General features: G+C 48.0%; 1 protein-coding gene across 1 annotated transcript; it reads left to right on the plus strand.

Moving 5' to 3' along the window:
* The first annotated feature begins 30,251 nt into the window (after positions 1-30,251).
* LOC142250075 (uncharacterized) lies at positions 30,252-158,129 on the plus strand. Its single transcript, XM_075322134.1, has 12 exons — positions 30,252-30,411; positions 30,497-30,552; positions 30,832-30,888; positions 75,161-75,208; positions 90,958-91,002; positions 104,108-104,155; positions 118,514-118,558; positions 126,335-126,385; positions 130,508-130,576; positions 147,284-147,358; positions 155,308-155,343; positions 157,749-158,129. Exons 1-12 carry the CDS (start codon positions 30,360-30,362, stop codon positions 158,127-158,129), a joined length of 963 nt encoding a protein of 320 aa, XP_075178249.1. The 5' UTR covers positions 30,252-30,359.
* Positions 158,130-261,872: the final 103,743 nt, after the last annotated feature.

Below are 261,872 nucleotides of genomic sequence, written 5' to 3' on the forward strand. Positions count from 1 at the left end.
ACCTTTCAGGCAACAACCTCGAGAAAGGCTCTATGCCGAAATGTTGGTGCTGTTGCTCTGGTTAGGTTCCCTTTGCAATGTGTCGTGTCAGTCAATAAATTCACTTACGCATACTTCCCCTTTTTGTCTTCATTTGAGTGCTGGGGTTTACTATACTATATGATTCTTCCCCTAAGCACCTATAGTGTGTGTGGTAGAGCCTGTAATCTCTAAGTATTAAAAAAGCATGTGTGACTGCTTTCCCCACAGTCACAATGGATGAAGAGCATGCAGATGCACTAGATGGGGCAGACGGTGGTTGCACAGCCCCGCTATGCCACATTGTAGCACAGTGAACTTTCCATTGCGACTTACGCTTCATTTAAAGTCGTGTACAGGGTGGGCTCCCCAGTATACATCAAAACCACACACTAGGATAAGGACTCTAGGCAGTTGGGTTGATAAATGATTGCTTAACTTTCCCAAAACAAACAATAAAGCGGGCTTTACACGCTACGACATCGCTAATGCTGAGTCGTTGGGGTCACGGATATTGTGACGCACATCCGGCCGCATTAGCGATGCCGTTGCGTGTGACATCGATTAGCGATTTTGCATCGTTGCAAAGCCGTGCAAAATCGCTAATCGGCGACACGGGGGTCCATTCCCAATTATCGTTACTGCAGCAGTAACGAGGTAGTTCGTCGCTCCTGCGGCAGCACACATCGCTGCGTGTGACACCGCAGGAGCGAGGAAGCTCTCCTTACCAGCCTCCCGGCCGCTATGCGGAAGGAAGGAGGTGGGCAGGATGTTACGTCCCGCTCATCTCCGCCCCTCCGCTGCTATTGGGCGGCGGTTCAGTGACGTTTCAGTGACGTCGCTGTGACGCCGCACGGACCGCCCCCTTAGAAAGGAGGCGGTTCGCCGGTCACAGCGACGTCGCCGGACAGGTAAGTATGTGTGACGGCTCTGGGCGATGTTGTGCGGCACGGGCAGCGATATGCCCGTGTCGCGCAACAGATGGGGGCGGGTACCCACACTAGCGATATCGGGACCGATATCGCAGTGTGTAAAGTAGCCTTTAGAAGCATGCATAAAACTGAAAGAATAGAACAATCTATTCACAATTCCAAAAGCCTTACCCCTATGCTGCGACATTCGTAATGGCGATTTATACACCCTGCTCACTAAATTTGGACTAACCAAGGGACTGTGTAAACCTGGTAATCCCTCTGCGTTGCAGGAGTAATTGTGTGTGTGTGTGTGTGTGTGTGTGTGTGAACACGACTTCCCAGTGGCGCATCACAACAGCTTACAAGTTATCTACCTAAACATAGACAAAACCCATTACCCCCCCTGAATACCCTTGTTAGCTGAAACCTCACAGATAAGGCAGATGATAACAGTGTGAATGCAAACCACACAGCTCAGCAACACAGTCCTGGAAATCTTGTAAAGCAACAGTCAATGCAAACATGTGTCGCTGTCCCTCTATGATTTTAACTTTAAGTGACAATTTGACAGTGCAGAGGCAGCAAGTCTTATTGTCTATATAGTCATCCTAACCAGATAAGATATGTGTTTTGCTAATAAAACAAAGTGTTGCGTGCACGCATTACTGTATGGGCCCACCCTACCAAAACCCGGGTACTGTGGTGTCCAGTTGCCATAAATACAGACTTTACGCTCCTCCCATGGTAAACAGTATAGACAGCACCGGAAGAATGTTGGTCTCTGGCACAGGATGCTGCACACAGGCGTTACGGTCCTCCTCACCGAACTCCAACACGACTCCCCTCACAATTGACCAAAGTGCTTCCACGGTGGCTCCTTGCTGTAACACACACCTTTAGCTTTTCCTTATGTTCATAGACAGAATCTCCTCCGCTCTCCAAGTCCACAGCCGAAAACCGTTTTGCTATTGCTATAGTGACCAAACAGACAAAGGCAGATGCAAAAAAAACAGCAGCACCTTGTGTGTAGTCTGCAACAATGCATGCAATGAACGGCAAATAAGCATGTTGCGTTGACATTGGATAAAGCTGATCAATACACCCTCACGCTATCAATTGATATCCATGTAACACTTCATGGATGAAGTACTCAAAGTAGTAAGTTTTTGGCCTCTACTTAAAGATTGGTGACAAATCTTACAGATTACATGACTTGGGTGATCCTTTGCGATGTAAAAAAAGCCCCAGGCTTGGCAAGGCTTAGAGCCCATGCGACCTGCAGAGCCACCACAACCTCTGCTCAGAGGCAGCGTTGTGGGTAAGGATTCAGTTGTTGACGTGCTTCCAGTACTTTGTCTCTGTCCAGGAAGACGCAACCTAACCTCGTCGTCAGTTGCATCCTCCACCTCCTCTGCTGACCTCATCGACTGGGTGACATTGGTTTGACAGTAAGTGGGGTCTCAAACCTCATCATCACCCTGTGTGTTTTCATTCCTCCCATCCTGAGTCCTCCAAGACAACCTCTTCCTGCCCTGACCGAATAGTAAAGTTGTCGTTCCAATCAGGTATCTGAGTCTCCTCGGCATGTTCCCCATTGTCTCCACCAGGAGGATTTACAGTTTGGGAATGAGGGTGTACATTATGCTCAGCACCTTCTTCATCGGGGCCTGGATCCGACTCACAAAGCTTCTGGGCATCAGTGCAGATCATTTCCCCAGTCTCCTGGAACTCGCTGCCTCAACACATCAGATTATCTGCTACACCCGAAAGCTTCAAATGGAACCTGAAAACTCATCTGTTCATAAATGCCTATAACCTTCAATGACCCCACCACTGTGCGGAGCTGCCGCCCCACCACCGTGCGGAGCTGCCGCCCTACCACCGTGCGGAGCTGCCGCCCAACCTACACCCCACCTACTGTCTCCTCCCCAAAATCCTTTAGAATGTAATCCCACAAGAGCAGGGCCCTCTTCCCTGTGTACCAGTCTGTCTATTGTAACTTGTATATGCATTCTGTATGTAACCCCCTTCTCATGTACAGCACCAAGGAATAAATGGTGCTCTATAAATAAATAATAATCATAACTTCCTTGTCTGTACTCACTTCAGCTTTGGAGCAGACCTCTGATTCCCAGGCTATAGTGTGACTGAACAGCTCTGCAGACTCAAATATCTCTGTTACCCCATACTCAGCAGGGCTGGTAGAAACTTGAGAGCTGTTAGGAAGCAAGTGCGATTGGGTTGACACTACAGAGGAATGGAGTATTTGGGATATTGAACTTGAGGTGGAGGAGAGGCCACTTTATGGAGCACTTGAGATCCATTGAAGCAGCTGGTGTTTTGGTGCCTCATCTACATTTGGAAGCGATGGTCGTGTCCGTGAAAAAAGGGATCATATCAGATTATCCACGGGAAGAAGTAAATCTGTTATTTTGGCTGGTAGTTGGTGTTACGAATCGGTGCCGCCATAGACGCAAGCAGCCTGCTGCGGTTCCAGTTGCGCCCAGGCGTCAGCTGCCATTTTTGGCTGTGCCTCGGGTCGTCCAGCTGGCTGCTTTCTCCTCCACGTCAAAGTGTGGAGAGGTGGCTAGTGCGCATGCGTGTGCTGATTTACCCCAGCCACAGCCTAAGGGGTACTTTACACGTTGCGACATCGCTAGCATCAGCTAGCGATGTCCAGCGCGATAGTACCCGCCCCCGTCGCACATGCGATATCTTGTGATTGCTACCGTAGCGAACATTATCGCTACGGCAGCATCACACGCACATACCTGGTCGGCGACGTCGCGGTGACCGCCGAACAATCTCTCCTTAAAGAGGGAGGTGCGTTTGGCGTCACCGCGACGTCAGCACGACGTCACTGAGCGGCTGGCCAATAGAAGCGGAGGGGCGGAGATGAGCGGGACATAACATCCCGCCCACCTTCTTGTTTCCGCATTTCCGTCGGGACGCAGGTAAGGAGATGTTTGTCGTTCCAGCGGCTTCACACAGCGATGTGTGACGCCGCTGGAGCGACAAACAATATTGTACCTGCAGCTGGAGCGACATTATGAAAATGAACGACGTGACACAGATCAGCGATTTTTGACTGTTTCACGCTCGTTCATCATCGCTCCTAGGATTTACACATTGCGATGTTGCTACCGGCGCTGGATGTGCGTCACAACAACCGTGACCCCGACGATATTTCGGTAGCGATGTCGCAACGTGTAAAGTACCCCTAAGTCCAGTGTTTAACCTAGTGAGTATGCTCAGCCTGACTGTGCCATTCCTGAGGCTAAGTCCTTAGTTCGGGCTACAGCGCATGCTCCCAGACTTAGTGCGAAAAGCCTCTTTGCACAGGTACTTGGACTCCGTGCCTTGTCTAAGTCCTGTGTTGTGCCTAGAGAGCATGCTGAAGCTAATAGTCTTTTTTCTGAGACTGTTGTTTAGGCTACTGAGCATACTCAGGCACTTACTGCATCAGAGGATAGGTCCGGTAATGAACTCTTTGACCCTGTCCGTGACGTGGCAGGCACAGATAGGCCACAGGGCATCAGGTGTCCTAATGATGTGGCCAGGCCACTCCGGACTGGCTTGCAGAGGTCCGCCCCTATGACTTGTCACCTCATTATTGTTGGTCAGACGATGACTGGTGAGGTGTTTGGGTCGTGGCTGCCATGAGGTCATCATTGAAGTGGCGGTTCCGAATAGGCCGCTGGTTATGCCACTGATGATGTGTCACTCTGCTTTTGTCTCCAGGAGGTGAATTGTGGTCCACCCTCGGTTGGGGCGGACCCAGGTTATAAAAGGGGCTGGAGCCAACAAGGAGGTGCGCAGTCTTCTATTATGCTCAGAAAGAGCACACCTCCATGTGTTGAACCCATTGCGGCTTTAGGCCAGAGGTAGGCAGGGATAGGGCGTCGGTGCAGGCCACCACCACAGTTGGTAACGCAGAATGGTTAAGACCAGCTCCTGTCCTACCAGTCCTGCTAGTGCAGCCCAGTGGCATTAACTGGGCTACTGCTGCTGATGTGCCTGCTGTCCACAAGTGTGGCCCCTACGCACACGGACAGTTTTCCCAATGGACCCTGTGTTGTTAACAGGGAGTTCCTGGGCTGGGTGGGTGTGTGGACCCTGTGATGCTAACAGGGTTCGCAGTCTCCAGATCCGAGTGTCGTCTAACTCGGTTAAGGCTACTATTAGTTTCAGAGCCACCCAGCTCTGTATCCTCTGCCTAACCTTCATGTTGCCAGCATCTCCTTTTCCATCTGTGAGCACGGTGGACTCCAACTGGCGATTGGGATATATACCTGTGACGCCCTGGACCCCAGGGGTCACAGGTAACAACATCAACCACATTACACACACACACCCATGGAGCACTGGGCGGTAGAGATGGGGGAGATAGTGGCTTCCGTGCGGGCCCGTGAAAGGATGATGGTGTTGGCAGGGTGGGAAGGCGACCCACGTCCCTATACCCTTGAGGGGTCGGCCATCGCGGCTGAGGGGCTTGGTCTGCTGCTGCCCGCCATACCGCCTCCTCCATTGCCCGCAGTGGTTGTCGCTGCTCCTCCACCCGTATCCCCACCCCCGACACCGGTGGCGGAGTCCGTCCCGGGTGCTCATGGGAAGCTGCTTGGGGAGGCTAGCCCGGACTTGCTATGGAACCCGGCAGCGCTGTGCCCGTTGCCCGAGGGGACCCGTTACCGGCCAGTACCCGACCATGAGGCGATGCCGGATGTCCCGGAAGTGACAGCGCCCAAGAGTTCCCAGGCCCCAGCAGTCCACCCGGCCAAGAAGGCCCAGAAGGCAAGCCGCTCCAGGGTCGCGGGCCTCGGCTGAGGTTCCGCGGGGAGGCAGCTGCAAGGCAGCAGAGCCGGCCGCGACACAGCGGTGCTCCCCTTGGAGAGTGCCGATCATGGTTGGCATCGGGGAGCGCCAGCTGGGCCAGACCCCCACCGCAATAGACCCCAGGTGTGTGGGTGCCCCGTACTAGGAGCGGCAGCCCAGCCAACTGAGCCAGGAAATAGTGGTCAGGGAGAAGAGGAGAGAGGATGTACTTGCCCGTACCATCGAGTGGAGGGAGCACCTAAGGAGCGCTGGATATTGGGTACGGGGCCCTACCTACCAGGGCCAGGTCAGGAGGTTCAACAAGGACAAAGGCTGGGGGTTCCTGTACGACCCCGAATTAGATGGAGAGGTTTTCTTTTCCCGGCGGGATGTGAATGCCCATCTCCCGTTTGGGCACCCAGACCGTGACCTTCTGCCCGGCGATCTGGCGCACTACACCCGGCACCGAGGGGAGAGGGGCTGGTTTGCCCTGGATGTTCCGAGTGGCAGACAGCCCCCTCCTCCACCGTACAGCCCTGAAGTGGAGGTGGAAGAAGAGTATCCCACTGATTAAGCAAAAAGGACCCGTTCCCGTTGGGACTTGTGTTTGAAACCCCGTTGATAACCCCTGTTGCGTGAGTGACTGCTCATGGACAAGGCCGTGGACTTGCCGGCCACCCAAAAACTTTTGGGCTTGTAAATATTGCCCTATCTGCCCCCTTTTACATACCTTCCCGTTCCGTTAGCCTCTGGAGAGGCAGATTGGAGGTAGGACCCGCCTCAGAGAAGGCTGGGGTCCGGTCACCACTGGGACCGGTGAGCATCCTCCGGGGAGCCCTTGAGTAACTGCCGGGTGCGCCGCACTGTACCAGTTCCCACCTGGGTGATCTGGCCATGTTCCTGTTTCCGGACTGGGGAAAAGGAGTGCTGCCCATTTCTTAGGGGCAGCATCAAGGATAGGTTGTTTGGGTGGGAAAGGCAACAGGACATGAACCCGTTCCGTTTAATAAAGTTATGCAACGTTAAAGTAAATTCTTCCCGTTATGGGAAGACCTTCAGTAAGCATATATTGTAAAAATGTTATTATAATTGTAAATGTTTCCCTTTTTACCGTTTTACAGTTAACAGAAAAAGAAAACAAAAATAAACCGGAGTTGGTCGGGCAGCCCGCGGACGGTCTGCATTAAACCAAGGGGGAGTGTGACGCCCTGGACCCCAGGGGTCACAGGTAACAACACCAACCACATTACACACACACACCCATCCCTTGTGAGGACACAACAGTCATCCAAAAGGGAGACCTGATGCCTCCCTCAGGGCCAGTAGGGCACAGCAGGTGAGCGGAGTCAGGCGGAAAGGCACGCCCACCGAGGAGACTACTGTCCTGAGGCAGGAAATACAAAGAGTCAGTTGAGAGAAGAGTGTAGAGTGTGACAGTGACAGGAGGTGTGGAGGAGCAGAGCTGTCAGGGACCCGGGTAGGAGCCTAGGACTCTTGAAACATCAGGCAGGCAGACGGTGGTGGCCACCTGCAGGAGTACCGGTAAAGCAACCGGCGGAACCGTAGGGACCGGGCCAGGGTTGGAGTCCGCCAGCCCTGAACCAGGGAGTCAACCGTGTACCGGAGCACCAGAAACTGGGTACTCAGACCCCATCCTAGCTTAGAAGCCACTGAGTGTAGGCAAATTAACTGATTGCAGTCTGGACCTCACGGGTTCATCCTCACCCAAAGTCCCGAAAGAAGGCAAAAGCCCACCGATACCGGGTGAGAGCCACCGCCAAGGGCCAAACATCCGCCGGGCCAGTGCCTGCGGGCAACCAAGGGCTCATTCGGCAGCTAAACGCCGGGGAGCGGGCTACCACTGTCCAGGCAGGGGAGCCGAAAACTACAACAAGAGGTGCAAGGGAAAGGGGCCACCATCAACCTCACAAGGGACACAAGCAGCCGGCTGCGGGACCCGACCATACCCGAACTTTGGTTTACCAGTGACTCTGAGTGTGAATTAATCGTGAGTACACCAGTGCCATCCGGGCATGACACTGCACCGCAGCACGGCACCCTGCACCCCGACAACCGTTGCCAGTCCCCGCCGGGCCCCGGGACACACCGCCCCTACCCACGGAGGGGCTAACATCTAGGCTGCGGCCGCAACACCGCTCCCAGGAGCCCCCTTCACTCCAGTCGCAGCGGTGGTGCATCCCGTCACCATGACCCTTGGGTGGCGTCATGACCCATCCGACGACAATGCGGCCCCCGGCTGCGCACCTCGTCCCACACCACCACCACCCCACTGCCTCTCCTTAACAGAGCGACGTGGCCCCCGGTCTGGAGGCACTCGTGCCACCGAAAACCCGAGCCCGGACCTCGAGCGGCTCGGCCCGAGCAGCGGAGAGCGGCCGAGCCCCTCTCAGGGCGGTACATACCACCTTATCCTAATCTGCCTGTCCCCCCATAACAGATGGTGTTACTTCAGCAGATGTTAGGCTATGTGCGCACGTGTGCGTATTACATGCAGTTACGCTGCGATCTGCAGCGCAGCGTAACTGCATGCGTCCTGCGTCCCCTGCACAGTCTATGGAGATTTTGCAGGAGCCTTGCGCACGTGGCATATTAGAACGCAGTGATTCGGCTGCTGCCCGAATCGCTGCGTTCTAAGAAGTGACATGTCACTTCTTCCATGCGGTTTGCATGCTGTCTATAGGGAGAGGCAGCATGCAGAGCGCACGTTCTCTGCCGGCACCATGCGCTTCAGAACGGGGCTTTTCAGCTGCATCAGGTTTGCATCATTGTCGCATACGGCTAAGTCACCACCGGAGTCCGCTCCATCAATTTGTACTCCGATCGCCAGGTGACACCGTGTTCCTTTCGTAGATAGTGCTGATGATGGGAGAGGAGTCGATGCCAGCGGCGCCGGTGGCCACAGGTTCCGCTCTTTCACTGGGCTGCGTTACCTTGAGATATGCAGAACCACTGGCTGACTGTAGGTGGTGGGTGTCTCACAGCTGAAGTACCATCATTCAGCTACAACGAATGGGAAGACACCACACCCTTTTTTAGGCCCATCCTGTCTGCTGACCACTGCCAGACATAGCTCTGAACCTCTGGTTCCTGTTCCGCCCAGTTCTGTTTTTTGATTTTCTGTGCTGACTACGGCTTGTTTCATGACTACGTCTCCTGCCTGCTGTTTATGTAACTCGTTGCCCGATCCGCATTTGACCTCTGCTTGTTTTCTGATTAAGTCCTGGCCGTCCGATTCTGTTCATGTTCCTCAACTCATGGTTTGACCCTGCCTGACTACTACTCTCTCGGACTGCAGCCTTCCACAGGTATTGATCACCTTGGGCCCTGTGTAATTCCAAATCCCTGTATAGGGGTTATAGGGTTTCAGGGTTCTGAGGGTCCTGCTTGGTGAGTGGTTTCCCTCTCGCCTATCCATTACAGCCTATCTGAGTGTGTGGATACAGGCAGGCGTTACACCGTGCCCTCTGCAGAAGGCCATGTAGGCCGGGATAGTGGTTTAAAAATTGCTTGATAACCAGGTTCAACACGTGAGCCATACAAGGCACGTGTGTCACATTGTCACGGCGAAGGGCCGCACCCAGGTTTGCATCATTGTTGCACCTGGCCTTCCCTGGCTGCTGGTTGAGTGGAGACAACCATTGATGAAACTCGGTCTCACTCTCCAGAGCTTACCATCCACAACTCCTCAGCAGTGTGAGTCACATTTCCCAGACATTTCAAAGTAAAGAATCGACCACCTGATGCCGTTGAGCTCTGCTGCCAGCATAGTAAGGAGGTGTGCGGGATTCCTTGCGTACAGTTACAACGCCGGTGGCCTTACAATACAGGTTTTGAGCGAAGTTTGAGGACCTAGACAAGGTTGAGGAGGCAGAAGCAGTGTAGGAACTTCTACATACAGAGGAAGGATTGACACACGCCCCTGGACTATCAGGTCATCACAGGGTATTGTACAATCTGCCCTTCCATGCAATATCCACATCCTTCTTGGTTATGGGTCTTCAACTACATGGTGTTGCCTACATCAGCTAATTAAAATCCTAGGTACACTCTGCACCAAACCCACCAGACACACCAGTGGACGGCCTGAGTGGAATAGGGTCGCCCACTTGAGGGGTTGGTTAGGGGAGATCAGGAGTGTCAGGAGTAAAGGTGGCTTTACACGCTACGATATCGCTAAAGCGATCACGTTGGGGTTACGGAATTTGTGACGCACATCCGGCCGCTTTAGCGATGTCGTTGTGTGTGACACCTATGTGCGATTTTGAATCGTCTCAATAACATTCAAAATCGCTCATCGGTGACATCACCCCCTATTCCCAATTATCGTTGCTGCTGCTTGGACGATGTAGTTCATCGTTCCTGCGGCAGCACACATCGCTACTAGAGATGAGCGAGCCTCTAAAGGCTCGAGTTCGGTTCGTCGAACGGAGGCCGCGTTCGAGTTCGGCTCGACGAACCGTTCGACGAAACTCTCGAACCCCATTGAAAACAATGGGAGGCAAACACAATCACCTAAAAACACATAGAAAACACCTTCAAAGGTGTCCAAAAGGTGACAAACAACTCCCAAGACACCACAAACAAATGGGAAAGTGACAAGGACATATACTCATGCGAAAACAAAACAACTGGACGAGGAAAAAGAGGAGACACAGATATGAGTATATGCAAGTGAACATTGATGCCATTACTGTGCAACTTGAGCCTTGCTCATTTTAGGCTTCCAATCAGGATAAATTGCCTGAGCTCGCCATGTACGCCTTGGGGATCTTGTCGTGTCCCGCAGCAAGCGTTCTCTCGGAACGTGTCCTCAGTGCTGCTGGGGGTGTGGTGACAGATAAGCGCACGTATCTGTCCACTGACAATGTGGACAGACTAACGTTCATCAAGATGAGGAAGTCATGGATCACAGAGGACGTTTCTACACCTGTGTCATCCAGGGGAGGCGAAAGGCTGGTATATTTTTGAGAGTGCTTCATGCAAAGCATCTTTTTAAGATTGAAACTGGGGGACAACTGATGCCAGTGAAGTGGTGTGTGTGTGGCTCAATTATTGGAAACGAGGGAGAATGTGGTTGGAGTCCCCTTGCTTTTTTCAAAAAGAACCAAGATGAACAAGTCATGGATCACAGAGGACTTTTCTACCCCTGTGTCATCCAGGGGAGGCGAAAGGCTGGTGTATTTTTGAGAATGCTTCATGCAAAGCATCTTTTTAAGATTGAAACTGGGGGACAACTGATGCCAGTGAAGTGGTGTGTGTGTGGCCCAATTTTTGGAAACGAGGGAGAATGTGGTTGGAGTCCCGTTGCTTTTTTCAAAAAGAACCAAGATGAACCAGTCATGGATCACAGAGGACTTTTCTACCCCTGTGTCATCCAGGGGAGGCGAAAGGCTGGTGTATTTTTGAGAGTGCTTCATGCAAAGCATCTTTTTAAGATTGAAACTGGGGGACAACTGATGCCAGTGAAGTGGTGTGTGTGTGGCCCAATTATTGGAAACGAGGGTGACTGTGGTTGGAGTTCCTTGCTGTGTTTTACATGCTTTTAGAAGGTATATATAACCCTTAAAATTACGTACTTTATTGATATACATTAAAATCCACAACCCTTGTGCAAAATATTTCAAAAGGGAAAAACAAAGGGAGGAGGGTAAGATGCTCACCCTTTACATTAGCCCTCCCTCCTGTCCACTACCTACCGCGGGGGTCGGCACCCTAATGCCTGCGAATAATGGCGCCCCCACTCAGCGGTGGCTGTCCCTGGAATGACCCTCAATAGACCCTCCACAAAGTGATGAAAAATAGATAGGGTTAAGAGTCATAAACTGGGTACACACATTCACAGTGGACAGGTAGAATGGAACAGCTGCACATGAACCTCAGATTTAGACCAACATCAAATATCACTGGTGATTCTGGGGGTAATACTTCAGACCGATGGACAGATCCGATGTACTGAATATCAAGTACCACTTGTGCTTCCAAGGGCAGAAGTACAAAACAATGGATATGTGGCCCTGTATAGCCCCAAACAACCTTGAATACCAGGAAACAATTGCATACGCCTGATATTCAAAACCACTCCTTTGGTACGCCTAATTAGTGAAAGACAGAATAAAGTGCATAGTGCAAAAACAATGTACAAACTTATGAGCAGAATCTGGCCTCAGATACCAATCATACTAAACAGCCAGTCTGTCCATATATAGAATAAACCATACCAAGTGTGATACCATGAATCAACCAGTATTGGTCATGCAAGTTAGTCAATGACTTATCTGTGGGGAGAGTTCATGTGCGCTTCCCAGAATAGCCCCAATCACGCCTCAACGCGTTTCTCCAGACATGGATCTTCAGGAGGCTTGATGTCAGGCTTGCCAATTGGTTTCAGGATAGCATGATGTCAAGATAAGGGGGGGAGATCCGATGCACCTAGATCTCCTCTTAAACCATGCCAGTAATGAGCCACCCCCACCTCCAGCCAATCAGTCCACTCCCCCCGCCCACACATAGACACACCCCTATCCACGATAATAATGCTCAGATCTTGTGATCCCATTCCATAATGTGTATAGGTACAATGCACACATTACTAGAATACCTCATGTACCCCATTCGTATGGTTCGTCCCATTAAATCATATGTATAAATCATGAATCTCCAGGGACGCCCCTCTATTACACTCCACGGTGAAACGCAGCTTGCGTTCCACACTTAGTTCACAGGGCGGAACCGGAAGTGACGTCACGGAACGTCACCCGGAAGTGACGTCGCGGACCGATAACCGGAAGTGACGTCACACCGGTGCCCGAAGCCGATTGGATGAACGGAGAACAGCGTAAGGGATGCCCTGTAGTAGAGGACATCCCACAGTCACTCCCCTCCAGTGACATCACCGGTTAATTTTCCGGGAGAAAGAGGGTGGGGGGCCGGAGTATGGATATATTAACCCCCGAAGTTAACGAGCATCCAAATCCCGTCAAATATGACTTTATGTTAATTACGAGGTCGCCCTGCATGATCCATAACATTTCCCTCATAGATGCACACTTGAGACATAATGATAGCAGACCAAGTCTATTATTGGTAGCCATACAGTGTATATATATAGTTCTCTCATAGGTACAGACTTGGGTTATAATGATGACAGCCCAAGTCTCTCATTAGTGGCCATACATTGTATAACTAGTTAGCCACCACCCTGTTGGCTATCTAAACCGGTACTATAACGGTGAGGGGGAAAAAGGGGGGGAGCAAGTCACAAATGGGGGGAGGGAGGAGGGGGTGCGTACATGAGAAGGGAAGGAGGGAGGGAGGGCCGAGAGGCAAAAGGGTGAGGAGCCCACTCCAGCATCAATCTATGTCTTACCAAGCAATGCATGGTATATCGAAGTTACCTCCCTATAGCGGGATTCTAGCCAGCAAACCTCAGGGAACCATCGGACCAACTCTAGGGATCAGAGAAAACAGGCATAAGATATTTGCTCGTTTAGACCCCCAGGTTGCACCGACTCCATTCTGAAGATCCATCGCATTCTTTTCTTAATAGGATCTTATCATAATCACCACCTCTGGGATTCTTCTTCACCACCTCCAATACCTGAAATCTCACTTCATGAATGTTACCCCTATGATGAGAATTCATGTGCCTCCCTAGGGAGGTGTCCCGCTGATTACGTACATCACCGAGGTGTTCTCCAACCCTCCTTCGCAGCTCTCTCCTCGTCTTACCCACATAGTCCATGGGGCATGTACAGGTGGCCACATACACCACTCCCGTCGTTTTGCAGTTAGCGAAGGACCTTAAAAAGAATTCCTTCCCGTTCTTTGAACTCCTGGTGGACTTGGCAGGGCTCATTACGTTACAATAGGAACAGTCACCACACCTATAGAAACCACAGATGCCTCTATCTAGCCATGTACCGGGGGGTTTTGGTCTGGTGTAGCAGCTATGGACCAATCTGTCCCGGAGGGACCTCCCCTTTCTGTACGTAATGCTCGGCCTCTGTGAGATCATATGTTTTAGATCAGGATCCAGAGTAATGATATCCCAATGTTTGTAAAGCACTCTACGGACCCGCTCGCTCTGGCAGTCAAACGTCCCAATTAGTCTAATGATGTCCTCCTCTTCTCTCATTTTCCTACCACAGCCATGTAGGAGTGCTGTCCTATTCTGTTTTTCTGCATGGTCCCTGGCCTGATGTAATACTCCAGGAGGGTAACCTCTATCTACAAAACGTCTGGTCATATCTTTCGCCTGAGACTGATATGCCTCCATCGTTGAGCAATTGCGTCTCAGACGAAGATATTGACCTTTGGGAATACCATTCCTAAGAGGGAGTGGGTGATGACTATCCCACCTCAAGATATTGTTGGTTGACGTAGGTTTGCGGTATGTACTGGTGGAGAGGGCGCCGTCTGGTTCTTTTTTAATGATCACATCAAGAAAGGGGAGTGCTTTAGTGTCCACCTCACTCGTGAAATGAAGATTCAGCTCATTCACATTAAGCCTCTCCACAAACCTCACAAATAATTCATTGGACCCTGACCACAAGACAAACACGTCGTCTATATATCTTGACCACAATAATATATGTGGTTGCCACCAGTGGTCCCCATCCATAAAGACGACGGTTTCTTCCCACCAGCCCAGGAAGAGGTTAGCATACGAGGGAGCACAGGGGCTCCCCATAGCTGTCCCCCTGAGCTGGTGGAAGTACTTACCGTCGAATTTAAAGAGGTTATGATGTAATAAGAAATCCAGCAATTCCAAAAGGAATCGATTATGATCACGATATTCCCTAGTTCTTGTGTTCAGGTAGTATTCGGTTGCTTTTAGTCCCAATGTGTGAGGTATGTTGCTATAAAGGGCCTCAACATCGATCGAGGCCAGAAGGACGTCCTCTCCAACCGTAATGCCGTCCAGCTTCCCCAATAAATCAGCTGTATCCCGTGTATACGATGGAAGTGAGGTGACAAAGGGACGCAAAACCTCGTCGATATATATGCCACTATTTTGGGTAAATGAGTTCACACCCGATACAATAGGACGACCCTTCAACACCTCCAGCCCTTTGTGAACCTTCGGCAAGGTATAAAATGTCGGCATGACTGGGCAGGCGGGTTTCAGAAAATCATATTCATTGCTACTCAGCAGACCATTGCTCCTTGCCTCCTCTAATATATTAAGTAAAGATGTACTATACCTATCAAGAGGATTGGAGGTGAGCACTTCATATGTGTGTCTGTCATTCAAAACACGATGGCACATCTCAAGGTACTTTTCATGACTTAGTATCACCAAATTACCGCCCTTGTCCGAGGGTTTTATTATCAGGTTTTCATTCTTTTCTAGATCTTGCAATGCCATAAACTCGTCATCAGTAAGATTGCGATCAAGGCCATCATTTCTACGGGGGATCTTTTTAAGGTCTCTTTCCACAAGGTTCAGAAAGAGATCAATATTAGTGGTATCTCCCTGTGGGGGCATCCTCGTACTCTTAGCTTTTAATTTAGTGAAGGGACCACGTCCGTTACTATTGATACCATCCTGTTCTCGGAGGAGTCCTATGAGGGACCGAAATCCCTCTACATCATCATCAGATAGCCCCAACTTTCTGCAGCTCTCTCTGTCGTTGTTGAGAAAGAATTTTCTCCATTTTAGTTTTCTTCCAAAGAGCTGTATATCCTTAACCCAGTGGAAGCAGTTATAATCATTCGTAGGCACGAATGAGAGACCCTTCCTCAGGATGTTATACTGCTCCTCATTCGGAGTAAAGTTGGATAGATTAATAATTTGACTCCTGTTTAACCCTCCACTTTGTGTTTGCCTCATCGTTAGTTCACCCGGTTCCTTAGTTGGTAGACCCGGGAGATCCCCTGTTCTAAAAAAGATGGTGCCTTTGTGCCACCTGATGCTGCAGAGGTAGATGTATGTGAACATCCAGATTCCTGTCCATAAGATCTCGTATTTATGGGATCTTAATATATTAGAGGAGGCAAGGAGCAATGGTCTGCTGAGTAGCAATGAATATGATTTTCTGAAACCCGCCTGCCCAGTCATGCCGACATTTTATACCTTGCCGAAGGTTCACAAAGGGCTGGAGGTGTTGAAGGGTCGTCCTATTGTATCGGGTGTGAACTCATTTACCCAAAATAGTGGCATATATATCGACGAGGTTTTGCGTCCCTTTGTCACCTCACTTCCATCGTATACACGGGATACAGCTGATTTATTGGGGAAGCTGGACGGCATTACGGTTGGAGAGGACGTCCTTCTGGCCTCGATCGATGTTGAGGCCCTTTATAGCAACATACCTCACACATTGGGACTGAAAGCAACCGAATACTACCTGAACACAAGAACTAGGGAATATCGTGATCATAATCGATTCCTTTTGGAATTGCTGGATTTCTTATTACATCATAACCTCTTTAAATTCGACGGTAAGTACTTCCACCAGCTCAGGGGGACAGCTATGGGGAGCCCCTGTGCTCCCTCGTATGCTAACCTCTTCCTGGGCTGGTGGGAAGAAACCGTCGTCTTTATGGATGGGGACCACTGGTGGCAACCACATATATTATTGTGGTCAAGATATATAGACGACGTGTTTGTCTTGTGGTCAGGGTCCAATGAATTATTTGTGAGGTTTGTGGAGAGGCTTAATGTGAATGAGCTGAATCTTCATTTCACGAGTGAGGTGGACACTAAAGCACTCCCCTTTCTTGATGTGATCATTAAAAAAGAACCAGACGGCGCCCTCTCCACCAGTACATACCGCAAACCTACGTCAACCAACAATATCTTGAGGTGGGATAGTCATCACCCACTCCCTCTTAGGAATGGTATTCCCAAAGGTCAATATCTTCGTCTGAGACGCAATTGCTCAACGATGGAGGCATATCAGTCTCAGGCGAAAGATATGACCAGACGTTTTGTAGATAGAGGTTACCCTCCTGGAGTATTACATCAGGCCAGGGACCATGCAGAAAAACAGAATAGGACAGCACTCCTACATGGCTGTGGTAGGAAAATGAGAGAAGAGGAGGACATCATTAGACTAATTGGGACGTTTGACTGCCAGAGCGAGCGGGTCCGTAGAGTGCTTTACAAACATTGGGATATCCTTACTCTGGATCCTGATCTAAAACATATGATCTCACAGAGGCCGAGCATTACGTACAGAAAGGGGAGGTCCCTCCGGGACAGATTGGTCCATAGCTGCTACACCAGACCAAAACCCCCCGGTACATGGCTAGATAGAGGCATCTGTGGTTTCTATAGGTGTGGTGACTGTTCCTATTGTAACGTAATGAGCCCTGCCAAGTCCACCAGGAGTTCAAAGAACGGGAAGGAATTCTTTTTAAGGTCCTTCGCTAACTGCAAAACGACGGGAGTGGTGTATGTGGCCACCTGTACATGCCCCATGGACTATGTGGGTAAGACGAGGAGAGAGCTGCGAAGGAGGGTTGGAGAACACCTCGGTGATGTACGTAATCAGCGGGACACCTCCCTAGGGAGGCACATGAATTCTCATCATAGGGGTAACATTCATGAAGTGAGATTTCAGGTATTGGAGGTGGTGAAGAAGAATCCCAGAGGTGGTGATTATGATAAGATCCTATTAAGAAAAGAATGCGAGTGGATCTTCAGAATGCAGTCGGTGCAACCTGGGGGTCTAAACGAGCAAATATCTTATGCCTGTTTTCTCTGATCCCTAGAGTTGGTCCGATGGTTCCCTGAGGTTTGCTGGCTAGAATCCCGCTATAGGGAGGTAACTTCGATATACCATGCATTGCTTGGTAAGACATAGATTGATGCTGGAGTGGGCTCCTCACCCTTTTGCCTCTCGGCCCTCCCTCCCTCCTTCCCTTCTCATGTACGCACCCCCTCCTCCCTCCCCCCATTTGTGACTTGCTCCCCCCCTTTTTCCCCCTCACCGTTATAGTACCGGTTTAGATAGCCAACAGGGTGGTGGCTAACTAGTTATACAATGTATGGCCACTAATGAGAGACTTGGGCTGTCATCATTATAACCCAAGTCTGTACCTATGAGAGAACTATATATATACACTGTATGGCTACCAATAATAGACTTGGTCTGCTATCATTATGTCTCAAGTGTGCATCTATGAGGGAAATGTTATGGATCATGCAGGGCGACCTCGTAATTAACATAAAGTCATATTTGACGGGATTTGGATGCTCGTTAACTTCGGGGGTTAATATATCCATACTCCGGCCCCCCACCCTCTTTCTCCCGGAAAATTAACCGGTGATGTCACTGGAGGGGAGTGACTGTGGGATGTCCTCTACTACAGGGCATCCCTTACGCTGTTCTCCGTTCATCCAATCGGCTTCGGGCACCGGTGTGACGTCACTTCCGGTTATCGGTCCGCGACGTCACTTCCGGGTGACGTTCCGTGACGTCACTTCCGGTTCCGCCCTGTGAACTAAGTGTGGAACGCAAGCTGCGTTTCACCGTGGAGTGTAATAGAGGGGCGTCCCTGGAGATTCATGATTTATACATATGATTTAATGGGACGAACCATACGAATGGGGTACATGAGGTATTCTAGTAATGTGTGCATTGTACCTATACACATTATGGAATGGGATCACAAGATCTGAGCATTATTATCGTGGATAGGGGTGTGTCTATGTGTGGGCGGGGGGAGTGGACTGATTGGCTGGAGGTGGGGGTGGCTCATTACTGGCATGGTTTAAGAGGAGATCTAGGTGCATCGGATCTCCCCCCCTTATCTTGACATCATGCTATCCTGAAACCAATTGGCAAGCCTGACATCAAGCCTCCTGAAGATCCATGTCTGGAGAAACGCGTTGAGGCGTGATTGGGGCTATTCTGGGAAGCGCACATGAACTCTCCCCACAGATAAGTCATTGACTAACTTGCATGACCAATACTGGTTGATTCATGGTATCACACTTGGTATGGTTTATTCTATATATGGACAGACTGGCTGTTTAGTATGATTGGTATCTGAGGCCAGATTCTGCTCATAAGTTTGTACATTGTTTTTGCACTATGCACTTTATTCTGTCTTTCACTAATTAGGCGTACCAAAGGAGTGGTTTTGAATATCAGGCGTATGCAATTGTTTCCTGGTATTCAAGGTTGTTTGGGGCTATACAGGGCCACATATCCATTGTTTTGTACTTCTGCCCTTGGAAGCACAAGTGGTACTTGATATTCAGTACATCGGATCTGTCCATCGGTCTGAAGTATTACCCCCAGAATCACCAGTGATATTTGATGTTGGTCTAAATCTGAGGTTCATGTGCAGCTGTTCCATTCTACCTGTCCACTGTGAATGTGTGTACCCAGTTTATGACTCTTAACCCTATCTATTTTTCATCACTTTGTGGAGGGTCTATTGAGGGTCATTCCAGGGACAGCCACCGCTGAGTGGGGGCGCCATTATTCGCAGGCATTAGGGTGCCGACCCCCGCGGTAGGTAGTGGACAGGAGGGAGGGCTAATGTAAAGGGTGAGCATCTTACCCTCCTCCCTTTGTTTTTCCCTTTTGAAATATTTTGCACAAGGGTTGTGGATTTTAATGTATATCAATAAAGTACGTAATTTTAAGGGTTATATATACCTTCTAAAAGCATGTAAAACACAGCAAGGAACTCCAACCACAGTCACCCTCGTTTCCAATAATTGGGCCACACACACACCACTTCACTGGCATCAGTTGTCCCCCAGTTTCAATCTTAAAAAGATGCTTTGCATGAAGCACTCTCAAAAATACACCAGCCTTTCGCCTCCCCTGGATGACACAGGGGTAGAAAAGTCCTCTGTGATCCATGACTTGTTCATCTTGGTTCTTTTTGAAAAAAGCAACGGGACTCCAACCACATTCTCCCTCGTTTCCAAAAATTGGGCCACACACACACCACTTCACTGGCATCAGTTGTCCCCCAGTTTCAATCTTAAAAAGATGCTTTGCATGAAGCATTCTCAAAAATACACCAGCCTTTCGCCTCCCCTGGATGACACAGGGGTAGAAAAGTCCTCTGTGATCCATGACTTGTTCATCTTGGTTCTTTTTGAAAAAAGCAAGGGGACTCCAACCACATTCTCCCTCGTTTCCAATAATTGAGCCACACACACACACCACTTCACTGGCATCAGTTGTCCCCCAGTTTCAATCTTAAAAAGATGCTTTGCATGAAGCACTCTCAAAAATATACCAGCCTTTCGCCTCCCCTGGATGACACAGGTGTAGAAACGTCCTCTGTGATCCATGACTTCCTCATCTTGATGAACGTTAGTCTGTCCACATTGTCAGTGGACAGATACGTGCGCTTATCTGTCACCACACCCCCAGCAGCACTGAGGACACGTTCCGAGAGAACGCTTGCTGCGGGACACGACAAGATCCCCAAGGCGTACATGGCGAGCTCAGGCAATTTATCCTGATTGGAAGCCTAAAATGAGCAAGGCTCAAGTTGCACAGTAATGGCATCAATGTTCACTTGCATATACTCATATCTGTGTCTCCTCTTTTTCCTCGTCCAGTTGTTTTGTTTTCGCATGAGTATATGTCCTTGTCACTTTCCCATTTGTTTGTGGTGTCTTGGGAGTTGTTTGTCACCTTTTGGACACCTTTGAAGGTGTTTTCTATGTGTTTTTAGGTGATTGTGTTTGCCTCCCATTGTTTTCAATGGGGTTCGAGAGTTTCGTCGAACGGTTCGTCGAGCCGAACTCGAACGCGGCCTCCGTTCGACGAACCGAACTCGAGCCTTTAGAGGCTCGCTCATCTCTAGTAGCGATGTGTGCTGCCGCAGGAACGATGAAATACATCGTCCAAGCAGCAGCAACGATAATTGGGAATAGGGGGTGATGTCACCGATGAGCGATTTTGAATGTTATTGAGACGATTCAAAATCGCTCATAGGTGTCACACACAACGACATCGCTAAAGCGGCCGGATGTGCGTCACAAATTCCGTAACCCCAACGTGATCGCTTTAGCGATATCGTAGCGTGTAAAGCCACCTTTACTCCTGACACTCCTGATCTCCCCTAACCAACCCCTCAAGTGGGCAACCCTATTCCACTCAGGCCGTCCACTGGTGTGTCTGGTGGGTTTGGTGCAGAGTGTACCTAGGATTTTAATTAGCTGATGTAGGCAACACCATGTAGTTGAAGACCCATAACCAAGGAGGATGTGGATATTGCATGGAAGGGCAGATTGTACAATACCCTGTGATGACCTGATAGTCCAGGGGCGTCACATTCCCCCCTTGGTTAAACGTAGCTCATCCTCGAGCTATTGAACATCAGAGGTTTTGGGGTTTTTTTTAAACTGTAAAAGTAGAAAAAGGAACATTTTTATTTACAAGATTCATCCCACATTAGGGAGGCTTCCACTTAAACGTTACTATAACACGAGTTCATTAAACCAACAGTGGAACGCTACCGGTTAGGTTAGTAACGGATGCTCAACCTGCTCTGTTGCAGCTGTGACGCCCTGGGCAAGCCAGGGGTCACAGGTCACAACACCACCACACCCCACACTCCAGGTAGGCACATCACAGCTAAACTACAAATCCTTGTTGCCTTCCTCCAGAGGCTGTTGATTCACACCAGGGGGTGGGCCAGGCGGTTGGCTCCGCCCACCAAGGAGATCACAGCTCTGGAGGCAGGAAGTACCAGGCAGAGTAGCCCGGGCAGGGCAAGAGTAAACAGCAAGTGAAAGTAAGGAAAGTAAAAGTGGAAAAGGAGGAAAGCAAGTGAGGTGACAAGAAGGAAGGAAAGCCTGAAGGGTCCAGCTTTGTGTAGGGCCAGGACAGCAAGGTCAGCGACGGCGGTGACCGTCTGGAGTGGGACCGTTTGGAAGTTCCTGGAAGGACCCCGTTGGCTGTGTGCCCGGTGGTCTGGAGCAGTGTTCCGAAGGACAGTCAGCACCAGGGCAGGGGCCTCTCGGACCCCGGCAAGGCTAGGAGTCGCCAAATTTGCCGAATCCGTCAGTGAAGGGGACGTAGATCCCCCAGCAACCAAGTCCCGATTGAAGGCAACAGCTCAACCTGAAGCAGAGAGACACCGCCACCGCCAAGGCACCAGTTTCTCAGGGCCAGCGCCTGCGGGCAAAGTGTAGAGCTCCTCCGGCCCAGATTGTAGTCGGGGAGCGGGTAACCGGAGGGAATCCACCGCTACCACAAGTCAACCATAGGTGCAAGGAAGAGGGACATCACCGTCACCTACCGGGAGTGCAGGTGCAGCCGTCTGTGGGACCGTCCTACCAGCCGTTTGGTTTACCGTACAAACTGTGTCCGTGTCTCAGGCTGAGTGAGTACCACAGTGCCGCAATGCACAGCGCTGCCCCCGCGTCCCTGCGCCCACCAGGCCCTGCACCTCCCACGCCATCACCGGGCCCCGGGATCACCAACCCCTACCCACGGAGGGGCAACACAACACCTGGCTGCTTCGCATCACCATCCCCGGGATCCCCGTATTGAGCAGCGGTGGTGAAATCACCACAACCGTGGGTGGCGTCACGGACTATAAACAATCCCCACACCAACAAACCCCGTTCACTCACGGGCGAGGAGTGCCGCTCGAGAAACCCCCGGGATCCGGCCTACGGCTCGAGCCACCACTGAGCAGCGGCCGCCGGACCCGAGCAGAAGGGGTGAGCGCGGTGTGCTGACACCCTCCTCCCCGCCCGCGACAACTTGGCGTCACGAACAGGATCTTACCGCTCTGCCGTCTGGTAGAGGTGCGCCTTGTTACCGCCGGAGGTATCCGGCAGAAAAATTTCAGAAGCCGCCATCTTTGGCGCGAAAAGTTCCCGCTCGAGCGTCTTCTCGAGCAGTAGAGGCGCGAAGGCCAAGACCCCGCCCCGAGAGAGGAGGGGCTGGAAAGAGCTAAGGGGGACGCGATGGCGGCTGGCGGCATGTAGTCGCGGCTATAAAAGCGGGGACGCCAGGACCCTGCAAGCATACCGTTCCTGGAAGAAAGAGAGAAAGTCACCATGTGGATGCCGTCCCGAAACACCAAGGCCCCCGCGCCGGGAACCGCAGCGTGGGTGGAAATCCGGACCGCGCAGCTCCACCTAAGGCTGCAGGTCAAGATGCAGCTCCTCTTGGAGGAGTGGGAGACCGACATGGCGGACGTTATAGCCACCGTGCGGAGACGCGAGGAGGAAGCGGAGGAAGGGAGGGTGAGTGACCCACGCCCCTATGTCCCGGAGGGACCGGTCACTGCGGCTGAGGGACCCGGTCCAAGCCCTCTCCCCCCGTTGCCTCCCTCGCCACCCGTCTCGGGGGCCGTGACCCCGCCACTAGGCCCGCTACCACCGCAACCGGTAGCGATACCCAGCCCGTCCGCCCCAGCGGACCGACCTGTAGCCGGAGCCCGTAGCAAACCGGAGGTGTTGCCATGGAAGGCCCCGAAGATTGTGCCAGAGACAGTCCCCGAGCAGTTTCCTGAGCCGGAGCCGATGCCCCGCTCCGAGCCGAAGGCCCAGCTGCGGAAAGCCCCTGTGCCCATCCCCCACACCTCGGCTGAGGTGGCGCCGGGTTGTTGCTGCAAGGCAGCGCCCAAGGCCATGACACCGCGGGGTACGCCGCCCACCTTCCTGACAGTGGGTAACGTACTGGATGTCCCGCGGGGCCCGACCCGTGCGCCGGCACTGGCAGCAGCGCCATACTGGGATAGGGAGCCGACAAAGCTGGGCCTGGAGATCGCGGAGAGGGAGAGAAGGAAAGCCGAGCTGGTGGCCCGAGCCATTCGGGAAAAAGAAAATCTTCGGCAAGCGACCTTCCGTGTCCGGGGCCCGTTGTATGAAGGGCAGGTGAGGCGGTTTGATGTCCGCCGGGGCTATGGATTTATATATGAACCGGGCCTGGAGGCCGAAGTGTTTGTGGCCCGGCGGGACGTGAATGCCCATCTGCCCGAGGAGCATCCTGGCCGTAACCTCATACCGGGGGACATGGTGCGGTATACCCGGCACTGCGGAGAGAGGGGGTGGTTTGCCCTGGATGTGAAGCTCAGGGGCAGCAACGAGAGCAGGGTGAGCTCTGCACCCCCTCCCTCGGATGAAGCAGCAGAAGGACCGGAGTAGGGCAGCGGATGCCCGTTGCACCGTCCCCGTTGGGACCACCAGAAGTTGTTTGTTTGTTGAAAAAGTTTTGAAAGATGAAAATGATAATTAACCGAAGTTTACCTGATTATCTGCTGTGATTTGCAACCGGCAGGAGCCAGCACCGTTGTCCCCGTGGGGACCGTTTAAAAATGCATGGGAACTATCCATGGACAAGCCCGTGAACTTGCAGGGCAACCACAGACGTTAGTGGCTTGTAAATATGTTGGTTACCGTTACCGTTTTCCGCAATGCCGCCTCCGGAGAGGCAGGTTGGAGGGAGGGCCCTCAGCAGAGCAGGCTGGGGCCCAGCCACCAAAGGAACCGGTGGCTACCCTCTGGAGGGAAGGACAGATCCCGCTCGGGTACCGTGTGCTGGACTGTGGGTCAAGGGGTGCTGCCTGGGCTTTAGGGGCAGCATCAGGGCCAGGTTACTTGGGTGGGAGAGAGCGGAAACCGTAACCGTAAACCGTTGCAACGTTTAAGAAATGTGCCTCCCGTCTTGGGAAGAGTTATTAAAAATGTATATGTTGAATTACCAAATGTTATCTTTTTCAGAAAAATAAAACCGGTGTAGGACGGCAGCCCGCGGACGGTCTGCATTTTACTAAGGGGGAATGTGACGCCCTGGGCAAGCCAGGGGTCACAGGTCACAACACCACCACACCCCACACTCCAGGTAGGCACATCACAGCTAAACTACAAATCCTTGTTGCCTTCCTCCAGAGGCTGTTGATTCACACCAGGGGGTGGGCCATGCGGTTGGCTCCGCCCACCAAGGAGATCACAGCTCTGGAGGCAGGAAGTACCAGGCAGAGTAGCCCGGGCAGGGCAAGAGTAAACAGCAAGTGAAAGTAAGGAAAGTAAAAGTGGAAAAGGAGGAAAGCAAGTGAGGTGACAAGAAGGAAGGAAAGCCTGAAGGGTCCAGCTTTGTGTAGGGCCAGGACAGCAAGGTCAGCGACGGCGGTGACCGTCTGGAGTGGGACCGTTTGGAAGTTCCTGGAAGGACCCCGTTGGCTGTGTGCCCGGTGGTCTGGAGCAGTGTTCCGAAGGACAGTCAGCACCAGGGCAGGGGCCTCTCGGACCCCGGCAAGGCTAGGAGTCGCCAAATTTGCCGAATCCGTCAGTGAAGGGGACGTAGATCCCCCAGCAACCAAGTCCCGATTGAAGGCAACAGCTCAACCTGAAGCAGAGAGACACCGCCACCGCCAAGGCACCAGTTTCTCAGGGCCAGCGCCTGCGGGCAAAGTGTAGAGCTCCTCCGGCCCAGATTGTAGTCGGGGAGCGGGTAACCGGAGGGAATCCACCGCTACCACAAGTCAACCATAGGTGCAAGGAAGAGGGACATCACCGTCACCTACCGGGAGTGCAGGTGCAGCCGTCTGTGGGACCGTCCTACCAGCCGTTTGGTTTACCGTACAAACTGTGTCCGTGTCTCAGGCTGAGTGAGTACCACAGTGCCGCAAGGCACAGCGCTGCCCCCGCGTCCCTGCGCCCACCAGGCCCCGCACCTCCCACGCCATCACCGGGCCCCGGGATCACCAACCCCTACCCACGGAGGGGCAACACAACACCTGGCTGCTCCGCATCACCATCCCCGGGATCCCCGTATTGAGCAGCGGTGGTGAAATCACCACAACCGTGGGTGGCGTCACGGACTATAAACAATCCCCACACCCAACAAACCCCTTTCACTCACGGGCGAGGAGTGCCGCTCGAGAAACCCCCGGGATCCGGCCTACGGCTCGAGCCACCACTGAGCAGCGGCCGCCGGACCCGAGCAGAAGGGGTGAGCGCGGTGTGCTGACACCCTCCTCCCCGCCCGCGACACAGCCTCTTCCTGCGACAGTCCAGTTCCAATGTCCCAGATCCTGTTATCCCGCCACCCAAACAACCTGACCCGCTGCATACCTATTGTGGGTCAGTGACCAGGTTAAGATTCCGGGTGTTGCAAAAGACGACTCTGGTGGGCACAGGAGGTGCAACTATTTACAATACACAAGTCTGTGTTGGTCACAACCAGTACCATAACCATGGTCCAAATTTACTATAAACATTGGTGCATAATTGTAACGGAGTCCATGCACCAGGTGTACACAGTATAAAATCTTCTCGTTAATCAGACAACTTTTCTCTGTTCATTCAAACCTTGTTCATTAAACACTTATCTTCTAACATTTTCTCTATATGAAAACCAATAAACTTTGAAAAATAATAAAAGAAACACAGATACCTAACAACTCTGTAGTAATATTTGCATATTACTGGTACCGCTCACTTGTTGGCTGGTAATTAACGGCGGTGGCTGGCAAAACCCGCTCATCAACCATAGCGAGCCGCTTCCCATCTAGGGCGTACCAGCCCCGCTCTCCACAATAAGTGACCATATCTTCTAGCTCTAGATTTCGATCAGGGTGCCCCCTAGGGAGGTGCTGTGCCACGTCCTGTCGGGACACAAACACCCCGGCTGTGAGGCCTGGCTCTCGGATGAACCCCCATCCTTGCACGGGGTCAAAACGATCCATCAGATCACGGCACTGTGGCCCTCGGACTCGGGAAGCAGCGCTCCTCATCTGCTCTCTCTCTTCTCGGTTGCGGGCGCCAAGTTCCCGTCGTCGCCGGTCTCGTGCTTTCATCTCCATCTGCAGCTTCTGTTGGTGTCGTTCCCAGTAGGGGGAGTCAGCGTCCGGTCTCGGCTCCCTAACTGGCACTGGCTTTAGTTGCACTCTTGCGGCCCCAACAGCCCTTGGGATGCCGCGCGGTGGTGGAAGCGGCAGCTCTTCAGGCTCCACCTCCGCCACTGCGAATAAAGGAACCGACTGCTCCGCAGCCGGGGTTGCAGAGTCCGGGTGCTCCACCTCTAAGGACGGGCCCGATGATGCGGCTGAGTCTGGTCGGGCTGGTGTCGGGGTGACCGCTGTCGTGACTTGGTCGAGTGACGGAACCAGGTGTTCTGCAGCTGCATCTTCACAAACGGGGGCTGAAGGTTCCGCTGCCATGGTGAGAGCAGGCAGCTCGACGTCCGCCGAGGACGGGGTTGGTGGTGGCGGAGTGTTTGCTGGGAGCAGGGGCGGTCCGGATCCCTCAGCCGCATCGGCCGGATTAGGGTAATCAACAGGGACTGGGCAACCGCTTACCCTTTCTTCACGTGGGATTTCGATCTCACGCGCTCGCACCGCCACCACTAGGCTCCTCATCTCTTCCCTCCAGTGGTCCAATATGAATAAGAACTGCGTCCGCATCCTTTTGCAAAGCTGCTCCGTCTATTCTTCAATCCAAGTCGTGGTCCCGAGAACAGCATGTTCCGGTGACCAGCTTCGCTCCGCCATATTTCCTCTGCGCTGTCCAGGAACGTTATGCCAGAGTCCTGGCGTCCCTGCTTCTCTTCCGCTGCTACATGCCGTCACGCCCCCTCGGTTTTCACTCAGCACTCTCTTCGATACTGTGGCCATCTAGGAACTTCCGGTTTTGTGCTAAGTCTCAGGACGAAGGGCGGGGCTTCAGCTTTGTGTGCTTTCTGTGGAGAAGACGGCGTTTTGGCGCCAAAAGATGGCGGAAGATGGCGGAAATGGTGGGAAACGGGAATTTTGACTCGCGGTTTTGACTTCTAAGGTGCATGTCACCCAGTTAAGTGGGTCCTGCTCGTATCCTGTTCGTGACGCCAGGAATTTGAGGTGTGCTGCCCCCGTGTCAGCAGACGGGCTTCTCAGATCCGGATCCGTGGTGGCTCGAGGGGTCTCTGGACCCGGGGGTCGTGCGGCGACTGAAATGAAGGGAGTATTTACAGGGGATTGTGTTAGAGTTCGTGACGCCACCCATGGTATGTGGTAATGTGGAGTACCACCGGTGCAGTTGGGAGTACCTGGGGGCGATGGAATGGGGCAGCCAGGTGTTAGAACCCTCCACGGGTAGGAAGGATGCCCCAAGACTCGGTGATGGTGCTTGAAGAGTGCCGTGGGGAGTGAAGGGGTCACTTGCGTACTCACTCAGTCCATTAAGCTGACACCGACAACTGAACAAACCAAAGTTCTGGATACCACTGCCGCTGAGGGGAGCTAGTTCGAGTCCCTGTCCCCAATGGTGCTGCCTGGTGATCCGTGACCTTCCTCCTGGCACTAAGTTTACTTCTCTGTTGGTGCCGGTAGTATGGAACTTGCCGGGTCCCGCTCCCCACTATGGCTAAATGTGAGAGCTTGCTCTCAGGGTTCATGCTTGGGATTTCCTGGACCGTTTTAGTGGAAAGTCCTATCCCCTTGTTGTGCTAGTACCCCGATTTTGGAGCGGGTGGAGAGCGGATCTTGAAGGCTCCGTTCTCGTCGGGTAAATTGTTATGTTGCCTGAAGCTATTCCCTGACCTAGGGTCCACGTACCTCGTTGTGCCCTGGTCCTAGCTCAGTGATGATGCAAGGCCGCCAGCTGTCCTCCTCAACAGTTCCGTGCTCCTTGCCATGATTCCCTGTGACTGGGGATTCCATCTCCCCTAAGCCCAGACCACCGTCTGCTACCTAGATGGCTTCCTAGGGCCCGGCTCCTGACCTCCTCTCTCCATCACTTCCAAACTACTCCTCTCTTACTCCTGACAATCCTGACCTCCCCTAATCAACCCCCCAAGTAGGCGACCCTATTCCACTCAGGCCGTCCACTTGTGTGTCTGGTGGGTGTGGTGCAGAGTGTACCTAGGATTTTAATTAGCTGATGTAGGCAACACCATGTAGTTGGAAACCCATAACCAAGAAGGATGTGGATATTGCACGGGAGGGCAGATTGTACAATACCCTGTGATGACCTGATAGGGGCGTCACACATACATGTAGTTTAGGACCACAAACAACACCAAAACTGCACCAAAAAAGCAGCAAAAATGCATAAAAAACAGCGTGCACACAGGGCCTAAAAGTATACATGTTTGGTATCTACGAACTCATACCAACCTCCCACATCATACTGACACATCAGTTTTACCATATAGTAAACATGGTAAACACGGTAAATAAAATTCCCAAAAACAATTATGCAATTGCACTTTTTTTGCAATTCACCGAATTTGGAATTTGTTGTCCTGTTTTCGAGTACACTAGATGGTGAAACTAATGGTTTCCTTAAAAAGTGCAACTCATCCCGCAAAAAAGCAATTCCCTCATATGGCAAAAGTTCTGGCTCTTAGAAAAAGGGGAGAAATAAACAAAGACAAAAAAATAGAAAATCATCCGGGGTGAAGGGGTTAAAGAAGAATAGCAATAAGTACAACCATAAAATAAGGTTTGTTACATGCCAAGGTAAAAAAAAATATTTTTCACAATTCCAACTGGACGAGTTACATTGGAGTCTTCCCAGTTATACTGTATATCTATGAAAATATAAAGATTTATTGAATATATTGTTTAAATTATTTAAATGTATTAATTATAAATTTATTAAATAAATGATTAGTAATTCATATTTGATAAAAATGTTATCAACACCCATTTTAAGATTGAGAATATGTAATTCCTTCATTTTCCATGATGGACTATTACATCATAGAGCTAGTCAGAGACATTGGAGCAGGATTTTATAAAAGCTACAACAAGCAGCCCAGTAAGTGACACATCGCTGGAATCAGTGTCTCTGCCCCTACATCATGCTGCTCTCAGGTTAGATAACAAAATCTGGGGACAGATTCCCTTGAGGCTACATTCTCATGATGAGCTTTTGGCAAGTTTTTGAAGTTGCAGATTTTTATTAAAAGCAATGCAGAAATGATAGCTCCATATCTATCACTAAGGCCGGTTTCACACATCCGGCATTTCGCCACTTTGCCGGATCCATCACACTCCAGTACAGTGCAATACAGTACAATGGCTTCGCGGCCAGCTCCAGTCACAAGCTCCAGTCACATGCTGCAGTCACATGACAGCATGTGACCGGAGCTTGCCGCGAAGCCATTGTACTGTATTGCACTGTACTGGAGTGTGACGGATCCGGCAAAGCGGCAAAATGCCGGATGTGTGAAACCGGCCTAATCTGCATCACGCAAATTTGTAGCTATCTGCCAGTAAACAATCTCACTGTCTCATCGGATCTCATCTCAATAGATAAGACTAGGGCAATATTTACCCACAAGACCATTGATCCATGCAGAACGTCCCTCATGTGCACTAGCACATTGACTTTCACCGGTTACTGTGCTGTCTGTGTGCAACCCATTGTTGAAGGATGACATATTGACCGTAAATATGGCAGTGTGAACAAGGCCTACAGCTAGCATCAAGTTATATTAATGTTTACACTTCAGGCTGGATGTGAAATGTTGGCAAATGTTAAATGTTGCCATAACTATACCAATAAACGTGGTTGAAATAGTTCAAACGTTGAAGTTGCCAGTGTCTAGGGCAGTTTCCAATGTGCGCAGTGCCATGTAGAGTGTTTAGGGATGCCACCAATTTTAGGGCTATAAAAGAAGGACATTGACTGGTGCTATCCATGCCTTGAGTTCCACTATCTGCAGAATGAAGATCATCGTATTCCTGGTCCTGGCTGGTCTCAGCCTCGCTGCTCCCGGTATGTAGATTGTGAAATTCCGTTAAATCATAAATTATTACTATGCATTGTGAGATAACTTGTTGATTTTGCTCTATTTGTGAAGGAGATTCTGATACAAATCCTGATACGAGGTGGCAGTGCTCATTTAATGGACTAAAGGTAAGATTCTTGAAGGGAAAAATGTCACTAATCTCACACTGAAATTCTAATCCAAATCTACAACCATTAATATTAAGTTGTTTTCAGGCATAATTAATTTCTATAAAATAGAAGCTATACTGTGTACAATATATTAGTGGTGATTATTATATTATCCCAGTGGTTGAGTGCTCCTATTATTTCAAGTTCTCATAAACATGTCCATTACATATGGTCTTATTTTATCAACATTATCATTCCTACATTGATTGCTCAAATTAATTGTCTCTTCTCAATTAGATATCTTCAGATCTCATGCAGAAATTTTCGACATTGATTTGTGACTATAAAGGCAAAGTAAGTATATGATATTGTGTCAGTCTTTGATAAAGTAAAAACAACAATATGACTTGTACTCTGTTCTAATATTCTGACCTTACAAAGCTTTTATTTAATGACAAGAACATTACAATCTACAGAGTCAAAAATACCAGAACCCCCAAATTATAATGGCATTTATTGGAAAACAGATTCAGCATTGCTGATATGGTTAGGCCAAGATCCCTGTGTGAACAGCGCCATTAGAAGCCTGTTCCTATTCTATACTTTTGTTCTGATACACACTTATTATATTTTACATTCTATCTAATATTCTGTAGACAAGTTAGAAGAGAAAGTATGAAGGAAAAACGACATGCATTCTTGTTGTCAATCATTTATTTCCCTTGTAGTGAATGCTGTAATAATTGCAGAGATTAGTCTACATATAAAGCCTCGATTCCCCTTGCGTTTTGCACAGACGAGTGCAATACGATAAAACATCAGATTGTTCTCACTCTAGTGCAAAACTATGGGGCAGTGTCCATCTGCGATTGATTTCTCATGCCATAGCGGCATGTGGAATGAATCACAGCATGCTGCGTCACAGTTCATGCACCCCCATACAATTCTATGGGAGCATGTGAAACATCGCACTGCACTCGCATGTAATCCGATTGCAGTGCAATGTACGCAGAGACAGGCTGGGGAGGAGGAGGAGAAAGCGCTCCCTCCCTCTTCAAGCAGCTCCAGAAAGGAAAAAGACCGCACTCGTCCGCTGTGCCCAAATCCTTTTTATTAGAACATGTGCAGGTTAAAAGGCAGGAGGAGAACTAGGTGCAGGTTCCTCGCAAGGGACGACGGCTGTTTCGCCTGTAATTTAGGCTTTGACTGGTCAATATGGTGGCCGTTGCCCGGTTCTGTGCCCTGGGCCCTTTTTGTAATAGGTGTATATTTACAGGGGATTAGATTAGTGTTCATACGTGACGCCACTTGCGGTGTTGCGGCTATATAAATGGAGCCGCCGCTGCAGAATTTCACTACTGGGGCTGGTGTTAATTTGCAGCCTGGATGGTAGGCCCTCCGCAAGCAGGGCCGGGCCCCAGAGGATGGGTGATGTGACGGGCATCGGAAGAAGGTAGTCCACACAGAGGTTTAGTGCAACTGGTTTGTACTCACTGCTGGTTGGTGGTAACTGGTTATCCGAGGCCGGATGGTTTACCTCCAGGTCCCCTTCGTCCCAGTGCCAGTGTAGTAATCTGCTACCTTCTTCCCCTGCACCTGTCTCTGGTAAATGGGTCCCCATGGCATAGAGTAACTGGGGGTCCCCGTCCGGTGGTTTGTCCACTTCTGTCTGCCTGACAGTAGCGGGAACCCTGTGGGGTTGGAGTCTCTGGTCCTGTCCCCAGTTCTCCCTTTGCTACTGAGTCTTCGGATTCTTAGGGTCAGCGAGGTCCTTGATGGTCCCCTCGCTGTGCAGGTGTTAACAGGTCGGCTTGGAGCTCTTTCCTGTCCTAGGGTCCTGTACCCCGTCGGTGCATAGTTCCGTGAGTACTCCACCGTACTCCACTGGCAACTACTCTCCTGGGTACCAGGTCACTGTTAACCCCGCATCAGAAAGTCTCCTCACGTCCACCTTCACTCCTCTTCTCTCTGTACTCTACTCTGACTGTAAACAGTCTGCCCCTCCCACCTGGTCAACTAGTGGACTGGACTGGCTCCACCTCTAGGCAGCCATATATTGGTCCGACCGATGTATGGTTGGATTGTTGGGGAAAACTGGGATTACCTGGAGTTTTTGCGTATTACTGGCACTGGTCTTACGGGGCTCTAGGAGGTGGGCCCTGCATCCTGGTGGGGATACAGAACCTTGTAGCACCCTGATGGCTTCAGGGGCACTACATAAATATTTACTGAAAATTAGAATAATCATTTGCTGATTGTGCAAAATCCAATATTTCATTGTGAGCAGGAATAAGGTATAAGCAGCTTGCTCTCTAGTATGGAATAATCCATATGGGAATAAAGACATGGATATCATATGGGCAGTCCCCAAGATTTCAGCTGCAACACCAAGCTGATACATTAGGCACTTTTACTATTGCTGTATTGTTGTCCACTAGCCTTATAGGCTGGGGAAACTTCAAGAGTTAAGATGAAAGGTATCCATAACCTCAATAGCAGGGCCGGCGTCAGCACCCGGCACACACGGGCAAATGTCGGGGCCCTGGAGAGCTGGGAGGGCCCACTCGCCCTCGTCAGTTCTGCTGCCCCTGGGCCGGCGCCCACTCGCCTTAGTCAGTTCTGCTGCCCCCGGGCCGAGTTCCGGGGACTGCAGTCCTCGGAAGAAATCTGTGGCTGCCGTCCCTTTAAGGCGCGCAGACCACAGCGTTCGCTGCGTCCTCCTGGTTTCAACTTCATCTGTGGGTGGAGCTACAGCGCAGCGTCCTGCTCAGTCCCACAGATGAGAGGCGTAGTGCCAGACAGCGACCCCTAGCACAGCACTGCCCTCCGGCGCTGTGTGGGCCCCCTCTCCACTGTGACCTGAGCGGTATGTGGGACACCCCACCCCCCCTCCACTCGATCTGTATGTGCCCTCCCCGCCCCCCGATTTATGGGCCCTAGTGAACTGTATGGGCTTCTCCCCATGAGATGTATGCCCTGCCCCCCTCCTCGAAGCCGTATGTGCTGGCCACCCAGAGCCGCGTGTGTGGGCCCCGCAGAGCAAGGTGTTTGGGCCCTGCAGAGCAAGGTGTGTGCGCCCTGCAGAGCAAGGTATAAGGGTCCCGCAGAGCCGCGTGTGTGAGCCTCGCAGAGCCGCGTGTGTGTGTCTGTCTGTATGTATTTACAGTATGTATGTATGCAGCAGAGCAGTATGTGTGTCTGTATGTATGCAGCAGAGCAGTATGTGTGTCTGTCTGTATGTATGCAGTAGAGCAGTATGTGTGTCTGTCTATATGTATGTATGCAGCAGAGCAGTGTGTGTGTGTCTGTATGTATGTATGCAGCAGAGCAGTGTGTGTGTCTGTCTATATGTATGTATGCAGCAGAGCAGTGTGTGTCTGTCTGTATGCAGCAGAGGAGTATGTGAGTGTTTGTCTATATGTATGTATGCAGCAGAGCAGTGTGTGTGTGTCTCTGTATGTATGCAGCAGAGCAGTGTGTTTCTGTCTGTATGTATGCAGCAGAGAAGTATGTGTGTCTGTCTATATGTATGCAGCAGAGCAGTGTGTGTCTGTCTGTATGTATGCAGCAGAGCAGTATGTGAGTGTCTGTCTATATGTATGTAAGCAGCAGAGCAGTGTGTGTCTGTATGTATGCAGCAGAGCAGTGTGTGTCTGTCTGTATGTATGTATGCAGCAGAGCAGTATGTGTGTTTCTGTCTTTATGTATGTATGCAGCAGAGCAGTGTGTGTCTGTCTGTATGCAGCAGAGCACTATGTGAGTGTTTGTCTATATGTATGTATGCAGCAGAGCAGTGTGTGTGTGTGTCTGTATGTATGCATGCAGCAGAGCAGTGTGTGTGTGTGTGTGTGTGTGTCTGTATGTATGCAGCAGAGCAGTATCTGTGTGTCTGTCTATATGTATGTATGTATGCAGCAGAGCAGTGTGTGTCTGTCTGTATGTATGCAGCAGAGCAGTATGTGAGTGTCTGTCTATATGTATGTATGCAGCAGAGCAGTGTGTGTGTGTCTGTATGTATGCAGCAGAGCAGTGTGTGTCTGTCTGTATGTATGCAGCAGAGCAGTATGTGAGTGTCTGTCTATATGTATGTATGCAGCAGAGCAGTGTGTGTGTCTGTATGTATGCAGCAGAGCAGTGTGTGTGTGTCTGTCTATATGTATGTATGCAGCAGAGCAGTGTGTGTGTCTGTATGTATGCAGCAGAGCAGTATGTGTGTGTCTGTCTATATGTGTGTATGCAGCAGAGCAGTATGTGTGTGTTTGTCTGTATGTATGCATGCAGCAGAGCAGTATGTGTGTGTCTCTCTGTATGCAGCAGTGTGTGTGTGTGTGTGTCTGTATGCAGCAGAGCAGTGTGTGTCTGTCTGTATGTATGCAGCAGAGCAGTATGTGTGTGTCTGTCTATATGTATGCAGCAGAGCAGTGTGTGTCTGTCTGTCTGTATGTATGTATACAGAAGAGCAGTATGTGTGTCTGTCTATATGTAGAGCAGTGTGTGTCTGTCTGTATACAGCAGAGCAGTATATGAGTGTCTATATGTATGTATGCAGCAGAGCAGTGTGTGTGTGTGTGTGTGTGTGTCTGTCTGTCTGTATGCAGCAGAGCAGTGTGTGTATGTATGTCTGTATGTATGCAGCAGAACAGTATGTGTGTGTCTGTCTGTCTATATGTATGTATGCAGCAGAGCAGTGTGTGTGTGTCTGTATGTATGCAGCAGAGCAGTGTGTGTCTGTCTGTATGTATGCAGCAGAGCAGTATGTGAGTGTCTGTCTATATGTATGCAGCAGAGCAGTGTGTGTGTCTGTATGTATGCAGCAGAGCAGTGTGTGTATGTATGTCTATATGTATGCAGCAGAACAGTATGTGTGTGTCTGTCTATATGTATGTAGGCAGCAGAGCAGTGTGTGTGTGTGTGTGTCTGTATGTATGCAGCAGAGCAGTATGTGTGTGTCTGTCTATATGTGTGTATGCAGCAGAGCAGTATGTGTGTGTCTGTTTGTATGTATACAGCAGAGCAGTGTGTGTGTCTGTATGCATGCAGCAGAGCAGTCTGTGTCTGTCTGTATGTATGCAGCAGTGTGTGTATGTGTGTGTGTGTGTGTCTGTCTGTATGCAGCAGAGCAGTGTGTGCCTGTCTGTATGTATGCAGCAGAGCAGTATGTGTGTGTCTGTCTATATTTATGTATGCAGCAGAGCAGTGTGTTTGTCTGTCTGTATGTATGCAGCAGAGCAGTGTGTGTGTCTGGCTGTATGAATGTATGCAGCAGAGCAGTATGTGTGTGTCTGTCTATATGTATGTATGCAGCAGAGCAGTGTGTATGTATGTATGCAGCAGAGCAGTATGTGAGTGTCTGTCTATACTGTATGTATGTATGCAGCAGTGTGTGTCTGTATGCAGCAGAGCAGTATGTGTGTGTCTGTTTGTATGTGTGTATGCAGCAGAGCAGTATGTGTGTGTCTATTTGTATGTATGTATGCAGCAGGGCAGTATGTGTGTGTCTGTTTATATGTATGTATGCAGCAGAGCAGTATGTGTGTGTCTGTCTGTATGTATGTATGTATGCAGCAGTGTGTGTGTGTGTGTGTGTGTGTCTGTCTGTATGCGGCAGAGCAGTGTGTGTGTCTGTCTGTGTATGTATGCAGCAGAGCAGTGTGTGTCTGTATGTATGCAGCAGAGCAGTGTGTGTGTCTGTCTGTAGCAGTGTGTGTATGTATGCATGTATGCAGCAGAGCAGTGTGTGTGTGTGTGTGTCTGTATGCAGCAGAGCAGTGTGTGTCTGTATGTATGCAGCAGAGCAGTTTGTGTGTGTGTGTGTGTGTGTCTGTATGTATGCAGCAGAGCTGTGTGTGTCTGTCTGCATGTATGCAGAAGAGCTGTGTGTGTCTGTATGCATGTATGATGTGTATCTATGTATGTCAGTGTATATGACTGTATAGATTTGTCTGTTTAGTACGTGTACGTATCTGTGTATGTGTGTGTGTCTGTGTGTGGATGGACCCCACTGGGACTCTTCCGCCCGGGGCCCACAAAAACCTGGAGCCGGCCCTGCCCAGGAGCAGAAAGAGACAGAAAAGGGCCCCTGTGCAAAAGCAATATATGGGCCCTTTGTAGCCCAGTAACCCATCATAATGCACAATTTCACCCGTTTCTGTGCCTTAAAATGTCCTGGGCCTCTGTGCGGCTGCACTGCATGCATCAATGGTATGTCCGCCCCTGCATAGGCTAAGCTTAAGGTTTCCATCAGGTGGGAATGCTGTATCTTGGGAATACCTCTTTATATTAATCAGTTGATAATTTAATTTTACTTAGATTTAATTATATACATATTGTCAATTGTCATTTTACAGTTTGATAACAATATACAGAAATTTGAAGTTGCTTTCAACAGTGTAAAAGAAGCAATTGTAAGAAATATATAATGATGGTCTGTTGATGAATAATAAGATATGGGGTTCTCACATTAATGAATGTAATGCTTTAAGAACATGTACATATAAACGAATGACAATTCAGGGAGTATAGATGTACATATTTAAAACATAGAAAATATATATAAATCTGCACTAAACTGAGGTTGTTATTATTATTAGACTGAAAGGGGTTTTTTTAATTTATTTTCCTGTAAAGTGTATAAAAACTTTGGCATATAGAATTTCAAAAGAATAATGTAGAATAATAACAATACACAATAAAAATTCTATATTTGAAAATGTAATCCCTTCACCCCCAGGCGATTTTTCATTTTGTTTATTTTATTTTTTTGCTCCCCTTCTTCCAAGAGCCGTAACTTTTTTTATTTTTTTCCGTCAATCTTGCCATATAAGGGCTTGTTTTTTGCAGGCCGAGTTGTACTTTTAAATGAACGCATGAGTTTTACCATATAGCATACTGGAAAATGACCAAAAAATTCCAAGTACGGAAAAATTGCAAAAAAAAAGTGCGACTGCACAATTGTTTTTGGGATATTTTATTCACCGTGTTCACTGTATGGTAAAACTGATGTGTGGGTGTGATGCCTCAGGTCGGTACAAGTTTGTAGACCCCAAATATGTATACGTTTACTCTCATCTAAGGGGTAAAAAAATCACATATTTGTCTAAAAAAAGTGGCTCACTTTTTGGGCCATTTTCAAAAACCTGTAGCACTCTCATTTTTTGGGATCTATGGCTCAGCGACAGCTTATTTTTTGCGTCTTGAGCTGATGTTTTTAGCGGTACCATTTTTGCGCAGATGCTACGTTTTGATCGCCTGTTATTGCATTTTGCGCAAAATTTGCAGCGACCAAAGAATGTAATTTTGGTGTTTGGAATTATTTTGCTGCCACACTGTTTACTGATCAGATTATTTGATTTTATATTTTAATAGATTGGGCATTTCTGAAAGCAACAATACCAAATGTGTGTATATTTTAATTTTTTTAACCCTTTAATTTTCGATGGGGCAAATGGGGGGTGATTTGAACTTTTAGGTTTTTTATTTTTAAAAACTTTACTGGTCCCCCTAGAAGGCTATAAGGATCAGCAGTCTGATTGCTTGTTCATTTCTGTAGATCACGGCTGCACAGGTCTGATCTGCTGAAATGCTACTTTCCTCTTATAGTCTCAGCGCTCTCCTGGCAGTAAGAGGAAGTGAGTCATGATAGCTACAGGAATCATCATATGACCCTCTGCTACCATGGCAACAATCTGCTCCTCATAATCACGTTACGTGACTTCCGATGGCGGCGGATGAGTGCGCACTTACTGTGGTGTGCATTTACATCGCACTGTCACATATTGACAGCACGATCTAAGGGGTTAATAGACACGAAAACCACACATGTCAGCTGTTCAAATTAGCTGACATGTGCAGGACTCACCGCCGGCTCACCGCAGCAGCCGGCGGTGATTACCCTGACATGATCCATGATGTACCCAGTACGTCATGTGTCGTGAAGAGGTTAAATTATTGTTCTAAATTATTGTTTTGAAATTCTATATGTCAAAGTATTATTTTTTAGACATTTTACAGGAAAATAAGAAATAAAAAAACACACCTCTTTTCAGTCTAATAATAACCTCAGTTTAGCGCATATTTACACACACACATATATATATATATACATATGTTAATTGTGCTGGTATCTATCTTTACGGATCTATTTTTTAGATATACGTTTTCCTGGAAATAAGCCCTAGCAGGATTTTTGTCCTTCTTGGAATATTTTTAAAATATAAGCTCTACTCCACAAATTAGCCCTAGTTGCACTTCATCATACTAATAGTATCCTGAAGTATGGCTTGTCCAGTCCTTTCAGAATATGTAACTTTTATTGCTGTACGTTGCCTCGGAAAATTTATAGTCGCACGCCCACTGTTAACATAAAATTAATATTCACCCCTTCCCCACCCACCCCTCTGGTGAATATTTATTTTGCATTAACAGCCGGTATGTGAATATACATTTTCTGGGTCTTACAGCAACACAATGGGGCAACATGTAACAAAAATAAAATATAAGATATCTCCTGAAAATAAGCCCTAGCACATCTTTTGGAGCCAAAAATAAGATAAGATTTTATCTTATTTCGGGGAAGCACAGCATGTGGCTGGTTTGCTTTCTTACCTAAATCAATGACATAATGTGACGACCTTCTTCTGAGCAGCTGAATGGCTGAGAATATATACTGTAACTGGAATGAAATTGTATGAGCTTGGGTTCAGCTACCCCCTTGTTTGACTCTATGGGGAACTGTTTAGCGGGTACAATAATGACTTGGTATATCTCTACTAGGGTATCATACCTGTCACTTGATTCATGCTTTCTAGTGATGAGCGAGCATGCTTGTTACTACTCGGTACTCGCACGAGTATCACTGTACTCGGGCTACTCGGCGGGGACCGAGTAATCTCGAGATACTCGTGCTGTACTCGTGGTCTTCATGTTGGCGCTCTTTTGAGAGCCAGCCCTCATGCAGGGATTGGCTGGCAGACCGCAATGCCACAGCCCTGTTAGTTGTGGAATTGCAGTGATTGGCCGGCCCTCACAGCATGACCGTGCCTTTAGCCCGACACTTCCCCGCTCGGCTACGGCCCCTCCCGCACTCCACTCCGCGTGTATATATATATATGCACGCTTACACACACACACACGTTTTTTTTTTTAATTTACAGTTTTATGGTTTCTACATGCTGCCGGGGGTCATTTCAGAATAATACTCGGGTCTCCCATAGGATAACATTGGGCTCGGTGCTCGGGCCGAGTACACGAGTATTTTGGGATGCTCGGCCCGAGCCTCGAGCACCCGAGCATTTTAGTACTCGCTCATCACTAATGCTTTCCAAACTATGGGCCGCATGGATCAGAGTCAGGCTGCAAGATGCATACAGTTATGTGTTTCTCTGAAATGCTGCGGCATTGGACAGAAAGCGCAATATAAAAAGCCAACCGTGAACTATAAGGAGAGCTCTGACTAGTCTGCCACCGCCACGGCCCGGATTCTCTTTGCACCACTTTAAATACACAATGTCAAAGTCACCAAAAACTCATTATGATAATGTAAAAATAATGTATCCCAACATATCACCCATGCAGTAATTGGATCCTGATTGTAAAGACCGCTTTACACACTACAATATATCTTACGATGTGTCGGCGGGGTCACGTCGTAAGTGACGCACATCCGACATTGTAAGGTACATTGTAGTGTGTAACAGCTACATGCGATTGCGAATGAACAGTAAAACGTTCATCGCACGCACGTCGTTCATTCCTCATGAATTGAACGTCAGATTGTTCATCGTACCCGGGGTAGCACACATCGCAGTGTGTGACACCCCGGGAACGATGAACAGATCTTACCTGCGTCCTGCGGCTCCCGGCCAGAAATGCGGAAGGAAGGAGGTGGGTGGGATGTTTACGTCCCGCTCATCTCCGCCCCTCCGCTTCTATTGGCCGGCTGCCACGTGACGTCGATGTGACGCCGAACGTCCCTCCCACTCCAGGAAGTGGACATTCACCGCCCACATTGAGGTCGTATGGACGGGTAAGTATGTGTGACGGGGGTTAATCGTTTGTGCGGCACATTCAACAAATTGAACGTGCCGCACATACGATGGGGGCGGTTACGATCGCATACGATATCGTATGCAGAATCGTAGCATGTAAAGCAGGCTTTACTGACAAAGCCCTGAGATCTTCAAGTATCTTACTGTGTATGTGCACACGTCATCTTTTCTACTTGGGCAAATCCGTCAAAGTTTTCAACTAGAAGACTTTAGGAAACTCTAATGTTGTTTTCTAAAGTGTCTTTTGTGTGTTCTTTTTGTTTCCTGAGCATTTCTTTTTCGCTCCTAATTGGGAGACCCAGACAATTGGGTGTATAGCTATTGCCTCCGGAGGCCACACAAAGTATTACACTTAAAAGTGTAAGGCCCCTCCCCTTCTGGCTATACACCCCCAGTGGGATCACTGGCTCACCAGTTTTGTGCTTTGTGCGAAGGAGGCAACACATCCACGCATAGCTCCACTGTTTAGTCAGCAGCAGCTGCTGACTATGTCGGATGGAAGAAAAGAGGGCCCATACGAGGGCCCCCAGCATGCTCCCTTCTCACCCCACTTCATGTCGGAGGTGTTTGTTAAGGTTGAGGTACCCATTGCGGGTACGGAGGCTGGAGCCCACATGCTGCTTCCTTCCCCATCCCTTTTTACAGGGCTCTGGGTGAAGTGGGATTCTATCGGTCTCCAGGCACTGAGGCCGTGCTCCATCCACAGCCCCTGGTATCTGCTGGACATGGAGCGGAGTATCTTCAGGGACATGGCCCTGCTACATGGAGGTACTCTGTGTCCCTGTGGGGACCGCGCAGACACACGGCAGCACTGCTGGGTGTGTTAGTGCGCCAGGGACAGCGGCGCTGTCCGCACTAGTGCCATCGCACACCACAGCGTTGCTGGGTGTGTTAGTGTATTGGGTGACTACCGCGCTAACCGCCGCTGCCGTTTTTATTTAAGGCGCCGCTGGGATTTGTGGTGCGCCGGGGACTTCCGCGCCGGCCAGCACTGATATGCCGGCCGCGCTTATTAACTCGAGTCCCCGGCTTCTGGGCCTAGTCTCCCTTCGTTACCGCCCACAGGCCTGACAGTCAGGGTAGGGGCGTGACGCTGCATAGCACAGCAGCGCTGAGAGCTGGAGTATGTTTTGCATACTCCACCCCTCTCACTGTGTGCACTGTGAAACCGGATTCCCGCACTTTCTCAGGCACGCCCACGGCTTCCTTCTCTACACAGGACGCCGGCAGCCATTAGTGTCAGTTTCTATACGATACAGAGACAAGTGTGGAAGACCCTGGCATTCTGATAGTCACACAATCGCTGCAACAGGCGTTAAGCAGCACCTGTGGTGCTAACCCCACTAGTGCAGAAATGCACTTATAGATATGCTTGTACTATATACATTGCACTGTTTGGTCGCACGTTGTATATACCCTCCTGGATTGTGCGGAGGAGTTATCAGCATATTCTCTGTGTAAAACAAAGGTGCAGAACCACATGTTTTTCTATGCAGCCGGTACAGCATGTACGGCTATACGGCCGGCAGGTTACATAGACCCCCATGGTATCCAACTCAGCCGGAGTCTCTGCTAATGGCCAGAGGATGAGGACGGTGTCTGCAGTATTTACTGACAGATTTTCTGAGACTATGGCTATGATACTAGAAGCCTAGCAGTCCGGACATGTCTCTCACAACATGGGCACTGTTGAATCATTGATCCATGGCCCCCCTCAGTGTGAACAACTAACAGCTCCGGGAATGTCACACGCATCCCAGAGTCACGGCTCTGCACAGACGTCAGTCCCAGACAGCCTAGGCGGGCTCACTATGAGCGGCCCTCGGTTTCATCAGGGTCCTAGCAGAAGGACTCTCTGTGTAATGAGGCGGAAGTAGCGGCTCAGGATTCTGATCCTGAGACCGCTCTCAATCTGGATACACCTAATGGTGACGCCATAGTGAATAATCTTATAGCGTCCATCAATAGAATGTTGGTTATTTCTCACCCAGCTCCTCCAGTGGAGGAGTCAGCTTCACGTATTTTTCTGGACCACTCTGCCTTCAGAGAGGCAGTCCAGGAACACCACACTTATCCAGATATGCGCTTCTCCAAACGGCTTAGGATACACGTTATCCCTGCCCCCTGACGTGGTCAAGGACTGGACCCAGTGTCCCAAGCGGCATCCTCCAATCTCCAGGCTTGTAGCTAGATCCATAGTTGCAGTGGGAGATGGAGCTGCACTTAAAGATGCCACTGACAGACAGATGGTTCTCTGGTCTAAATCCATCTATGAGGCTGTCGGCGCACCGTTGGCTCCAGCATTCTCACCCTTGGGGCACTCCAAGCTATTTCAGCTTGTCTTACACAGATTGACACGGTTACGCGTACATCTGTGCCGCAGGTGGCATCCTTAACCTCTCAAATGTCTGCATTTGTTTCTTACGCGATTCAGGTTGCCCTAGACTCTGCGAACCGTGCGGCAGTAGCCTCCGCTACTCCGTGTTTTTAAGCAGAGCCTGGTCTGCTCGTTAAGTGAATGGAAGGCAGATTCTGCTTCCAAAAAAGGGTGCTTAACCAGTTGCCTTTTTCTGCTGACCGACTGTTTGGTGAGCGTTTGGATGTAACCATTAAACAGTCCAGGGGTAAGGATTCATCCTTTCCTCAGCCCGGACACAACAAACCCCAACAGAGCAGGAGGCAGTCGGGGTTTCGGTCTTTTCGAGGCTCGGGCAGGTCCCTTTTTTCCTCGTCCAATGTGGACTCAAAAGGATCAGAGGAGCTCAGATTCTTGGCGGGCTCAGTCACGCCCAAAAAAGAGACAGTCTGAAAACCCGCTTCCAAGGCGGCTTCCTCATGACTTGCGGCCTCCTCTCTCCGCATCCTCGGTCGGTAGCAGGCTCTCCCGCCTTGGCGATATTTAGCTGCCATAGGTCAATGACCGTTGGGTGTGAGACATTCTGTCTCACGGGTACAGGATAGAGCTCACTTCTCGTCCTCCAACTCGATTCTTCAGAACTTCTCCACCTCCCGGCCGAGCCGCTGCTCTTCTGCAAACAGGGTGCACTCTATAGGCAGAAAGAGTGATGACCCCCGTTCCTCTTCAGGAACAAGGTCACGGTTTTTACCCCAAATTATTTGCGGTGCCTATAAGAACGGGCCGTTCCGTCCCGTTCTGGATCTAAAACTGCTCAGCAAGCTCGTGGACACCAGGCGGTTCCGGATGGAATCCCTCCGCCATGTCATCGCCTCAATGTCCCAAGGAGATTTCCTAGCATCATTAGGCATCAAGGATGCTTATCCACACGTGCCGATTGATCCAGAGCACTAGCGTTTCTACGCTTCGTTATAGGAGACGAACACCTTCTGTTCGTAGCTCTACCTTCCGGCTAGCGACAGTCCCACTGGTCTTCGCCAAGGTCAGGGCAGCAGTAGTCACAGTCCTGCACTCTCAGGGTCACTCTGTGATCCCATATTTAGACGATCTACTTGTCAAGGCACTCTCTTAGGAAACATGCCGACACTGCCCGAACGTTGCGCTGGAGACTCTCTAGAGTTTTGGGTGGATCATCAACTTTTTAAAGTCAGATCCGACCCCGACCCTATCGCTAACATATCTAGGCATGGAGTTTCATACTCTCTCAGCGATAGTGAAGCTTCCGCTAGACAAACAGCATTCACTACGGGCTGCAATCTCTTCTTTAAGAACCAGTCGCACACATTAAGACGCCTCATGCACTTCCTACGTTAGATGGTAGCAATGGAGGCAGTTCTTTTCGCGCAGTTTCATCTGCGTCCACTACAATGTGACATTCTCCGCCAATGGGACGGGGAGTCGACCTCCCTCAACAGAGTCGTCTTTCTTTCTCAGGCGGCCAAGGAATCTCTACGGTGGTGGCTTCTTCCCACCTCATGGTCAAAAAGAAGGTCCTTCCTATCCCCATCCTGGGCGATAGTTACGACAGACGCGAGTCTATCAGGGTGGGGAGCAGTTTTTCTCCACCACAGCGCTCAGGGTACGTGGACTCAGCAAGAGTCCACCCTTCAGATCAATGTTCTTGAACACAGAGCAGTGTATCTTGCCCTACAAACCTTCCAACAGCAGCTGGAAAGCAAGCAAATCCGACTTCAGTCGGACAACTCCACAGCGGTGGCATACATCAACCACCAAGGAAGAACGCGCAACCGGCAAGCCTTCCAGGAAGTCCGGCAGGTTCTGATGTGGGTGGAAGACACGGCATCCACCATATCCACAGTTCACATCCCAGGCGTGGAAAACTAGGAAGCTGACTTCCTAAGTCGCCGGGGTGTGGCCGAAAGGGTATGGTCTCTTCACCCGGACGGGTTTCAGGAGATCTGGCGCCGCTGACAGAGGCCGGACGTCGATCTAATGGCGTCACGGCACAACAACAATGTGCCAGCTTCATAGCACGGTTTCACAATCATCGAGCTCTGGCGGCAGACGCCTTAGTTCAGCATTGGTCGCAGTTCCAGCTACCTTATGTGCCACCTCTGGCATTGTTGCCCAGAGTGCTGCGTTAGATCAGGACCGACTGCGGCCGCGCCATCCTCGTTGCTACAGATTGGCCGAGGATGTTGTGGTTCCCGGTTCTGTGGTGCCTCACGGTAGGCTAACCGGGGGCACTACCAGACCAATCAGACTGGCTGTCTCAAGGGCCATTCTTCCATTTGAATTCTACGGCCCTCAACCTGATGGTGTGGCTTTGAGTCCTGGAACCTAGTGTCGTCAGGATTACCTCAGGACGTGGTTGCCACCATGAGACAGGCTAGCATACCAACGTCCGCCAAGATTGACCACAGGACGTGGAAGATATTCTTATCTCGGTGCTCGGCGCAGGGTGTTTCTCCCTGGCCGGTTGCATCGTCTATGTTTCCTTCCTTCCTGCAATCTAGGTTGGAAAAAGGGTTGTCGCTCAGTTCCCTTTAGGGACAAGTCTCAGCGCTATCTGTATTTTTTCAGAAACGACTTCCTCAGGTACGCACGTTCCTACGGGGAGTTTGTCTTCTCAGCACTCCGTACAGGCGGCCGTTAGAGCCCTGGGATCTGAACAAGGTTCTAATTGCTCTCCAGATGCCGCCTTTCGAGCCTTTGAAAGAGGTCTCCCTTCCCGCTTTTCTCGGGAAGTGGCCTTCTAGTAACGGTCTCGTCTCTTAGGAGAGTTTCCGAGCTAGCAACGCTCTCATACAAATCTCCCTTCCTGGTCCTTCACCAGGACAGGGTAGTTCTGCGTCCGATTCCGGAATTTCTCCCTAAGGTGGTATCCAACTTTCATATCAATCAGGATATCACCTCACCTTCTTTGTGTCCTCGTCCAGTCCATCAATTTCAGAAGGATTTGCATCTGTTGGTTCTGGTGAGAGCACTCAGGTTCTACTTCCCGCATGGCGCTCCTGCGCCACCTGGATGCACTCTTTGTCCTTGTCGCTGGTCGGCGTAAACAGTCGCAAGCTTCTGAATCCACCCTGGCTCGGGGGATCGAGGAACCAATTCTTGAAACCTACAGTTCTACTGGGCTTCTGGTTCTCTCAAGGCTGAAGGCCCATTCTACCAGAGCCGTGGGTGCATCCTGGGCATTACGGCACCAGGCTACGGCTCAGCAGGTGTGTCAGGCACCTACCTGATTGAGTCTGCATACTTTTACCAAGCATTTTCAGGTGCATACCTACGCTTCGGCAGACGCCAGCCTAGGTAGATAAGTCCTTCAGGCGGCGATTGCCCACCTGTAGGAAAGGGCTGTTTGACGGCCCTATCACGAGGTAACCCACCCAGGGACTGCTTTTGGACGTCCCAATTGTCTGGGTCTCCCAATTAGGAGCGAAAAAGAAGAAGGGAATTTTGTTTACTTACCGTAAATTCCTTTTCTTCTAGCTCCAATTGGGAGACCCAGCACCCGCCCTGTTTTCTCGGGGTTTTTCTGTTTTTTCGGGTACACATGTTGTTCATGTGGTATGGTTCAGTTCTCCGATGTTTCCTCGGATTGAATTGGTCTTTAAACCAGTTATTGGCTTTCCTCCTTCTTGCTTTGGCACTAAAACTGGTGAGCCAGTGATCCCACTGGGGGTGTATAGCCAGAAGGGGAGGGGCCTTACACTTTTAAGTGTAATACTTTGTGTGGCCTCCGGAGGCAATAGCTATACACCCAATTGTCTGGGTCTCCCAATTGGAGCTAGAAGAAAAGGAATTTACGGTAAGTAAACAAAATTCCCTTCTTTCCCATGGTTTTGTCCACTACCGGTTTTTCCCATGTTTTTTTTTTTAATGTCTTCTTTACTGTCGCTTTCCAGTTATTTTTATTCTTCATTCCATTGTATAATAAGGTAGATGCTAATGATTTTTTTAAGCAACAATTAAGACAAAAGACAGAAAGCTTCCAACAACATCTGGGCATCTTGGGGTGGATTTTTATTTTGACCTTTTGCTTTGATTTGTATTAAAAAAAAAAGAACATAGAAGAATGGACATGTTACTTATTTCAGCTGCTTTACATTTTTAGAAACCTAAAGTAGGTAAAAGACTTTCAAAAGCCTGAACATGTGCACAGCAAGTCGTTTTTACATAGTAATGCTGGTAATATGTAAGATAGTATGTTAATTGGTTTGAGCTTTTTCTGATGGGAAAACATCCCTGAGAATTGTGCACACGATGTATTGTTCAGGCTTCTGCTGCGGAAACCGCCTGAAAAACCCACCTATCTGTAAAAGAAACTCTTGTGCTATAGGAAAAAATAATGTAATTACAGTAAATTTATATTAATTTACATTCAAAGCCTGAACTTCACTTTATATTTTTTCTTCTGATTCCTTAATAGGGACAGTATGGATGTCACCTTGATGAAATACTTGGCACAAATGCAACACTTGTAAGATAATATCGATAACATATTAAAATGAAAGAGGATCATGTGCATATTTTATATTATGTCCTACAGGGGAGCATCTAAGGAAGATTCCATTTTAGATCTTGGTTTAGTACAAATACAAAAAAGAATGGAAAAATAAATCTGGCTGGAGAAATAATATAATTAGCAAGGAATTAAAGGTTATTTCCAGGTATTTTGCTGGGATCAGTTGGGACCAAAGTCTATCTTGAGATAGGAAAAGAGGATCAAATTGAATCTTCAATTTTTGCAATTCTTAAACCAATAAATAGAGAGAGCATTGCATGTACAGCCACCTATGTACAATGGGACCCAATTCTCAAGAAAGTAACTTGCCTGAACCACGGTAGCCATATCTATAAAGTGTAGCAACTTCTGATGATAAACCATAAATATCTTAAATGAAAGATCCAGGACCCATCTAATACCTTCCCACCACACTAACAGAATATTGCAGTTCTCCTGCTATTCCTGCAATCTACTGTATTATTATAAAGGTATTGAGGTGTATACAAAAGTCCCTGCATGGAGCAAACAGAATTTTCCATCTATCTATGTACCTATATATATATATATATATATATATATATATATATATGTGCCGCCCCCGTGCCAGTAGCCGGCACTGCTCGGGTCCGGGCCTTCTGGGGTGGTGGCTCTAGGGTCTCCGGACCCGGGGGTCTCACGGACGCGCCGAATTAATAGGGTGACGTAGATGTACGGGCTAGGCCGTAGTAAGTTCGTGATGCCACCCACTGTGTGTGGTGAGGTGGGACACCACCGCTGCTGTTATGGGGCACCCGGGGGAGATGTTGTGCAACAAGTTGTTAACCCCTCCGTGGGCAGGGATGGTGGCCCCGGGGCCCAGTGGCTTGGTGCAGGGGATAGCGACTAGAGTTGAGCGCGGTTCGCGGTTCGAGGTTCTCCAGTTCGCGGCTCGAGTGATTTTGGGGGCTGTTCTAGATCGAACTAGAACTCGAGCTTTTTGCTAAAACTCGATAGTTCTAGATACGTTCGAGAACAGTTCTAGCAGCAAAAAGACCAGCTAATTACTAGATGGCTTTCCGCTGAAATAGTGTAAGTCACTCTGTGACTCACACTATTATGAAATTTCAGTGTATAGTGTGCGGGAATAGCGCATTCAGATCACTGCTGTATGGATAATGGCGATTGCCATTTTTTTTTTTTTTCTTGTCTTCCTTCCCTAAGCGCGCGCGTGTAGTGGGGCGGGCCAGCATGTCAGCCAATCCCAGACACACACACAGCTAAGTGGACTTTTAGCCAGAGAAGCAACAGCATGTGTGATAGGATGTCCATGTCACATGTCCCTGCATTATAAAAACGAGTATATGCCCGTCCGGACGCCATTATCTCTTCTGCGTCCTTGGTGTCAGTCACCGCTGGCACAGCGCCTATCTCCGATACTGCTATGTACGCTCTATACACAGCGCTGTACAGAATAGGGATAGCACTTTCTATCAGTCCTTTTAAGGGCTACTACCGGCAGGGTCAGAGCCATATGTGACAGGTCCGTGAAAACAGAGTTTAACAGCTACACAAGATGACAGCGTCTGTGTAGCTAAGGTCAGGGATTTCGTCGCTGCATTTCCCCATTAGGAGGGATAGAAAGGCAGGCTTCCTTTCCTCTACCCAAAGACCCACAACCCTGCCACTGTACCCTCCTGCCCTTGGCACACTCAAACTCATTGTTACTAAGCCATTATACTAGCAAACACTGAGTGAACTTAGTGGCATCCTAAACGTGGCTGTTGGACTTCTGTATTGTCCCACTAGTGCAAAGATATTTGCAGCACGTCTGCCTGCATTGCACACTCAAACTCATTGTTACTAAGCCATTATACTAGCAAATGTCGCGGGCGGAGGAGGTGACGCTGCGCTCTTGTCGTGGGCGGGGAGGAGGGTGTCAGCACACCGCGCTCACCCCTTCTGCTCGGGTCCGGCGGCTGCCGCTGCTCTATGGTGGCTCGAGCTGTGGGCCGGATCCCGGGGGTTCTCGAGCGGCACTCCTCGCCCGTGAGTGAAAGGGGGTTGTTTGGGTGTGGGGATTGTTTATTGTCCGTGACGCCACCCACGGTTGTGGTGATTTCACCACCGCTGCTCGATGTGGGGATCCCGGGAGTGATGGTGGGGGAGCAGCTAGTTGTTATGTTGCCCCTCCGTGGGTAGGGGTTGGTGATCCCGGGGCCCGGTGATGGGGTTAGATGTGGGATGCAGGGCCTGGTGGGCGCAGGGACGCGGGGGCAGCGCTGTGCCTTGCGGCACGGAGGTACTCACTCAGCCAGTAACCACGACACAGTTCTCGGTAAACAAACGGCTGGTTGGACGGGTCCCTCGGATGGTTCACGGTGCTGCGGTTCCCTGCAGTTGGCGGTGATGGTCACTCTTCCCTGCACCTATGTTATGTCTATTGGTAGCGATGGATTCCCACCGGTTACCCGCTCCCCGACTACAATCTGTGCCGGAGGAGCTCCACACTTTGCCCGCAGGCGCTGGCCCTGGGGAAACTGGTGCCTTGGCGGTGGCGGTGTCTCCCCTGTAATGGTTGAGCTGTTGCCTTCAATCGGGACTTGGTTGTTGGGGATCTACGTCCCCTTCACTGACGGATTCGGCAAATTTGGCGACTCCTAGCCTTGCCGGGGTCCGAGAGGCCCCTGCCCTGGTGCTGACTGTCCTTTGCACGCTGCTCCAGACCGCCGGGTCACCACCCGTCCGCGGTCCTTCCAGGAACCTCCAAACAGTCCCACTCCAGACAATCTCCGCCGTCTGCTGACCTTGCTGTCTCTGTCCAGGCACACAGCCTCAGACCACTTCAGGCTGTACTAAACTGCCACTTTGCACTTTCTCTACTTTCACTTCTCTGTCACTTCAGCTTTCTTCTTCAGCTCCACTACACTTCACTTCCTTCCACCTCTTCCTCCCTGGCTGAACTCCTCTCTAGCCCTCAGCTAGACTTCCATTCTCTTCAAACTCCACACTCTATCTGCCTGCTTCTTCCTGCCTCCAGGGCTATGAACTCCTTGGTGGGTGGACACCAACCGCCTGGCTCCACCGCCTGGTGTGGACATCAGCCCCTGGAAGAAGGCAACAAGGATTTCTGGTTAGCTGGTGTACCTGCAGGGAATGTGGGGTGTGTGTGTTGTTGTGACCTATGACCCCTGGCTTGCCCAGGGCGTCACATTCCCCCTTAGCAAAACGCAGACCGTCCTCGGGCTGCCCGTCCAACACCGGTTTTATTTTCCTTTTTGTTTTCTGTAAAATAGAAAAAACGGTAACATAACAACTTAGGACATCATCCCACATCGGGAGGTTCATTCTTAAACATTACTAACGGTTTCAAACGGTTTACGGTTACGGTTTCCGCTCTCTCCCACCCAAGTAACCTGGCCCTGATGCTGCCCCTAAAACCCAGGCAGCACCCCTTGACCCACAGTCCAGCACAAGTTACCCGAGCGGGATCTGTCCTTCCCCTCCAGAGGGTAGCCACCGGTTCCTGTGGTGGCTGGGCCCCAGCCTGCTCTGCTGCGGGCCCTCCCTCCAATCTGCCTCTCCGGAGGCGGCAATTGCGGAAACGGTAACGGCAAACAACTTATTTACAAGCCACTTAACGTTTGTGGTTGCCCTGCAAGTTCACGGGCTTGTCCATGGATAGTTCCCATGCAAAACAACTTTTAAACGGTCCCCACGGGGACAACGGTGCCGGCTCCGGCCGGTTGCAAATCACTGTAGACAATCAGGTGAAGTACACGGTAATCATTTTCTTATCATTTTTCAAACTTTCAAACACAAACTCAGTGGTGGTCCCAACGGGGACTGTTGCAGAGGGCATCCGCGGCCCTTACTCCAGATATTCAGCTAGGGCAGCTCCATCCCCCTCCACCAGCACACCCAACATGCACTGACATGCCGGCTGAGACAGGGGTACCCGGTACCCATTTTCACCGGTACCCGGGGTATGACAAACCGCTGGGGCTCCTACGTCAGGCGGGTCACCGCCAGCTGCCGCAGCCTCCTGGCCTCCAGCATCCAACACTTCAGATCCCTCGGCAGTAGCACGGAATAGCAGACCAGGCGAGTCTACACTGAGGCGCCCCATAAGTAACGGCAAGGGTGATGCATAGGCCGAGACTAGGCCGGGCCCCTCAGCCGCAGCGGCCGGTCCTGGTAGGACATAGGGACGTGGGTCACCAGTCGACTCTGCTACATCCGTTCCCTCTCCGTACATCGGGACAGCTGTAATCAGCATCTCCACCTCGTTGGTCCACTGCTCCATCATCCGGAGGATTTGTTCCTGCTGACGCTGGTGGAACTGAATCACCCGAGCCTTCATCCAGGCCACGGTTCCGGGCTCAGGGTCTGGTACAGTCTCTACTGGGACTTCAGGCACCACGCTGTTAAGGGGCCGCGGTTCTAGCGGCTCCCCTTGGTGCACTTCAGGACCGTCTTGGACGCTTGCATCCGGCTGGTCCGCCGGAGCGGCTGGGCAGGGTATCGCTACCGGTTGGGCAGGTAGCGGGCCTAATGGCGGGGCGGCAGCAACTAGCACGGGTAGCGGGGAGAGAGGCAGGGTGAGCGGAAGCCGGCCGGGCCCCTCAGCTCCAACGGCCGATCCTTCAGGAATACAGGGGCGTGGGTCGCTTACCCGCTCCTCCAACTCCTCTTCATCCTCGCGTCTCCACATAGCAGCCACCACGTCTGCCATGTCGGTCTCCCACTCCTCCAGGAGGAGTTGCATATGTGCCTGCAGACGGTTACTCAGCGGGACGGTCCGGTCCCTCAACCACGTCGCCATGCCGGGCGCGGGGACTTCCTCGTTGGGAGTAGGGTGGTACATCTTGGCACTCGTGCCTTCCAGGAACCCAATACTGCTGCAGAGTCCTGGCGTCCCTGCTTCTATAGCTGCAGTTACATGCAGCCAGCCGCCATCGCGTCCCCCTTAGCTCTTTTCGGCCCCTCCTCTCTTGGGGCGGGGTTTTGGCCTTCGCGCCTCTGCTACTCGAGAAGACGCTCGAGCGGGAACTTTTCGCGCCAAAGATGGCGACTTCTGAAATTTTTCAGCCGGATACCTCCGGCGGTAACAAGGCGCACCTCTACCAAACGGCAGAGCGGTAGGATCCTGTTCGTGACGCCAAGTTGTCGCGGGCGGGGAGGAGGGTGTCAGCACACCGCGCTCACCCCTTCTGCTCGGGTCCGGCGGCCGCCGCTGCTCTATGGTGGCTCGAGCTGTGGGCCGGATCCCGGGGGTTCTCGAGCGGCACTCCTCGCCCGTGAGTGAAAGGGGGTTGTTTGGGTGTGGGGATTGTTTATTGTCCGTGACGCCACCCACTGTTGTGGTGATTTCACCACCGCTGCTCGATGTGGGGATCCCGGGAGTGATGGTGGGGGAGCAGCTAGTTGTTGTGTTGCCCCTCCGTGGGTAGGGGTTGGTGATCCCGGGGCCCGGTGATGGGGTTAGATGTGGGATGCAGGGCCTGGTGGGCGCAGGGACGCGGGGGCAGCGCTGTGCCTTGCGGCACGGAGGTACTCACTCAGCCAATAACCACGACACAGTTCTCGGTAAACAAACGGCTGGTTGGACGGGTCCCTCGGACGGTTTACGGTGCTGCGGTTCCCTGCAGTTGGCGGTGATGGTCACTCTTCCCTGCACCTATGTTACGTCTATTGGTAGCGATGGATTCCCACCGGTTACCCGCTCCCCGACTACAATCTGGGCCGGAGGAGCTCCACACTTTGCCCGCAGGCGCTGGCCCTGGGGAAACTGGTGCCTTGGCGGTGGCGGTGTCTCCCCTGTAATGGTTGAGCTGTTGCCTTCAATCGGGACTTGGTTGTTGGGGGATCTACGTCCCCTTCACTGACGGATTCGGCAAATTTGGCGACTCCTAGCCTTGCCGGGGTCCGAGAGGCCCCTGCCCTGGTGCTGACTGTCCTTTGCACGCTGCTCCAGACCGCCGGGTCACCACCCGTCCGCGGTCCTTCCAGGAACCTCCAAACAGTCCCACTCCAGACAATCTCCGCCATCTGCTGACCTTGCTGTCTCTGTCCAGGCACACAGCCTCAGACCACTTCAGGCTGTACTAAACTGCCACTTTGCACTTTCTCTACTTTCACTTCTCTGTCACTTCAGCTTTCTTCTTCAGCTCCACTACACTTCACTTCCTTCCACCTCCTCCTCCCTGGCTGAACTCCTCTCTAGCCCTCAGCTAGACTTCCATTCTCTTCAAACTCCACACTCTATCTGCCTGCTTCTTCCTGCCTCCAGGGCTATGAACTCCTTGGTGGGTGAACACCAACCGCCTGGCTCCACCCCCTGGTGTGGACATCAGCCCCTGGAGGAAGGCAACAAGGATTTCTGGTTAGCTGGTGTACCTGCAGGGAATGTGGGGTGTGTGTGTTGTTGTGACCTGTGACCCCTCGCTTGCCCAGGGCGTCACACTCTCCCACTGCTCGGGTCCGGCTGCTGCTGCTGCTGCTCGGTGGTGGCTCGAGCGGTGGGGCCGGATCCCGGGGACTCGAGCGGCGTTCCTCGCCCGTGAGTGAAAAGGGAGGTTTTGATTGTGGGGATTGGATATATTGTCCGTGACGCCACCCACGGTTGTGGTGATTTTGGTGACACCACCGCTGCTCTGTACGGGGATCCCGGGAGCGGTGACAGGGAGCAGCTTGGTTGGTAGTTCTCCCCTCCGTGGGTAGGGGGTTGGTTGTCCCGGGGCCCGGTGATGGGGTAGGTAGGATGGCAGGCAGGTTGCGGGGCCTGGCGAGGTGCAGGGTCGCAGGGGCAGCGCTGTGCTGCACGGCACGGGGGTACTCACTCACGCCAGCAATCAGGACACAGTTCTTCGTAAAACACTCGGCTGGATGGACGGGTCCCCCAGACGGCTGCGGTTGTTGTCTCCCTGTAGGTGGTAGTGACTGTTTCTCCCTGCACCTAAGCTTCTGGTTGGTAGCGATGGGTTCCCACCGGTAACCCGCTCCCCGACTTGGATATGGGCCGGAGGAGCCCCTCTTTGCCCGCAGGCGCTGGCCCTGGGAAACTGTTGCCCTTGGCGGTGGCGGTGTCTCCCCTTCACGGTTGGACGGTTGCCCTCTATCGGGACTTGGTTGTTTGGAAACCCAGGAGGTCCCCTTCACTAACGGATTCGGCAAATTCACAGCGACTCCAAGCCTTGCCGGGGTCCGAAAAGCCCCTGCCACTGGTGCTGGCTTCTCTTTGTGTACCGGTCCGGTACCGCCAGGCCACCGCCCGTCCACGGTCCTTACGGTAGACTCCAATCGGCCTCCACTGCAGACGGTCACCACCGTCTGCCAACCTTGCTGTCCAGTCCAGGCCACACACCCGGACTCTGTCAGTCAGTTGCTCCACTACTACACTTTGCTCCTCACGCTTTCACTGTCCAAACTAGACTGACCCTTTTCCCTCCTCCAGGACTGTGAACTCCTTGGTGGGTGGAGACCAACCGCCTGGCTCCACCCCCTGGTGTGGACATCAGCCCCTGGGAGGGCAACAAGGGTTTTGTGTTCTGACTTCGATGTGCCTACAGGGAGTGTGGGGTGTGGTGGTGGTGTTACCTGTGGCCCCTGGCTTGTCCAGGGCGCCACATTCCCTCTTAGCAAAATGCAGACCGTCCTCGGGCTGCTCGTCCATCACCGATTTTATTTTTCTTTTAACTGTAAAAAAAGGTAAGAAAACACAATACAAGTATAGTAACATCATCCCACATCGGGAGGCACTTTCTTAAACGTTACTAAACGGTTAACGATTACGGCTTCCGCTCTCTCCCACCCAAGCAACCTGGCCCTGATGCTGCCCCTAAGAAAACAGGCAGCTCGCCTTGACCCCAGTCCAGCACCAAGTTACCCGAGCGGGATCTGTCCTTCCCATCCAGAGGATCCCCATCGGTTCCGGTGGTGGCTGGGCCCCAGCCTGCTCCACTGCGGGCCCTTCCTCCAACCTGCCTCTCCGGAGGCGGTAACGGTAAAGCCATAACAAAATAATTATTTACAGGCCACAAGTTTGTGGTTGCCTTGCAAGTTCTCAGGCATGTTCATAAGTAGTTTCTTATGTAAAACTTTAGACGGTCCCCACGGGGACAACGGTGCCGGCAACGACCGGTTCAATCAAGCAGTTAATCAGGTTACTTTTCATCAATTACTCATTCTCATTTTTCAACTTTCAAACTTTAAACACACACTGGTGGTCCCAACGTGGATGGTGACAACGGTGCTCCGCTGCCCTGCTCAGATTCTTCGGCATCACTTTGGGGAAGGGGCGCGGTGCTCACACGGGCCTCCTGACTGCCCCTCAGCTTTGTATCCAGCGCGAACCACTCCCTCTCCCCGCAGTGCCGGGTATACTGCACCAAGTCCCCTGGCATCAGGTTGCGGCCAGGGTGCTCTTCTGGCAGGTGAGCATTAACATCCCGCCAGGCTATGAAAACTTCGGCCTCCAGGCCCGGTTCATAGATGAAACCATAGCCCCGGCGGACATCAAACCGCCTCACCTGCCCCTCATACAGCGGGCCCCGGACCCGGAAAGTTGCTTGACAGAGGTTCTCTTTTTCCCGGATTGCACGGGCCACCAACTCCGCCTTCTTCCTTTCCCTCTCATCGATTCCCAGACCCAACGGTACCGGCTCCCTATCCCAGTATGGCGCTGCTGCGAGCTCCGGCGCACGGGTCGGGCCCCGCGAGACCTTTTGGACACTGCCCACTGCTGGTGATCTGGGCGGAAGGTCCCGCAGTGACTTAGCCTTGGACGCCGCCTTGGAGCGGCAACCCGGCGCAACCTCAGCCGAGGTGTGGGGGATGAGCACAGGGGCTTTCCTCTGCTGGGCCTTCGGCACAGAGCGGGCCGCCGGCTCCGGCTCGGGGGAACTCTCTGCAGATGCCTCCGGTTTAGGCTTCGGAGCTTTCCACGGCAGCACCTCCGGTCGGCTGCGGGCTCCAGCTACAGGTCGGTCCACTGGGGCGGACATGCTGGGTATCGCTACCGGTTGCGGTGGTAGCGGGCCTAGTGGCGGGGTCACGACAGCCGAGATTGGTAGCGAGGGAGGTAGCAGGGCGAGCGGGTTGGGACCGGGCCCCGCAGCCTTGATGACCGACCCACTAGGGGTACCGGGGCGTGGATCACTCACCCTCCCTGCCGATACTTCCTCCTCGCGTCTCCGCACGGTCGCTATGACTTCTGCCATGTCGGTCTCCCACTCCTCCATGAGGAGCTGCATCTTGACCTGCAGCCTTTGGTAGAGCTGCGCGGTCCGGATCTCCACCCACGCCGCGGTTCCAGGCGCGGGGGCTACGGTGCTTCGGGATGGCATATACATGTTGCTGGCAGCCTCTCCCAGGAACAAGATGGCGTCCCTGCCTTTATAGCGGCGCTCACATGCGGCCAGCCGCCATTCCGTCTGCTTCAGCCTCTTTCCGGTTCCTCCTCTACAGGGGCGGGGTTTTGGCCTTCGCGCCTCTACTGCTCGACGAGACGCTCGAGCGGGAATTCTTCGCGCCCAAGATGGCGGCTTCTCAAATTTTTCGGCCGGACACCTCCGGCGGTCACAAGGCGCACCTCTACCAGACGGCAGAGCGGTAAGATCTTGTTCGTGACGCCAAGTTGTCGCGGGCGGAGGAGGTGACGCTGCGCTCTCCCACTGCTCGGGTCTGGCTGCTGCTGCTGCTGCTCGGTGGTGGCTCGAGCGGTGGGGCCGGATCCCGGGGACTCGAGCGGCGTTCCTCGCCCGTGAGTGAAAAGGGAGGTTTTGATTGTGGGGATTGGATATATTGTCCGTGACGCCACCCACGGTTGTGGTAATTTTGGTGACACCACCGCTGCTCTGTACGGGGATCCCGGGAGCGGTGACAGGGAGCAGCTTGGTTGGTAGTTCTCCCCTCCGTGGGTAGGGGGTTGGTTGTCCCGGGGCCCGGTGATGGGGTAGGTAGGATGGCAGGCGGGTTGCGGGGCCTGGCGAGGTGCAGGGTCGCAGGGGCAGCGCTGTGCTGCACGGCACGGGGGTACTCACTCACGCCAGCAATCAGGACACAGTTCTTCGTAAAACACTCGGCTGGATGGACGGGTCCCACAGATGGCTGTGGTTGTTGTCTCCCTGTAGGTGGTAGTGACTGTCTCTCCCTGCACCTAAGCTTCTGGTTGGTAGCGATGGGTTCCCACCGGTAACCCGCTCCCCGACTTGGATATGGGCCGGAGGAGCCCCTCTTTGCCCGCAGGCGCTGGCCCTGGGAAACTGTTGCCCTTGGCGGTGGCGGTGTCTCCCCTTCACGGTTGGACGGTTGCCCTCTATCGGGACTTGGTTGTTTGGAAACCCAGGAGGTCCCCTTCACTAACGGATTCGGCAAATTCACAGCGACTCCAAGCCTTGCCGGGGTCCAAAAAGCCCCTGCCACTGGTGCTGGCTTCTCTTTGTGTACCGGTCCGGTACCGCCGGGCCACCGCCCATCCACGGTCCTTACGGTGGACTCCAATCAGCCTCCACTGCAGACGGTCTCCACCGTCTGCCAACCTTGCTGTCCAGTCCAGGCCACACACCCGGACTCTGTCAGTCAGTTGCTCCACTACTACACTTTGCTCCTCACGCTTTCACTGTCCAAACTAGACTGACCCTTTTCCCTCCTCCAGGACTGTGAACTCCTTGGTGGGTGGAGACCAACCGCCTGGCTCCACCCCCTGGTGTGGACATCAGCCCCTGGGAGGGCAACAAGGGTTTTGTGTTCTGACTTCGATGTACCTACAGGGAGTGTGGGGTGTGGTGGTGGTGTTACCTGTGGCCCCTGGCTTGTCCAGGGTGCCACACAAACACTGAGTGAACTTAGTGGCATCATAAAAGTGGCTGTTGGACTTCTGTATTGTCCCACTAGTGCAAAGATATTTGCAGCACGTCTGCCTGCATTGCACACTCAAACTCATTGTTACTAAGCCATTATACTAGCAAACACTGAGTGAACTTAGTGGCATCCTAAACGTGGCTGTTGGACTTCTGTATTGTCCCACTAGTGCAAAGATATTTGCAGCACGTCTGCCTGCATTGCACACTCAAACTCATTGTTACTAAGCCATTATACTAGCAAACACTGAGTGAACTTAGTGGCATCCTAAACGTGGCTGTTGGACTTCTGTATTGTCCCATTAGTGCAAAGATATTTGCAGCACGTCTGCCTGCATTGCACACTCAAACTCATTGTTACTAAGCCATTATACTAGCAAACACTGAGTGAACTTAGTGGCATTATAAAAGTGTCTGTTGGACTTCTGTATTGTCCCACTAGTGCAAAGATATTTGCAGCACGTCTGCCTGCATTGCACACTCAAACTCATTGTTACTAAGCCATTATACTAGCAAACACTGAGTGAACTTAGTGGCATCCTAAACATGGCTGTTGGACTTCTGTATTGTCCCACTAGTGCAAAGATATTTGCAGCAAGTCTACCTGCATTGCACACTCAAACTCATTGTTACTAAGCCATTATACTAGCAAACACTGAGTGAACTTAGTGGCATCCTAAACGTGGCTGTTGGACTTCTGTATTGTCCTACTAGTGCAAAGATATTTGCAGCACGTCTGCCTGCATTTCACACTCAAACTCATTGTTACTAAGCCATTATACTAGCAAACACTGAGTGAACTTAGTGGCATCCTAAACGTGGCTGTTGGACTTCTGTATTGTCCCACTAGTGCAAAGATATTTGCAGCACGTCTGCCTGCATTGCACACTCAAAATCATTGTTACTAAGCCATTATACTAGCAAACACTGAGTGAACTTAGTGGCATCCTAAACGTGGCTGCTGGACTTCTGTATTGTCCCAGTAGTGCAAAGATATTTGCAGCACGTCTGCCTGCATTGCACACTCAAACTCATTGTTACTAAGCCATTATACTAGCAAACACTGAGTGAACTTAGTGGCATTATAAAAGTGGCTGTTGGACTTCTGTATTGTCCCACTAGTGCAAAGATATTTGCAGCACGTCTGCCTGCATTGCACACTCAAACTCATTGTTACTAAGCCATTATACTAGCAAACACTGAGTGAACTTAGTGGCATCATAAAAGTGGCTGTTGGACTTCTGTATTGTCCCACTAGTGCAAAGATATTTGCAGCACGTCTGCCTGCATTGCACACTCAAACTCATTGTTACTAAGCCATTATACTAGCAAACACTGAGTGAACTTAGTGGCATCCTAAACATGGCTGTTGGACTTCTGTATTGTCCCACTAGTGCAAAGATATTTGCAGCAAGTCTACCTGCATTGCACACTCAAACTCATTGTTACTAAGCCATTATACTAGCAAACACTGAGTGAACTTAGTGGCATCATAAAAGTGGCTGTTGGACTTCTGTATTGTCCCACTAGTGCAAAGATATTTGCAGCACGTCTGCCTGCATTGCACACTCAAACTCATTGTTACTAAGCCATTATACTAGCAAACACTGAGTGAACTTAGTGGCATCCTAAACGTGGCTGTTGGACTTCTGTATTGTCCCACTAGTGCAAAGATATTTGCAGCACGTCTGCCTGCATTTCACACTCAAACTCATTGTTACTAAGCCATTATACTAGCAAACACTGAGTGAACTTAGTGGCATCCTAAACGTGGCTGTTGGACTTCTGTATTGTCCCACTAGTGCAAAGATATTTGCAGCACGTCTGCCTGCATTTCACACTCAAACTCATTGTTACTAAGCCATTATACTAGCAAACACTGAGAGAACTTAGTGGCATCCTAAAAGTGGCTGTTGGACTTCTGTATTGTCCCACTAGTGCAAAGATATTTGCAGCACGTCTGCATTGAACATCCAAGCTCATTGTTACAAAGCTATTATACTAGCAATTTATGTTGCCAGTTTAAGGGCTGTAGTTGCATTGTCAGGGATAGTTATTATTGTTTATTCTGCTGTTAATAAAGCTAGACCACCGCTGCAATCTACACCACCTCTCAATTTTTACTACCACATTTTATGTGCACAATCTTATCGCAATCAACATGAGTGGCAAAATGACAGATGCTGGTGGAAAGGGGAAGAGGCGTGTTGGAAAAGGAAAAAAAGGGTTTGTCCGTGGGGAAGGTGGCAAAGCTCCATTAACATCTGCTGAAGATAGACCATCTACCAGCAAAAGTAAGATGTCTACTACTTACCGTGGACAATCCGATGTGCTCCCTTTTTTACGGACACGAACAACTGGAACAAAGGTAGATGATGGCCAAAAAAGGAAAATGCTTGAATGGATCTCAAGTGGTCCAACAAGTGCCCTCTCAGCCACCTCAACTACCGCATCCAAAAAACACCAGTCCTCTCAGTTGTCATCCCAATCAAACTTGCTTTCTCCCAGCTCTGAAGTCTCCATCCCCCCTGCACAGTATGGTGGAACTGAGCTGGCTGAGTCTGCAGAGCTGTTCAGTCACACTATAGCCTGGGAATCAGATGTCTGCTCCCAAGCTACAGTGAGTACAGAACAGGAAATGGTCTGCAGTGATGCCCAGAACCTTTGTGACTCTGATTCAGACCGTGAGGACCAAGTTTCTGAGCATAATGTTGACCCTTTGTCACAAACTGTAACACCTGTGGTTATAGACAATGAGGAACATACTGATGACGATGAGACGCAGATACCAGATTGTGATGACAACTTAAATATTCGGTCAGGGCAAGAAGAGGCTCGGTCTGAGGGTGAGGAGAGTGCAAACACAACAATTGATGAGGAAGTTCTAGATCCCACCTACTGTCAACCCACAGTCTGGCAGTCGAGGAGGTCAACAGAGGCGGTGGAGGAGGATGCAACCGACGACGAAGTTACCTTGCGCCTTCCTGGACAGAGTCGGAGCACTGGTAGCACGTCTACAACTGCATCATCAGCCACCACTCTGCCTCTGAGCACTAGTCGGGGGGGCTCAGCAGGTCACATGCCCTCTAAGCCTTGCCTAGCCTGGTCCTTTTCTGACATAGAAAAAGATCGCCCAAATTATGTGATCTGTAAAATTTCTCGTGATTCTGTTAGTAGAGGGCAAAACCTCAGCAGTTTGACAACTTCTTCCATGAATCGTTACATGAATAAATATCATATGTCCCAGTGGGAAGCTCACCGTGCTGCAATGCGGCCTAGCGGAGCGAACCATCCACGGCTTGCCCCTTCCAGTGCATCCGCGCGCTCTTCATCTTCTAGGACTGTGGGGACAGCTGTCACACCTGGTTTTCCACGCACAACTTCCACCACTGTAACCGCAACAGGCAGTTTGCTTGGTAGGTCGTCAGTTGGTTTGGAAGGGGAAACAAGTGCGTGTGTACAGTTCTCTCAGACATCGATAGCACCAACGTTGGATGAAGGCAACATCATGTCTCCGCCTGCACTTTCCCCACAAACCTGCATTTTTCCAGGGACACCCTACTCAACACCGTCTACACACAGCAGCCAGATCTCTGTCCCTCAGATGTGGACAAATAAAAGGCCATTTCCTGCGACCCATGACAAAGCTAAGAGGTTGACTTTATCCCTCTGTAAGCTCTTGGCTACCGAAATGCTGCCTTTCCGCCTGGTGGACACACAGGATTATAGAGACCTTATGTCTGTCGCTGTGCCCCAGTACCAGATGCCCAGTTGCCACTACTTCTCTAAGAAAGGTGTGCCCGCGCTACACCAGCATGTCGCACACAACATCACCGCTTCCTTGAGAAACTCTGTGTGTGAACGGGTGCATTTCACCACCGATACTTGGACCAGTAAGCATGGACAGGGACGTTACATGTCGCTGACTGGGCACTGGGTAACTATGGTGATAGATGGTGAAGGGTCTGCTGCACAAGTCTTGCCGTCCCCACGACTTGTGTGTCAATCCTCTGTCTGTCCAAGTTCCGCCACTGCTTCTGCCTCCTCCACCTCATCTGTGTCCTCCACCTCCACCCCAAGCCTGCCTGGTCAGGCCACCAGCATTCTCACTGCGCAGAAGGAATCACGCACCCCTCATTACTATGCTGGCAGCAGAGCGCAACGGCATCAGGCGGTCTTTAGCTTGACATGTCTTGGGAATAAGAGTCACACAGCTGAGGAGTTGTGGTCAGCTCTGCGGTCCGAGTTTAATAAATGGTTGTCTCCACTCAACCTGCAGCCTGGTAAGGCTGTGTGCGACAATGCTGCAAACCTGGGTGCGGCCCTTCGCCTGGGCAAGGTGACACACGTGCCTTGTATGGCTCACGTGTTGAACCTTGTTGTCCAGCAATTTTTAACACACTATCCCGGCCTAGATGGCCTTCTGACCAGGGCACGAAAACTGTCTGCTCACTTCTGCCATTCAACCGCCGCAGCTGAGCGACTTGCATCGCTCCGGAAGTCTTTCGGCCTGCCGGTTCATCGCCTGAAATGCGATGTGGCGACACGCTGGAATACGACTCTCCACATGTTACAGCGACTGTGGCAGCACCGCCGAGCCCTGGTGCAATACGTCATGACATATAGCCTGGGCCAACGAGATGCAGAGGTGGGGCAGATCACCCTGATGGAGTGGTCTCAGATCAAGGACCTATGCACCCTTCTGCACAGTTTTGACATGGCGACGAATATGTTTAGCGCTGACAATGCCATTATCAGCATGACAATTCCAGTCATTTACATGCTGGAGCACACGCTAAACACTATTCGGAGTCAGGGGGTGGGACAACAGGAAGGGGAGGAACTACAGGAGGATTCATATGCGCAAGGGACAACAACATCACCAAGGTCCAGACGTTCATCATCACCAACGCGGCAGGCATGGGACCATGGGGGACAGGGATCAACAAGGGCGCATGGTAGCAGGCGAAATGTTGAGGAAGGTGCAGGAGAACATGAAGAAATGGAGGATGAACTGTCCATGGACATGGAAGACTCAGCGGATGAGGGAGACCTTGGTCAAATTTCAGTTGGAAGAGGTTGGGGGGAGATGTCAGAGGAAGAAAGAACGGTTAGCACCTCTATGCCACAAACACAGCGTGGACTTAGTCCGCATGGCTGCGCAAGACACATGAGTGCTTTCTTACTGCACTAGCTCCAACATGACCCTCGTATTGTCAAAATTAGAAGTGATGATGACTACTGGCTTGCCACACTATTAGATCCCCGGTACAAGTCCAAATTTTGTGACATAATTCCAGCCATAGAAAGGGACGCACGTATGCACGAGTATTAGCAGAAGCTGTTACTCGATCTTAGCTCGGCTTTTCCACCAAACAACCGTGCAGGTGCAGGGAGTGAATCTCCCAGTTGTAACTTGACAAACATGGGACGGTCTCGTCATCTTCAACAGTCTACCCGTACCAGTAGCACCGTATCTGGTGCTGGTAACAGCAATTTTATTGAATCTTTTCATAATTTTTTTAGACCCTCCTTTGCAAGGCCAACAGAGACAACAAGTCTGATACATAGTCAACGGCTGGAGAGGATGATACAGGAGTATCTCCAAATGAACATCAATGCCATGACGTTGCAAATGGAGCCTTGCTCATTTTGGGCTTCAAATCTTGAAAAATGGCCAGAGCTCTCCACTTACGCCTTGGAGATTTTGTCGTGTCCAGCTGCCAGCGTTGTCTCTGAACGTGTCTTCAGTGCTGCTGGGTGTGTGCTGACAGATAAGCGCACGCGTCTGGTCAGTGACAATGTGGACAGACTGACGTTCATCAAAATGAACAAGTCATGGATCCACAAGGAATTTACTACCCCTGTGTCATCCTGGGGAGAGTAAATGCTTGTGGATTTGGAATGTGCTTGATGCAAATCAAAACATCCTGTTTGCAACTAGGGCACAAGTGCTGCCACTGATGGGGTGTCTGTGTGGCCCAATTTTTGGAAAAAAGGGAGACTCCGCTTGGAGTAACCCTTGCTTACATTGTTTTTAAAAATGATCCAAGATGCACAGCGCTGGGATCAGGAAAGACTTAGCTACCTACCCCGGTGTCATGCTGGGGACGGTAAATTATGGTGTATTTTTGAATGTGCTTGATGCAAATCAAAACATCCTGTTTGCAACTAGGGCACAAGTGCTGCCACTGATGGGGTGTCTGTGTGGCCCAATTTTTGGAAAAAAGGGAGACTCCGCTTGGAGTAACCCTTGCTTGCTGTGTTTTTTAAAAGGAGCCAAGATGAACAAGTCATGGTTCAGCAAAGACTTTGCTACCTACCCCGGTGTCATCCTGGGGATGGTTAAGAATGGCGTAGTTTTGAATGTGCTTGATGCAAATCTAGCTGTGAAGTGTACAACTGGGGCACAACTGCTGCCACTGAAGGGGTGGGTGTGTGTGGGGCCCAATTTTTGGAAAAAAAGGAGACTCCGCTTGGAGTAACCCTTGCTTGCTGTGTTTTTTAAAAGGAGCCAAGATGAACAAGTCATGGTTCAGCAAAGACTTTGCTACCTACCCCGGTGTCATCCTGGGGACGGTTAAGAATGGCGTATTTTTGAATGTGCTTGATGCAAATCTAGCTGTGAAGTGTACAACTGGGGCACAACTGCTGCTACTGAATGGGTGGGTGTGTGTGTGGCCCAATTTTTGGAAAAAAGGGAGACTCCGCTTGGAGTAACCCTTGCTTACATTGTTTTTAAAAATGATCCAAGATGCACAGCGCTGGGATCAGGAAAGACTTAGCTACCTACCCTGGTGTCATCCTGGGGACGGTTAAGAATGGCATATTTTTGAATGTGCTTGATGCAAATCTAGCTGTGAAGTGTACAACTGGGGCACAAGTGCTGCCACTGAAGGGGTGGGTGTGTGTGTGGCCCAATTTTTGGAAAAAAGGGAGACTCCACTTGGAGTCACCTTGCGGTGTTTTACATGATTTTAGAAGGGCGTGCCATGCCTATATCTGTGTCTCCTCCTCTTTTTCCTTGTCTACCTCTTTTGTTTTCGCATTAGTATATGTCCTTGTCACTTTCCCATGTGTTTGTGTTGTGTTGTGAGTTGTTTGTCACCTTTTGGACACCTTTGAGGGTGTTTTCTAGGTGTTTTTATGTGTTTGTGAATGCCTGCCATTGTTTCCTATGCGGTTCGAGTTCGGTTCGTCGAACGTTCGACGAACCGAACTCGAACGGGATCTCCGTTTGGCGAACCGAACTCGAGCCGAACCACGACCGGTTCGCTCATCTCTAATAGCGACCGCAGGGAGTGTTGGTGTACTTACGGTTAATAAACCACACAAGTCTCTGGTAAACCAAGGTGATGGTGGCCGATTGCATTCAGGTCCATCACCCGGCTGGTGATCTCTATCCTTTTCCTGCACTGCTTGTGTAAGGTGGACTTTCCTAGTGTGAAACTCAGGAGTCCGCTCCCGGCTGGATGTGGCCTAAGGAGCCGTGCCCGCAGATGCTGGCCCGTGGGATCTATGGGCCCTGGCAGTGACCTCTTAGTCTTATCCCTATCGGTGAGCTGTTGTCTTCTATGAGGGACTTTGGGTAGGACAGGACCTCTAGTCCTGGCCTCAATCGATGAATTAACCAGTCTGCTTGGTTCTGGTTTCTGGCTTCAGGGTCCGAGTACCCCCCTTTGTGCTATAGTTTCCGGTTCAGTTCCCCGTGTCGGTACCAGGGGGCTACAACCCTGTCCCGGTCCACCTCGGTTCTGCCGAGTCGTCTTCCCATCTCCTGTTGACGGAGACCATTGTCTGCCTCCTAGCCAGTGGCACCAGGGCTCCTACCCTGGTACCATTCAACTTGAACTTTCCTGCTGGAGCTACACTTAGCTCCAGCCCACACTCCTCTCCAAACTGAACTTCAGACTCAACTAAAGCTTAACTGCTTGTTTTCCCGCCCTGGGCTATCTAGACCCCTGGGTGGGCGGTCATGCCCACTGGTGTTTCTAACTTTCCCTAAGAGGGGGTGACTAGGGTTTCTGGTTGGCTGTGTGTTTGCTAGTGAGGGAACGGTATAATGCGGGGGCCTATTTGTGACTACCTTATTTTGCCAGGGAGTCACATTTATATATATATATAAATATATATATATATATATATATATATATATTAGAAGGTGGCCCAATTCTAATGCATCAGCTATTCTAGAATCTATTGTGTAGGTAATGTATGATTTTTGTTATATATATATAGATGTTGTTGTGTGTAGTTGCCAAGTGTTTGTGTAGGGCGCTGTATGTTCTGGGTGTTGTCTAGGTGTGGGGGTGTGTGAGAGAGGTGTTGTTTGTGTGTTGCGTTGTGTGTTGCATTGTTTGTGGAGCGCTGTGTGTCTGCAGCGTTGTGTGTGTGTGGTGCTGTGTGTGTTGCGCTGTTTGTGTGGGTGTGTGTGCGGTGCTGTGTGTGTTGCGTGGTTTGTGTGGGTGTGTATGTGTGTGTTTTGGGGGGAGGTATGTTTTGTGCAGTGTGTGTGTGTTGGAGGAGTAGTCCTGGCGGGAGAGGAGGATAATAGGTGGAGTAGTCCTGGGGGGAGGTGTATAGGTGCCCAAAGTGTGCGGGGGGCGTGGCCGAGCAGGCAAAGTGGGGGGCGTGGCCGAGTGGGCACAGTGTGCGGGGGCATGGCCGAGTGGGCACAGTGTGCGGGGGGCATTGCCGAGCGGGCACAGTGTGCGGGGGCGTGGCCGAGCGGGCACAGTGTGTGGAGGGCATGGCCGAGCAGGCACAGTGTGCGGGGGTGTGGCCGAGCGGGCACAGCGTGCGAGGGGCGTGGCCGAGCAAGAACAGCATGCGGGGGGCGTGGCTGAGTGAGCACAGCGTGTGGGGAGCGTGGCCGAGCGGGCACAGTGTGCGAGGGGCGTGGCGGGCCGAGCGGGCACAGTATGCGGGGGGCGTGGCCGAGCCGAGCGGCCAATGCGTGCGGGGGGCGTGGCCGTGCTGAGCCGAGCGGCCAATAAGTGCGGGGGGGCATGGCCTGGCCGAGCCGAGCGGCCAATGCGACGGTTGTCACTGTAATGACGTAATTTTGGTGCAAGACAGACAGACAGAATAAGGCAATTATATATATAGATATATACACAGTATATACAGTATATATACAGTGTGTATATATAAATGAGAAAAAATTCCACCCTCACACTGTGAAAAACCAAAATAAATTCTACCTTATACATAAATGGAGGTATATAGAATATTAGAATGGCTATTGTAATACCAGCCCAGCGCCCCTTCACGGCAACCTTCTTTGCTGGGTCATACACTACACTGCATCTTCTCTGGGTTTTAAAAACCTACAAGATCAGCTGGTGAACAAAAAGGAGGCTACTGAAGCAGCCAAGATCTGAAGTGCAAATCCAACAAACAGAGCATCACTCCCTGTTATATGCATTATACAATAGAAAAAAACAGAATGAAACAGGGGTTCCCTTGCTGGTTTCCCACGCTGGTATTCACCTGCGTTCAAACCGTACTGGCAGCACCTTTACAATGTGAACAGGTGTGTATCTGGATGTTGTATAAATATGAGAAAAAATTCCAGCCGCACACTGTGAAAAAACAAAATAAATTCTACCTTATACATAAATGGAGGTATTTATATATATAGGGTGGTCCAAAAGTAGGTTGACAGTATGCGTGATAGGGTTATCAAACATGGTGTACAGTGAAACTGACTCAGTTTCCCTTAGCAACCAATCAGATTCCACCTTTCATTTTCCAAAGAGTCTGTGAAGAAAGAAAAGTGGAATCTGATTGGTTGCTAAGGGCAACTGAGTCAGTTTCAGCAAAGGGATAGAACACGCTGAACACACACGTGGACACAAACATACACATACGCACCTATACCATGAACCATGCAAAACGTGTGTTTTGCACGGATGTGCGAAAGAGGCCTAAGGCCCATTGTACAAGTCTGTGAAACTTTGGCTGTGCTCAGATCGGAAGAGCCTGATCCCCCACCAGAGTAACTGCATTATAGGTACAAATGGAAGCAGTTAGCCCAGTTTGGTGGGACGAGCAGTAAAGCCAGATCTTATGCTATAAATGCAATCTGTGCTTCACGGACGTGTTGTCACATAATACAGTGAAGTTCTGCGTTTTGAAAAGATTTTCACAAAAAAACCTTTTTGTTCCTTTTTATTTTATTTTATTTTTTATTTTTGTCAACATTTCTGTAAAGGCAGAAATTGCCATGATTTCTGAATTGCCGCAAAACAGCAATATTTTCGCCACAATTTTTAGAATCCTGTCAGAACTGCACCTTATGAATATCACAAAAATAAAAGTACTATTATTGCAACAACTGTGAAACTTTTTACCATATCCAGCATGGTGGAGGTGTAACTGAGATATCTGAAAAAAGATGCGTGGAGCTCTTAAAGGGGTTATTCGCTAGACTGACAACACATACATCTGGAGGAAGCGAGAGCAGCAGCGCTCACTTACTCCGGATGTCAGCAATTTGTCCGACGTTGGGGAGAGTGACGCGGCTGTTGATTGGCCAGCGGGATGGCGTTACGTCACACTTTTACCCGATCGTCAGAAAAGACAGTGCCCACACTGCTGAAACCGCACCGGCACCAGCGGTGAGTATCAGTTTTATTATTTTAAATGGGGAAACATACAGATTTGAGAAGGGGTTGTCCGAGTAGAGGGCAACTTCTTTACCAGAATGCAGGGTCCATTGGAAGAAGACGACTGATGCCCGTATCTGTCCTCCATGAAGCTTCTTACAAGAATATATTTGGGGACGAACTTTCTCTGAGCTACTGATTTTCTTTCGCTAGTCCAAAATTTTTGTTATTTACCTTGCTCAGAAGTAAGGTGAGAAGCAAAGGGCCCTCCTAGCTTCAGGCTGCAGTTACACCAGATATGTCTAACTACATTTCAACAATCATAGTACAAGACTTCCAATTTATTTACCTTCGTTGTTTCTAATGAATTCTGCAGATTCCAACTGGATATCAGTTACTCACAAGATTATGATGATCTTGAAATATACAAACAGCATTCATATAATACCAAAACAATGAAAAAACACAATCCTCAACTATCTAGTGCCCGGCTGGAACCTCCACCCCCTCCCCAGGGGGTAGGTGGAGGCCGGCATGACGTGGCTAGGGGGGATAGGGTGAAGAGAGAGAGGGGTGGGGGTTTAGGGACCGTTAGGCTAGGAGCGGGGAAAAGCTTGGCATTGCTGCGGCTGCAGCTGAAGTAGTTGTCACTGCTGGACGCTGCTGTTAAAAAAAAAAAAAAAAAAAAAAAAAACCCCGTTCTATTACCTGCTATGGATGCTTTGCTGGAGGAGCTGCGGGGGGCGGCCCGGCGCCATCCCTCCGGCTGGTTGGAGGAGCAGCTGCGGGCGGTGCTGGCCGGTGGCGTGGTGTCGGGTGCATCTGCGTCTGCCCCGGCTGGGCCGCAGGCGCGGCCCGCTCGTTGCGGTCGGCGGTCGGGGGGGGCTCCGGGGCCGGCCGCGGAGGTCCCTCCTGCAGCTAGGGGGCGGCCATGCCGCAGGTCCAGGCCTCCGGAGCGCCTCTCTCCCGGCGGTTCTGGGCGGGCCACGGGGCAGGCGCGTCCTGCTCGCAGGCCGCGGTTGGAGCCGGGGCGGTCCGGTGCAGTGCCTGCGGGGCCTCAGCGGCAGCGGGGAAGCCCCATCAGGGACCCTCCGGCGGTGGGGGAGGTGTCCAGCTTCGGGAGCCCCCTCCGCGCCGGGAGGAATTCACGTCCGCGGCTGAGGTCAGCGGTGGTTAGTAGGCCTCGGCCCGGTATGGGGGAGGGGCCTGCTGCCACCTGGCATCAAGAGGACCTGGAGGATGCGGCGGGCCGCACTGGCGAGGTTCCGGTCGGGCGGCCTGGCTGGACGGCACGGGAAACGCAGGACGGACGGCGGGATCCCTGGCAGGAGGTCGGCGGGCCAGGGCAGGACTGCTCTGGGTCTCAGCAGCAGCCTGGTGGTCGGGATCCAGGAGCGGCGGTGCGTGGACCACCTGGATTGGGCTCGGGACCGACCGATCCGAGGTTACCTGCGCCGATCGGACCTGTGGAGGACTTCAGACAGGAGAGGGACGCGGCGCCAGGGACGGCTGGACGGCAGGATTCGGGATTGACGGCTGGCGGGATCACAGCTCCTGCGCAGCTTGGTGAGTACAGCTCTGTGTCTTGTTTGTCTTCTTTGACTAATGATGTGTTAGGTAGTGCAGTGGGTCTGGCTGGGGCTGGGATGGCTCAGGGGCAGGCGGCTCCGCCGGGGTCATTAGGGGTTGTGGAGGTCTTGTCGGAGGTCAGGCAGTTGTTGGCGCGGCTAGAAGGGAGCAGGAGTGTCGGAAGTTGTGCGTCGGCGTGGGTGGGATCTGGGGTCCCGGGTGTGGGGGTGGCAGCAGCGAGTGCAGCGGAGGTACGGCGGGGGTCCGAGCCAGTGTCGGTTTCTGTGCAGACGGAAAAAGACAAGGATCGGATTCATTTGGATGATAAGGCGAGGGGGGAGGTTTACGTGTGTTTTGAGGGGCCGCTGGGCTCGCATTTAAAGAAGGAAGTTAGGGAAAAAATTTGGAGGGATGATTATGTGGAAATCTTCTCTTTGTTGCCGTTAGAGAAATTTAATTTGGACAAGCCCAAGAAAGACGACAACAAAAAAGAGGATGAGGAGAAGCGGCGGTGGCGGTTGATCCCTCAGACGTTTACAAACTGGCTGCAAGCGTTTGCAATTTTAGCCAGTGTAATAGGGGAAAAGGCGCCGGACAACTGTTCGCACCTTTTCTGCTATTTGGATTCTATAGGGGAAGCTTATAGGGTGTATGGGGGGCAGGCCTGGTTGCGGTACGACGAACAGTTTCGTCAGCGGAAAGCCATTCGGCCGTCCATAAGATGGGACCAGAAGGATATTGGGCTCTGGTTGCGGGTCATGGCACCGACTCGGTATGGGCAATCCTTTCCAGGGGCGGCCGGGGCTTCCGGCCAGGCTGGGGGGCGGTACGGCCAGCAGGCCGGCGGGGGAGCCGGAGGTCAGCCAGGAGTGCAGAAAGCAGGGCTTTGCTGGCTCTTCAACGAGGGCCAGTGCAAGTTTGGGGAGCAGTGTAAGTTTAAACACCACTGCTCACACTGTAGCGGCACCAATCACGGGGCGTCAAAGTGTTTCCGACGTAGCAGGGTCAAGGGGGGGCCTGGTAATTCAAAAGGGGGAGACTCCAGTGAAGCTTCGAGAGATGCTCCCTTACCTAAATAGGTTTCCTAGGAGGGAGGAGGCGGAGTTGCTAGCGAGGGGTTTTCAATTTGGTTTTTGCATTCCTTCTGGAGCAGGTCCGGGGCAGGGGCATTTTAAGAATTTACAGTCGGCAAGCCAGCATCCGGAGGTGGTACGGGAGAAGTTGGAAAAGGAGGTGTCTTTGGGGCGTATGGCGGGGCCTTTTCGGTCCCCGCCTTTTCCGGATCTGGTGGTTTCACCATTGGGGGTGGTGCCGAAGAAGGAGGCGAACAAGTTTCGCCTGATTCACCACTTATCTTACCCGCGGGGGGGGGGATCGGTGAATGATGGTATAGATCCTGAGCTATGCTCGGTGGTGTATACGTCGTTTGATGAAGCGGCGGCCTGGGTGCGGCGGTGTGGACGGGGGGCTTTGATGGCTAAGACGGACATTGAATCCGCATTTCGGTTGTTGCCGGTTCATCCGGACAGTGTACGCTTGCTCGGCTGTTTTTGGGAAGGGAATTATTTTGTTGACAGATGCCTGCCCATGGGATGCTCGTTGTCCTGTTCATTGTTTGAGGCATTTAGTTCCTTTTTGGAGTGGGTGGTTAAGGATGTTTCGGGTTTGCAGTCTGTTATTCACTATTTAGACGATTTTTTCTGTGTTGGTCCTGGTAATGCGGGGGTTTGCCAGAGTTTGCTTGCAACGATCGAGTGGGTAGCTCAGCGTTTTGGAGTCCCATTGGCGCCGGGGAAGACAGAGGGTCCGGGGACATGTATTTCTTTTCTTGGCATTGTTATTGATTCGGACAAGTGGGAGTTTCGGTTACCGGCGGATAAGGTGGTCGCTCTCAGGGAACAGGTAGCAAGGGCGCTGAGGGTCAAAAAGCTTTCCCTGAGGGAGGTGCAATCGTTGCTGGGCAGACTCAATTTTGCGTGTCGGGTGATGCCGATGGGGCGGATTTTTTCACGGCGGCTGGCGATGGCCACTGCGGGGGTGCTAGTGCCTCATCATTTTGTGCGTCTGTCAGCCGACGTCAAGGCGGATTTAGAGGTGTGGGGACGATTTTTGGCGGACTATAACGGGCGGTCCCTCTTCATGGAGCCTCTAGTGGGTAATTCGGAGTTGGACTTGTTTACCGATGCATCTGGGGGTCAGGGTTTTGGGGCTTATTTTGGAGGAGAGTGGTGTGCAGAGGGATGGCCGGAGGTTTGGCGGTCGGCGGGGCTGGTGAAGAATTTGGTGCTGTTGGAAATCTTTCCTATTTTGGTGGCAGTGACTCTGTGGCGGGAGCAATTTCGGAACAGGCGGGTGCGGTTTTACTGTGATAACATGGGGGTCGTGTTAGCAATTAACAATATCTCGGCCAACTCCCCTCCGGTGATTAAAGTTTTGCGGAGATTAGTGCTGGCCTGTTTGTCCATCAATGCTTGTGTATCTGCGTCGCATGTGCCGGGGGTGTTGAACTCTATTGCTGATGCTCTCTCTCGTTTCCAGTGGGATCGCTTCAGGGAATTGGCGCCGGGGGCGATGGCCGTGGGATTGCAGTGCCCTCTCGAACTTTGGAGTGTGGTATGAGGGCAGTTGGACATTTGATCAAAGGATCGTTGGCAGAGGCGACTTGGACGGCTTATCAGCAGGCGTGGCAGCAATGGGAGGCTTGGGTGCAGTCTTTTGGTTTGATTCGGTCGGTGGAGGATCAGGTAGGCGTGTTACTCTTGTGGATTGGGCGGTGGTCGGCATGGGGTTGGTCCCAGGCGAAGGTGGGTCGGGTGGTGGCGGGCCTGGCCTTTGGTTTTAAGTTGCGGAATAGGCCGGATTTGACGAAAAACTTTTTGGTGCGGCAGGCGTTGAGGGGGTTTCGCCGGGGGCAGAGTTGTGGGGATAGAAGGAGGCCAGTGTCTTTCGCTCTCTTGGAGCGAATGGGGGCCCACCTGAGTGCGGTGTGTTCGTCTGTTTTTGAGGTTATTTTGTTTCGGCTGGCGTTTTCGTTTGCGTTTTTCGGGGCGCTCCGGATTGGGGAATTGGTGGCGGTTAGTCGGCAAGGTTCCGGGGGGATTCAGGCGCGAGATGTTCTTTTATCTGACACCAGCGTGGAATTTTGGCTCCGGAGGTCCAAGACGGATCAATCCGGCAGAGGACGGCGGGTGTTACTGGGGATGGTGGCGGAATCGGCAATGTGTCCGGTGCGGTGTTTGCGGGAGTTTAAGGGGTTGCGACCGCGGGTAGATGGGCCGTTGCTTTGTCATGAGGATGGTTCTTTCTTGTCGAATTATCAGTTTCGGGCAATTTTCCGGAGGTGTGTGGAAGGTCTTGGCCTGGATCCTGGTTGTTATGCGCCTCATTCTTTTAGGATTGGAGCAGCAACTGAGGCGGCCGTGTGCGGGTTGAGTCCGGAGATAGTACGGAGGATAGGTCGGTGGGAATCCAGGAGATATTTGAGTTATGTGCGCCCTTAGCATGGCCTATGAGGTGGGGAGTTTTGGATTTGTTGTGTTATGGTATGGTACTGTAATGTTTTTGTTGTCTTCCTTTGCAGGGGACTTTTCCCGTTTGGTCTGGATATTGGGCCACTCCTTTGTGCACTGGGCAGCGATCCGGGCAGACATCCGATCGGAGGGTCGTCAGCTGGGCTTTGCACGAAATGTGGCAGTACTCCGGTGGTTGGGTATCCGGGGCATGCGGTGGATGCGGGTGTTGCCCGAGGTGCACAGGGCAATGCGATTGGACCGGGCGCCGGATATTCTGGTATTGCACGTTGGGGGGAATGATGTGGGAATGGTGGCGGGCCGGGAGTTGATCAGAGATATAAAACATGATTTACTTCGGCTGTGGGTGGCTGTACCAGGACTTCGGACGGTCTGGTCAGAGATTGTCCCGAGACGGACATGGCGTAGGGCTCGGTCAGTTGAAAGGCTGAATAAGACCCGTATAAAAATCAATCGGGCCATTTCGGGTTTTGTAGTGAGGAATGGGGGGGTGGCGGTCCGTCATTTTGATTTGGAGGCGGTGGATCAGGATTACTGGTTGGCAGATGGGGTTCACCTGAATGCAGTGGGGACAGATTTGTGGACTTTGGGGATTCAGGAGGGTATTGAGCGGGCCATGGCATTGTCCGGTAGAGGGGGGGTCTCGAGCGTTTGAGGGGGTCAAAGCGCTCTCGTTGTGGTGGTGGGGGTGGGGTCCTCGAAGTTGGTGAAAATTGGATTGGGGGGTCCCAATGGAGGTGGAATCCCCCCCGTTAATTACTGGTTGGGGAGTGGTCTGGTGATCATGGGGGAACATCGGCTTGGTGGGGTCGGTTCCCGTGCTTGGTGGTTTAACCCTTCCCCCTCATATTTGTTTGGTGCTCCCGAGTTTGTGGTTGCGGCTGGGAGTAATGGGGTTGAGGGGGAAGGTAGGATTGGAGTATTGGGTGATCACCAGATTGTTTGAGCTTCGAGGACCACAACCCCCTGTTTTATAAATGTTATTATAAGTTATGTTAAATAAAAGGCTGCTGTGGCCATTTTATCCAATTATGTGTCTGTGGTCATTTCAATAAGGGGTTAAGTATTGGGGGTGGGGGTATGGTAGCAGTTAAGGGGTCACCAGGACTCCACTATGCCAACGTCATGTGTTCTTTGTTATTGCAGGGTGCACTACGTATAGCTCCTGGATTGACAGATGCGTTTTGCAAACTGGTAAGGACACAATTTTACATTGACAGAGTATTTTTCTGGTATCTTAAGTATTTTTTGACTATACAGAAAGAAGAAAGTAGTAATATAGAATGTAATATATTGAAAGGATGTACTATTTTCCTGTTCTTTATAATAATAGAATATAAATATATTATATAAAATAATTAAAGTGATACTCCACATTAAAATGCAGCTCTGGAGTGATTAGTTGGAATTGTGAGGTGGCCTGTGATCGAATTACTGAGTATAGCTGAGTACACGGCACATGTGTGACCACCTGTTAGGGCCAGGTGGACGGGCAGACCCAGGAGGTGGATCCACTGGACCGAACTCCTTGATGAAGGCAAGGGGTCCGGTAGCCGGAGCACTACGGGTAGCAGGACAGTCCGTGTACAAGAGTAGAACGGTGAAGTCCCTGGGACTACGGAGTCAGAGATGGTAGTCCGGGTGACGGAGCTCAGGTTCGGAGGCCGAGATGTTGTCAGGCGGAGTCCGGAACCGATGGAGCGAGAGGACGGGTCACCGCAGGGATCAGAGGTGGTACGGACTGACAGGATGGCAGATAGTCAGCGTTCGGGGTTCTGGATTCAGCAGGACCGGATGGCGAGGCAGGAACGGCTCTAGAAGAGAGAGAGGTGAGTATCTCACAGGAACACAAGGAGACCTGACTCCTAGCTTGGGAAACACGAAGAACAGGCCCCGCCCACTTGGACACTAATCCCCTTTATACCCTGTACCTGTGTGCTTAATTTCCTGTCAGTGGACGCTGGCCCTTTAAGAAAGGGTCAATGACCGTGCGCGCGCCCTAATGCGCATGCGCGCGGCCCGGGTGCCAGAAGCCAGGGCAGGGAGCGGTGAGGAAGAAGCAGAGGAGCCGGGCTGGGGCTGTGTAACCGACAGACGCCGGGAGCGGGGACCGGGACGCCTGGAGACCGCGGGCAATGGAGGCTGGAGACCGGGGAGAGAAGCAGAGACGCCGGGGAGCGTGGCAGGTGAGCCGGGGAGCAGGGCAGGGGACCCGGGGAGCGTGACAGTACCCCCCCCACACCCCCCTCCCCGCAACCGGGACAGGAAGGCACGGATCAGAGGAGTACCCACATTCTCCCGGGGCTCCCAGGACCTATCCTCAGGACCATACCCTGCCCAGTCCACCAGGAAGAACTGTCGGCCCCGTACAGTTTTCATGGCCACGATATCCCTTACCGCATAGATGTCATCATCGGCAATTGGAGGAGGAGCCGAACTGGCAGCAGCGGAGAAGGGACCAAGGACAACCGGCTTGAGCAGAGAGACGTGGAAGGAGTTGGGTATCCTCATCGTGGCCGGGAGCTGCAGCTTGTAGGAGACCTCATTGATCTTGCTGAGGACTTTAAACGGCCCGATGTAGCGAGGACCCAGCTTGTAGGATGGTAGCTTCAATCGGACGTACTTGGAAGCAAGCCAGACGAGATCTCCTGGAGAGAAACACGGAGGGTCCAGACGCCTCTTGTCTGCGTGTCTCTTCATCCGCAGGGAAGCACGTCCAAGGGACGCCTTGACAGAGTCCCAAATCGTTGCAAAGTCACGGGCTACAGCATCAGCAGCAGGGACATCCGAGGAAGAGGATACAGGCAATGGGACGGAAGGCTGAAGTCCGTAAACGACATGGAAGGGAGAGCTGGAGGAGGACTCACTGACGTGGTGGTTATGGGAGAATTCAGCCCAAGGAAGAAGCGTGGACCAGTCGTCATGATGGGCGTTGACGTAGTGACGTAAGAAGGAGGTCAAGATCTGATTGACTCGTTCCACTTGGCCATTCGACTGAGGATGGTAGGCTGAAGAAAAGTCCAGAGTCACTCCCAGATGTTTGCAGAGAGCCCTCCAGAAGCGAGAGGTGAACTGAGTTCCTCTGTCAGACACAATGTGTGATGGAAAGCCATGCAAGCGGAAGATGTGTTGTATATAGGCGTCCGCGAGTTCCTGGGCAGAGGGCAGTCCAGCCATAGGGATGAAATGAGCCATTTTGGAGAACCGATCCACCACGACCCATATGACTGTGTGTCCGGAGGACAGGGGCAAGTCCGTAATAAAGTCCATTGCAATGTGTTGCCACGGAACGGAGGGTATAGGCAGAGGCAGAAGACGGCCATATGGCAGATGTTTGGGCGTCTTGTTCCTGGCACAAGAGGAGCAGGCTGAGACAAAAGAAGCGACGTCCGTGCGCAGGGATGGCCACCAGTAATGACGTACAATCGTACTCCATGTTCTCTTCTGACCAGCATGGCCGGCTGTTTTCGAGGCATGGCCCCAATGCAACACTTTTTGCCTGTCGGTCTCAGAGACATAGGTCTTCCCGGGCGGTATCTGGGCCAGGGTGACAGGGGCCACCGGAATGATTTTACTAGGACAGATGATGGGCTGGAATGACTCCTCCTCCTGTTCCATTGGCAGGAATGATCTGGACAAGGCATCTGCGCGTACATTCTTGTCCGCAGGTCGGAAATGGAGCTGGAAGTCGAACCTGGCAAAGAACAAGGACCACCTGGCTTGCCGTGGGTTCAGTCGCTGAGCGGACCGCAGGTATTCCAGGTTCTTGTGGTCCGTGTAAATGATTACGGGGTACACTGCTCCCTCTAGAAGGTAGCGCCATTCCTCCAGAGCCAGTTTGACTGCCAATAGCTCTCGGTCCCCGATGGTGTAGTTGCGTTCAGGCGCTGAGAAGCTCTTGGAGAAGAAACCGCAAGTCACCATCTTCCCGGAGGAGGACTTCTGCATGAGCACTGCTCCGGCTCCCGAAGAGGAGGCATCCACCTCCAAGGTGAACTGTCGGTTTAACTCCGGACGGTGGAGCACAGGGGCGGAGGCAAATGCCCGCTTCAGAGAGCCAAACGCGGCGTCGGCCGCAGGTGACCAGTCCTTTGGATTAGCCCCCTTCTTAGTCAAGGCGGAGAGAGGAGCAGTTAGAGCCGAGAAGTGAGGGATGAACTGGCGGTAGTAGTTTGCGAATCCCAGAAAGCGTTGGATTGCCTTCAGTCCAGAAGGAGGGGGCCAGTTAAGAATGGAAGAGACCTTCTTCGGATCCATCTGCAGTCCGGTATCGGAGATAACGTAACCCAGGAAGGGAAGAGAAGACTGCTCGAAGACACACTTCTCGTACTTGGCGTACAGCCGATTTTCCCTCAGTCGTTGTAGAACCAACTGCACATTCTCTCTGTGGGTCTGGAGGTCCGGAGAGAAGATCAAGATGTCATCAAGATACACCACCACACAGATGTAGAGAAGGTCCCGGAACACGTCATTCACCAATTCCTGAAAGACTGCTGGTGCGTTACACAGGCCGAAGGGCATCACACAGTATTCATAGTGCCCATCGCGAGTATTGAACGCGGTCTTCCATTCGTCCCCAGAGCGGATGCGGACCAGGTTGTAGGCACCCCGAAGATCCAACTTGGTGAACACACGAGCTCCTCTAAGCCGATCAAACAATTCGGGGATGAGCGGCAGGGGGTACTTATTTTTCACGGTGATTTGGTTCAATCCCCGGTAGTCTATGCATGGGCGTAGGTCGCCCTCTTTCTTCTTAACGAAGAAGAAGCCTGCTCCAGCAGGAGAGGAGGATCTCCGAATAAATCCCCTTGCCAGGTTCTCCGTGATGTAGGTAGACATGGCCCTTGTTTCGGCAGGAGACAGCGGATATATCCGTCCTCGAGGTGGTGTAGTTCCCGGGAGCAGGTCAATAGCACAATCGTAAGGACGATGTGGCGGAAGTACCTCAGATTCCTTTTTGTCAAAGACGTCCGCGAAGGACCAATAGGCCGAGGGCAGTCCCGGTAGGGACTCTGGAACCGGAGGCCGTCGGATGGGTTGTATGCTCTTCAGACATCTCTCGTGGCAAGAGGAGCCCCATCGGGTGATTTCACCAGTGCCCCAGCTGACTGACGGTTCGTGTGTCCGTAACCAGGGGAGTCCCAGCAGGATGTGATGGGACATGTGTGGGAGGACGTAGAGAGCGATGTTCTCGGTGTGCAGGGCACCGATACACAGTTCGACCGGCCTGGTGATCCAGGAGATGGTGTCAGAGAGGGGTCTCCCATCCACAGAGGCAATCACGAGGGGTTTTTCGAGTGGAGTAACAGGCACTTGGTACTTGTCCACCGTGGCCTGCTGGATGAAATTGCCTGCTGCCCCAGAATCGAGGTACGCCTCGGCAGTGAACCGCGTCTCTCCCGTTGCCACTTGAACAGTCCACATAACCGGGTCTGAGAGAGTCCCAGCACCTAGGGTGGCCTCTCCTACCAACCCTAGGCTTTGGAGTTTCCCGGCCTCTCTGAACAGGAGCGTAGCAGGTGTGTGCCCTCTCCGCAGTAGAAGCAGAGGCCCTTGGCGAGCCGCTCTGCTCGGCGTTGTTCAGACTGCCGCACACTCTCGATCTGCATGGGCTCGTGGACGGAGACACCAGATGCCGTGGACTGAAGTACGGCGGGCTTCTGCAGAGGAGAGGAATGCCGTATCGGACGTCTCTCACGGGACACTTCTTTGGATCGCTCCTGAAAGCGAATGTCCACTCGAGTCGCTAGGGTAATCAGGGCGTCCAGGGTGGTCGGTACGTCACGGCCAGCCAGCTCATCTTTAATTCGACCCGAGAGTCCTTCCCAAAAGGCGGCGGTTAGAGCCTCATTGTTCCACCCGAGTTCCGAAGCCAAGGTGCGAAAACGGATGGCGTATTGACCCACCGTCAGAGTTCCCTGACGTAACCGGAGAAGAGACGAGGCAGACGCGGAGGCGCGTCCGGGCTCGTCAAAGGTGCCACGAAATGCCTGCAGGAACTCCTGGATGTTCTTGGTCACAGGATCCTCCTTTTCCCACAAGGGGTTCATCCACGCCAGTGCCTCACCCTCTAGATGGGACATGATGAATGCGACCTTGGCTTGGTCGGAGGCAAACAAATGCGGCAGCTGCGTGAAATGGAGGGAGCATTGGTTTATGAATCCCCTGCAGGTCTTGGGATCTCCGGCGTACCGGGGTGGTGAGGCCAAACGAAGTCTGGAAGCATCCGGAGAGGCTGACACGGAGGCTGGAGCCGTGGATTGTCTAGTGGAAGCCCGAGATGCTGAAGATGTAACTGACGCTTGTAGCGTGTTCAGGCGGGCGTCCACAGAAGACATGAATTGCAGCATGCGGGTCTGAGTCTCACGCTGGCGTGTGAGTTCCTCCTGCAAGGCTGCTAGTGCTTCGGCGGGATCCATGGCCTGTTCTTACTGTTAGGGCCAGGTGGACGGGCAGACCCAGGAGGTGATTCCACTGGACCGAACTCCTTGATGAAGGCAAGGGGTCCGGTAGCCGGAGCACTACGGGTAGCAGGACAGTCCGTGTACAAGAGTAGAACGGTGAAGTCCCTGGGACTACGGAGTCAGAGATGGTAGTCCGGGTGACGGAGCTCAGGTTCGGAGGCCGAGATGTTGTCAGGCGGAGTCCGGAACCGATGGAGCGAGAGGACGGGTCACCGCAGAGATCAGAGGTGGTACGGACTGACAGGATGGCAGATAGTCAGCGTTCGGGGTTCTGGATTCGGCAGGACCGGATGGCGAGGCAGGAACGGCTCTAGAAGAGAGAGAGGTGAGTATCTCACAGGAACACAAGGAGACCTGACTCCTAGCTTGGGAAACACGAAGAACAGGCCCCGCCCACTTGGACACTAATCCCCTTTATACCCTGTACCTGTGTGCTTAATTTCCTGTCAGTGGACGCTGGCCCTTTAAGAAAGGGTCAATGACCGCGCGCGCGCCCTAATGCGCATGCGCGCGGCCCGGGTGCCAGAAGCCAGGGCAGGGAGCGGTGAGGAAGAAGCAGAGGAGCCGGGCTGGGGCTGTGTAACCGACAGACGCCGGGAGCGGGGACCAGGACGCCTGGAGACCGCGGGCAATGGAGGCTGGAGACCGGGGAGAGAAGCAGAGACGCCGGGGAGCGTGGCAGGTGAGCCGGGGAGCAGGGCAGGGGACCCGGGGAGCGTGACACTACCGCTGCATTCCAAATGGTGTAACAGGTCGGACGGGGATAGCCGTGGCCGAGGTGCACATCATCCAAGCCCCACCACATTACAGTAAAATGGGGGTCCTGGCTGGGTATGTGAGCTGCTATTATTTTGGGGATACATCTCAGCAGACCGCATACTGCCTATGGAGTCAGGCCAGGACCAGATGAGGTAGAGTTAAAAAAGAAATACCAAAGTTCAAAAATAGACTTCTTACTGATCAAAAAATTGATGAGAAGTGTATATATCAGATAGCGGGCACAGCTCTTTACCTTTACCAATTCTTCCTCTGTACAATCCAGAGAAAGGAACTTTACAGTTACATTTGGATGTACACTACTTCCATCACATGTTACAACAGTCCAGGGAACCAGCATGGCAAACTCCATCTGTGAGGACCATACAGGTCGGGGTGTGTTGCTACGCACCCTCACAGCCACTCTTAACTCATAATTGATTTGTGAGGACCCCACTGGCTGAGGTGCACAATTAAGATTCCTTACTAGTAATCTCAAGGACCATTTGATGAGTGCTCCATTCTCCTTGCTGTACCACTGCATCTTCAGATCTCCATAGGAGAACTTGTATCCCTATATGGCTCTAGCTTTATATCGAGTACAGATAATTGTTTGCCTAAGGCTGGTTTCACACTACGTTTATTTAACATCCGTCCATAACGTTTTTTTAGCGGAAAAACGGATCCAGTGCAAATGCGTTTTCACTTCAATGCATTTGCAATGGACTCGCGTTAACATGCGTTCACCTGCGTTTGCGTGCGTTATAGTGAGGATCCAGCGACTTGCAGTTTTTTAACATCTTTCAAAAACGCTACTTGTAGCGTTTTTGAGCTGCGTCCAAATACTGCATGTCACCGGATCCTGACTAAACAGCACGCAAACGCAGGTGAACGCTGGCGTGCTGATAGACAGGATCCTGCTTGCTCTACTGAGCATGCCCAGAAACCAGTCTCGCGTGATCTGTCTCTCTCTCCTCCTCCCTCCCTCACTCTCTCTCTCTATCTCTGTCTTTCCCCCTTCCTCCCCTCCCTCTCTCTCCCACCTGAGAGCTGCGGACACTCGTAACCAAGGTAAATATCGGGTAACCACTTCTCTTAGTTACCCGATGTTTACGTTGGTTACGTGTGCAGACAGCCCTGCTCCTAGCAGCTGCAGACACTCGTAACCAAGATAAATATCGGGTATCCAAGCCCGATGTTTACCTTGGTTACCAGCGTCTGCAGCTGTCAGAAGCCGGCTCCCAGTCTAGTTCCCCTCACTCCCGATCACATGACTCCAATGCCCGCCCCTAAACATCCAGTGACAGGATCCTGCAAAATAACAGATGTGTTTGCATGCGTTTTTTGCTGTAAAAGCAGGATCCGCTTTTGCAGCAAAAAAACGTTCCTGACGCATGTTAAATAAACGTAGTGTGAAACCAGCCTAAGGCCTGCTTGCCTGAGATAACGATCTTACCTAGCTTAGTTCTCTTTAGGCCACCTGACCTACTGCTCCCCCTGAACAATGTTCTGCACCATTGATTAGACCTCCTGACCTGGGATAAGGACCTCCTCCTTCCCTTTATCTTTGATTGGCTGCGGACTGAGATACAGAATCCTGCTGTCTGTTAATCTTTGCTTTACTTCAGAATGTACAATCTGTGTAACTATTTCTGGGCACCAAATAGATAAAAACAACATTTATACATATATATATATATATATATAGCAATGTGTTATATAATCACTATATCTTCAGGGCGGAGTGTGGGCAGCTTCTTCACTCCATTAGAGGGGTATGTCAGAACGCAGGTACTCAGGATCGGTGGGTTCCAGTGGTGGGCCCAGTGATATACAAGTTTTGACCTGTCCTGTGGAAAGTTGATCATTTGCATACATGGGAATTATCCTTTAATGATAAGAACTAGAGTTGAGCGCGGTTCGCGGTTCGAGGTTCTCCAGTTCGCGGCTCGAGTGATTTTGGGGGCTGTTCTAGATCGAACTAGAACTCGGGCTTTTTGCTAAAGCTCGATAGTTCTAGATACGTTCGAGAACGGTTCTAGCCGCAAAAAGACAAGCTCATTCCTAGCTGGCTTTCCGCTGTAATAGTGTAAGTCACTCTGTGACTCACACTATTATGAAATTTCAGCGTATAATGTGCAGGAACAGCGCATTCAGATCACTGCTGTATGGATAATGGCGATCGCCATTTTTTTTTTTTCCCTTGTCTTCCTTCCCTAAGCGTGCACGTGTAGTGGGGCGGGCCAGCATGTCAGCCAATCCCAGACACACACACAGCTAAGTGGACTTTTAGCCAGAGAAGCAACGGCATGTGTGATAGGATGTCCATGTCACATGTCACCGCATTATAAAAACGGACATTTTCCTCCAGCACGCCATTATCTAACTTCTGCCTCCTTGGTGTCAGCCACCGCTGGCGCAGCTCCTGTCTCCGATACTGCTGTGTACGCTCTATACACAGCGCTATACAGAATAGGGATAGAAGTTTCTATTAGTCCTTTTAAGGGCTAATACCGGCAGGGTCAGAGCCATAGGTGACAGTCAGGTCCGTGAAAACAGATTTTAACAGCTACACAAGATGACAGCGTCTGTGTAGCTAAGGTCAGGGATTTCCTCGCTGCATTTCTCCATTAGGAGGGATAGAAAGGCAGGCTTCCTTTCCTCTACCCAGACCCACAACCCTGCCACTGTACCCTCCTGCCCTTTGCACACTCAAGCTCATTGTTACTAAGCCATTATACTAGCAAACACTGAGTAAACTTAGTGGCATCCTAAAAGTGGATGTTGGACTTCCATTAGTGTCCCACTGGTGCAAATCTATGTGCAGCACCTCTGCATTGCACACTCAAACTCATTGTTACAAAGCCATTATACTAGCAAACACTGAGTAAACTTAGTGGCATCCTAAAAGTGGCTGTTGGACTTCCATTAGTGTCCCACTGGTGCAAATCTATGTGCATCACCTCTGCATTGCACACTCAAACTCATTGTTACTAAGCCATTATAATAGCAAACACTGAGTAAACTTAGTGGCATCCTAAAAGTGGCTGTTGGACTTCCATTAGTGTCCCACTGGTGCAAATCTATGTGCAGCACCTCTGCATTGCACACTCAAACTCATTGTTACTAAGCCATTATACTAGCAAACACTGAGTAAACTTAGTGGCATCCTAAAAGTGGCTGTTGGACTTCCATTAGTGTCCCACTGGTGCAAATCTATGTGCATCACCTCTGCATTGCACACTCAAACTCATTGTTACTAAGCCATTATAATAGCAAACACTGAGTAAACTTAGTGGCATCCTAAAAGTGGCTGTTGGACTTCCATTAGTGTCCCACTGGTGCAAATCTATGTGCAGCACCTCTGCATTGCACACTCAAACTCATTGTTACTAAGCCATTATACTAGCAAACACTGAGTAAACTTAGTGGCATCCTAAAAGTGGCTGTTGGACTTCCATTAGTGTCCCACTGGTGCAAATCTATGTGCAGCACCTCTGCATTGCACACTCAAACTCATTGTTACTAAGCCATTATACTAGCAAACACTGATTAAACTTAGTGGCATCCTAAAAGTGGCTGTTGGACTTCCATTAGTGTCCCACTAGTGCAAATCTATGTGCGGCACCTCTGCATTGCACACTCAAGCTCATTGTTACTAAGCCATTATACTAGCAAACTATGCTGCCAGTTTAAGGGCCGTAGTTGCCTTGTCAGGGATAGTTATTGTTGTTTATTCTGCTGTTAATAAAGATAGACCACCGCTGAAATCTACACCACCTCTCAATTTTTACTACCACATTTTAAGTGCACAATCTTGTCGCAATCAAAATGAGTGGCAAAATGACAGATGCTGGTGGAAAGGGGAAGAGGCGTGTTGGAAAAGGAAAAAAAGGGTTTGTCCGTGGGGAAGGTGGCAAAGCTCCATTAACATCTGCTGAAGATAGACCATCTTCCAGCAAAAGTAAGATGTCTACTACTTACCGTGGACAATTCGATGTGCTCCCTTTTTTACGGACACGAACAACTGGAACAAAGGTAGATGATGGCCAAAAAAGGAAAATGCTTGAATGGATCTCAAGTGGTCCAACAAGTGCCCTCTCCGCCACCTCAACTACCGCATCCAAAAAACACCAGTCCTCTGAGTTGTCATCCCAATCAAACTTGCTTTCTCCCAGCTCTGAAGTCTCCATCCGCCCTGCACAGTATGGTGGAACTGAGATGGCTGAGTCTGCAGAGCTCTTCAGTCACACTATAGCCTGGGAATCAGAGGTCTGCTCCCAAGCTACAGTGACTACAGACCAGGAAATGGTCTGCAGTGATGCCCAGAACCTTTGTGACTCTGATTCAGGCCGTGAGGACCAAGATTCTGAGCATAATGTTGAACCTTTTTCACAAACTGTAACACCTGTTGTTATAGACAATGAGGAACATACTGATGACGATGAGACGCAGATACCAGATTGGGATGACGACTTAAATATTCGGTCAGGGCAAGAAGAGGCTCGGTCTGAGGGTGAGGGGAGTGCAAACACAACAATTGATGAGGAAGTTCTAGATCCCACCTACTGTCAACCCACAGTCAGGCCCTCAAGGAGGTCAATAGAGACGGTGGAGGAGGATGCAACTGACGACGAAGTTACCTTGCACCTTCCTGGACAGAGTCGGAGCACTGGTAGCACGTCTACAACTGCATCCTCAGCCACCACTGTGCCTCTGAGCACTAGTCGGCGTGGATCAGCAGGTCGCATGCCCTCTAAGCCTTGCCTAGCCTGGTACTTTTTTGAAATAGCAAAAGATCACCCAAATTATGTGATCTGTAAAATTTGTCATGATTCTGTTAGTAGAGGGCAAAACCTCAGCAGTTTGACAACTTCTTCCATGAATCGTCACATGAATAAATATCATATGTCCCAGTGGGAAGCTCACCGTGCTGCAATGCGGCCTAGCGGAGCGAACCATCCATGGCCTGCCCCTTCCAGTGCATCCGCGCGCTCTTCATCTTCTAGGACTGTGGGGACAGCTGTCACACCTGGTTTTCCATGCACAACTTCCACCACTGTAACCGCAACAGGAAGTTTGCTTGGTAGGTCATCAGTTGGTTTGGAAGGGGAAGCAAGTGCGTGTGTACAGCTCTCTCAGACATCGATAGCACCAACGTTGGATGAAGGCAACATCATGTCTATGCCTGCACTTTCCTCACAAACCTGCATTTTTCCAGGGACACCCTACTCAACACTGTCTACACACAGCAGCCAGATCTCTGTCCCTCAGATGTGGACAAATAAAAGGCCATTTCCTGCGACCCATGACAAAGCTAAGAGGTTGACTTTATCCCTCTGTAAGCTCTTGGCTACCGAAATGCTGCCTTTCCGCCTGGTGGACACACAGGATTATAGAGACCTTATGTCTGTCGCTGTGCCCCAGTACCAGATGCCCAGTTGCCACTACTTCTCTAAGAAAGGTGTGCCCGCGCTACACCAGCATGTCGCACACAACATCACCGCTTCCTTGAGAAACTCTGTGTGTGAACGGGTGCATTTCACCACCGATACTTGGACCAGTAAGCATGGACAGGGACGTTACATGTCGCTGACTGGGCACTGGGTAACTATGGTGATAGATGGTGAAGGGTCTGCTGCACAAGTCTTGCCGTCCCCACGACTTGTGTGTCAATCCTCTGTCTGTCCAAGTTCCGCCACTGCTTCTGCCTCCTCCACCTCATCTGGGTCCTCCACCTCCGCCCCAAGCCTGCCTGGTCAGGCCACCAGCGTTCTCACTGTGCAGAAGGAATCACGCACCCCTCATTACTATGCTGGCAGCAGAGCGCAACGGCATCAGGCGGTCTTTAGCTTGACATGTCTTGGAAATAGGAGTCACACAGCGGCTGAGTTGTGGGCAGCTCTGGAGACTGAGTTTAATAAATGGTTGTCTCCACTCAACCTGCAGCCTGGTAAGGCCGTGTGCAACAATGCTGCAAACCTGAGTGCGGCCCTTCACCTGGGCAAGGTGACACACGTGCCTTGTATGGCTCACGTGTTGAACCTTGTTGTCCAGCAATTTTTAACACACTATACCAGCCTAGATGGCCTTCTGAACAGGGCACGAAAACTGTCTGCTCACTTCTGCCGTTCAACTGCCGCAGCTGAGCGACTTGCATCGCTCCAGAAGTCTTTTGGGCTGCTGGTTCATCGCCTGTGGCAGCACCGCCGAGCCCTGGTGCAATACGTCATGATGTATAGCCTGGGCCAACGAGATGCAGAGGTGGGGCAGATCACCCTGATGGAGTGGTCTCAGATCAAGGACCTATGCACCCTTCTGCACAGTTTCGACATGGCGACGAATATGTTTAGCGCTGACAATGCCATTATCAGCATGACAATTCCAGTCATTTACATGCTGGAGCACACGCTAAACACTATTCGGAGTCAGGGGGTGGGACAACAGGAAGGGGAGGAACTACAGGAGGATTCATATGCGCAAGACACAACAACATCACCAAGGTCCAGACGTTCATCATCACCAACTCGGCAGGCATGGGACCATGGGGGACAGGGATCAACAAGGGCGCATGGTAGCAGGCGAAATGTTGAGGAAGGTGCAGGAGAACATGAAGAAATGGAGGACGAACTGTGCATAGACATGGAAGACTCAGCGGATGAGGGAGACCTTGATCAAATTTCAGTTGAAAGAGGTTGGGGGGAGATGTCAGAGGAAGAAAGAACGGTTAGCACCTCTATGCCACAAACACAGCGTGGACTTGGTCCGCATGGCTGCGCAAGACACATGAGTGCCTTCTTGCTGCACTACCTCCAACATGACCCTCGTATTGTCAAAATTAGAAGTGATGATGACTACTGGCTTGCCACAATATTAGATCCCCGGTACAAGTCCAAATTTTGTGACATAATTCCAGCCATAGAAAGGGACGCACGTATGCAGGAGTATCAGCAGAAGCTGTTACTCGATCTTAGATCGGCTTTTCCACCAAACAACCGTGCAGGTGCAGGGAGTGAATCTCCCAGTTGTAACTTGACAAACATGGGATGGTCTCATCATCTTCAACAGTCTACCCGTACCAGTAGCACCGTATCTGGTGCTGGTAACAGCAATTTTATTGAATCTTTTCATAATTTTTTTAGACCCTCCTTTGCAAGGCCACCAGAGACAACAAGTCTGACACATAGTGGCTGGAGAGGATGATACAGGAGTATCTCCAAATGATCATCGATGCCATGACTTTGCAAATGGAGCCTTGCTCATTTTGGACTTCAAATCTTGAAAAATGGCCAGAGCTCTCCACTTACGCCTTGGAGATTTTGTCGTGTCCAGCTGCCAGTGTTGTCTCTGAACGTGTCTTCAGTGCTGCTGGGTGTGTGCTGACAGATAAGCGCACGCGTCTGTCCAGTGACAATGTGGACAGACTAACGTTCATCAAAATGAACAAGTCATGGATCCACAAGGAATTTACTACCCCTGTGTCATCCTGGGGAGAGTAAATGCTTGTGTATTTTGAATGTGCTTGATGCAAATCTAGCTGTGAAGTGTACAACTAGGGCACAAGTGCTGCCACTGATGGGGTGTGTGTGTGGCCCAATTTTTGGAAAAAAGGGAGACTCCGCTTGGAGTAACCCTTGCTTACAGTGTTTTTAAAAATGATCCAAGATGCACAGAGCTGGGATCAGGAAAGACTTTGCTACCTACCCCGGTGTCATCCTGGGGACGGTTAAGTATGACAATTTTTGAATGTGCTTGATGCAAATCTAGCTGTGAAGTGTATAACTGGGGCACAAGTGCTGCCACTGAAGGGGTGGGTGTGTGTGGGGCCCAATTTTTGGAAAAAAGGGAGACTCCGCTTGGAGTAACCCTTGCTTGCTGTGTTTTTTAAAAGGAGCCAAGATGAACAAGTCATGGTTCAGCAAAGACTTTGCTACCTACCCCGGTGTCATCCTGGGGACGGTTAAGTATGGCGTACTTTTGAATGTGCTTGATGCAAATCTAGCTGTGAAGTGTACAACTAGGGCACAAGTGCTGCCACTGATGGGGTGTCTGTGTGGCTCAATTTTTGGAAAAAAGGGAGACTCTTCTTGGAGTAACCCTTGCTGTGTTTTTAAAAATGATCCAAGATGCACAGCACTGGGATCAGGAAAGACTTTGCTACCTACCCCGGTGTCATCCTGGGGACGGTTAAGTATGGCCTATTTTTGAATGTGCTTGATGCAAATCTAGCTGTGAAGTGTACAACTGGGGCACAAGTGCTGCCACTGATGGGGTGTGTGTGTGGCCCAATTTTTGGAAAAAAGGGAGACTCCGCTTGGAGTCACCTTGCGGTGTTTTACATGATTTTAGAAGGGCGTGGCATGCCTATATCTGTGTCTCCTCCTCTTTATCCTTGTCCAGCTCTTTTCTTTTTGCATGAGTATATGTCCTTGTCACTTTCCCATGTGTTTGTGTTGTGTTGTGAGTTGTTTGTCACCTTTTGGACACCTTTGAGGGTGTTTTCTAGGTGTTTTTATGTGTTTGTGATTGCCTGTCATTGTTTCCTATGCGGTTTCAGTTCAGTTCGTCGAACGTTCTCCGAACCGAACTCGAACGAGACGCCCGTTTGGCGAACCGAACTCGAGCCGAACCGCGACCGGTTCGCTCATCTCTAATAAGAACTTTATACAATATCGTTAAATAGTTTAGCATAATGTTACTTTGCAGAGAGACACTGAGTGACATTTTTTCAACATCTTTTTCACTTTTAAAGGGAACCAATCACCAGGAATTTCGTATATAAGCTAAATCCAGTGCTATACTAGACTGGCGCTATCAGGCTGATTCTCTACATACCATTAGTGGGCAGCTCGGATATTTAGGATTTCAAATCCAAGAAACTGAAGATTTAAAATTTGTTAGCTTTTTGAATGACAATTGCAGCGCAGCAGATAATAGCAGGGTGGGTTATGCATAAGGATTCCAGCCCCCCGCCGCCTGTTCCTTCCTCTCTGTTCTCTATGTTAATTTTTCTATTCACTAAGATGGCGTTGGTGTTGGCGCCTGCGCATAGCGCTTATCTCCGGCGCCATCTTTGTGAAGCCCTTGTTACCCCTTGTTACCAGGTGTCCGGAGGAGGCACGGTGTCCGGGGGAGGCACGGTGTCCTATTCTGCAGCTAATCGCTATGATCAGCTGTTGTCCACTCCTGTTGTGACCGCACGTGCTCCCGCGGTTACAACTAGAGCTGAAGAAGTGAGGGCGCATGCGCCGGCCTCTCAGCCACAAGAATAGAATAATAGGGGGTAACACATGCTTCACAAAGATGGTGCTGGAGATAGGCACTATGCGCAGCCGCCAACTCTGACGCCATCTTCGTGAATAGAAAAATTAGCAAAGAGGACAGAGAGAACAAGCGGCAGGGGGACAGGAATCCATATGCATAACCCACCCTGCTATTACCTGCTTCGGTGCAACTGTCACTCAAAAGGTTTACGAATTTTTAAACTTCCCTTTCTTGGATTTGAAAGCGTAACCATCCGAGCTGCCCACTAATGGTATGTATAGAATCAGCCTGATAGTGCCAGTATAGCACTGGCTTTAGCTTATATACGAAAATCCTGGTGATTGGTTCCCTTTAATGATTTATTCACATAGTGGAAAGTCTAAAAAGAATGGACATGCAAAATGCATTGTTACTGAAAACAGAATCTACATAATGATTAATATGTTTTTTCTTTCACAGACCAGTGGGGCTTTGTTTTCAACCTGTGCCGCTAATATTCTTACGGTAAAATCCTTGTTTACACATTTGTGAACCTATATTTAATTTTTTCTGATTATTTTTATCAGTGAAATATTTATTTATAAATATATCCATAGGTACATTTATACCACTATATTATATAAAATATATGATATATAAATGTTTATTTACTTTTTGTGTTAAAATAACAAAAAAAAAAACAACAAAACAAAAAAAAAGCCAAAATTGGACATAATTTGACACAAAACAACGAAAATGGGCAAGACAAAATTTAATATTTGGGTGCACACCTTTTGTCATAAATTACTGCAATAAATTGCTTCCTATAATCATCAACAAGCTTCTTACACCGCTCAACTGGAATTTTGGACTCTTCTTTAGCAAACCGCTCCAGGTCTTTCATATTTGACTGTTGCATCCTCCTAACAGCAATTTCAAGCTCTCTCCACAGGTGTTTAATGGGATTTAAATCTGAACTTATTTCTGCCACTTCAGAACCCTCCATGGCTTTTTTTTCCATCCATTTCTGAGGGTCTTGAAGTATGTATTGGGGCTATTGTCCTGCTGAAAGACCGATGACCTAGGACACAAACCCAACTTCCTGACACTGGGCACTACATTCACACCCAAAATCCTTTGGTAATCTTCTGATTTCATGATGCTTTGCCCACATTCAAGGCACCCAGTGCCAGAGGCAGCAAAACAGCCTCAAAACATCTTTGAACCTCCACCATATTTGAGAAAAATGGGGGGGAGCCAGCACTGCCTGTGAATGGGATGCAAGTATGACAGAATAAAAAGTGTAACATTCACAAATTCATTCCTACTGTATCAATTCAATGAGATTTTTGGCAAATAATTGATCAATGATTTGAGCCCCCCTGCCCCGTCACGGCAAATCTCTATAAGGGGGGTCCCTACACTACAGTATATAATATACATGCGTACCATGTGGTCTCGTGTGATGTGCAGGACCATATAGGAACACCACCTACCTGAGAAGTGTCAGAACCGCTCCCGTGCTGCATGGGCTGACAACTGCGAATAGAGAGGCAGTCCAGGTGCCTGCCACTAGCACAATGTCTGAACTAGCCCCCACAGTGTCAGACCAGCAGACATGGATGAAGGGCGGAACATTTTTCTCGTTTACTGGTCAGGCGGTTGACCACCGCCATGCCGCGCACGCCCAGTGTGGTTTGCAAATTCCTTCTGTCACCATCAAAATTTATGTTTGGTGCCTGTTCACATGCAGCCACCGCCTCCTGTTCCATAGGCATTAATACTTAAGCACCACCTGCCTGGGGCTGTTCCGCCCTTCATCCATGTCTGCTGGTCTGACACTGTGGGGGCTAGTTCAGACATTGTGCTAGTGGCAAGCACCTGGACTGCCTCTCTATTCGCAGTTGTCAGCCCATGCAGCATGGGAGCGGTTCTGACACTTCTCAGGTAGGTGGTGTTCCTATATGGTCCTGCACATCACACGAGACCACATGGTACGCATGTATATTATATACTGTAGTGTAGGGACCCCCCTTATAGAGATTTGCCGTGACGGGGCAGGGGGGCTCAAATCATTGATCAATTATTTGCCAAAAATCTCATTGAATTGATACAGTAGGAATGAATTTGTGAATGTTACACTTTTTATTTTGTCATACTTGCATCCCATTCACAGGCAGTGCTGGCTCCCCCCCATTTTTCTCGTCCACCATATTTGACTCCACTTTATTTGAACCTCCACCATATTTGTAGGCCTCATTTCGTTTTTGGTAAACCAAAGAATGATGTGCTGTACCTAAAAGCTCTATCTTGGTCTTATCTGTCCACAAGATACTTTCCCAGAAAGATTTTAGTTTACTCACGGACATTTTGGCAAACTGCAGTCTAGATTTTTTATGTCTCTGCGTCAGCAGTGTGGTCCTCCTGGGTCTCCTGCCATAGATTTGTATTTCATTCAAACTGCTTGATTATGTTGTGCACGGTGGAGAAAGGAAAATCAAGATCTCTGGAGATGGGCTTGTAACCTGGAGATTGTTGATATCCAACAATTTTGGTTCTCAAGTCCTCAGACAGTTCTCTTCTCAACTTTCTCAAATTTCTGTTCTCCATGCTTAAGGGTACTTTACACGCTGCGATCTCGCTCCGTCAGTTGTGCGTCACGGACACATCGCTGCCCGTGGCGCACAACATTGTTAGGAACAATCACACATACTTACCTGCCTACCCACGTCGTTGTGACCTGCAAACCGCCTCCTTTCTAAGGGGGAGGTTTGTTCGGCGTCATAGCGACGTTACTAAGCGGCCGCCCAATAGAAGCGGAGGGGCGGAGACTAGCGGGACGTAACATCCCGCCCACCTCCTTCCTTCCTCATTGCTGGCGGCCGCAGGTAAGGAGATATTCCTCTTTCCTGCGGTGTCACACATAGCGATATGTGCTGCCGCAGGAACGAGGAACAACCTCGTTACTGCACTTACAACGATTTTTGGTAAATAAACGACCTTTCCAAAACCAACGATTTTTACCTCTTTTCCGATCGATTTAGGTCGCTCGTACGTGTCACATGCTGCGATGTCACTAACGACGCTTGATGTGCGTCACAAACACCGTGAGCCCGACAATATATCGTTAGCGATGTCGCAGCGTGTAAATGGCCCTTTAGTGTGGCACAAACAGACAGACAACGCAAAGATTGCGTTAACTTCTCTTTTTATCTGTGATTTTAACACTGGTGGAGTAAAGGGTGCTTTACACGCTGAGACATCGCTAGCGATTGCTAGCGATTGCTAGCGATGTCGCGAGCGATAGCATCCGCCCCCGTCGTTCGTGCAACATGTGGTGATCGCTGCCGTAGCGAACAATATTGCTAAGGCAGCGTCACACGCACATACCTGTTCAGCGACGACGCTGTTGCTGCCGAACAATCCCTCCTTCAAGGGGGAGGTGCGTTCGGCATAACAGCGATGTCACAGCGGCGTCACAAAACGGCCGCCCAATAGAAGAGGAGGGGAGGAGATGAGCATGCCGCCCACCTCCTTCCTTCCTCAAGACGCAGGTATAATGATGTTCGTCGTTCCTGTGGTGTCACACACAGCGATGTGTGGTGCTGCAAGAACGACGAACAGACTGCGTAATGAAACACCAATGACATTATGATTTGGAGTGACGTGTCAACGATCCAACGTCAACGATTTTTGCCGTTTTTGTGATCGTTGATCGTCGCTTCTAGCTGTCACACGCTGCAATGTCGCTAACGACGCCGGATGTGCGTCACAAACGCCGTGACCCTGACGATATATCGTTAGTGATGTCACAGCATATAAAGCACTTTTAAGACAGAAAAGGGCACCTGTGCAAGAACAATATATGGGCGCTTTGCAGTCTAAAAGCTCATCAACATGCCCAATTCCACCTACTTTAGGCCTGTTTCAGACATCAGTGATTCTGGTACGTATGTGCTTTTTTTTTATACGTACCAGAATGACTGACATACGCATACCCATTATAATGAATGGGTCTGCTCACACATCAGTGATTTTTCACTGACTGTGTCTCCGTGCAGCGTATATGCGTGTCCGTGATTGCCGCACTGAGACATGTCCGTTTTTGTCTGGCATCACTGATGTCTCATGGATCACGCAGTGGTGTGATCCGTGAAACACATACCAGAAAAACACGGACATTTAAAATAATAAACATTTTCAACTCACCTTTCCAGCAACGCTCTGTGCAGCCTCCGCTTACTGCAGCTTCTTGGCCGGCTCATGAATATTCATGAATGCAGCCAGAGCCGACTCGGAAGTAGCTGCAGAGACCAGTGGTCGGACGTTACAGAGCTGGAGACTTCAGCACCATGGAGAGCAGGGACAGGTGAACATACGTCCATCTGCAATCACGGATAACGGATCACGTATTGCACATGGACAGCCACCGTGTGCCATGAATCATGGAACACAGAGGGACATATGCGTGTTTTACACGTCAGTGAAGAATGTCTGTGTTTTTCACTGACGTGTGAAACGAGCCTTAGAGGTAGAAATGGGCACCCTTACCTTTTGGGCACCTGTGCAGCGGCAGAAGTAGTGTGAAGCCCCACAAACGCTGTGTCGGTGCATTACCTTCAGGGACTCCACGCAGCTGGATCTGGTCACAGGTAGGAGATCTTCTATTTGTCGTGACGCCACTCTCAGAATTGCGGTCAGTGGGGACCGCCACTGCAGATTAAGGGATGCCTGGGGCTGATGGTGGGTGCAGTCGGTTGTAATAGCCTCCTGAGAGTGAGGCAAGCCCCAGGGCCCTGTGTAGGTGTGTAGAACCACAAGGCGCAGAATAACTCCACACAAACAGAATGTCTTTCAGGGGTTTTACTCACAGAAGGTGGCAGAGTGAGTAACCCGGGCGTAGCTGGGATGAACCAGGCTGGAACCAGGTGTCCTTCAGGCTGGCTGATGAGGGTGACTACCGACTCGCCTTCCTTAGCCCTTGGTGGTTTGGGGTAACCCCGACTTTTAGTTCCTATGGGGGTCACCCAGGGAAGTTGCTGAAGCCTCTCTCCCCTTCGTTTTGGCCCGTTTGCTTGTAGCCTGGACCAGGACACTCCGGCTGCTTGCCTCCTGTGAACTATGGGCCCTAACTGTGGCTACGTGGCTGCGGACTCTGTAGTGTTGTGGTGTGGGCTTTGAGGGCCCCACACCGGCAGGTTTAGCAAGGAAAGGTGGATCTATCCCCGCTCCGGGATCTGCCGCCCGTTTGGGCCTGGTTCTCCCTAGCAGTCTCCTTACTTCCCACTCCGTTGCTCTCTCTTTAGCTGAAGATGGATTTCGGGTAGCACTACTAGGTGACCGTTCTCCCCCGTCGGTAGCCACTGCGCGGACGCTGTCAGACTGCAACAGCCCCAGGGGTCTGCTCCTGCTCTCCCCTGAACTGCACACTGAACCGGCTCACTCGAGGGACCTGCACTGCTGCTCCTGTCAGAGCTCCTCTTCCATGCTCCTCACTCCTCTCCACCCTGCTTCAGACTCCTCTCCTCCTTCTCCCTCTTGTGCCTGCCTACGCCACCTAGCAACCAGACTCTCTTACCACACCCCTTGAGTGGAGATGGAGGCTTTTGGCCCCCTCCACTATTCCAGTGGAGGTGAAGGCTTTGCCCCCTCCTGGGATCCCCAGGGGTCCTCTCAAAGGTACATGTGTGAGACCTGATCACTATGCCCCTGTGTAGTCACACCTCGGTCAGCCTTCTGGATTACCTGTATTGTACTGTCCCCAGCATGGGTGCAGTACTCAGTGGTGCCTGACCAGGTCAGGGGCGCCACAGTAGCACCTGTCCATGTAACATTACATGTCCACTCCTGGATTTTAATATTGCCCACACCTGTTACTTGCCACAGGTGAATTTAAACAAGCATTATGCTTTAAACAAAGTTCCTTATCCACAATTTTGGAAAGGTACCAACAATTTTTTGCCCATTCTGGGGTAATGTCTAAAATTGTGTCAAATTTGCCTTTTTTTTGCATTGTTCCAATATAGCCATGTGTATAACAAAACATATGTATTTATCTGGAACAATTCCAAGGGCCAACGCTTTCAGCCATAACTGTATATGTATATATGTATATATATATATATATATATATACATACCCACACACACATACACATACATTAATTACATGTATGTAAGAATTGATATATTTCATTATTTTTTTTATCAGTTACATATATTTCTTTGTAGATATGTATTTATTTATACTACTGCATTATATATTACATACAGAGATTGATCAAAGAAAACCACGACCATGCACAACACTATAAATTTTATAATGTGAGATAACAAATATATATATTCAAATAGTGTGTGGGTCAAATGGATGTAACCAACCTACGGAGATAGTAACAAGGCACCAAATTTTTAGAACAAAAAATGCTAAAGGCCCCGTTACACGCAGTGACTAACGATATATCGCCGGGGTCACGGATTCTGTGATGCACATCTGGCATTGTTAGCGACGTCGTTGCGTGTGACACCAACGAACGGCCGATAACGATGGAAAATACCAAATCGTCCATCGTTGACACGTCGTTCATTTTTGTAAAATTGTTGATTGTTGAGGAAGCAGGTTGTTCGTCATCCCCGAGGCAGCACACATCGCTACGTGTGACACCTCGGGAACGGCGAACTACAGCTTACCTGCGGCCGCCGGCAATGAGGAAGGAAGGAGGTGGGTGGGATGTTACGGCCGCTCATCTCCGCCCCTCCACTTCTATTGGGCGGCCGCTTAGTGACGCCGCTGTGACGCTGCACGAACCGCCCCCTTAGAAAGGAGGCGGTTCGCCGGCCACAGCGACGTCGCTAGGCAGGTAAGTCCGTGTGACGGGTCCTAATGATACTGTGCGCTACGGGCAGCGATTTGCCCGTGACGCACAACCGACGAGGGCGGTTACGCTCGCTAGCGATATCGCTAGCGATATCGCAGCGTGTAAAGCCCCCTTAAGAGAAACCGATTTGGTAAAAAAAAATAACAAATTTTATTAGTGATCACATCATATGTGTAAATATTAAAAAGTCAGGAACAGGTATCACTGCATTGGTATTCTGAATAGCTGTTAAATTATTTTGCTATAAAAAAGATATAAAGTACCATAAAAATTTAGACTCAAGTGTTCACAGGTATAGTATATATAGCAATCATGTGATAACAAAAAGCCTTAATATGTGGTGTTTTAAAAAGTAATACATATAGTGCTGACCATCGGCAGTGTCAAGGGTCAAGACTATATGTACTGTTAGTAACACTCACATAGATATATACAGTGGTAATAGCTGTAATATACATTGTAAATATATTGTGAAAAAAAGTTCTAAGAAAATGTATATTTACAGCACAAGGTATCACTTATATGGCCTGTTATACAGAGATATCCAGAGCAGGTATATACAAAAAACGCCCAATTGGAGACATGATAAATATCAAGTATTTACCTGTGCAGGAGAAGACCTGTGTGCACATGTGACGCCAGCCCCTATATATTAGTAGAGTATATTATATTCAATATTAACCTGTCCATTAACCCCTTAACAACCGCGGGCAGTAAAATTACGTCCTAAATGTCATAATGTTACTGCCGCGGTCCTCCGGCGGCAGCATGCCGCGATCGACGCACTTCTCAGCTGATTTTCACAGCTGAGATGTGTGCCTGCTAGGCACGAGCAGAATCGTTATCTGCTCGTGCCGATTAACCCCTTAAATGGTGCTGTCAATACGTGACAGCGCCATTATAAGCGCGATCGCGGTAAACTTTTACTTACCGCCCGATACCGGAAGTCACGTGACGCGATCATGTGACTTCCGATAGTTGCTATGGTAGCACAGGGTCATGTGATGACTCCTGTACTACACCTGACTTGCTTTCACTTTCGCTGTGCCAGCGGCACAGCAAAAGAGAAAGAGAGCGTATCTGCTGTTTACAGCTGTGTAGCTGTGATCAGCAGATACTGCAGAGCGATCGGATTGCTGATCGCAATAGCCCCCTAGGGGGACTAGTAAAATAAAAAAAAAAGTTAAAAAGAAAAGTTTTAAAAAATTAAAAAAAAACAAAAAAACCTAAAAGTTCAAATCACCCCCCATTCGCCCCATTGAAAATTAAAGGGTTAAAAAAATAAAAAATATACACACTTTTGGTATCGCCGCATTCAGAAACGCCCGATCTATCAAAATATAAAATCAATTAATCTGATCAGTAAACGGCGTAGCGTAAAAAAAATTCCAAACGCCAAAACGATGTTTTTTTGTCGCCACAACTTTTGCGCAAAATGCAATGAGGCGATCAAAACGTAGCATCTGCGCAAAAATGGTACCGTTAAAAACGTCAGCTCGAGACGCAAAAATTAAGCTGTCACTGAGCCATAGATCCCGAAAAATGAGAACACTACGGGTCACGGAATATGGCATAAAACGTGCGCCACTTTTTTAGGACAAACTTCCGATTTTTTTTAACCCCTTTTATAAAAGTAAACCTATACATGTTTGGTGTCTACGAACTCGCACTGACCTGAGGCATCACACCCACGCATCAGTTTTACTATATAGTGAACACAGTGAATAAAATATCTCAAAAACCATAGTGCTATCGCACTTTTTTTGCAATTTTTCTGCATTTGGAATTTTTTTGCCATTTTCCAGTACACTATATGGTAAAACTGATGTTTTCATTTAAAAGTACAGCTCGTTCCGCAAAAAATGAGCCCTCACATGACCATATTGACTGAAAAGTAAAAAAGTTACGTCTCTCAGAAAAAGAATGGCAAAAAAAAAAAACGGAAAGCGAAAAATCGGCCGGTCGTGAAGGGGTTAATATATAGTATGTTGAAAATATACTATATATTAACCTGCTAATTGCTTTATCAGCCTAACCTACAGTATTGATGCAGCACTGGGCAAAGAAAGTTTCTTGCAGCTCCATGAAAATTTCTTCATAACTGGGCTAAATCTCTTTTCAACTCCCAGATATCAAATTACAATAAATCTCAGGATCAATGAAAATTATTTTTGTTCATGGTTTTGTTTACTTTTAGAATTTAAAAATTCCATCCGTATTTAGGTAAAAAAACTTCACAAGGCTGTTTCAATCTGCAACTTGTCAATTTTCCGCATGGGTATGCTATAGGTGCATCTCAATAAATTAGAAGATCATCGAAAAGTTAATTTATTTCAGTAATTCAATACTAAAAGGGAAATGCATATATTATATAGCGTCATTACACACAGAGGGATCTATTCGTATATATTATATAGAGTCATTATGTACCGCCCCATGCTCGGCCGCAGCCGAGGCACTCGGGTCTGGGCTCGTTTGGTGGGTGGCTCGAGCGCCTCCGGACCTAGCGGTCACGTCGCTCTGCAAGGGGTTGCTGGCGATCTTGATGGGGGGTGGTTAGGTAGGTGTATGGCCGGAGCCGTGTTTGAGTTCGTGACACCACCCACGGGACGTGGTGAAGGTGTAGACACCACCGCTGCAGTTACGGAGGCACCCGGGGGAGATTGTCGTGCAGCAAGATGTTAACCCCTCCGTGGGCAGGGATGGTGGCCCCGGGACCCGCTTGGGGAGAGTAGTGGCTGGGCGGTGCAGGGCGGTGCGCGGCCAGATGGCACTGTGGTACTCACGATTATTGACAAACACAAGTCTCTGGTGAACAAAATTGATGGTGGTCGGTGCCCGCAGCCGGCTGCGTCTTGTCCCCCACCCGGGTTGGTGGTCTTGGCCTTTCTCCTGCACCTTGTTATGTTTGTGTAGACTGCCTGTGCCTCAGCAACGGGAGTCCACTCCCTGGCTGTGTATGTGTCGGTGGAGTCCGTTTGCCTGCAGGCGCTGGCCCGTGGGATCTCTCTGCCTGTGCGGTGGCTTTCCATATGCTGTTGCCTTCTGTCGGGACTTGGGATGGGAATGGACCTAAAGTCCAGACCTAAATCAGTGAATTCGATGTGGTGCAGTGGCTTCTGGGCCTCGTTCTGGGTCTGAGTACCCCCCTGGTGCTCCGGTTTCCAGTCGGTTCCCCGGCTCTGTACCAGCGGGCCACTACCCTGTCCCGGTCCCTTACGGTTCCACCTGGCCGTCTTCCCGGCTCCTGCAGGCAAGGCCACCGCCTGCCTCCTAGCCAAGGTGTGCGGGCTACGACCCTCACACCTGTCAGTTTTCGCTGCAGACCTGTCACCACAGGCCTGCTGCACACTCCTCCTCTCAACTCCACTGACAACTGACAACTGCCCTTGTGTTTCCTGCCTCAGGCCCTCTGGACTCCTCAGTGGGCATGGCCAACTGCCTGGCTCCACCCCCTGGTGTGACCATTAAGCTCTGAGGGAGGTGACTAGGTTTTAAATGTGGTTGGCTGCTGTTACCTTGTCTAGACAGACAGAGAATGGGAGAGAAACAGAGAGACAGTTACTATCCCGGGCAGCGCCGTCGCAGCTACAGCCACAAAATTTTGCACACTCACACGTCTGGACCCCGAGAGCGTCAAGAGGCGAAATTTTAACCCCGCGTGTTCCAATTTACCAATCAATTTTGCCCCATCTACATAATGTGGAAAAAGTGAAACGAAAAGTGTATCCGCATCGTCGCATTTACAATCACGAAATTTTGCACAGACACCTTATGTGACCCAGGGAACGTCATAGATTATGTTTTGACAGGAAAATTTAACCCCGTGCTTTACAGTTACTCTCCAAAAAACAAGCCTCCATTAAAGTAAAAGGAACCTGGAACTACAGGTTATTAGTAGGAGCTGTGATTGGTTGCTATAGGAACAAAAGACATTCATAGTATAAGAAGCTTATATGTGAGGTAATAAGATGTCGGTGGGGAGATGGATAGAGAGAGGCAAAGAGAGAGACAGACAGGCAGACAGAGACAGACAGAGAGACAGAGAGAGACAGACAGAGAGAGACAGACGGTGAAAGAGACAGAGACAGACGTGGAAAGAGACAGATGGTGAAAGAGACAGACAGAGACAGACGGTGAAAGAGACAGAGAGAGATAGACGGTGAAAGAGACGGACAGAGACAGATGGGGAAAGAGACAGACAAAGACAGACGGGGAAAGAGACAGACAGAGACAGACGGGGAAAGAGACAGACCTGGAAAGAGACAGACAGAAACAGACCTGGAAAGAGACAGACCTGGAAAGAGAAGACAGAAACAGACTTGGAAAGATACAGACCTGGAAAGAGACAGACCTGGAAAGAGACAGACCTGGAAAGAGACTGACCTGGAAAGAGACTGACCTGGAAAGAGACTGACCTGGAAAGAGACAGACCTGGAAAGAGACAGACCTGGAAAGAGACTGACCTGGAAAGAGACTGACCTGGAAAGAGACTGACCTGGAAAGAGACAGACCTGGAAAGAGACAGACCTGGAAAGAGACTGACCTGGAAAGAGACTGACCTGGAAAGAGACTGACCTGGAAAGAGACTGACCTGGAAAGAGACAGATGGGGAAAGAGACAGATGGGGAAAGAGACAGACAAACATGCAGACAGGGACAGAGACAGGCAGAGAAGGGAAGGAGGAGACAACCAGAGAGACAGACAAAGATCGATGGGGAAAGACACAGACCTTGATAGAGACAGATGGTGAAAGAAACAGAGAGATAGAGACAGACAAATAAAGAGACAGACAGAGACAGGCAGACGGTGAAAGAGACAGACGGTGAAAGAGACAGACGGTGAAAGAGACAGACGGTGAAAGAGACAGACGGGGAAAGAGACAGATGGGGAAAGAGACAGATGGGGAAAGAGACAGATGGGGAAAGAGACAGACGGGGAAAGAGACAGACCTAGAAAGAGACAGACCTGGAAAGAGACAGACGGAGCATATTACTTGGCCAATTTAGTTAAATCTGTGTGGAATATCTGTGGTGTTGAAATATATATTGTGAAATGCTTCTATTAGCTTAGTTTTTGCCTTTTAATAATTACATTTCTATCTATTTGTTTTGTGGCTTTTGTGTGCAGAATACATTTTTGTTAATAAATTCTATTTTGTTAACAGTTATTAACCCCGGGCGAAGTCGGGTAGTACAGCTAGTATATATATACGGTATATATATATATATATATATATATATATATATATAGGAATTGATCCCTCTGTGTGTAATGACTCTATATAAGATATAGGATCCCTCTGTGTGTAATGACTCTATATAATATATAGGAATAGATCCCTCTGTGTGTAATGACTCTATATAATATAGGCGTTTCCCTTTTTGTATTGACTTATTGAACTAAGTTAACTTTTTGATGATATTCTAATTTATTGAGATGCACTTGTATTTGCAGATTTTCCCCATATATTTGCATTAGATACAGAAAAAAACAGGTAAGGGTATGTGCGCACGTTGCTTTTTACCTGCTTTTTACCTGCTTTTTTGCTGCTTTTTCTTCTGCGCTGTTTAATGCCAAAATGGATGTGTTCTTCTATTCAAGCAAAGTCTATGGGAATTTGGGTTTCTTGTTCACACTATGTTGTTCAAAATGCTGCCTTTTTGAGGCAGAACTTTGGTCAAAAACTCAGCTTTTCAAAGAAGCAACATGTCAATTGTTTTTGCCATTTGGGTTTTGCACTGCAAAGCTGAGTTTTTGACCAAAGTTCGGTCACAAAAAGGCAGCATTTTGAACAACATAGTGTGAACAAGAAACCCAAATTCCCATAGACTTTGCTTGAATAGAAGAACACATCCATTTTGGCATTAAACAGCGCAGAAGAAAAAGCAGCAAAAAAGCAGGTAAAAAGCAACGTGCGCACATACCCTAAGAAAAGCACATGCATAATAAAGTTTTGTGAAAGCCAAGGTCGAGGAAGTATCAAAAACAAAGCATCTTTGTTTAAAACAAAACATACCAATACGTTCCCACGATGAGATTTTGGTGAGTTTTTCTTGTTGCAGAATCTCTGTAGCATTTCTCCACTTATTTCATAAGTTAGGTTTATTGCGGTTTTTTCATTGGAGTTTTTTTGGTTTTTGGGTTTTTTTTGTTTTTTTTTTAATGTGTTTTATCATGCCTTTGCCTCTGCGTGTTTGTCTCTTTTTGGTGTGTCATGCTTTAAATAAAGCTGCTATTTGGCTCTGACAAAACATTATTGATATACTTACTGTAGGTGCAGATTGCATTGGTTTTTTATATATTTCGGCCACTCATGTTAGTTTTTAGCTGCGGATTTTCTGCATCTAATAGGAAGTCTATTGGGAAAATAGACATAGAAACTCTGCATAACCGCAAGAGAAATTGCCATGTTGCGGATGTGAAAAACGCACCACAGGTCAGTTTATGCTGAGTAAAAAAGAAGCGCCGTGGGCAGGAGATTTCTATGAATTCATCCACTTTGCTGGAACTGTAAGACGCCACGTTTTTGACAAATGAGAAATATGCAGCATCAGAAACTCACCAAAAGCCCAACGCCACAACATAGCATTAATGTATGCAAACTCAGCCCATTTGAATGTGTTTGCAAACATTAATTATGTTGGTTGCAAAAACATTTAGGATTAATATTATACGTGTCCTTTCAAATATATTTTTGAAACTCCAAATATAAATGTTTAATATTTATATGTAAATATATTTTTATTGAAGGACTTTTTACCATCCACGATTACGAAGCTAGATGATCTGTTTTGTAAGGTAAGAATGTGAATAGAATGGTGCAAAATAAGATTAAAGAAGTAGTTTCGTAATTTTTTTGTCTTTTATTTTGCTTATTCAGTGCTTATTCTCCATCCATATTTTCACTGCTTTATTTTCCTTTTAACCCATTTCAGTTACATCTTTACATTCCCCTCCCCCCACTTCAATATACTGTAGGTCTTGAGATCGAAAATCTTACAAGCAGTCCAGCACATATATTAACGTATCCTCCTAGCAGCTCTCGATACTACTTCTTTTTCTCCACACTCTGCTGTATTGTTGTAGACATCACATAGGGTTCACATACAGCTGTATGCACATAACATAAGAGACCCTGAGACCCTGCCGTAAACATCAGTTAGGTGACCCTGAGACTTTTGTGTATATTTCAAATATGATACACTGAGATTGCTCTTATATACATCACATGGGATACATTGAGACTTTGCTGTATATACAACGCAGAGTATACACTGTGACTGATGTGTATAAATTATAAAGGAAACACTGAGACTGCTCTTATATACATCACATAAGATACATTGAGACCCTGCTACAGTGCTGGCCAAAAGTATTGGCACCCCTGCAATTCTGTCAGATAATACTCAGTTTCTTCTTGAAAATGATTGCAGTCACAAATATTATTATCTTCATTTATTTTGCTTGCAATGAAAAAACACAAAAGAGAATGAAACAAAAATCAAATCATTGATCATTTCACATAAAACTCCAAAAATGGGCCAGACAAAAGTATTGGCACTCTTAAGCCAGCTTTACACCTTACAATTAGGTGTGCGATCTCGTATGCGATGTGACACGCCCAGGTTGCATATGCGATTGAATGAGATTGCACGTAGGTCGTTCATTTGCTGTCACACGTGCGTTAGTAGTCTATGTTAAATTGATCAATTTTGTGTGCGATCCTTTAGATCATGTGTTCTGTGACGTATGCATTGGGCACCCTTTTTTTTTTTTTTATTTATTGACTTGACAAGCGTGTGTAATGTGTAGGGATGCGTTTTTACTATGTCATCTGCCATTCAGCTCTGCTACATGGCCGCTGACAGCAGACACAGACAGCCATGTAGCAGAGATGAATGGCAGATGACAGCAGACACACAAAGAGCCGCACGATCAGAATGAACTCGGGTGAACTTCACCCAACTTCATTGTCATGCTGCGGCTCTGTCTGTGTCGCGTCCTGATTAGCGGTCACCTGTGAAGGACTCACCGGTGACCGCTAAACTCCTCAGTAAGTGAATTGAGCAGCCCTCTCTCATACTCACCAATCCCCGATCCCCGGCTCTGCACGGCATTCACACTGCTCCGGCGGCTTTTACTGTTTTGAAAAAGCCGGCCGCCCATTAAACAATCTCGTATTCCCTGCTTTCCCCGCCCACCGGCGCCTATGATTGGTTACAGTGAGACACGCCCCCCACGCTGAGTGACAGGTGTCACACTGCACCCAATCACAGCAGCCGGTGGGCGTGTCTATACTGTGCAGTGAAATAAATAATTAAATAATTAAAACAAACGGCGTGCGGTCCCCCCCAATTTTAAAACCAGCCAGATAAAGCCATAAGGCTGAAGGCTGGTATTCTCAGGATGGGGAGCTCCACGTTATGGGGAGCCCCCCAGCCTAACAATATCAGCCAACAGCCGCCCAGAATTGCCGCATACATTAGATGCGACAGTTCTGGGACTGTACCCGGCTCTTCCCGATTTGCCCTGGTGCGTTGGCAAATCGGGGTAATAAGGAGTTATTGGCAGCCCATAGCTGCCAATAAGTCCTAGATTAATCATGTCAGGCGTCTATGAGACACCTTCCATGATTAATCTGTAAATTACAGTAAATAAACACACACACGCCCGAAAAAATCCTTTATTATAAATAAAAAACACAAACTATACCCTGGTTCACCACTTTAATCAGCCCCAAAAAGCCCTCCTTGTCCGGCGTACTCCAGGATGATGCAGCGTCGCTTCCAGCTCTGCTGCATGGAGGTGACCGGAGCTGCAGCAGACACAGCCGCTCCTGTCACCTCCACACAGCTAATGAAGACAGCCGCGCGATCAGCTGAGCTGTCACTGAGGTTACCCGCTGTCACTGGATCCAGCGGTGGATGCAGCGGTGGCCGCGGGTAACCTCAGTGACAGCTCAGCTGATCGCGCGGCTGTCTTCATTTGCTGTGTGGGTGACCGGAGCGGCTGTGTCTGCTGCAGCTCCGGTCACCTCCATGCAGCAGCGCTGGATGCGACGCTGGACCATCCTGGATTACGCCGGACATGGAGGGCTTTTTGGGGCTGATTAAGTGGTTAACCAGGGTATATGTTTGTGTTTTTTATTTATAATAAAGGATTTTTTCAGGCGTGTGTGTTTATTTACTGTAATTTACAGATTAATCATGGAAGGCGTCTCATAGACGCCTGACATGATTAATCTAGGACTTATTGGCAGCTATGGGCTGCCAATAACTCCTTATTACCCCGATTTGCCAACGCACCAGGGCAAATCGGGAAGAGCCGGGTACAGTCCCAGAACTGTCGCATCTAATGTATGCGGCAATTCTGGGCGGCTGCTGACTGATATTGTTAGGCTGGGGGGCTCCCCATAACGTGGAGCTCCCCATCCTGAGAATACCAGCCTTCAGCCGTATGGCTTTATCTGGCTGGTTTTAAAATTGGGGGGGACCGCACGCCGTTTTTTTTAATTATTTAATTATTTATTTCACTGCACAGTATAGCCACGCCCACCGGCTGCTGTGATTGGGTGCAGTGTGACACCTGTCACTCAGCGTGGGGGCGTGTCTCACTGTAACCAATCATAGGCGGGGAAAGCAGGGAATACGAGATTGTTTAATGAGCGGCCGGCTTTTTCAAAACAGTAAAAGCCGCCGGAGCAGTGTGAATGCCGTGCAGCGCCGCGCCGGTGATCGGGGATCGGTGAGTATGAGAGAGGGGGTAAGAGGGATAGACTGACATGGACAGAGAGAGAGGGACAGAGATAGTGACGGACTGACAGAGATTAGTGAATGACAGACATTGTGAGGCGCTTCAGAACGCAGCTTTTCAGCTGCGCTCTGAAGCAGACCTTTTTTAAGCTGCGGTGCAGAACGCACACCTGCGCACAAAGCCTCAGACATCAAAATCGTATGAGGGATGTCACACGTTTCAATTGACTAGGTTCAGACAACAAAACGTCCAATGTATGAGGAATAAACGACGTGTATGCGATCACCGTATTTTCGTTCAATCTTGATTGCACGTAGGTGTCACACGCAAATACGTCACGAACGATGCAGGATGTGCGTCACTTACAACTTGACCCCGACGACGGATTGAAAGATTTATTGAAGCGTGTAAAGCAGGCATTAGCCTAATACTTGGTTGCACAACCTTTAGCCAAAATAACTGCGAATATCTGCTTCCGGTAACCATCAATGAGTTTCTTACAATGCTCTGCTGGAATTTTAGACCATTCTTCTTTGGCAAACTGCTCCAGATCCCTGGGATTTGAAGGGTGCCTTCTCCAAACTGCCATTTTGAGATCTCTCCACAGGTGTTCTATGGGATTCAGGTCTGGACTCATTGCTGGCCACTTTAGTAGTCTCCAGTGCTTTCTATCAAACCATTTTCTAGTGCTTTTTGGAGTGTGTTTTGGATCATTGTCCTGCTGGAAGACCCATGACCTCTGAGGGAGACCCAGCTTTCTCACACTGGGCTCTACATTATGCTGCAAAATTTGTTGGTAGTCTTCAGACTTCATAATGCCATGCACACGGTCAAGTAATCCAGTGCCAGAGGCAGCAAAGCAACCCCAAAACATCAGGGAACCTCCGCCATGTTTGACTGTAGGGACCGTGTTCTTTTCTTTGAATTCCTCTTTTTTTTTTTCCTGTAAACTCTATGTTGATGGCTTTTCCTAAAAAGCTCTACTTTTGTCTCATCTGACCAGAGAACATTCTTCCAAAACGTTTTAGGCTTTCTCAGGTACGTTTTGGCAAACTCCAGCCTGGCTTTTTTATGTCTCGGGGTAAGAAGTGGGGTCTTCCTGGGTATCCTACCATACAGTCCCTTTTCATTCAGACGCTGACGGATAGTACGGGTTGACACTGTTGTACCCTCGGACTGCAGGGCAGCTTGAACTTGTTTGGATGTAAAGGGGGCTTTACACGCTACGATATCGTTAATGTTTGATCGTCGGGGTCAAGTTGTTAGTGACGCACATCCGGCGTCATTAACGATATCGAAGCGTGTGACACTGACCAGCGACCTTAAGCGACCTCAAAAAGGGTGAAAATCGTTCACCATGGAGAGGTCGTCCCAAACTCAAAAATCGGTAAGGGTTGTTTATCCAGGTGGTTCATCGCTCATGCTGCAGCACATATCGCTATGTGTGACACCGCAGGAGTGAGGAACGTCTCCTTACCTGCCGCCGGCCACAATGCGGAAGGAAGGAGGTGGGCGGGATGTTACGTCCTGCTCATCTCCGCCCCTCAGCTTTGATTGGCCGGCCGCTTAGTGACGTTGCAGTGATGTCGCTGTGATGCCGAACGTCCCTCCCCCCTGAAGGAGGGATTGTTTGGCAGTCACAGCGACGACGCCGACCAGGTAAGTATGTGTGACGCTGCCGTAGCGATAATGTTCGCTACGGCAGCGATCACAAAAAATCGCATGCGCGACGGGGGCAGGTACTTACACGCTTGCTATCGCTACAAATTGCTAGCGATATCGCTACCGTGTAAAGCCCCCTTTAGTCGAGGTTCTTTATCCACCATCCGCACAATCTTGCATTGAAATCTCTCCTCAATTTTTCTTTTCCTTCCACATCTAGGGAGGTTAGCCACAGTGCCATGGGCTTTAAACTTCTTGATGACACTGCGCACCGTAGACACAGGAACTTTCAGGTCTTTGGAGATGGACTTGTAGCCTTGAGATTGCTCATGCTTCCTCACAATTTGGATTCTCAAGTCCTCAGACAGTTCTTTGGTCTTCTTTCTTTTCTCCATGCGCAATGTGGTACACACAAGGACACAGGACAGAGGTTGAGTCAACTTTAATCCATGTCAACTGGCTGCAAGTGTGATTTAGTTATTGCCAACACCTGTTAGGTGCCACAGGTAAGTTACAGGTGCTGTTAATTACACAAATTAGAGAAGCATCACATGATTTTTCAAACAGTGCCAATACTTTTGTCCACCCCCATTTTATGTTTGGTGTGGAATTATATCCAATTTGGCTTTATGACAATGTTTTTTTTTTTTCATTGAAGACAAATTAAATGAAGATCATAATACCAAAGAATTTGTGATTGCAATAATTTTCAAGAAGAAACTGAGTATTATCTGACAGAATTGCAGGGGTGCCAATACTTTTGGCCAGCACTGTATATACATCACATAAAAGACACGGAGGCTGCTGTATATACATTACATGGGATTCGCTGAGGCTGATGTATATAAATCACAAAGGAGACACTGAGACTTCGCTGTATACATCACATAGGAGACACTGAGACAGCTGTATATGCATCACAAACAAAACACTAAGGCGGGCTTTGCACGTTGCAACATCGGTAACAATGTGTTACCGATGCTGCAGCGATAGTCCCGCCCCCGTCGCACGTGCGATATATAGTGAAAGCTGCCGTAGCGATTATTATCGCTACGGCAGCTTTACACGCACATACCTGCCGTGCGACGTCCCTCTGGCCGGCGACCCGCCTCCTTCCTTAGGGGGCGGGTCGTGCGGCGTCACAGTGACGTCACACGGCAGGCGGCCAATTGAAGTGGAGGGGCGGAGATGAGCAGGATGTAAACATCCCGCCCACCTCCGTCCTTCTCATTGCAGCCGGGAGGCAGGTAAGGTGAAGTTCCTCGCTCCTGCGGCTTCATACACAGCGATGTGTGCGGCCGCAGGAACGAGGAACTACATCGTACCTGTCGCTCCCCCGGCATTATGGAAATGTCGGAGGCTGCAGCGATGATACGATGACGACGATTTTGCGCTCGTTCATCGTATCATCTAGGATTTACACACTACGACATCGCAAGTGACGCCGGATGTGCGTCACTTTCGATTTGACCCCACCGACATCGCACCTGCGATGTCGTAGTGTGCAAAGCCCGCCTAAGACTGATGTATGCATCCCATAGGATACACTGAGACAGGTGTATATCCATCACATTGGATAGACTAAGAATGCTGTATACACATCACATATCAGACACTAAAGGGTGCTTTACACGCTGCGACATCGCTACCAATATATCGTCGGGGTCATGTCGTTAGTGACGCACATCCAGTGCCGATAGCGACATCGCAGTGTGTGACACCAAGGAGCGACGATCAATGATCGCAAAATCGTCCAAAAACGGTGATCGTTGACACGTCGCTCCTTTCCTTAATATCGTTGCTGCTGCAGGTACGATGTTGTTCGTCGTTCCTGCGGCATCACACATCGCTGTGTGTGACACCGCAGGAACCACAAACATCTCCTTACCTGCGTCCACCGGCAATGCGGAAGGAAGGAGGTGGGCAGCATGTTCCGGCCGCTCATCTCCGCCCCTCTGCTTCTATTGGACGGCCGCTTAGTGACGTCACGGTGACGTCGCTGTGACACCGAACGCACCTCCCCCTTGAAGGAGGGATTGTTCGGCGGTCACAGCGACGTCGCTGCACAGGTATGTGCGTGTGACGTTGCTGTAGCGATAATGTTCGCTACAGCAGCGATCACCAAATGTCGCATGTACGACGGGGGTGGGTGCTATCGCGCTCGACATCGCTAGCAATTGTTAGCGATGTCGCAGCATGTAAAGCACTCTTAAGACCCAGCCCTATACATCAATTAGGTGACGCTGAGACTGCTGTGTTTATATCAAATAGGATACACTGAAACTGCTATATATACACCACATAGGAGACTCCAAGACTGCTTTATATACATCACATCATATAGATCAGATATGAGACACTGACATTTCTGTACACATCAGAAGATAGAAGTTCTATGTTACAGATCTATCACTGTCAAGCATTACATAGTTACATAGTTACTTAGGTTGAAAAAAGACCTAGGTCCGTCTAGTTCAACCTTCCTCCACCAGTTCTACATTTGGTCACTAAGGCGGGCTTTACACGCTGCGATATTGCTAGCAATTGCTAGCGATGTCGACCGAAATAACACCCGCCCCCGTCGCACATGTGATATGAGGTGATTGCTGCTGTTGCGAACATTATAGCTACGGCAGCTTCACACGCACATACCTGGTTGGCGACGTTGCTGTGACCGCCGAACAATATCTCCTTCAAGGGGAGGTGCGTTCGGCGCCACAGCGACGTCGCCGCGACGTCACTAAGCGGCCGGCCAATAGAAGCGGAGGGGCGGAGATGAGCGGGACGTAACATACCGCCCACCTCCTTCCTTCCGCATTGTCGGTGGAGGCAGGTAAGGAGATGTTTGTCGTTCCTGCTGTGTCACATACAACGAGAAACCAAGGGAAAAATTGTGAAAACATACCCTGCTGTAACTAAATAAAAGCATAGTGCATATAAACATAGGGTACTTAGTAAACACTGTTTTTGATCAAAAAAAGCATAAAGCTATCCCACCAACGCCAAGGTGTACCCAGTTGGGATAGTACCTACACTCTCTAATATTAAAACCTTACCATGGGTCTAAACTAGGCCTCAATGTGGCTAAGGGCTGAGAGCGACCGGGTCCCAACAGGACACACACAGTCAGGGGGATTCACAGAATGAAATGTCTAGCTCACCAAGAGGGAGGGCCACACCCCATTTGTACTGAATACAAAAAAACTACATAAAAACAAAAAAGTGAGCCGGAGTATGAGATGGTATACATGGAGCTTGTGAGCTCATGTTCACACTGGCCATTAGACAAAGAGAAACCAAGGGGAAAACATACCCTGCTGTAACTAAATAAAAGCATAGTGCATATAAACATAGGGTACTTAGTAAACACTGTTTTTGATCAAAAAAAGCATAAAGCTATCCCACCAACGCCAAGGTGTACCCAGTTGGGATAGTACCTACACTCTCTAATATTAAAACCTTACCATGGGTCTAAACTAGGCCTCAATGTGGCTAAGGGCTGAGAGCGACCGGGTCCCAACAGGACACACACAGTCAGGGGGATTCACAGAATGAAATGTCTAGCTCACCAAGAGGGAGGGCCACACCCCATTTGTACTGAATACAAAAAAACTACATAAAAACAAAAAAGTGAGCCGGAGTATGAGATGGTATACATGGAGCTTGTGAGCTCATGTTCACACTGGCCATTAGACAAAGAGAAACCAAGGGGAAAACATACCCTGCTGTAACTAAATAAAAGCATAGTGCATATAAACATAGGGTACTTAGTAAACACTGTTTTTGATCAAAAAAAGCATAAAGCTATCCCACCAACGCCAAGGTGTACCCAGTTGGGATAGTACCTACACTCTCTAATATTAAAACCTTACCATGGGTCTAAAATAGGCCTCAATGTGGCTAAGGGCTGAGAGCGACCGGGTCCCAACATGACACACACAGTCAGGGGGATTCACAGAATGAAATGTCTAGCTCACGACGTTGCGACGTTGCTGTGACTGCCGAACAATATCTCCTTCAAGGGGGGGTGCGTTCGGCGCCACAGCGACGTCGCCGCGACGTCACTAAGCGGCCGGCCAATAGAAGCGGAGGGGCGGAGATGAGCGGGACGTAACATACCGCCCACCTCCTTCCTTCCGCATTGTCGGTGGAGGCAGGTAAGGAGATGTTTGTCGTTCCTGCGGTGTCACATACAACGATGTGTGTTGCAGCAGGAACGACAAACAACATCGTACCGGCAGCAGCAGCGATATTATGAAAAGGAGCGACGTGTCACCGATCAACGATTTTTGACGTTTTTGCGATTGGTGATTGTCGCTCCTAGGGTTTACATGCTGCGATGTCGGTAACGGCGCCGGATGTGCGTCACTAACGACGTGACCCCGACGATATATCGTTACCGATGTCGCAACGTGTAAACCCCGCCTAAGTCAGTTATAACCAACAATGTTTTGTGTACTGAGGAAATCATCCAGCCCTTTTTTAAAAGCTGTTATAGTATCGGCCATTACTACCTCTTGTGGTAGGGCATTCCACAGTCTGACTGCTCTAACTGTAAAGAACCCTTTCCTATTTAGCTGTCGGAATCGTTTTTCTTCCACTCGCAGTGAGTGCCCCCTGGTCCTTAGTATTGTCTTTGGAAGAAATAAGTCATGTGCCAGTCCTTTATATTGACCACACATGTATTTATACATATAAATGAGATCTCCTCTGAGACGTCTTTTTTCTAAGCTAAACATATCTAACTTTTTCAACCTGTCATCATATATGAGGCCTCCATTACTTGTAGTAGTCTAGTTACCCAACTTTGAACTGACTCTAACTTCTGAATGTCCTTTTTAAAATGTGGAGCCCAAAACTGGATCCCATATTCCAGATGTGGCCTTACAAGTGATTTATAGAGGGGTAACAATACGTTGGGATCACGGGATCTAATCTCTCTTTTTATACACCCTAAAATCTTGTTTTCTTTAGCAGCTGCTGCTTGACATTGAGTGCTGCTGCTCAGCTTATTTGTAATGAGAATACCCAAGTCCTTCTCCTGTTCTGTAGTCCCGAGTTTACTTCCATTTAATGTATACGTAGCTATAGGATTACTCCGTCCTAGGTGCATTACTTGACATTTATCAACATTAAATCTCAGTTGTCAAGTATCTGCCCATTCTGACATCTTATCCAGATCTTTTTGTAATATTGTACTATCAAGGTCAGTTTTTAATATCCTACATAGTTTGGTGTCATCAGCAAAGACTGACACTTTACTATCAATCCCATCCACAAGGTCATTAATAAAGAGATTAAAAAGAATCGGTCCTAGCACAGATCCCTGCGGCACCCCACTACTGACTATAGCCCATTTAGAGTATGTATCATTTATGACTACTCTTTGTTTGCTATCTTTTAGTCAATTCCTTACCCAGTTGCATATAATTTCCCCTAGTCCTTGCTTCTGGAGCTTCAGTATAAGGCTATTATGTGGTACAGCATCAAATGCCTTTGCAAAGTCCAAATAAATCGCATCAGCTGCATTACCAATATTCAAGTTTGCACTTACCCCCTCATAGAACCCCAACAGGTTGGTTAGACACGACTTATCTTTCATGAATCCATGCTGTCTGTCAGTTATTATATTATTTTCTGCAATATATTTTTGCATGTCATCCCTTAAAATGCCCTCAAAAATTTTGCATACTACTGATGTCAGGCTCACTGGACGGTAGTTGCCTGGATCTACCCTCTTACCTTTCTTAAATATTGGTATCGCATCAGCAATCCTCCAATCCTCAGGCACCAACCCTGTTACAAGCGAGTCTAAAAAGATGAGATACAGCGGTCTGTCGATTACGGAGCTCAATTCCCTCAATATTCGTGGATGAATGCCATCTGGCCCTGGGGATTTGTCAATGTTTTAATTTACTGAGACGCAGGCGTACTTCTTCTTGTGTTAAATTAATAATATCGGGTGGTGAACTTTGATTTTTCACTTGTTGAATGATCCCTGGTACAGTCAGTTCCTTGATGAACAGTGTTGAGCAGACCCGGATCCGCAAAATCCGGATCCGCACGGTTTGAGAGCCCGATCCGAGTATGACCAGTACCCGGGATTCGGGGTGCACGATCCGGATCCGTTTTTTTTTGTTTTTTTTTCTCTCTCTCTCTCACTCTCGCTCTCGCTCTCTCTCTCTCTTCTCCCGGATCCGGCTCCCCAATGATTTACATGGCCGCGGATTCCGAATCGGATCCGGACTTCTGCGACAACCCGATTTATGGCCGATCCGCTCAACTCTAGTGAATACAGATGAGAAATGCCTATTTAATATCTCAATCTTTTGTTTGTCCTCTATAACTAACATGTTATTATATTTTAAAGGGTCAATACTATCCTTTGTTTTCCTTTTCGCATTAATGTATTTATAAAAGATTTTGGGATTTATTTTAATGTAATTGGCGATTTTTGTTTTAGTAGCTAGTTTTGCTTGTTTAATTTCTTTTTTACATTTCCTATTGATGTCTTTATACTTCTGAAATGCTATTTCTGTATTCTCAGCCTTTAAGATTTTAAACGCCCTTTGTTTTTGTTTTATTATACTTTGTACAGTCTTATTTATCCATAGTAGTTTCTTTTTATTCCTGGACATTTTATTACCAGAGGGTATAAGTTTTTTACAGGACTCTAGTAGCATATCCTTAAACGTACCCCATTTATGTTCGGTATCCCCAGTTTGCATGACTTTGTCCCAATCTACACATTTAAGCTCTTCCCTTAATTTGTAGAAATTAGCTTTTCCTAAAATTCCAGGTTTTAGCATTTCCCCTTTGAAATGTTATATTGAATATTACTTTGAAGCTTACCATATTATGATCGCTGGTGCCCAAGTGCTCCCGGACCTGTAGATCTGAAATTGTATCCGGTCTATTTGACAGGACCAGATCTAGCAAATTATCTCCCCTTGTCGGTTCATCTACCATCTGAGAGAGGAAATTGTCTTGAATAGTAGATAAGAACTTACAGCTTTTAGCACAACCAGAAGATTCTATGTCCCACTGTATGTCTGGATAGTTGAAATCCCCCATAATAAGAACCCGATTATTATTAGCTGTCTTTTCAATTTGTTCCAGAATTTCACCCTCTCTTTGTTCAGGTATGTTAGGAGGCTTATAGCAAACTCCAATTAGCATTTTTCCATTATTCCCCTCCCCATGTACATTTACCCATACTGACTCTACATTGTTGCAGTTCCCCCCAATGTCATCATTCAACACAGGTTTTAGGTTAGATTTGATAAATATACACACCCCACCACCTTTTTTGTCTTTCCTGTCCTTCCTAAATTTAGTATAACCCTGTATGTTTGTCACCCAGTCATGGCTTTCATCCAGCCAGGTTTCCGTAATGCCCACCACATCATAATCCATGGTTGACATAAGAGTCTCCAATTCATTCATTTTGTTTGCAAGACTTCTTGCATTTGCCAGTAAACATTAAATACTATTAATACCTTTATTACTCCTAGCCTCCCTACGTTCCTTGCATGTCCCATCCCCCCCCTAATTCTTTACTGACCCCTACCGTCTCGCTGTCTCTATCTGCTGTATCTATCCCCTTATTTGCTGCACTACCCTCCCTCCCCCCAGATCCTAGTTTAAAAGCTCCTCCATCCGTCTGACCATTTTCTCCCCCAGCACAGCTGCACCCTCCCTATTGAGGTGCAACCCGACCCTACCGTAGAGCCTGTAGCCGACTGAGAAGTCGGCCCATTTCTCCATGAACCCAAACCCTTCCTTCCTGCACCAATTTCTAAGCCACGTATTAATCTCCCTAAGCTCCCGCTGTCTTTCTAGTGACGCTCGTAGCACCGGTAGTATTTCTGAAAACACCACCTTGAAGGTCCTGGACTTCAGCTTCTCTCCTAGTTCCCTGTAATCATTTTTAAGGACCTTCCACCTGCCTCTAACGTTGTCATTAGTACCAATGTGCACCATGACCGCTGGGTTTTCCCGAGCTCCACCCAGCTATCTTTCTATCTGATCCACAATATGCCGAACCCGAGCACCCAGCAGACAACACACTGTTCGGCATTCACGGTCTCGGCGACAGATGACCCTGTCTGTCCGCCTAATTATAGAGTCCCCTGCCACTAACATCTGTCTGGACTTTGCTGCACTCCTATTTCCCTCCTTCCTACAGCAGTCGTTTTACTGGTTGCTAGGAGCAACGTCCTGTTGTAGTGACCCTAGTCCTGGCCCTTCATTCCTAATATCAGCCAAACAGGCATATTTACTAGGTTGTGCCAGGTCAGGACTAGGCTCCCTGACACTTTTCCCCCTACCGCTTCTTCTAACTGTTACCCAGCTACCTACCTTTGGGTCCTGATCTTCCCCACCTCCACCCTCCTCCATATCACTGGCCCCAGCCAGAGAAAGCTCAGTGAGCTCTAAACTCCTCTCCAGGTTAGATGGCAGCAAAAACAATATAAAGAGATCTTTGCATTATGGCAATGTAATCTACATTAGGTTGCTGAGGATATGCCATTCTCATATATTGTGCCACAATATATAATGACACAACTTATGTTGTAGTCAAAGTCACCATGTATCCCCAGCCTGAGGGAAACCATATCAGAGAGGGAAAGAAAGAATCAAGATGACAAACAGTCCAGACATGGCACATCAACTAAGACAGGAATAAATGAGGCATATACAAAAATGTATAGAGTATTCTCTAAAAGTGATTTTGGTTCCGAAAAATCTGTGCATATTCCACAGCGTAATGACAGAACCAAACTAATGAATAGGGAATCACCCGTCAGTATTTTCCATCTGTATTTGTAAGCTCAAACCAGAAATAGACCCTACAGGTGGAAAAATTCCCTCCTTTTCTGACTTTTAAAGCCCCTCCATGTTTTTGCTTAGGCCTCATTCAGACATCCGATTTTCATGTGCGAGTGTGTTTTCCTGGACCGCACTTGTACCTACTGTATGATAGTCTATAGGGTCATTCACATGTCCGTGACTTCATGAACCATGCAAACTGAAAATCGCATAGATACAGTCGATTGTGATCTGAGGGTTGAGTCAAAATCAGAAATGCAAGTCTATGAGTCCGTGAAAAAGCGGACTGCAATAGGATGACATCTGAATATGGTTTGATTTTCACTGACTGAAAATTTCCCTTTTTTTTCTAAGAGAAGTAATGATATTTGGACCACACTGAGATCAAAGTCTGATTCAAAAATCGTCACGCGTTTCTCATATGTGGAAAAAACGGACGTCTGAATGAGGCCTTACAAATGTGGCTAAGATACTGACTAAATATGCAGATGTGTGAATTGGGTGTTAAAGTGAACCTGACATTTGGTACATGGTCCTTGAACAACAACTAGAATATATCAGAAATTCTTAAATGCCACCTTATGGCTCAGTTGCCAATGTGGCTTTCAAATGTCTCTCTGAATAAAACTTGCCTGGCTGAAATGATGGAGCCATTGTTGCTGTCCGTGGTTCATGCAGCATTTGTCCACTGTCTGGTTCCCTTTGTGATCACTTCTACATTAGGGCCTCTGTTAGGAGCCGATGCTGAAGATTCTGGTAAGAATACTGGACAAATTAATGCAGCAAGCTGCCCTCGATTGTCTGGTACTGTGATGGACGCCCTTGCAGAAACTCCACAGACCTCACTATGGTGAATAAGGCTGAGAACTCACATCATTTATAATGTTACTTTTTGTTCATTATTCCTAGAATGATTTAACAGCTTTATCTACAAACGACCTCTTTCTACTCATTGTAAGTAAAAGATTTTTAAAATTAATTTATATTTTATTCACTTATATAGCGCAAACTCCACAGACCTGATAATCACTGTCCCCATTGGGGCTTACAATCTACATTCCCTATCTGTATCTCTTTGAAGTGAGGGAGAAATCTCACACAAACATGGGGAGAACACACAAACTTCTTGGAGATGTTGTTCCTGGTGGGATTATGAACCCAGGACCCCAGCACAGCAAGACTGCAGTGCTAACCACTGAGCCACCGTGCTAACCACTGAGCCACCGTGCTAACCACTGAGCCACCGTGCTAACCACTGAGCCACCGTGCTGCCTGAGTAACTTTTCTAAAATACCAAAGAATTAACATAATTTGGAACAAAAGATAAATTTGTAGTAAATCAAAACTTCACCAGAGCCTCCATTTTCACTGAAAAAAATGTCTATTAGGCCACATGCACATATTGAGTATTTGGTGAGTTTTTTACCTCAGAATTTGTAGCCAAAACCAGGAGTGGGGAACAATCATTGGAAAAGTAGAATAGAAACATGGGCACTGCTGTATTTATCACCCATTCCTGATTTTGGCTACAAATACTGAAGTAAAAAAAAATCACCAAATATAGAATGTGCACAAATATTGAATGTGCACACATGGCCTAAAGTGTGCTTTACACACTGCGACATCACTAACGATATATCGTCGGGGTCACGTCGCTAGTGACGCACATCCGGCGCCGTTAGCGACATCGCAGCATGTGACACCAAGGAGCGACGATCAACGAGCGCAAAAACGTGAAAAATCGTTGCTCGTTGACACGTCGCTCCTTTTCAAAATATCGTTGCTGCTGCAGGTACGATGTTGTTCGCCGTTCCTGCGGCAGCACACATTGCTATGTGTGACACCGCAGGAACGACGAACATCTCCTTACCTGCTTCCACCGGCAACGAGGAAGGAAGGAGGTGGGCGGCATGTTCTGGCCGCTCATCTCCGCCCCTCCTCTGCTTTTGGATGGCTGCCGTGTGACGTCGCTGTGACGCCGCACGAACCGCCCCCTTAGAAAGGAGGCGGATCGCCGGCCAGAGCGACGTCGCTGGAAGGTAAGTCCGTGTGATGGGTGTTAGCGATGTTGTGCGCCACAGGCAGCGATTTGCCCGTGACGCACAACCGACGGGGGCGGGTACTCTCGCTAGCGATATCGGTACCGATATCGCAGCGTGTAAAGTACCCTTAACACTCTGGGGTCTCCTAGGACTGTTTACAATTAATCTCAAGCCCTATAATGCAAACACAGCTTTACTAATGTCACAGTGACCTCAATAGTTAGCCGGATGGTGATCAGTGGTGACATGTAATAACACACTGTTAATCATTTTAAAAACAAAAAATAATTACTTATTTGCCAATTTCCCTTGTCAGTGCAACATTCCTCACACTGAACAGCACTTCTGTTCATAAAATGGCTGCTGGTGAAGGAAAATGTGACCAGACAAGTTAATCAGCCTCGTACAATAGAAATGCAGCTTTGCCATGTGAGACATTTTACAGAGGAGGCTGATCACATGGTGTGGTCACATGCTCCTCCATTGACAGCCATTTTCTAGACAGAGATGCAGGTGCAGGGTAGTTCTCAGCAGCAGTACAGTATAGAACAGGATGGACAGGCCGGAGCGGAGCGGCTGTATAGTAGCTGTGGTAATTGCTGCATCAGCTATAGGTGTGTGAAAATGTCAATGGATGCATGCCAAATTCATTTTTACAAATGTAGAGTGCAAGAATGCCTCAATGGATGCATGCTAAATTAATTTTCACAAATGTAGAGTGTGAGAATGCCACATGCCACAGTGACTACCCCTGTTTACAGCAGAATAGAGAAAACTGTGAAGAGGGGAAGCGGGTGATGGCCGGCAGAACTCCCCCTTGCTTCATTAAATGTGTAAGTCCGGGTTGTGCTCCCATTAGGGTACGAGGCATTAGTCATTACATTCAGTGTTACTATCCTCTTTACTTGTGGGGTTCTCGTCATAGACGGGGAGGGCGATTCAAAGCATACACCAGTCTCTGGTAAACAAAACAGGAACCATTTTATTGTAGATTACGCTTCTTCCGTATTTTAGGCCCTTAGGACCATTCGTGCTATTTTTGCTTTCCTATGGGGGTAACATCTCTCTTCCTGGCACTCACCCTGGACACTATCCTCTAGCTGCTGAGTCCTATGTAAGCTTCCTCCCCTGTGTCCTTTTCGTGCGGTGTGTCGCCCCAGGGCTATGGGGTACTCGATCCCGGGCCATATATTTACGGGGATGTCAGTGGGTGGCCGTTGCCCGGTTCCGTGACCCTAGGGTCGCTCCAAAAAGGGGGGTTCTTTACAGGGGAAATGAAGTAAAAGTTTTTGTCGTGACGTCACTTGCGGGTTGCGGCTATTTAAGTGGAGCCGCCACTGGGGCTGGTGTTGGTGGCAGCCTGGATGTTGGGGCCTCCGCAAGTAGGACCGGCCCCAGGTGATAGATGATGTTGTTGGGCGCGGAAAGAAGGTAGGCCGCACAAGGGATTGCAGTGTAACTGGTTGCTTTACTCACAGCGTTGTTATGGCTGGTAACCAGAGGAAGGCTGGTCCTCACCACTGGTCCCTTTTGTCCCAGTGCCGGTTTGGTAACCTGATGGCTTATTTCCCCTGCACCTGTCTCTGGTTGGTGGGTCCCCTTGGCTTGAAGCGTCTGGTGGTCCCCTCCTGGTTTTCGTTCAGTCTTAGTCTGTATAACAGGTAGCTTGTACCGTGTGCGGACGGTATCTCTGGTCCTGTTCCCGATTCTCCCGTTGCTACTGTGTCCCGAACTTTATGGTCAGTGAGGTCCTGGATGGTCCCCTCATTGAGCAGGTTTTATCAGGTCTGCCTGAAGTGTTTGCCTGACCTAGGATTCTGTACCCCGTTGGCGGTATGGTTCCGGGAGTACTCCATGTACTCCACCGGCAACCAAACGCCTGGGTCCTCAGGTCACCCTTACACTCTCCTGTCAGTGTGGTTACGTCCGTCTCCCCTCACTTCCACTTACTGACTGTCTGACCCCTCCTCCCTGGTTGTCATCTAGTGGACTGGATTGGCTCCACCCCAAGGTGGCCATCCATTGGGTCCAACCCTAGTCTGTCACCAGTCTTTGGGAATTGAAAAACAGGGATTAAAATGTGTTTTGCTGTTACCAGCACTGGTCTTCTGGGTTCCTGGGGGTAGGCCCTGCATCTTTGACAGGATGCAGTACCTTGTAGCTCCTCATGGCTTCAGGGGCGCTATAGCGGCTGCAGTGTCTCACTCAGGCCCTCGGATGTGTAGCAGCCCCCGACTAGTTCAGGGTCCCATCAGTGATCTCTCTACCCTAATGTCCCACCGATCCCAGGATGCTCTACAGCAGTGTTTCTCAACTCCAGTCCTCAAGACCCATCAACAGATCCTTTTTTCAAGTTTTCCTCAATATTAGACAAGGAATAATTCCATCACCTGTGCAACATTAATGAAAGCCTGAAAACCTGATTAAGGAAAACCTGAAAACATGATCTGTTGGTGGGTCTTGAGGACTGGAGTTGAGAAAAACTGCTCTACAGCCTTTCCGCAAGGTGAGGTCTTGACTCATGGGAGGATTTCTCCCTTCGTGGACAGACCCTAGCTCAGGGCTTTGTCTGTACACTTCAGCTCAGGCCATTTAACTAACTACAAACTCCTCTCTGTTTCTAAACTTTCTCTACTCATTCCTCCTTCCTGTCTCTGTCTCCCTGATAACTACTCTACTGCTCTTCCTGTGTTCCTGCTCTGTCCTATTAACTAACTAACTTCCCACTCCTGTACAACTTTGTCCCTAGTTACACTTGCACTAAGACATCCTACCTTATCCTTAACCCTTTACCTACCATACTCCTGACTCCTCACACTATATCTCCCACCTGAAACAGCACGAGGGGCCAGCATTCTACATTACACATTACACAGCATTTATAGTATTCTTAGCATATAATCAATACATTTCCTTACTACAACTGCGGCCGCTAGTGTTGCGCCCCTGACCTGGTCAGGCACCACTCAGTACTGCACTCATGCTGGGTGAGTGCAAACAGGTAATCCTAAAGGCTGAATAGGGTGTGTACACACAGACACATAGTGACCAGGTCTCACACACACCTTAGAGGGAACCCCTGGGCAGACCCAGAGGAGGGGGCGTGGCATCCACATCTCAGCTAGTGGTGCGGTAGAGAGGCTGGAAACTAGGTTGCAGTGGCAGTCAGAAAGAGGAGCTGGAGGAAGCCAGTCTGAAGTGGAGACGCAGGAGAGCAAACACACTAGTCAGACCCTGCACATGTAGTGGCTGCTGGCGGGGTAGTACATTGCCACACAGTCAGCCTGAAAGACTCCTGCAGAAGAGAGAGGACAGGCAGTTGAGTACGGGGACTCCTGGTAATGAAGCACGCACGGGGAACAGGTCCCTAGAGCCAGACATCCATTTAGTGGTCTGCTAAATCTTGCAGGTGGTGGGACTAGAGGTTCCACACCAAACAACACAGAGTCCGAGCATCAGCAGCAACGAGGGGGGCCATAAGGAGGATCGAGCCTGTGTGTCGCCCTGGGCAAGCCAGGGGACACAGGACACAACACCACCACACCCCACATCCCAGGTAGGAACACCACAGTCAAAACACAAACCCTTGTTGCCCTCTTCCAGAGACTGTTGATGCACACCAGGGGGTGGGCCAGGCGGTTGGCTCCGCCCACCAAGGAGCTCACAGATCTGGAGGCAGGAAGTTACCAGGAAGAAAGCCCAGGGAGGGCAAGAGTGAAGTCCAGTGAAGGGCTAGAGTAAACAACACGGAGTGAAAGTAGAAAGGAGAAAGTAGAAAGTGACAGAAAAGCCTGAAGGTCCGTGACTGTGTGTCCGGACGGAACCAGCAAGGTTGACAACGACGGTGGCTGTCCGGAGTGGGACGGTTCGGAGGTTCCTGGAAGGACCCCGTTGGCTGTGTGCCCGGTGGTCTGGAGCAGTGTTCCGAAGGACAGTCAGCACCAGGACAGGGGCCTTTCGGACCCCAGCAGGGCTAGGAGTCGTCAGAACTGCTAAATCCGTTAGTGAAGGGGACGTAGATCTCCCAGCAACAAAGTCCCGATTGACGGCAACAGCCCGACCATTATCGGGGAGACACCGCCACCGCCAAGGCACCAGTTTCCCCAGGGCCAGCGCCTGCGGGCAAAGTGTAGAGCTCCTCCGGCCCAGATTGCAGTCGGGGAGCGGGTAACCGGAGGGAATCCACCGCTACCACCATCAGAACACAAGGTGCAGGGAAGAGTGACAACACCGTTAACTACCGGGAGTGCAGGTGCAACCGTCTGTGGGACCGTCCTACCAGCCGTTGGTTTACCGTACAAACTGTGTCCGTGTCTCAGGCTGAGTGAGTACCACAGTGCCGCACGGCACAGTGCTGCCCCCGCGTCCCTGCGCCCTCCAGGCCCTACACTTCACATCTCTTCACCGGGCCCCGGGATCACCAACCCCTACCCACGGAGGGGCAACACAACACCTGGCTGCTCCAATCACCATCCCCGGGACCCCCACACTGAGCAGCGGTGGTGCCATCACCACAACCGTGGGTGGCGTCACGAACTATAATCCCAACAAACACCCCCCTTTCACTCACGGGCGAGGAGTGTCGCTCGAGACACCCCGGGATCCGGCCCGCAGCTCGAGCCACCAGGAGCAACTGCCGGACCCGAGCAGAAGGGGTGAGCGCGGTGTGCTGACACCCTCCTCCCCGCCCGCGACACCTGCAGCTATCCACCTTTATCCATGCTGTCAGCAAACGGGCCAGAAAGGGGAGAAAAGGCAGTTGTGACTTGCCTCGATGAATCCTACGGTACTTTAAGTCAGGGGTTGTCTGAAAACAACAAGTGCTAGGTAGGCGAGTTAGCGGTCACCCTTATGACAGCCTGAAGGATACCTGGTTCCCTCTGGTCTATCTTAGTATCGTCCGGGTTATCTCACAAAACCAGCTGAACGTGAGTAAATAAGTTGAAAGACATTTTGAACTGAGACTGAGATCTTCAGTGACCTGTTGTTCCACACACATACACCCGAGCCACTGGGGCCAGCCTCACTCTTGGGAGGCCACACCATCTAACTGCAGATCTCATCAGCCCCAGACGCTCGTTAAACTGCAGTAGCGGTCATTCCTCACCTGACCGCAAACCGAGAGTGGCATCACGACTCAGAAGTAAATGACCTGACATACCTGTTGCCAGCAGTAATCAAGTGGAGTCCCTATGGTGTCCCAGAAGGTTGAGTGAAGTCCCGGAGGCGACCGCTGCAAGTGGGCGACACACTAGGTGTAACCGAACACCGTGCCCATTCAGCTCTGCTGCAACCTATATTATACACCATACCTTTATATACATTTTATTTTCATTACAATAACATCTCCACGTAGGAGTGAGCACGGCTCGCCACCTCCTGCAGCTGGACAAGGCAGTATAACAATGTCAAACTAGACAAATTCTCGCCACTTTTCCAATCTGATGACCATGGGATCAGGGATACAGGTATCTCGTGGAGAAACAGCACTGCCCAGTACAACTGAACCTGGAAGGTCAGCCGGTGCATCTGTTTGCTGATGTGCATCAAGTTGATGCAGCAGAAGAAAAAACTTCTGGTGCATCATGTCCCATAAACATTATTTTCGTTATAGCATTAGTGCTGTCAGAGCTGGTGGGGCATAGACTGTTTGAGAAGCCATAGACTGTTTGAGAAGCAGAGAGAGGTTTTGTGAGCAGAAATGTGGGTGGCAAGCACTTGCTTGGTGAAACTTGTACCATACTAAGTACATAGGTCCTCCCTTTGGAAATAGAAACAAATTCTTCCCTTTTGCTTTCATCGCATGAGTCTAAAAGCAATGCTATCCAATAAGTATCTCTTAATATTATGCTAACAATAGACCTGTCAATCCACAAGCAACGAATCACACAGAATTGACATTGAAATCACCACAAGTGCTTCTTTGTGAATCAGGCATGTCTGAATCCAGCGCACCCCCTCATCATCATCAAGATTGGAGTGAACAATTTATACCAGACAACTGAAATGAGTGGACTGATAATTTTCCAAGTCCTTTACATCCCCTTACACAGCGCACGATAAAACTCCTCATCCTGGAGACACCACTAGGGGGAGCTCTGTGCTTTTTTGCTGCTACTACTGATCGTAATTTGTGCTGTAAAACTTTCCGTGAACTAAGATCTTGTGATAACTGCATGGGAAAATACTAATGTTGTATAGCTTCATAGCAATGGTGCAGTATGTCTCTGTGAGTAAGGAACAGAAACAATACTGTATATAATAAATAAGAGAACAACTGCTGATGGACTCATCAATCAACAAAAAAATATACCGGAAATAGATAAAAAATTACATTTTTACAGACACTCTCGGTTACTATATAAAACAAGCGACACAGACCCAGAATATTAGGGTAAATTATTAAATTTTCTGTAAATTTTACAATTATTTGGAGTCTATGTTGCTTATTCCTTCAGATTTCACTGGAAGATTTTTTATGCAGCACTATTTTTCATACTGAATGGTATAAAATAACATCCAACAATGGAATCTGTCAAGTACTAATAGTACCTGTAGTGTTTCTGTAATAAAGACAAACCATGACACAAGCGTAAACATAAACGGAGTTATAGTATCATTATAAATAAATGAATAGTGTGGAATGTTTACAAAAACATAACAAATATTTTATTTATTTGTATTTCAGCAAAATATCGGTTGCTTTGCGAATGATGCTCTTGGAACCAAAGATACAGTGGTATGAAAATATTTCCTTGTTCTGTTCTTGAGATGTCTACAAATAAAGTTTAATATTGTCTATGAATATTTTTTTAAATCACATTTGTGTTATTTATATAATTACATTTGTTAGATGATTCCTGGTAATGTTCTTTGACTTGTGCAGAGGGGGTCGTGACCATAACCAATTGTGATGATAAGGCCTAGGACACACAGCGAGAAAAACTGTGAGAGTGGAATTGGAATGCGATAAAAAATTGCATTCCACTCGGACCAATATTACTCTATGTGCCCGCTCTCATGAGCGATTATTTACTCAGCCCTAATCGGACCGAGAAATCAGTCGTAGCATGCTGCAAGTGGAACACGATTCTGTTCCACTCGCACCCATGAAAGTTTATGGGGTGAGAGAAACATTGCACTACTCTCGCGTTACACCATTGTAACGAGAGAGCAGTGCGATTCTTGCATCAGCCGGCAACGGAGGAGATAGGGAAAGAAATCCCCCCTCTCCTCTGCAGCGCTGGCCCTCCCCTCCTCATCGCCGCCCCACCCCCCCTCCCTCTGCAGCCTCTGCAGCTTCTGCAGCTGTGGTCTGATCGGACCACAGTCGCATGACCCTCGCATGACACTCGGATCCCGCTATGCTGCGAGCATGAGCCGATTGTCATGCAAGGACTCGCACATAACCCCGTGTGGCCTCGGCCTAATGAGCAGACTACAGAGATTGTGCAATGTAAACAAATCAGCACCTTCCCAGAAAGTAGTGGTTAAACTGTTGATCGGTGGGCATCCGACCACTCGGACCCTCACCAGCCGTCAGAACAGGGCACTTTTATCCCAGTTAGATTAAAGCGTCAGAACAAATGCTTGAGTATCTTTCTAATCATTCCCTAAGGGGCTTCCGAGTGATACATTTTGATTTTTCCATCAGCCCCATAAATAATGAATGGAGCAGGGGTTGAACATCCAACTACATGCCACTCCATTTTGTAATGGGAATAAGAACTCCTCATTCTGAAGATTGTGGGCAAGTTTTCACCTCTCCATCGAACAGATCATCATTTATTTTTCATCAGACAATAGAAAGTGTTAGGAAATTTTGACACTCAACTGCCAGAATGAAACCTGCGGTATTTCATTTTTATATATATATATATATATATATATATATATATATATATATTCTATAGATTCTGACATGAAAAAAAGTGTTGTTTGAAAGTTTAATGTGATGGTTGTCAAGGTTCTCATCATTCTGGAGATTTGAAGGGATTACAGTCATGAGACCACCAGTAATCAGAGAGAGATTACCTAACATATGGATAGGTGTTAACTTTGAGAGCTGGCGCAAACCTTTCATCATAGAACTTTATAAAGAATTATAGATATCGCATTGATGGAAACATTTTCTTTAAGAGCAAGTTACCTGTCTTCAAAGCTACAGAATGTGCTGGGAAATTTTGTGATTGATTCCATGCTTTCCATTGCATTAAATGAATAGCTGATTTTGCTACAGATTTGTCACGTTTGCAGCAACATATGTGGCAGACATGCCGAGCTAGCTCTGAATATGGCCTTAGAGATGCAAAATAAAAGCAGGTGAAATGAAAGTCTCTTGGTCAAATCATCAGAAGAGATGTGCAGTGTTCGAATCTAACTGTTTGCCAATCTCAAATTCGACCTGTTTCAGGCGATGTTCGAGTCGTTCGATGAACGCGAACAATTAGCTTCAAGTTCGACAGTTCAAGGTTATGTTCGATAACGGTTCGATCACCAAAAGCGTAACTGGCTTTTCACAGTAATACTGTCATTCAATGTTAATACAGTGAAACCTTGGTTAACAAGAACAATCCGTTCTGGGAGTGTGCTTGTTAACCAAGTTACTCGTCTAGCAAAGCAAGATTTACCATAGGAAATCATTGCAATGCAGACAATTCCTTCCACAACTTGTTTAATGTCCCATCCTGGTGTCCTATTGTGCCATTCCACACATGCACAAACACACACAAACACACACGCACGCACACATATTATGCTCACCTTACCTTCCGTTCCATCGCCGGCCTCCTGGGACTTGCAGTTCGCTGGTACAAGATGTGTATCAGGTTACCATCGTGACCGATGCCGGAACTTCCGCTGCCAGAGCACTGACGTCAAAAGGGAGAAGCCTTGCCTCTGATTGGCCAGCGCACTGCATTGAGTAGCGTCTGACAGAGGACGTTCCTCCCTCGTCGCGATAGTTACCCGATACACATCCTGTAGCGGCGAACTATGTGTATCAGGTAACCATCGCGACGAGGGAGGGACTTCCTTTGACAGACACTACTTAAAGGCAGCACGCTGGCCAATCAGAGAGAAGTGGCTCCTGCCTTTGACGTAAGCGCTCTGTCAACAGAGGTTCCGGCATCGGTCGCGATGGTTACCCATCGTTTGTACGTGTTTGTGTTTTCCTGCCATTGTTTTCAATGGTGTTCGAGAGTGTTCGAGACTGTTCGACGAACGTTCTACGAACACACCCCAAGTTCGATGAACCGAACTCGAACATTAGCGTGGTGGCTCATCTCTAATCATCAGCATTTTCACTGAGAAGACTTAAGGGGGCTTTACACGCTACAATATTGTTAATGTTTTATCGTCTGGGTGACGAGTGACACTTTTGTGCGACCTAAAACGATCGCAAAAGTGGCCAAAATCGTTTGCCGTGGAGAGGTCGTCCTAAAACCAAAAATCATTTACCTCTCATTAGCGATGTTGTTCCTCGTTCCTGCGGCAGCACACATCGCTATATGTGACACCGCAGGAGCGACGAACATCTCCTTACCTGCCTCCACCGGCTATGCGGAAGGAAGAAGGTGGGCGGGATGTTCACGTCCCGCTCATCTCCGCCCCTCCACTTCTATTGGATGCCTGCCGTGTGACGTCGCTGTGACGCTGCATAACCCACCCCCTTAGAAAGGAGGCGAACCACCGGGCAGAGTGACGTCGCAGGGCAGATAAGCCGTGTGACGAGGGAGTGCGATTTTGTGCACGACGGGCAGCGATTTGCCCGTGACGCACAAACAATGGGGGCGGGTACGCATGCTAGCGATATCGGCAATGATATCATAGTGTGTAAAACCCCCTTTAGGACGCTCAATAAGAATGATATCAATTGAAAAAATGCCCTGGAGACAAGGGAAGATAGAAAGAGACAAACGCGGCGCCAATCTGAGTGTAGTGAGTTTTTTATATATAAAGGTGTTGAAATAGTGGTTCAGAGGTTAGAAAACCTGGAATAATCCAAGAGGAGTTGATCCACTTTCCAATAGGATAATGGTGCAGTATGCAGCAATCGCACTGGATACTATAGAGGAGCCCTTTAGCAGGTCCACTTAGTGAAAGAAGTTCCAAAGGCAATTACCAGTCTTGCGGTGCTCCTGCTACCAATGGTTGAACATATTGGATGATTTTTGGTCATATGACTGGACCAATATACAAATAAGTAAAGAGATATTTGTACATTAAAATATGGTTAATTATACAACGCGTTTCGGCTCGGATGTTTTATTCTTTAGCCTACTTCAGGTATAATTGTGAGAAAAAATACATCTATACATCTTTTTTCTCACAATTATACCTGAAGAAGGCTGAAGGATAAAACATCTGAGCCGAAACGCGTTGTATAATTAACCATATTTTAAAATATCTCTTTACTTATTTGTATATTGGTCCAGTCATATGACCAAAAATCATCCAATATGTTCCACCATTGGTAGCAGGACTGGTAATTGCCTTAAGAATGATATCAATAACAGTGTATTCTCTACTGCTATTTTTCTGGCATTTTTCACTTGAAACTTTCTTCTAGGTGATCTCTTGATCACTTATATAAATGCTTTTGAACTCTTCAGATTCCAGAGTATTATTCCCGGCCAATGATTGACAGATAACCTACTAAATGCCATTTCTTATACCCCGAACCTTATGATTCCTCCTGACATATTTGTAATATAGCAAAAAGGTTAATGATATCTTACTGTTTTGCACCTATAGCTGCTGTGCTGTTACCACCTGCATTTTTTCAATCTATTAAAGGTTTCTTAGGAAGATGTAGACGACAGGTGCAAATTGTGCAACTAACATGACACATATTTCACAGGAAGAATTGTTTAAGCAACTTGGCGATCTTCTTGCTCCTCTACTGCGGAACTTTGTTATAGCTCTGGGTGTAAGTATTTCTTAAATTACTTTTCTACATAATTGATATCTCTGTATTTACTCATATTAGTAATTAACGTGTTGTCTTATAATATGTAAGACGATTTTGGTTATTATGTGACAAGAGATAGAAGGTTCTATGTTCCATGATTTCTGGGGTCATATGGAGAGGTGGGAAGAGGCTATGGAGGAAGGTCTTTTGGTTTCAGTGTGAGGTAAGGGACCATTAGATAATCTGGCTTGAGTGGCATTGGTTAGTATGCATCAGGTGGAGGCATCTGACAGTTTATATAAGCCGCGTAGGTAGATGAAAGAGATAGGTACAGGATAAAATAAATGATTACTCTAGAATTGTAAAGATTTGTTCATATTGTGTGTTTTGCAGCCTTTTTTTCTCCGAGCATCCAAAAATTATTTGCAGATTTGAATCATGAAAGCATTATTTCTATATCTGCAGCATGTATATTTCTTCAGTGTTAATGCAGAATTTTTCACTCATTCAAACGAATAGGAAATAAAGCCTCATGTAAAAATGTATCAAAAACATGTAAAAAGGCGCATATTTTCCAGAAAGTAGTGGTTAAACTGTTGATCGGTGGCCATCCGACCACTGGAACCCTCACCAGCCGTGATAACAGGGCACTTTTATCCCAGTTAGATTAAAGTATCAGAATAAATGCTTGAGTATCTTCCTAATCATATGTGTTTAGTTTCCCGTATACTTTAGTTTTTTATGACTGACACGGCCATTGGTAGTTTGAGAGCTGTGATCAATGCTTCATCAGCTTCAGAGTTCTTTATGGGTGCTTCACTGGCTCTTTTGTAGCCTCGTAGTGCCCACAGAGACGTGTATCTGGAGTCTGTGTAGACATTAGCTTTTTTTTTTTCTTCCGCCAGTTCGCAGGCTTTAGTGAGGGCCGTCAGTTTGGCTTTTTGTGCTGACTTGAGTGAAGGCAATGGTTCCGCAATAATGATATCCGGAGGCGCCATAAAAGAGTAATCTGTGTGAAACTGTCCTGTCTCATCCGCGTAGCGTGACCCATCTGTAAAGAAAGTTAGATCAGCATCTGGCAATGGTGTCTCTGTAGCTGTGGGCAGGTGGGAGCACTCAGATCGCATAAGTTTAAAGCAATTATGTTCCTGGGTGTCTTGGTCTTCATGGTCAATGTCCACAGGTCTGGAGAGGATATCCCATGTAGAGAAGTAATCTCCCCTTGAAAAATGAAGCCGAGTCGATGCATTGAGAGTACTACAGCACTGGGGCGTAACATTGGAGGGCAGGAGCAAGGCGCACTGGAGTCTTGTATTCCTTTACGAGGAGATATTCTTCTGTTGAATTTGTTCGAGAATAGCTTTGAGATCATGTGGGACAAGGATAGTGACAGGGTGACTTAGGGTAATATCTTCGTTTTTCATTCTTTCTGGTTCTCTCTTGGCAGTCTTCTTTCTTTACCGGAAAGAGAGGGGTATTGGGAGGAGAGACATATCGTATCAGGGCACCGTTTGCAAAGAGAGATTGGATTTGTTCCTCAAGGCATTTGTCTTGGTTGGTCTTCAGGGGATATTGAGGTAATCGATGTATAGTGGCTCCTGGTTATAGGAAAATCTGTACAGATGAAACTGCAATGTGTGTGACTCGCCCACCCCAGGGCTATGGGACACCCGGTGCCGGGCCGGACTAGTCGGGGGGTCGTCAGTGGTGGCGGGGCCCGACTCCGTGACCCTGGCGGGAGTCAATTAATATAATGGCTTCCGTGTTGGGGGTGATTAAAGTTTATAATTTTCGTGACGCCACCTGTGGTTTGAGGCTATTAAGCCGCCGCTGCTGTTTGAGGCCTCCGGGGTGATGGAACGGCAGCAATGGTGTTACTGCTCCCCACAGGTGGAGCGGTGCCCCGGGGCAACAGTTGGTGCTTGTAAGTGTCGATGTAGTTGCGGTGTAGTGCAGGGCCGACAGGGCGGTGAAAGGACCGGACACAAACAACAGTCTTTTTACCTTCTCCTCTTTTACTGTGCATACGGTTAGTCCTGGGAGACCGTTACAGGTGGTAGAGGGCTCCGGCCGGCCTGGAAGTAACTGGGGTGCTCTTTTTGGCCAGCTGAGTATGAGGCCTACTCCCTGTTCTTCCTTTACTTTCATAGGACCCTGCACTCTGAATTAGCAATGGCCGTCTTGCTGCTGGGACCGGTGGTACGTCCCTCTACCTGTGTGGTAGGCTGTGCAGGCCCTCTCTGATGCTTCTCTGCTGGAGTCCACACCGGGCCTTGGTGATGCAGCTTTACCTTCAGGTTGCTTTGGGGACTTGCAGTCCTCCTACCCTTCGGATTCGACTACCAGGGAAGGGTTTTACGCCCTGGCAACCACAAACTCCGATGTCTAATTCTCTTCTGTGCCTCTCTGCCAATCCTGCTTCACTGGGCCAAGCTATTTCAGCTCCAGGCCCCAGTCCACAGGACAGCACTACTCTGTGTCTTCACTCTCCAAACTTCCCTCACAGACTGCACACTAACTCCTCCCTCAGGTCAGGCTTGAGGAATGCTCCCTGGAACTCCAGGTTCAGAGCTCCCTCTGCTGGCCTGAGGGAGAAACTGTGTTGGATGTTGAACTTACTGGCCAATGATTTCCCCAATTACCTCCAGACTCAGTATTAACCCTTTTGAGGGGGCAACACTGTTGTGGCAACCAGATCCTGGGGCTCCACATGTGCAATGTCATTTTTGCTTTTTTGACCAGAAATCTGAAGGGATTTGATTGAAACAGTATTCCGATATCGGAGACGGTGCCGTAACAATGAAGAGGAGTGGGGCGGCTTCAACAAGGCAGGCATCTTCTGGCGTCAGAGAATCAGACATAGACAAGTGCATCCCATCTTCATTATATACAATAGAAGCTCTAAGTTTCTTTTGTAGCAAAGATAGGTCTTCTAAGTTCTGGAGGCATATAACTGGTCTGGCTGCGTCTGTGTCAACCAGGAAAGGCATGGTTTGCCCATTAACATCAAGAGATACTGTCGATATGGGGCCTAATTTAGAAGGAGTATTGGTGACAATTATATTTTTAAAAGCATTTGACACAGTCTTGCTGATTTTCTATGGACGGGATATTTGTTGTGAATGGTTGCTGTAGTTGTTCTGCGGGCCATCACTGTTTCCGGCAGGGAGTGCTTCCTGCATTTGAGTCCTGCAGTTTCTTCTGACATGTCCATAGTTGTCGCATCTGAAACACATAGTATCTTTTATATTCCTGGGTGGGAGGCGTTGCTGGGGCCCACCTCGATATGTTTGTTGAGGTGAGTATACTTGAAGAGGAGGGTACATCTGGCATTGGGTCTGTTGGTCTTGGTTAACAGGGGCATTATTCATAAGCGACGTAGTATTAGAGGTAGAACTGGTGGAGGCATATTTCTTCTGAATGGACTTAGCAATGAGGAGAACCTGTTTAGTGGTGAGCTCCGGGTATTTGGGTCTGGTATCTTGAATTTTCGATCTGATAGAGTCCTTAAGTCCTTTGACAAAAGACGTTATGAAGTGAACATGTTGGAATGAGACAGACATGTCATAGCCTTGATCACCAAAGGAAGTGAATAATCTCATATAGAATTTTTCAGCCAACTCATTGTCTTCTTGGGATACGTTGGTGATATTGGTGGAGGAGTCAACTAGGCAATCTTTTGCTCATGCTTGGACTTGGCAGCAGAACTCGACTCCAGATCTGAAATCCTCCGTTGAATCCAGAGTGCTCTAGTCAAGAGCAGATTGAATGATTGGGTAACATACAGTACCGATTTTGATGCTTGCTAAGTTGGATAGATCCTTCCAAACTGCAGAATAGGTTGTACAGATTACCTGAAGTCTTCTGTAGAAAGGCATAGGCTGCTTCTCCGGGTCTGGTAGCTGAGTGAGTAGGCTATTCAGGTAATACAGCAATCCCAATTGGTAGGTATAGTTAAGAGCATTAAAATAAATCCTTTATTAATTATTCTAAAAGAGGAATCCACTCCCTCGAATAAATTCTCAATTCACAAAGCCTTCACCATGTGTAATCAGTGCGTGCCCATTTCATGCCGCTTTTAGAACGTCATGGTGGAGGCCACTAGTTCAAAAACAACTAAATAAACCAACATAATAAACAAACACAATATGTTTACCCCAGATATGGATTTTTGGTCCAATTTGATAGAATAAACTAAGGCATAGAAACTAAATAAACCTAACAAAAATTCACCATGTTCTTATAATGGTACTGACAGCGGTCAGATACCGCGATTATTGGTACATGTTAGGCATATAGCCGAATTGGTTCAAAGACAATGAACACACTAGTTCAAACAACTAAATAAACCAACAAAATAAACAAACACAATATGTTTATGCCAGATATGGATTTTTGGTCCAATTTTGATAGAAAAAACTAAGGCATAAAAACTGAATATACCTAACAAAAATTCATCATGTTCTTATACATGGTACTGACAGTGGTCAGATATCACAATTAGATAAACATGTTAGGCATATAGCCGAATTGGTTCAAAAACAAAAGAACATACCAACGTAATAAACAAACACAAGATGATTATGCCAGAGCACGGACAATAGTCCGACTTAATAGAAAAACTAAGGCATAAAAACTAAATATACCTAACAAAAAATTGCATCACTTGTTATATATTACTGACAGCGGTCAGATACCACACTTATAGACAAATGTTAGGCATATAGCAGGAATGATCTCACCAAATCCTTCCACAGATAGTGGGCAGGCAGTCTCTCCTTTTGGATTCCTGGGTTCAGTATGCTAGTCCGGCATTCACTCTCCCTGTCCAATCAGGAGGCCATAAAACAACAAATTACCTGCCACCCCAAACTCCCGTCCTAACAAGGACGGTCCACATCTAATGCAAGGTTGGACCCCTAGGCTGACCCTGTTGCCGTCCCGACGTGTTTCGTCCACATTGACTCCTCAGGGGACATATTAGAAATACACCAGGTCCTCACTGCCAGCCCTCACATGTCACAGATGTCAAAGGAAGCTGGCTCGTACATAATGGGGTCTTTTAAACATGGCGTTAATGTGGCTCCTCCAATCAGGAGGGACATCTCACCTGATGTTTTAATTACATTAGTATTATGTAGATAGTGATGTAATCCACTTAGTATTCGGCACATGTGGAGCAGCAATCCATGCTGCTCAGCGTGCGTTCCATCCCAAGAAAGAAACCGCCCATAACTGTCAATAGATAGAGATAATAGGAGGAGAGGAACATCTCCTCCCCCTCCACAATACGTCACCTCAATACGTCATCTGACCCATAATACACTGGCGTCTCACATAGAGGAAATCCCCGGCACGCAGAGACACGTGGCTAGAGGGGAGGGGGTGGTTCTCCCTCTCCCACTCAGAGCAGTACTTCCTCCTGCGTCGCCCAGGTTTGCGTTCCACGAGCGTTCCACCCAGGGCACCTGGGTTCATTTAATTCCCCTCAAGAAACCTCCTGGAATACGCCCTATATATTTTCTGGGTACCCGTTAAACCAGGATTTTTTTCACTGGCTGTCCCTTGCATTATGTGATATTACTGATGGAAGGTGTCTCCTATTGATATTGTGAGGTCCCCTATATGTGAGGCCACCATCTCATGATGATGCGGCCCGTGTGGAGTGAGCAGCTGTCCAGCTGTATGCGATGTCTGCATGGCTGGTTCACCCCCTGGTGTGCAGCATTTGGGATGGTTTGGCCTCCTTTTTGTTTGGAGACTTTATATTTGGAATGATCTGCTGCTTCGCATTGTCGATATGATGCCTAAGATAATAATATGCGGACCTTCTAACATATACCTTATGATCTGACAGAGAGAACTCTGTGATGGGTTAAAAAAGGCTATCCGCCCCTTTGCTCAGTCGCCCCCGGTTTGGGGGCGTGTGTTCTTCTATTATGTAAGAGTGACTGGGCTCCCGGTTAATGGAGTTTCAATGGGGCGGATATTATTATGTCTCCTTCTGGACACGCGCTCCCGGGGGCGTTCCCTTGGTGGAACGCTCGTGGAGCGCAAGCTTGGGGGACGGAATATGGAGAAGCAACCTCTGACGGAGATGGAGTAGGACCCTCCTCTTACCCATGAGCGGTCATTTCCGGGGGCGTGCCCTGGGTGGAACGCTCGTGGAACGCAAACCTGGGCGACGCAGGAGGAAGTACTGCTCTGAGTGGGAGAGGGAGAACCACCCCCTCCCCTCTGACCACGTGTCTCTGCGTGCCGGGGATTTCCTCTATGTGAGACGCCAGTGTATTATGGGTCAGATGACGTATTGAGGTGACGTATTGTGGAGGGGGAGGAGATGTTCCTCTCCTCCTATTATCTCTATCTATTGACAGTTATGGGCGGTTTCTTTCTTGGGATGGAACGCACGCTGAGCAGCATGGATTGCTGCTCCACATGTGCCGAATACTAAGTGGATTACATCACTATCTACATAATACTAATGTAATTAAAACATCAGGTGAGATGTCCCTCCTGATTGGAGGAGCCACATTAACGCCATGTTTAAAAGACCCCATTATGTACGAGCCAGCTTCCTTTGACATCTGTGACATGTGAGGGCTGGCAGTGAGGACCTGGTGTATTTCTAATATGTCCCCTGAGGAGTCAATGTGGACGAAACGCGTCGGGACGGAAACAGGGTCAGCCTAGGGGTCCAACCTTGCATTAGATGTGGACCGTCCTTGTTAGGACGGGAGTTTGGGGTGGCAGGTAATTTGTTGTTTTATGGCCTCCTGATTGGACAGGGAGAGTGAATGCCGGACTAGCATACTGAACCCAGGAATCCAAAAGGAGAGACTGCCTGCCCACTATCTGTGGAAGGATTTGGTGAGATCATTCCTGCTATATGCCTAACATTTGTCTATAAGTGTGGTATCTGACCGCTGTCAGTATCATATAACAAGTGATGCAATTTTTTGTTAGGTATATTTAGTTTTTATGCCTTAGTTTTTCTATTAAGTCGGACTATTGTCCGTGCTCTGGCATAATCATCTTGTGTTTGTTTATTACGTTGGTATGTTCTTTTGTTTTTGAACCAATTCGGCTATATGCCTAACATGTTTATCTAATTGTGATATCTGACCACTGTCAGTACCATGTATAAGAACATGATGAATTTTTGTTAGGTATATTCAGTTTTTATGCCTTAGTTTTTTCTATCAAAATTGGACCAAAAATCCATATCTGGCATAAACATATTGTGTTTGTTTATTTTGTTGGTTTATTTAGTTGTTTGAACTAGTGTGTTCATTGTCTTTGAACCAATTCGGCTATATGCCTAACATGTACCAATAATCGCGGTATCTGACCGCTGTCAGTACCATTATAAGAACATGGTGAATTTTTGTTAGGTTTATTTAGTTTCTATGCCTTAGTTTATTCTATCAAATTGGACCAAAAATCCATATCTGGCATAAACATATTGTGTTTGTTTATTATGTTGGTTTATTTAGTTGTTTTTGAACTAGTGGCCTCCACCATGACGTTCTAAAAGCGGCATGAAATGGGCACGCACTGATTACACATGGTGAAGGCTTTGTGAATTGAGAATTTATTCGAGGGAGTGGATTCCTCTTTTAGAATAATTAATAAAGGATTTATTTTAATGCTCTTGAGTAGGCTATTCACTCAGACTAGGGTAAAGAGGACATACTTAGGTTCTTCTGGTTTAGGGTCCGGAATGGTTTCACCCTTTAGGGTTAGTGGGAGCATGACAACAGGGGGTGCTGGTAGGCCAGTCAGTAATTCATCCGATGCCCCTGGGGGTGATGATGTGGAAATACATTCTGGCTGCAGTAAATGACTGGGAGCTGGTTGCAGATATGGCAATGGATTGGAGGAGTTTCTTCCTGATCAGTTCAAGTACATGGGATATCGTCAACTGTAGATCCTCCACACAGCACTGATGTTGTCAGGGTCATACATTGGTCCGACTGCATGTATACTCATATTACAACGGAGATTTCCTGGTCCAGCCAGGTCCGTGAGTTGGATTTTGCCCTCTTTCCTTGTGATGGAGTGACAGTCAGATTGTATTTCTGGCCCCCCTGCTTGTACTATAGCTAGTCCCCACTATGGCGGAGGGACGAGTTGGCTGAATTGACAATAGCAGAGAGTCTTTGCATCTCTATAGGCCCTATGTCTACTGTAAGGATAGTATTGGTCCATATTTCAGAATGCATGATTGGGTCCCAGATGTTGGGCACCTCTGAAACTGGGAGGGTGTCCCTCTGATCAGGAATATCCTCATTTATAGTTAATGAGGAACAGTTAGGAGTGGAGAAGGTCACTACGGCAGGTATCAGCCGACTGGGGGTCTGGGGATCAGGACCTGTTTCCTCAGGAGGGGCAGCTGGTAGGCCGGGATCAGGGACAGTCTCACCGGGTTCAATAACATCACGTCTTTTGCAGAAAACATTTTTAATAGCAGGAGTATCAAAAAACTTTCCGGGGAGGGTAAGTGTGGGAACAGGGCTGCTACATGTTCTGGAGGAATGTAGTAACTTCCATCAGCTGCCAGTAATGGATATAAGGGAACATGGTTGGGACTGAGTGTACTCTGCACATTGGGTGTACCAAGATGGCCGTTTGGGGAGGAGCTTGCCACATGGGTAACTGTTACACGTCGTGGCTCTCTTGTTGCAAGGAATGAGGTGGTCCCCCATTCCTTGTCAGCCACGAGCCCTACTGCTCAGCAGCACCAAAGGTCTGGGAGACTGCGCAGTCTGCAGGAGTTGCCTTCTCTGAGACACAGCAGAAGGGTGACACCTAGTGGTTCTCCCCTTGCAGGGAATGGAGCGGTCTCCCATCCCTTGCCTGCCACGAGCTCTCCTGCTCAGCATCATGGAGGCTCTGGGAAGTTGCGCAGTGTGCAAAGAATAGATGCTCAGGGAAGCAGCAAGACTTCCCATGTCTCTGCACATTGTGAAACCGGGGATCCCGCCTTTATGACCCAGAGGCAGGAGGATGAGCATGTGCTCCACGTGACGTCTTCTGATTCGCTCACTGATATCACACGGCCCCATGACGAGGCTGGTGATGTGCTGAATCCTGACTGGCTGGGCCAGGACGTCACGAACGCTGATTGAGTCACGCCCATCTCGCGCCCGCCCTTGGGTGGAGCTACACCTCCTTAAAAGCTCCCCCTGCCATCATGGCAGTGCGCGACCGTCCTTCTATGTTTGGATGTCTGGCAGCGTGCTGCCACGCCACTGTACAGACGTCATTGTCTTTCGTGGGCTTTGCCCTTGCTGCTCAGGCAGCACCTGGTTTGCAGGCCGTGTTCCTGCCTTGCTGCTCCGGCAGTATCTCCTTCAACAGGCTGTGTTCCTGTCCCAGGTGAGCTCCTCGAGTCTCCACCGGACTCACCTGGTTATTGAAAGCACACGTGCGTGGGCACCTCTGTGCTACCCTCGTGCCATATCCTGTGACTCCCGCTGGCACACGTGCGTAGGCACCTCTGTGCGTCCCCGTGCAACAGGTACACCGTACGAGAAGCCCCGAGCCATACAACCCTCACGGGTTAGGGCGGACCGGTGTACATAGATCGTCTGTGACGTTCCAGACGATCACTAGTAGCAACCCGCTCACTCTTTCCTGACCATAGCAGCGGTCCCTTACACCGCACAGTGGACCTTGACCGGCGGAAGCTGTCCATTTCCCATCTTGGCACGCTTCCCCGGGTCCCCCTCGTAACAGGTAACTACGTCACTGAGTGAAGGCAGCTTGACATCAGAGGGTGTGCAAATAAAGGACGGTGTGGGCGAGGGGCGGGCCGTTCAACAAGACACAGAATAAAGGTTTGGGAGGGTTTTACTGGAGACAGTGTGTGCAGGTCCAAGAATGTGGACTAGCGACGCCATTATAAGGTGATGGTTGTGACAAAAACGTGTAGTAAGCATAACACAATGCATTGTCTTTCTTATCACGTACTTCCTTCTTCACATATAACATTCTTTTACAATTGTGCAGGCTACTCTATACCAAGCTTGGGCTGTCTCAAGTAATCCTGCATTTTCCAAAGTTCCCTTCTGTTTTTTCAATGCCTTATTCCATTATTCATATTGTAATCTACCACATTCCGGCATATTGCAAATTAGCATCAACTTTTCATTTTGTCACTTTTGCTTTCATGTGTCCGGGGTTTAAGCCACCATTGGACGTAAAAATGGATTTAAAGGCGTCCATTTGTTGGGGAATTTTCCAACTAGTTGTGAATTCTGAAACAGAAACCTAACACTGTGCCCACTCGGGAGGCACCCATGTCCACTCACGGGGACACCTGTGTCCACTCAGGGGGACACACGTAAACCTAACCCCGTGCCCACTCAGGGGGGCACCTGTGTCCACTCAGGGGGACACCCAACCAGGACCTTGATAGGTCTTTTCCCAATACTACGGAAGACAGCTAGCCTGACGTCTATAGCAAGGGCGTATACCTTGAATGGGCCTTATGACATTTAAGTCTGCCACTACTACCAATCAAGTGTACCTGATCTAGACAATAAAATTCACACAGAAAAAAAACCCCCAAAAAACAAAAAAACAAAAACCGGTGTCAGAAAACACAACTAGCTAGACATATCCCTGAGAACTATTTCAGCAGACAGACACTTACAACCTTTTCGGATTCTTTAAGGTCGCCCAGGAGGAAGGGAATCCAGTTGTAGAGATAGACTCACAGGACCGGCCAGACTTCGCCAGCCTAATGAAAGCTGTCCAAGGACACAGATAAGAGAATGATTATAAATCAAAACTCTTACCGCAGTCCGTTGGAATTGATCAGGTTCCGAGTTGGGCAACCCACAGTCACCACAAGTACGTCCGGTGTCTGTCTCCTAAATCTCCGTTCCTTCCTGGAGCGATCCGAGTCACTGGCACCAACTATCAAAGAGAAATTCCATTGTTTCGGAAATAACCTTCTTTACAGTGAATGTCTGCTAAAATCGCTGATTAATAGTTACTAAGTGCCGGAAAAGGAATTTAGACCGAACAAATATCTGGTTTAAACCCTCTCACAGTGAGGGTAGTTGCACAAGAGTGACATGCTTTTAATTTTACCAGCCTTTTATAGAAAAATTAAGGGTTAATCTTTTAGTAAAATTCCTAAGTATATGTCATTGTTTATATTAAAAAATATGTAAAAAGTATGTGACATCTATCTATTTTGGAATTTCCTCTGCGATGCCTCCTATGTTCTGAATCCATTTCTTGCAATGTTTCTTGCACTTGCGCAGATAGCCAGTCTTTCTTATCACATCTCCATTCCGTTGCTTTGTATCAGTCCAGCTGGTGACCTTGAGTGTTATGAGCCGATGTTAAAAGGATGGTTCACCCATATTTTTTATTGTCCAGATCGATATTATATTGAGAAACAATGTTTCTCTCAAGTACCTTGTGTTGGCAATAGTGCCTGTGAGAGGCTCTATTGCAGACCGCTGTTCCCGCTCTAGTGACGTCTCCGTCAAGTGCTGCACACGTCACATCCGTGCAGCCGGCTGTATTCTTCGCTGCAAGCAAGAGACACGACGCGCTGTGCTGTGCTGTGAGGGAGAAGGGAGGGGAAGGAGGGAGAGCAGGGAGCAGATGGGCTGTGACAGCAGTGAAACACCGCTCACAGCTCAGTGAGTGAGGAAGAATACAGCCGGCTGCACGGATGTGACGAGGCAGCACTTGACGGAGACGTAACTGGAGCGGGAACAGTGGTCTGCAATAGCGCCTCTCACAGGCACTATTGCCAACATAAGGTATTTGAGAGAAACATTGTTTCTCAATATAATATTGAACTAGACAATAAAAAATATGGGTGCACCACCCCTTAAGTGACTACCATGAACATAATTCACCAGAGTCGTAGGTAATAAAGTGCCGACCGCAAGCCCTGAACTTAACACCACACTAGAAGTAGCTGGGCAGCATGCCTAACAACCTAGATGCCTCAAACTCAGCCAGAGGACTACATAACCTACAAGTCAGAAAGTGGAAAGAAACTATCTTGCCTCAGAGCAGATTTCCCCCAAAGAGAATAGGCAGCCTCCCACATGTACAGACTGTCAGCAAAGATGAAAAGACATACACAGAAAGAGCAAGATGGAGCAAAGAGAGGCCACACTATACTAAATACGAAAGACAGGATACGGAACTCTTGCGGTCGGCATAAAAACCCTATCAAACTTCCTACACGGAATGTGCAAAAAGGAAGAGTAATCTTATACTCGCACATTCACAATCCGTACAAAACTTTGGTGAAACTGTAGGAAAAAAACCTAACAATTACCCTGCCGACTAATAGTCCAGTCACACTAAGCAACTTACCAGCGATCCCAACAACGATAGGGATCGCTGGTAAGTTGCTAGGAGGTTGCTGGTGAGATGTCACACTGTGACGCTCCAGCGATCCCACCAGCAACCTGACCTGGCAGGGATCGCTGGAGCGTCGCTACACGAGTTGCTGGTGAGCTCACCAGCAACCAGTGACCAGCCCCCAGCGCCGCGTGGAAGATGCTGCGCTTGGTAACTAAGGTAAATATCGGGTAACCAACCCGATATTTACCTTGGTTACCACCGCACGGAGCTACACGTGCAGAGAGCAGGGAGCAGCGCACACTGAGCGCTGGCTCCCTGCTCTCCTAGTTACAGCACACATCGGGTTAATTAACCCGATGTGTGCTGCAGCTACATGTGCACAGAGCAGGGAGCAGCGCACAATGCTTAGCGCTGGCTCCTTGCTCTCCTAGTTACAGCACACATCGGGTTAATTAACCCGATGTGTGCTGCAGCTACATGTGCACAGAGCAGGGAGCAGCGCACAATGCTTAGCGCTGGCTCCTTGCTCTCCTAGTTACAGCACACATCGGGTTAATTAACCCGATGTGTGCTGCAGCTACATGTGCACAGAGCAGGGAGCAGCGCACAATGCTTAGCGCTGGCTCCTTGCTCTCCTAGTTACAGCACACATCGGGTTAATTAACCCGATGTGTGCTGCAGCTACATGTGCACAGAGCAGGAGCCGGCACTGACAGTGAGAGCGGAGGAGGCTGGTAACAACGGTAAATATCGGGTAACCAAGGACAGGGCTTCTTGGTTACCCGATGTTTACATTGGTTACCAGCCTCCGCAGAAGCCGGCTCCTGCTGCCTGCACATTTAGTTGTTGCTGTCTCGCTGTCACACACAGTGATCTGTGCTTCACAGCGGGAGAGCAACAACTAAAAAATGGCCCAGGACATTCAGCAACAACCAACGACCTCACAGCAGGGGCCAGGTTGTTGCTGGATGTCACACACAGCAACATCGCTAGCAACGTCACAAAAGTTGTTCGTTAGCAGCGATATTGCTAGCGATGTTGCTTAGTGTGACGGGGCCTTAACCCTCGCTAAGATAAATAGCATAGACTGACTAGGAAGATAAATCTTCCTAATCTGAAGGCACAAACAAAACAGGATACAGTACAAAAAACCTTTAGAGATAATTCACAGAAGCAATAAGCAAATAACACACAAAAGTCTGAAGCAAAACCAAGAACTTAGCTTAGCTTGATAGCGGGGAAGCCAGGAGGAGAAGAGACAGATTCCTATAGTCTCAGGAATTTCATACAACTGGCAAAGACAAACAGTTAGCACAAGCCTGTTACGTCACCATCGTAGTCCACTCCAGCCACTTCTACTCCGATCGCCAGGCGACACCATGATCCTGCAGTGGATGGTGCTGGTGATGGGAGAGGATTTGATGCCAGCGGCACCGGTGGGCGCAGGCTCCGATCATCCACTGGGCTGGTTTATCTTGGGATTTGCAGTACCACTGGCTGATTATAGGTGGTGTGTGTCTTCCAGCTGAAGTTGCCATCATTCAGCTACAGCCAATGGGATGACACCACACCGTTATTAATTCCTCTCATGACTGCTGACCTCTGCCAGAGATAGTTCTGATTTCCTGGCTCCTGGTTCGCCCTATTCTGTTTAGTGATTCTTGTGTGCTGACTTCTGCGTGTTTTCTGACTACCCTCCTACCTGCTGTTTTTGTACCTCACTGCCCGATCCGGATTTGACCTCTGCTACGTTTTCTGATTACGTCCTTGCCTGCCGATTCTGTCCCTGTTCTACTATTCCTGGTTTGACCCTGCCTGACTACTCTCAACGGACGGCAGCCTTCCACAGGTAGTGATCTCCAGGGCCCTGTGTAATTCCAAATCCCTGTATAGGGGTTAAAGGGTTTCAGTGTTCTGGGGGTCCTGCTTGGTGTGTGGCTTCCCTCTAGCCTGTCCATTACAGCCCGTCTGAGTCTGTGGATCCAGGCAGGCGTTACAACGCCTATATCCAAAATCAAGGTTTGAGCTGCCAACCAGGTGTGTAGAACTGAGGAACAGAATCCAAGGTAGTCCAAGAGCGGAGCTCTACCAGACAGTATTCACAACACTTGAGTAAGCATACTTTTCCTTATATGTAGGTATATAGTGGTTATATAAAAACATATAGAGAAACATATATATATATATATATATATATATATATATATATATATATATATGTATATATATATATATGTATATATTATATATACAGTACAGACTAAACGTTTGGATATACCTTCTCATTCAAAGAGTTTTCTTTATTTTCATGACTCTAAAAATTGTAGATTCACATTGAAGGCATCAAAACTATAAATTAAAACATGTGGAATGAAATACTTAAAAAAGTGTGAAACAACTGAAAATATGTCTTATATTCTAGGTTCTTCAAAGTAGCCATCTTTTGCTTTGATTACTGCTTTGCACACTCTTGGCATTCTCTTGATGAGCTTCAAGTGGTAGTCACCGAAAATCGTTTTCCAACAGTCTTGAAGAAGTTCCCAGAGATGCATAGCACTTGTTGGCCCTTTTGCCTTAACTCTGCAGTCCAGCTCACCCCCAAACCATCTCGATTGGGTTCAGGTCTGGTGACTGTGGAGACCAGGTCATCTGGCATAGCACCCCATCACTCTCCTTCTTAGTCAAATAGCCCTTACACAGCCTGGAGGTGTGTTTGGGGTCATTGTCCTGTTGAAAAATAAATCATGGTCCAACTAAACGCATACCGGATGGAATAGCATGCCGCTGCAAGATGCTGTGGTAGCCATGCTGGTTCTGTATGCCTTCAATTTTGAATAAATCCCCAACAGTGTCACCAGCAAAGCACCCCCACACCATCACACCTCCTCCTCCATGCTTCACGGTGGGAACCAGCCATGTAAAGTCCATCCGTTCACCTTTTCTACAAAGACGCGGTGGTTGGATCCAAAGATCTCAAATTTGGACTCATCAGACCAAAGCACAGATTTCCACTGGTCTAATGTCCATTCCTTGTGTTCTTTAGCCCAAACAAGTCTCTTCTGCTTGTTGCCTGTCCTTAGCAGTGGTTTCCTAGCAGCTATTTTACCATGAAGGCCTGCTGCACAAAGTCTCCTCTTAACAGTTGTTCTAGAGATGAGAAGGTGTGTCCAAACTAACTCTTCAGATTCCAGAGTATTATTCCCGCCCCTGCAGTGGTCGAACCGCTCGGATCCGGGGTCTGCTGCTGTGGCTCGAGGGTCTCTGGACCTGGAGGCTCGTGGCCACTCTCAAATGAAAAGAGGGCTATTTACAGGGGAGAGAGAGTTCGTGACGCCACCCGTGGTTCGCGGTAAGGGGAGTACTGCTGCAGCCGATGGGAGTACCTGGGGGAGATGGAGCGGGGCAGCCAGATGACGTTCCCTCCACGGGTAGGGGAGGCCCCAGGACTCTGGATGGTGGAACGCTGGTGTAGGGGAGCGCAGGACTGATTGGAAGCAGGGGGAGGACTATGTACTCACTCAGGCAGTGTCAGTGATGCTGCGGCCGCAAAGCAGATTCTGACAACAAGCTCCTCACTACTCGAGAGCTACCACTGTTCTTCCTCTACTTCCCTCCCACCAGTCTGCCTGTCCCCTTGGTGGGCGGCCCTATTCCAGCTAAGCAGCCCACTGGTGTGTCTGACAGGATGTGGTGTGAGGTGTGGTTGGGATTTGGATATGGATGGAGGCAGCACTATAGGTTGGGAACCCAGAACCATGGGGGGTTGAGTTCTACACCAAAGAGCAGCAAGTGCAGTACCCTGTGACGCCCTGAGTAGTCCAGGGGTGTCACATTTATTATTCCCGGCTAGCGATGAGTACTTGCGATACTCATAACAAGTACTGTCTAATACTCGCATATTCATTCTGAATAGCATGTGCAATGCAAGTCAATGGAGAAAACACGCAATGTAACGAGTAACCCGAATGCTGCACTATTCGCTATTCTCACGAATAGTACGGCATTCGGGTTACTCGTTATATTGCGAGTTTCCCCCATTGACTTGCATTGCACATGCTATTCGGAATGAATAGGGGAGTAGTAGACAGTACTCGTTATGAGTATAGAGAGTACGAATAGTTAGGTACTCAACTCTATATCCGGGAAATTAATTATTATAGACAGATAACCTACTAAAGGCCATTTCCCAGCCCACTCCTTACGATTCCTCCTGACATACCGTATCTGTAATATAGCAAAAAGGTTAATATACCTTACTGTTTTGCACCTATAGCTGCTGTGCTGTTACCACCTGCATTTTTCCAATCTTTTAAATGTTTGTTAGGAAGATGTAGACGACAGGTGCAAATTGTGCAACTAACATGACATATTTTACAGGAAGAATTGTTTAAGAAATTACGCGATCTTCTTACTCCTCTAATGCAGTGCACTGTTACCGGTACATCTCTAGCTGTAAGTATTTCTTAAATTACTTTTCTATATAATTGATATCTCTGTATTTACTCATATTGGTAATTAACGTGTTGTCTTATAATATGCAAGAGATTTGGGTTATTATGTGACAAGAGATAGAAGGTTCTATGTTCCATGATTTCTGGAGTCACCGGAGAGGTGGGAAGAGGCTATGGAGGAAGAGGGACCATTAGATAATCTGGCTTGAGTGGCACTGGGTAGTATGCATCAGATGGAGGCATCTGAAATGACTGACTAGACAGTTTATATAGGCCGGGTAGGTAGATGAAACAGATAGGTACAGGATAAAGTAAATGATTACTCCAGAATTGTAAAGATTTGTTCATATTCTGTGTTTTTGCAGCCTTTTTTTCTCCGAGCATCAAAAAATTCCTTGCAGATTTGAATCATGAAAGCATTATTTCTATATCTGCAGCATGTATATTTCTTCAGTGTTAATGCAGAATTTTTCACCCATTCAAACGAATAGAAAAAAAAGCCTCATATAATAATGTATAAAAAACGCGTAAAAAGGCGCATATATTCCGCAGCATTTTTTCTTCCCACACTCAGGTTGTTATGGCTGCAAAAACTCAACATGTGCACATATCATAAATCAGAAAAGCACTTTGCAACAATATACAATTTAGCAAGAATTTGTAAAATACATGACCGAGAGCAGAAATAGCTCCAGGAATGGGACTCTTGTGTAAATAAAGAAAGACGCTATCCCATAACTGGTCAGTACTCCTTCCATTTCAATATGATCGCTTGCACAGTGCTTCTTGGGATGTTCAATGTTTTGGAAATCTTTTTGTAACCAAATCCAGCTTTAAACGTCTCCACAACAGTATCACAGACCTGCCTGTTGTGTTCCTTGGTCTTCATGATTCTCTCTATGCTTTAAACAGAACACTGAGACGATCACAGAGCAGGTGCATTTATACGGAGACTTGATTACACACAGGTGGATTATATTTATCATCATCAGTCATTTAGGACAACATTGGATCATTCAGAGATCCTCAATAAACTCCTGGAGTGAGTTTGCTGCTCTGAAAGTAAAAAGGACGAATAATACTGCACGCCCCACTTTTCAATTTTTTATTTTTTACAAAAGTTTAAAATAAGCAATACATTTTGTTCAACTTCACAATTGTGTCCCACTTGTTGCTGATTATTCACCATAAAATTATTTTTTTTTTATCTTTATGTTTGAAGCCTGAAATGTGGGAAAAGGTTGAACAAATCAAGGGAGCCAAATACTTTCGCAAGGCACTGTAGATATTTAAAAGATGGACACTATTGCTCAAGAATGGGGGGGGGGTTGGTTGTCGGAGTGCTGGATCTACAAGGAGCTGCAGGTAGTTGGCAGGGTCGGCGTAAACCTATCAGGGTTAATAGCAATACTATATGAAGACCACTGCGCTCACAAGATGGCAGTGGGGTTCAGGAAAAGTGGTTATACCTGAGTAGAGATGTGTGGATGTAGAGATAAATGAAACGCCTGAGAATTAATAATGATAAAAATATACAGTACAGACCAAAAGTTTGGACACATCTTCTCATTCAAAGAGTTTTCTTTATTTTCATGACTCTGAAAATTGTAGATTCACATTGAAGGTATCAAAACTATGAATTAACACATGTGGAATGAAATACTTAACAAAAAAGTGTGAAACAACTGAAAATATGTCTTATATTCTAGGTTCTTCAAAGTAGCCACCTTTTGCTTTGATTACTGCTTTGCACACTATTGGCATTCTCTTGATGAGCTTCAAGAGGTAGTCACCGGAAATGGTTTTCCAACAGTCTTGAAGGAGTTCCCAGAGATGCTTAGCACTTGTTGGCCCTTTTGCCTTTACTCTGTGGTCCAGCTCACCCCAAACTATCTCGATTGGGTTCAGGTCTGGTGACTGTGGAGGCCAGGTCATCTGGCGTAGCACCCCATCACTCTCCTTCTTAGTCAAATAGCCCTTACACAGCCTGGAGGTGTGTTTGGGGTCATTGTCCTGTTGAAAAATAAATGATGGTCTAACAAAACGCAAACCAGATGGAATAGCATGCCGCTGCAAGATGCTGTGGTAGCCATGCTGGTTCAGTATGCCTTCAATTTTGAATAAATCCCCAACAGTGTCACCAGCAAAGCACCCCCACACCATCACACTTCCTCCTCCATGCTTCACGGTGGAAACCAGCCATGTAGAGTCCAACCGTTCACCTTTTCTGCATCGCACAAAGACACGGTGGTTGGATCCAAAGATCTCAAATTTGGACTCATCAGACCAAAGCACAGATTTCCACTGGTCTAATGTCCATTTATTGTGTTCTTTAGCTCAAACAAGTCTCCTCTGCTTGTTGCCTGTCCTTAGCAGTGGTTTCCTAGCAGCTATTTTACCATGAAGGCCTGCTGCACAAAGTCTCCTCTTAACAGTTGTTCTAGAGAAGTGTCTGCTGCTAGAACTTTGTGTGGCATTGACCTGGTCTCTAATCTGAGCTGCTGTTAACCTGCGATTTCTGAGGCTGGTGACTCGGATAAACTTATCCTCCACAGCAGAGGTGACTCTTGGTCTTCCTTTCCTGGGGCGGTCCTCATGTGAACCAGTTTCTTTGTAACGTTTGATGGTTTTTGCCACTGCACTTGGGAACACTTTCAAAGTTTCCAATTTTTCGGACTGACTGACCTTCATTTCTTAAAGTAATGATGGCCTCTCGTTTTTCTTTACTTAGCTGCTTTTTTCATGCTATAATACAAATTCTAACAGTGTATTCAGTAGGACTATCAGCTGTGTATCCACCAGACTTCTGCACAACACAACTGATGGTCCCAATTCCATTTATAAGGCAAGAATTCCCACTTATTAAACCTGACAGGGCACACCTGTGAAGTGAAAACCATTTCCGGTGACTACCTCTTGAAGATCATAAAGGGAATGCCAAGAGTGTGCAAAGCAGTAATCAAAGCAAAAGGTGGCTACTTTGAAGAACCTAGAATATAAGACATATTTTCAGTTGTTTCAAACTTTTTTGTTAAGTATTTCATTCCACATGAGTTAATTCATAGTTTTGATGCCGTCAATGTGAATCTACAATTTTCAGAGTCATGAAAATAAAGAAAACTTTTTGAATGAGAAGGTGTGTCCAAACGTTTGGTCTGTACTGTAAATATGTATTTTATTAAATATGAAATTTTAATAAAAATGTCTCAGAGTGATACACTGAGTCGGGTATTCGGATAGGTAATAGAAAACCGGCTTGAAAGGCATAAGGCTGTGTGCACACGTTGCGTTTTTTACCGCGGAAACGCTGCGTTTAGAACCGCAGCGTTTCAGTGGCAAATTGCATGCGTTCAGCTTTCCCAGCAAAGTGTATGAGAAAGCCGAAAAATCAGTGCACACGCTGCTTTTCTAAACGCAGCGTTTTGGATGCCAAAAATCGGTGCGGAAAGAAAAGCAGCATGTCACTTCTTTTGTGCGTTGTGGCTGCGTTCTCTCTCCCATTAAATCAATGATGTGGGGTCAGAACGCAGCTACACCGCAGTGAGCTGCTTTTTTGTTGCGGTCCGCGGGCTTTGTCAGCACACAGAACGCAGGCATTTACCTGGAAGTGAGGTCAAGAGGTTTCCTGTTGACCTCACTTCCTGGCAAAGTCCTGGAAAGCCCAAAGTGCCCGCCCCGACCCCGACCCCCCTCCCGAAAATCCAACATGGCCGCGCGCACAGTAGCGCACCGGCCGCCCTGCTCCTATGATTTCTGTCGCATGTGCCTTGAGACATGCGACAGAAAAATGCCCCCCAGGCCCTGCCCGGTCACCCCCTATTCCCCCGGTATTCCCCCTTACCTGTCCGGTCGCAGCGCTGATCCCCCGCGGTCCCCTCCTCCTTCACAGTGCACGCTGGCCGGTCACATGTGCAGAGCAGCTGACAGCCAGCACTGTGTTCAGTGTGAGCTGTGCTGGCTGCTCGGCACTCTGCAGCTGTGACCTGGGGAGAGTGGGTGCAAATTTTTGGCACCCACTCTCCTCAAATGGAGGGTCTGTCCTCCTAGAAAATGGGGGATACGTTCCCTGAGCGTGCCCCCATATTCTAGAAGGTCCAGAGGCGACGTGGGACGTCCAAATAGATTTCTGCGGACCCATTTTTTTCAAATTTTTTGATTAAATTGGAGAACAAGGGAATGATTTGGGGAGTGTTTTTTCTAATAAAAATTTTTTTGTCATTTTCTTTTGCTTTTGTTTACTGTCAATTAGTTATGTCTGGTATCTGATAGACGCCGTGACATCACTAATTGCTGGGCTTGATGCCAGGTGACATTACACATCTGGTATAAACCCCATTTATTACCCCGTTTGCCAACGCACCAGGGCGCGGGATGAGTTGGGGCGAAGCGCCAGGATTGGCGCATCTAATGGATGCGCCACTTCTGGGGCGGCTGCGGCCTGCTATTTTTAGGCTGGGAAGAGTCCAATAACCATGGCTCTTCCCCCCCTGAGAATACCAGACCCCAGCTGTCAGCTTCACCTTGGCTGGTGATCTAATTTGGGGGGACCCCACGTTATTTTTTTTTTAATTCTTTATTTATAAATAAAAAAAAAAAGCCTGGGGAGCCCTCCAAATTGATCACCAGCCAAGATGAAGCTGCCAGCTGTGGTTTGCAGGCTACAGCTGTCTGCTTTACCCTGACTGGCTATCAAAAATAGGGGGGACCCCACGCCATTTTTTTCATTGTTTTTTGTTGTTTTTTTTTGGATAAATACTAAGCTAGGCACCCTTTAGTGCCACATGAAAGGTACTAAAGGTGCCAGCTTAGAATATGCAGGCGACGTTATATATATTTGACATCCATAAAATCCATTGACGCTTTTTAGGCTGTGTGCCCACAATCAGGGTTTGCAGCATTATGGGCGCTGAGTGTTTTCCCTGCGTCCATAACGCTGCGTTGTGCAGTAGAAGCACAGTGGAAGGATTTTTGGAGATCCCATGCCCACTGTGCTTCTTTTCTCCGCAGCATAAACTGACCGGTGGCGTGGCTTCCCGAGCCTCAGCATGTCAATTTATGCTGCGGAGACGAGAGTGTTCTCTGCAGGTAGCATAGAGCTCCACAGCAGCCTGAACCCAAATCGTGGGCATGGGCAGCTGCAGGAAGGCTGACACTGTGTACTAGACGCCGTGTCGCTGGATCATGGCCACATAGCCTTAGGCCTCTTTAACACGTCAGTGATTCTGGTACATTTGTGCTTTTTTTTAAACGTACCAGAATCACTGACATACGCAGACCCATTATAATGAATGGGTCTGCTCACACGTCAGTGATTTTTCACTGCACGTGTCTCCGTGCGGCGTACCCGCATGTGCGTGATCTGCCAAACAGAATGTGGAGAAGAAGGAAATGACATCACAGGGTTTTTTTTCCAAAGGTCTGTGTTCAACCAACTTTATTAACACTGACAAGTCTTAAAAAACACACCTAAAAAAACGCATGAAAAACGCATGAAAACCGCATGAAAAACGCATGAAAAACGCATGCGTTTTCTATGCGTTTTTCTCAAAAAGCATTGTTTACAATTCTCCCCTCTGCCAGAGGGTGCGTTTTTTTCCGCGCTGGAAAAAAAGCAACGTGTGCACATAGCCTAAGACCTGTCAAAATTGAAAAAATAAATAAACAAGAGTGAGTATACCTGTACCTGTGCTAACAGATGTACAGGGTCTGCATGGAAATGGAGTTTACTTGAAGGTAGCGGTTTTGTTGGAGGAGGCGTAACTATTGAAAAGGTAAGTAGAAAGGTGTAGTTACAGAAAAAGCACACCTAAAAAGAGTACCTGAAATAAAAAGATAATGTACATTAAAATAATCTAATTTAGGTTAGAGGATACAATATATAGAATCTCTATAAAATAAAGGCAACCTAACTGTAGGTACCTTATGCCAAATATAGGAGGGCTTTAAGTTTGTGGCTTGCGTAGATAGAATGTAAAAAGACCCTGGAATAGTGATGGTTAAAAGTTATATACTGTCACTAAAACTAATAGAATGATTCTACTAGTAATAGGTATGGATACCTGATTTGTTATTCCTCCTAGATGTGTCCTTTCAGAAGGGGATAATAGATGAGTATTCCAGGGGCTGGTATTTAAAACTAAAAAAAAATATGTATTTTTATATATATATATATATATATATATATATATATATATTGTAATGTTCGGTGCAAAGGAGGATCCACGGGACCGTGCACTGGACTCTCCCAGAGAGACTACCAGGAACGGACCCCTATACAGGGGCTGTCTGGCGGCCACCACAGAGGGCCTAGATGCACAGCAGCCGAGACACAACAGTGACACAGGTTAGCATCCTTAAGATGTCCGTGGATCTCCAGGATAGGGAGGCTGGTCCAAGGGTAGAAGTAGCCTGAAGGAAATCGGGACGGATGAGCGGAACCGGGTACAGGTGCTGACTGGTGGTCACAGACGGAGTTCAGGATCAGCGAGGGTGCAGACAGATGATACCGGCTGGAGTCCAAAACCGGCTACGGGTACAGGCTGACGGAAGGTGATGGAATCCACAGCAGATCGTCACCGATGAATCTCCTGGAAGACCGGTGGGCTGGACACACACAGGTTGGCAGTCGGGATTTGTGGGTAGAGTCAGGTTTAACCTGGGTACGTGACACAGAGGGACCGGAACACCTAGCACAAGAGATGAGGCTACTAGTACACGTTGAACAGGCACCGCCCACATGGAGAAGGAAGTTTTATATACCCTGTACCTGTTATCAGCCATATCCTGTTTCAGAGACGCTGGCCCTTTAAGAGAAGGTGAGGGAGCGCGCCTGCGCCTTAGTGTGCATGTGCGAGGCCCAGGAGCCGGATATCAGTGCAGGAGGAGACGCAGGAGAGCTGGAGGCAGAGTCCGGGGCTCCAGCGAGACGGCGGGCACGAGGAGCAGGGAGCACGGAGGAGGCTGAGGAGAGCGGGAGCATCAGTCGTGGTCAAAGAGCGCACAGGGACCGGGTTGGTGAGTAAGGAGCGGCGCCGAGATAAGTGGCACCGTGACCCCGGGAGCGTGACTTTATATTTAAAAGAATTTTTACATACAAATTGGGGACATCACTAAAAAGGGATAAAAGAGTGACACTGAGCAGTTGGTACACACAGAACTGAAGTGAATCCTCTAAGCTCCACTCAGTGTATCACCCTGATACATTTTTATTCAAATGTAATACGTAATAAAATACATATTGATTTTTTTATCATTATTAATTCTCAGGTGTTTCATTTATCTCTACAGCCACATATCTCTACTCAGGTATAACCACTTTTCCTGAACCCCACTCCCATCTAGTGAGCACAGTAGTATTCATATACATTATATAGAGTTATTACACACAGAGTGATCTATTTCAAGTGTTTATTTCTGTTAATATTGATAATTATGGCTTACAGCCAATGAAAACACAAAAGTCATTATCTCAGAAAATTACAATAAATACCACAAAACACCTGCAAAGGCTTCCTAAGCATTTAAAATGGTCCCTTAGTCTGGTTCAGTAAGCTATACAATCATGGGGAAGACTGCTAGCTTGACAAATGTCCAGAAGGCAGTCATTGATACACTCCACAAGGAGGGTAAGTCACAAAAGGTCATTGCTAAAGAAGCTGGCTGTTCACAGAGTGCTGTATCCAAGCATATTAATGGAAAGTTGAGTGGAAGGAAAAAGTGTGGTAGGAAAAGGCGCAGAAGCAAGCAGGATGCATTTGTATATTTTCCACAAGCAGATGAGATACTTTAATGTATAACTTGTTCAAAAGTATTTAGCTGAATAATTAGATTTTACATTTTCGTTATGGTGCACAGATTAAAGCATAATAAAACTAATAATTTACCTAGAAATGGGTAGAATATTAAACTATACCGAGTACCATACAATGTAACAATGTTATTTTACTACAGGGTAATCTAAAGGACAAAGGAGTACTATGCCCTTTGGTAAGTGTTATTTTATACAATTTGTCACCATTTCAAAGCTAATTTCTTTAATATTTGTTTCCCCTTTCTTATGCGGGCGTCACACGATACGATCTATCGTGCGATCGCACGAGCGATCGTACCCGCCCCCGTCGTTTGTGCGTCACGGGCAAATCGCTGCCCGTGTCGCACAAAGTCATTAAACCCCCGTCACACGTACTTACCTGCTGAGCGACGTCGCTGTGGGTGGCGAACATCCTCTTCCTGAAGGGGGAGGGATGTTCGGCGTCACAGCGACGTCAGACAGCCGCCGGCCAATAGAAGCGGAGGGGCGGAGATGAGCGGGACGTAAACATCCCGCCCATCTTCTTCCTTCAGCATTGCCGGCGGCCGCAGTTTATCGTTCCCGGGGTGTCACACAGAATGATGTGTGCTGCCCCGGGTACAATGAACAACCGGCGCAAAGAAAAATAAATGATTTTTTAAAAATAAACGACGTGTAAATGATACACTATTTGTTACCGATATGCAATCATTCTGAGACGCTCGTAGGTGTCACACGAAACGACGTCGCAAACGATGCCGGATGTGCGTCACGAAAACCGTGACCCCGACGACATATCACACGATAGATCGTCTCGTGTGACGCCCGCATTACCATCACTATAAATAAGAAAATATAGAGATTAGGATTGTACAAAATAAAAGAGGCTAAAGAACGATTACTGTTGTATTGTGTTGCATATAATGTCAGCTGTCTGGACTCGTCTGCTTTTCGTATTACCTGTGCTCTGCATAATACCGTATTTTTCGTTATATAAGACACACTGGATTATAAGGCGCACCCAAATTTAAAGAAGAAAAAAAAAATATGGGGTCTGTCTTCTAATCTGGTGTTGTCTTACTGGAGGGAAGGCTGTAGCAGTGGTTGAGCAGAGTCACAAGAGTCAGGGGCGGTGCTGGAGTAGGGTGAAGCTGCGGGCGGTGCAGCAGGTGTCCCAGATGCTCACTGCGGGCACTGTGAGGTGGCAGGAGCATCCATAAACTGTCGGCGGTGCGGGTTTCAAAGAAATGGTGTACAGAGTTGGCGCGTGCGGTGATGGAGCTCTCGGCTCAATGACAAGCAGAGATCTCATATGCGCATGCGCCACCTCCAGGCGCCAGTTTCTTTAAATCCGCTGCAGAGGGATCAATGGGCCGGAAGCGGTGAATGCACAGATGAGGTCTTGAGCCGAGAGCTCCATCTGTGCATGCGCCGACTCCGGGTGACATTATTTGAAGCCGCGCATGGCCGACATTTTCAAAATGGCAGCCCCTGCCTCACAGCCTACAGCACAGCCCTCAGCATCTCCTGTGACCTCTCTCCACCTCCCCTGGTAAACTACATTCGGATTATAAGACGCACCCCTCATATTTCATTTTCCTCCCAAAATTTTTGGGAGGATAATTGCGTCTCGTAATCCGAAAATTACGGTATAGCAATTCTGGAGACTTTTTCTCAGAGCTCTCCATTTTGCCATTCTTCTGTTATTCCTCCTAGAAATCTGTGACTTTATTGACCACTACAAATTATCAGTTATGTGTCTCCATTCACTTTCTGACATAGTCCAATAAACACCGCCAGTCTTGATGAGGGGCATGGTGGAGTCTGGTGCTCCTGATTCATTAAGAGTTGTAATCCTCTTAATAAATAGGTCTTGTCTGAGAAGTGGTGAGTACCTCCATGCCGTTCACCCCAAATCTTACTCCAGTCAAGGATTGGAGTAAGATTTCTGGTTTAAGGAGCACCACAGCTCATCATGAAGTAGACAAGCTGTGGTGTTATGTCCCCGTCCCACCCTGCTGTGGTGTTATGTCCCCATCCCACCCTATAACTGTCCATTTTGGTGGAACTGGGCAAAACTTGTGTGAAAACACCATAAGTTGCCACATTTATGAGCAAACTCGAGTTGCGCAAATATTTTACTTAATTTGTCACGCCTAATTTCTGTCAAAAATACATTGATGAATTTGGGCCGTTGTATATCATGCGGGTTTTCTGGGATCACATTATTAATTGCCTATTATTTGAAGAGAACTGTGTTGTGGAGCATATTATACAATTTGTTTTTCCCTATAAACCAAAATTATACAAATAGGAAGTAATCTTTGTAATAGGTAAATATTATGGAGTTGCTGTAAATGCAATTCCCTAATATGTAATCTGTCCCTGAATGGCTCATTAGTGCTATAAATTAGAGGTAATGTAGAAGTTGTCAGAACTTTGCTACTCTGTCTTGAAAAGCTTCTGCAGAAAAATTAATTGTTTGAAATTCAAGGAAACTTGATTTTTGTGTTAAATTGCTACTATGTATCTTACAATTGTCTCTGCATTACTTTCCTGAAATATTTACTCCATGTTTCGGGTGTGTCTGATTTGTATTTAGATCAATATTCTCAGTGGAGCAGGAGGCGACAGTGTTGATGGAAGCATTGTAGCCAGCATTCTTGGTGGAGGCGCTGAAGGCTTCATTCTTCCTGGAGGCATTCTAGATTCCCTTCTTGGTGGAGGCTCTGGACACGGCAGTATTGGTGTAGACATTCTAGGGGGCCTTCTTCCTCGGAAGCCAAAATGTGTTCCAGTTAAATCTAATCCTAGCAAAAAAAAATCTGGTAAATTGTGTAAAATGTGTTTCACAACAAAAAATATTAAAAATCAAAGTGAAACACATCTTTCTATTAAACAAATATACATTTCCATTAAGTTGCAGCAGCTAGAAGGAAAAGTAGTGGAATTACAAAAATCGCAAGATTTAGAGACATTTTAATTATATACTATGAAAATATGGGTGTAAAATCATCAAAACGTCTCAATTTATTCAGTATTGAATATGAGCGCCTGTTGAAATTCCTGCAATTACAACATCTGCTGCTATCAATAAGGTTATTAACCCCTTAGGCTAGGTTCACATTTACGTTGTTTTGCATCAGTCACATGCGTTGCTTGACGCATGTGACTGATGCGTTGTACAACGGATGACAAAGAACAGAAATCATTGTCGGACTCCGTTGTGTGAGGATGGCGGAGCCGAGCGGGGCCGTGGCGCTGAGGACATCAGTGCCGCGGGGACTGCAGGGCTGGGGACAAGTGAGTGTGTGTGAGTGTGTGAGTGTGTGAGTGTGTGTGTGTACTTCAGGATGGGGGAGCCGAGTGGGGAAATGTCGGCCTTCTTGCACACGTATCCAGGGTAAATATCGGGTAACTAAAAGCAAACCACTTTTTGCTTGGTTACCCGATATTTATCTTGGATACCAGCGTACACTGCTTAGCGCTGGCTCCCTGCACACGTAACCAGTGTAAATATCGGGTAACTAACCAAAGCGCATTGCTTGGTTACCCGATGTGTATCCTGGTTACGGGTGCAGGGAGCCAGAGAGAGCATGCGCAGGAAAATCCTACGGATTGCGCCGCTCAAAAAACATTATAGGCTGCGTTGCTCCCGCCCAGCGGTCAGTTAAAAAATGACTGACCGCGATGCAGCGGATGCAACGCAGCATCATCAGTCGCAATCCGTCACTAATAGAAGTCTATGGGGAAAAACTGGATTCCTGCAAAATATTTTGCAGGATACCGTAATTCCTCAAGGCGACGGATTGTGACTGATGCAAAACAATGGAAGTGTGAACCTAGCCTTAACGATCAAGGATGTACTGGTATGTTCTTGGTTGCCTCCCTACAGTTACTGCGGCTCCGGAGGTGAACCCACTGAATTCCCTGCATATGTCTGCTAATCTGATCAGCAGAGATGTTCGGCTAAGGCTATGTCCGCACGTTGCTTTTTACCTGCTTTTTACCTGCTTTTTTGCTGCTTTTTCAACTGCAGCGTTTAATGCCAAAATGGTTGTGTTCTGCTTTTCAAGCAAAGTCTATGGGAATTTGGGTTTCTTGTCCGCACTATGCAGTTCAAACTGCAGCCTTTTTGTTGCAGAACTTTGGTCAAAAACTCAGCTTTGCAGTGCAAAACCCAAATGGCAAAAACAATTGACATGTCAATTGAGTGCATGTTATCGCCAAATGTCTTTGCACTAGTGTGACTAGACAACAGTCCAATAGCCACGTTTAGGATGCCACTAGGTACACTGAGTGTTTGCTAGTATAATGGCTTAGTTATAATGAGTTGGAGTGTGCAATGCAGGCAGAGGTGCTGCAAATGTCTTTGCACTAGTGGGACTAGACAACAGTCCAATAGCCACGTTTAGGATGCCACTAGGTACACTGAGTGTTTGCTAGTATAATGGCTTAGTTATAATGAGTTGGAGTGTGCAATGCAGGCAGAGGTGCTGCAAATGTCTTTGCACTAGTGTGACTAGACAACAGTCCAATAGCCACGTTTAGGATGCCACTAGGTACACTGAGTGTTTGCTAGTATAATGGCTTAGTTATAATGAGTTAGAGTGTGCAATGCAGGCAGAGGTGCTGCAAATGTCTTTGCACTTGTGGGACTAGACAACAGTCCAATAGCCACGTTTAGGATGCCACTAGGTACACTGAGTGTTTGCTAGTATAATGGCTTAGTTATAATGAGTTGGAGTGTGCAATGCAGGCAGAGGTGCTGCAAATGTCTTTGCACTAGTGGGACTAGACAAAAGTCCAATAGCCACGTTTAAGATGCCACTAGGTACACTGAGTGTTTGCTAGTATAATGGCTTAGTTATAATGAGTTGGAGTGTGCAATGCAGGCAGAGGTGCTGCAAATGTCTTTGCATTAGTGGGACTATAGCAAAGTCCAATAGCCACGTTTAGGATGCCACTAGGTACACTGAGTGTTTGCTAGTATAATGGCTTAGTTATAATGAGTTGGAGTGTGCAATGCAGGCAGAGGTGCTGCAAATGTCTTTGCACTAGTGTGACTAGACAACAGTCCAATAGCCACGTTTAGGATGCCACTAGGTTCACTGAGTGTTTGCTAGTATAATGGCTTAGTTATAATGAGTTGCAGTGAGCAATGCAGGCAGAGGTGCTGCAAATGTCTTTGCACTAGTGGGACTAGACAACAGTCCAATAGCCACGTTTAGGATGCCACTAGGTACACTGAGTGTTTGCTAGTATAATGGCTTAGTTATAATGAGTTGGAGTGTGCAATGCAGGCAGAGGTGCTGCAAATGTCTTTGCACTAGTGTGACTATAGCAAAGTCCAATAGCCACGTTTAGGATGCCACTAGGTACACTGAGTGTTTGCTAGTATAATGGCTTAGTTATAATGAGTTGGAGTGTGCAATGCAGGCAGAGGTGCTGCAAATGTCTTTGCACTAGTGGGACTATAGCAAAGTCCAATAGCCACGTTTAGGATGCCACTAAGTACACTGAGTGTTTGCTAGTATAACGGCTTAGTTATAATGAGTTGGAGTGTGCAATGCAGGCAGAGGTGCTGCAAATGTCTTTGCACTAGTGGGACTAGACAAAAGTCCAATAGCCACGTTTAGGATGCCACTAGGTACACTGAGTGTTTGCTAGTATAATGGCTTAGTTATAATGAGTTGGAGTGTGCAATGCAGGCAGAGGTGCTGCAAATGTCTTTGCACTAGTGGGACTAGACAAAAGTCCAATAGCCACGTTTAAGATGCCACTAGGTACACTGAGTGTTTGCTAGTATAATGGCTTAGTTATAATGAGTTGGAGTGTGCAATGCAGGCAGAGGTGCTGCAAATGTCTTTGCATTAGTGGGACTATAGCAAAGTCCAATAGCCACGTTTAGGATGCCACTAGGTACACTGAGTGTTTGCTAGTATAATGGCTTAGTTATAATGAGTTGGAGTGTGCAATGCAGGCAGAGGTGCTGCAAATGTCTTTGCACTAGTGTGACTAGACAACAGTCCAATAGCCACGTTTAGGATGCCACTAGGTTCACTGAGTGTTTGCTAGTATAATGGCTTAGTTATAATGAGTTGCAGTGAGCAATGCAGGCAGAGGTGCTGCAAATGTCTTTGCACTAGTGGGACTAGACAACAGTCCAATAGCCACGTTTAGGATGCCACTAGGTACACTGAGTGTTTGCTAGTATAATGGCTTAGTTATAATGAGTTGGAGTGTGCAATGCAGGCAGAGGTGCTGCAAATGTCTTTGCACTAGTGTGACTATAGCAAAGTCCAATAGCCACGTTTAGGATGCCACTAGGTACACTGAGTGTTTGCTAGTATAATGGCTTAGTTATAATGAGTTGGAGTGTGCAATGCAGGCAGAGGTGCTGCAAATGTCTTTGCACTAGTGGGACTATAGCAAAGTCCAATAGCCACGTTTAGGATGCCACTAAGTACACTGAGTGTTTGCTAGTGTAATGGCTTAGTTATAATGAGTTGCAGTGAGCAATGCAGGCAGAGGTGCTGCAAATGTCTTTGCACTAGTGGGACTAGACAAAAGTCCAATAGCCACGTTTAGGATGCCACTAGGTACACTGAGTGTTTGCTAGTATAATGGCTTAGTTATAATGAGTTGGAGTGTGCAATGCAGGCAGAGGTGCTGCAAATGTCTTTGCACTAGTGGGACTAGACAAAAGTCCAATAGCCACGTTTAAGATGCCACTAGGTACACTGAGTGTTTGCTAGTATAATGGCTTAGTTATAATGAGTTGGAGTGTGCAATGCAGGCAGAGGTGCTGCAAATGTCTTTGCATTAGTGGGACTATAGCAAAGTCCAATAGCCACGTTTAGGATGCCACTAGGTACACTGAGTGTTTGCTAGTATAATGGCTTAGTTATAATGAGTTGGAGTGTGCAATGCAGGCAGAGGTGCTGCAAATGTCTTTGCACTAGTGTGACTAGACAACAGTCCAATAGCCACGTTTAGGATGCCACTAGGTTCACTGAGTGTTTGCTAGTATAATGGCTTAGTTATAATGAGTTGCAGTGAGCAATGCAGGCAGAGGTGCTGCAAATGTCTTTGCACTAGTGGGACTAGACAACAGTCCAATAGCCACGTTTAGGATGCCACTAGGTACACTGAGTGTTTGCTAGTATAATGGCTTAGTTATAATGAGTTGGAGTGTGCAATGCAGGCAGAGGTGCTGCAAATGTCTTTGCACTAGTGGGACTATAGCAAAGTCCAATAGCCACGTTTAGGATGCCACTAAGTACACTGAGTGTTTGCTAGTATAACGGCTTAGTTATAATGAGTTGGAGTGTGCAATGCAGGCAGAGGTGCTGCAAATGTCTTTGCACTAGTGGGACTAGACAAAAGTCCAATAGCCACGTTTAGGATGCCACTAGGTACACTGAGTGTTTGCTAGTATAATGGCTTAGTTATAATGAGTTGGAGTGTGCAATGCAGGCAGAGGTGCTGCAAATGTCTTTGCACTAGTGGGACTATAGCAAAGTCCAATAGCCACGTTTAGGATGCCACTAAGTACACTGAGTGTTTGCTAGTATAATGGCTTAGTTATAATGAGTTGGAGTGTGCAATGCAGGCAGAGGTGCTGCAAATGTCTTTGCACTAGTGGGACTAGACAAAAGTCCAATAGCCACGTTTAGGATGCCACTAGGTACACTGAGTGTTTGCTAGTATAATGGCTTAGTTATAATGAGTTGGAGTGTGCAGAGGACAGGAGGGTACAGTGCCAGGATTGTGGGGCTCTGGGTAGAGGAAAGGAAGCCTGCCTTTCTATTCCCTCCTAATGGGGAAATGCAGCGACGAAATCCCTGACCTTTGCTACACAGACGCTGTCGCTGTTTTCAGGACCTGTCACCTTAACTCTGACCCTGCCCGTACGAGCCCTTAAAAGGACTGATGGAAAGTGCTATCCCTATGCTGTCCAGCGCTGTGTATGGAGCGCATACAGCTGTATCAGCGATAGGACTCAGGACGGAGCTGCGCCAGTGATGTCTGACACCAAGGACGCAGAAGAGATAATGGCGTCCTGGAGGAAAATGTCCGGTTTTATAATGCAGGGACATGTGACATGGACATCCTATCACACATGCCGTTGCTTCTCTGGCTAAACGTCCACTTAGCTGTGTGTGAGTCTGGGATTGGCTGACATGCTGGCCCGCCCCACAAGACGCGCGCGCTTAGGGAAGGAAGACAAGGAAAGAAAAAAAAAAAATGGCGATCGCCATTATACAAACAGCAGTGATCTGAAGGCGCTGTTCACGCACACTATACACTGAAATGTCATAATAGTGTGAGTCACAGAGTGACTTACACTATTACAGCGGAAAGCCAGCTAGGAATTAGCTGTTTTTTTGCTGCTAGAACCGTTCTCGAACGTTTCTAGAACTATCGAGCTTTTGCAAAAAGCTCGAGTTCTAGTTTGATCTAGAACAGGCCCCAAAATCACTCGAGCCTAGAACTGGAGAACCTCGAACCGCGAACCGCGCTCAACTCTACTTAAAACTCTTCTGGTCCCGCTCACTCGTATGGCTTACGGAGTGAGCTTGCTCTCAGGGTTCACGCGTAGGATTTCTTTGCACTGTATTTGGGAAAGTCCTATCTCATCGGTGCGCTAGTACCCCGATTTTGGAGCGGGTTGGGGATGAATCTTGAAGTCTTCACCCCCGTCGGGTAAATTACCAGGACGCGTGAAGCTACTTCCCGGCCTAGGCTCCACGTACCCTGTCGTGCCCTGGCCCCTGCCCTGTGATGGCTCAAGGCCTCCGGCTGCCCTCCTCGGCAGTCCGTGCCCCTTGACGCGATCCCCTGCGACCGGGGTTCCAGCTCCTACCAGGCCCAAACCAATATCTGCCACCTAGTAAACTCCAGGAGCCCTGCTCCGGAACAGTGACCTCTCCCTCTCAGACAGTCACTTTCCACCTCCTACTCCTTTCACTCCTGTTTCACTTCTCTTGTCACATTCTCACTTCTACCTACCAACCCCCCATGTGGGCGGCCCTATTCCCTTCGGGTTCCCCAATGGTGTGTCTGGTGGGTATGGTGTAAAGTGTTCCTAGGATTTTGACTGGCTAAGCTGTTAGCAACACCAAAGGACCAGGATCCGTAACCAAGGAGTAGTGGATACTGTGAAGAAGGGCAGTTTGCACAATACCCTGTGACGACCTGATAGGCCAGGGCATCACATTTTTTTCTGTGTCCTTACTGATGGTGTCCCTCCACCCCAGCTCCTGGGCTGTGGAACAGGTCACGGGTGCCTGCTGCACTCCCCGCGAACCCTGGGATCCCCCTTCTTCCTAAGAACCCGGGTCGAGCCTCCAGCTCCAGGCTACAGGCCCCTTGCTACTCTTGTCTTTGCTTGTCCGTTCCTGACCCGGATGCTGTCTGGTGTTACCTGCCTGTAGTGTGTGAGATGGCTCCTAACTTCCCCTGTTGGTTCCCCGCCTCCCGGGTTACTGAACTAGTGAGGAAGAGGTCCCATACCTCATGATGGCCGCCCTAGCACCTACCCTAGCCCAGTCCCAGTGGAAGAGCTCCCGTGTTATGTTGGATGGTTGTGGTGATTTACCGGCGATAACCTCCTCCGTATCCGAGATGAATACTGCACCTCGGGTGAGGTGCAGTAACCTGTGGTGCCTGAAGCCACAGGGGCGCCACACCGACTCCAGGCGCCATTATTTGAATCCCACACCGCCAACATTTTCAGAATGGAGGCCCCTGCCTCACAGCTCGCAGCACAGAGCAACGCCTGCAGCATAGTCCACAGCACCGCACACCACCTGTCGCAAGCCCACAACACAGCGCACCGACCGCAGCATGTCCCCTGCCTCCTGTGACCAAGCTCCACCACCGCTTGGTAAGCTATATTTGGATTATAAGACGCACACCTCATTTTCCTCCCAAATTTTTGGGAGAAAAAGTGCGTCTTATAATCTGAAAAATACGGTAGTCTTCGTGAGGCAATCATGGAGTGCTCTTCAGTTTGCGTCTTACTTATAATATAATACCATCCCTGTAAGTTTTACCTAATCTTCTCTTCTTACAGCAGTTGCCTGTAGATGGCAATTTCAATATCCAGGGATAGTTTGGCGTTCAACAGTTTATTGTATTCAGAGACCCGACGTGCCATCTCTTGTTTATTATTTTGTTGAGCAGCCTCCAACTTTACCAGATTTGCACGGGCAGCGTTCTGGGCAACCTCATCACGACCTTCTGCTTGACCAAAAGATATCTGACATTTGGTGGTTTTTTTTGTTTTGTTTTAAAAAAAAAAAAAAAGAAAAGTAAGAAACAATATTTTAGAACAATTTGGTGGAGATATTTTATGGTTTCGCTGTTTTATGAAACTGTATTTCTTGCAAATGAGTGTATTAAATCCTATATGTCCACATTCTTTAGCAGCATTTGTTGGTCACAGTCTATGCCCACAATAAAAAGAATCTATACATGATCAAATAATGACAGTGACATCCATCGTATCTACACATTTACCTGTCTCTTCAAAAATATAGTTTCAGCTTGAAGTTCCTGAAATATACGGCTTAGTTCTGAGATCTCAATCTTGATGTTGAGCAGAGTTTCATTTTGTTGGTCAGAAGAAGCTTGCAGATCTTTAATCTGTGGTCAAAGAAAGAGACTGAGCACATAATCTGATGAACATTTTATACAGCCATCCTGTTTTAGTGGCCTTCATGTATTCCGAAATCTGCACTTACCTTGTCTTGGTACACAGACTGAGCTTCTGCTCTGCTCGGCTTGTCTATGACGTCTGAAATTTGAGCGTCAAGTTCGCGTAATTCCTGTAGGTTACAATGGAAATGTAATTAAACTGTTGTTAATATGCTAAGGAATACCAAAATCTCATAAACCTTTACACATAAATGCAAGCAAACAAATAATAAAGTATAACGTACCTGTTCATATAGCCGCGTAAGGAAGTTGATGTCTTTAGTCAGAGCATCAGCCGTATCCAAGACCTCAATTTCCACATCCTACAAAACATGATCGAGAACTTAACTCAGTGGCCCGAGAAAGGTGTGGAATGTGCTAAAATTAATAGCACCATACTCAAAATAAATATTCAAACCATGAAACTAAAATAAAGGATCTTTCCTAGAAACATCTACAGCTGAAAATATGAGATAAAAGCCATAAAGGGAAGAAGATGAGGCTATGGGCTCTCTCACACTGACTTATAAAACGGACTGGTGCAACGTGAGAAAAAAAATCGCATTGAAGTCAGACCAATGTTAATCAATGAATCAGGTCAGATCTGCAAGATTTTCCTCAGCTCAAACCGGACTGAGGGAAAAAAAATTGCAGCATGCTGGGTATGGCCACGTATAACGGATGAGACTCACCAATGCAAGTCTATGAGTGTGAGAGAAAAAAAAAACTGATGGCACACATACCATTTGTATGCCATCCATTTTTTAAGGATACACCATCATTCTGTTGCATAGAACACTAAAAGGTCCTGTAAATGATTGTAGAATAATAGTTGCTGAGAGAACTCATGGCATACGAATGCCAGGCAAGAAAAAAAATTACAAAAATCGCACACTAGCATGATATATGGAACATCAAACGGATTTCACTCGTCCTTCTTTAATGGATGAGAATGAGACCGAATTTTATACGCCAGTATGAGCATACCTGAAAGGTTATCTCACAATGGTGCGTAAAATGGACAAGTGCATTGTGAGAGTAAAAAAATCACACTGCGCTCAGACTAATGTTAGTTAATAAGGCAGAGCAGATCAGCAAGTTTTTCTTCAGCTCAAATCGGACTGATGAAAAAAATTGGGACATGCTGCGATTGCACTCGTCTATCAAACATGACTCGTAATTAAATACTGGTTTTAATGCAGACAATAAATCTAAACATTGGAATGATGAGATTGTAAATTAATGGGTGTTACGCAAAAAATCTTTGAGACTTTTTAAATACCAATGAGATATTTTATATTGTATTAACAGTCCAAGAGATATTATTCATGACATGTTGATTTGTACAATAAGATGATAAGTGGGGACATGTTTTCCTAGTTTCCATAATATATCCCCAAGTAAATTAGCCCCTATCCGCAGGGGTTAGCATCCTAATAACTTATGCAAATGGCACCTTTACTCTTCGTCCACTATACCTAATTATATTTCACCTTATTCATTCCTATTTACAAAAAGAAGTTGAGCGTTGTTTGTTCAATCCCTATGGTGAAAAAGTCTTCAAACGATAGATCCATCATGTTTCAAGATGGATCTATTTCAACTGCCTCCCCTCTCTGGTGTGAGAGAACAGAATCCATTTTGTTCTAATAGTTTTTATCTTGTCTTATAGCTAATGATGTAATAGGGTTCAGCTAATACTGATTTGCAGGAAAGTTTCACATTTCCATTCACATCCCTACTGCTGTTATTGGCTCATAGTTCAGATGGTGCTTTTCCTTTGTCTGTGACCCAAATAAACTGGTCACATGTACTAATAAAGGAGAATTCTTTGAGTACAACATAATAGGCAGTGTGTGCTGTATTGACTTCCCGAACACTTGTAAAATAAATCTTATTAATTTGGAGCTCAAAAGGCGTAGAAGGAGTGTATTTCACTCACAGAATTTGGTGCCGAAACCCGGGACAGACTGTATTCTACAATCCAGATCTCGAGTGAGAATCGATCCTTTAGAAAAAAGTAATAATTGCTGCAGCATAAGGTAAAATGCTTATTCTTACGGGTACTTTGCACGTTGCGACATCGCAAGCCAATGCTGCGATGTCAAACGCGATAGGATAGTCCCCGCCCCCGTCGCAGCAGCGATATCTTGTGATTCCTGGCGTAGCGAACATTATCGCTACGCAGGCTTCACATGCACTCACCTGTCCTGCGACGTCGCTCTGGCCGGCGAACCGCCTCCTTATTAAGGGGGCGGGTCGTGCGGCGTCATAGCAATGTCACACGGCAGGCGGCCAATAGAAGCGGAGGGGCGGAGATGAGCGGGACGTAAACATCCCGCCCACCTCCTTCCTTCCGCATAGCCGCTGGAGGCAGGTAAGAGATGTTCCTCGCTCCTGCGACTTCATATACAGCGATGTGTGCTGCCGCAGGAACGAGGAACAACATCATACCTGTCGCGGTAGCGGCATTATGGAAATGTTGGACCCTACACCGATGATACGATAACAATGCTTTTGCGCTCGTTAATCGTATCAAAAAGGATTCACATACTGCGATGTCCACAGTGACGCCGGATGTGCATCACTTTCAATTTGACCCCACCGACATCGCACGTGCGATGTCGCAACGTGCAAAGCCCGCCTTACACTTGCCTTACTTTCCTAATTGTTCACTCTCAAATCCGGATGAGTTATTTTGCATTAAATAGTCTGGTCCAAGACTGGGAAAACTTACCTATGCCTTTGTGAACTGTGCGCTTGTGATGAGATTGGAATGTGAGTGTGAAACATAATGGCCCTCCTACTTGGAGGATTGCTAGAGTTGCTGTGTCTTGTTTGACTGTTGAGTATGATCAACTCAATAGAGGGGTATCTTGTAGTCTGTTGACTGGTTGTGTTTTAGGATTTTGTGTCTTTGTGACTATTTGTGGTACATGTAGGATTTTGAAGTGTCTTTGACACTACCTGCAAATAAGGAAAATGTGTGCTAATGTGGCGCCCTGGACTAGCCAGGGGCCACAAGGTAACAACAACACCACATGCACCCTACACACCGGCTGAGAGATCAGTCAACAAAACCCTTGTTGCCTCCCTCCAGTAGCTGATGTCCACACCAGGTGGGGGTGGAGCCAGGTGGTTGGCCCCTCCCACCGAGGAGTTCACAGTGCTGGAGGCGGGAAAAGAGGTCAGATCAGTTTGGAGCTTGAGTGGTGGGGAAGTGGTGGCGGAGCCACGTAGTGACCGTGTCTGGGTAAGTGGCCCAGACACATCAACAAGGTCGGCGGACGGTGGTGGCCGTCTGCAGGAGAGGCCGATCGGAGTATACCGAAAGGGACCGTGGACAGGCGGTGGCCCGGCGGTACCGGACCGGTACACAAAGTGAAAGCCGGCACCACACGGCAGGGCCTGCGGACCCCGACCAGGCTGGGAGCTGCCAGAACAGAAGGGTCGGATCCGTTGGTGGCGGGAGCCTCCGGGGTTTCCCAGCATCCAGGTCCCGCTGGAAGGCGACCGTCCAACCGTGAGGGGAAGAGAACGACCGCAACCGTTGGGGTCCCCAGGGCCAGAGCCTGCGGGCAAACGAGGGCTCCCTCAGCCAAACTACCGCTGGGGAGCGGGATACCGGTGGGAATCACCGGTACCAAGACAACCGTACAGGTGCAGGGAGAGATAGTCACCGCTAATCAACCGGGAGTGACCGCTGCAGCCGTCTGTGGGAGGCCGTCCATCCAGCCGTTTACTGCAATCCGGACTCAGACTCTTTATTCAGACTGTGAGTACTCGAGTGCCGGCAGGCACTGCACCGCGTCCTCCCCGCACCCTGCACCTGCCCCCGCCAGCCCTCTCCATCTCACCAACGGACCATCCAAATACCCCCTACCCACGGAGGGGAGGAAAACATCTGCGCTTCTCCCTCACCAACGCTCCCGGGATTCCCGCATAGAAAGGAGCTGTGGACAAATAAGCGCAAATAGGGTCTTACCCCGATATGTATGGGGTGGGGAAAGGGGAGTAAACTTGCTCACCTGATGTGGTTGTGACAGTCACAACCACTATATGTGCATGTAAACCACGATCCACGGCTGCAGCCACCCAGTGGCAGATAACAGAGAACAGTAGAGAAGGGTGTTCAATCGCCGCGCCAACAGATCACTCGTTCAGATGATGAAGACCAATGTCACTTTATTTGCATATGGGTCTACGCGTTTCAGGAGCACCTGCTCCCTTCCTCAGGACCGTCAGGTTAAAAATAACATCCAAATGTTATTTTTAACCTGACGGTCCTGAGGAAGGGAGCAGGTGCTCCTGAAACGCGTAGACCCATATGCAAATAAAGTGACATTGGTCTTCATCATCTGAACGAGTGATCTGTTGGCGCGGCGATTGAACACCCTTCTCTACTGTTCTCTGGGATTCCCGCATAGAGCAGCGGTGGTGCCCTCAACTTCACGACAACCGTGGGTGGCGTCACACCACCAATCCCAACAATCATCTCCCCATTTCACTCCGGGCGAGGAGCGACGCTCGAGCCCGGATCCGGCCCGCCGCTCGAGCCACCGCAGGAGCGCCGGACCCGAGCACCGCAGAAGCGAGCGTGCGTCCCTTCCTCCGCCCGCGACACTAGCATTGGTAAAAGCGTTGAGGAGGCTTGTGGAGCAAGTATGGTAGCTTGCTACAGTAAATAGATACAGAGTCCCAAAGGAAAGACAGCAAAAAGAAGAGTGTTCAGATAATGTGAATGAAATTGATTGCAAAAGAATGTTAAATGCTGAGATTCCCCTAGATGGAAGTAGTCTGATTTGTATTTGTTCAGGTAAAATGTCTGTTTATTAGAACAAGCACAGTGAAAACAAGTAGGACACTGAAAGAATGTGAGTAAGCAAGTGAGGGGGAAGGAGTGAAGAAACCAGCTGGTGTCTGTAGACCACATACATTATGTATGTGGTCTACCGACACGACACGCTCTTTTTTGCTGTGAGGCAGCCAGCTGGTCTGCCTTGAGAAGGAGATGGGAGTGACTACACTATGAACTGGGGAGAACATTTGGAAACATCATGCTAATGTCTCTGTGATGCTCTTGGGGAATCATTTCTGACATTGTGATCTATCTATAAAAATGCTGGATCTATTTTCCCACAGATATTTGTTGAATATACCTAAAAAAGCCTCCTGATGAACCCCAATGTGTATATTGGGGGTGAAACTCGTCGTGGTGCATGTAATCTGAGGAATATTTAAGATGGAAGATCTATGAACTAGACGCTGATTTATCTATATCGTCTCAAAAATCTACCTATCTTTGCTGGGTCTGTGCGGCATTACCTGACAGATTTTGAAGATTAACATCTATGAATTGGATTTATGCAGTGTTTATTAATATCATGGATTAACAATTTTAGATGATCGGACAGACTTTTTGACAACCTATTTACCTGCTGAATAGTTTTTGATACTCACCTGTGGTTATATAGTGAGGAAGAGATATCATTGAAATTGAATACAAAAAAAAGAAAAGAATATCTTTTTTTTTCCCTCTCTTTTCTCTTCCCTATGACATAGGTTTTTGTGTATCTAATGGAATATCTATTTTTTTTATCCTGGATGATCTTTTAGGATATTAATCTGTATGGGTCCACTATTATATACATGTTTGTGAAAGTATCTTGGTCTTGTTCATACCTACATGCAGGTGTGTATCGCTTGTGGCCTCTGAAGAGGTTGGGGACCACTAAGGATATTAAACTGTATGGGTTCACATGTATATATATATACATGTATTTTATATCATCCTGCCTAATTTGTATGCATACTGTCAGGATCAATTAGGATATTAATCTGTAGGGGTTTACTATTACATACGTGTTTTTGACAGCATATCGTTTATACCTACATATAGTTCTATGCCATTAATGGCCTCCAAATGAGGTTGCGGACTAAGGATATTTAAACTGTGTGGGTTCATTATTATATACATGTGTGTGAGAGCTTACTGTCCATACCTGCATATATACTACCAGATGTTATCGTGGCGGTTTATATAGATTTGTTTGGTGTCCACTGATTTAGTGTACTCTGATCAAACAGCGTTTGGCAGTGACTGCAGGATCCTAGCTATGCGTTTATCATTAAGGCTGGGGCCACACGGGGACTACTGCGATCCCCTTGCATGACACTCGGCTCATGCTGGCAGTACAGCAGAGCCGAGTGTCATTCGTGTGTCCTTGCAACTGAGGTCCGTTCGTGCGAGCAGACCTCAGCTACGGGGGACGGACCGGCTCTCAGGAGGGGAGGGAGGGATTTCTCTCCCTGTCTCCTGCGTAGCCGGCTATTGCCATTGTCGCACTGCACTAGCGGTACACCAGTGTACCACGAGTGCAGTGCGATTTTTCTCTCGCCCCATTCACTTGAATGGGTGCGAGACAAAGAGTCTCGCATTACAATCACAGCATGCTGCGATTGTTTTCTCAGTCCGATTAGGGCTGAGAAAAAAATCGCTCATGTGTGCTGACACACAGGCTAGAATTGGTCCAAGGGGAATGTGATGTTTTATCGCACTCCACTCGCACTGTTTTTCGCGCCGTGTGGCTTAGGCCTAATGGGTAGTTTATAAGCTGTATAGTGTGTTACCTACTTGGTCTAGAGTCTCGATTTTTTTTCCTTGTATGGTCCCTTTCTATCATTAAAAATATAAAAAATATATTTAAAGCCATATTAGTAGAAGGGTGAACATAGGGATATAGTTGGGAAATAATCATGTTTATCTGAGACACCTCCCTTGGGATTATGTTATGTTAGAAAAAACTGTAAAGACATCACAGAAACACATCTCTCGTCCACTCTACCCATTCCAGAGATTGCAGATTGATCATATACATCTACCACATGTAGGTTTATATGAGTTTGTGCATGCTGTGCATTTCTTTCCACCATTCATGTGATGAATATCCACTGCAGAAAACTATGTTACTGCTGAAAAACTGATAATGGAGGTGGTATGTAAAAATGGGGTTCCTGAAGTACTAAACATGCATATTTTATAGCAGAGGTCATTATGGAGATTTTATAGCAGGCTTTCCACATTCCTTACCATCCGCAGAGCAGTTGGGAAGTGGAAATGCTGAATAGAACATTGAATGTAAAAATCCAGAAGGTAAAGGTGGAGATTGGCAAGTCATGGAACAAATGCAAGCTTTTGTTTTCTTTTCTTAATAAATAGGTCTCAATATAATATATTTTTTTGTTTAGCACCTAGTACATGATTATACTTCCCAAAGATACTTCAGAAACAGTATGATAGCCTGACTAGTGATCTCCGAGCCATTTATAACTGCCTAAATGGTGTGAATTGTTCCCTACTTTTCAAAAAGTATTGAGTGACTTCTTTCCCCTTCTCATGGAGAATTGAGGAATACAAAGCTTCTACGTCTATACTTGAAAAGACTGTATTTAGTTCTAAGACTAATCCCTCAATTTTATTCAATAGGTCTGTGGTGTAATGGACCTGTGAACTCAATGATGTGACAAAGGGTTTCAGAATTGTATCAACTACCCACCCCTTGTCTACCTTTTAGTTATTCAAGAGTCAAGACTAAGGCTGAGCAGATCCGGACTATAAAAGTCTGGATCCGCGCAGTTTAAATGATATCAGGGTGCCGGACCTAGGTGCAGGATTCCGGGTGCACGAACCGGATTCGGCAATGAAAGTAAAAATAAAGAAAAGGAGAAATAAGTGAGAGTTTCATACTTACCGAGACTCAGTGTCATGGCGGCACACTGCTTCCGGGTCGCGCATTCACTTCCTGTACTGTATAATCACATACACACAGCTTTCTGTGTTTTCCCCGCCCACCGGCCGTCCTCTCGTCTGTGATCGGTTCCAGGCTGACGCGCCCCCAGCCTGTGACAGTCATCGCTTATCACGACTCAGTAATAGGCTTCACTTAGAGCTGGCAGTCTTCTCTGTGGCTGCTCGCTCTGAGATGTAGCAGAGCTTGATGTGTCGTTGTGGGATCTCGTGTGGATTACACCAGAGCTGCAGGATGTTGGGGTTAATAAAGTGGTGAAGGAGGGTGCGTTTTGTACTTTATTCCAAATAAAGGATTTTTCTCTGTGTGTGATCATTTACAATCACTTACAGGTTTGTGATGCAGGTATCTGATAGACGCCTGTGCCATCACAAATATAGGGCTTAGTAGCAGCTGTGTGCTGCTATTAACCTCTCATTACCCCAATTGGCACCACACCAGGCCAACAGGAAGAGTTGGTAATGCAATAGATGCGGCAATATCGGGCGGCTGCGGGCTGAGAATACCAGCCCCCAGCCGGCATTATCATGGCTGGGGATGAAAATTAGGGGGGACCGCACGTCGGGTTTTTTTTTAAATTATTTATTTACATTTTTAAAAAAAGCCGCATGCAGTTTTTCTTAAGCCGCAGTCTCACTTGCGAGGGACTCCCGCGAGTCTGACATTGCAGCACAGCCGCACACTTCTGACAGGAGCGTGCATGTGTTTCTAGGTACATGCACGCTCATGTTCAGAGAACGGCAGGCTGTGCAGCGTGATGTCATGCCTGGCAGACCCGCATGAGTCTGACATCACCGACACAGCAGCACTCTTCTGACAGGAGCGTGCATGTGTCTCTAGATGATCTTAGCACCAAATGTGCACCTCCTGGCAAAAAAAAACGCTAAAATTGCAGCAAATAAACGCGGTGAAATCCGCAGCAAAAAAGGCAGCAAAACACATTTTGGGTTTTTTTGCCAGGAGGTGTAGATTGGATTCAAGAATAAGATGTAAAAATTTCAGCACCAAATTTGCATCCCTTGGCCCAAAAGTAAAAAAATCAAATTCTGCCGGCAGGGGAAAATGGCGTGCTGAAATCTGGTGCAGACAATTTCAGCACCAAATGTGCACCTCCTGGCAAAAAAAAAGCGACAAAAAAAACTTGGCAAAAAAACGCGGCAAAAAAATGCGTCAAAACACCGCGTTTTTTTACCAGGAGGTGTAGATTGGATGCAGGAATATGGTGTAAAAATTTCAGCACCAAATTCGCATCCCTTGGCCCAAAAATGAAAAAAAAAAATTTCTGCCAGCAGGTAGAAATTAATTAAAAAATGTGCACCTCCTGGAAGAAAAATGCGGCAAAAACCGCAGCAAAAAAAGTAGCACCAAATTTGCATCTCTTGGCCAAAAAAACTGTGATTTTCTGCTAGGAGATGCAAGTCTGTGAACTCAGTGACCTCTACCTGAGGTCAGGTTACCTGCGATCACAGGTCTGAAGCACTGTGGGAACCTCCAGCTGTGACCGCAAATTATCTGAGTGACGTCACCACTCATTGTGCAGCTCATTCATTCTCTGAAGCTCACAGAGAGCGGTCGTTCTCTATGGCCTCTCGCTGTGATATTCAGATGTAGCAGAGCTGAAGAGGCTTTGGACCTCGTGTGGATTACGCCGGACCTGGAAGGCTATGTTGGGGGTTAATAAAGGGGTGAAGGAGCGTGCATTTGTATTTTATTCCAAATAAAGGATTTTTCTTTGTGTCTTGTTTATTTACTGTTATTTACAGGTTTGTGTGATGCAGGTATCTCATAGACGCCTGTGCGGTGCTATTAACCTCTCATTACCCCGATTGGCACCGCATCACGCCACCGGGAAGGGCCGGTATTACATCGGGATTGTCACATCTAATAGATGCGACCAATACCGGGCGGATGCGGGCTGGAATACCAGCACCCAGCCAGTGTTATCTTGGCTGGGGATGAAATTTAGGGGGAACCGCACGTCATTTTTTTTTATTATTTTATTTAATAAAAAAAAAAAAAACGCATGCAGTTTCTCTTAGACCACACTTGCTAGGGACTCGCGAGAGTCTGCCATGGCAAAGCCTCGCACGTGTGACTGTGGGCACAGGATACACAGCACAGATATGGCCCGACAGCTGGGGCTGCAGCCGCAAGCTATATCTGTGCTGACGATTGTTTTATTTGTTTATTTTTTATCACCATACTGGCACGCAGCCACTTGTACTGCTTTCCCCGTCTTGCCGCTGTGATTGGCAAAGTAGTGAATATTGAATTGTTGGCCCCAGAAGGTAAAAGCGTGACCCGGAAGGAGTGTGCCGCCATGACACAGCCTCAGTGAGTATACCGCGCGCTCCTGCCCTCATTTTCCCTCCACAGACGTTTTTAATATCCGGATTCTGGTGCCCATCGACTTATATGGGCACCGGATTCCGGAGCGGAGCGGACTTATTTGTAAATCTGTCAGTGATCCGCAGGTCCCAGTTTTTGGGGCGTTCGATCAGCTCTATTCAAGACCCTTGTGGTTTTTGGTAAACAGTAGAAAGTTGCCATAACAGGGAATTTTGGTGGTAGGGATTCTTAATTAAAAAAAAAAATAGAATTTGAATTCCAGTCATATGGCCCATGGTCAGTGGTGCCTTAAGTTCATTCAAAAAGACATTTGTTGGATTGTTGGGTAGTATCTTATAATTTTCTTTATCTTTGCACATTTTACAGTCCGAGGGTTTCACTGTGTTCTGATAGTTATGCTCTAAATTACAGAAGCCTTGTATTTCTGATCTAGACAGATTACAGTTGGTAAAATTGCCCCTTTTTAAACATTTTAGGTCTCTGAACACTAGATTTAAAAAATCTTGCCACTTATTCTAGAAATCTGTAATGGGATCATCACCCCTCTTGGTGGGGTCCTCCTTGGTGAGACTATAGAGCAGTTTAATATTTTTCAAAAGGTTTTCTGGAACTTCCAGATCTGCACAGGTCTTTTTGCTAAAATATTTGCGCCATTTTATTTTTATTGCAAAAAGTTTAAGATCTTTGATGAAGATCAAAATCACTGGTGGGTACAAAAGATAATCCCTTGCTGAGAACTGCCGTCTTAAGCTGGTGTCACACTAAGCGACAGCGACAACGACGTCGCTGTTACGTCACCATTTTCGGTGATGTACCAGCGACCTTATAAGTCGCTGTTATGATCGCTGCTTAGCTGTCAAACACAGCAGAAGCAGCGATCATAACGTCGCTACATGTGCAGAGAGCAGGGAGCCGCGCTTAGCGCTGGCTCCTTGCTCTCCTAGGTACAGTACACATCGGGTTAATTAACCCGATGTGTGCTGCAGCTACATGTCAGTGCAGAGAGCAGGGAGCCGCGCACACTGCTTAGCGCTGGCTCCTTGCTCTCCTTGCTACAGTATACATCGGGTTAATTACCCGATGCATACTGCAGCCACATGTCACAGTGCAGGAGCCGGCACTGGCAGCAAGAGCGGAGGCTGGTAACCAGCGTAAACATCGGGTAACCAGGGAAAGGTCTTCCCTTGGTTACCCGATGTTTACGCTGGTTACAGCTTACCGCAGCTGCCAGTGCCGGCTCCTGATCGCTTCATTTCGTCGCTCTCTCGCTGTCACACACAGCGATGTGTGTGTCACAGCGGGAGAGTGACGACCAAAAAATGAAGCTGGACATTCAGCAACGACCGGCGACCTCACAGCAGGGGCCAGGTCGTTGCTGGATGTCACACACAGCGACAGCGACGGGACGTCGCTGCAACGTCACAGAAAATGGTGACGTAGCAGCGACGTCGTTGTCGTCGTCGTTATGTGTGACACCAGCTTTAGATTCAGTTAGTTGATTAGGAAAAAGGTTTAAAACTACAGATAGGTGGACTCGCAGATAACCGGGACTGGTGGGTCCCTGCTAATTTATTTTTTTTAAATCCAGTTCTTGTCCGGAATTCGGTACCAATATAAGTCTGGGAACCAGAATCCAGGGATTAAAAATGTTGTTGGAAGGGATGGGGGGATAGGAGCGCAAGCGGTGTACTCAACGAAGTAGGCCGCTGCTTCCAGGTTGTACATTCACTTCCGTAGCTGCGTGCGTCTAGATCGTGCAGTAAAAATATAAGGTAAATGCTAGAATGTATGGGCTCCTTCCAGGTATGATGTAATTTGTCCTGTGATGGGGGCGTGTTCAAAATGCAGGCAGGTTTAGAATATACATTCTTTTTCTAAGTCCACGTGGGCATGGAGTTGTTTATAATAGAAGCCGGGGTCTGGGGGGTAAGAACCCTAGAAGTGGGGGGGATGCGTAGATCTCTGCGCCCGTGATGTTTCCTCCTCTGCTCAACCTGAGCCCTCCTGGTTCATGAAGCAAGAGGCTCAGGATGAGCTGCACCCGCAATGTTTCCTCCTCTGCTCATCCTGGGCTTCTTGGTTCATGAATCAGGTGGCTCAGGATGAGCTGCACCTTGGTTCATGAATCAGGAGGCTCAGGATGAGCTGCACCCGCAATGTTTCCTTCTCTGCTCATCCTGAGCCCTACTGGTTTATGAAGCAGGAGGCTCAGGATGAGCTGTGCCCGCAATGTTTCCTCCTCTACCCATCCTGAGCTCTAAAATGTTACAATCACAAAATTTTGCACAGACGCCTCATGTGACTCAGGGAAAGTCATAGACTATGTTTTGGGGGGAAAATGTACAGTTATTTGCCAAAAAACTTGCTTACGTTAAAGTCAATGGATCTGAGAGCTACAGGTTATTAATAGGAGCTCTGAATGGTTGCTATAAGCAATGAAGGACATTCTTAGTATAAAAGCTTATGTGTGAGGTCATAAGATTTCTGTGGAGAGATAGACAGACACAGCAGAAACAGACAGACATAGGCACAGACAGATATACAGAGAAAGAGACAGACAGAGACAGACAGAGGCAGACAGGGAGAGAGGCAGACAGGGAGAGAGGCAGACAGGGAGAGAGGCAGACAGGGAGAGAGGCAGACAGGGAGAGAGGCAGACAGGGAGAGAGGCAGACAGGGAGAGAGGCAGACAGGGAGAGAGGCAGACAGGGAGAGAGGCAGACAGGGAGAGAGGCAGACAGGGAAAGAGGCAGACAGGGAGAGAGGCAGACAGGGAAAAAGAAAGACAGGGAAAGAGAAAGACAGGGAAAGAGAAAGACAGGGAAAGAGAAAGACAGGGAAAGAGAAAGACAGGGAAAGAGAAAGACAGGGAAACAGAAAAATAGAGACAAACAGAGACAGACAGGGAAAGAGGTAGACAGGGAAAGAGGTAGACAGGGAAAGAGGTAGACAGGGAAAGAGGTATACAGTGAAAGAGGTAGACAGGGAAAGAGGTAGACAGGGAAAGAGGTAGACAGGGAAAGAAGCAGACATGGAAAGAGAAAGACAGGGGAAGAAAAACATAGAGACAGACAGACAGACAGGGAAAGGGGCAGACAAATAAATAGATATAGACAGACAAACAGGGAAAGAGACAGAAAGAGGCAGACAGGGAAAGAGACCAAGACAGGAAGACACAGACAGACAGAAAAACAGGGAAAGAGACAGACAGAGAAAGAGACAGACAAAAAAAGACAGCCAAAAAGACAGAGAGAGAGACAAAGACAGACGGAGAGATGGAGAAATAGACAGACAGGGAAAGAGACAGACAGACACAGAGATAGAGAGATAGACAGACACAGTAGACAGAGACAGACATGGAAAGAGACAAACAGAGAGGGATAGACAGGGAGATAGAGAGACAGACAGAGAGACAGCAGATAGAGACAGACAGAGAGGGATAGACAGGGAGATAGAGAGACAGACAGAGACAGACAGAGAGACAGCAGATAGAGACAGACAGAGAGACAAACAAAGACAGACAAAGAGATAGAGAGACAGACAGGGAAAGAGACAGACAAACAGAGACAGACAGAGAGAGAGAGACAGACAGAGACTGGGAGAGCAGGAGAGAGACAGAGAGAAAATTACTATCCCGGGAACGCCGAGTACTTGCATTTTTTTCTGCATCTAATCTGCCCAACAAACAGTGTGCCCACAAGAGAATTTGACATGTTGCAAATGTGAAACGCACCGCAGGTCAGTTTATACTGAGTATGAAAAAAGCACAGTGGGCAGGAGATTTCTATAAATCCTATCCATTTTGTAGGAGCTATAAGAAGCTGCATTTTTGACGCAGTGTGAATGCGCAGCATCTAAAATTAATTGTGTGCAGACAGCCTAATTTGTTAAAGAGTACATATTTGCTATTGTAAAGATATGAGTTATACTTGACTAACAACATATTAGTATTTGTTATTTCAGATATACAATATGTGCTCAAATTGCAATTTGAAATTAATTGCTGACACTTTTCCTTTCAAGAGTCTTACCTGTAACACATTCTTTAAGAAACTCCTTTTCTGAGTTGAAACCTAAATAAAGCCACACATAACATACAAAAAAACAAGTTAGCTCAACATACATATACGTAAGCTCTATGTTTTATCAGTAAGTTACAATCTAACATATTACATATATACATACGCACAGGATAACTGAGACCGAACAGTACAAAGAACAAGACGATCTTCATTGTGCAGATTGTGAAGCTCGAGGTACGGATAGCACCACTCGATACATACATTACTTATAAAGCAATAAAATGGCCGGCATAACTAAACACACAGGATGGCACTAAGCACATTGGACACTGTCCCAGTCACTGACAACTTTGATATTGGAACTATCTTGAAGTTTATGGATTAGTTACATAACATTTAACATTTGCCAACATTTCACATCCTGTATTAAACATAAACATTAATAATACATGATGATATTTTTACCCTTCAGCTTTTCTATCTGCCAGATCTTTATATATACATCATGCAATACCATCAGGGAGGTGTATGATTTGCTCAAAATGTTATTCTGCAGTAGGACAATGACTCCAAACATACAGCCAATGTCATTAAGAACTATATTCAATGTAAAGAAGAACAAAGAGTCCAGAAGTGATGTTTTGGCCACACAAAGCCCTCATCTCACCATTATCATTGAGTCTGTTGGGCATTACATGGAGAAACAGAAGAATTTGGACAAGTGACATCCACAGAAGATCCGTGATCACTCAGCTCTCCAAGATGTTTGCAAAAACCTCCCTGCCATGTTCCTTCAAAACCAATGTGCAACTGTTTTGACAATAAATGACGGTTACAATAAATATTAATGTGATTTAGATTTCTCTTTTGTTCATTCATGTTGCATTTTGTTAATTGATAATAATAAACAATAAACACTTCTATTTTTTTAAATAGAATTAAAAACATTCTTATTTTGTAGATTTTTTTTTTTTCAAGCTTGCTTACATTTTTAAAATTGATTTTCACCAGAAAGTTAAGGGATACATTATGTCTCTCTCCTGCTTGGTACTTAATGCGAAATGTCGCACAAAGGGATATGGGGTACTCGGTTCCGGGCAGTGTACGTCTTGGGAATGTCACGGTGGTGACCGTTACCTGGTTTGTAATGGGGATATTTATAGGGGAGAATATGATAATGTTCACTTGCGACGCCACTTGCAGTGTTGCGGCTAAGTGTAGGGAGCCGCCGCTGCAGAATGTCACTACTGAGGCTGGTGATATTGGCAGCTAGTATGGTAGTCCCTCCGCAAGTAGGGTTTTGCCCCAGAGGGTGTATGGTGCAGTGGGCATCGGAAGAAGGAGTCCAGACAGGTATTCAGTGCAACTGGTTTACTCACTTTGGGATGTTAACTGGTTGCCCCAGGCCGGCTGGTTTCGCCTCCAGGTCCCCTTCATCCCAGTGCCAGTTTGGTTCTCTGGTACCTTCTTCCCCTGCACCTGTTTCTGGTAAGTGGGTCCCCGTGGTATAGAACACTGGGGGTCCCCGTTCTGTGGTTTGTCCACTTCTGTCCACCTGACGGTAGCGTGAACTCTGTGGGGTTGGAGTCTCTGGTCCTGTCCCCGGTTCTCCCTTTGCTACTGAGACTTCTGATTCTTTAGGGTCTGCAAGGTCCTTGATGGTTTCCTTTGCTGTGCAGGTATTAACAGGTCGGCTTGAAGCTCTTTCCTGTCCTAGGGTCCTGTACCCCGTCGGTGCGTAGTTCTGGGAGTATTCCACCTTACTCCACTGGCAACCACTTCTCCTGGGTACCAGGTCACCGTCAACCCAAGTCAGGACTTCACTTTGCTTCCACCTTCACTCCTCGCCTGTCAACTCTCAACTGACTACTCTCCACAGATTGCCCCTCCCACCTGGTCAACTAGTGGACTGGAGTGGCTCCACCTCTAGGCGGCCATCCATTTGTCCCACCCTAGCTACCATAGCATACCAAGTACCATTGTATGGGGGATTGTTGGGGAAAAACTGGGATTACCTTGGTTTTTGTTGGTACCGGCACTGGGGTTCTGGGTCTCTAAGGGGGGTAGGCCTTGCATCCTTGTGGGGATGCAGAACCTTATAGCACCCTGAAGGATTCAGGGGTGCTACACCAAACAATCAGACAAACATGTAGGTACCAACCTCGGCACTTGCGGTGAAGTCATTTACCCAATGTCTGTGACTCTTTGCCTTTGATTTATGGGTTGAGCTAGCAAGCTCACAGTACACACCAAAGTTGATTTGTGGATGTCAATCCAACTCCTCGGCACTGAGCACCATGCAGGAGAGAAGTGAATAAAGATCATTAGGATTTTAGAAAAAAAAGATATAATGTGCTGGTAGCTGTTTAATATTAGGGAAACCTGATAAGTTTCCTTTAACATATCAGGTTGGGGGGCACTTCCAGGTTAGGCAGTGCTGGCCCTTTAAGAATAGGTGCGCACACCCGTTAAGTGTGCTCTCAGGAGGACTGTGTGGCATGCGCGGTCCCTGAGAGCCGGTAGCAGGGAACGAGAACTGAGCAGTCACTACAAAGCGGCCAGAATGGTGAGTGAGCAGGACAGTGCGGAGATGTAAATGGCAGTGTTATAATGAGCGTATAAAAAAAATCTGACCTATTCTTATCCAGAAAAGTGCGATGATTTTTTTCTCTCTTGTCATCCATGTATTGTCCATATGCAATCCATATTTTTACTCAGCTGCTATTATTTTTTTATTTACAGTTTCCCAGCCTACAGAATTATAACGTAGCCGTAAAAATCAGATGCCATACTGATGGTCCATAAGGTATCCATTTTTTCTTTTCCATTTTTTTTCACACTATACCAATTTTGTAGGGAAATCACAGCATGCAGCAACTTATTCTCATGCTCTTGCTCTTGCTCCAAATACAGCTGAGAAAAAAACATAGATCTGCACTGCCCCATTGAATAACATTGCCTTTTTTATGGAATTGCACTCATCCAAATTAAACACTCATGTGAACAAGTCCTTATTCCGTCACAATGTGATGATTAATTTATATGTTGGCTGTTCATGTTTGAGCGGCTGGGTCATGTATGTGGTATTACTGGAACATTGGTCTGGCTATAGTGGATTTTGTTCAGTGGGTTAGAATAGTGGTAAGTGTGTATGGAGATAACTTTTTCTCTCTGCTATCAATATAGACTTTCATGTTGCATATAATGGCCAGAATCCTACTCCACACTGATGATGGGCAATGCCCTGAAACAGCTGTCTGTGGATGGATACCTGGCCTTGGTATTTACCTTGTCATAGCTTTAAACTCGTCAAGAGCTGGATATTGACTAAAAGGGCCACTTAATATGGTGGTTATGGTGGTCTCCTAAAAAGAGCCACTCCTTGGCCAGGTCCTTCCCGGAGGGATATCTGGCTATGTTCCGTGTCGAGACTCCTAACAGAGGCTCCACGGACCCTTTTGATTTGCATACTTCCCAGGGGGCAATGTGTGACGCGCTGGAGAATCCAGGTAGTCACAATTAGGCCCCTGCACTACACCGTTCCCACACTTAGGAACACCAGCCAACCATTAAAGCCTAGTCACCCCCTTCGGGACAGATAGACACACCAGTGGGTGTGGCCAGACGGTTGGTGCACACCCACCCATGGGTTTACACAGCCCAGGGCAGGAAATTAAACAGTCTTGTGTTGGAGTTCAAGTTGAGAGGAGCTGGGGCTAGGTGTAGTCCCAGCAGCAGGAGTGAGAGTTCAATTTGAAGGTGCCAGGGTTGGAGCCCTGGTACCGCTGGCTAGGACACAAACGGTGATCTCCATCAGCAGGAGACGGGAAGACGGCTCGGTGGAACCGAGGCGTGCCACGCCAAGGTTGTAGCCCGCCGGTACCGACACGGGGAACCGACCCGGAAACCGTAGCACAAAGGGGGGTACTCAGACCCTGAAGCCAGAAACCAGAATTGACTGGAGCTGGTTAATTAACCGATTGAGGCCAGGACTAGAGGTTCTGTCCCACCCAAAGTCCCTCATAGAAGACAACAGCCCACCAATAGGGGATAAGTGGTCACCGCCAGGGCCCATAGATCTCACGGGCCAGCGTCTGTGGGCACGGCTCCTTGGGCCACATCCAGCCGGGAGCGGACTCCTACGTTACACACGGGGAAGTCATACACTCAAAAAACAGTGCAGGAGAAGGATAGAGACCACCAGCCGGGTGTGGGACCCTGAGTACATCCGGCCGTGGCACCGGCCACCACCACCTTGGTTTACCAGAGACTCGTGTGCTATTTACCAACAGTGAGTACACCAACACCCCCTGTGGTCGTCAATCCTCTGCATCTGCGCCATCGGGTCCCGGGGCCACCATCCCTGCCCATGGAGGGGTTAACAGCTCGCTGCATAACATCTCCCCTGGGTGTCCCACAACCGCAGCGGTGGTGTCCCACTTCACCACACACCGTGGGTGGCATCACGAACTCATAACGTACATATACGTCCCCAATCCACAACCCCTTTTAGTTGATGTGACCGAGAGACCCCCGTTTCCGGAGACCCTCGAGCCACCCACAGAAGGTCCGGATCCGAGCAGCGCCGGCTGCTGGCACGGGGGCGGCACACCTCAATTTCTTACGTCACGAACAGGATACTTACCCATCCACTTACCTTGTGGAAGTGTGCCTTGTTTTGGACAATCAGCGGTGATCCGTTGCAAAAATTTTCAGAAGTCGCCATTTTGGTCGCCATTTTGGCATGAAAAACTACAGTCCAGCGTCATCTTCCCCACGAAAAGAGCACGAAAGACGAAGCCCCACCCCCTGGGAATACAGCCGCAAAGAAAAGCCATAAGTCGCAAAACGAAACTAACCAGCCGAAAAGAGGAATGCCAACAGAAAGCCAAGGGGGCGGGTAAAGATTCTGCAGCATGTGACCGAGCAGATGGGGGGCAGGGACTCCAGGACCTTGCCACCTTTCCTGTTCCTGGATACAAGCCAAATAGCATGGCCGCACCTACTAGCAAGCACGCGGTAGAGGAGCCCGAGCCAGGAGCAGCGGCCTGGGTGGAGGCCCGGCCCAGGCGATCTGTCTGGTGAAGCGGTGGATGGCCGAGATAGCCGCGGCTGTGAGGATTCGCGAAGTGGAGGCAGCGTTGGCGGAGCGGGTAAGCGACCCACGCCCTTGTGTCCCTCAGGGACTGGCCATTCCGGCTGAAGGCCCCGGTCTGCCCCTCCCCGCCGTACTGCCTCCCTCGCCGCCTGCACCCGTGACTGTTTCCCCGCTCGGTCCGCTGCCACCAACACTGGCAGCGGTGCCCATGCCGCCGGCCCACGAGGACCAGCCCAGAGAAGCCGCCGACAATCAGCCCGTCACCGCCCCGGCACCGAAGCCGGCACCGCGCAAAACCAGTGCCCAGAAGGTGTCCCGTCCCACCTTGGACCTACCACCGATCCCGGACAAAGCCGTGCCCCAGATGACCGCAGCCCCAGCAGCCCGCCCGGCCGTGGCGGAGATGGTTCCCAACCGGATGCCAACGCAGTGGGCGCGGCTGGCCGCTCCCAGGTTCCAAGCCGAGGCTCCGCGGGGTAGCAGCTGCAAGGCAGCTGAGCAGGCCATGACACAGCGGGGTCCCCCGATGCCACAGGTGCCGGTCGTAGCCGGCACGGAGAGACTCCGACTGGGCCCAACCCCCATGCAGAGTGAACCAGAGCAGGCCACAGACGCTCCGTATTGGGAGCGGCAGCAACGCCAGCTGAGCTGGGAGATTGCAGCCCGCGAGAAGAGGAAGACGGAGGTGCTGTCCCGAACTTATTCGGGGAAAGATAACCTCCACAATGCCACCTTCCGGGTGAGGGGCCCGACATACGAAGGCCAGGTCCAGCACTTCAATCCCCAAAGAGGATGGGGGTTCATCTTCGAGCTGGTCCTGGATGCGGAGATCTTTGTGTCCCGACGGGACGTGGCCCCTCACCTGTCGATTGGACATCTGGACCAGGATCTTGAGCCCGGTGAATTGGTGACGTACACCCGGCACTGCGGGGAGAGGGGGTGGTTCGCCCTTGACGTGAAGAGAAGGGTGAGCAGAAACACCCAGAGGTGCACCTATCCCCCTCCACCGCCATCAAGTTCCGAAGAAGAGTATTAAGGTAGCGGTTCCCGGCTACCCTTACAGTTCAGTTCCCCGTTGGGACAGCATGCAGTTTGTTATGAAGAAGTTTTAAAGGTTACAGTTTTATACAAAGTCAATGGCTGAGAACTTGCAGGCCAACCCATAAACTATTGGGCCTTGTAAATAGTCCCTGAACCCCCTTCTTTGCTTTAAGCAGTCTCTGGAGAGGCTGATTGGAGGATGGGCCTGCAGTAGAGTAGGCCGAGGCCAAGTCACCAGTGGTACCGGGGTGACTACCCTCCGGGTCAGGGGTCCCATAACATACAAAAAAAATAAGTTAGCTCAACATGCATATACGTAAGCTCTATGTTTTATCAGTAAGTTACAATCTAGCATATTACATATAGACATACGCACAGGATGACTGAGACCGAACAGTACAAAGAACATGACAATCTTCATTGTGCAGATTGTGAAGCTCGAGGCATGGATAGCACCACTCATTACATTAGTTGAGGCCAAAAACACACTTCCGCATAAAACACGTACGTGTCACACGTTCCGTTTTTCGGGTCCGTGTTCCGTATTTTAGGGGCGTTTCTCCGGTACGTATGGCATTTGTGTGATGGCCTATGCGAGCCGTGTGTACATGTGGGATGTCCGTATTGTCATAAAATACGCACTTGTGCTGTCCGTGTGCGGTCCGTTTTGTAAGAACCGTATTTTACCACTAATAACCTTGTTAACCCATCATGACGTGCTCCAGTTGTGTTTAATTGGACAATTAACTTCCCAATTTTGTTTTTTTGTTTAAAAACCATGTGAAAACAAGGCTTTTGGGCTCTTTATCACATCATACACACTCTAACATGTCTCTTTCCAATGAAGCAACCATGTATTTGCTGTGGTTGATATCTAGGAGATTTGGGGTTAGGCGACATATGATTGAAGAAGAGCCAGCACAGGAGAAAAGGATGTGGATTCACCCCCTTGTGAAGCTCAGGAAAACACATGGGCATTTCAATATTCTCTAAGCCGAAATGCGGAAATTTCCTGTCAAATTCCAAGCCTACCGCCATCTCACCATTAATTCATTTGACAACATCCTTGCCCTTGTGTATAATCGTCTGAAGCGTCAGGACACCTCTATGCGCCTCAGCATCTCCCCTGAGGAACGACTGTTGGTGACTTTACGGTAGGTTTTGTTATGTATACTCATGTGTTTGGCAAAAATGTTTGAAAAATTTATAACAAATTAAAGGCATGCATTTAGCTAAACTATGGTTTTTTATGTTCTATGTGTGCTGAAAATGAATATAGACCACATAACATCATTGTAAACAATGATAATGGTCTGAGTGCTTACCCATACCATTCTATGGCTAAAAAGATATAACACACAAGAGAGAAACATCAAACAATCTTGTTTATTAAACAGATCAGTGTTTTTGTTTCCAATATGGAAAGTAGATATCAAGAAATATGTTGTAACCACAAAAACAATAAAATAATGGTCATACAGAGTATGTTGCCAGCCATTGCATGACACAAATATTTGTATTGAACACAATCTGTAATGATTACACAATGTAATGTCTTGTTCTGTTTCAATTTCAGTTACCTTGCAACTGGGCAATCTATCAGCAGTCTACATTTCGAATTCTTATTGGGAAGGTCTACAATAGGCAAGATAATCCTGCATACCTGCACTGTGCTATGGGAGACCCTTAGGCATCATGTCATGCAGCAGCCAACAACACAGGATTGGATGCACATTTCGGATGAATTTTTGGAGAAAACATCTTTCCCTAATTGTATTGGCGCCATTGACGGAAAGCACATTAGAGTGAAGGAACCACCAAAGGCCTCTGCCACACTCACGTGAAAATCACGCACGTGCCGAGAGACACGTATTTCCCCTGCGTGTTTCGTGAAGGTAAGTACGTGTCTCTGGTACGTGCGGGCCACGTGTGTTCTACGTGTGCTATCCGCGTAGCACACGTAGAACCGGTAATTTACATACTCACGTGGTCCTTCCTGCTGTCTGCGCTGCTGTCCGTGGTGCTGATCCTCGGTCTCCAGCCCTCCCGTCTCCCCGCTGCTGCTGCTGCCAGGCAGTGAAGTAAATATTAAATGAGAATAATGAGCGGCGGTCGGCAGCAAGAGGCAGCAGCGGCAGAGACAGGAGGGCTGGAGAAGGTGAGTAAATGTTTTGTTTTTTTTCACTGACACGTGTGTTTTCTCCGGCGTGTGTCACACGGGACCGCATCCACACTACACCCGTGTGGTACGGGTGCGGGCCGTGTGACACCCGTGCTGCCGGAGAAAACACTGACATGTCAGCGTTTAGAAAAACGCACACACGTACAAACGCACACGGACACACGTTCCGTGTGGTTTTACGTGTGTGTGCCTGCTACAATAGGGTAGCATTGCTTAACGTGTCTCCGTGCCACCGGTACGTGCAAAAAATGACAAACACGTACCGGCGGCACGGATCTGTGTCGCAGGCCTAACTCTGCATCAAGATATTATAATTTTCACACATTTTTTTCTGTCGTTATATTGGCAATGGTAGATACAAACTACTGCTTTGTTTTTGCTGATATTGGGGCCTATGGCAGTGCCTCAGATGCGCGCATTTTCAGAAGCTCACGTTTAGCAAGACGATTAATGTCTGATAGTTTAAGTTTGCCTGCACCAAGACCATTGCCTGGTACTAATGGGCCTATTTTACCTTTTGTCATGGTTGCAGATCAGGGGTTTGCCTTGTCTAGGCATTTGATGCGTCCATATCCCAGAAGGGGGCTGGACAGATCAAAAGCCCAATTTAATAGCAATTTGGCAATAGCACGTTGCTATGTTGAACGTGCCTTTGGCATTTTGGCCTCAAGATGGCGCATTTATCAAACCACCATCCAACTGCAACCATCCACCGTCAAGCCTGTCATAAATGCTACAGTAGTGTTACGTAATTACTGTAGATTACATGAAAGCAATGACGAAGACATGGAAGAGTTGCCTGTTTTAAATGCCCCATTTGTAAATAATGGTACTATTAGAACCAATTTGTCCTCTTATGGTCTACAAGTGAGGAATCAGTTTAACCCCTTAGTGACGGAGCTAATTTTCACCTTAATGACCAGACCAAATTTTGCAATTCTGACCAGTGTCACTTCATGAGGTTATAACTCTGGAACGCTTCAACGGATCCCGATGATTCTGAGAATGTTTTTTCGTCACATATTGGACTTTATGTTAGTACCAAATTTAGGACAATATTTTTTGCGTTTATTTATGAAAAAAATTGAATTTTGGAAAAAATTTTGAAAATTTAGCAATTTTCAACTTTTGAATTTTTATACCGTTAAACCAGAGATTTCTGTGACACAAAATAGTTAATAAATAACATTTCCCACATGTCTACTTTACATAAGCACAATTTTGGAAACAAAATTTTTTTTTGTTAGGAAGTTAGAAGAGTTCAAAGTTTATCAGCGATTTCTCATTTTTACATCAAAATTTACAAAACCATTTTTTTAGGGACCACATCATATTTAAAGTGACTTCGATAGGCCTAGATGACAGAAAATACCCAAAAGTGACACCATTCTAAAAACTGTACCCCCCCAAAGTACTCAAAACCACATTCAAGAAGTTTATTAACCCTTCAGGTGCTTCACATGAACAAAAGCAACATGGAATGAAAAAAAGCAAAAATTAAATTTTACCTAAAAATGTTGCTCTAACCCAAATTTATTCACTTTTAGAAGAAATAACAGAACAAAATGGACCCCAAAACTTGTTCCCCACTTTGTTATGAACGCACTGATACCCCACATGTGGTCAGAAACCTCTGTTTGGACAAATGGGAGGGCTCGGAACAGAAGGAGCAATATTTGAATTTTGGAAAGCAAATTTGGCTGAAATAGATTGCGGGCACCATGTTGCATTTACAGGTCCGCTAAGGTACCTAAACAGAAGAAACCCCTCACAAGTGATGCTATTTTGGAAACTAGACCCCTGAAGGCTTCTATCTAGGGGCATAGTGAGCATTTTGGATCCACAGGTACTTCACAGATTTTGTTAACGTTACGTTGTCATATTGAAAATTTTAATAATTTTCTCAAAAATGTTGCTTTAGCATAAATTTTCTCACTTTTTCAAAAGGTAATTCCAAAAATTTGACCTCAAGGTTTGTTACCCACTTTTTTATGAGCGCGGTGATACCTCACATGTGGTCTGAAACCTTTGTTTGGACAAATGGGAGGGCTTGGAACGGAAGGAACAATATTTGAATTTTGGAAAGGAAATTTGGCTGAAAAAGATTGCGGGCACCATGTCGCATTTGGAGTTCCCCTAAGGTACCTAAACAGCAGAAACCCCGCACAAGTGACCCCATTTTGGAAACTAGGCCCCTCAAGGAATTTATCTAGATGTTTGGTGAGTACCCTGAACCCCCAGGTGCTTCACAGAAGTTTATAATGTTGAGCTGTGAAAATAAAAAAATACATTTTTACCACTAAATTGTTACTTCAACCAGGTAGCTTTTTTTTTTACAAGTATAAAAGGAAAAAATTCAGCATAAAATTGATTGTGCAATTTCTCCTGAGTTTGGCGATACCTTATATGTGGTGGAAATCAACTGTTTGGGCGCATGACAGGGCTCGGAAGGGAAGGAGTGCCATTTGACTGCAAAATTGTCTGGAATCAATAGCGGACGCCATGTTGCATTAGGAGAACCCCTGAGGTGCCTAAACAGTGGAGGTCCCCCACAAGTGGCCCCATTTTGGAAAATAGACCCCTGAAGGAATTTATCTAGATGTTTGGTGAGTACCCTGAACCCTCAGGTGCTTCACAGAAGTTTATAATGTTGAGCTGTGAAAATAAAAAAATACATTTTTACCACAAAATTGTTACTTCAACCAGGTAGCTTTTTTTTTACAAGTGTAAAAGGAAAAAATTCAGCATAAGATTTATTGTGCAATTTCTCCTGAGAATGCTGATACCTTATGTGTGGTGGAAATCAACTGTTTGGGTGCACAGCAGGGCTCAAAAGGGAAGGAGCGCCATTTGACTGCACAATTGGCTGGAATCATTAGCGGACGCTATGTTGCATTTGGAAAGCCCCTAAGGTGCCTAAACAGTGGAGGTCCCCAACAAGTGACCCCATTCTGGAAACAAGACACTTCAAGGCTTTTATCTAGGTGTATATTGAGCAGTTTGAATCCAAGAGTACTTCACAGAATTTGATAAGCTTAAGGTTGCCATATTGAAAATTTTCATTTTTTTCACAAAAATGTTGCTTTAGCATCAAAATTTCTTACTTTTTCAAGAGGCAACAACAAACCGTGGACCCAAGAGGTTGTTATCCAATGTCTTATGAGCACAGGGATACCCCACATGTGGCCAAAAACCTCTGTTTGGATAAATGGGAGGGCTTGGAATGGAAGGAGCACCATTTGAATTCTGGAAAAGTTGAAATAAATTGCGGGCACCATGTCACATTAGCAGGGCCCCTTGGGTACCTATACAGCAGAAACCCCCCACAAGTGACCCCATTTTGGAAATTGGATTTTATTCAGGAGTATAGTAAGCATTTTGAATCCACAGGTACTTCACAAAAATGTTGCTGTAGCAACAAATTTCTCACTTTTAGGCTATGTGGCCATGATCCAGCGACACGGCGTCTAGGACACAGTGTCAGCCATCCTGCAGAGATATGAGTGTTGTCCACGGGAGAACGCAGCTGCCCATGCCCACGATTTGGGTTTAGGCTGCTGTGGACTTTAGCTCTATTCTACCTGCAGAGAACACTGTTGTCTCCGCAGCATAAATTGACATGCTGAGGCTCGGGAAGCTGCACCACAGGTCAGTGTATGCTGCGGAGAAGAGAAGCCCAGTGGGCACGGGATTTCTAAAAATCCTTCCACTGTGCTTCTACTGTACAACGCAGCATTATGGATGCAGGGAAAACACTCTGCGCCCAAAACGCTGCAAATCCCGATTGTGGGCGCACAGCCTAAAATGCTACAATGGATGAATGGATAGATGTCAAACAAATATAACGTCCCATTCCCCTGCATATTCTAAGCTGGCGCCCTTTAGTGCCTTTCATGTGGCACTAAAGGGTGCCTAGCGTTGTATTTAGCCCCCCCAAAAAATTAATAATTAAAATAAACGACGTGGGGTCCCCCCTATTTTTGATAGCCAGCTAGGGTAAAGCAGACAGCTGTAGCCTGCAAACCACAGCTGACAGCTTCACCTTGGCTGGTGATCAATTTGGAGGGCTCCCCAGGCGTTTTTTTTTAAAAAAAGAAACCAAACAAACAAACGTGGGGTCCCCCCCAAATTAGATCACCAGCCAAGGTGAAGCGGACAGCTGGGGTCTGGTATTCTCAGGGTGGGAAGAGCCATGGTTATTGGACTCTCCCCAGCCTAAAAATAGCAGGCCGCAGCCGCCCCAGAAGTGGCGCATCCATTAGATGCGCCAATCCTGGCGCTTCGCTCCAGCTCAACCCGCGCCCTGGTGCAGTGGCAAACGGGGTAATATACGGGGTTGATACCAGCTGTAATGTCACCTGGCATCAAGCCCTGGGGTTAGTGATGTCACGGCATCTAAACAGATACCCGACATCACTAACCCAGTCAGTAAAAGAAAAAAATAAAGACAAAAAAAAATTTATTTGAAAAAACACTCCCCGAAACATTTCCTCTTTCACCAATTTATTGAAAATAAACAAATTCCGGTCGCTGTAATCCATTTTGGAGGTCCCTCGACGACTCTGGACCTTCTAGAATATGGGGAGCACGTTCAGGGAACGTATCCCCCATTTTCTGGAAGAGCAAGCTCTCCATGAGCAGTGTGGGTGCAGTAATCTGAGAATACTGCACTCACACTGCCCCGGTCCAACCTAGAACAGAGTGACCTGCAGTAACCTCATTCCAGAATATGAGGGGCACGCTCACAGAACGTACCCCCCATTTTCTAGAACAGCAGGCTCTCCATGTGAGGAGGGTGGCTGCAGATTACTGCACTCACTCTCCCCCGGTCCACAGTACAGCAGCATGTGCAAGCAGCGCGGTCAGCGTCCCTGCTTGCAAGGATCCAGCTGACAGCTGCTGTCGGCACATGCGCCGCCAGCTTTCCAGAGGAGGCGGAGTGATCGCGGGGACGGAGCAGCAGCCAGGTAACGGAAGACCGGGGGCTGAGAGGGGGGTGACGGCGGGAGACCTGGCGGGACCTGGGGACAACTTTTCTGTCGCATGTGACGTGTCACATGCGGCAGAAAGAGCAGGATGAATGCGGCCGCGCGCTACTGTGCGCCGCCATCTTGCACGCTCCGGAGGAGGGAAGGGCGGAGTGCTCTGGAGAACCGGAGGGTGCTCCGGGGTCCAGGGAGCTCCGGTGTACCGGAGGAGGGGTCAGGGGGAGGACATTTCCCTCCGATCTGAAATGTTTCATCATTTCAGATCGGAGGGAAATGAATGCAGAGCCGGCGGCGGCGGCAGTTTTCGGCGTGCGTCGGCGCCATTTTGGATGTCCGGTGGGGGTGGGGGGGGGTTGATTTCTCCGATACCGGGGGCTTTGAGGACACTAGAGGATTATATTTCTTTCTCATCTGACATGTTTGATCATGTCAGATGAGAAAGAAATCAGTATTATTTGCCATTTTTTTTTTTTTATGTGTACGTCGGTATACGGTGTATACCGGCGATCACATTATCGGGGTCCAAAAAAAACACCCCGATTCACAATCTTGGGGGTCTCAGCTACCCCCGGTAGCTGAAACCCCCGAAATTTTTCGTCACTGGGAGGCGCTACAAGCTTTTTCCGGCCTGACGTCTCAAGACGTCGGAACAGAATAAGTACCCTGTTTTTCCGACGTCTTCAGACGTTAGGCCGTCGCTATGGGGTTAAAGATTATTTTAGTTTAAATAGCCATAGTCATGTATAAAATTGACATTGTTATATATTTTGTTATCTCGGTTACATAATTACAAACACATATGTAATACAAAAGAGAAAATAACCATATATAGGTATATTGTTTGGTGTACTTTGTTGTTTTGTTGTGTTTGAGCTACCAATAAGCTATTGTTTATTTTTTTTATTTTTTTTTTTAAACTAAGTAAATATTGTTTTGACAGTGATATTACTACTGAATATACCTGAGCATTAACAAAAAAAGCTATATGTTTTCAAAAATTGTAGTCCAGATTGTTTATTGTACCTATGTATGTCTTTTTTCTTTTGCAAAACACACTGTATTCTATTATTTTTTATAAAGAATTTTGACAGGGACATAATCCCATACAAAACACCATACTGTATTATGCAATAATGTCACGCAAACATTATTTGTTTGACACTGTTGGAATACAAGTATGGGACCAGACCATATGCAGATACTGCATAATGGGTGGATTTTTAGTAATAAAGGTGTTTGAATGTTAGTGTAGTAGTTTATGTGCGTGCATTTTTTTTATAAACACAGTTTTGTCTAATGGATTGACTAAACACCATGTCCAGAGCAAGGCAACATTCTTACAGGCCGGTAATGTTTATGAAGTGATAGATTAACTTTCTGTTTAAATTTTGGAAACATAATGTCAAAAATTTCCCCATGCATATGTCGCGGGCGGGGAGGGCGCTGCGCTCACCCACTGCTCGGGTCCGGCTGCTGCTGCTGCTCGCTCGGTCGGTGGCTCGAGCGGTGGGCCGGATCCCAGGGACTCGAGCGGCGCTCCTCGCCCGTGATTGAAGGGGGGGGTTTGGTTTAGGGATATTGTCCATGACGCCACGCACGGTTTGTGGTGAGGTTGGGACACCACCGCTGTTCTGTACGGGGATCCCAGGAGCGTTGACAGGGAGCAGCTGAGATGTTTTCTCCCCTCCGTGGGTAGGGGGGTTTGGTGGTCCCGGGGCCCGGTGGTGGAGGTCGGAAGGTGGGTTGCGGGGCTGGGCCAGGTGCAGGGTCACGGGGCAGCGCAGTGCCAGACGGCACGGTGGTACTCACTCCCGTCGCTGACGGATTTGACCGGTTTAACGGCGACTCCTAGCCTGGTCGGGGTCCGTAGGCCCTGCCGTATTGTGCTGGCTTCTCTTCGCTCCCCAGTTCGGTACCGGCGGGCCACCGCCCGTCCCCGGTCCTCACGGTTGTGCATCAATCGGCCTCTCCTGCAGACGGTCACCACCGTCTGCCAACCTTGCTGTCAGGTGCCCGGGCCACGTACCCGGACACGGCCAGTCAGTTCCTCTACTACCACTTCCCTGACTCGAGTCCAAAACTCAACTGCCCACCTTTTCCCGCCTCCAGGACTGTGAACTCCTCGGTGGGTGGAGCCAACCGCCTTGCTCCGCCCCACCTGGTGTGGACATCAGCCCCTGGAGGAAGGCAACAAGGATTTGTGTCTAACCTTGATGTTCCTAACCGGGGTATAGGGTGTGTTGTTGCAGTACCTGTGACGTCCTGGCTTGTCCAGGGTGCCACATTTATAGAGTAATTAATGTGTAACATTTTGAAATGTTTTGAGACCATCTATAACCCTGAAAACATAACAAAATGTTGAACAATGCATACTTAATCACATTATGAGTCAACTAAATCCTCTAGGCTAGTGATGCTTTCCTGTGTAGCCTCCATTGCATTTACCCCTACTGAATATGTTTGTTGGCCAACACTAGATGTTGTAGTAAGTGCCTGATCAGTGTTTCCACTAGTAACAGTTGTTGTACTTGGAACAAATATTGATGCAGTTGTTTGAGCAGATGGAAGACCAAGTGTAGGTGGTACATATTGATGTGTTGGAAGAGGCTGAGTATGTGTGTATGTGTAGTTAGGTGGATAAGGTTGATTGATGTTGAAAGTACTGTTGTTGAGGATTATTAGGCACATGGAAGGATGTTGGTTGTTGAATCATTTGAGGTAGTCTATGAACATTACTAACATTACTTGGATAGCTAAAAGAGGATTGTATTGGTGTCTGTTGTGGGCATTGTCAGTTAAATGATGGCTGTTGAGATGGCCTTTGTATCATTAATGTACTAGTTTGATGTGGGACAATTGTTGGCCTAATTTGTACATCACTTCCCAAAGATAAGAAGGCCACTGTATATGTGTTTGTTGCACTACAGTATTTAGTTGTGAATTTGAGTAATGTTCATCTGTTTGGGTTTCCACAGTTTGTAGGATTGTGTTTGTGTGTGGGCCACGTGGATTAGCTCTCCATTGCTCAATCACTTCCAAACAATATATGGGTTCAGGCTCACGCTGGGTAGCAGATATCAGTGTTATTAAGGACGCCCTTAACCTGTCCTGCCTATCAGCTTGGACCAATGCAAGAGAGGGAGAAAGCGAGCGGCAAAATCTCTCTCCAGCACTCTCTGGTATCACTGAGTTCATCATGTGTATTATTCTTGTATCAATAATCTCAGGCAGGGAACGTAAATCTTCAAAACGCCTATGTCTGTGACCACGGATAGATTGGGCTATTGTGCGCATGGTATTAGTTGTTATTCTTGGCTGTGGGCCTGTTGGTTGCTGTGGACTACTCTCTGTAAGAACTGGTGAAGGACCACTTTGTTGACCTGTAGACTGGCCTGGAATTACAGTAGTGGATTGACTTGTTCCCAAACCCAAATCAGATGACATTTCTTCTGCGTCTGGCTGGCTGGTGTTGGGGATTGGGGGTGGTTGGTAGGAGGTTGGCTCCATCTCGGAAGCAGAGGTAGCTGTAGCTGTTAAGACTGCTGACTGTGCCTCCTCACTGTCTTCTAGATTATCCTCTGTACTTTTGTGTAAAGAAAAAAAAAATTACTGTGTGCATTTAATAAAAACCGCCATGTGATATGATGGTTTAAACTTACTTTTGGATTTCCATAATGGGCATGAGGAAGCTGAGTCTTGCATAATGGACACATTTTTTCTTTTTGGATGCTACAGCTGTGGTTGGCACTGGGTTATATTCTCTTCTGAACTGGTCACGTGCAGACCGCCAACGGCGTTTAACAAGATCCACTGTTTCACAAAAAAAAAAATATATCAACATCAAGAACACAATATTTTCCATTAAAAAAGGCACATAGATCTTGTCTACCAAACTATTCAATAATTAGATTAACACATTCATGTGGATTAATACTGCAATCCATGACAATCATATAGTGACATAATAACACAATTAACACGACCAAGTAAACCAGTTCACCTTAAGGCCTGTTTCACACGTCAGTGATTCTGGTACGTTTGTGCTTATTTTTAAACGTACCAGAATCACTGACATACGCAGACCCATTATAATGAATGGGTCTGCTCACACATCAGTGATTTTTCACTGCACGTGTCTCCGTGCGGTGTACCTGCGTGTGCGTGATTGCCGCACGGAGACATGTCCATTTTTTTCTGGCATCACTGATGTCCCACGGACCACGCAGTGGTGTGGTCCGTGAAACACGTGCCAGAAAAAAACGTACTTTTAAAATAAAAATCATTTTTACTCACCCGGCTCCAGCGATGTCCTCTGCAGCCCGTGCAGCTTGCTGCTTCTGAGCCGGCTCATTACTGTCGCGCATATTCATGATGCACGACACAGCCGACCCGGAAGCAGCTGCTGCGGGGGTCAGCGCCGGCCAGATGCTGCACCGCGGGAGCGATCAGCACCATGGAGAGCGGGAGCACGCACAGGTGAGTTGATTTCTAAGTGCAATCACGGGCCATGGAGAACGGAGCCCGGATTGCACTTAGACAACCCACGTGTGCCGTGATTCACGGCACACGGAGGGGCATGTGCGTGTTTTACACGCCAGTGAAAAACGTCAGTGTTTTTCACTGATGTGTGAAACGGGCCTTACACAGATTAAACCAATGTATAATCATTTATCACTTACAACTTGGTTTACAAAAAAAAATGCCACCAGTAAGCCATGAGTAGAGATGAGCGAACCAGCCGTGGTTCGGCTCGAGTTCGGTTCGTCGAACGGAGGTCTCGTTCGAGTTCAGTTCGGCGAATGTAAGACGAACCGAACTCGAACCAATAGGATATAATGGGAGGCAATCACAAACACATAAAAACGCATTATAAATGTACACATACAGTTAATAAACATTGCCATAACACTTACCGGTCCCCGCGATCCCTCCTGCACTCTGTCTCCTGCCGCTATTCCATCCGATGATCGCTGAATCCTCCCGGTGACCAGAACTGCCAGCAGTGATGCAGGACCTATCGTGACGTCAAAATAGCCATGTGACCAGTCACGTGGCTATTATCTCATTGGCTACAGACTGGTCACATGACTAGGACGCGTCATGTAGGACCTGTCATTGCACTCTCCGGTAAACGGTGCACCTTTGTGTATCGCCGTGTACCGGCGACATGCTCTAGCACACGGTCGACTCCCCGTTCCGTTAGGGACTGGCTGACACAGCCGGTCATTAACGGAGATCACCGTTGCCATAGCAAAGCAGTTAGCAGTGACGTCACCGCTAACCGCGGCTCCGGGAATCACATGATCGGAGCCCTGTTGCTATGGTAACGCGTCTGTCACCGCCAGCAGCCAGCAGCACTGATCTCTCACGGAGTGAAGGCTGCACGGGAAGCAGCGTCTTCCCTCATGCAGCAGTGATGGAGCAGAGCTGCATTTGTTGAACGAGAAAGACAGAAGACCATGGATCGTGGAGGGCTGACAGGGGGTAATAAAGATGGAGTCTCTAATGTGTCTGTGTATTTATTTCTATTAAAGTATTTTTTCTCTGTGTGGTTTCTTTTTTTTAACCCTTTATTGGAGATTCGTAATGGCCGGGTCAAACGTGCCTGACATTAAGAATCTCTGGCTTAATACTGGCTAGTAAAACAAAGCCAGTATTAACTCATGATTACCCAACAAGCCACCCGGCTCCAGGGCTGTTGGAAGAGTTGGATACAGCGCCAGATGATGGCGCTTCTATGAGAGCGCCATTTTCTGGGGCGGCTGCGGACTGCAATTCGCAGCAGAGGCGCCCAGAAACCTCGGGCTAACCTGTGCTGCGGATTCCAATCCCCAGCTGCCTAGTAGTACCTGGCTGGACACAAAAATGGGGCGAAGCCCACGTCATTTGTTTTTTAATTATTTCATGAAATAAGTGAAATAATTAAAAAAAACGGGCTTCCCTATATTTTTGGTTCCCAGCCGGGTACAAATAGGCAACTGGGGGTTGGAGGCTGCCCGTGGGTGCCTGCTGTACCTGGCTAGCATACAAAAATATGGCGAAGACCACGTCATTTTTTTGGTGGGCAAAAAACTTCTGCATACAGTCCTGGATGGAGTATGCTGAGCCTTGTAGTTCTGCAGCTGCTGTCTGCTCTTCTCCAGACAGACAGACAGCAGCTGCAGAACTACAAGGCTCAGCATACTCCATCCAGGACTGTATGCAGAAGTTTTTTGTCCCCTGAAAAAATTATGTGGGCTTCGCCATATTTTTGTATGCTAGCCAGGTACAGCAGGCAGGTACGGCTGCCCCCAACCCCCAGTTGCCTATTTGTACCCGGCTGGGACCCAAAAATAAAGGGAAGCCCTTTTTTTATTATTTCATGAATTTCATGAAATAATTAGAAAACAAATGACGTAGGCTTCGCCCCATTTTTGTGTCCAGCCAAGTACAACTAGGCAGCTGGGGATTGGAATCTGCAGCACAGGTTGGCCTGAGCTTTCTGGGCCCCACTGCTGCGAATTGCAATCTGCAGCCGCCTCAGAAAATGGCACTTTCATAGAAGCGCCATCTTCTGGCGCTGTATCCAACTCTTCCAGCACCTGCCTGCTATACCTGGCTAGCATACAGAAATATGGCGAAGCTCACGTCCTTTTTTTGCAGTTTTTTGGCAAAAAAAATAAAAAATGCTTCCCTGGATTTTCCATTGCCAGTGAAGGTAACACCAAGCAGTGGGGGTTAGCAGCCAGTAGCTGCTTGGATTACCCTTAGCTAGCAATACAAAAAATGCAGCGGGAGCCCATATATATTTTTTTTAATTATTTATTTAAATAACTAAAAACAAAATGGGCTTCCCTGTATTTTGATTGCTGGACATCACAGTGCTGTAAAAATAAATCTTTAAAAAAAATGACGTAGCGCTCCGCGGTATTTTTTATTCTCAGCGCAGATAAAGCAGACAGCTATGGGTTGCCACCCCCATCTGCCTGCCGTTACCTTGGTTGGCAATCAAAATACAGGGAAGCCCATTATTTTTTTCTATTTAAAAAATAGTTAAAAAAAAATGATGTTGGGTCCCCCCATTTTTGATAGCAAGCTAGGGTAAAGCAGATGGCTGTAGCCTGAAAACCACAGCTGGCAGCTTTACCATGGTTGGGGATCCAATGTGGAGGTCCCCCAGGCTCTTTTTTTATAATTATTTTATAAATATTAATAATTACACAAAAAAAGTAGGGTCCCCCCCAAATTGGATCACCAGCCAAGGTAAAGCGAACAGCTGTGGTCTGGTATTCTCAGGGTGGGAAGGTCCATAGATATTGGGCCTTCACAGCCTAAAAATAGCAGGCCGCAGGCACCCCAGACGTGGCGCATCCACTAGATGCGCCAATCCTGGCGCTTCACCCCAGCTCATCCCGTGCCCTGGTGCAGTGGCAAACGGGGTAATAAATCGGGTTGATACTAGCTGTAAAGTCACCTGAGATCAAGCCCAGCAGTTTGTGATGTCATGGCGTCTATTAGATACCCAACATCATAAACTGTCAGTACTAACAAAGAAAAAATCGACAAAAGAAATTTATTTGAAAAAACAGTCCCCAAAACATTTCCTCTTTCACCAATTTATTGTAAGAAAAAAAATAAAGGGGTCCCACGACGACTCTGGACCGTCTAGAATATGGGGGGGAGACACTCAGGGAACGTATCCCCCATTTTCTAGGAGTGCAGACCCTTCATGTGAGGAGTGTGGGTGCAATGAATCTGCACTCACTCTCCCCGGGTCCACAGCAGCAGAGTCCATGTCGTAATGGTTGCTACCAAAGGTGCAATGCCCTGCTCATGAGGTAAGGGCATGCCTAATCAGGAGAACTATTCTACATTTCCAAATATTGGTATTTGCTGATATTATTGCTATTCCACCTACTATATATTGGGGATAGGATCTTGGAGATGGAATACCCCTTTAAGTCCAGTTATCCAGCTGAATGAATACTTAACAACAGAGCTCGCTATTTAGATGTGTTTTCTTGTGGCGTATAACGGACTCTCATGTTTGGTAGTCGTTCAGCAGGGAAACTATAAAAGCAAATCCCTCCATTTGGAAATGTAGTATATAGCTCTCCTGATCAATTATGTTCCTTACCTCATCAGCAGGGCATTGCAGTAAAAATAATAATTTATTCATTTATATAGCATTATTAATTCCATAGCGCTGTATGTCTTTGGAGTGTGGGAGGAAACCGGAGTACCCAGAGGAAACCCACGCAAACACGGGGAGAACATACAAACTCCTTGCAGATGGTGCCCTTGGTGAGAATTGAACCCAGGACCTCAGCGCTGCAAGACTGCAGTGCTAACCACTGAGCCACCGTGCCGCCCATTTAGCTTACAGATGCATAACCACCACTCACTGTGTCTGAACACAGGAAGCTGAGCTGACAGCCGCTCTGTGCATGCGGCAGCGTCTATTGTGAAGGAGAGGGCCGTGGGGGGATCAACGCTGCACAGGTACCGTGGGACATCGGGGAACACCGGTGGGGTTATATGGGGTGACCTGACAGGGCCTGGAGAGGAGTTTTCTGTCGCATGTGTCATGGCACATGCGATAGAAATCAGAGGAGTAGGGTGAATGCGGCCGGCGCGCTGCTGTGCGCGCAGCCATCTTGGATTTCTGGGAGGGCATCAGGGGGGGCACTTTGGCGACACCGGGGGACCGGAGGGGACCGGGGAGGAGATTTATCATGTTTGTTCATGCCAGATGGGAGATAAATAATTTTTTACCGGCGCTGTCATTTACTGTAACGTGATCATCGGTATACGGTGTATACCTGTGATCACGTGAGCGGGGACCGGAAAAACCGTCCTGAATCATGATCTCCAGGGTCTCAGCTAGCCCTGAAACCCCGGAGATTTTCTGACGCTGGGGGGCGTTATTCACTTATTTCTGCCTGCTGTTTATAAACGGCAGATCAGAATAAGGCTACATTCACACGACCGATCCATTTTTGTGGTCTGCAAAAAACAGTCCGTGTGGCATCCGTTTCCGTTCCGTAGACGGTCCGTATGTCATCTGTTTGTCATCCGTGTGCCTTCCATTTTTTTTGTGTACTGCAAAAAAACTGAAGGAGGGAAAATACATAAATTTACCCAGGATCCTTAGCTTCAACCTACATGAGGCGGTCACATGTTCACTCCAGTGCCATTTTCTACTGTTTTTCACAGCGTAGAGCGCTCTGGTGATTTTCCTGTGCTTGTACACTTCATATCAGTCTTTTCTGTCATTATAATGGCAGAAAGACACATAATGTCCCACTCTCCTGCATTTTGTAATTTTGCACCCTTTGGTGCCTTTCATGTGGCACTAAGGGGTGCTTAGCTTTGTATTTAGCCAAAAAAAATGAAAAAAAAATGACGTAGGGTTCCCCCTATTTTTGTAGCCAGCTAGGGTAAAGCAGACGGCTCCAGCCTGCAGACCACAGCTGGCAGCCTCACCTTGGCTGGTAATCCAAAACTGAGGGCACCCCACGCTGTTATTTTAAATTAAATAAATAATTTTTAAAAAAAAACACGTAGGGGTTCCCCCAAAATTGGATCACCAGCCAAGGTAAAGCAGACAGCTGGGGCCTGATATTCTCAGACTAGGGAGGTCCATGGTTATTGGACTCTCCCCAGCCTAAAAATAGCAGGCCGCAGCCGTCCCAGAAGTGGCGCATCCATTAGATGCGCCAATCCTGGTGCTTCGCCCCAGCTCATCCCGTGCCCTGGTGCGGTGGCAAACGGGGTAATATATGGGGTTAATACCAGATGTGTAATGTCACCTGGCATCAAGCCCTGGGGTTGGTGAGGTCAGGCGTCTATCAGATACCCCACATCACCAACCCAGTCAGTAATAAAAAAAAATAGACGACAAACACATTTTTATTTGAAAAAACACTCCCTAATACATTCCCTTTTTAACCAATTTATTAGAAAGAAAATCAAATCCAGGTCTGGTGTAATCCAAGGGGTTGCCATGACGATCCACACTGTCCCAGTCAATGAAGAGCAGGATGTTCCCCATTGGCTGGGAGAGCAGTGCAGTGACCTAAGCTAACATCAATGGGTCAGCCCAGGTCACTGCAGGGGGATGACAAGTGCTGCTGTCAGCGAGGTACATTACCTGCGCTGATCTCCTGCACTGCTGACAGCCCCTGTCACTGAGTTCAATGACCGGCGCCTTCACACCAAGTATCGCGAGAGGCCCGTGACGTCACCGCTAGTCAGTCTCGGGTCGGAAGCGAGAGAAGGTGATGTGACAAGCGGCGGCCATGGAGGACAGTGACAGCGCTGAGGTCGGGACTTCATCACCGCAGGTAAGCCGAGCGGGACCATGTGTGCAGAGTGCCAGGAGGACGTCAGTGTCGTGGACTGCATGGCTGGGGACGTGTGTGTGTGTGTGTGTGTGTGTGTGTGTGTGTGTGTGTGTGAGTGTGTGTGTGTGTGTGTGAGTGTGTGTGTGTACATGCCGTGTGCAGGAGGGGGCGGAGTGAGCTGAGCAGGGAAGTGTGGGCTTCCTGCACGTAACTAGGATAAACATCGGGTTACTAACCAAAGCGCTTTGCTTGGATACCCGATGTTTAGCTTGGTTACCAGCTTCTGGCAGGCTGCCAGCGATGGCTCCTGCACACTGTAGCTGTAAAAAGCCCTGCTTTTTGCTGCTAGAACCGTTCTCGAACGTATCTAGAACTATCGAGCTTTAGCAAAAAGCTCGAGTTCTAGTTCGATCTAGAACAGCCCCCAAAATCACTCGAGCCGCGAACTGGAGAACCTCGAACCGCGAACCACGCTCAGCTCTAGCCATGAGACCCTAAATGTCTACAAACCCATGAAGTGCCATATGTTACACAAATCTAGTACAATACAAACTACAATTTACAGTTAACATCACAGAAATGGTGGCAACAAGGTAATGCATGGAAAAAAAACAAAAAAAGATTAATGTATAGACACTTAACAGCACATTGTAAAAAGCCTTACAAAAATAAAAAAAAAAAATGTTTGAATGCTGCTTTAGCCTTTTTGAAATGCCTTTTGTACATGCATGAAGTGCTTTGCAACCCATATACACAGGATGACATTACTACAAAACAACAAGGATTAGTTTAAAAAGCCCAAGAAACAACACTCTCCTGTTTGTGAGTCTCCAGTGTCGCTCAAAATGAGTCAGGCCCATTAATACATGCCAAACAAAGTATACAAATATGCCTAGATTCTGCCTACAGAATATGCACATGTAGGTAAAGACAGAAGTAATGAAAATATCTGTACTCACCATATCTATTTTTCCTTCCAGGGGTGCATTGAGACCATCCATTCCTGGGGTATACTTGTTCAGCCACAGACATCCATGCTCGTTCCACCATCAACCTGTCATTGTAGCCATCATCACATGTGTCCCACAGCTCAGGATACCTCTCTACTTCCCCAATCAGCCTCTCTGTATCGATTCTGGGTGCCATGATCAGTAACCGTGGTGTTCTCTGAGCTCAAAGTTCCGCTGCAGTGAGAGGACAGGTGCCCAGCTGCTGTCTGGCGTGCAGATGTTTGGCGCCAGAATTAATGGCCTACAATTGACCTAATAGATTGGTAACAAGTGTTTCAGATTTTTTGATTAAAAACGAACACGGACGATACGTGCTGAACACGGACATACTCCGTGTGCGGTCCGTGCAGGAACGGACGCATAGGCTAAAGCGGTTCCGTGCCTGCGTGCTGCCGGCAAAAACGGACATGTAGTCCGTGTAGAAAACCGTACACACGTACTTACGACACGGACACACGTTCTGTGTGATTTTACGTGTGTGTGCCATCAACCATTGAATAACATGGGTCTCCGTGTCTACGTGTCTCCGGTAAGTGCAAAAATGTACCAAACACACTTACCGGAAACACGGATGTGTGTTGCAGGCCTATAAAGCACTAAAATGGGCGGCATACCTAAACACACAGGATGGCACTGCGCACATTGGACACTGTCCCAGTCACTGACAACTTTGATATGGGAACTTTCTTGAAGTTTATGGATTAACATTTAACATTTGCCAACATTTCACATCCTGTATTAAACGTAAACATTAATAATACATGATGATGTTTTTACCCTTCAGCTTTTCTATCTGCCAGTTAATTATATATACATCATGCAATACCATCAGGGAGGTGTATGATTTGCTCAAAATGTTATTCTGCAGTAGGACAATGACTCCAAACATACAGCCAATGTCATTAAGAACTATATTCAATGTAAAGAAGAACAAAGAGTCCAGAAGTGATGTTTTGGCCACACAAAGCCCTCATCTCACCATCATCATTGAGTCTGTTGGGCATTACATGGAGAGACAGAAGAATTTGCACAAGTGACATCCACAGAAGATCTGTGATCAATCAGCTCTCCAAGATGTTTGCAAAAACCTCCCTGCCATGTTCCTTCAAAAACAATGTGCAACTGTTTTGACAATAAATGACGGCCAAAATAAATATTGATGTGATTTAGATTTCTCTTTTGTTCATTCATGTTGCCTTTTGTTAATTGATAAAAATAAACAATAAACACTTCTATTTTTTTTAAATAGAATTAAAAACATTCTTATTTTGCTGATTTTTTTTTCAAGGTTGCTTAAATTTTTAAAATTGATTTTCGCCAGAAAGTTAAGTGATACATTATGTCTCTCTCCTGCTTGGTACTTAATGCGAAATGTCGCACCCAGGGATATGGGGTACTCGGTTCCGGGCAGTATACGTCTTGGGAATATCACGGTGGTGGCCGTTACCCTGTTCCATGCCCTGGGCCCTTTTTGTAATGGGGATATTTATAGGGGAGACTAAGATAATGAGAATAAGATAATGTTCACTTCTGACGCCACTTGCGGTGTTGCGGCTAAGTGTAGGGAGCCGCTGCTGCAGAATGTCTCTACTGGGGCTGGTGATATTGGCAGCTAGTATGGTAGTCCCTCCGCAAGTAGGGTTTTGCCCCAGAGGGTGTATGGTGCAGTGAAGGTCGGAAGAAGGAGTCCAGACAGGTATTCAGTGCAACTGGTTTACTCACTTTGGAATGTTAACTGGTTGCCCCAGGCCGGCTGGTTTCGCCTCCAGGTCCCCTTCATCCCAGTGCCAGTTTGGTTCTCTGGTACCTTCTTCCCCTGCACCTGTCTCTGGTAAGTGGGTCCCCGTGGTATAGAACACTGGGGGTCCCCGTTCTGTGGTTTGTCCACTTCTGTCCACCTGATGGTAGCGTGGTGTGGGACCCTGAGTACATCCGGCCAAGGCATCGGCCACCACCACCTTGGTTTACCAGAGACTCGTGTGTTATTTACCAACAGTGAGTACACCAACACCGCCTGTGGTCGTCATTCCTCTAAATCTGCGCCATCAGGTCCCAGGGCCACCATCCCTGCCCACGGAGGGGTTAACAGCTCGCTGCATAACATCTCCCCCGGGTGTCCCGAAACCGCAGCGGTGGTGTCCCTCTTCACCACACACCGTGGGTGGCGTCACGAACCCATAACGTACATATAAGTCCCCAATCTACAACCCCTTTTAGTTGAAGTGACCGTGAGACCCGCGGGTCCAGAGACCCTCGAGCCACCCACAGAAGGTCCGGATCCGAGCAGCGCCGGCTGCTGGCACAGGGGCGGCACAAATGAACCTAGGATTTCACTGTGTTGAGCGCCTTTGCTGGCTGCCGGCAGTGTTTTCTTACATAGTTACATAGTTACATAGTTACTAAGGTTGAAAAAAGACCTAGGTCCATCTAGTTCAGCCTGCCTCCACCAGTTCTACATTTGGTCACAAAGTCATTTATAACCAACAATGTTGTGTGTACTGAGGAAATCATCCAGCCCTTTTTTGAAAGCTGTTATAGTATCTGCCATTACTACCTCTTGTGGTCGGCATTCCACAGTCTGACTGCTCTAACTGTAAAGAACCCTTTCCTATTTAGCTGCTGGAATCGCTTTTCTTCCACTCGCAGTGAATGCCCCCTGGTCCTTAGTATTGTCTTCGGAAGAAATAAGTCATGTGCCATCCTTTATATTAACCACACATGTATTTATGCATATAAATGAGATCTCCTCTGAGACGTCTTTTTTCTAAGCTAAACATATCTAACTTTTTCAACCTGTCATCATATGGGCGGCCTCCATTCCTTGTAGTAGTCTAGTTGCCTGCCTTTGAACTAACTCTAACTTCTGAATGTCCTTTTTAAAATGTGGAGCCCAAAACTGAATCCCATATCCAGACAAGTGATTTATAGAGGGGTAACAATACGTTGGGATCCCGGGATCTAATCTCTCTTTTTGTACACCCTGAAATCTTGTTTGCTTTTGCAGCTGCTGCCTGACATTGAGTGCTGCTGCTCAGCTTATTTGTAATGAGAATACCCAAGTCCTTCTCCTGTTCTGTAGTCCCGAATTTACTTCCATTTAATGTATACGCAGTTATAGGATTACTCCGTCCTAGGTGCATTACTTTACATTTATCAACATTAAATCTCATTTGCTAAGTATCTGCCCATTCTGACATCTTATCCAGATCTTTTTGTAATATTATACTATCAAGGTCAGTTTTTAATATCCTACATAGTTTGGTGTCATCAGCATGGACTGACACTTTACTATCAATCCCATCCACAAGGTCATTAATAAAGAGATTAAAAAGAATTGGTCCTAGCACAGATCCCTGTGCACCCCACTGCTGACTAGAGATGAGCGAACCGGTCGCGGTTCGGCTCGAGGTCGGTTCGCCGAACGGAGCTCCCGTTCGAGTTCGGTTCGTCGAACATTCGACGAACCGAACTCGAACCAATAGGCTATAATGGGAGGCAATCACAAACACATAAAAATGCATTATAAATGTACACATACAGTTAATAAACATTGCCATAACACTTACCAGTCCCCGCGATCCCTCCTGCACTCTGTGTCCTGCCGCTATTCCATCCGATGATCGCTGAATCCTCCCGGTGACCGGCACTGCCAGCAGAGATGCAGGACCTATCGTGACGTCAAAATAGCCATGTGACCAGTCACGTGGCTATTATCTCATTGGCTACAGACTGGTCACATGACTATGACACGTCATGTAGGACCTGTGAGTGAATCTCTCCGGTACACGTTGCACATTTGTGTATCGCCGTGTACCGGCGACATGCTCTAGCACACGGTCGACTCCCCGTTCCAATAGGGACCGGCTGACACAGCCGGTCATTAACGGAGATCACCGTTGCCATAGCAACGCAGTTAGCGGTGACGTCACCGCTAACCGCGGCTCCGGGAGCACCGTTGCTATGGCAACGCGTCTGTCAGCGTTACCGCTGTTACCGCTAGCAGCACTGATCACTCACGGAGTGAAGGCTGCACGCTTCTTCTCGTGCAGCTTTCACGGAGTGAATGCTCCACGGGAAGCAGCGTCTTCCCCCATGCAGCAGTGATGTAGAAGAGCTGCATTTGTTGAACGAGAAAGACAGAAGAGCAGGATCGTGGAGGGCTGACAGGGGGTAATAAAGATGGAGTCTCTAATGTGTCTGTGTATTTATTTCCATTAAAGTATTTTTTCTCTGTGTGGTGTCTTTTTTTTTAACCCTTTATTGGAGATTCTTAATGGCCGGGTCAAACGTGCCTGACATTAAGAATCTCTGGCTTAATACTAGCTAGTAAAACAAAGCCAGTATTAACTCATGATTACCCAACAAGCCACCCGGCTCCAGGGCTGTTGGAAAAGTTGGATACAGCGCCAGATGATGGCGCTTCTATGAGAGCGCTATTTTCTGGGACGGCTGCGGACTGAAATTCGCAGCAGAGGCGCCCAGAAACCTCGGGCTAACCTGTGCTGCGGATTGCAATCCCCAGCTGCCTAGTTGTACCTGGCTGGACACAAAAATGGGGCGAAGCCCACGTCATTTGTTTTTTAATTATTTCATGAAATATGTGAAATAATTAAAAAAAACGGGCTCCCCTATATTTTTGGTTCCCAGCCGGGTACAAATAGGCAACTGGGGGTTGGAGGCAGCCCGTGGCTGCCTGCTGTACCTGGCTAGCATACAAAAATATGGCGAAGCCCACGTCATTTTTTTGGTGGCAAAAAACTTCTGCATACAGTCCTGGATGGAGTATGCTGAGCCTTGTAGTTCTGCAGCTGCTGTCTGCTCTTCTCCATACAGACAGACAGCAGCTGCAGAACTACAAGGCTCAGCATACTCCATCCAGGACTGTATGCAGAAGTTTTTTGCCCCCTGAAAAAATTATGTGGGCTTCGCCATATTTTTGTATGCTAGCCAGGTACAGCAGGCAGGTACGGCTGCCCCCAACCCCCAGTTGCCTATTTGTACCCGGCTGGGAACCAAAAATAAAGGGAAGCCCTTTCTTTATTATTTCATGAATTTCATGAAATAATTAGAAAACAAATGATGTAGGCTTCGCCCCATTTTTGTGTCCAGCCAGGTACAACTAGGCAGCTGGAGATTGGAATCCACAGCACAGGTTGGCCTGAGCTTTCTGGGCCCCACTGCTGCGAATTGCAGTCTGCAGCCGCCTCAGAAAATGGCACTTTCATAGAAGCGCCATCTTCTGGCGCTGTATCGAACTCTTCCAGCACCTGCCTGCTATACCTGGCTAGCATACAGAAATATGGCGAAGCTCACGTCCTTTTTTTGCAGTTTTTTGGCAAAAAAAATAAAAAATGCTTCCCTGGATTTTCCATTGCCAGTGAAGGTAACACCAAGCAGTGGGGGTTAGCAGCCAGTAGCTGCTTGGATTACCCTTAGCTAGCAATACAAAAAATGCAGCGGGAGCCTATATATATTTTTTTTAATTATTTATTTAAATAACTAAAAACAAAATGGGCTTCCCTGTATTTTGATTGCTGGACATCACAGTGCTATAAAAATAAATCTTTAAAAAAATGACGTAGCGCTCCGCGGTATTTTTGATTCTCAGCGCAGATAAAGCAGACAGCTATGGGTTGCCACCCCCATCTGCCTGCCGTTACCTTGGTTGGCAATCAAAATACAGGGAAGCCCATTAATTTTTTCTATTTAAAAAATAGTTAAAAAAAAAAATGACGTTGGGTCCCCCCATTTTTGATAGCAAGCTAGGGTAAAGCAGACGGCTGTAGCCTGAAAACCACAGCTGGCAGCTTTACCGTGGTTGGGGATCCAATGTGGAGGTCCCCTCAGGCTCTTTTTTATAATTATTTTATAAATATTAATAATTACACAATAAAAGTAGAGTCCCCCCCAAATTGGATCACCAGCCAAGGTAAAGCGGACAGCTGTGGTCTGGTATTCTCAGGGTGGGAAGGTCCATAGTTATTGGGCCTTCACAGCCTAAAAATAGCAGGCCGCAGGCACCCCAGACGTGGCGCATCCACTAGATGCGCCAATCCTGGCGCTTCACCCCAGCTCATCCCGTGCCCTGGTGCAGTGGCAAACGGGGTAATAAATCGGGTTGATACTAGCTGTAAAGTCACCTGAGATCAAGCCCAGCAGTTTGTGATGTCATGGCGTCTATTAGATACCCAACATCATAAACTGTCAGTACTAACAGAAAAAAAAAAATCGACAAAAGAAATTTATTTGAAAAAACAGTCCCCAAAACATTTCCTCTTTCACCAATTTATTGTAAGAAAAAAATAAAGGGGTCCCACGACGACTCTGGACCGTCTAGAATATGGGGGGGAGACACTCAGGGAACGTATCCCCCATTTTCTAGGAGTGCAGACCCTTCATGTGAGGAGTGTGGGTGCAATGAATCTGCACTCACTCTCCCCGGGTCCACAGCAGCAGAGTCCATGTCGTAATGGTTGCTACCAAAGCTGCAATGCCCTGCTCATGAGGTAAGGGCATGCCTAATCAGGAGAACTACTATAGATGAAGCTCTGCTCACTTCTATATAGGTGCTCAGAGGTAATAATAGATATTAGTGAGTAACCTCGGCACTCTAAATCTCCCAGACTAAGTCAGTAAGTCACAACAGATAGTAATGCAAAATCACTCTTTATTGGTCCGTATTAAGAAAAAAAAAAATTTCATAAGCATATATGTTTTTGTCCAAAACAAGTTACAAATGACGTTTCGGCCTGAGCCTTCGTCAGATTGGACTTATCTGCATGTAATCATGAAAAATGACAATAATCAGTATCACATAAGAGTGAGAGAACAATAACATAAACTCGAACAATGTAGAGGTACAATTGGGATGCAGCAAAAAAATTACAACACAGCAAGAAATGAAACACGATGCAAATGTCATAATACAGTACAAGGACAATATAGTAATGACAAATATGGGGTCAGAGTAGGCTTAGACAGCTCTGGTACGAAAGAGATGTCAATCATAAAGTAACATGTGCAGTAGGTGTAGAGCTACAGTATGCATGGCAGAGCTAATGGGTAGACCGACCATAGAAAAAGAACGGAGAAAAAGTGGAGAAAAAGTGGAGAAAAAAATGGAGAAAAAGTGGAGAAAAAATGGAGAAAAAGTGGAGAAAAAGTGGAGAAAAAGTGGAGAAAAAATGGAGAAAAAGTGGAGAAAAAGTGGAGAAAAAATGGAGAAGAAGTGGAGAAGTGGAGAAGAAGTGGAGAAGAAGTGTTTGTTCATGCCAGATGGGAGATAAATAATTTTTTACCGGCGCTGTCATTTACTGTAACGTGATCATCGGTATACGGTGTATACCTGTGATCACGTGAGCGGGGACCGGAAAAACCGTCCTGAATCATGATCTCCAGGGTCTCAGCTAGCCCTGAAACCCCGGAGATTTTCTGACGCCGGGGGGCGTTATTCACTTATTTCTGCCTGCTGTTTATAAACAGCAGATCAGAATAAGGCTACATTAACACGACCGATCCATTTTTGCGGTCTGCAAAAAACAGTCCGTTTTTTTTCACGGGTGCATCCGTGTGGCATCCGTTTCCGTTCCATAGACGGTCCGTATGTCATCTGTTTGTCATCCGTGTGCCTTCCGTTTTTTTTGTGTACTGCAAAAAACTGAAGGAGGGTAAATGCATAAATTTACCCAGGATCCATAGCTTCATCCTACATGAGGCGGTCACATGTTCACTTCAGTGCCATTTTCTACTGCTTTTCACAGCGTAGAGCACTCTGGTGATTTTCTTGTGCTTGTACACTTCATATCAGTCTTTTCTGTCATTATAATGGCAGAAAGACACATAATGTCCCACTTTCCTGCATTTTGTAATTTTGCACCCTTTGGTGCCTTTCATGTGGCACTAAGGGGTGCTTAGCTTTGTATTTAGCAAAAAAAATGGAAAAAAAAAATGAAGTAGGGTTACCCCTAGTTTTGTAGCCAGCTAGGGTAAAGCAGACGGCTGCAGCCTGCAGACCACAGCTGGCAACCTCACCTTGGCTGGTAATCCAAAACTGAGGGCACCCCACGCTGTTATTTTAAATTAAATAAATAATTAAAAAAAAACACGTAGGGGTCCCCCCAAAATTGGATCACCAGCCAAGGTAAAGCAGACAGCTGGGGTCTGATATTCTCAGACTAGGGAGGTCCATGGTTATTGGACTCTCCCCAGCCTAAAAATAGCAGGCCGCAGCCGCCCCAGAAGTGGCGCATCCATTAGATGCGCCAATCCTGGTGCTTCGCCCCAGCTCATCCCGCGCCCTGGTGCGGTGGCAAACGGGGTAATATATGGGGTTAATACCAGATGTGTAATGTCACCTGGCATCAAGCCCTGGGGTTGGTGAGGTCAGGCGTCTATCAGATACCCGACATCACCAACCCAGTCAGTAATAAAAAAAAATAGACGACAAACACATTTTTATTTGAAAAAACACTCCCCAAAACATTCCCTCTTTAACCAATTTATTAGAAAGAAAAACAAATCCAGGTCTAGTGTAATCCAAGGGGTTGCCATGACGATCCACACTGTCCCAGTCAATGAAGAGCAGAATGTTCCCCATTGGCTGGGAGAGCAATGCAGTGACCTGAGCTAACATCAATGGGTCAGCCCAGGTCACTGCAGGGCATGACAAGTGCTGCTGTCAGCGAGGTACATTACCTGCGCTGATCTCCAGCACACTGACAGCACCTGTCACTGAGTTCAATGACCGCCGCCTTCACAGCCAAGTATCGCGAGAGGCCCGTGACGTCACCGCTAGTCAGTCTCGGGTCGGAAGCGAGAGAAGGTGATGTGACAAGCGGCAGCCATGGAGGACAGTGACAGCGCTGAGGTCGGGATGGCGGGACTTCATCACCGCAGGTAAGCCGAGCGGGGCCATGTGTGCAGAGTGCCAGGAGGACGTCAGTGTCGTGGACTGCATGGCTGGGGACGTGTGTGTGTGTGTGTGTACGTGTGTACTTGCCGCGGGCAGGAGGGGGCGGAGCAAGCTGAGCGGGGAAGTGTGGGCTTCCTGCACGTAACTAGGATAAACATCGGGTTACTAACCAAAGCGCTTTGGTTGGATACCCGATGTTTATCTTGGTTACCAGCTTCTGGCAGGCTGCCAGCGATGGCTCCTGCACACTGTAGCTGTAAAAAGCCCTGCTTTTTGCTGCTAGACCCGTTCTCGAACGTATCTAGAACTATCGAATTTTAGCAAAAAAGCTCGAGTTTTAGTTCGATCTAGAACAGCCCCCAAAATCACTCGAGCCGCGAACTGGAGAACCTCGAACCGCGAACCGCGCTCAACTCTACTGCTGACTATGGCCCATTTAGAGAATGTTCCATTTATGACTACTCTTTGTTTCCTATTTTTTAGCCAATTCCTTACCCAGTTGCATATAGTTTCCCCTAGTCCTTGCTTCTGGAGCTTTAGTATAAGGCTATTATGTGGTACAGTATCAAATGCCTTTGCAAAGTCTAAATAAATCACATCAGCTGCATTACCAATATCCAGGTTTGCACTTACCCCCTCATAGAACCCCAACAGGTTGGTTAGACACGATTTATCTTTCATGAATCCATGCTGTCTGTCAGTTATATTATTTTCTGCAACATATTTTTGCATGTCATCCCTTAAAATGCCCTCAAAAACTTTGCATACTACTGATGTCAGGCTTACTGGACGGTAGTTGCCTGGATCTACCCTCTTACCTTTCTTAAATATCGGTACCACATCAGCAATCCTCCAATCCTGAGGCACCAACCCTGTTACAAGCGAGTCTAAAAAGATAAGATACAGCGGTCTGTCAATTACGGAGCTCAATTCCCTCAATATTCGTGGATGAATGCCATCTGGCCCTGGGGATTTGTCAATGTTTAATTTACTCAGACATAGGCGTACTTCTTCTTGTGTTAAATTAATTATATCGGGTGGTGAACTTTGATTTTTCACTTGTTGAATGATGCCTGGTACAGTCAGTTCCTTGGTGAACACAGAAGAGAAATGCCTATTTAATATCTCAGTCTTTTGTTTTTCCTCTATAACTAACTTGTTATTATATTTTAAGGGGCCAATACTATCCATTGTTTTCCTTTTGGCATTAATGTATTTATAAAAGATTTTGGGATTTATTTTAATGTCATTGGCGATTTTTGTTCCAGTAGCTAGTTTTGCTTGTTTGATTTCTTTTTTGCATTGCCTCTTGATATCTTTATACTCCTGAAATGCTATTTCTGTATTCTCAGCCTTCAAGATTTTAAACGCCCTTTGTTTTTGTTTTATTATACTTTGTACAGTCTTATTTAGCCATAGTGGTTTCTTTTTATTCCGGGACGTTTTATTACCAGAGGGTATAAGTTTTTTACAGGACTCTAGCAGTATATCCTTAAACTTTGCCCATTTATGTTCAGTATCCCCAGTTACCATGACTTTGTCCCAATCTACACATTTAAGCTCTTCCCTTAATTTGTTGAAATCAGCTTTCCTAAAATTCCAGGTTTTAGCATTTTCCCTTTGAAATGTTTTATTGAATATTACGTTGAAGCTTACCATATTATGATCGCTGGTGCCCAAGTGCTCCCGGACTTGTAGATCTGAAATTGTATCCGGTCTATTTGACAGGACCAAATCTAGCAAATTATCTCCCCTCGTCGGTTCATCTACCATCTGAGAGAGGTAATTGTCTTGAATGGTAGATAAGAATTTACAGCTTTTACCACAACCAGAAGATTCTATGTCCCACTGTATGTCTGGATAGATGAAATCCCCCATAATAAGAACCCGATTATTATTATTAGCTGCCTTTTCAATTTGTTCCAGCATTTCACCCTCTATTTGTTCAGGTATGTTAGGAGGCTTATAGCAAACTCCAATTAGCATTGTTCCATTATTCCCCTCCCCATGTACATTTACCCATACTGACTCTACATTGTTGCAGTTCCCCCCAATGTCATCATTCAACACAGGTTTTAGGTTAAATTTGATAAATATACACACCCCACCACCTTTTTTGTCTTTCCTGTCCCTCCTAAATGTACTATAACCCTGTATGTTTGTCACCCAGTCATTGCATTCATCCAGCCAGGTTTCCGTAATGCCCACCACATCATAATCCATGGTTGACATAAGAGTCTCCAATTCATTCATTTTGTTTGCAAGACTTCTTGCATTTGCCAGTAGACATTTAATCCTATTAACACCTTTATTACTCCTAGCCTCCCTACGTTCCTTGCATGTCCCATCCCCCTAATCCTTCATTGACCCCTACCATCTCACTGTCTCTATCTGCTCTATCTATCCCCTTTTTTGCTCCACTACCCTCCCTCCCCCCAGATCCTAGTTTAAAAGCTCCTCCATCCGTCTCACCATTTTCTCCCCCAGCACAGCTGCACCTTCCCCATTTAGGTGCAGACCGTCCCTACCGTAGAGCCTGTAGCCGACTGAGAAGTCAGCCCAGTTCTCCATGAACCCGAACCCTTCCTTCCTGCACCAATTTCTAAGCCACGTATTTATCTCCCTAAGCTCCCGCTTCTCTGGCTGGTCTCCCTGAGATCAGTGATTGTTTTGTCTTGCTGGTCTACTAGGCATTGCTCCTGTAGCGCCCTCGAGAACCAGGTGCACGCTCACTTAGGCCCCCATACTTCACCAGTTTCCAAGGGGTTTCATCAGCCGACCTGAAACCCTAGTCACCCCCCCCTTAGGGCAAGACAGGCACACCAGTGGGCGTGACCAGGCGGTTGGTGCACGCCCACCTAGGGGTCTAGACAGCCCAGGGCGGGAAAAAGAGGAGTCTAATCAGTAGTTCAAGTTGAGAGGAGGTGGGCTGTCTCTGTGTGCAGCTCCAGCAGAGGAGTTCAAGTTGAACGGTACCAGGGTAGGAGTCCTGGTGCCATTGGCTAGGTGGCAGACGGTAGCCACAGTCTGCAGAAGACGGGAAGACGGCTGCAGGTATCCAGAGTGGACCGGGACAGGGTAGTGGCCCACCGGTGCAGCCACCGGAGAACCGACCGGAAACCGTACGCACAGAAAGGGGGTACTCGGACCCTGAAGCCGGGACCAAAACCAGTGGCCCAGCTAATTCACCGATTGAGGGCAGGATTATAGGTCCTGTCCCAACCTAAGTCCCGAAAAGTAGACAACCACCCACAGAGAAGGGATAGTGGCCACCGCCAGGGCCTGTAGATCCCATGGGTCAGCGTCAGATGGGCACAGCTGCCAACCAAAGTACCGGGAGTGGGAACCTGCGTTACACACCAGGCAGTCCCATTTTCTACAAACAGTGCAGAGGAGAGAGACTTGGCTACAACACCCGGGTGGGAACACCGATACAACCGTCTGCGGAGGCTGGCCGCCATCATTTTGGTTTACCACAGGACTTGTGTGTTTCTTCTGATCGTGAGTAACATCCCTGGCCTGGCCGGGTGCGCCGATCCCTGCATCATCACTCCTCAGTACAAAGACACTGAGCCCCGGGGCATCCATCCCTACCCACAGAGGGGTTAACAACAAGCTGCTATTCCATCGCCCCCGGGTGCTCCCCAACCACAGCGGTGGTGCTACATCTCACCACACACCGTGGGTGGCGTCACAGACAAACTCCCTTGTAAATAAATTCCCCCTTTTTCACTCGTGGGCAGCGGAGCGCTGCTCGACCCCGGGTCCGGCTACCACTCGAGCCACGGAGAAGCCCCGGATCCGAGCATCCCTCCAGCAGCCCCTCGCAGAGGTCCGTCCCCCCGCCCGCGACACTCCCACCTGGCCAGAATCGTACTCCCCACTGATGAGGGGCAATACCCCGAAACAGCTGTCTGTGGATGGATACCTGGCCTTGGTATTTCCCTTGTCATAGCTTTAAACTCGTCAAGAGTTGGATATTGACTAAAAGAGCCATTTAATATGGTGGTTATGGTGGTCTCCTAAGAAGAGCCACTCCTTGGCTAGGTCCTTCCCAAAGGGATATCTGGCTATTTTCTGTGTTGAAACTCCTAACAGAGGCTCCATGGAGCCTTTTTATTTGCATGTCACATAGAATGGAAAGGCATGATTGACCCTTTCTGCATTTATTTATTCCCTATGGGCCTACCAAGCCTGCTCTCATAGAGAGCCCCATAGAAAATGAATGAAGAGGTGGTCAGGCGTTCGACTTGCTGCTCCTTTTTGAAACATTGATAAAATTCCCAGTTGGGGATAAAGATTCCTTATTCTCCTGATCGGTGTTGTTCCCAGCTTCCAGATCCTCATGATCAATTAGTTATTACCTATCCAATAGATCGTAGATAAATAACCTTTTTTTACCGATGACCCCTTTAATTCCAGAATCCAGACCTACTTTAATTCCACTATCATTGTTCATTATGGTGTTGTAAAAAAATAAATGTCTTACATATATGTTTTCTTTACATACGCAATGAGGTATAAGAAAAGATAGACTTCAACAATGTAAAAATATATATTTTTTTTATATTGAATAATAATGATTGACAAAAATAGAAGAAGTCATTATAAGTTGATCAGTTACAGAAAAGGAAAAAAAATAGTATTGTACTTTAGCTTATGTGATAGTTTGTCTTAGGGTTATCTATATATATAATTGCCTTATTCTGTCTGTCTGTCTGTCTGTTTGTCTGTCTGTCTTGCTCCAAAACTCTGTCCTTACCGCGACAAGCATCTCATTGGCCGCTCGCCTCGCCTCGGCTCCGCCCCCCGCACGGATTGGTCGCTTGCCTCGGCTCCGCCCCCCGCACGGAGTGGCCGCTCGCCCAGGCTCCGCCCCCCACACGGATTGGCCTCTTGCCCCGGCCCCTGCACGCATTGGCAACTCGGCCACGCCCCGACCCCTCAAGCATTGCACGCGCGCTCTGGCCCCGACTCCCAGGTGAGTGCTGTACCCCCGGGAGCCCACATCAGCGTACGCCGGCAACCCAGCCGACACATACCCTCGCATTGCTGGGGTTGCCGGTGTACGCTGGTGTGGGCTCCCATGCGAGCGGGGGGCGGGGTACGCTGGTAACCATGGTACACATCGGCTAATATTGTGTAGCATGGTTACCAGCGTACACCGGCTCCCAGGTGAGCGCATCAAGGTCCTGCAGCGGCGGAACACACACACACGCACACACATAACAACAGACACACACACACACATCAGATCACACTCACTCTCACACACACCTCACACACACATTAGATCGCATCCACGTCCTGCAGCGGCGGAACACATACACGCACACACATAACAACAGACACACACACACATCAGATCACACTCACTCTCACACACACCTCACACACACATCAGATCGCATCCACACACTCACAACTTCCAGTGATATCGCTTGCTATTCGGCGGCGATACTGTGCGTGCAGTGACCTTTCAGGACCTGCCAGAAGATCACATGGCCAGAAGCATGTGGTATCTCCGGATGTTGTGAGTGTGAGCGCGTATGTGCAATATCGTCAATGTGTGTCTGCGTGTATTCGATCGGGTGTATGCGTGTATGGGGATGGAGCACGATGGGGAATGCGTAGCATGGGGGATGGAGCACGATGGGGAGTGCGCAGCATGGGGGATGGAGCACGTTTGGGAGTGCGCAGCATAGGGGATGGAGCACGATGGGGAATGCGCAGCATGGGGGATGGAGCACGATGGGGAGTGTGCAGCATGGGGGATGGAGCACAATGGGGAGTGCGCAGCATGGGGATGGAGCACGTTTGGGAGTGCGCAGCATGGGGGATGGAGCACGATGGGGAATGCGCAGCATGGGGGATGGAGCACAATGGGGAGTGCGCAGCATGGGGGATGGAGCACAATGGGGAGTGTGCAGCATGGGGGATGGAGCACGATGGGGGGTGCTCAGCATGGGGGATGGAGCACGATGGGGGGTGCGCAGCATGGGGGATGGAGCACGATGGGGGGTGCGCAGCATGGGGGATGGAGCACGATGGGGGTTGCGCAGCATGGGGGATGGCGCACGATGGGGGGTGCGCAGCATGGGGGATGGAGCACGATGGGGGGTGCGCAGCATGGGGATGGAGCACGATGGGGGGTGCACACCTCCCCCAAAAACACACACACACACTGCCACACATGCACTGCACAACACACCACACACTCACTGGGAACCACAAACACCGCCCTACACAGACACCCACACACACAGACAACGCCGCACACACACAACACCCAACACACAAACACCGCGGCACACACAAATATACGCACATACCGCACAACACACACATTGCACAAAACATACCTCCCACCAAAACACACACACACACCCCACACCCACACAAACCTCGCAACATACACACACAACGCTACAGACACACAGCGCTCCACAAACAACGCAACACACAAACAACACCGCTCTCACCCCCCGCCACACCCAGACAACACCCAGAACATGTACAGCGCCCTACACAAACACTTGGCAACTACACACAACAACATCTATATATATATATATATATATATATATATATATATATAACAAAAATCATACATTAACTACACAATACGTAAATTCTAGAATACCCGATGCGTAGAATCGGGCCACCTTATAGTAGTAAATAATAGTCCATTTCTCTACTAAATCTGTAGAATGTTTGTTCCCTCATCTTTTCCTGGTTCCTGGATGGATTAGGTCTTGCTGTAAGGGGTACTTTGCACGCTGCGACATCGCAAACCGATGCTGCGATGCCGAGCGCGATAGTCCCCGCCCCGTCGCACCTGTGATATCATTGTGATAGCTGCCGTAGCGAACATTATCGCTACGGCTGCTTCACATGCACTCACCTGCCGTGCGACGTCACTCTGGCCGGCGACCCGCCTCCTTATTAAGGGGGCGGGTCATGCGGCATCACTGCGACGTTACACGGCAGGTGGCCAATAGGAGCGGAGGGGCGGAGATGAGCGGGATGTAAACATCCCGCCCACCTCCTTCCTTCCGCATAGCTGGTGGAGGCAGGTAAGGAAATGTTCCTCGCTCCTACGACTTCACACACAGAGATGTGTGCTGCCGCAGGAATGAGGAACAACAGCGGACCGTCGTGTCAGCGTAATTATGGAATTCGCCGACGCTACACCGATGATACGATTACGACGCTTTTGCGCTCGTTAATCGTATCATCTAGGATTTACACACTACGATGTCGAGAGCGACGCAGGAAGTGCGTCACTTTCGACATGACCCCACCGACATCACACCTGCGATGTCATAGTGTGCAAAGTACCCCTAAGCCTTGGAGATGTCGTCCATCAGGATGCCTGGGTGTCTTGCTTCTGGTGTGGCCTAGCACATGCTGGAGCTCTCACACATGCTACAGTGTCAACTCTCTGGAGTGGAGTGACCCCCCCGCAAGTACCGTCTCTCTCCCAATGTTACTTGACATGGTATATATACTGTATGTGTCCAATGCAGCTGTCAAAGGCCATCTAAGGAGATTCTGCTGTTGTATGATGTAAGCCTCCAACATTATACAGTCATGGACAAAAGTTTTGAGAATGACACCAAAATTATATTTTCACATGATCTGTTGCCCTCTGGTTTTTAATTGTGTTTGTCTGATGTTTACATCACATACATAAATATAATTGCAATCATATTATGAGTACCAAAACGTTATATTGACAGTTAGAATGAGTTAATGCAGTAAGTCAATATTTGCAGTGTTGACCCTTCTTCTTCAAGACCTCTGCATGTCTCCCTGGCATGCTCTCAATCAACTTCTGGACCAAATCCGGACTGATAGCTGTCCATTCTTGCATAAGCAATGCTTTCATTTTGCCAGAATTTGTTGGTTTCTGTTTGTCCACCCGTCTCTTGATGATTGCCCACAAGTTCTCAATGGGATTAAGATCTGGGGAGTTTCCAGGCCATGGACCCAAAATCTCTATGTTTTGTTCCATGAGCCATTTAGTGATCACCTTTGCTTTATGGCAAGGTGCTCCATCATGCTGGAAAAGGCATTGTTGGGCGCCAAAGTGCTCTTGGACAGTTGGGAGAAGTTGCTCTTGGAGGACATTCTGGTACCATTCTTTATTCATGGCTGTGTTTTTAGGCAAGACTGTGAGTGAGCCGATTCCCTTGGCTGAGAAGCAACCCCACACATCAATCGTTTCAGGATGCTTAACAGTTGGCATGAGACAAGACTGGTGGTAGCGCTCACCTCTTCTTCTCCTAATAAGCTGTTTTCCAGATGTCCCAAACAATCGAAAAGGGGATTCATCTGAGAAAATGATTTTACCCCAGTCCTCAGCAGTCCACTCCCTGTACCTTTTGCAGAATATCAGTCGGTCCCTGATTTTTTTTCTGGAGAGAAGTGGCTTCTTTGCTGCCCTCCTTGAAACCAGGCCTTGCTCAAAGAGTCTCCGCCTCACAGTGCGTGCAGAAGCCCTCACACCAGCCTGCTGCCATTGCTGAGCTAGCTCGACACTGCTGGTAGTCCGATCCCGCAGCTGAAACAGTTTTAAGATACGGCCCTGGTGTTTGCTGGTCCTTCTTGGGTGCCTAGGAGCCTTTTTGGCAACAATGGAAGCTCTCTCCTTGAAGTTCTTGATGATGCGATAGATTGTTGACTGAGGTGCAATCTTTGTAGCTGCGATACTGCGATACTGCGATACTTTTAGGCCATTTTTGTGCAGAGCAATGATGGCTGCACGTGTTTCTTTAGAGATAACCATGGTTAACTGAAGAGAAACAATGGTACCAAGCACCAGCCTCCTTTTAAAGTGTCCAGTGGTGTCATTCTTTCTTCATCATGACTGATTGATCGCCAGCCCTGTCCTCATCAACACCCACACCTGTGTTAATGGAACAATCACTAAAACAATGTTAGATGCTCCTTTTAAGGTAGGAATGCAATGATGTTGAAACGTGTTTTGGGGGTTAAAGTTAATTTTCTTAGCCAATATTGACTTTGCAAGTAATTGCTGTTAAGCTGATCACTCTTTATGACATTCGGGAGTATATGCAAATTGCCATTAGAAAAAACTTAAGCAGTAGACTTTGTAAAAATTAATATTTGTAGGATTCTCAAAACTTTTGGCCATGACTGTACATAGACAAGACTATGTCAGCATATATCTATATAATACAGACTGAAAATATTAATTTTTAAAATTATGATTTAACAGGTGTGGGCAAAGAAAATGCGCAGGAGTCATCTGTATTTTACAGTCGACTCTTCGCTCTGGTCGGAAAATGCCTAATAGGTACTGTACATAGCTGCATTGTGAGCCCCTATAGTCAGTTCTACTTGTGGGCTCTAGACATCCCAGTCCAACACAACTAACACCAAAAACAAATAAGTGCGTACATGGGTTTTTTGTACTCATTTACAAATGCTGCATAGAACTTAAGGCTTGGAGACACACTAGAAAATAACTGAGGACCTTGTTTTTTCCATATTATAAGAACAATATAGGAGATAAGGATATACACACATTATATTTATCATGAGTGAGTAACTTGTTCTTTATATAACAAAAAAATAATAATATTAATTAAATTTGAGAGTCCTCAGTGGTTGAATCCTTTTAATGGCTAACTGAAAATACGATAATAAAGGGCAAACTTTTGAAACTTCTCAGGTCTCTTCATCAGGCTCAGTATAACAATCTGAAGAATCATATTTATACACAACAGGACATATAATATCAGTTTGTGGAGGGCACAGAAGCTGTGGTTTTGTCTGTGTGTGCTGTAAGGAGCCCCTCTGTCCCTACGACCTAGAAGTCATACCGGCGGCACTAGTCTTAGTACGTTTCTTGTTTATACTTTTTATTTTATGTAATTGTCTATCTTGTATTGTATTGTTCCCTTTTGTAAAATCTTGTAAATTATTATAAACACTGCCTACTCTTTCGGATTAAATTTATAAAATTTAATAGCTTAGTTTCTCTTGTTCTATATAAAGTAATGGGTGTCCAATTTACCTATAAACGATTGGTGGTGGCGGCAAGTATTTTGCTTGTGTTATTGCGGAGCTTCGCAGTGACAGTACCGAAGGTATATACAGTGTGTCCACACATATGCTGTCCACCGCCATTAACTTGAGAACGGCGGCAGCTATAGGCATAGAAGTGGTGTCTATGTATAGTAAAGTAGTCATGCGCTAGGCAATGAAACCACCTATAGCGCCACCTGGTGTATAACAACGGAGTTAGAATTTTTATCTTGAAAATGGAACGAGATACAGCAGCCGTCTGCTTTACCCTACACATATATGCAATAAAATAAGATATCTTTATTAAATTTGAAAAGATAAAAACAATTAAAAAGGAGAAGTAGACACAAGATAAACCTTGGTCCATGTGGTACAATAATAGAAAGTTCACAATCAATAATCCATGGCATAACAAAATAAATATAAAGTGCAATATATTCACAGATCCACAAGATGGCAGTAGAACCATAAGGATATAGAAAGTCCAAGGGAAGTACTAAATAGACCAAGTCCTCGCTAAGTACATCTCACTCCATCAAGGAGTATAGATCGTGAGACACTAGTCTACAATGTAAAAAGTCCAAGGACAAATCAAGAAGGGAGAAAGGATCGCCGCCTCAGATGGTCACATGGAATAAAGAAAGTTTATAATTACCGCAGGGACCCCCCTTGACGTACGTTTCGTCGTCACGCTTCCTCAGAAGGGGTGTGGTTACTAGTGTGGCTAGCGTGTCTTTATATATAGAGGGCAGTCAATCAGCTGTCTTAAAAAGGGGCCGCAACGTCAGAAATAAGGGTAACCAGGGCAACGCGTCCTGCCGCGGTCGGAGCCCGAGTCCCGGCAGACACCCCCCCGATGACGCACCCGGAATACATCACACAGGGAGGCACGCCCGCCAGCAAACGGACCCAGGCGCGCGCCAGGAAAGCATCCTGCTTATACGAGCGCAATGGCTAAGGAGTCAGATAGCATAACCCTAACCTGTAGAAGCGGGGAGCCACGAGTTTGAAATCAAACACATCCACAAATTTCAAATGGAACATGCAATAGAATAACCCATAATGAAAGTTAATATACACACAGATTACACATATTGTCACCATTAGTAAATGCGCAATATATACATTTATACATACATAAAAATATGAAGAAAAAACAAAAAGCCAGCACCAAATGTGCACTTCAGCACTAAACATTCCAAACTGTACTTATTATAAAAATGTTGAGATTTTTGGCAAAAAATTGCAATTTCTTGAGCTGCCTCGCCACGTCACGGCAAATCTCATTTGAGGCAGTCCTACACTAAAATATTTTTATAAAAAGTGCCATACGGCCTCACATATAAATAGTAGAACTGCTCTTAGCAGCACTCACCTGGTCTATTTCAATCCCGTGCCCATGACTGAGTCATGGCTGTGGGCGGGACAGGTCCAAGCAAATGCTGCATGAAGTAAATAGCCTGTGGACAAAGGCAGCTCAAGAAATTGCAATTTTTTGCCAAAAATCTCAAAATTTTTATAATAAGTACAGTTTGGAATGTTTAGTGCTGAAGTGCACATTTGGTGCTGGCTTTTTGTTTTTTCTTCATTGAATTGGTCGGTGGTTGACCTCCACCTTGCTATGCACCCCAATTTGGGATGTATTCCATCTGTCTAGATTTTGGCGGTTGGTGACTGTTCACATTAAGTCATCAGGCTTTGTCCACAGGCTATTTACTTCATGCAGCATTTGCTTGGACCTGTCCCGCCCACAGCCATGACTCAGTCATGGGTACGGGATTGAAATAGACCAGGTGAGTGCTGCTAAGAGCAGTTCTACTATTCATATGTGAGGCCGTATGGGACATTTTATAAAAATATTTTAGTGTAGGACTGCCTCAAATGAGATTTGCCGTGACGTGGCGAGGCAGCTCAAGAAATTGAAATTTTTTGCCAAAAATCTCAAAATTTTTATAATAAGTACAGTTTGGAATGTTTAGTGCTGAAGTGCACATTTGGTGCTGGCTTTTTGTTTTTTCTTCATTGAATTGGTCGGTGGTTGACCTCCACCTTGCTATGCACCTGTCGCGGGCGGAGGAGGGGACGCCGCGCTCTCCCTACTGCTGCTGGGGTCCGGCTGCCGCTGCTGCGGCCTGCCGCTGCTCGGTGGCTCGAGCAATGGGCCGGATCCCGGGGACTCGAGCGGCGCTCCTCGCCCATGAGTGAAAGGGGGTTTTTGGGTGTGGGGATTGTTTATTGTCCGTGACGCCACCCACGGTTGTGGTGATTTGTTGGCACCACCGCTGCTCTGTATGGGGATCCCGGGAAGGATGGTATGGAGCAGCCAGTTGTTGTGTTGCCCCTCCGTGGGTAGGGGTTGGTGATCCCGGGGCCCAGTGATGAGGTGGGAGATGCAGGGCTTGGTGGGCTCAGGGACGCGGGGGCAGCGCTGTGCCTTGCGGCACTGTGGTACTCACTCAGCCTGAGACGATGACACAGTTCTCGGTAAAACACACGGCTGGAAAGACGGTTCCCACGGACGGCTGCACTTGCTTTCCCCAGTAGGTGACGGTGATGTCCCTTTTCCTGCACCTGATGTTTCTGTGTTGGTAGCGATGGGTTCCCACCGGTAACCCGCTCCCCGGCTTGGATATGGGCCGGAGGAGCCCTACTTTGCCCGCAGGCGCTGGCCCTGAGAAACTGGTGCCCTGGCGGTGGCGGTGTCTCTCTGTAACGGTCGGACTGTTGCCTTCAATCGGGACTTGGTTGTTTGGAGACAGACGTCCCCTTCACTGACGGATTTGGCAAATTATGGCGACTCCTAGCCTTGCCGGAGTCCGAGAGGCCCCTGCCCTGGTGCTGACTGTTCTTCGTGTACTGCTCCAGACCGCCGGGCCACTACCTGTCCGCGGTCTTTCCAGCAACCTCCGAGCAGTCCCCCTGCGGACTATCACCGCCGTCTGCTGACCTTGCTGTCACTGTCCGGGCACACAGCCGGACCAACTTCAGGCTTTACTACTCTCACTTTTACTCCTTTTCTGTTACTTCAGCTTTTCTCTTCAGCTCCACTACTACTTCCTTCTACTTCACTCCCCTAACTCTATCTTCTTTTATCTGCCTGGTTCCTCCCGCCTCCAGGGCTGTGTACTCCTCGGTGGGCGGAGCCAACCACCTGGCCCACCCCCTGGTGTGAACATCAGCCCCTGGAGGAAGGCAACAAGGATTTTGGTAGCTTCGGTGTTCCTAACTGGGGTGTAGGGTGTGGTGGTGTGATGACCTGTGACCCATGGCTTGCCCAGGGCGTCACATTCCCCCTTAGCAAAATGCAGACCGTCCGCGGGCTGCCCGTCCAACACCGGTTTTATTTTCTGAAAAAGGTAAAAACATAAACGGTAACATGACAACATATGACATCATCCCACAACGGGAGCCACATTTCTTAAACGTTGCTAACGGTTTTCGGCTACGGTCTCCGCTCTCTCCCACCCAAGCAACCTGGCCCTGATGCTGCCCCTAAAACCCAGGCAGCACCCCTTGACCCCAGTCCAGCACAAGTCACCCGAGCGGGATCTGTCCTTTCCCTCCAGAGGGTAGCCACCGGTTCCTGTGGTGGCTGGGCCCCAGCCTGCTCTGCTGAGGGCCCTCCCTCCAACCTGCCTCTCCGGAGGCGGCAACTGCGGAAACGGTAACGGTAAAACAACTTATTTACAAGCCACTAGCGTCTATGGTTGCCCTGCAAGTTCACGGGCTTGTCCATGAGCAGTTCCTCATGCAACTTTTTAAACGGTCCCCACGGGGACAACGGTGCCGGCAACGGCCGGTTTCCTCAATCACGGTAAATCAGGTAACTCCATCAGTTGATTACTTTCATTTGCAAACTTTTTCAAACTTTTAAACAAACAACTCAGTGGTGGTCCCAACGGGGACTGGACAACGGTGCTCCGCTGCCCTTACTCCGGACTTTCAGCTTCATTCGAGGGAGGGGGTGCAGGACTCACTCGGCTCTCCTGGCTGCCCCGCAGTTTTGCATCTAGGGCGAACCACCCCCTCTCCCCACAGTGCCGGGTATACTGCACTATGTCACCCGGCATCAGGTTACGGCCGGGGTGCTCCTCGGGCAGGTGGGCATTCACATCCCGCCGGGCTACAAACACTTCGGCCTTCAGGCCCGGTTCATATATAAACCTGTAGCCCCGGCGGACATCAAACCGCCTCACCTGTCCTTCGTACAGCGGGCCCCGGACCCGGAATGTTGCTTGACGGAGGCTTTCTTTTTCTCTAATTGCTCGGGCCACCAGCTCCGCTTTTTTCCTCTCTCTCTCACCGATCTCCAGGCCCAGCGGTACCGGCTCCCTGTCCCAATACGGTGCTGCTGCGAGCTCCGGCGCACGGGTCGGGCCCCGCGGGACATTCTGGACGTTGCCCACTGTCAGGGATCTAGGCGACAAGTCCCGCGGTGTCTTGGCCTTGGGCGCCACCTTGCAGCGACAACCCGGCGCTACCTCAGCCGAGGTGTGGGGGATGGGCACAGGGGCTTTCCGCAGCTGGGCCTCCGGCTTGGAGCGGGTCATCGGCTCCGGCTCGGGGACTTTCACTGGAGACTCCTCCGGTGCGGTTTTCGGAGCCTTCCAAGGCAGCACCTCCGGTCGACTACGGGCTCCGGCTGCAGGTCGGCCCGCCTGGGCGGGCATGCTGGGTAATGCTACCGGTTGCGGTGGTAGCAGGCCTAGTGGCGGGGTCACGGCCTCCGAGACGGGTGGCGAGGGAGGCAGCGGGGGGAGAGGGCTCGGACCGGGTCCCGCAGTCGCGATGACCGGCCCTTCCAGGGCATCGGGGCATGGGTCACTCACCCTCCCTTCCTCCGCTTCCTCCTCGCGTCTCCGCACGGCTGCTATAACGTCCGCCATGTCGGTCTCCCACTCCTCCATGAGGAGCTGCATCTTAACCTGCAGCCGTTGGTAAAGCTGCGCGGTCCGGATCTCCACCCACGCCGCGGTTCCAGGCGCGGGGGCTACGGTGTTGCGGGACGGCATCCACATGCTGCTGGCGGCTTCTCCCAGGAACAAGATGTCCGCAGAGTCCTGGCGTCCCTGCTTTTATAGCTGCTCTCACATGCAGCTAGCCGCCATCGCGTCCCCCTTAGCTTCTTTCCGGCCCCTCCTCTATTGGGGCGGGGTTTTGGCCTTCGCGCCTCTGCTACTCGATAAGACGCTCGAGCGGGAACTTTTCGCCCCAAAGATGTCGACTTCCGAAATTTTTCAGCCGGATACCTCCGGCGGTCACAAGGCGCACCTCTACCCAACGGCAGAGCGGTAAGATCCTGTTCGTGACGCCAAGTTGTCGCGGGCGGAGGAGGGCACGCCGCGCTCTCCCTACTGCTGCTCGGGTCCGGCTGCCGCTGCGGCTGCTGCGGCCTGCCGCTGCTCGGTGGCTCGAGCGATGGGCCGGATCTCGGGGACTCGAGCGGCGCTCCTCGCCCGTGAGTGAAAGGGGTTTTTTGGGTGTGGGGATTGTTTATTGTCCGTGACGCCACCCACGGTTGTGGTGATTTGTTGGCACCACCGCTGCTCTGTATGGGGATCCCGGGAAGGGTGGTATGGAGCAGCCAGTTGTTGTGTTGCCCCTCCGTGGGTAGGGGTTGGTGATCTCGGGGCCCAGTGATGAGGTGGGAGATGCAGGGCTTGGTGGGCGCAGGGACGCGGGGGCAGCGCTGTACCTTGCGGCACTGTGGTACTCACTCAGCCTGAGGCGATGACACAGTTCTCGGTAAAACACACGGCTGGAAAGACGGTTCCCACGGACGGCTGCACTTGCTTTCCCCAGTAGGTGACAGTGATGTCCCTTTTCCTGCACCTGATGTTTCTGTGTTGGTAGCGATGGGTTCCCACCGGTAACCCGCTCCCCGGCTTGGATATGGGCCGGAGGAGCCCTACTTTGCCCGCAGGCGCTGGCCCTGAGAAACTGGTGCCCTGGCGGTGGCGGTGTCTCTCTGTAACGGTCGGACTGTTGCCTTCAATCGGGACTTGGTTGTTTGGAGACAGACGTCCCCTTCACTGACGGATTTGGCAAATTATGGCGACTCCTAGCCTTGCCGGGGTCCGAGAGGCCCCTGCCCTGGTGCTGACTGTTCTTCGTATACTGCTCCAGACCGCCGGGCCACTACCCGTCCGCGGTCTTTCCAGCAACCTCCGAGCAGTCCCCCTGCGGACTATCACCGCCGTCTGCTGACCTTGCTGTCACTGTCCGGGCACACAGCCGGACCAACTTCAGGCTTTACTACTCTCACTTTTACTCCTTTTCTGTTACTTTAGCTTTTCTCTTCAGCTCCACTACTACTTCCTTCTACTTCACTCCCCTAACTCTATCTTCTTTTATCTGCCTGGTTCCTCCCGCCTCCAGGGCTGTGTACTCCTCGGTGGGCGGAGCCAACCACCTGGCCCACCCCCTGGTGTGAACATCAGCCCCTGGAGGAAGGCAACAAGGATTTTGGTAGCTTCGGTGTTCCTAACTGGGGTGTAGGGTGTGGTGGTGTGATGACCTGTGACCCCTGGCTTGCCCAGGGCGTCACACACCCCAATTTGGGATGTATTCCATCTGTCTAGATTTTGGCGGTTGGTGACTGTTCACATTAAGTCATCAGGCTTTGTCCACAGGCTATTTACTTCATGCAGCATTTGCTTGGACCTGTCCCGCCCACAGCCATGACTCAGTCATGGGTACGGGATTGAAATAGACCAGGTGAGTGCTGCTAAGAGCAGTTCTACTATTCATATGTGAGGCCGTATGGGACATTTTATAAAAATATTTTAGTGTAGGACTGCCTCAAATGAGATTTGCCGTGGCGTGGCGAGGCAGCTCAAGAAATTGCAATTTTTTGCCAAAAATCTCAAAATTTTTATAATAAGTACAGTTTGGAATGTTTAGTGCTGAAGTGCACATTTGGTGCTGGCTTTTTGATTTTTATACATAAAAATATCATGTATAAACATAAAAGCAAATTAATATCTGTGTTCAAGTGAACATTATAAGATACACAAGCAGTGAAAAAAATATATATGCCAACTAGGCACGAAAGTGACATGTGCAAAAATCTGTGTACAAAAATATTATTTGTTTTTATATTTTTTTAAAAAACGTTTTAATAAATATGATATAAGAATAAAAAAGTTGAACAAATAAAATATACGTGAAAAAGATTATTGCATACATATAGAGGGGTTGTAGTAGAAAAATGAAAAAAATAAGGAAAAACGCTACTGAAAAAACAAAGTGAGAAAACGGGTCCGTGTGCTGGCGGGCGTGCCTCCCTGTGTGACGTATTCCGGGTGCGTCATCAGGGGGGGAGTGTCTGCCAGGACTTGGGCTCCAACGGCAGCAGGACGTGTTGCCCTGGTTACCCTTATTTCCGACGTTGCGGCCCCTTTTTTAAGACAGCTGATTGGCTGTCCTCTATATTTAAAGACACGCCAGCCACACTAGTAACCACACCCCTTCTGAGGAAGCGTGACGGCGAAACGTACGTCAAGGGGGGCGGTAATTATAAACTTTCTTTATTCCATGTGACCATCTGAGGCGGCGATCCTTTCTCCCTTCTTGATTTGTCTTTGGTCTTTTTACATTGTAGACTAGTGTCTCACGATCTATACTCCTTGATGGAGTGAGATGTACTTAGCGAGGACTTGGTCTATTTAGTACTTCCCTTGGACTTTCTATATCCTTATGGTTCTACTGCCATGGATTATTGATTGTGAACTTTCTATTATTATACCGCGTGGACCAATGTGTATCTTGTGTCTATTTCTCCTTTTTAATTGTTTTTATCTTTTAAAATTTAATAAAGATATCTTATTTTATTGCATATATGTGTGGAGTTTTCTATGTAGGTTCTATTGATATTTGAACTCCCTTACACTGATTTTTAATCGGTTTATCTAATTGTCTCGCTGTGGTTTTTCATAGACATTTTCCTTAATATGTATATGCGCACTAATAAATCCACTTGGATGACCCAAGCTAATAGTTTTTTTAGAGAAGTGGCACATAAATGAATTGGAGGATGGGCAAAACCAGGAACTAGTGAAGAATTTGAAATTCAAAACCAGGAAGAGATTACGCCTATGGTGGGACAAAACGTCTCTTGAAAATTATCTAGTAAAGGGCTTGATCCCTAGGGGTCTGAGGATCCGTATATTACCCACTTCTCAGGTTAATGATGAAACCTTCCGTCTGAGATGGGAGGAGATATGTAATAAATGTTCGAGGAGTATGATGGAGATGTTGATTGAAGCCAACAAGATGAATATTGAATTATTGGATAAAGAGATTGAAGAGGCCCAGAAAAAACTTAATGAATTATTAACAACTTTAGGAATGGAATCTCTTAAGAAGGAACTGGACGAGGCATTAGTGAAGTGGGAGAAAGAAGTACAAGACACTAAGTCCAAAAAATTCATGAGAGATATTAATGATTATCAAAATAAAAGAGTGTATAGATGATTCTCCAACAGAAAAAGGAGACAAACTTGTCTCGCACATCATCGGTATCGTCCTTTTGTCTTCCATCGTGAGTAACCAAGAATCCAGTGAAGGGTCTCATTTTAAACCCAGAAAACAAGAAAAACGGAAAGGAAACTATAGGGATGGCCCATTCACTAGGAATAATAAAAAATCTATTCCCAGTATGATTCAAGAGTCTAAGTTGCAGGTGATAAACCTTTCTGATAAAGTTTTGCCACCTGCCCAGATTGAGGTGTTGAGTCTGGGATTAACTTTTTCTCCATCTTCATCCTTTAAATTGTTCTCAGCCATAAAGGATCTCCATCTGTACGCTGGGAAACTGATTTTTAAGAAAATGTACTACTCAGATGAGAAGTGGAATGAGGAGGAACTGCAGGCTATTGCCACCTTGAATGAGCTGGCTGATCTTGATGAAACACAAGAAGTGGTAAGTGAAAGAGACCCCTTCAAGCTTAAGTCAAGCAAATTTACACCTCTGAGTTTACACCCAAATGTTGAGATTTTTGTTAAACTTGTCTCTGATGAATTTTCTAAAATTCCTAGAAAGGTTGGACACAATAATCTCAACAAAGAGCAAATGATGGCATTGGAAGAGTTGAGGAGAATCAAAGGAGTAGTTATAAAACCGTCAGACAAAGGGGGAAATATTGTGGTGTGGCCAAATAATATGTACGAAAGAGAGGCCCTACGTCAACTAAGGGACAGGATGTGTTACAAAAGATTGACTTTCAACCCCCTAACGAGTTTTAATAACTCTTTGCAGTTGATTTTGGATGAAGCCCTGTTGGCTAATGCTTTTACTAAGGACCAGAAAGACTTTTTGACGGTGGAGTGTCCTAGAATACCATGTTTGTATCTCTTGCCGAAGGTACATAAGGACGAAAAGATACCACCTGGCCATCCCATTGTGTCAGGTAAGGGGAATTTTTGTGAACCCCTGTGTAAGTTCTTGGATTGGCATCTGAAACACATCGTAAGCACCTTACCTTCTTTTCTAAGAGATTTCACTGATCTATTATTGATATGGGGAGATAAGGTATGCACACCAGTGACTATGTAAGGGGAATACATGAAATAGCAGAAACTGCTGTGTGAATACTGACTTGAAAAATCCAATAGCTATATGTAAGAGTGAATATGTGAAAAATGGAATCTGCATTACTGCCATGAACATATGAATCAAGAGAAATTTAGCTACTAAATTGATCAATGCAATAGAGCCCCAACACTACGCCAAAGTATTTCTCTACGTTGGGGTCCCTAGCATGTGTGTGTCCTCTCATGCAGTTAAAAAACCTACCGTGTATGGGAAGCTGAGACCCAGGCTATTTATGCGTATGATATGGATTGGCAATAGGTTTGGTTGGGGAGGGTTCACAAACGAAAAAATACTAACAAATTCCTATTTGTTAGTATTTTTTCGTTTGTGAACCCTCCCCAACCACACCTATTGCCAATCCATATCATACGCATAAATAGCCTGGGTCTCAGCTTCCCATACACAGTAGGTTTTTTAACTGCATGAGAGGACACACACAAGCTAGGGACCCCAACGTAGAGAAATACTTTGGCGTAGTGTTGGGGCTCTATTGCATTGATCAATTCAGTAGCTAAATTTCTCTTGATTCATATGTTCATGGCAGTAATGCAAAGTCCATTTTTCACATATTCACTCTTGCATATATATAGCTATTGGATTTTTCAAGTCAGTATTCACACAGCAGTTTCTGCTATTTCATGTATTCCCCTTACATAGTCACTGGTGTGCATACCTTATCTCCCCATAGTGATTTTTTTAGGTTTTTGCACCCAGTTCGGACTTAGAATGGTGTTCCAAACGTTATTCCTATTTATTTGATCTATTATTGAGGCTTGAAGGGATTACCTTGGAGGAAGATATGTGGATGGTATCACAGGATGTGGAAAGCCTTTACACCTCAATAAGACACGAGGATGGACTGCAAGCGGTAAGGTACTTATTTTCTTTCTATGAGCTCTCTGGGATCTAAACTAATCATTTTTTTGATGGAAGCTCTAGAATTTGCTTTATCCCATAATTTTTTCCTGTTTAAGGAGATGTTTTACCTACAGCTCCAGGGAACAGCTATGGGGGCGGCCTTTGCGCTCTCATATGCTAATCTGTCTGCAACAAACTATCCTACATTCATGATCTTTTCATCACTAATAAACTTTCCTTCCTCGCCATCACTGAAACCTGGCTCACCCCCTCTGACACTGCCTCTCCTGCTGCACTTTCTTATGGCGGTCTCCAACTCTCTCACACACCACCTGCCCCAGTAACAAGCATGGTGGAGGAGTTGGTTTGCTCCTGTACGACCAATGCTCCTTTACACCAATTCCACTACCACCCTCGGTTACTCTCCCATCTTTTGAGGTGCACTCCGTTCGCATCTACGCCCCCTCCAACCTTCAACTGGCTGTCATTTACCGCCCTCCAGGGCCAGCCACTGCCTTTTTTGATCATTTCACCACCTGGCTACTACACTTCCTTTCCAACGACATCCCCACCATCATTATGGGTGATTTCAATATCCCCATTGACACTTCCCACCCATCTGTCTCCAAACTTCTAACACTCGCTGCCTCCTTCGGCCTCACCCAATGGTCTTCTGCAGCCACTCACAAAGATGGCCACACGCTGGACCTCATCTTCACTCGCCTCTGTTCCCTATCTAACCTCTCTAACTCACCTCTCCCCCTATCTGACCACAACCTACTCACATTCTCTTCCCTCTCTTCTCCAACTACGCAATCCCCCCTCCACAAACTTTCACACCCTCGCAGAAATATAAAACACATTGATTTACACGCCCTTTCTCAGTCCCTTCTCCCTCTCACAGACATTGCATTTCTACACGATGCAGATGCTGCTACAACTTTATACAACACTACAATCTCTGCAGCTCTCGAATCAGCCGCCCCCCTCACACACACCAAAACCCGCACAATCAACAGGCAACCCTGGCACACCAGTCAGACTAAAGAACTGAGACAGGCTTCCAGAATTGCTGAGCGCAGATGGAAGAGGTCTCATTCCACTGAGCACTTCATCTTCATTGCATATAAAGAGTACCTCACCACTTTCAAGTCCACACTCACTGCTGCAAAACAAACCTACTTCTCATCCCTCATATCCTCTCTCTCTCACAACCCTAAACAGCTATTCAACACTTTTAATTCTCTCCTCCGTCCTCCAGCACCACCTCCCTCTCCTCTCAGCTGAAGACTTTGCCTCTTTCTTCAAGCAGAAGGTTGACAACATCAGAGCAAGCTTTGGCCCACAATCACCACAGCCCCTCATCATAGCTACTCAGCCTTCTTCCTCAAAATCCAGCTTCTCCACCATGACAGAAAACAATCTTTCCACTCTACTCTCAAGATCACATCTAACAACCTGTGCACTGGACCCGCTCCCATCACACCTCATCCCCAACATCACCGCAGTCCTCATCCCAGCCTTAACCCATCTCTTCAACCTATCACTAACAACTGGTGTATTCCCTTCATGCTTTAAACATGCCTCTATTACACCCATCCTCAAAAAGCCCTCCCTTGACCCATCCTCTGTGTCAAACTATCGCCCCATATCCCTTCTCCCCTATGCCTCAAAACTACTAGAACAGCATGTCCATTTGGACTGTCCTCATACCTCTCCTCCTGCTCTCTCTTTGACCAACTACAATCTGGCTTCTGACCGCATCATTCCACTGAAACTGCCCTAACTAAAGTCACTAACGACCTACTAACCGCCAAAGCCAAGCGACACTACTCTATCCTCCTCCTCCTGGACCTGTCCTCTGCCTTCGACACAGTAGACCATTCCCTCCTACTACAGATTCTCTCATCTCTGGGCATCACAGACTTGGCCCTATCTTGGATATTCTCATACCTGACCGACCGAACTTTCAGCGTCTCCCATTCTCACACCACTTCCTCATCTCGCCCCCTATCTGTCGGTGTCCCCCAAGGCTCAGTTCTTGGACCCCTGCTGTTCTCCATCTACACCTTCGGCCTGGGACAGCTCATTGAGTCCTACGGCTTCCAGTATCATCTCTATGCCGATGACACACAGATCTACCTCTCTGGACCTGACATTACCTCTCTACTAACCAGAATCCCACAATGTCTGTCTGCTATTTCATCCTTCTTCTCTGCGCGATTCCTAAAACTTAACATGGACAAAACAGAATTCATTGTCTTTCCTCCTCCTCACTCATCTCCTCCAACAAGCCTTTCCATCAAACTCGGTGGTTGTTTACTCTCCCCAGTCTCACAAGCTCGTTGCCTTGGAGTGACCCTCGACTCTGCTCTATCCTTCAAGCCACACATCCAAGCCCTCTTCACCTCATGCCGATTACAACTCAAAAACATCTCCCGGATCCGTGCTTTCCTTAACCAAGAATCAGCAAAAACATTAGTGCATGCCCTCATCATCCCCCGCCTCGACTACTGCAACCTCCTGCTCTCTGGCCTCCCTTCCAACACTCTTTCACCCCTCCAATCTATCCTAAACTCTTCGGCCCGCTTAATCCACCTCTCCCCCCGCTACTCCCCAGCCTTGCCATTCTGCCAATCCCTTCACTGGCTTCCAATCACCCAACGACTCCAGTTCAAAACACTAACCATGACATACAAAGCCATGTACAACCTGTCTCCTCCCTACATATGTGACCTAGTCTCCCGGTACCTACCTTCACGCAACCTCAGATCCTCACAAGATCTCCTTCTCTGCTCCTCCCTTATCTCCTCTTCCCACAATCGCGTACAAGATTTCTCCCGTGCATCCCCCATACTCTGGAACGCTCTACCTCAGCACATCAGACTCTCCCCTACCGTGGAAAGCTTCAAGAGGAACCTCAAGACCCACCTCTTCCAACAAGCCTACAACCTACAATAGCCCTCAGTCCAGTAGACCACTGCGCAACCAGCTCTGTCCTCACCTATTGTACCATCACCCATTCCCTGTAGACTGTGAGCCCTCGCGGGCAGGGTCCTCTCTCCTCCTGTACCAGTCTGTTATGTACTGTTAATGATTGTTGTACGTATACCCTTTCACTTGTAAAGCGCCATGGAATAAATGGCGCTATAATAATAAATAATAATAATAATCTGTTCCTGGGGCTGTGGGAGAGACAGGGTTTTTTGACGGATACCACTGAGCAGATTGAGAAAGTCCTATTATGGGCCAGATTTATTGATGATATTTTTCTAATCTGGCAGGGCACTGAGGGAGATCTTAAAAAGTTTGTGGATGACCTGAATAAGAACTCATTAAACATCAAACTTACAAGCCATTACAGTCAGGTCAGTATGGATTTCCTTGACCTTAACATCTATAGAAATGTGGATAATTCTCTTCACACAAAGATCTTTAGGAAACCTACTGTTGTCAATTCACTGCTCTCTGACCAATCTTCCCACCCACAACCACTGAGAAAAAATATACCAGTGGGACAATTTTTGTGATTGCAGAGAAACTGCTCCGAGGACTCGGTTTTCAGAGAGCAAGCAAAAGAATTGTCCGAGAGATTTGTGGACAGAGGTTACAGCAAACGAATAATCAAGAGAGCCTTCAATCGAGCATTAAATACCTCGAGGAGGGATCTCCTGATACTCCATGCAAAGGATAAAAATGACTAGAAGGTGAGATTCATCTCCCAGTATCATAATAGCTGGAGAGAGATGAAGGGAGCATTGGAGAAGTTTTGGCCGATTTTGATGACTGACCCAATCCTTAAGAAAATTGTGCCCGGAGGTCCATCTATTACTTACCGTAGAGCTGACAATTTGAGGGATAAATTAGTAAGAAGCCATTTTACTGGGGATAACACGACTAATTGGTTCGGATCAAAAGGACGCAGTTGGGGATTTTTTCCCTGTGGGAAATGCATTTCATGCCCAATATGGTGAGGGCAACTGAGTTCTTCTCGAGTGATGGTAAGAGAGACTTTCGGATCACTAAACACATCACATGTGACTCAGAAGCGGTGATCTACTATGCTAAATGTCCCTGCAATCGTGTGTACATTGGACTGACAACAAGGAAACTCAAAGTAAGGATCCGTGAACACGTGTTGGATATTAATAATGCTCTGAAGTCGGATGAAATTGCCACTCTGAAACCACTGCTGAGACACTTCAAAATCCACCATGGATGTGATTCTTCTCTCCTAAAAGTGTCAGGGATTGATAAGGTTGTAACCAACACACGAGGCGGAGATGTGAAGAAATGTCTGTCCAAAATGGAGACCCAATGGATATGGCGCCTTGACACTGTGCGACCGTATGGTTTGCATGAAGTCTTGAGTTTTGCACCTTTTCTTTGAGGTGCTTAGTCCCTTCCTCCATTCGTTTAGTGTGTTGTTATGTGTGTTTTTATGGATTTTTAATTTGTATTAATACTGTTTTTCTTGTATTTTAGTGTCCTATGTATGCCGTATGTCTGATTTTGATCACTTGGAGGCTGTTAGAGGAGGAGCCATGAATCCATCAAGTTTTACACTTTCTTTATATAAAAAAGTTCTTTCTTTTGTCCATTAGTGATGTGTATATTTTATGTACTTTTATTGACCTCTTTTGATACATCATTTCTTCAGGAGGTGTATATACATACATTTTTTAATATTTTTCTACCCCATAATTTATTTCACTGCATTTTTGTTTTTTTATACATACACATATAATACATCTTACACTTTGTATAATATTTTTTTTATTCTTGAACGTATTGGTTTTATTTTCTTGGATACACATGCTTTTGCGCAACACACTTCGTAGTTTATTCTATTTGCATACATACACATATTACACATCCCACACTTTTCATAATAATTTTTGATCTATTTAAAACTTTAGATACACATTATTTTGCTTAATACACGCTGTAGTTTATTTTTTATATGTACATATTTTATATATACAATTTTTGTATATATATATTTATCACTTTGGATACACTAGCTTTTGTATAAAACACTTTGGAATTTATATACACAAATTTTTGCATACTTTTTTCTTTGGTCACACATGCACTACACATTTTTATTTATTTTTTCCGTTTTTTCACTTTGTTTTTTCAGTAGTCTTTTTCCTTATCTTTTTCATTTTTCTACTACAACCCCTCTATATGTATGCAAGAATCTTTTTCACGTATATTTTATTTGATGTTCAACTTTTTTATTGTTATATCATATTTATTAAAAAGTATTTTTTAAAATATAAAAAAAAAATATTTTTGTACACAGATTTTTGCACATGTCACTTTTGTGCCTAGTTGGCATATATATTTTTTTTCACTGCTTGTGTATCTTATAATGTTCACTTGAACACAGATATTAATTTGCTTTTATGTTTATACATGACATTTTTATGTATGTATAAGGTCTGTTTTATGTATATTGCGCATTTACTAATGGTGACAATATGTGTAATCTGTGTATATTAATTTTCATTATGGGTTATTCTATTGCATGCTCAATTTGAAATTTGTGGATGTGTTTGATTTTAAACTCGTGGCTCCCCGCTTCTACAGGTCAGGGTTATGCTATCTGATTCCTGAGCCATTGCGCTCATACAAGCAGGATGCTTTCCTGGCGCGCGTCTGGGTCCGTGTGCTGGCGGGCGTGCCTCCCTTTGTGACGTATTCCGGGTTCGTCATCGGAGCGGTGTGTCTGCCGGGACTCGGGCTCCGACCGCAGCAGGACGCGTTGCCCTGGTTACCCTTATTTCCGGCGTTGCGGCCCCTTTTTTAAGACAGCTGATTGGCTGTCCTCTATATATAAAGACATGCTAGCCCCACTAGTAACCACACCCCTTCTGAGGAAGCGTGACGGCGAAACGTACGTCAAGGGGGGTACCTGCGGTAATTATAAACTTTCTTTATTCCATGTGACCATCTGAGGTGGCAATCCTTTCTCCCTTCTTGATTTGTCCTTGGTCTTTTTACATTGTAGACTAGTGTCTCACGATCTATACTCCTTGATGGAGTGAGATGTACTTAGCGAGGACTTAAGCTGGTGTCACACTAAGCGACAGCGACAACGACGTCGCTGTTACGTCACCATTTTCGGTGACGTAACAGCGACCTTGTAAGTCGCTGTTATGATCGCTGCTTAGCTGTCAAACACAGCAGAAGCAGCGATCATAACGTCGCTGTGCTACATGTGCAGAGAGCAGGGAGCCGCGCTTAGCGCTGGCTCCTTGCTCTCCTAGGTACAGTACACATCGGGTTAATTAACCCGATGTGTGCTGCAGCTACATGTCACAGTGCAGAGAGCAAGGAGCCGCGCGCACTGCTTAGCGCTGGCTCCTTGCTCCCCTTGCTACAGTATACATCGGGTTAATTACCCGATGCATACTGCAGCCACATGTCACAGTGCAGGAGCCGGCACTGGCAGCAAGAGCGGAGGCTGGTAACCAGCGTAAACATCGGGTAACCAGGGAAAGGTCTTCCCTTGGTTACCCGATGTTTACGCTGGTTACAGCTTACCGCAGCTGCCAGTGCCGGCTCCTGATCGCTTCATTTCGTCGCTCTCTCGCTGTCACACAGAGCGATGTGTGTGTCACAGCGGGAGAGTGACGACCAAAAAATGAAGCTGGACATTCAGCAACGACCGGCGACCTCACAGCAGGGGCCAGGTCGTTGCTGGATGTCACACACAGCGACAGCGACGGGACGTCGCTGCAACGTCACAGAAAATGGTGACGTAGCAGCGACGTCGTTGTCGTCGTCGTTATGTGTGACACCAGCTTTGGTCTACTTAGTACTTCCCTTGGACTTTCTATATCCTTATGGTTCTACTGCAATCTTGTGGATCTGTGAATGTATTGCACTTTATATTTATTTTGTTATGACAAGGATTATTGATTGTGAACTTTCTATTATTATACCGCGTGGACCAAGGTGTATCTTGTGTCTACTTCTCCTTTTTAATTGTTTTTATCTTTTGAAATTTAATAAAGATATCTTATTTTATTGCATGTATGTGTGGAGTTTTCTATGTAGGTTCTATTGATATTTGAACTCCCTTACACTGATTTTTGATCGGTTTATCTGCTTTACCCTAGCTGGCTACAAAAGATCGGGGGGACCCCACGTCATTTTTTTGTTTTTTTTTAATTATTTATTTATTTTTGGGCTAAATATAATGCTAAGCACCCTTTAGTGCCACATGAAAGTCAATACAGGGTGCCAGCTTAGAATATGCAGGGGTGTGGGACATTATATATGTCTTTCTCATCTATCTATCTATCTCTATCTATCCCTCTATTCATTCATTCATCCATCAATCCCTCTATCTCTCTGTCTCTATATCTATCTATCCATCTCCATAGCTACTCATCTATTTATCTTTCTAGCTGCTTTTTTTTGCGGTCCGCAAAAAAACGAAAGGCACACGGATGCATCTGTGAAAAAAATGGACCGTTTTTTGCGGACCGTGAAGACGGAATGGTCATTTGAATGTAGCCTTATACACAGAGAGGTCTGGGGGTTCTGCATTATACACAGGGAGGCTTGGGGGTTCTGCATTATACACAGGGAGGCCTGGTGGGGGCTGCATTATATACAGGGAGGACTGGTGGGGGCTGCATTAAACAGATGGAGGCCTGGGGGTTCTGCATTATACACAGGAAGACCTGGAAGTTCTGCATTATACAAAGGGAGGCCTGTTGGGGGCTGAATTATACACAGGGAGGCCTGGTGGGGGCTGCATTATACACAGGGAGGCCTGGTGGAGGCTGCATTATACACAGGGAGGCCTGGTGGAGGCTGCATTATACACAGGGAGGCCTGGTTGAGGCTGCGTTATACACAGGGAGGCCTGGTGGAAACTGTATTATACACAGAGAGGCCTGGTAGAGGCTGCATTATACACAGGGAGGCCTAGTGGAGGCTGAATTATACACAGGGAGGCTTGATGGAGACTGCATTATACACAGGGAAGCCTGGTGGAGGCTGCGTTATACACAGGGAGGCCTGGTGGAGGCTGCATTATACGCAGGGAGGGCTGGTGGGGGCTGCATTATACACAGGGAGGCCTGGTGGGGGCTGAATTATACACAAGGAGGCTGCATTATACACAGGGAGGCCTGGTGGGAGCTGCATTACACACAGGGAGGCCTGGTGGGGGCTGCATTATACACAAGGAGGCTGCATTATACACAGGGAGGCCTGGTGGGGGCTGCATTATACACAGGGAGGCCTGGTGGGGGCTGCATTATACACAGGGAGGCCTGGTTGGGGCTGTATTATACACAAGGAGGCTGCATAATACACAGGGAGGCCTGGTGGTGGCTCCATTATACACAGGGAGGTCTGGTAGGGGCTACATTATACACAAGGAGGCCTGGTGGGTGCTGCATTATACAAAATGAAGGACACCTTATACATGGACTATAGGGGTGCATTTACATGGAGGAGTATGGGGCTGCATAATACAATATGAAGGTTTCATGGGGCTGCATTATAACACATATAGGACTATGGGGGCTACATTATAATATATGAAGGACTATGGATGCTACCTTATAGATGGACTATGGGGGTGTATTATAATACATGGAGCACTATGTGGTGCAGTATAATCTATTGAGTACTATGGGGTGAATTATAATACATGGAGAATTATGGGAAATGCATTATAATACATGGAGGACTATGGAGGTGCATTCTATTATATCAAGAGTTATGTGGGACCCTTTATACTATATGGAAGGCTGTGTGGGGGCCATTACAGTATTTGGAGAACTATATACGAGGGGGACAAAGATACAAGCATGGGATTCAAACATTTTGTGCTAAGGGAAAAAGGCTCTTTCCCTCAGCACCCAGCTTTCCCATGCTCTGCTATAATCTTCTCTCAGCACCCAGCTTTCCCATGCTCTGATATGAGAAAGCTGGGTGCTGAGGGAAAGATGTATAGCAGATCATGGGATAGCTAGGTGCCGATGACAAGATGGATATCAGAACATAGGAAAGCTGGATGCTGATAGAGGGTTTTTAGATCATGGGAAACCTGGGTGCTGGGGGTAAGAGCCAAGTGTCAGTGTGATTATCATGTACCCCGAGTGTTGATGTACATGGAGGGGTGGGGGGCCGGGTCCGAACTTTGCACCGGGGCCCATCAATCTCTAGTTACACCACTGAAGGCAACCATCCAACCTCAGGGCCCAGGAGAGAAGGGCAATACAATCTTTGAAAAAATACGAAGTCATCAATCATTAAACCTGCTGACAAGGGGGGTGCAATAGTCATGATAAACAGATCAGACTACACGAAGGAAGCAAACAGACAACTGAACACACCCTACTACAAAAAGGTCTGGCCCTACACAGGACTACTACAAGGAACTAAACAAGTTATCTTTCCGGTCTGACAAATCCTTAAGAGTGATGACCTGACACCAGAAAGTCCAAGGGTAGGCACATTCACTCTGCTCCCAAAAGCCACACAGCTGGAAATCCGTGGGCATCCCCACTGAACAGATTTATGGATGGGTAGAGGGTGTTCTTAAACCCCTGGTAAAGGTTACACCCAGCTACATTCAGGAAACAACTGACTTATTTAATAAACTATCAGCAATAGGTACTCTATGAGAAGGAACCATCCTCACCACCATGGATGTGTAATATTCATATTACAATATCTCATTTCAGTATGGATTAAATGCCTACAACGTCTTCATGTTAAATACAGAAATTGATGATATTTTGTGGTGAAGCTTACAAAATTCATCCTCATCCATAATTACTTTACATTTGAAAACAACAGATATTTACAGAAGATTGGAACCGCAATGGGAAGCAAAATGGCACCACAATATGCAAATCGTTTCATGGCCAAGATTGAAAGTGACTTTTATCCTTTTGTTCCATCAGGCCTCTGGCCTATTACTGGTACATCGATGATATTTTAATCCTCTGAACAGAGTTTGAGCAACAGCTGAAGACGCTCCATGAACATTTTAATTAGTTTTATCCCACCATCAACCTATCACTCAACTAAATACATTTTCACTGAAAAAAATTTTTGGGACACCATCATCAAGCTACAGAACATTAAAACAGAGACATGCCTGTACTAGAAGCCAATTGATCTTCCAACATATCTTAAATGGGACAGATCTCATTCAAAACACAGAAAAAAACTTTATCGTGTACAGACGATCAGATACATTCAGATATGTTCCAATCCTACAGGTAGAGACAATCACCTTAAGGGCTTCAGAAAGATTTTTTTTTAATCAGGGCGACTATCCAAGAACGATTGAAAATCAGATTACAAGAGTTACCAGAATATCAAGAAACCATCTCCTACATTACAAAATTAAGGAAGAAGACAACCAGGTACCTCTCATAGTCACTTACAATCTAAATCTGGAGGTATTGAGAGGTGCTGCATGGAAACTACAACCATTATTACAAAACAAAATGCTCAATTAAAATCTATTTTTCCAGGACCCCTCCCCCCCCACTTCTGTGTTTTAAAATGTAAAACATCCTGATAAAGTTATAACGAAACGTGAGTTGGGGAAGCAGGGACAGGTGGAAGGTTGCACTTTCCTTTACTAAGTGATTTTTGATCATTTTAGACATGTTTTACATTTTGACCCTAGTTTAATTAGGTACATGCCTCTGATTGTTTATATGGGGTCCTACTTTATCATTGATACCTTCCAACCTTTTATTTGGGACTGTAATGAATGTCTCACTATTTCAGCCCTATTCACTTTTGACTATACGAACTTGTGCTACCTTATCATCTTGTCTGCATTTTTTGCAGCTTTTGTATTTGTATCTATTAATGAACATTTGTTTAAAGAACTGGTTTAATTTCAATCTGAAAACAATAAATTTGTACTTCTTTAGCCCAATACTAGTCCATTTTTTGTGTTTGGTTCAAAGGTGATGGGAACTGCTACTTCCGGGCCATCTATATAGACTACTGGGCTACTTTCATCAAAATGTGAACAAATATGTGAACACCTCTGGCATCTCTTGTGATAGAGTCTGGGCAACTGATGCAGAGATCATTGTGACGACATGGACTCTCATGGGTTAAAGTTTCTTAAAATTCAGCCAGACAGGATGATAGATTGCTTATAGACGGGGGATAAGTCCCTCATTGTTTTTACAAGACTCTTGTGGACTCATGTAATTGTGTTGGCCACTGAAAGCCAGACGTATCGTTTCTCCAGACTTTTCCAGTAATCATTGTATTGTAGTTGTGTATTGCTAATGTGATTACCTTAGTAGCCATTGTCTAGTCGGTGACTCCCAGACTACATGTATACCCTCAGTCTTTCTATAAACATCATTTAAATGAACATTTTCCATGCAGCTTGAGATTTATCCAATGGGAGAGGCGATCTTGTCCAACCAATCGATGAGGATGCAGTGTATCCAAGTGAAAGGCTGTGGCTATAAAAGGGATTTCTTTAAGCCACCAGGTGGTTGATGGATGCTAATGGATCCAGTCTAAGCTCTTTGGAGCTGACTAGAGGATCAGGATATCTTATGGCTTCAATCTAGGGACTCCGGTTCCGGTTGGAGACCATATCCACAGTCTAGGGATTTCGACCCCGGCTGCCAGGATTGTATCATCATACCAGAACTACCTAAGGAGGATACTCAGGTTGGGACAGTTCAGTCACCTGTTACAGACTTTGCAGACCTCAGCCAGCTTCCTAAATCTGGCGTTATTCCAGTCACGGTGGGTGCCCGCCGAAAGCGGGGTGCTGCTGGATTGGAGTAAGTAGCCCTGGAACCTGTGAGGCATGGACATTCTAAATCCCTGGTGAGCCAGCGGAAGGGTGAGACTCTGTTGCCTGTTACATTTGTGTGTTTTGCTGGTTATGTGTTATGTGCCATTAATTGTTTGGGGATCCAATAAAGTCTAATTATTGTGATTCCCTCACCCTGTGTTGTCTGAGTAGTGTTACGCCCACGGTTAAGGAGGCCGGCGTTCAGTTGGGATGAGCCCTGAGCCACGCTGTCTTTCTAAAGGCGGCGGGTTTTAGTGGACGAGAGCACCCACTGAGCCCTGTGTCTCCACAATCATGACCACAGCGAATCTGTTGAGCTGCAACATCGTCATCCACACAAAAATTGTTGACAACATGGATTGGTTGACCTATCCTACAAGCCTAAATCTGCCAACAAAAGCAGAACATGCACTTTATCTTCCAAATAAGCATGATCACTTAATGTTATTCTCAGTGTCTACCTTCGACCATTTCTATTGTAGTGTCCTGTCACCAGCCATGTGTACGATTATCGGCCAAAAGCGCTCTATGGAGCCAATAATCGCCCCTTGAAAAGGGACCTTTATAAGATGAAGTTTCAGAATATTATGACTTTTATTATATTATAAACAGTCAAGTTTCTTTGGTCTAAGTAATAAATGTAAAGAGTTTTATGATTTAATGATTTATGTCCCTTAGCTTTCTCACTTTCCAGACAAAGCTGAACACACAATAAAATGTTGAAAAATTAAGTAATTCTTGAATATATCACTCTATGGTACTCATAAATGTGAAATCAGCTGTATGTCATAGCATATATAGGTCATAGCATGTTTATATAGATACAGTAGCACCTAATATATATATGTTGTGTGTATGTGCATCCATATATACTTTAGCACTAAAGAAAAATCTGACCTACAGCAGCAAAAACACACCAATATTCTGGCCTGGAAATGCATAGCCTAGCCTAGGCTACTTACACCCCGTGGGGTATATTCTGCCCTGGAGAAGTATAATCTGGCCTAGGCCAATTTTATACTCTGGGCTACAGTTTAGCCTATGCCATAATATACCCTGGGTATAATCTGGCCTAGGCCACTCTAACTCCGGGTATAGTCTGGGCAGGGGGTTAACCTGGCCTGTTACACCGGACTGTTCATTCATTCATAGTCGGAGCATCCAGAACTTTGTAATATTTATATCAGATTCACTATATAACATGTTGTTGTTTTGTGCCTGTAAAGCCGTGTTCACACATTGCATAAATACTGTGTGTGTGGGGGGGAGTTCTACCGCTGTCCGCACCAAATTATACAATCACAATATTTTCTGATTATTACATTTTTTTGTGCTTTTTTAATGCCTTTTCTCAATTATTTCATGCCTTTTTGGTGCAGATGTGAATCTGCTTGTTTGTGTTTTTATATTACAGAAACGGTTGGGTTCTGCACTTAAAGGGGTGGTTCACCCATTTTTTTTATTTTCTGTCGAAGTTCTACTTACAATTCTAGGTATTTTCTCCATTGGCTTCTGTTTCCAGTTCTGGCACTGAGCGGCGCTATGCTGCACGCTCAGTGCCTGTCACATGACCCCCTGGAGCTGTGGCCGCCGGCATCCTCTGACGTCCCGGCATTTCCGGGCTCTCAAACAAGAAGGGTACGTCACAGGATGCCGGCGCCACTCAGATTGAGTGACAGGGCTGTGGGCGGTGACTACCGCACGTCACAGCTAAGCATCGAGGGGAGGATCCGGAGGACGTCTGTGTGGAGCCGGCGTCCTGCAGATGGTGTGAGGCACGGGGCGCCAGTGTGCAGTGCAGGGGGGGGGTCTTCAGCTGAATCCCCCCCTGCACGTAAACATGTGATCACACTGTCCACCCGCCCGCTCTGCTGCGATGTCAGGAGAGCGGCCGGTGTCGGGCAGTGTGATCGTGTGCTCCTCCCAGCAGCAAGACACTGACAGGCATGTCACCGCTGTGCTCTGCCATCTGTCCTGCTGCATGGGACCAACTGTCTGCACTCTGTCACCTGCACCACAAGTCACAGAGTGGAGCAGAGTGGAGACAGTTGGTGACAGAGCAGCTCTGCCCCCCCTCTTCTTTCCCCACTCTCTTCTCCCCCCCTCTCTCTCTTCTCCCCCCCTCCCTCTCTCTTCCCCCCCTCTCTCTCCCCCCCTCTCTCCCCCCTCTCTCTCCCCCCTCCCTCTCTCCCCCCCTCTCTCCCCCCCTCCCCTCTCTCTCCCCCCCTCCCTCTCTTCTCCCCCCCTCTCTCTTCTCCCCCCTCTCTCTCTTCTCCCCCCCTCTCTCTCTTCTCCCCCCCTCGCTCTCTTCTCCCCCCCGCTCGCTCTCTTCTCCCCCCCGCTCGCTCTCTTCTCCCCCCCTCTCTCTCTTCTCCCCCTCTCTCTTCTCCCCCTCTCTCTTGTCTCCCCCCTCTCTCTCTTCTCCCCCCGCTTTCTTCTCCCCCCCGCTCTCTTCTCCCCCCCTCGCTCTCTTCTCCCCCCGCTCTCTTTTCCCCCCCGCTCTCTCTTCTCCCCCCCTCTCTCTCTTCTCCCCCCCCTCTCTCTCTTCTCCCCCCCTCTCTCTCTTCTCCCCCCCCGCTCGCTCTCTTCTCCCCCCCCGCTCGCTCTCTTCTCCCCCCGCTCGCTCTCTCCCCCCCCCCGCTCGCTCTCTTCTCCCCCCCGCTCGCTCTCTTCTCCCCCCCGCTCGCTCTCTTTTCCTCGCTCTCTCCTGGCATGGTCAGTACAGAAATCTCTCCATCGTGGAGGGGTGAGAGGGAGTAATAAACATGGAGTCCCTACTGTGTCTGTGTATTTCTAAAAGTATTTTTCTCTGTGTGATGTCTTTTTTTTTTTTTAAACCCTTTGTTGGAGATTCTTAATGGCCAGGTTAAACTTGGCCTGACATTAAGAATCTCGGGCTTTATACCAGCTGGTAAAACATAGCTGGTATTAACCCCTTATTACCCAGCGTGCCACCTGCCACCAGGGCCACTGGAAGAGTTGGATACAGCGCCTGAAGATGGCGCTTCTATGAAAGCGCCATTTTCTGGGGCAGCTGTGGACTGCAATTCGCAGTGGGGGGCCCAGAAAGTTTGGGCACCCTGCACTGTGGATTCCAATCCCCAGCTGCCTAGTTGTACCTGGCTGGACTCAAAAATTTGGTGAAGCCCACATCATTTTTTTTTTTTTAATTATTTCATGAAATTCATGAAAAAAAAGGGCTTCTCTATATTTTTGGTTCCCAGCCGGGTACAACTAGGCAGCTGGGGGTTGGGGGCAGCCCGTAGCTGCCTGCTGTACCTGGCTAGCATACAAAAATATGGCGAAGCCCATGTCATTTTCTTAAAAACGTTTTCAGGGAAAAACCTGTATAAAAAGAAAATGCTTCCCTGCATTTCTATTGCCAGTGAAAGTAACACCAAGTAGCGGTGGTTAGCAGCCAGTAGCTGCTTTGGTTACCCTTAGCAATAGAAAATGCAGCGGGAGCCCACAAACAATGTGATTTTTTTGTTTTTTCATTTTTAATGATTTTTTTTAAAAAAAAAATCGGCATGGGCTTCGCCCATCGAGCACCAGAGCATTTTACTGCTCAATTCATCCCAAGTAATCAGATGACTCCATTACTTGTTCTGTGTCCCCCTGCATCCATCGCAGCGTGTACAGGCTGTGAGGTCACCGGAGTGGAGACAGTGACATGCTCTGCTCTGACACATAGTGTGCTGCATGTCACTATCTTTCTCCACTCTGGCACTTGTTGTGCAGGTGACCGGATGCTACATGTCACTAACTGTCTCCACTATGGGACTTGTTGTGCAGGTGAGAGTGTATACAGTTGGTACTATGCAGCAGAAGTCACAGAGTGGGGCAGTTAGTGACATGTATCATCCGGTCACCTGCACAACAAGTCCCAGAGTGGAGACAGTGACATGCTCTGCTCTGACACATAGTGTGCTGCATGTCACTATCTTTCACCACTCTGGGACTTGTTGTGCAGGTGACCGGATGATACATGTCACTAACTGCCCCACTCTGAGACTTGTTCAGGTGAGAGTGTATACAGTTGGAACAATGCAGCAGAAGTCACAGAGTGGAGCAAGTTAGTGACATGTATCATCCGGTCACCTGCACAACAAGTCCCAGAGTGGATACAGTGACATGCAGCACACTATGTGTCAGAGCAGAGCATGTCACCAACTTGCTCTGCTCTGTCACCTGCGGTGCTGCATGTCACGTTTTTGCCGCGATTTGGTGCCTTTTTTGCTGCGTTTTTGCTCACTGCGTTTTTAATCAGTGCACAATGCTGTCACGAACCACCGGGGGGGTCACTCAGAAATCCCCCGCGCTGGCTACCAGTACGTCACAATCGGGGTGTAACAAGTGGGGGGTCACCCCTCCTTTATACCTCCCGACCGACAGACAGAGCACGTGATGCGCTCTCTAGCGCCCCTCTTATAGTCAGGCCAATTATGGAATTGCCCGACGATAAGCAAGGAGGCCGCTATACTACTTATGCCGATTATTGAAGGGTTCCCGGTGAGAGTAGGGTATATATTCCCCCGACCTCCGCGGGCGGAATATATAAAACCTCCCCGAATCTCACTGGCCTCCCCACAATAATCCTTGGCACAAACTCGCTGCCACCAACCGCTTCACGGTAACTATTAGCCGAACACACGGACGTGGGGTTCAAGATCGAGATAACAGAACAGCCCAAGATTAATTATATAATTTAATCAGCCTAAAGCACACTAGAAACTACAATATATACAATAGGGAATCTACAGAATATACATATGTCAGAGTACAGTTACAGATAAAGCATGGTTTACAAACAGGCATACACAGTCCCAGCAGTTACCTTGTGCGTCTGGCCACAGGGGGGCGCTGTAGACCAGGTTTCTAGGATCCTTCCCACAGATGTTTCCTACACGTGACCCCCAGCGAAAGAACACTGGAAAAATGGCCGAAGTAGGGTTATCAACCTGGGCAAATCCAGGTCCCCTCCTACCTTCGTGACCTCAGAGGGAGCACTGCTCCACCCCTGGCTGGAGTTATGGACAAAATCCACAACATGGAATATGGCCATAACTTGGCCTGGGAGCGTCGTAGGCGGACGCCAATGCTCTCATTGTGACAGTTATGAATTTAGCTACAGAATGAGAGGTTTCATGACTTGTCTACTAGTTCCACATTGGCTGATATCACGCCTGGGGTATTTCCCAAGCTCCCGCTCCCATAAAAAAGGTGTGCCAGCATCGTCCGCATGCGAAAACACCATTTTTATGGTTGCCGTATTTATCGGAAATATGGCTTGCGAGATATGAACCATTTTTTACTGGAGTCGTTCTGTCTGGCTAGTTCCAGAGCCTTATAATGAGATACAACTCTTGTTACAGGGTGACGGCAGGGAGTCATCCTGTGTCCTTTGTTCCCACATCACCTAATTTCCATATCACAGGAGATGGCCATGGGATGGGTTGCTAAACAAGTTGTGTGAAGGAAAGGGGGGGTGACACCAGGAGAGGGCTTCCTGACATAACTTGAATATCATGATTTATCGTCATATCTCCGGATTTACCTCACACCTCCCCCCTTTTGAGGGCGCTAGGGGGCAGCACACTCCGGTGTTCCCCCGTGCGCCCGTCCGCGACCTCTCCTTGTCGGGACAGCCCGTCTGCGTTACCGTGGTCACGGCCCCTTTTGTGGCGAATGGTGAAGTTGTATTGCTGGAGCGCAAGGCTCCATCGCAACAGTCGCCCATTCGTCCCAGAGACGGTGTGCAACCAGCTGAGGGGGTTGTGGTCCGTCTCCACGATGAAGTGGCGCCCGTATAGATAGGGTTGCAGACGCTGCAGGGCCCACACTATGGCCAGGCACTCCTTCTCCATTGTGGAATAGGCCACTTCCCTCGGTAACAGCTTCCTGCTCAGGTACAAGACTGGGTGCTCTTGGCTCGCAGAGTCCACCTGGCTGAGCACCGCACCGAGGCCGAAGTCACTGGCGTCGGTCTGTACTACAAACGGCCGCGTGAAGTCGGCTGCCTGTAGCACGGGCGGGCTGGACAGGGCGTCCTTTAGGGCCCGGAAGGCTGTCTCGCAGTCCATTGTCCAATCGACTGCAGAGGGCAGCTTCTTCTTGGTGAGGTCCGTCAGGGGCTTTGCCAGGCTACTATAGCATGGAACAAACCTCCTATAGTACCCAGCGGTCCCCAAGAAGGACATCACCTGCTTCTTGGTCCTGGGGGTGGGCCAGGATGCGATGGCCTCCACTTTCTCAGGCTCGGGCTTCAGTGTTCCCCCGCCTACCCGGTGACCGAGGTACTGGACCTCGCTCATGGCCAGCTGACACTTGCCCGGCTTGATGGTCAAACCTGCCCGGTGGACCCGCCTGAGCACCTGTGCTAGATGCTCTAGGTGATCTTCCCAGGTGGGACTGAAGACGGCAATGTCATCCAGGTACGCGGCCGCGTACCCTTCAAGTCCCTTGAGCAGGGTGTTGACCATCCGCTGGAAAGTGGCAGGGGCATTCCTCATCCCGAATGGCATCACCGTGGACTCGTACAGTCCAAATGGGGTAATAAAGGCAGAGCGTTCCCTGGCCTTGCGAGTCAGGGGGATCCGCCAATATCCCCGGCTCAGATCCATGATGGTCAGGTACTGAGCCCCGGCCAACTGATCGAGCAGGTCATCGATGCGTGGCATTGGGTACGCATCGGCGACCGTGACCGCATTGAGCCCCCTGTAGTCCACGCAGAACCGCGTGGTTCGGTCCTTCTTAGGGACGAGGACTACAGGCGAGGCCCAAGCGCTGTTGGATGCCTGGATCACCCCCAGCTTCAGCATCTCGTCAATCTCCTGGCGCATGTGTTGCTGCACCTCCAGGGAGACCCGATATGCTGAACGCCGGATCGGGGGATGATCCCCAGTGTCCACGTGATGGACAGCCAAGTCAGTCCTTCCGGGCTGGTTGGTAAACAACCCCCGGAAGGGGAGGACGGTGGCCCACAGCTGGGACCGTTGGTCCTCCAAGAGCTGGTGGCCAACCTCCACATCCTCAATGGATCCGCCTGCCCTAACCTGGGCTAGCATATCCAAGAGGGTTTCCGCTTCTCCCTCCTCGGGCAGGTTGCACACGGGGAGCGCACATGCCTCCCGCTCATGATGTGCCTTCATCATGTTCACATGGACGGGCTTCCGCCTTCCACGGGCAGGGTCCAGGGTGACCAGGTACGTCACAGGGTTGAGCTGCTGGTACACGAGGTATGGGCCTTCCCAGGCTGCCTGAAGCTTGTCCTGTGGTACGGGGACCAGTACCCACACCTTTTGACCCACTTGGTAGGTCCTCTCACAAGCGTTCTGGTCGTACCAACGCTTCTGATCGGCCTGGGCTTGAGCCATATTGTCGTGTACCAGTTGCGTCAAGGCCTGCATTTTGTCCCGGAAGCGCATGACATACTCGATAACCGACACTCCAGGGGTGGCCAAATCCCCTTCCCAAGCCTCTTTCACCAGAGCCAGGGGGCCCCGCACACGTCGCCCGTACAGGAGCTCAAACGGTGAGAATCCTGTTGAGGCCTGTGGAACCTCCCGGTAAGCAAATAACAGGTGTGGGAGATACCGCTCCCAGTCACGCCCATGGGAGTCGACCAACATCTTAAGCATCTGCTTTAAGGTGCCATTGAACCGCTCGCACAGGCCATTAGTTTGTGGATGGTACGGGCTGGCCACCAGATGTCGCACCTGGACTTGCTTACAGAGGGCCTCCATCAGCTGGGACATGAATTGGGTCCCCCGGTCAGTGAGCATTTCCTGGGGAAAACCCACTCGGGAGAAAATCTCCAGCAATGCGGTGGCCACCTTGTCAGCCCGAATGGACGACAAGGCCACTGCTTCTGGGTACCGGGTGGCATAGTCCACTACCGTCAGTATGAAGCGTTTCCCGGAGCTGCTGGGGATGGCCAGCGGGCCGACCAGATCCACAGCCACCCTCCTGAAAGGCTCATCGATGATTGGCAGAGATACTAGTGGGGCTTTGGGGTGTGGCCCCGCCTTCCCCACTCTCTGACAGGTTTCACACGAACGGCAGTAGGCAGCCACATCGGCCCCCATTTTTGGCCAGTAGAAATGCTGGTTTAACCTGGCCTTGGTCTTAGCGATCCCTAGGTGTCCGGCCATCGGAATCTCATGTGCGATCCGCAACAACTCCGTCCGGAACGGATAGGGTACCACCAACTGTCGGTCCCTGGGCCACGCCTCCGGTGAACCCTGCTGGACCGTGGCCCGGTACAGCCGTCCTTGGTCCCAGACCACTCGCTCCGGGTCCGAGTCCGAGGGAGGCTGTGCCGCCTGCTCCTTAAGAGCTTTCAGGCTGTCGTCAGCTTCTAACGCTGCCTGAAACCCCTGACTAGATGTGGCCAGAATCGACGAGACTGTCACATCTTCGGTCAGTACCCCGGGACCTGTGTCCTGGCCTCCACCTGACTCGGCTGCCACTTGGTCAGAAGGGGAAGAGCTATCGGACCTCCGGGAGGCCCCTTGGCTTCCAGCACTCCCACTGCGGGTGACAGCGGCCACAGCCGCTGCGACCGTGGGTCGTGCCTGCTCCTCCTCCGTTCCTGACCAAGTCGCCGGTTCAGGCAGACCTACCTGGCTTCCTGACACCCCGGTTGTGGGGGAACCATGCACCGAGATCTTACCTGGGAGCACTTCCGCTCCTGGACCGGCCCCAATCTCACCTGCCTGTTCCCCTCCTGCAGCAACAGAACCCCGCTGTGAAATCTCTGGGGACCCCACACTTGCTGTGGTAGCCCCCACCCCACACACTGGTCCTCCCCCTGCAGCACCCTGCTCTCTGCTTATCCCTGCAGAGGGCAACAGATCCCAGCTCACAGGCTGATTACTTGTAGAGGCATTGTCACACCTTTCTCTGACCCCCTCCCCTGTCACAGCTGCAGCTGTGTGTGTGTCTATGGTGTCTATGCAAGCAGAAATATCAGAGTTCACTCCCTCCTCCCTTACATCATTCATAGATAACACATTAACATTGTCCGGAGGTATGTCAGTACTGGCTGAAGGTTCAGCCCTTGGTGGGGGCCCAAACTGGGAGGTTATCTGCCCCAAATCTGTCCCAAGTAGCACGTTTGCGGGGATCCGATCAGTTACCCCCACCTCCCTTACCCCTCGCCCTGCGCCCCAGTCCACATAAATGTCAGCAACAGGCAGCGCCGGGTCAATGCCTCCAATCCCGGAGACAGCGAGGGTTTTTCCCGGGATCAAGTCTTGGGGGGACACCATGTCAGGCCGCACCAGAGTCACCTCCGAGGCGCTGTCTCGCAGTCCTATGGTCACAGACCGGCCGACGGTGACAGGTTGGAAGCTGTCCAGGGACCTACCACCACCCCCACCCACACAATACACCTTGGGCGGCCCTTGGGACGGGGACGGAGCCGGGGCCTTGGGACGCTGAGGGCACATGGCCTTGAAGTGTCCAGGTAGGTTGCACTGGTGGCACCGTCTTGGTTCTGCCACGGGCCTGGAGAGGGGAGTTGAGGGGGACACCCCCTGCAGTCTAGGGGCAGGTGGGGCAGTCGTAGAATTCATCTTACCCCCTCTCCAGGTGCTGCTGGTGGCTGCTCTCCTGGCCTCAGGAGCCCGATTGTTGGTGTAGTCATCGGCCAGGGCAGCTGTAGCCGTGGACCCCTTTGGCTTCTGGTCTCGGATGAACTGGCGGAGATCCTCAGGGCAGTTCCACAAGAGTTGCTCCGTGATGAACAAGTCCAGGATCTCCGGTCCGGTGGAAAGCTGCAGGCCTTGGGTCCAGTGGTCGGCAGCTCGGGCAAGTGCCCGCCGGTGGTCAGCCCAGGAGTCCTTTGGTCCCTTTTGCAGGGTCCGGAACTTCTTGCGGTAGGACTCTGGAGTGAGGTTGTACTGTTGGATCAGGGCCCGCTTGATGGCGTCGTAGCCCTGATCTGCCTCAGCAGGCAAGTCCCCAAGGATATCCAGGGCCTTACCCCTTAAACGGGGGGTCAGGTATTTGGCCCACTGGTCCTTGTCCAGATGGTGCTGCAAGCAAGTCCGTTCAAAAGCAGTCAGGAAAGAGTCCAAGTCTCCATCCTTCTCCAGCACTGGGAAGTCCTCAACACGGACCTTTGGAAGTTTGGTGTCTTGAAGGTCACGTGTGGCTGATGAGGGCCGGAGCTGAGCTAGCTGCAGCTGGTGGTCACGGTCTGCCTGTTGCCGTCGCTCTTCACGTGCTGCTTGCCGCTCCGCAGCCTCACGCGCTGCTTGCCGCTCCGCAGCCTCAGCGTCACGCGCCGCCTGCCGCTCTGCCCTGTGCTCTGCCAGGAGTTCCTTGTAGCCCTCCTGGTCTCCAGCCTGGAGAAGGGCCATAGCCATTTGAAGAAGGCTATCCGAGCCTCCCAGGCTCGGTGGAATGGCACGTGGTGATCTGCGGCCCGCTGCGGAGCCTGGTGCTTCACTGTCCATTGCAGAGCGGAGGGCTGGCATCTGGCTCGTTGAGGACCCTTGGGTGAGCTGCTCCTCATCTTGTCCATAATTGCCAGGTTGGGCGATGTCCTCTGCAGAGCTGTTCTCTGGCGTCGGGCTCTTGGAGGGCTCGTGGACAACCTCCTCATCGTCTCTGGCCTGAGCATCGGCCATTCCTTTGGCTTTGCTCCTGGTGCTCTCAGCCATTCTTGCAGACTTTGGTCACTGACACAGAACTGACACCTGATGCCTCCACACACCTTACAGTATCTGCACTCTGACACTCTAGTGTTGAGCTAGTCTGAAGACCCCAGCAGCCACAGCTGCTGCAGGCAGTCTTTAGTGTCTGGGAGTATGGGTCTCACACTCACACACACTATTATCTCGATCCCACCGCTTGCCACCAATATGTCACGAACCACCGGGGGGGTCACTCAGAAATCCCCCGCGCTGGCTACCAGTACGTCACAATCGGGGTGTAACAAGTGGGGGGTCACCCCTCCTTTATACCTCCCGACCGACAGACAGAGCACGTGATGCGCTCTCTAGCGCCCCTCTTATAGTCAGGCCAATTATGGAATTGCCCGACGATAAGCAAGGAGGCCGCTATACTACTTATGCCGATTATTGAAGGGTCCCCGGTGAGAGTAGGGTATATATTCCCCCGACCTCCGCGGGCGGAATATATAAAACCTCCCCGAATCTCACTGGCCTCCCCACAATAATCCTTGGCACAAACTCGCTGCCACCAACCGCTTCACGGTAACTATTAGCCGAACACACGGACGTGGGGTTCAAGATCGAGATAACAGAACAGCCCAAGATTAATTATATAATTTAATCAGCCTAAAGCACACTAGAAACTACAATATATACAATAGGGAATCTACAGAATATACATATGTCAGAGTACAGTTACAGATAAAGCATGGTTTACAAACAGGCATACACAGTCCCAGCAGTTACCTTGTGCGTCTGGCCACAGGGGGGCGCTGTAGACCAGGTTTCTAGGATCCTTCCCACAGATGTTTCCTACACGTGACCCCCAGCGAAAGAACACTGGAAAAATGGCCGAAGTAGGGTTATCAACCTGGGCAAATCCAGGTCCCCTCCTACCTTCGTGACCTCAGAGGGAGCACTGCTCCACCCCTGGCTGGAGTTATGGACAAAATCCACAACATGGAATATGGCCATAACTTGGCCTGGGAGCGTCGTAGGCGGACGCCAATGCTCTCATTGTGACAGTTATGAATTTAGCTACAGAATGAGAGGTTTCATGACTTGTCTACTAGTTCCACATTGGCTGATATCACGCCTGGGGTATTTCCCAAGCTCCCGCTCCCATAAAAAAGGTGTGCCAGCATCGTCCGCATGCGAAAACACCATTTTTATGGTTGCCGTATTTATCGGAAATATGGCTTGCGAGATATGAACCATTTTTTACTGGAGTCGTTCTGTCTGGCTAGTTCCAGAGCCTTATAATGAGATACAACTCTTGTTACAGGGTGACGGCAGGGAGTCATCCTGTGTCCTTTGTTCCCACATCACCTAATTTCCATATCACAGGAGATGGCCATGGGATGGGTTGCTAAACAAGTTGTGTGAAGGAAAGGGGGGGTGACACCAGGAGAGGGCTTCCTGACATAACTTGAATATCATGATTTATCGTCATATCTCCGGATTTACCTCACAAATGCCATTAAAGATTGTTGATGAAAAAAATAAAAAAGGTCTGATGTCATTTCCTTATTCAAAATGTTCATTGTATGCAGGAGAGCAGACAGCAGCTGCAGAACTACAAGGCTCAGCATCCTCCATTCACTAGTGTATGCAGGAGAGCAGACAGCAGCTGCAGAACTACAAGGCTCAGCATCCTCCATCCAGGACTGTATGCAGTTTTTTACCCAAAAAGAAAAAAAAAATGACATGGGCTTCGCCATATTTTTGTATGCTAGCCGGGTACAGCAGGCAGGTACGGGCTGCCCCCAACCCCCAGCTGCCTATTTGTACCCGGCTGGGAACCAAAAACATAGAGAAGCCCTTTTTTTTTTTTAAATTATTTCATGAATTTCATGAAATAATTTAAAAAAAAAATTACGTAAGCTTCGCCTAATTTTAGTGTCCAGCCGGGTACAACTAGGCAGCTGGGGATTGGAATCCACAGTGAAGGGTGCCCAAGCTTTCTGGGCACCCCCACTGCGAATTGCAGTCCGCAGCCACCCCGGAAAATGGCGCTTTCATAGAAGCGCCATCTTCTGGCGCTGTATCCAACTCTTCCAGCTGCCCTGATGCCGGGTGGCTAGCTAGGTAATAATGGAGTTAGGGCTAGCTGTATATTATCAGCTAGCCCTAAGCCCGAAATTCATGGTATCACGCCAATATTAGACATGGCCACCATGAATTTCTAGTAATGATAAAAAAAAAAGAACACACAGAAAAATATTTTTATTAGAAATAAAACACAACACAATTAGTGACTCCATCTTTATTGAAATAAAGAACCCCCCTCCGCAGTAATCCTGGGTTAGGGTCCCGCGCAGTCCAATCAGGATCCAATATCATCTGATCGGTTTTGCTGGAAGGCAAAGCGATCAGATGATGTGTCAGGTTAAACTACGTGAATCACATGACACATCAGCTGATTGTATAAAAGCCGATTATACAATCAGCTGAAGCATCGGTGCAAAAAAAAATAAATAAATAAATACTCACGTCTGTGCTGATTACCGGCAGCTCCTGCAGCGGAGTCTGATCCTGGCCCATCACTGCAGGAGCTGCCGGTAATCAGCTGATGAAGTCCCCTGACGGCAGGATCAGCTGATAGCCGGCCGGGCGCGAAAAAGCCGGCGAGACTACGATCAGCTGATGCGTCAGGTGACTGCATCAGGTGATCCACCGCCAGGTCCTGCAAGCTTCGTGCGTGCCCCGGGGAGACTGCACACAGCCGAAGCGGCGGGACCGAGACAGGGGCTGGAAGCGGACATGGCACCGGGACCCTGCAGACAGGTGAGTATGACATACACACACACACATACACACACACACACTGTATATACACACACACACTGTATATACATACACACTGTATATACACACATACACTGTATATACGCGCACACACTGTATATACACACACACTGTATATACACACACACTGTATATACACACACACACTGTATATACACACACACTGTATATACACACACACTTTCTTCCCCTGGCTGTGTAGAGCTGCTGCTGTCTCTGTATGATTGATCTCAGTGCATCCACTGGGAAGAGGCAGGGAGGAGGGTTTGGGTGGGAGCAGAGTGGGTGTAATAGACACAATGGGTGTGTTAGATAAGCCAGACACCGCCCTAGAGCCACAAAGAATTCTGGGACTTGTAGGAACTGAACACAGGAAGTCAGAGGAGAGATTAACCCCATCAGAGCTGGAGCCAGCAATGACCGTGTGCTGCTAGTGCACAATAAAAGGTAATTTTGCTGAAAAAACATAATAGATGTGTTGAGGGGCACATATTGGCAAGATTTATCAGAAAAAAAAAAATCAGTTTTGGTAACTGGACAACTTCTTTAATGAAGTCACTGCAGTTTTAGCCATGGGTTTTTTTAAGCTCCACATAGAAGCGTCCAGAGAAAAAAAAAAGCACCAAAACCAGAGTTCTGTGGCGTCTTCTCATGGAATCTCATCCACTTTGCTTGGCCAGTTAAACACAGCAGAATTTATTTGCAAAAAAAAAAAAGCAGCAGATAAACCCGGCATTTACACTACATGTGAACACGGACTAAATGTTCAAGTAAAGTGGATATGACGTCATGAAATCTCCGACCTCGGTGAGTCTAAAGACGCTGCTGAACTGTGCAGTTTTGGTGGGATTCTTTCTTTAGTTTTTTTTTTCTCTATAGGCTTCCTGGTGGAGTCTGGAAAAAAAAAACACAAAAGAAAAAAAAATGGCGTATTTTTAAATGCAGTATCAAAGCTTTTCTGTAGTATTAAAATGCATTAAAAACCAAGATTCACATCTGCACCAAACATGTATCAAATATCGGGGAGAATGCATAAAAAAAACACAACAAACATGCAATAATCATATTATTACTGTGTTGTTTGGTGCGGACACCTGCAGAAAAAACACAGCATTGACGCTACGTGTAAACATCGCCTCAGCGATATATTTTTATTACATTTTTAATGGATGTAATAGAGAAAAATAATTATAATCAATTGTGCCAGTTTTTTCACACCATTTACCGATCCCCATTAATAATCTGATCACTGTGTTTTTTGGGTCATTACGATTACAGGCACACCAAATATGTCCATGTTATTTGCTGATTTGTGATATGTATTATTTTTGTAAAAAAGCGCAATAAAAATTAAATTCTATTTTTTTTAGTAATTTGTTTTTAGACAAAGAAAAAAACTTTAGAAAACAGGACATAGCGATACACTGCTCTATACAATGGATCTCTATGTCCAGTATAATCTGCTGTGGAGTCAAAGGCTGCTCTGCAGCTTCAAGTATACAAAATTCTCTCTCTGATTTCAGCAGAGCTTCTGGCTCCACAGTTAAGGCTTCTGCAACATGGTTGAAAGCTGCTGGTTATTTAGGAAAAAAAGAATATGACCCTTTTGTGTGTGTGTGTGTGTGTGTGTGTGTGCGCGTGTGTGCGTGTGTGTACGTGTGTGCGTGCGTGTGTGTGTGTGTGTATATATATATATATATATATATATATATATACATACATATAAACACACATATATATACATATATATATATATATATATATATATATATATATATATAGATAATCTTCTTCTGGCCTCTCTATCTGCAATACAGGTCAAGATTACCATGTTCTCCCATAGCCCTTGGTACAGGCAGTGGCTTAATGGTAGAGCTGCTGTCTATGGACAAAGAGCTCATAGATTATGGTCTTGTCCAGTGAAATCAGAGCAAATGAGAATTTTATTCTTGAGTTAATTTATTCAGTGGACTTAGAGGGCGAGACAGGACAACCCCTTTAACTACAAGGAAGAGACTCAGACACTGTTTTGTATTAGGGTATGTGCAATCGTTGCGTTCTGGCGTGACAAATAAAACGCAGCGTTTTGTCACTGCATGTTCGTTTCAAAACGCTGCGTTTTGGATGAATTTTAAATGCAGAATGGATGCGTTCTGGATGCTTGCTCTCCCATAGACAGATAGGGAAAAGCAACCAAAACGCACAAAAGAAGTGACATGTTGCTTTTTAGAACGCATCGATTTTGTAAAAAATTTGGCATCCAAAACGCAACGTGTGCATTGAATTTGCTTAATTCTCATAGACTTTGCTGGGGACGCAGAACACATGCGTTTATGCTGCAGTTCAAAACACTGCATGATTGCATGTAAATACGCCAACATGCACACAGACCCTTATAGTGTGTAATGAGCATGTGAAAAGGTCATGGTGAAGTGAGGAGGAGCAGGGGAGCTGTGATATCG

This window comes from Anomaloglossus baeobatrachus, chromosome 8 (genome assembly GCF_048569485.1).
Source record: "Anomaloglossus baeobatrachus isolate aAnoBae1 chromosome 8, aAnoBae1.hap1, whole genome shotgun sequence".
NCBI classification, from domain to species: domain Eukaryota; kingdom Metazoa; phylum Chordata; class Amphibia; order Anura; family Aromobatidae; genus Anomaloglossus; species Anomaloglossus baeobatrachus.

Bases quoted from the DNA above. Each gene is read 5' to 3' on its own strand.
- LOC142250075 (XM_075322134.1), top strand. From the start codon at position 30,360: ATGAAGATCATCGTATTCCTGGTCCTGGCTGGTCTCAGCCTCGCTGCT. The intron at 30,412-30,496 runs GTATGTAGATTG...CTATTTGTGAAG, and splicing joins TCTCAGCCTCGCTGCTCCCG to GAGATTCTGATACAAATCCT. The intron at 155,344-157,748 runs GTAAGTGTTATT...ATTTGTATTTAG, and splicing joins AAGGAGTACTATGCCCTTTG to ATCAATATTCTCAGTGGAGC.